The sequence below is a fragment of the Coregonus clupeaformis genome, chromosome 7, assembly GCF_020615455.1.
Source record: "Coregonus clupeaformis isolate EN_2021a chromosome 7, ASM2061545v1, whole genome shotgun sequence".
NCBI classification, from domain to species: domain Eukaryota; kingdom Metazoa; phylum Chordata; class Actinopteri; order Salmoniformes; family Salmonidae; genus Coregonus; species Coregonus clupeaformis.
Window position 1 is genome coordinate 16,790,098 of NC_059198.1, and position 288,358 is coordinate 17,078,455.

General features: G+C 43.1%; 6 protein-coding genes and 1 non-coding gene across 20 annotated transcripts; 3 read left to right on the forward strand and 4 right to left on the reverse strand.

The window, feature by feature from the left end:
• The first annotated feature begins 17,639 nt into the window (after positions 1-17,639).
• LOC121569897 (progressive ankylosis protein homolog B) lies at positions 17,640-44,373 on the forward strand. Its single transcript, XM_041881204.1, has 12 exons — positions 17,640-18,148; positions 25,805-26,021; positions 26,259-26,377; positions 26,811-26,894; positions 28,501-28,671; positions 28,960-29,094; positions 29,877-29,969; positions 30,104-30,196; positions 40,397-40,526; positions 40,952-41,075; positions 42,860-42,959; positions 43,423-44,373. Exons 1-12 carry the CDS (start codon positions 18,053-18,055, stop codon positions 43,555-43,557), a joined length of 1,497 nt encoding a protein of 498 aa, XP_041737138.1. The 5' UTR covers positions 17,640-18,052; the 3' UTR covers positions 43,558-44,373.
• Positions 44,374-44,386: 13 nt separating this feature from the next.
• Positions 44,387-53,817, reverse strand: LOC121569896. Of its 9 annotated transcripts, none has more exons than XM_041881197.1 (12): positions 53,800-53,817; positions 53,640-53,715; positions 51,949-52,372; positions 50,810-51,502; positions 50,487-50,681; positions 49,512-49,805; positions 49,291-49,376; positions 49,079-49,185; positions 48,719-48,862; positions 48,280-48,402; positions 47,311-47,580; positions 44,387-45,557 (listed from the first exon to the last, which is right to left on the reverse strand). In XM_041881197.1, the coding sequence occupies exons 3-12, from the start codon at positions 52,101-52,103 to the stop codon at positions 45,342-45,344; spliced, it is 2,283 nt and encodes a 760-aa protein (XP_041737131.1). In that variant the 5' UTR covers positions 52,104-52,372; positions 53,640-53,715; positions 53,800-53,817; the 3' UTR covers positions 44,387-45,341. The 9 variants fall into 9 exon arrangements, with proteins under 9 accessions (XP_041737131.1, XP_041737134.1, XP_041737132.1 ...); XM_041881200.1 differs by lacking the exon at positions 53,800-53,817 and having other exon boundaries at positions 51,949-52,201; positions 52,347-52,372; positions 53,640-53,793; XM_041881198.1 differs by lacking the exon at positions 53,800-53,817 and having other exon boundaries at positions 51,949-52,201; positions 52,286-52,372; positions 53,640-53,793.
• A 21,548-nt stretch (positions 53,818-75,365) lies between these two features.
• Positions 75,366-77,257, reverse strand: otulina (OTU deubiquitinase with linear linkage specificity a). The gene is made up of 3 exons (XM_041882093.1): positions 77,053-77,257; positions 76,478-76,599; positions 75,366-76,321 (listed from the first exon to the last, which is right to left on the reverse strand). Exons 1-3 carry the CDS (start codon positions 77,167-77,169, stop codon positions 75,886-75,888), a joined length of 675 nt encoding a protein of 224 aa, XP_041738027.1. The 5' UTR covers positions 77,170-77,257; the 3' UTR covers positions 75,366-75,885.
• A 6,689-nt stretch (positions 77,258-83,946) lies between these two features.
• On the reverse strand, positions 83,947-192,833 carry LOC121569895 (POU domain, class 6, transcription factor 2-like). Of its 4 annotated transcripts, none has more exons than XM_041881195.2 (10): positions 192,455-192,833; positions 191,459-191,646; positions 169,145-169,242; positions 163,102-163,309; positions 138,017-138,351; positions 108,915-109,055; positions 101,514-101,723; positions 98,216-98,369; positions 91,610-91,778; positions 83,947-87,283 (listed from the first exon to the last, which is right to left on the reverse strand). In XM_041881195.2, the coding sequence occupies exons 2-10, from the start codon at positions 191,628-191,630 to the stop codon at positions 86,869-86,871; spliced, it is 1,902 nt and encodes a 633-aa protein (XP_041737129.1). In that variant the 5' UTR covers positions 191,631-191,646; positions 192,455-192,833; the 3' UTR covers positions 83,947-86,868. The 4 variants fall into 4 exon arrangements, with proteins under 4 accessions (XP_041737129.1, XP_041737127.1, XP_041737126.1 ...); XM_041881193.2 differs by having other exon boundaries at positions 83,947-87,391; positions 192,455-192,831; XM_041881192.2 differs by having other exon boundaries at positions 83,947-87,391; positions 163,102-163,324; positions 192,455-192,831.
• trnas-uga lies at positions 95,103-95,179 on the reverse strand. The gene has a single exon. It is a non-coding gene; the product is annotated as a tRNA-Ser (tRNA).
• A 30,137-nt stretch (positions 192,834-222,970) lies between the features above and the next one.
• On the forward strand, positions 222,971-241,213 carry vps41 (VPS41 subunit of HOPS complex). Its single transcript, XM_041881191.2, has 28 exons — positions 222,971-223,167; positions 223,569-223,607; positions 225,258-225,365; positions 226,776-226,853; positions 226,949-227,023; positions 228,533-228,595; positions 228,760-228,825; positions 230,473-230,592; positions 230,804-231,017; positions 231,135-231,232; positions 231,379-231,508; positions 231,637-231,752; positions 231,970-232,026; positions 234,036-234,097; positions 234,209-234,290; positions 236,400-236,492; positions 236,631-236,758; positions 236,893-237,037; positions 237,344-237,385; positions 237,480-237,530; positions 237,640-237,777; positions 239,564-239,618; positions 239,809-239,949; positions 240,052-240,188; positions 240,297-240,396; positions 240,479-240,523; positions 240,760-240,839; positions 240,946-241,213. Exons 1-28 carry the CDS (start codon positions 223,147-223,149, stop codon positions 241,024-241,026), a joined length of 2,565 nt encoding a protein of 854 aa, XP_041737125.1. The 5' UTR covers positions 222,971-223,146; the 3' UTR covers positions 241,027-241,213.
• A 15,260-nt stretch (positions 241,214-256,473) lies between these two features.
• LOC121569893 (titin) lies at positions 256,474-269,294 on the forward strand. 3 transcript variants are annotated; one of them, XM_041881190.2, is made up of 11 exons: positions 256,474-256,552; positions 257,284-261,529; positions 262,578-262,691; positions 262,918-263,005; positions 263,293-263,383; positions 263,476-263,584; positions 263,884-264,015; positions 264,213-264,302; positions 264,624-264,767; positions 265,497-265,681; positions 267,572-269,294. In XM_041881190.2, the coding sequence occupies exons 2-11, from the start codon at positions 257,285-257,287 to the stop codon at positions 267,738-267,740; spliced, it is 5,367 nt and encodes a 1,788-aa protein (XP_041737124.2). In that variant the 5' UTR covers positions 256,474-256,552; position 257,284; the 3' UTR covers positions 267,741-269,294. The 3 variants fall into 3 exon arrangements, with proteins under 3 accessions (XP_041737124.2, XP_045077118.1, XP_045077119.1); XM_045221183.1 differs by having other exon boundaries at positions 263,305-263,383; XM_045221184.1 differs by having other exon boundaries at positions 263,326-263,383.
• Positions 269,295-288,358: the final 19,064 nt, after the last annotated feature.

Genomic DNA, 288,358 nt, shown 5'->3' on the forward strand with positions numbered 1-288,358 from the left:
TACACCTTAGCCATATACATTTAAACTACGTTTTTCACAATTCCTGACATTTAATCCTAGTAAATATTCCCTGTCTTAGGTCAGTTAGGATCACCACTTCATTTTAAGAATGTGAAATGTCAGAATAATAGTACATTTTACATTTACATTTTAGTCATTTAGCAGACGCTCTTATCCAGAGCGACTTACAGTTAGCACATACATTATTTTATCGAACCCACAACCCTGGCGTTGCAAACGCCATGCTCTACCAACTGAGCTACATCCCCTGTAGAGAGAATTATTTATTTAAGCTTTTATTTATTTCATCACATTCCAAGTGGGTCAGAAGTTTACATACACTCAATCATGGACTACAAAAAGAAAACCAGCCACGTTTCTCGCTTCCAGACAAACTAAACACCTTCGCCCGCTTTGAGGATAACACAGTGCCACTGACGAGGCCCATTACCAAGGACTGTGGCCTCTCCTTCTCCATGGCCGACGTGATTAAGACATTTAAGCATGTTAACCCCCGCAAGGCTGCCGGCCCAGACGGCATCTCTAGCCACATCCTCAGAGCATGCGCAGACCAGCTGGCTGGTGTGTTCATGGACATATTCAATATCTCAATTTCCCAGTCTGCTGTTCCCACATGCTTCAAGTGGGCCACCATTGTTCCTGTACCCAAGAAAGCAAAGGTAACTGAACTAAATGACTATCGCCCTGTAGCACTCACCTCTGTCATCATGAAGTGCTTTGAGAGACTTGTCAAGGATCCTATCACCTCTACCTTACCTGTCACCCTAGACTCACTTCAATTTGCTTGCCGCCCCAATAGATCCACAGACGATGCAATTGCCATCACACTGCACACTGCCCTATCCCATCTGGACAAGAGGAATACCTACAGTATGTAAGAATGCTGTTCATTGACTATAGCTCAGCGTTCAACACCATAGTACCCTCCAAGCTCATCATTAAGCTCGAGGCCCTGGGTCTGAACCCCGCCCTGTGCAACTGGGTCCTGGACTTCCTGACGGGCCGCCCCCAGGTGGTGAAGGTAGGAAACAACATCTCCACTTCGCTGATCCTCAACACTGGGGCCCCACAAGGGTGCGTGCTCAGCCCCCTCCTGTACTCCCTGTTCACCCATGACTGCATGGCCAAGCATGCCTCCAACTCAATCCTCAAGTTTGCAGACGACACAACAGTAGTAGGCTTGATTACCAACAATGACGAGACCGCCTACAGGGAGGAGGTGAGGGCTTTGGGAGTGTGGTGCCAGGAAAATAACCTCTCACTCAACATCAACAAAACAAAGGAGATGATCGTGGACTTCAGGAAACAGCAGAGGGTGCACCCCCCCTATCCACATCGACGGGACTGCAGTGGAGAAGGTGGGGAAAGCTTTAAGTTCCTTGGCGTACACATCACTGACAAACTGAAATGGTCCACCCACGCAGACAGCGTGGTGAAGAAGACACAACAGAGCCTCTTCAACCTCAAGAGGCTGAAGGAATTTGGCTTATCACCTAAAACCCTCACAAACTTTTTACAGATGCACAATTGAGAGCATCCTGTCGGGCTATATCACCGCCTGGTACGGCAACTGCACCGCCCACAACCGCGGGGCTCTCCAGAGGGTGGTGCGGTCTGCCGAACGCATTACCGGGGGCAAACTACCCACCCTCCAAGACACATACAGCACCCGATGTCACAGGAAGGCCAAAAAGATCATCAAGGACATCAACCACCCGAGCCACTGCCTGTTCACCCTTCTATCATCCAGAAGGTGAGGTCAGTACAGGTACATTAAACTGTGAGAGATGGAATCTAAAACAAAAATCCAGGAAATCACATTGTATGATTTTAAAGTAATTAATTTGCATTTTATTGCATGACATAAGTATTTAATACATCAGAAAAGCATAACTTAATATTTGGTACAGAAACCTTTGTTTGCAATTACAGAGATCATACGTTTCCTGTAGGTCTTGACCAGGTTTGCACACACTGCAGCAGGGATTTTGTCCCACTCCTCCATACAGACCTTCTCCAGATCCTTCAGGTTTCGGGGCTGTCGCTGGGCAATACGGACTTTCAGCTCCCTCCAAAGATTTTTTATTGGGTTCAGGTCTGGAGACTGGCTAGGCCACTCCAGGACCTTGAGATGCTTCTTACGGAGCCACTCCTCAGTTGCCCTGGCTGTGTGTTTCGGGACGTTGTCATGCTGGAAGACCCAGCCACGACCCATCTTCAATGCTCTTACTGAGGGAAGGAGGTTGTTGGCCAAGATCTCGCGATACATGGCCCCATCCATCCTCCCCTCAATATGGTGCAGTCGTCCTGTCCCCTTTGCAGAAAAGCATCCCCAAAGAATGATGTTTCCACCTCCATGCTTCACGGTTGGGATGGTGTTCTTGGGGTTGTACTCATCCTTCTTCTTCCTCCAAACACGGCGAGTGGAGTTTAGACCAAAAAGCTCTATTTTTGTCTCATCAGACCACATGATCTTCTCCCATTCCTCCTCTGGATCATCCAGATGGTCATTGGCAAACTTCAGACGGGCCTGGACATGCGCTGGCTTGAGCAGGGGGACCTTGCGTGTTCTGCAGGATTTTAATCCATGACGGCGTAGTGTGTTACTAATGGTTTTCTTTGAGACTGTGGTCCCAGCTCTCTTCAGGTCATTGACCAGGTCCTGCCGTGTAGTTCTGGGCTGATCCCTCACCTTCCTCATGATCATTGATGCCCCACGATGTGAGATCTTGCATGGAGCCCCAGACAGAGGGTGATTGACCGTCATCTTGAACTTCTTCCATTTTCTAATAATTGCGCCAACAGTTGTTGCCTTCTCACCAAGCTGCTTGCCTATTGTCCTGTAGCCCATCCCAGCCGTGTGCAGGTCTACAATTTTATCCCTGATGTCCTTACACAGCTCTCTGGTCTTGGCCATTGTGGAGAGGTTGGAGTCTGTTTGATTGAGTGTGTGGACAGGTGTCTTTTATACAGGTAATGAGTTCAAACAGGTGCAATTAATACAGGTAATGAGTGGAGAACAGGAGGGCTTCTTAAAGAAAAACTAACAGGTCTGTGAGAGCCGGAATTCTTACTGGTTGGTAGGTGATCAAATACTTATGTCATGCAATAAAATGCAAATGAATTACTTAAAAATCATACAATGTGATTTTCTGGATTTTTGTTTTAGATTCCGTCTCTCACAGTTGAAGTGTACCTATGATACAAATTACAGACCTCTACATGCTTTGTAAGTAGGCAAACCTGCAAAATCGGCAGTGTATCAAATACTTGTTCTCCCCACTGTATGTATATATTCTTAAATCCCATTCCTTACTTTTTTGTGTGTATTGGGTATATGTTGTGAAATTGTTAGATATTACTGCACTGTCGGAGCTAGAAGCACAAGCATTTCACTACACCCGCTATAACATCTGCTAAACACGTGTATGTGACAAATAAAGTTTTATTTGATTTGATATTTGGTAGCATTGCCTTTAAATTGTTTAACTTGGGTCAAACGTTTCAGGTAGCCTTCCACAAGCTTCCCACAATAAGTTGGGTGAATTTTGGCCCATTCCTCCTGACTGCTGGTGTAACTGAGTCAGGTTTGTAGGCCTCCTTGCTCGCACACACCTTTTCAGTTCTGCCCACACATTTTCTATAGGATTGAGGTCAGGGCTTTGTGATGGCCATTCCAATACCTTGATTTTGTTGGCCTTAAGCCATTTTGCCACAACTTTGGAAGTATGCTTGGGGGTCATTGTCCATTTGGAAGACCCATTTGCGACCAAGCTTTAACTTCCTGACTGATGTCTTGAGATGTTGCTTCATTATATCCACATAATTTTCCTTCCTCATGATGCCATCTATTTTGTGAAGTGCACCAGTCCCTCCTGCAGCAAAGCACCCCCACAGCATGATGCTGCCACACCCGTGCTTCACGGTTGGGATGGTGTTCTTCGGCTTGCAAGCATCCCCCTTTTTCCTCCAAACATAACGATGGTCATTATGGCCAAACAGTTCTATTTTTGTTTCATCAGACCAGAGGACATTTCTCCAAAAAGTACGATCTTTGTCCCCATGTGCAGTTGCAAACCGTAGTCTGTCTTTTTTATGGCGGTTTTGGAGCAATGGCTTCTTCCTTGCTGAGCGGCCTTTCAGGTTATGTCAATATAGGACTCATTTTACTGTGGATATAGATACTTTTGTAGCTGTTTCCTCCAGCATCTTCACAAGGTCCTTTGCTGTTGTTCTGTGATTGATTTGCATTTTTCGCACCAAAGTACGTTCATCTCTAGGAGACAGAACGTGTCTCCTTCCTGAGTGGTATGACGGCTGCGTGGTCCCATGGTGTTTATACTTGCGTACTATTGTTTGTACAGTTTGAAGGTAGGCCTTGAAATACATCCACAGGTACACCTCCAATTGACTCAAATTATGTCAATTAGCCTATCAGAAGCTTCTAAAGCCATTACATCATTTTCTGGAATTTTCCAAGCTGTTTAAAGGCACAGTCAACTTAGTGTATGTAAACTTCTGACCCACTGGAATTGTGATACAGTGAATTATAAGTGAAATATTCTGTCTGTAAACAATTGTTGGAAAAATTACTAGTGTTATGCACAAAGTAGATGTCCTAACCAACTTGCCAAAACTATAGTTTGTTAACAAGACATTTGTGGAGTGGTTGAAAAACGAGTTTTAATGACTCCAACCTAAGTGTATGTAAACTTCGACTTCAACTATATATGGCAATGGACTATTTGCATATAGGCCTACTGCAGCTCTGATTGTTTATGCCACACCGGTCTGTGTAAAGTTTGGGCTGAGTAGTATTTGTATTTATTATGGATCCAAATGGGGATTTGGTCCAGCAAAATTAAGGCAGTTATACAATTTAAAAGACATTACAATACATTCATAACAGATTTCACAACACATTAAGTGTGTGCCCTCAGGCCCCTACTCCACTACCATATATCTACAACACAAAATCCATGTGTACGTGTGTGTATAGTGCGTATGTTATCATGTGTGTGTATGCATGTGTCTGTGCCTATGTTTGTGTTGCTTCACAGTCCCCGCTGTTCCATAAGGTGTATTTGTTTCTGTTTTTTAAATCTGATTCTACTGCTTGCATCAGTTACCTGATGTGGAATAGAGTTCCATGTAGTCATGGCTCTATGTAGTACTATGAGCCTTCCATAGTCTGTTTTGGACGTGGGGACTGTGAAGTGACCTCTGGTGTGTCACAATCGTTGAACGGAGTAGACCAAGGCGCAGCGTGATGAACGAACATACTTTATTATCGATAGTGATAACAAGAACAAAACAACAAACGATACGTGCAGTCCTACGGTACAAACCAAAAGGAACAAGATCCCACAACTACTGTGGGTAAACTGGCTGCTTAAGTATGGCTCCCAATAAGAGACAACAAGCAACAGCTGATACTCGTTGCCTCTGATTGAGAACCACACTGGCCAACATAGAAAACACAACTCTAGAATACCGACATAGAACAAGAACACATAGAATCTACACACCCTGGCTCAACATATAGAGTCCCCAGAGCCAGGGTGTGACATGGTGGCATGTCTTGTGGGATATGCATGGGTGTCTGAGCTGTGTGCTAGTCGTTTAAACAGACAGCTCGGTGCTTTCAACATGTCAATACCTCTCACAAATACAAGTAGTGATGAAGTCAATCTCTCCTAAACTTTGAGCCAGGAGAGATTGACATGCATATTATTAATGTTGGCTCTCTGTGTACATCCAAGGGCCAGTCGTGCTGCCCTGTTCTGAGCCAATTGCAATTTTCCTAAGTCCCTCTTTGTGGCACCTGACCACACGACTGAACAGTAGTCCAGGTGCGATAAAACTAGAGCCTGTAGGGCCTGCCTTGTTGATAGTGCTGTTAAGAAGGTAGAGCAGCGCTTTATTATGGACAGACTTCTCCCCATCTTAGCTACTGTTGTATCGATATGTTTGGATCATGACAGTTTACAATTCAGGGTTACTCCAAGCAGTTTAGTCACCTCAACCTGCTCAATTTAGTTGAGGTTTAGGGTTTAGTTTTTGAAATATTTAGGACTAACTTATTCCTTGCCACCCATTCTGAAACTAACTGCAGCTCTTTGTTAAGTGTTGCAGTCATTTCTGTCGCTGTAGTAGCTGACGTGTATAGTGAGTATAGAGTAATCCGCATACATAGACATACTGTCTTTCCTCAAAGCCAGTGCCATGTCGTTAGTAAAGATTGAAAAAAGTAAGGGGCCTAGGCAGCTGCACTGGGGAATTCCTGATTCTACTTGGATTATGTTGGAGAGGCTTCCATTAAAGAACACCCTCTGTGTTCTGTTAGACAGGTAACTCTTTCTCCACAATATAGCAGGGGATGTAAAGCCATAACACATACGTTTTTCCAGCAGCAGACTATGATCGATAATGTCAAAAGCCGCACTGAAGTCTAACAAAACAGCCCCCACAGTTTTTTTTATCATCAATTTCTCTCAGCCAATCATCAGTCATTTGTGTAAGTCCTGTGCTTGTTGAATGTCCTTCCCTATAAGTGCGTGTCAATGCAATATAATCATTCGTTCTGCCTACAACAAACTTTCTTGCATAGTTCGTTTTGTTTCGGTATGTTGTATTGAAAGTGGCTAATATTACGTTGATTCGATCACAATTGCCACAGTAAAGGGACACGTTGATAGTGTTATTTTATGGCTTATAAAAGTGTTGAATACTAAGTGTTGACTGTGCTGAGTAAGAACAAACATGAACTCACTCATAAAAACAGCATCTCTTTGCTGTATTCATTGACAGCCTCTCTCTTGTCATGGTTTTAAACGTTTGAAATCTCACAGTATCAACTTTTATGTAGCTTTCCTTTATGCCTGCACGTCACTGCAGACAAGTCCATCTGAGCCATTCGATTGTCCAGCGTCACACCTGTAGTGCACTTGATTTGCTCTCTAGGCCCGCCGGGAAGGCAGAGTTGGTACCTTCAGACACATGAAATTGTTAAAAATGGCAACAGTTTGCCTACCCGGCACGCAGGGCAGCTGAATCGGGTGCACCTACCATCAACAGCCCGATACGAATACAAAAAAATAGGAACAGAAGGCTTTATCGCTGGGGTTTTTACAGAAATGTTTGGCGATCGATTAGGAATGCCTTGGTGATCGACCACTGCTCTAGAAAGTTGAGTAAAGTTCAATCTTGTGTTTCTCTCTCTGGGCTGATATTTCTGCACGGCAGTCCCGGGGAGCTGGGGCTATCGGGGCTCGCACGCGCAGTTTAGAAGGAACATTGCTTGTATGCACTGTACAGCCTTACCTATGGATCTTGGTGACACCGACAGATTATAATTCTGAAGAGTTTACACAAATATTAGTGTCGTAGCTCTTATTGCGGGACTTTAACTGTAGGAAATCACCTCACTATTCAGCCTATTGAGCATATTGAACATTCATATTGCAATGTACAGATCTTGGGTCCATGAAATGGGGTATCAGCCCATCATATAATATTTGTGTAAACTCTTCAGTTGTGTTCTGTGGGTGTCACTGGGTAGGCTGATACCCCAAGAAGACAGTGAATTAATCTGAGTGGCCTAGTTACAGTTTTGACTTAACTCGGCTTGAAAATGTCTGTCTAGCAATGATCAACAACCAACTTGACAGAGCTTGAAGAATTTAAAAAAGAATAATGTGCAAATATTGTACAACCAGTTGTGCAAAGCTCTTAGAGACTTACCCAGAAAGACTCACAGCTGTAATCGATGCCAAAGGTGATTCTAAAATGTATTGACTCAGGGGTATGAATACTTATGCAAATGAGATATTTCTGTATTTCATTTTCAATACATTTGCAAAAATTTCTCAAAACCTGTTCACTTTTCCATAATGGGGTATTGTGTGTAGATGGGTGAGATGAAAACAAATATTTAATCCATTTTGAATTCAGGCTGTAACACAGGGGTTCCCAAACATTTTTGGCCCAGGACTTCATTTTGATATCTGAAAATTCTAGACATAAACTATCTAGGTCAAGTAGGGGAGAGGCATTATGACGTGAGGTGTTGCTTTATCTGTTTTTTTGCAACCAGGTTTGCGGTTCATTTGAGCAATATGAGATGGAACGGAGTTCCATGCAATAATGGCTCTATATAATATTGTACGCTTTCTTGAATTTGTTCTGGATTTGGGGTCTGTGAAAAGACCCCTGGTGGCATGTCTGGTGGGGTAAGTGTGTGTGTAAGTTGACTATGCAAACAATTTGGGATTTTCAACACATTAATGTTTCTTATAAAAAGAAGAAGTGATGCAGTCAGTCTCTCCTCAACTCTTAGCCAAGAGAGACTGGCATGCATAGTAGGCCTCTGATTACAATGAAGAGCAAGACGTGCCGCTCTGTTCTGGGCCAGCTACAGCTTAACTAGGTCTTTCCTTGCAGCACTCGAACACACGACTGGACAATAATCAAGATATGCAGGACTTGCTTTTTGGAATGTGGTTTACAATCGAAGTTACCTGCTGCAGTATATCTTAAGAGTTCTGTGCTCAGCTCTTTTGCCGCCAGTTGCTCTCGGTGTATCATGCAATGCATCCATATGACAGAGGGAGACACATTCATAACTAGCATGCAGAGGCCTGCCCACCTTCCCGCCATAGATGGCACCCCATCTGTGCAAAAGCCCACCATTCGATTCCATGGAATCTGTTTTTCGTCAATAATGCCATGCAGCACACTGTGCCGTTTCATGCTCGGGAATCGTGAGACAGAACAATACGGTATGTCCTCGTGAATAGCACCCCCGACATTGTAGGCCTATAGCGAACAAAAGTCAATGCATGGGCATCTTGGCCCTCACAGCTAACGTCCATTTGGAGAGCATAAGCTGGGGAGTTTTTGAGTCATTCAGTCAGAGTTTCCTCATGATTGTTAGCAATAGCTTTAATTATTTGTTTAACAGTGTTATCAGAAAAAGGTATTGATGTGAGTTTCTGTGCCTCTTTCTCCCCACACATTGTTTTCACCATATCAATTGCGGCCAGTAATATCAAAGTCTCTGCAATAGTGTGTGGTTTCATAGTGTAGCGGGCCTAGCCATTCACGGTGGGAATGATTCAAGTGCAACGGTCAAGTGCGGCTTTTTCCCACGAGGGCGCTTTCTGGTTGAATAAAATAAATAAAAATATTCTCACCCATCTACACACAATACCCCATTATGGAAAAGTAAACATATTTTTAGAAATGTTTGCAAATGTATTGAAAATGAAATACAGAAATATCTCATTTGCATAAGTATTCATACCTCTGAATTAATACATTTTAGAATCACCTTTGTGCAAAGCTGTCATCAAGGCAAAGGGTGGCTACTTTGAAGAATCTCAAATATAACATATACTTAGATTTGTTTAACACTTTTTTGGTTACTAAATGATTCCATATGTGTTATGTCATAGTTTTAATGTCTTCACTATTATTCTACAATGTAGAAAATTGTCAAAATAAAGAAAAACCCTGGAATTAGTAGGTGTGTCCAAACTTTTGACTGGTACTGTACATGGTTCAATTTTTACATGTCTATTTTCTAAGGATAAAGATAAAAACATTAACAACTTCATAGTTAAGAACACTATCACAATATGGAAGAAAATTAAACGTATTCTACACTAACCAATATCACTCCCTAAAAACACAACCCTATTGAACAATCCTTGGATAGCTTTTCAGAATTCATCAATAAATTGGTCTACATGGAAAACTAAAGGCATAGCAGCTGTAAAAAACGCCGTCCTGCTGCCCTCCTCTCTACCTGAATTTCCCTCACAGTCCCTTCAGTTTCCCTTGAGTCCCGTTAGTTTGGCTGTTTAGCCTACCTTAGTTATCCCTCACCCATCATAGCCATACCATTCCCAACCAATCAGAGCTCTTGGAAAGGCCCATCTGGACACTTGCACCCACCCACTCAGGTCAGAGTGTTATCGTTGTCCGAAGAAAGAAGACGCACATTTCTGAAGACTATTTCTATTGTGGACAGTAACAAGAATACCTGAATGTGGTGTGTGCTTCGAAATGTAAGTTGCAGGGGGGTTTATTGGGTTTCTTTTTACATGTTGTTTAATAATGGGTCATTACCAAAAATTACTTAGTAACTTTAATACGTTTGCCGCCATATGTTCTATTGTACAGCTATTACTATTCTTTAATGTTGGAGATATTACTGCTTGGCATATTGTTTATAGTATGTAGCATTGTGCCCGTTGCCATAGGTGTCATTGTTTTATTATTATTATTATTATTATTTATTTTTTTAGTCATTTAGCAGACGCTCTTATCCAGAGCGACTTACAGGAGCAATTAGGGTTAAGTGCCTTGCTCAAGGGCACATCGACAGATTTTTCACCTAGTCAGCTCGGGGATTAGAACCAGCGACCTTTCGGTTACTGGCACAACGCTCTTAACCACTAAGCTACCTGCCGCCCTATTAGTAAACATAGTTTTCATATGAGCATGCCACTGTAGCGCTTTCCATAGCGGCCTTCATTAATGTGGTTGTTGCGTTGCCATGGGCGAGCTTCTAGAATCCTCCCAGACGGGTCTTGGAGCTCTCGCATGCGCAGAGTAATTTATGACCCTGTGGCACTGGGGCAGATCAGATAAGACTTCAGCAAGGTAGGCTCTCGCACCAGGCGGGAGAGAGAGGCTGCCATAAATCTTTATCTTGTCAGTCTCAGTAATTGGTTTGTCTCTCTCCGACAAGAGGTTCATCTTTAGGTTAATGTTTATGCTGCTAAGTTTATAGCCCTGTTTATAGCTGTGTTATAATAGTGTAATATTATGCTTATTCATTCATGTTTATATTGCATAATTATGACACTTTACTGATACTGTTATGTTGTGCATGTTTTTGCCTTAGAACCACAATTCATTCGGAGTAACTCAAGTACTATTCCACCAAGATTCACTCCCAGTCAATTCATGTTATATGACCTAAAGTGTGTGTGTGCTTAATGTGTGTTGGTGAAGAGGAATAGGAAATAAAAACTCTGAAAAGAGAAGCATCAGCATTGTTCTTACATAACATCCTGTGGAGGGTCAGAACCCAAATCACAGTCAGCATAATTGTACTAGCGGGTGAGGGCATTCACAGACGACATCTCAGACGGATCAGGGCATACCAGCCAACCGTTTTTATATGGTCCTTCGATATGCCGGATTTCTGACAAGCTACAGATAGGATGGCTTCATTAGCAGAAGATAATCCTTCTCCGCGCCCCATGAGGCAGAGGACTCTCCCTGCACACCTTGCAGATTACGACCTCACAGATCTGAGCCGCATGAGGCAGCGGTCACCACCACACACACAAAGCCGCCGCACTGAAGAGGAGCCGCGTTACGCTGCAGACAGTCAGGAGTGGCGGAGAGCTGAAGACCACGACCGATGGTTATCTCCAACCAGCCAGGAATAGTTCAGTTGCGCCGTCAGTACGAAGAGCTTCTTGCAGCTATGCAGGCGATGAGGCTGCAGACTGCAGAACAGCGTTGTGAGCTGGATTATCAGGGCCGTCAGAACGCTTATGATAAAGAGATCCTACGCTGGCAAGTAAGAGAGCTTCAGAAGGAATGTCAATGCCAAGAATGGCCACCTGCACCCTCAAAGCCATCTTCCCTACAACAAGCTCAAGAACGGTGCGGGGAGGAAGAGAACGAGGATGAGGATTGGGGGGAGAGGACTGGGCCAGCACCAGCCCCACACCCTGAGTCACAAGGCACTGCCGACCAAGGAGAGCATGGCCAGCCCAGCTTCAGCCTTACAGCGGCACCAAAAGAGCGGAGAAGCCAGGACGTTCCTTCACATCGCCTTCGTAAGCCTGCCTCCCAGCCACATACCACCACCCAGGAGGTTTCTAGAGAGCAAGTCCTACATCCAATAGGACAGCGATACTCTCATCCAATTAGGGAAGAATACCCCGTCTCCTGGTCGGAGCATTCCACTCCTACACCAATATGTCAGGTTCGCTGCTACAACCCGAGGCGACCCGCCTATTCCCTTGACCGGCGTTACTCCAGGGCCACCTATGCAGAGCATTTAACACCCCTGAGGGGGCGCCAGGAGGGCTCCTATGCCTCTAGGGAGTCCAGCAACTCCCCTGTCGAACGCCACTCTAGAGTCTCCCGATCAGAGGCCACGACAGAGCCACGATACCACCGGGACGGCTACTACCCGTCAAGACAGCCGAGCAAATCTCCAGGTCAATGTCATTTCAGGGAACCCCGGACAGAGCTATCGGTCCCCACACGAAAGCCCAGGGAGCGCTACTATCCCCAGAGGCGGCGCAGCTACTCTGCTGACAGGCGTCCCCCTAGACTCAGGTCTAGAGTCCACCATGTCCCCCAGGTCAGGAGCGGACCTACAGAGGGCCCACTCCAATGATCCCGGACTTCGTTCATCCGAACCCCAGAGAGTTCTCATGGCTGAAGATCGCCCTGGATAACATCCTCCCAGCAGATGCCACAGAGTGGTTTAAGTTCCAGATCCTCGGTGACCACCTTAATCTGGAAGAGGCCCTGCTCATCGCTGACTCTTACAGCAATGGAGAAGACGTAAGAGAGTCGATAGAGAAGTTCTTCTACGTGGATAATTGTTTGCAAAGCCTGACTGACAAGGAAGATGCCAAGGCCCTTGTGGACAAGCTTCGTAAGCTACTAGCTGAGGGAGGCTTCTACCTGCGACAGTGGGCAAACAACGTCATGTCGGTGATCAGCCATCTCCCTTCTGATGCCAGGTCGAGCAGTGCCGAACTCTGGATCACAAGAGCAAGCGGAAGATCAAGAATCGGCCCTCTGGCTATTCTGGCACTGTCAGTCCGACACCCTGTCGTACAAGTCTCGCCAGCTAGACTGTCCAACAGTTACCATGCGCACCATTTACAAGGTCCTGGCTAGCCAATATGACCCCCTGGGGTACATCACCCCCTATACCACCAGGGTCAAAATGCTGGTTCAGTGTCTATGGGACAAGAAGAGGGACTGGGACGAAACCCAGTTGCCTGAAAATCTACTCCTCTCCTGGAAAGAGTGGGAGAGAGAACTTCCAGATCTGCAATAGATAGCCCTGCCAAGGTGCTACACCAGCCCAGAGATGGACTCCCTGACTTCTGAGGGACAGCCACGTGTTCTGCGATGCCTCTGAGCGGGCTTACGGCTCTGTAGCCTATCTCAGAACTGAAAACCCCAGTGGCAACATCGAGATGGCCTTCCTCACAGCCAGGTTAAGAGTAGCCCCGACTAATTAACAGTCGATCCCTCATCTGGAATGGTATGCAGCACGGACTGGAGCGCAGCTAGCCAAGGTCCTGCAGACTGAGCTCACACTCCCTATCCCCCAAGTTATTCTGTGGATGGACTCCACAACGGTCCACACATGGCTCCAATCAGATTCCTGCCGATTCAAGATCTTTGTTGGCACCCGAGTTGCGGAGATACAGGATCTCACTGACCGAGAGGCATGGCGCTATGTGGACTCAGCAAACAATCCAGCGGATGACATCATGCGTGGGAAGACCCTAGCAGAACTGGGACCCAGAAGTCGCTGGAACCAGGGCCCATCATTCCTGCATGGAACCCCAGAATAGTGGCCGGAGAAGCCACTTCCTGCCCCTATGGAAGAGAATGAGTTGAGGAAGCCTACATTCTGCGGTCTTACTGCTCAAGCGCCAGACACTGTTCTCCCAGAAGTTAGCCAGTTCAAGACCTTCTGCGAACTTCTGGAGGCAACTGCCCACTTACTCAACCAGGTGTCGGGGTGCAGCCCTTCAGCCAGTGATTACAAGAAAGCAGAGCTATCCCTCCACCAAAGTTACCCACCTTACAGCAGACAAGCCTGTGCCCACCAGTAGCCGCCTAGTCACTCTCGCCCCGGAGCAGGATCACATTACTCAGCTGATTCGAGTGGGAGGTCGCCTTCATCGCAGCACAGTTCTGGATCAAAAGGCCATGCACCCCATCGTGCTCGACCCCCAACATCCAATCACTAAGCTGATCATCGGAGACTTCGATGAGAGACTGCTTCACCCAGGGCCCGAACGAGTGTTCGCTGAAGTCCGGCGGAAATATTGGATAATCCGTGGCAGAGAGGCTATCCGGCTTCACCAGCGCAAGTGTGCGGAATGTCGGAAGTGGCGTGCGACTCCGGAGATTCCCAAGACGGCTGACCTTCCCCTGGCTCCGCCTACACAGACCCGCCTTCTACTCCACTGGCATGGACTGTTTCGGCCCCTACATGTTCAAGATAGGCCGCTGCAATGAAAAAAGATGGGGCATCGTGTTCAAGTGTATGACCAACCGGGCAGTCTACCTTGACCTCCTCTCCAGTATTGACGCAGACTCCTTCATGATGGCGCTCAGACGCTTTATGGCCTGCCGAGGAAGGCCTTTCGAATTGCTGTCTGACCAAGGCACCAACTTCAAAGGAGGAGAATGGGAGCTGAAGGAAGCATTTTCGGCTCTCCAGCAAGACCTGCAAGCAAAGCTAGCCAGCCAGCAGATACAGTTTGCCTTCAATCCACCAAGCGCTCCCTACTTCGGTGGCTGTTGGGAGAGAGAGATCCGTTTCCTCAAGCAAGGCCTTCAAGGAACACTGGGAGCCCAATCTGTGAAAGAAGAGGTCCTGAGGACGGTCCTCATTGAGACAGAGGGGATCCTCAACTCCAAGCCCTTAGGCTACACCTCCTCGGACATTGCAGACCCGGACCCGGTAACCCCAAATGCTCTCCTGATGGGGAGGCCAGACGCCTCACTTCCTCAAGTTGTCTACCCTGCATCAGAGCTGCTCAGCCGACGCAGATGGAGACACAGCCAGCTGCTAGCAGATCAGTTTTGGAAGCACTTTATCAGCCACTACCTGCCTGGCCTACAGGTCCGTCAGAAGTGGCAAGCAGAGACACCAGACCTTCAAGTCGGCACTACAGTCATGATTGTCGACCCAAAGCTACCCAGAGCACTGTGGCCTGCAGGACAGGTCTCTCAGGTGATGCCTGGACCCGACCGCAGGATCAGGACTGCAGAGCTGCGTATAGGTGACAGAACCTACGTGCACCCAGTGGCTCGGATTATCCCACTCCCTGCCCTGACAGATTAGAACTAGCCTCTAGAGATTGTGGCCCAGTAAGGCCTGTGGCCTGCAAAGACTGTGCCCTTTAGGTTAGAGGCCTTTTAGTGGATGCTAATATTTCCATTAGAAATATTGTGGCGGCTGTAAAAAAGGCCGTCCTGCTCCCCTCCTCTCTACCTAAATTTCCCACAGTCCCTTCAGTTTCCCTTGAGTCCCGTTAGTTTGGCTGTTCAGCCTACCTTAGTTATCCCTCACCCATCATAGCCCTGTCATTCCCAACCAATCAGAGTGCTTGGAAAGGCGCATCTGGACACTGCATCCACCCTCTCAGGTTGTGTTATAGTTGTCCGAAGAAAGAAGACGCACATTTCTGAGGACCATTTTTATTGTGGACAGTAACAAGAATACCTGAATGTGGTGCGTGCATCGAAATGTAAGTTGCAGGGGGGTTTATTGGGTTTCTTTTTACATGTTGTTTAATAATGGGTAATTACTACAAATTCATATATTATTATTATTTAAAAATATATATATTTTACCCCCAATTTCGATCTTGTCTCATTGCTGCGACTCCGCAATGGGCTCGGGAGAGGTGAAGGTCGAGTCATGCGTCCTCCGAAACATGACCCGCCAAACCGCGCTTCTTAACATCCGCCTGCTTAACCCGGAAGCCAGCTGCACCAATGTGTCGGAGGAAACATCGTTCAACTGATGACCAAAGTCAGCCTGCAGGCCCGCCACAAGGAGTCGCTAGAGCGCGATGAGCCAAGTAAAACCCCCCCCAGCCAAACCCTCCCCTAACGACGCTGGGCCAATTGTACCTATGGGTTGTGACACAGCCTGGGATCGAACCTGGGTCTGTAGTGACGCCTCAAGCACTGCGATGCAGTGCCTTAGACCGCTGCGCCAGCTATTACTATTATTTAATGTTGGAGATGCCAATACTGCTTGGCATATTGTTTATAGTATGTAGCATTGTGCCGTTGCCATAGGTGTCATTGTTTTATTGGTAAACATAGTTTTCATATGAGTATGATACTGTAGCGCTTTCCATAGCGGCCTTCCTTAAAGTGGTTGTTGCTCTGCCATGGGCGAGCTTCTAGAATCCTCCCAGACGGGTCTTGGAGCTCTCGCATGCGCAGAGTAATTTATGACCCTGTGGCACTGGGGCAGATCAGATAAGACTTCAGCAAGGTAGGCTCTCGCACCAGGCGGGAGAGAGAGGCTGCCATAAATCTTTATCTTGTCAGTCTCAGTAATTGGTTTGTCTCTCTCTGACAAGAGGTTCATCTTTAGGTTAATGTTTATGCTGCTAAGTTTATAGCCATGTTTATAGCTGTGTTATAATAGTGTAATATTATGCTTATTCATTCATGTTTATATTGCATAATTATGACACTTTACTGATACTGTTATGTTGTGCATGTTTTTGCCTTAGAACCACAATTCATTCGGAGTAACTCAAGTACTATTCCACCAAGATTCACTCCCAGTCAATTCATGTTATATGACCTAAAGTGTGTGTGTGCTTAATGTGTGTTGGTGAAGAGGAAAAGGAAATAAAAACTCTGAAAAGAGAAGCATCAGCATTGTTCTTACAGAACATCCTGTGGAGGGTCAGAACCCAAATCACAGTCAGCATAATTATACTAGCGGGTGAGGGCATTCACAGCCGACCGCTCAGACGGGTGAGGGCATACCAGCCAACCGTTTTTATAGAAGCTGTAAATGACTTGGTAATAGGAAATACATTTATTCCATGACAGAATTAAAAAGCAATTTTGGACTGACCAATGTAGATATTTTCAAATACATGCAACTCAAAAGTTTAAAATCAATACATTTTTTGAGGGAACCCTATTTTAGTCAGAAAAGGATATTCATATGATAAATAAGATTTACAAAACCTTGCAGAGAGCCTTTCCAACTGACAATCTCTTAGGAAAAAATATAAACTACTGTAACCAAGACTTAAAAAGAACTGACATTGGCACAAGATAGAGGTCATGTTGGAACATAACTAACGAAATTACAGTTAACGAAAATGTACGTTTAATCCATTAAAAACTAATGTATAGAATTTATTACACAAGAGACAAAATTCACTAATTCATGTCTTAAGTGTAAAACTAACAATGACTCAATAATACAATCCTTCTGTTTCGTATTAAGATCTATGATGTTAATATTTGTGTAAACTTTTTAATCTGTGGGTGTCACTGAGCAGGCTGATACTCCATTTCATGGACCCAAGATCCATAGGTAAGGCTGCCCCCAATGCAATTCTAAAGTCTAACACATCCACAGTGCGATTTCAACAGATTTTTTTGTGTGTCAACTTAAGTCATTATTGTCTTTTGTTGCATTTATATAACAACATTCCAACATTGTTTAGAATTATCTAGTCCAAATGTGGCATGTTCCACTATTTTTATCCATTTGCGTCAGTTTTAATCGGGGACCTTTACTTTGAAGGCGAACGGTCGATTCCACTAGTGTTGCTCACGACACACACGTGGTTTGACGTCAGTCAAGGCGGGATGGTAGGCTGTCGAACGCTCAGAAAATTATACTACAAGAGCTGTCTCTCGAATTCCCGATTATTGTTATGATTCAAGTCGAGACCTTATCGCTGGATTTGCTGTCTAATTTTCATGCAGCTAGCTGTCATTTTCTCCTTCACCGATGTCGAGCAATGGAGAAGCGCCCATCTGCAATTGCTGATGACCTTCTCCTCTGCACACCGAAGCATATTTCTTGGAAACTGCGATGCGGGGAGCGTTCTGACTTGTAACGTATCGTCAATTGAATTGACATTTATTTCACGAGAAGTGAAGTGCCTACAATCTATTCTACCAAAAACATTTTTTAAATAGTCAAGACAGAGGCAGATGCCCCTCGTTCTGTCACCCCGGCTACACTATGGTGGAATTCCCATCTCTCATTCCTTATTGGCCTCTCATCCGCTTTCTGGTGCCTTTGGCTATTACCAATGTAGCCATCGACCTCGGCGAACAGGTAGGTTTGCGGCATCAAATTGAAATGATACAGCGTAATTTGCGTAGGATATGTGTCTGTAGCCAGCATTGGGGTTGAGGCAAGGGGATGAACGTCAAGCAGCTAACTAGCTATCTGGCACTGTCAAAACACTGTCGTGCTAACTAACGCTTGCTTGATTTGACTGCTATGTTGACTTGAGCTAAGCTTTCAACATGGTACAGAATGTTTTTATCTTTCCACCAGAGCACCACTAGTACTAGTAGTAGTGGCCCACAATTACAGAATTTGATCGTTCTTAAGCCTAGAGATTCCAAAACAGACGCGTGCATAGATGTATGTGTATACAAATGAGTGCGACTAGTTATTGTCATGTTAGTAAACAGTAAACCCATTATGCAGAGGGTGCTACAGACAAATTAGCTAGCTAGCAGCTGATGTAACCCATATTTAGACGATGGCTGCTCTTCTGTGTTTATACCAGTGGAGGCTCCTCGGAGGAAGGGGAGGACCATCTTCCTCAGTGAATTTCATAAAAATAAAAACCTTTTTAGATAAAACTATACTAAATATGTCACCAAATAATGCATTAAAACACACTGTTTTGCAATGAAGGTCTACAGTAGCCTCAGCAGCATTCTGTAGGGTAGCACCATTGTGTAGCCAAAGGACAGCTAGCTTCTGTCCTCTGGGTACATTGACTTCAATACAAAACCTTAGAGGCTCATGGTTCTCACCCCTTTCCATAGACTTACACAGTAATTATGACAACTTCCGTAGGATGTCCTCCAACCTATCAGAGCTCTTGCAGAATTAACTAACATGTTGTCCACCCAATCAAAGGATCAGAGAATGAATCTAGTACTGAAAGCATAAGCTACAGCTAGCTAGCACTGCAGTGCATAAAATGTGGTGAGTAGTTGACTCAGAGAGAGAAAGACAATAGTTGAACAGTTTTGAACAAATTAATTTATTCCAAAATTAAGGAGAAGAGCGAGAGAGAGAGTTAGCTATATTTTGTAGTATATATTTTTTCACTTTTACTTTCTTAGCTAGCGTCAAATGCAGCTAGCTAGTTTAGTCTACTCAAACAGAGAGGGATACTATGTCAGCTAGCTGGCTATGACTATCCAACACTGGAACTCTTCCAAGTCAAGGTAAGCTTTTGGTTTATTAATTTATTGCTGCTGGTGTATCTGCTAAACTGCTTGCTGCAGACTACACTGTACTGCATGATTGTAGTAGGTTTACTAGCATTGTAGTTCTAGTAGCTATGGTGATTGACTATGATGTGACAACGATGTAGGCTGTGTGTAGCAGTTAGCAGTCATGATATGAAGGTTTGGCTTGGAAAGGTTTTTTCGCCTGGTCACAGACAGCTGATGTGTTGTGCACTGAAGTCCACAAGCTAAGGGAAAAGGTGACAGGAGGAGAGCTCGTACATAGTTGCGAGAAGGAATTACAGTGTATATATATATATATATATATAAATAAATAAATAAATAAATAAATAAATAAAACAAGCTGTTTGTATGTGGCTGCTATGAAAGTGAACTGTGGTTGAGTGTGATCAGGGGTGTATTCATTCCGCCGATTCTGTTGAAAAACTTTTCTTAAAACGGAAACAAACGGAACGAAACGGGGATAAACATACCTGAATCTGTCCAATAGAAACTCGTTTGTAACTGTTGGACTAATGATTACACCCTAGATCAGCTAGATGCATGCAAGTGTGTTCAAGGTGGTATTGAATGTGTCACTGTCTGTCACCTTTGGTGTGTTCGTAAATTCAATCTGGACTGCCAGAGTGCGCTCATAGTGAGCTCTGGGCGTTCGTAATTTCATAGCGTTGTCAGATGGTCCGTTTCTAAATTCAGAGTGTGTCCCTTTCGGAGCATTCAGTAGGGTTGATCCGAGCGTTCTGACATCACAACGGCAGTCAAGCACCCAAGCTAACTGGCTAAAGTTGCCTAGCTACTTCCAGACACAAATGAGAGAACACCTCACTCTGACCATTTTACTCGCCCTAGCAGAGCTGGTTAGGCTGTTGTCATGTTATCTAGAGCATTAGTGACCGTAACTGTGTTGCTGGCAATAATTTAATTATGTTATTTTGTCAACATTTACTGACACTGGCCATATTCAACAGGTCTTGCGCGTTCATAAATTCATCAGTTATTTTGCTCTCTGGCACACAGACGAGTGCTCTGAAATCGGAGGAAGATAGCCAGAGTAAATTTACGAACGCACCTCTTGATTACTCACATTTTTCTCTCAAACTGTGCACCTACATTGTAAACTTTCTTTAATAGGCTAGGTTGTAGCAACCTCTTGATGGGTATAGGGAACATTCTAGTATCATGTAGTAGCCTAAACCTATCAATGTTACATTGAGCTGGGTGAATGAAATATGAATGACAGTCATCCAATATGCTGTAATAGAAATAAGGCCATGCTGATAAAAAACATCCTCCCTCATCTTAAATGTCACCGACCGCCACTGGTTTATAGGATGTAGGCTAGCCTTCAATGGTGGTTAGGAGGGATTGGGCTATATATGCATCAGTGATCTCTAGAGCAGTGAATGTAAACTAAAAGGCCTTGAATTGTAATAGGGATCTAGGGCAGTGATCAAAGCGAGGTCCACTAGCTATAACTGGGAAATAAGAGTAGATTTTGGTTTAATAAATGGTGTCACTGATTGTGGTCCTCTGTAGCTCAGCTGGTAGAGCACGGCGCTTGTAACGCCAAGGTAGTGGGTTCGATCCCCGGGACCACCCATACACAAAAATGTATGCACGCATGACTGTAAGTCGCTTTGGATAAAAGCGTCTGCTAAATGGCATATTATATTATATTATTATATTATATATTATTATATATTATTTATATTATATTTAATCATTAGTAGATGTACTGATACTTTGTGGCTTGTGAAAATGCCATAATGCATGCAGAACTAAAGCACAGTTCAGTGGAGATGTTATGAATGTCATTCCCCTGCCATAGCCCCATACCAGTGACCCACAGCTCCCATTCAGGCCCAGTCATATGACAGCTGACAGGCCTAGCATCCTAGCTGGTATTCTTGCCTTGTGGACAGTGGGAGTCCAAGCGGCACAGTGTGTCTCGGAAGAGGTTAGGATTATGCTTATGTAATGGCCACGTGAGAAGATATAAATAGCACCCGGCTCCCTTCTATGGAAAGAGGCAGCTGTGGATGCTCTCTGGAGGCAAAGCTAAATGGAAGTCTTATTTAGCTGAATGACTAGTTGTGGTTCAGGATCACGACAGGGTGTAACGGAGAACAGTGTTTTTGCATCCTGGCTGCCCTAGCCGATCATATTTCCAAACATCCATTATGTTAAAGGTCCAATGCAGTAGTTTTATCTCAATATCAAATCATTTCTGAGTAACAATTAAGTACTTTACTGTGATTGTTTTCAATTAAAATGTTCAACAACAAAAAAAACTTAGCAAAGAGCAATTTCTCAAGCAATAATTTTGCTAGGACTGTCTGGGAGTGGTCTGAGTAGGAAGGGGAAAACTGAAAATTAGCTGTTATTGACAGAGAAGTTTGGAACTCTCTTTCTTATTTTCCTATTAACTAATTTACCGCATGGTGATGTCACCATAGAAGGCCAAAACTCCATCTCACCAAAACACGATAAAAGTTCAGGCAGCCTTTTCAAACAGCTCTTAGACTAAAAGGGCATTATTATCATTTTCACAATTTCACAGTATTATTCCAACCTCCTATTGTGGAAATATTTATAAAACTCAGGAAAATCACATTTTGGACTGCACTGGGCCTTTAAGGGCAATTCCACGGCTGAGACTCAGATTTTTCACTTTGTGGACAAACAAAAACCATTGATTTCAAACTTTAACAAATCATACAACTCTATGCACAAGGACTACTTTGAACAATTTACACAGAACATTTCACAAAAACACATTTACTGGAAGAACTGTGCAGATGCAAAGTTTGATAACAGAATTACGGTAACATAATTACATCATGGGTCCCTGATCTGTACTACACAGAAATGCATAATTATGGATATGAAAGTCATTCTCTTCATGGAGATGTATCCTGTTTAGGTACACTAAGGTAGAAATATGCAATATCCTCCTTTGCATATATGAGTGTTATTCTACATACTGGCTATTATTCTAATGAGCTCCGACCGCAAACAAGACCAAATGTGGTTGGTCCAGACCAGACCAAATCTGAACCAATCAGAGACGTCTATGTTTCACAAGTGTGCCATATGATATTTTGGCCATATCGCCCAGCCCTAGCTTAGACCCTTTTTTACATAATCTAAGGAGTTTGTGTTATGCCCGCCATCGGCTGAGACACAGCATGCTCTTAAATATAGGGTGGGTGTCATGTTTTAGCTGATAAATGTACAAAAATGGGAATAACATTGACATGTCAACTTTCAAAATGGTACCACAAAGAGATCCACGCATCAGAGAATGTTGACTTGAATGGGAATATCAGTTGTTTTAAATTACTGTCAATCTTCCATAGGAAACCTATTGAAATCAGAAGAAATATACAGAACAGAACAGACATTCCCATTTAAGTTGACATTCGATGGTGGGTGGACCGGTGGCCATCTTTGTGGTAGTTATTGGAAGTTAACATTTCAATTTCAATGGTGTACAAGCTAAATTGCAGTGGTCTGAAGGGATAGGTCCATTCTATTTATATGATTGAAATTATACCCACCCTGTATTCAAGAGTATGCTGTGTCTCAACCGATGGCGGGCACAACACTTACACATCAGATGATGTAAATTAGGGAGTTTACGTGTTTTTAGATAATTGACGTTAAAGGTTAAAAATGACTATTTTTATTTCAAAAATGTTTACAAGAAATTATTAAATAGTTTGACAACCTTGTTTGTAAGCGTTTAAATTACAGTGGGGGAAAAAAAGTATTTAGTCAGCCACCAATTGTGCAAGTTCTCCCACTTAAAAAGATGAGGCCTGTAATTTTCATCATAGGTACACGTCAACTATGACAGACAAAATGAGAAAAAAAAATCCAGAATATCACATTGTAGGATTTTTTAATGAATTTATTTGCAAATTATGGTGGAAAATAAGTATTTGGTCACCTACAAACAAGCAAGATTTCTGGCTCTCACAGACCTGTAACTTCTTCTTTAAGAGGCTCCTCTGTCCTCCACTCGTTACCTGTATTAATGGCACCTGTTTGAACTTGTTATCAGTATAAAAGACACCTGTCCACAACCTCAAACAGTCACACTCCAAACTCCACTATGGCCAAGACCAAAGAGCTGTCAAAGGACACCAGAAACAAAATTGTAGACCTGCACCAGGCTGGGAAGACTGAATCTGCAATATGTAAGCAGCTTGGTTTGAAGAAATCAACTGTGGGAGCAATTATTAGGAAATGGAAGACATACAAGACCACTAATAATCTCCCTCGATCTGGGGCTCCACGCAAGATCTCACCCCGTGGGGTCAAAATGATCACAAGAACGGTGAGCAAAAATCCCAGAACCACACGGGGGGACCTAGTGAATGACCTGCAGGGAGCTGGGACCAAAGTAACAAAGCCTACCATCAGTAACACACTACGCCGCCAGGGACTCAAATCCTGCAGTGCCAGACGTGTCACCCTGCTTAAGCCAGTACATGTCCAGGCCCGTCTGAAGTTTGCTAGAGTGCATTTGGATGATCCAGAAGAGGATTGGGAGAATGTCATATGGTCAGATGAAACCAAAATAGAACTTTTTGGGAAAAACTCAACTCGTCGTGTTTGGAGGACAAAGAATGCTGAGTTGCATCCAAAGAACACCATACCTACTGTGAAGCATGGGGGTGGAAACATCATGCTTTGGGGCTGTTTTTCTGCAAAGGGACCCAGGACGACTGATCCGTGTAAAGGAAAGAATGAATGGGGCCATGTATCGTGAGATTTTGAGTGAAAACCTCCTTCCATCAGCAAGGGCATTGAAGATGAAATGTGGCCGGGTCTTTCAGCATGACAATGATCCAAAACACACTGCCCGGGCAACGAAGGAGTGGCTTCGTAAGAAGCATTTCAAGGTCCTGGAGTGGCCTAGCCAGTCTCCAGATCTCAACCCCATAGAACATCTTTGGAGGGAGTTGAAAGTCCGTGTTGCCCAGCGACAGCCCCAAAACATCACTGCTCTAGAGGAGATCTGCATGGAGGAATGGGCCAAAATACCAGCAACAGTGTGTGAAAACCTTGTGAAGACTTACAGAAAACATTTGACCTGTGTCATTTTCAACAAAGGGTATATAAAAAAGTATTGAGAAACTTTTGTTATTGACCAAATACTTATTTTCCACCATAATTTGCAAATAAATTCATTAAAAATCCTACAATGTGATTTTCTGGATTTTATTTTCTCAATTTGTCTGTCATAGTTGACGTGTACCTATGATGAAAATTACAGGCCTCTCTCATCTTTTTAAGTGGGAGAACTTGCACAATTGGTGGCTGACTAAATACTTTTTTCCCCCACTGTATGTCAAAATCAACCGTTCATCTTTTCCAGTGATTAAGACATGGATGTCTCATGGTATAGTGGGGTATGCAAAATGGGTGAACTTTGAGCACCCTGTCCAAAACGTCACTTTCTGACCACTTCTACCAGCAAGAAAAGTTTCGTTCAAATCAAAGGGGTGCAGTCAAAATAGTTATTGAAATCAAATGGAATAACACAAAACAGTTATGAGCTTAACATGACAGTAGTAGGTAACCCAACTGTGGTTTGTGACTACTATGATTTCCCATTATAGCCAATTCAGTTGCAGTAATTCCGTTAAAGATTTTTCAGTAATTCTGTTAACGATTTGTTAGTTAGCATTGGCTCGTGAAACTACCTCTAACTTTCTTCATACTGAGCACAGAGACATACAAATGGTATCCACAAGTTCATCTGACCCTGGGGAAGTAGATAAAGGGCCTAATTGCCAAAATCCTGAATTATCCCTTTAAAGATATGTCGGTTTTTGGTAACGGAATTACAAGGCACAAGGCAATGTTTCTTAAACTTACAGAAGGAAAATCCTTTCTCTAAAACTAAATAAGTATTGATATTAGTTGGCAGGGATCTTTACTTCAACATTGTGTTTTGATGTATTTCTAATACCTTCTGTTACATTGTTTTCTAAGACTGCTTTTCCATCAGTTTGACCAGAAATCAAAGCCATTACTTATGCCTAATTTTTAAGATGGGGAAATTACAAAAAAATTTATCTAAGCTTAGCTTTCATTTGACACCCAATTTGATTTGTTCCTATGAACTTCACGTTAGTGCTCATGCACCCTTTTTACATGGAAATGACCTTTAATGAAGTGTGTCACTGAATTGCTTACACCAGTCGTATGAGCTATCTTTTCACTGTATACAGTGTAAACCTGCCATTTGTTTACTAGTAAATCACATTACTAGCCTTGTCCCAGATTTCTTTATGCTATCATGTCAGCTAACATGTTTGGTATGACAATGAGTGATAAGGATTTGACATGATATCACAAACAGATTTGGGACCAGCCTAGCGCAGCACTAGTATGAATGATGATGGTATGATGATGAGCCTAGTGGGGCGAATAAGGTCTCACTCTTTCCAATCCATTCCCTTGCCCTTCTGGTCCTTGGCAGGCTCTTAACCGGGGTTTAGCAGGCTTTAAAGAGGATGCAGTTGAGATGCTAGCCAGCTACGGGCTGGCTTATTCGCTAATGAAGTTCTTCACTGGGCCCATGAGTGACTTCAAGAACGTGGGCCTGGTGTTTGTCAACAGCAAGAGGGACCGGGGAAAGGCTGTGCTGTGTATGGCGGTAGCAGGCACAATAGCATTCATCCTTCATGTTCTCATAGGTGAGGCTTTAACTGTGGTTTTGTCCCAAATGATGACATTTAATAGTAACTAACTACCCATATTTCTTATTAATTCCAAGTTATTATTTAAAATCCAATGATATGTGTCGGTTGTAAACTGCTTTTAGGTGAGCTTTAACTTTTAAATGTCTTATGTCATGTTAAACTTTTTAAATCGTTTTAGCTGTGTCATCTCCTCAGGTCTCATAGTATTGTGACTGTCTTCCCTGTCTCCAGCCCATACAGACTTAGGCTACTACATCATCAATAAGCTCCACCATGTGGACGACTCCGTGGGCAACAAGACCAGGAGGGCTTTCCTCTACCTGGCAGCTTTCCCTCTGCTGGATGCCATGGTGAGCGCTGAGTAGAGTATACGGCTTGATTCAAGGCTGCGTCCCAATTGGCACCCTATTCCCTATAGGGCTTTGGTCAAAAGTAGTGCACTATGTAGGGAATAGGGTGTCATTTGGGACGCAAACCAGCTCTTCCATGACCCAATGTATGGTCAGTCAGAGAGCCATAATCATGGCAGAGGGAAGCTTAAAAACACCTGACCTAGAAAAATGATTTGTAATCCTCTGCTCATCATGCTGGGTCTTAAAACGGACACGCCTGTCCCTGTATTTCAACGACTGCATATCTTCTCTTTGCCTGGTCGAAATCAGATTTCAATGTGGGCCTCTGGCTTGCTTTTTTAAACAAGCCAGACAAGAACAATGGGTACTTGGTGTGCTGAAATTCTTGGGTGGAGAAGCATCAATTGTCTCTTTGTTTATTGTTTTGTAGGCTTGGATCCATGCTGGAATCCTCCTTAAGCACAAATACAGTGTCATCGTAGGCTCTGCCTCCATCTCTGATGTCATCGCACAGGTACTCAGCAGATTGCTTCCTTGTTTTTCACTAATCTACAGTGAAGATTGGTCATTGTTGCAAAGACTAATTCAATTGACCTCAAAAGTGGACTTGGCAGTATACCCTGCTCTGATAGTTTGTGACAGTGATGTGGTTGTAAGGGAGTCTCTCTAAGTTTTAATGTCACGTGCAGAAGTACAGTGAAATGCCTTTCTTGCAAGCTCTAAACCCAACAATGCTGTAATCAATATCAATGTAGTACTAAAAATCACATAAGGTAGAATAAAAACACTTGAGAAATACAAATACAAAATAAGAAGAACATGAGAAGTAAGTAAACTATATACAGGGTCAGTTCCAGTACCATATTTACAATGTGCAGCGATACTGGAGTGATAGAAGTAGATATGTATAGGGGTAAGGTGACTAGGCATCAGGATATATGATAAACAGAGTAGCAGCAGCGTATATGATGACTGTATGTACACTACCGTTCAAAAGTTTGGGGTCACTTAGAAATGTCCTTGTTTTCGAAAGAAATGCACTTTTTTTGTCCATTAAAATAACATCAAATTGATCAGAAATACAGTGTAGACATTAAGGTTGTAAATTACTATTGTAGCTGGAAACGGCTGATTTTTTTATGGAATATCTACATAGGCGTACGGAGGCCCATTATCAGCAACCATCAGTCCTGTGTTCCAATGGCACGTTGTGTTTGCTAATCCAAGTTAATAATTTTAAAAGGCCAATTGATCATTAGAAAACCATTTTGCAATTATGTTAGCACAGCTGAAAACTGTTGTGCTGATTAAAGAAGCAATTAAACTGGCCTTCTTGAGACTAGTTGAGTATCTGGAGCATCAGCAATTGTGGGTTCGATTACAGGCTCAAAATGGCCAGAAACAAATAACTTTCTTCTGAAACTTGTCAGTCTATTCTTGTTCTGAGAAATTAAGGCTATTCCATGTGAGAAATTGCCAAGAAACTAAAGATCTTGTACAACGCTGTGTACTACTCCCTTCACAGAACAGCACAAACTGGCTCTAAACAGAATTGAAAGAGGAGTGGGAGACCCCGGTGCACAACTGAGCAAGAGGACAAAAACATTAGTGTCTAGTTTGAGAAACAGACGCCTCACAGGTCCTCAACTGGCAGCTTCATTAAATAGTACCTGCAAAACACCAGTCTCAACGTCAAAAGTAAAGAGGCGACTCCAGGATGCTGACCTAGGCAGAGTTGCAAAAAAAGCCATATCTCAGACTGGCCAACAGAACAGACACTGGACTTTTTCTTTGCAACTCTGCCTAGAAGGTCAGCATCCCGGAGTCGTATGTAGATATTCCATAAAAAATCTGCCATTTACAACATTAATAATGTCTACACTGTATTTCTGATCAATTTGATGTTATTTTAATGGACAAAAAAAGTGATTTTCTTTAGAAAACAAGGACATTTCTAAGTGACCCCAAACTTTTGAACGGTAGTGTGCGTGCGTGTGTGTAGAGTCAGTAACAAACGTGTGTGCATGTTATGTGTGTGAGCAAATGAAGTGAGTGTGTGTGTTGGGAGTTTCAGTGAGTGTGTTGAGTTCTGACTGTGGTCTCCCTCCTCTCCGTGGCAGATTGTGTTTGTGTCCATCCTGCTGCACAGTAACCTGCCGTGTGTGGAGCCCCTGCTCATCCCCATCCTCTCCCTGTATATGGGAGCCCTGGTGCGCTTCACCATCGTGGGCATAGGCTACTACTACAACATCCACGACAAGATCCCCGACTCCAGTGGACTTGACGTGGGGGTACGCCGCTTCCTTAGTCGCCCTACTGGGACCTTTTAAATGTAATAGATGGAGTTCATCATGTAGTGTATCTTTACTGGCGCATCAATTAATCTTGGTCTTCTAAAACTGTCTTTGTTGCAGTCTACCTGTGTGATAGTAGCTTATGTCCCAAAAGGAACCAGGACAATTAGGTCTAGTAATCAATACTACTGCCCTCACATGAGGACTTAGCGCTACAACTACAAAGCACCCAGATTGAACATACCCTTGTTTTCCCCTCTCATTGCTTTTAACTTCACTTTGCAGGGAGATGCCACCATCAGGAAGATGTTGAGTTTCTGGTGGCCTCTGGCCCTCATCCTGGCTACCCAGCGGATCAGCAGGCCCATCGTCAACCTCTTTGTGTCCCGGGACCTCAAGGGGAGCAGCGCAGCTACTGAGGTGAGTTTGTAGCCTACTCAGTCCACTCCCCAATAATACCCCATTTAGCTCAGTCCCACTCACTGTTATTCGGCAGCTGCCAAACGCAATGGCCTTTACCAGAAGTAGTCTAAATTCTAATCTAATGTTTTGTTGTCTGAAGAGAGAGGCTGCTGGCTCATGGGAGGAGGAATTTCTCATAAAATCCTCTGTGGGGGGACCTTTTGACTGCCAGTGTTCATTACCATGCTTGTACTGTAACAATAAAGTGACTTCATACAGCCGAACTCTTAGCATCAGTTCGGCCTGTAGTACAGGCTTTGCAGTTATCCACTTGCTAGGTTGATTCCCTTCATGATATCACAGCTGGCATTTGAACAATCTCTGGAGCGTTCGTGCATTGAGACCTAACCAGAGGCAAAACAATAAGCTGTTTACCAGAATGAACTGGAAATAATCAACAGCACAGTGGCTGCCAGTGGTGTTCGCGTGATTCAACCTGAAACTCAGAGGATGAGCTCACACTGACAGTGACTGAAAACATTCCTAAACGTCTCTACTGTGTCTGTGCAAAGACTGTCACTGCCTGTTTTTGTCGGTTACACACAATGCTGACAAGCCCAAGGCGCTTGTCCTGGTATAAACATGGGAAAATCCACATGCGATTACATATTCATAATTGTCTTTACTGACAGGTGTTGGCTAGTCAGTCATGTTTTAACATCTTGGCTACATTACTGTAAGCTGTCCAAAAAGGAAATTAAATGGCATGTGAATCCTAATGACTCTCTTTGCTTGGCCAGGCAGTGGCTGTGCTCACCGCCACCTACCCTGTGGGTCACATGCCCTATGGCTGGCTGACTGAACTGAGGGCCGTCTATCCCGCTTTTGACAAGGTAAACCAAGGCCAGTGTAAGAATAGCCTCTTGTTGCAGATTAAACATATTAAATATCTTCGGGTACTGAGTACAGGTGGCTTGTATTAATGCATTTTATTTCCCACTAATGATAATGTTCTCTTCTCCAACAGACCAATCCCAGCAATAAGCTCATATCCGGCACACCGGTCACAAAGACTCATATCAAAAAGTTTACAGCCTGTTGTTTGGTGCTATCGCTCACGGTAAGAAGGATGTATGGCTCTTTTTTTTATTCCAATACTGTATTTTGATAAGTCACAGAATCAAATACTATTGGGAAGTATACTAACTCTATAGAAAAAATGAGAATCCAGAGTGTAGAATTCAGACCCAAAATCCAGACGATCTTAGCTCTTGTGTTCTGTTTGTCAGTTATGGCACAAAGTGTGCCACAGATAGGGGAAAAACTGGTTGAGACTCATGCAAGCAGAGTATAACATCCTTTCAGTGTTCTGCATGGGCATGCTTGGCGTTTGTTCCTCTGTCAATGCTTCTTACATTATTATCTAGTCAGATGGGTATCCTACTTAATCATTTCCTCAACTATAGCCAACTTTTTTTTTTGTCCTTGCTGAAAACGAGAAAGTAAGGCAAAGATGACACCTGACAGATAAACACAGTGCCATAGATAAATATATATTTAGGCTCTGGATAAGCCCTGGAGCTTGAAGCGCTAAGCCACCAAACGAGCAGGTATAGAACCAGCAATGCAGAATAAGTGGTTTCAATACCTGTATGTTTGGACAGAATGTACAGTATTTCGACTAGCAGTGTTTTGTTTTTTTGGTTCTATATCTGACTTCAGATGTCAGGTTGCGGTGTGTGTCAGAGCGAGAGAGAGAGGCACACCAGGTTGGTGTGCTGTTGTTCCCCCTAACACTTCTTCTCCTGGTTAAAAGGGCATGATAAAATTGTGGCATTCCCATAAAAATATGTATTTCACATAACATATCAGTTTACATATGCATGTGTATTTCAGAGAAAAGTAATGAAAGCTGACTTCTATTTTTCATCCAGCTCTACATGTATTAATAATAGAACAGAGCACAACAAGAAGTTGTTATTGTAAATGCACTGTTGAGAAAGGTATAGTTCCGCCCTGTCATAAATCGTCAGTTTTTTCACGGTTTCGGTGTCAGGATGTGTTAAATGCAGGGTAGAAATGGGAACAGAAAAAACAAGACTGGTTTGATGGGGGAGAAAAAATGTGTCCCTGATGACTTGGATGTGAAAAACAGGAAGTTGGTGGAAAAGGTTAGGCCTTGGAGCCACGGAGAGGAGTGGCGGTGGCATGCCAACCAGATGTGGAATTTCAGTGTTATAAACAAGTGGGTGTGGGCTCAAGCCTGGCAACCAGGGTTCCATGGTTGCCATGGCACCGTAAGGCAGAGTAAACAGAGATCTCTGTAAATTGTGTACATACACTATATATACAAAAATATGTAGGACACCCCTTCAAATTAGTGGATTCGGCTATTTGAGCCACACCCGTTGCTGACAGGTGTATAAAATTGAGCACATCGCCATGCAATCTCCATAGACAAACATTGGCAGTAGAATGGCCTTACTGAAGAGCTCAGTGACTTTCAACGTGGCACCGTTATTAGATGCCACCTTACCTACAAGTCAGTTCGTCAAATTTCCGCCCTGCTAGAGCTGCCCCGGTCAACTGTAAGTGATGTTATTGTGAAGTGGAAACGTCTAGGAGCAAGAACTGCTCAGCGCGAAGTGGTAGGCCACACAAGCTCATAGAACGGGACCACCGAGTGCTGAAAATCTGCTGTCCTCGGTTGCAACACTTACTACCGAGTTCCAAACTGCCTCTGGAAGCAATGTCAGCGCAATAACTGTTCGTTGGGAGCTTCATGAAATGGGATTCCATGGTCGAGCAGCCGCACACAAGCCTAAGATCACCATGCGCAATGCCAAGCGTTGGCTGTAGTGGTGTAAAGCTCGCTGCAGTGCATGCCAGTGATGAATCACGTTTCACCATCTGGCAGTCCGACGGCCGAATCTGAGTTTGGCGGATGCCAGGAGAACGCTACCTGCCCGACTGCATTGTGCCAACTGTAAAGTTTTGTGGAGGAGGAATAATGGTTTGGGGCTGTTTTCCATGGTTCAGGCTCCTTAGTTCCAGTGAAGGGAAATCTTAACGCTACAGCATACAATGACAACAGTTTGTGACAACAGTTTGGGGAAGGCCCTTTCCTGTTTCAGCATGACAATGCCCCCGTGCACAAAGCGAGGTCCATACATAAATGTTTTGTCGAGATCGGTGTGGAAGAACTTGACTGGCCTGCACAGAGCCCTGACCTCAACCCCATTGAACACCTTTGGGATGAATTGGAACGCCGACTGCAAGCCAGGCCTAATCGCCCAACATCGGTGCCCGACCTCACTAATGGTCGTGGCTAAATGGAAGCAAGACCCTGCAGTAATGTTCCAACATCTAGTGGAAAGCCTTCCCAGAAGAGTGGATGCTGTTATAGCACCAAAGGGGGGACTGACTCCATATTAATGCCCATGATTTTGGAATGAGATGTTCGACGAGCAGGTGTCAACTTACTTTTGGTCATGTAGTGCATTTTAGATTTTTTATCAGCTTTTTTGTTTTTGATAAGTCATTGAGTTGTTGATTTTATATACAGTGAGGGAAAAAAGTATTTGATCCCCTGCTGATTTTGTACATTTGCCCACTGACAAAGAAATGATCAGTCTATACTTTTAATGGTAGGTTTATTTGAACAGTGAGAGACAGAATACCAACAAAAAAAAACTGAACAATGCATGTGAAAAATGTTATACATTTATTTGCATTTTAATGAGGGAAATAAGTATTTGACCCCCTCTCAATCAGAAATATTTCTGGCTCCCAGGTGTCTTTTATACGGGTAACGAGCTGAGATTAGGAGCACACTCTTAAAGGGAGTGCTCCTAATCTCAGCTTGTTACCTGTATAAAAGACCTGTCCACAGAAGCAATCAATCAATCAGATTCAAAACTCTCCACCATGGCCAAGACCAAAGAGCTCTCCAAGGATGTCAGGGACAAGCTTGTAGACCTACACAAGGCTGGAATGGGCTACAAGACCATCGCCAAGCAGCTTGGTGAGAAGTTGACAACAGTTGGTGTGATTATTCGCAAATGGAAAAAACACAAAAGTACTGTCAATCTCCCTCATCCTGGGGCTCCATGCAAGATCTCACCTCGTGGAGTTACAATGATCATGAGAACGGTGAGGAATCAGCCCAGAACTACACGGGAGGATCTTGTCAATGACCTCAAGGCAGCTGGGACCATAGTCACCAAGAAAACAATTGGTAACACACTACGCCGTGAAGGACTGAAATCCTGCAGCGCCCGCAAGGTCCCCCTGCTCAAGAAAGCACATATACAGGGCCGTCTGAAGTTTGCCAATGAACGTCTGAATGATTCATAGGAGAACTGGGTGAAAGTGTTGTGGTCAGATGAGACCAAAATTGAGCTCTTTGGCATCAACTCAACTCGCCGTGTTTGGAGGAGGAGGAATGCTGCCTATGACCCCAAGAACACCATCCCCACCGTCAAACATGGAGGTGGAAACATTATGCTTTGAGGGTGTTTTTCTGCTAAGGGGACAGGACAACTTCACCGCATCAAAGGGACGATGGACGGGGCCATGTACCGTCAAATCTTGGGTGAGAACCTCCTTCCCTCAGCCAGGGCATTGAAAATGGGTTGTGGATGGGTATTCCAGCATGACAATGATCCAAAACACACGGCCAAGGCAACAAAGGAGTGGCTCAAGAAGAAGCACATTAAGGTCCTGGAGTGGCCTAGCCAGTCTCCAGACCTTAATCCCATAGAAAATATGTGGAGGGAGCTGAAGGTTCGAGTTGCCAAACGTCAGCCTCGAAACCTTAATGACTTGGAGAAGATCTGCAAAGAGGAGTGGGACAAAATCCCTCCTGAGATGTGTGCAAACCTGGTGGCCAACTACAAGAAACGTCTGACCTCTGTGATTGTCACAAGGGTTTTGCCACCAAGTACTAAGTCATGTTTTGCAGAGGGGTCAAATACTTATTTCCCTCATTAAAATGCTAATCAATTTATAACATTTTTGACATGCTTTTTTCTGGATTTTTTTGTTGTTATTCTGTCTCTCACTGTTCAAATAAACCTACCATTAAAATTATAGACTGATCATTTCTTTGTCAGTGGGCAAATGTACAAAATCAGCAGGGGATCAAATACTTTTTTCCCTCACTGTATCTGGTAGTTTTTACCCAAAGAGTTGCAGGACTGATGGCAGGTTGACTTGTCTGGTGGTTAACGTTAATGTTTTGCATTTAAAAGACGCATTTCGGCACGGCTGCTTTTTAATCAATGAGACCTGACGGCATTATGAAAATGGCAGAGAGCCTGTACAGTCGTGGTCAAAAGTTTTGAGAATGACACAAATACTAATTTTCACAAAGTCTGCTGTCTCAGTTTTGATGATGGCAATTTGCATATACTCCAGAATGTCATGAAGTGATCAGATGAATTGCAATTAATTGCAAAGTTCCTCTTTGCCATGAAAATGAACTTAATCCCCCAAAAACATTTCTACTGTATTTCAGCCCTGTCACAAAAGGACCAGCTGCCATCATGTCAGTGATTCTCTCGTTAACACAGGTGAGAGTGTTGACGAGGACAAGGCTGGAGATCACTCTGTCATGCTGATTGAGTTAGAATAACAGACTGGAAGCTTTAAAAGGAGGGTGGTGCTTGACATCATTGTTCTTCCTCTGTTAACCATGGTTACCTGCAAGGAAACACGTGCCGTCATCATTGCTTTGCACAAAAAGGGCTTCACAGGCAAGGATATTGCTGCTAGTAAGATTGCACCTAAATCAACCATTTATCGGATCATCAAGAACTTCAAGGAAAGCGGTTCAATTGTTGTGAAGAAGGCGTCAGGGCGCCCAAGAAAGTCCAGCAAGCGCCAGGACCGTCTCCTAAAGTTGATTCAGCTGCGGGATCGGGGCACCACAAGTGCAGAGCTTGCTCAGAAATGGCAGCAGGTAGGTGTGAGTGCATCTGCACGCACAGTGAGGCGAAGACTTTTGGAGGATGGCCTGGTGTCAAGAAGGGCAGCAAAGAAGCCACTTCTCTCCAGGAAAAACATCAGGGATGGACTAATATTCTGCAAAAGGTACAGGGATTGGACTGCTGAGGACTGGGGTAAAGTCATTTTCTCTGATGAATCCCCTTTCCGATTGTTTGGGGCATCCGGAAAACACCTTGTCTGGAGAAGACAAGGTGAGCGCTACCATCAGTCCTGTGTCATGCCAACAGTAAAGCATCCTGAGACCATTCATGTGTGGGGTTGCTTCTCAGCCAAGAGAGTGGGCTCACTCACAATTTTGCCCAAGAACACAGCCACGAATAAAGAATGGTACTAACACATCCTCCGAGAGCAACTTCTCCCAACCATCCAAGAACAGTTTGGTGACAACCAATGCCTTTTCCAGCATGATGGAGCACCTTGCCATAAGGCAAAAGTGGTAACTAAGTGGCTCGGGGAACAAAACATTGAAATTTTGGGTCCATGGTCAGGAAACTCCCCAGTCCTTAATCCCATTGAGAACTTGTGGTCGATCCTCAAGAGGCGGGTGGACAAACAAAAACCCACAAATTCTGACAAACTCCAAGCATTGATTATGCAAGAATGGGCTGCCTTCAGTCAGGATGTGGCCCAGAAGTGAATTGACAGCATGCCAGGGCGGATTGCAGAGGTCTTGAAAAAGAAGGGTCAACACTGCAAATATTGACTCTTTGCATAAACTTACTGTAATTGTCAATAAAAGCCTTTGACACTTATGGAATGCTTGTAATTATACTTCAGTATACCATAGTAACATCTGACAAAAATATCTCATAACACTGAAGCAGCAAACTTTGTGAAGACCAATACTTGTGTCATTCTCAAAGCTTTTGACCACGACTGTAGTGAGGATGACTACTACTCTGGACTGATGTTTGTTGGGCTTTTTTGCCCTTTAGCAGCAGCAGAGGCATCACCCAAGTGGGTGCTACACGTTAGTTGTGGAGGAGTACGAAATCCATGCTACAGAGAGGCTGAGCTGTAGTGGTGGAGAGTCGACTTCAAAATAATTGATTCCTTGCCCATCGACTCCCGGTGTCAAGCTTCGATTCCGCTAAGAATCAACTCCTTGACTCCTAAGATTCAGTATTTTTGCAACAGAGGAGACTGAGTAAGCTAGTTGCCGTAGGCTACTTCCGAGAACAAACTTGCATCTTTCACAGCAAAGAAAGAGCGAGCTGGAGATGGGGGAGAGGCACATCCAGGCATAGGTAGGCAGGTCGGCCACCAGGCAGACCGTCAGAGCCATGCATCGGTAATCAAAAGCTATATCTCGCAATACGGTATCTCACAATTTATTGGCTTGCAATGTCTTGCAAGTTCACTAAAGTAAGGGCTATCAATTAGTAGGCTAAGCGATTTGAAGTATTCAACGCCTTTGTTATGGCAAGCCTAAATAAGTTCAGGAGTAGAAATTAGCTTAACAAGTCACATAATAAGTTGCATGGAATCACTCTGTGTGCAATAGTGTTTAACATTTATTTTTGAATGACTACCTCATTGCTGTACCCCAGACATACAATTATCTGTAAGGTCCCTCAGTCAAGCAGTGAATTTCAAACACTGATTCAACCACCAGGGAAGTTTCCAATGCCTCGCAATTTTTTTAAGCAGACATTGACTATCCCTTTGAGCATGGTGAAGTTATTAATTACACTTTGGATGGTGTATCAATACACCCAGTCACTACAAAGATACAGGTGTCCTTCCTAACTTTGTTGCTGGAGAGGAAGAAACCGCTCAGGGATTTCTCCATGAGACCAATGGTGACTTTAAAACAGTTACAGAGTTTAATGGCTGTGATGGGAGAAAACTGAGGATGGATCAACAACATTGTAGTTACTCCACAATACTAACCTAATTGACAGTGAAAAGAAGGAAGCCTGTACAGAATACAAATATTCCAAAACATGCATCCTGTTTGCAACAAGGGACAAGAACATTTGGCAAAGCAATTAACTTCTTGTCCTGAATACAAAGTGTTATGTTTGGGCCAATACAACACATTACTGAGTACCACTCTCCATATTTTCAAGCATAGTGGTGGCTGCATCATGTTATGAGTATGCTTGTAATCGTTAAGGACTGGGGAGTTCTTCAGGACAAAAAAGAAACGGAATGGAGCTAAGCACAGCCAAAATCCTAGAGGAAAACCTGGTTCAAGAGCTTTCCACCAAACACTGGGAGATGAATTCACCTTTCAGCAGGACAAGGACCTAAAACACATGGCCAAATATACACTGGAGTTGCTTACCAAGAAGACAGTGAATGTTCCTGAGTAGCCGAATTACAGTTTTGACTTAAATCTACTTCAAAATCTATGGCAAGACCTGCAAATAGTTGACAGAGCTTGAAGAATTTAGAAAATAATAATGTGCAAATGTTGCACAATCCAGGTGTGGAAAGCTCTTAGAGACATACCCATAAAATGAGTCTCCTGAGTGGCGCAGTGGTCTAAGGCACTGCATCGCAGTGCTAACTGTGCCACTAGAGATCCTGGTTCGAATCCAGGCTCTGTCGCAGCCGGCCGCGACCGGGAGACTCATGGGCGGCGCACAATTGGCCCAGCGTCGTCCAGGGTAGGGGAGGGAATGGCCGGCAGGGATGTAGCTCAGTTGATAGAGCATGGCGTTTGCAACGCCAGGGTTGTGGGTTTGATTCCCACGGGGGGCCAGTAAAAAAATAAATAAATTAATAAATGTATTCACTAACTGTAAGTCGCTCTGGATAAGAGCGTCTGCTAAATGACGTAAATGTAAATGTAATAAAGACTCACAGCTGTAATTGCTGTCAAAGGTGCTTCTACAAAGTATTGACTCAGGGGTGTGAATACTTATTTAAATGAGAATTCTCTATTTCATTTGAAATAAATTAGCAAAAATGTCTACTAACATTACACTTTGTCATTATGGGGTATTGTGTGTAGATGGGTGAGAATGATTATTTTTTAATAAATGTTGAATTCAGGCTGTAACACAATAAAATGTGGAATAAGTCAAGGGGTATGAATACTTTCTGAAGACACTATGTTGGTGTTTCCTTTATTTTGGTAGTTACCTGTATATAGCACACTGCACATTGGGCCAGATAGGCATGGCCTATGGGCTTGATGAGAACACAGGCTCAGCCCCTGACAGCCCACATGCCAAGACTTGCTCTGATTGCATCTGACTCTGTGGGAAAGAGAACAGTGCAGAGAGAAGACAGACGAGTGTACAAGAAACCACAAAAGGATCAGTTTCACTGCCAGTTTATACTGTAAACAGAGCAAATGGGTTTTAAGTGATTTTCTTTATAACAACAAATTGACTTTTAGATGGCTTTTCGAAATTTAGTCTGAGTGAGGAAGTCTGGTGAAAAACTGAGGAAAACCACTGATGAGTCATTGGTGACTCAGCATAACCTGTATTTGTGTATAGTATGACAGGTGACTAAACAGACATTCAGCAAAACATCTGAGAGTCATCGGCACGACTGCACTGCTACATTTTCTTTAACAATTCAAAGATTTCTAACCAGAGGAACACTTCATATACACTGAACCAAAATATAAAATCGCAACATGCAACAATTTCAAAGATTTAACTGAGTTATAGTTCTTATAAGGAAATCAATCAATTGAAATAAATTCATTAGGCCCTAATCTATAGGTTTCACATGACTAGGAATACAGATATGCATCTGTTGGTCACAGATACCATAAAAAAAAAGGTAGGGGCGTGGATCAGAAAACCAGTCAGTATCTGGTGTGACCACCATTTGCCTCATGCAGCCGACACATCTCCTTCACATACAGCCGATCAGGCTGTTTTATGGCCTGTGGAACCTTGTCCCAAGTTGCTAGATATTGGCGGGAACTGGAACACAATGTCGTACACGTCAATCCAGAGCATCCCAAACATGCTCAATGGGTGACATGTCTGGTAAGTATGCAGGCCATGGAAGAACTGGGACAATTTCAGCTTCCAGGAATTGTGTACAGATCCTTGTGACATGTAGCCATGCATTATCATGATGAAACATGAGGTGATGGCGGCGGATGAATGACACGACAATGGGCCTCAGGATCTCGTCACGGTATCTCTGTGCATTCAAATTGCCATCGATAAAATGCAATTGTGCTCATTGTCTGTTGCTTATGCCTGCCCATACCATAACCCCACCACCACCATGGGGCACTCTGTTCACAACGTTGACATCAGAAAAACCCTCACCCACATGACGCCATACACGCTGTCTGCCATCTGCCCGGTACAGTTGAGACCAGGATTAATCCGTGAAGAGCACACTTCTCCAGCGTGCCAGTGGCCATCAAAAGTGAGCATTTGCCGACTGAAGCCGGTTACGACGCCAAACTGCAGTCAGGTCAAGACCCTGGTGAGGACGACGAGCATGCAGATGAGCTTCCCTGAGACAGTTTGTGCAGAAATTCTTCGGTTGTGCAAACCCACAGCTTAATCTGGGTGGCTGGTCTCAGATGATCCTGCAGGTGAACAAGCCAGATGTTGAGGTCCTAGGCCGGCGTGGTTACGCGTGGTCTGCGGTTGTGAGGCCGGTTGGACGTACTGCCGAATTCTCTAAAATGACGTTGGAGGCGGTTTATGGTAGAGAAATTAACATTCAACTGGTGGACATTCCTGCAGTCAGCATGCCAATTGCACGCTCCCTCAAAACTTGAGACATCTGTGGCATTGTGTTGTGTGACAACTGCACATTTTAGAGTGGCATTTTATTGTCCCCAGCACAAGGTGCTCCTGTGTAATGATCAGGCTGTTTAATCAGCTTCTTGATATGCCACACCTGTCAGGTGGATGGATTATCTTGGCAAAGGAGAAATACTCACTAACACGGATGTAAACTAATTTGTGCACAACATTTTAGAGAAATACGCTTTTTATGCGTATGGTATATTTCTGGGATCTTTTATTTCAGCTCATGAAACAAAATGGGACTTGTTGCATTTTATATTTTTGTTCAGTGTAGTTTATAAGTTGTCTTTTACCTCCAGCGATTTTGATTTGCAATATTGTGTTATGTACGGTACTGTACATTGTTACCGCAATTAGAATTCATTATATTTGGGTTACACGCCTGGCTTGTGTTAACCTCAAAAGGGACCACGGTGAACCTAAAACCATTCGTCCTTAATGATCTAGTACATTCTAACGAGGCATGTTTTTGCCGAGGTTGCCGTAACACTAAACTCTGTGTTTGTTTTTGTTTGCCCGGCTATGTGTGGTGTATAACACCTCTGTGTGTGTTTTTGTGTGGCCAGCTCTGCTTTGTGGTGTTCTGGACCCCTCACATCTCTGAGAAGATTCTAGTGAATGTGATTGGGGTAGACCTTGCCTTCGCTGAGCTCTGTGTGGTTCCACTGAGGATTTTCTCCTTTTTCCCTCTGCCAGGTAAGAAGTGTACAAAGTGCATAATGGCTCAGTTGGTTGCAGCATGTTTGCAACACTAGAGTTGTGAGTTTGATTCCCCTATGGCCCACACATACTAGCTGTATATAATAGGAAGAGTCACAGGAAATGTCTGCTGGAAATGTCTGACCATTTAGGATTAGTCACCAAAATAAGCCTCCTAATATGTATTGTCCTGACCTGTTTCTCTCCTATCTGAGTACGAGGGTTTTCTGTGTGTGGGCATGGCCCAAATGGCACCCTTATTCCCTATATAGTGCACTACTTTGGACCAAAACCCTATTGACCCTGGTCAAAGCTAGTGCGCTATAAAGGGAATAGGGTGCCATTTGGGATGCAACCATGGTCTGCTGAGACAGCAGTCTGTGATGTGGTATTTCCACTGACTCTGTCCCCTATGTGTTTAGTGACAGTCCGGGCCCACCTGACTGGCTGGCTCATGACCCTGAAGAAGACCTTTGTGCTGGCCCCTAGCTCTGTGCTCCGCATCATCGTCCTCATCACCAGCCTGGTCGTGCTGCCTTATATGGGGTAGGTGGACACCTCACTGGACACAGACCAGTGTCTGTGTCCCAAATGGCACCCTATTCCATTTCTATTGCACTACTTTTGACTGGTGCACTGTAAAGGGAAAATAGTGCCATTTAGGACACATGGTCTGGGTCCTTTAGCTAACATGTATGAGTTCCTGATTCACCACTCTCATAATAATGTAAGCTATGATGTGGCATGAGATATTTGATATTGTAACGAGCCTGTATGGCCACCGAAACTCACACGTAGTCTTTTAACTAGCATAAACAGCCCATGACGATAATTTCCCATGAAATAACCAAGTTGTTGTTTATTTGGATGAACATAGTGCGCACCAACCTGACGCACACAAGCGCCTCTAGAACTGACAGACCCAGCATGCCCCAGCGTCATCACCTACAGCAACTAATTTGCATAACATTGTGTGATAGAAGCCGTTTCGTCTCTCAGCCTATCTCCAGGCCATCAGACTGTTAAACAGTCACCACTAGCCGGCCTCCACCCAGTACCCTGCCCCTTAGAGACTGCTGCCCTATATACATAGTCATTGAACACTGGTCACTTTAATAATGTTTACATACTTCTTAATTGTTATTTTTCTGGATTATGTGTGTACTGTTTATATTTTTATGTGTTTTACTGCACTGTTGGCGCTAGAAACACAAGCATTTTGCTTCACCTGCAATAACATCTGCAAATCTGTATAGCGACCAAGAAACTTTGATTTGATTCGACATATTACAATATGATGACTTATGTTCTGTTCTAGAACTGGATAGCTAAAGATGGTTTATTTCAATTCAGCAAACTTTGTTTATTGCTCAGTGTGACATTTTGATTGGATTCCAATCTGACGCGGAGTTGAGGAGCTGCTCTCTGTTTCATGATAAGCAAACATGAATAGAAATGTATTCAGATAAGAGTTTAAATCAGGAATATGTAAATGATCACCGTTCACCACATCACCTACCATCAAATGCAGACTGTGCAAATTCAGTGTGAGGGTATGAGTTGATGGGTTCTCTGCGGTTTTATATTTAGTCAATAGCCTCATTTAAATCTTTAGACCAGTTCTTTGTGCATGGTTTTAAATTAAACATAAAGTAGCATAATATATATATATATTAGTCTGAGTTAATAAAACATGCATCTATGTGCAAATGCTCAGATGTATGCTCAAAGCTAGTGTTTGCTTTTTGCTGCACCAGAATTCGACCCATCGACAACACTAGCTGCCCTTTTACCCTACCTTATCTGTAAATGCAAGTGAATATGTTACTGCCATTTCTCGCAAAGCCATTTCTGTCTGAACCGTATGCGACAAAGCGGTGTCACTTCAAGATGGTAGTTTCACTGTGGGCCAACGGTATCTGAGCATAAATCACTGTAAAGACTGACCATATAGAGAGGATATTTCTTCCATCGCTTAGCAACACCTCATCCGGACTGACAAGCCGAAGCCAGTATATCAGACCTGCTGCTATAGCAAAGACTCAGGAGTAGGAAATACTTTATTTTTACCACCCAAAAAACATCCGTCTTTGCTAGATGCCAGGCGATTTCACAACAAAACATCTAGGATGACTTGCGTTCTTCCAGAACTAATTCGTACATTTTTCACTCACCACACACTATAGTAGGCCTATTTTAGTCTATAATGACCCCCTAAATGTATTCCAATAGGGTAAGCCTGTACCACATAGGCCTACGGTATATCCTGTATTCTGAGCTCTACTGGTCAGTTGTTCCTGTATTAATGAAAACTGGGGTTTGTGTTTCAGTGTCCACGGGGCCACTCTGGGGGTTGGGTCCCTGTTGGCTGGTTTCATAGGGGAGTCTACCATGGTGGCCATTGCTGCCTGCTATGTCTATCGAAAACAGGTGAGAAAACCCATATATAAAGGGAGAGTAAATCTGTATAGCATGGTTCCCCAACTGGCGGCCCAGGGGTGATTTTATTTGGCCCCCTAAGTTGAGCAATTTTTTATTGTTGGACATGAGACTAAAAACACCAGCAAGTAAGCTCCAAGTTATTTTAATTTAGGAAATCTGTTCCAAAGTATTCCCACACGACATATGTGACCGTATACAAATGCAAGCAAGGTTTGAAATGATTGTTTTAGTCAAATATTATATCCATTTGGGCTTCTTGTGGTCAATTTGTAGTTATGTTTCGGCCCACTGACCATCCACTGAAGAAAATAAATTGTCCCGTGCCTGAATCTAGTTGATGATCCCTGCTGTATGTAGTCATACAGTGAAGTACTAAATAACTCTAAATTGCTCTTCATTCCTTTCATCTCTTTCTTACCTTCCTTTTCTTTCGTGCTCTCCTTTTCAACAGAAAAACAATGAGATGGGCAGCGAGCTGGTGGAGGGAGAGGACTCTGCTCCTATGAGCGAGGTATGTTCCAGAACTCAGATGGATGCCATTGAAGAGCTCCAGGAGGAAGAGGAGGAGGAGGAGGAACAGGAGTAGAGGCACTTGGAGGGAGAGAGGCCAGAGAAATTGGAGCTGAGCTCCATAGAAAAAGGGAATTCCAGTGGAAGAGGACCATGGGTAGGCCCTAATACCGGACCTGAGAGAACAACTGAGGAATTGCACAGAGCGCTTAATAGGCTCCTTGAGTGGACTATCAGCTAATAATTAGAGTGGAGATCTGCCATGATGAGGAACACGCACTGTACAGACAAGCCATGCACTGAAATCCATGTAAATACCTTCCAATCCTCTGGACAATTAATGTATTCATGAACTGCAGAAATAGGATATGTATTAATCACTTTCATCATCGTGTTATTGCTAATTGAGCATGGGAAATAACTGACGCAGGAAAACCTGTCCTCCTCAGCAAAGGGAAATGTGTTGTGGAGAAATTGAAACATTATTTTACTTGGATAGTCAAGTATAAGAAGCACAGCTTTATTTTATTTTAATGCTGGAACATTTTAAAGGACCTGTGGAGTTGGGCAAGTGTATTTTACATTGAATAGTGTTCAAAGACTTTAGTTCTGTTTTTATATAGGCGACGGGAATTTGAAAAGTGTGTATATTAACTAGCAGAAAGGGGTCGGGAATCCCTCAGTATATTATTGTGTGTGACTGTGTTTACGTCATTATGCTTGTCCACTTAATGCAGTCTGGGAATCTGTACTTTCATTTTATTTTGACAAGTATAGCTATTTTCTTAATAGCACATTCTGACTGTTCGATGTACATATTGTAAAGGCATTATCTTATTTGGCAAATAAATTGTTATTTAAAGAGCCCATCATCTGACTATTGAAACATTGACACGTAGTGAGAATTTATTTTGAAAATATTGATTTTATTTCATTTAAACTCTGCAATCATACTGCACAAATTGAACACTGTAGAAAAGTGTTTACCCAAGTGGTATAATCAGTGTTAGCTTTGAACCTTTTCTTCCAAAATGGTCTCCAGGCAGTAATCACCAATTTTCACCCATATTGTGCATAAGTGACTTAAGGCAACATGGAGGACCAAGCCAGGCTTCATATGTAGAACCCAACTCAGAGGCTGGTGGTTTGACAATGAACCAGGAAACTGTTGCCAGTATCTGGATTTTGCAACAACATTGGCACAATGCATTTTCTCCAAGAGCACCTTGGTTAAAGGCAACATGTTACATATCGAAATAAGACCACACCTTCACTCGAGCGTATGGCAGCAAGCAGACACCAAGCATGCCACTGACGCACAGAAAAATGATCAAACAAACTCCTCCCTACTGTACTCTAGTTTAAGCCCATCTCCAAATAAGTCACTGCTAACCTTACAAATGCCTCAAAATGCAATAATTGTGTATTTCATTGAGTTGTTCTTCTAAATTTGAGTACCATTACCTAACTGGTAGCTAAAATTGATTCAGGGTCATGGTTTCAGTGTCAAACAATGCCAAAATATGCTGCGAGGAATCGACCTCTGCGTACTGTAGCCTACTCTGCTCTCACCCTTTATGGATGTTTTAGTAACCATTTCTACCCATTAGTACCCATTTACACCTGCTATAAAAAAAAAAATGCATCCTGTGATGGTGATACAGAACCTGTGAACTGATATCTATTCAATCATCAGTTCTAGTCAGATTCCAAAAGCTATTTTTCACCAGGTGTAAATGGGGCCATAATGCCAATAGGCAGGAATATGTTCAGTGTTCACCCAGTCAACATGAGGAGTGCTCTCTGTTCTGCCTGCCATGAGCTTCTTCTTCAGTGGCAAATCAGGGACTTCAAGTCCAATCAGCTTGCAGTGAGGTCTTCTGGGACCTGGAGTCCATTGGGTTGGCCCACTGGGACGTTGTAGTGGCGGTCATCCTCTGTGACCAGACATACACAGGGCCAGTCTTCCTTATGGTCGTCGGGAAAATAGGTGACAAACTCCTCTGTGTGTGCCATGTACAGTCTGTAGACCTGGATGGTGCACTGCAAGGCATACCCCAGCAGAAACATCTCCACCTACACTCAGGAACCAATGAGATAGGGAGTTGATGCTTTATATTTATAAAATCATTATTACATATGTTTTTGAAAATTGGGTATTGAGAGTTAGTGGGAGTATTGGCATGGATCAGTATTGGATCCATTGTTTGAGGACTTTGAAAATGAACTTATCAGTAGAAGCCTCTTAAAAGTACTAGGGCTCGAATATTGGTTTATTCTGATTAGTTGAGCGCTATAGCGCAAATTAAATTATGGTAATTTCCGATTGAGCCAACATATTGCAGCATTTACGTGAATGCAGTCTCCACGAACGCGGGTACATTGCCTTTAAACTTCTATTGCGCTATAGCTCTGAATTGAATCGAGCCCATACTGTGTTATACATTCTTCCCTGATACACCGCTCTGTCATTGATGCTAAGCTTAAAATACAAACTCAAATGAATGTTCATCTCTGGCCTGCTCTGACCTTCCCAAGAGTCACTGAGCAAACCAGAAAAGCCCTGAGGCTTAGGCTGAACTGCTGTTGAGGACATAAGAACAGATGGTACAGAGCAAGTGTGTGCATGTTAGACTTCAAGGTTTGGTTTGTGGGAAAGCTAAAACACACCCATCCTACTGTATCCTCTTGTTTTTGCTCAGCATTGAGTATGACTACCGGCTAAATGGTACCACTTCACTGATGGTTTGGATGGGAAAAGTACAGCTAAAATACCAACTTAAAAAGCCAAATGATCCTGGTTTATCACCAATTTAATTTAACTACCAGGAAAGACTGCAGTGTTGGGGAAAATATAGTTTACCAAGCTACCAATTACTTCACACTGGAAGAAGTTAAGCTACACTAAAGCTACCCTTAAAGGAAAATTCCACCCAAAAACGTTCATTAGGCCATTGTTGATATAGTCCCAAAATGTTTTGCTTGTCAGCAATCAAGTTTTCAAGATATGCAACTTTCAAAATAAAGAAATCTGATCCGTATGATGCAAAACACAGCATCATATGGGCCAGATTTCTTGAAACCTTGACTACTGACAAGCAAAACATTTTGGGACTATATCAACAATGGACTACTGAAACATACCATTTATATGTGAATTTGGTCAGTTCGCCCAAAAAGGTACATATTGCAGCTTTAAGAAAAATATAGTTTACTTAACTAAAGTTACTTTGAAAAAGTAGTTCACTACATCCAAAATACTTTGTGAAAAAGTATAATATGTAAATCTGAAATGTCATAGAGTACAAATTGCAAGAACAGATAATTCTCAGATCAGTCTATTAAAAAAAAAATATGTTTCAAGTTAGAATTAGGCAGGTCTGATGTTGAAAACGAAAGGACATGTCAACTTCACCCATAGTTTATTTTCATTTTGCAAAAAAAGTAGTGTAGTTCCAGTAGTTAGCTACCCCTCTACATGGCAATAACGTCATTAACTACTGAAAACACTATCAAGATTTTAATTTACTTCAACTACCACCAAGCTCCTGCAAAATGTAGTTAAATTACCAGTTGAAGTACATGTAGTTCACTACTCCCCAACACTGAAAGTGTGCTACTTATAACATTGAGAGACATTTAATTGATGCCTATGAAAACCCCATTAGAGAGAGTGCTTGGGCTTATGTATATACAGTGTTTACAGAAGTATGAATACATGTTCATTTGAACAGGGGAGGGGACCATTTTAGTGTGTTCTATTGGCATAAAGTATGTACAGGGGACCATGTTTGTGTGTTCTATGTCATCACAGCAACCGGGTGCTCACCTGCTCCAGCCCCCCGCTGAATCCCACTTGGCTCAGGTGGTTGGAGAGGAAGGTGCGTGGGCAGTCGGAGGAGTCGCGTGCGTAGAGCAGCCAGCAGAAGACAGGCACGTCCCCTCCCTCTTGCATGGTGGTGTGGAGCTCCACAGCCCGGCCCAGCATGAGGAGCTTCAGAGCCTCCAGCAGGCCCAGCTCCTCCTCCCCTCCCTGGAACACACGCTCACACAGACGCAGTCTCTCCTCCGCGCTGGAGCAGCCCACCGCCGCCTGCCACTGGGCACAACAACACACACGCCACATACTGTCAACATCACCATGGCTGGAAATCATATACTGCATGTATATTGAATTATTGCTATTTTCTCGACTGCAATTCACACACACACACACTGTCAACATTAGTATGGCTGGATATCATACTGCTCTTATCTCGCAATTCATGACTTCAGTGTCAGTCAGTTGTCACCATAATATAAAGGTGACAGTATGCACCATTTTCCCATTAGTTGGTGATGCTAGGGTACAGCTACCAACCATCTAACGACAGAGGGAGAAGTCTTTGAAGTGTAGAGTGTAATCAAGAACAGAATTCCTCCAGAGGTGGAATAGGCTGTTAGATGCCAGCCAGCTAGATGCCAGCCAGAGGTCTCATGTTGCGATACAGTCTACTCCCCACAGATGTATTAAACTGTTTCCTGAAGACTGAGGATCAATCTATCCTCTCTCCTTCTGTTTAATATTAGGCTGCTTCAATAAAACACAGCAATCCGCAAGGGAGGGTACAGTCAGTGCAGTATACCACAAACTGCTCTAAAACTGCCATTAAAACCCTCTTCCATGTGTTCATAATTACAACCATAAGGTTTGGGAATCACTTACATCTGCATTGAAAATCTGAGAAAAGACATTGGTGTTTGAGTCTTTACAAAGCGTACAGTGCATAGGACTGGGTAAGGAAGGCATGGGCGGTACCCTGTTCTGGAGGAGTTTCATGTAGCGTTTGAGCTGTTGGACGGCGTCTTCTCTTCCCTCCCTCTGTCTGCACTCTGAGGGGAACATCCACTGGCCTATCAGGTCCTCCAGCTCCTCCAGCCACTGTGGAGAAGAAACAGGGTTGTATGCATTATGCACCAAACAGAAGAAAACTGATTAAAACAGGGAGGGACATCCTTGAACTTATCTAATAAGAAATGCACATGTTTGTTTTTCATTGCAAAATGTTTTGCTACGGTGTGCACTAATGAATGCGACCAAAATACAACAGACTATAATGGCAAGCCACACTGACCATCAGGCAGCTAATGTCCACTTAGCTTTATACTGGGGTCGTAGGTATAGCCAGTATGAGGCATTATGACTTATATAAAAGTGTCAGAGTGTACACAGCGTTAGTTATGCAAGCATTGTGTACCATGGAGATGTGTTCGTCCTGCAGCCAGACAGGCAGCTGGGTGCTGGTGGAGAGCACCTGGAACAGAGTGGCTCGGAGGGCACAGTAGTTATCTCCTCTCACCCGTCTCAGGCTCCCAAACCTCTGAGACAACTCTGTGTAACCCTGGGACCAGACAGGAAGAGCAAACTAGCATGAATCGTCATCTTGTAAGAATGTCCTAAATATTCACCTTGGCAACAAAAACAGGGGTGGTGGGGCGGTCAGTGGCGCCCTTTCCCCCTACTGCGGATTCCATCTTTAAAGGTCAAAAAATGAAATAACCAATCCCAGATTTCCTTTTTAAAATATAAGATCATAGTAACTGGCTAATCAACTGACCTTTCTAATAAGGGTACTTTTGGCAGTGTTTCCCTTCCACTCTCTCTCACTGTAGGACATAATATCCAACGTCGGCTCCAGACTGCATCTGTCCTCAACCTTTGGAACTGAGATAGGGAGAGAATAGTGAGAAAGAGAATATTAATATTAAATCAAAATATTTGTGGGTATACCATTAAAGGAGACACAAAGGAAATCTGAAAGTGACTGACGTGTGATTTCAAACAGTGGCTCCGGTCCTGCATGTTTGACTGGCCCCTGGGGGAGCTCTTCAGCTCCTCGATACAGGTCTTCCTCGCTAAGAAGCGGAAGATAGTTAATGATAATGTTATTATTAACATGTCAAATAATATACAATAATTTTGCTTCAATTATGTGACATTGACACTGATCTGCAGTCAGTTCTGCGGTACAAAGAGAGACTTTGACAAACCTAACTCCCAGATCCTCCCCAGCAGGACCATCTCCCTCCCTCACTGGTAACACCTCCAAATCAGCTGAGGTGCTGGGCCCCCGAAGGGCCTCTCCTTTTTGGACCTCCTCCCCTCCAGTCTCATCCCCTGTCATGGCTCCTGCAGCAGCACTCTCCTTCATCTCCTCCTTTTCCTTCTGTTCCTTTGTTTCTGGCACTTCTTCCTCCTCTCCTTCATCTAAGAGGTCTTCCAAAGATGGGACTTCAGTCAATCCACACTGGATACCTTCCTTCTCTTCTTCACAGGAGTTTTGACTGGAGAGAAGTCAATAAAGCCATTCTATGAATTGCATGCGTTTACACTTTACGTTATACAGGCAGGCATCGCACCCTAAATTTCATGAGAAGAACATCTCTACTGTCATGGTCTTATGTTCTTAAACCACATTCCTCTTGTACAGTCTGGCCTCAGGCAAGGCACAATGTTAGTACCGTTCTAATGTTCAACTGTAGAAGATGATACTTTAATCTACCTTTTGAGGAATAATGTATGTATGTTCACAGCAGGAAACATAGATCAAATCACACTCAAAATAACAGTGGAAAGCCAAAGGTGTAGAGATTTGAAAGGCCTTTCCAGGAGAAAAGTAATGTGGACCACTCAAAGTAATTAATTCCTATCACTCAAACTCAGTTCACTATTAATCATGGTCGTATAGGAAACCTCAGCTGGAGGGTTGAATTTTTTTTTTTGCTTCACTCTTAGGATATGAAGGACTGCATTCCTTTCGATATTACATCACAGAGATGGTTGAAAGTATTAATTTTTTTCAGCACCTGCTCAAATCCCATTGCGTGATATTACTTTTATGGTCTTTGGATGCCCCCTAATGGTTGCAAAGGAAATTACAACATTTTTATACCGTTTATTTAATTCCGTTTATTTCAATGAGTTGTGATAACGAACATTTCCATTGTAAATCTGAGTCTACTCACCTGTTGCTGGTCTTAGAGGGACACATTTTCACTGGTTCCTTCACTAGGCCAGTGAAGTTTAGAGGAACCAGACCATTCTGGGTGGGCTCTGTAGCTTCTGTTAAAGCAGGAGAGGCCTCTGGATCCTGTGGACTATCATCTAGGTGCGCTACAGAGCTCCTATTCTCTTTATCATCAACCCCCTTTATCACAGTACTATACATGAGAAAACAGGGAGGAAAGATGTATGAAATACACACTGTAAATACACAAAGAGTCACCCATAAAGTCCCAATGGTTTGAACTGAAGCTATAGCCGTTTTAGCCATAGACGTGTGACTTACCTAGTGGGAGATGGAGATGAGGGCAAGTGAGGGACACTGTCAGTAGATGCTGCCTCCTCAGAGGCCTCTGGTGGGGTGAGCTGGGTGTCTGGGAGAGATGTGACCTCCACAGTGCCAAGACAACACTTCTCTGGCTCTGACAGTACATCCACCGCATTGTGGAGGGGTATTGTTGAAACCTCATCCACAGTTTCAGAGGTAATGGATTCTACTGGTATCTCAGCTTTGAGGGAGAAGGCTTCAGGGCATTTGTCCTTAGCATCGGGTGTAATTGTTATATTATCCGAGTGTTCATTCTGGACCACAGGGGAGGTCTGCTCAGCAACAGCTTCTATCTCAGCCGGGACCTTCTCTGCATCTCCTCCTCCTCGGGCATCTTCCTTATGGGGACCCTGGGGAGGATCTGAAGTGCAAATCTGAGCTTCTACATTTGTGCTCTCTGTGGCTATATCCTCAGTGCTTTTGTCCAGTGCTGTAAGGATGGAGTTTGCTATGAGTCCAGTGTCTGTGATGGGAGAGGGTTCTTCATCCTCTCTGTCTTCTGTCTGGAGGAGTCCATTCTTCTCTATAGTCTGGGGCTGGGCAGTGTCTTCCTTTCTATTGGTTTTGGGAGAGACACTGCGCCACACCTGCACAGTCACAACAGCCACCTCTTTCTCTTTATTTTCCTCTGCATCGTCTCCTCCCGCTTTCCTACGACAAACCATCCATGGAAACAAAACTAACATGTTTCAAAATACATGTACTACCAGGCAAAAGTATGGGAGACTACAAGTGCTTCATGTGTTTGCCAATGGTTTGACTTGTTGATTCAAGTGGTGTGTTCCCACTGGGCACAGACGTCAGTTCAACGTCCAGTTTTGATTTACATTTGGTTGAGTTGTCAACTAACTATTTAGGTTAGAAGTTGGGTGAAAAAAAATACGAAATGCCCTTATGTTGATGGTTTTTGCAAATCCAATCAGTTTCCACATTGATTCAATGCCATCACATTGTTTTTTGGGGTTGAAATTACCTGGAAACAATGTTGATTCAACCAGTTTTTGCCCAGTGGGTTTTGATTGCAGTCCAATCAAGATAATAAAAAACATGACTGATTTAATTAGGTAACCAATAGCAGTGTTGAGTCATAATCTTACCTCACTTCAGAATCTGCTTTGGAACCATTGTGGAATCCAGCGACCTCTCCACATTCTGAGGAGGATGCTGGATCCTTGACACCCCCATGAAGTAACCCACTTCTTTCCTCCACATTGTCACAGGGACTAGCAGCAGGACAACACCAGTTCCCCATTCCCACTTAGACAATGCACGCCCTCTGCCTCTCGAAAGTAGGTCTTGGGTAAAATGGTGTAACGTTACTCTGAAATCCACAGGGTCTTGGTTCCTACCCTGGTAAATTAGAGGAGCTTATTCTGAGATATCCTGAGATTGTAGGTCCATTAGAAACTGTTCAAAGCATCTGTAAAACCTGACCTGATACACTATAGGACAGAGAGAGGATACCACATCCATGCTGTGAGAGCCAAAGCCATACCGTAACTTCAGGATTTATTGTTGGTCCTGTGAGCAAAAGAGAACATGCAGCAGAGGAGGCTGGAGGAGGGACTATAGGAGGACGGGCTCATTGTAATGGCTGGAATGGAATATATGGAACGGTTTTGAACACATCAAACATATGGAAACCACGTTTGACTCCGCTCCATTTACTTTTTTCCAGACATTACAATGAGCACGTCTTCCTACAGCTCCTCCCACCAGCCTCCACTGACATGCAGTGAAATAGAACATTAGATGTGCTATTTATTTCACCCTTGTATGCAGTAGCCTATATCTTTATACTGGCTGGAATATATGTATACTGACTAAAATTACATGAGGAGCAATGGCATTCAAATGACTTTTTACAAGGGTCCCATGTAGCTCAGTTGGTTTCCCACGTGGGGCCAGGCCAGTATGATTTTTTTTTTTTATGTATGCACTGGATAAGAGCGTGTGCTAAATGACTAAAATGTAAATGTAAAAAAATATATGCGCATGCGCTATTTGGACCGTCTCCGCAGGCGGCTGTGTGAGAGAAGAGAAATGGTCGCAATCTGGGATCCTTGTGAGGTCCCTACCTAACGGTTTTAAACTTCCACTTCAATTGAGTAGGACCGTCCCAAGGAACCCGTATAGCAGAGACCGAAGAGAAATCGCGGCACCTCACCTTGATGTTGCTTGTTTACCACAATCCGGTGCTTCGATAGCCCTTCGGTTTCGATACATTTTCCGAAAAGACATAACATACTGTATCATTCACGGCTGGGCTGTCATAGACGCTCCTCGAATCGTGAGAATGTTGTTTAGCTAATTCTACTGACTGGCGTGATCAACGCTTGTGCCACCCCGTCCGATGCACGGAAGTGTGATAAATAAATGTGGAGGGTGTGTCTTCCAACAGCAAGAAATTTGTAGTGTAGCGAACCATTACAGTTCATGACAAATATTGTGACGTAGATTCTTGGAAAACGTTCCATATCATTTGTTGTGACATTCCTGAGAACGTTAGGATAAGGGTTATCTGTTGTGTTAGTCCTTCCAACATTGTAGCACAGCTAAGCTAGCAAGCTAATAATAACAACAGTTTGCTACAATGTTACAAGCAGCATGAGCTCGAGACAAAATAGCTGCATACGCAGGAAGTTTAGCGCACGACAGTTTCATAATTTGGTCTGAATCTCTGACAGCTCAGGTTTGAAAAATGTGATTATTGGCAAACATACACACAGCATAATGCTATGGATATATCCATGATCTACATACATTCCAGACTCCTATGTCTACTTACTTTCAATGCTGACGGCTGCTGTACACGGTTCCAAAATATAGTTTTACAGGTGTCCCACTTGTTGATAAACCTCGTTCTGCGCGAATGGGAGAGTATTTGACAGTGAAACATATACAACAAAGATGTTGGATAAATGAAGATGTCATACTCAGCCTTTTACCATTGCGGGGTCACTGTTCCGGTCTGCTTAAGGTGCAATATGCAGAAATCGCTCCGCCATTTCCTGGTTGCTAAAATTCTAATAGTTCGCCTAATTTCATGTGACAAAACAAGCAGTCATTGTGTAGATAATCATTGTACCATCTAAACCGCTGTGAAATATATTATCCATAAACCAAAATATTGTATTTTCAGCGCTTTGAAGCTGGTGTACAAAACCGAAAGTAAAAGCAAAAACTAAACTTCAGAAGGGGAAGCATAGAAATAGCACACATAGAACATATGTCGCTTCTTAGACTTGCTTTCAATGAGAATGACTTCTTCTTCTGTGGGTTTAATGGCGGACTACATCAAAAAGTTATATTGCCGCCACCAACTGGACGATTTGAAACCAAAAATAAAAATAAAATAAATCCATACTTAATAGTGATTCTAACAATCCACCCTAATAAAAATAGTACATTGCCAAAACAAACAAAACTCCCACTTCTTCCTTTTAGTTCTCCATATCTCCCTTCCCAGGCTCTAGGTCCTGAGAAGGTGGTACGGCTTTTGCTAATATTCCATGTAACTCCTTTGCTGTGAAATCTTTCAACCCCAGGAACCGCTCTGCCGCAGTCACAATCTTCCTAGATCTTTTCTCCACCTTAGCAGTGCCATTTATCACTATTGCGATAAAGGCCACAAAGTCCACCTTTTTAACCATTAAAATGTCAGGATCATCTTGGTGAAAGGCAACCCCTGCAGCTTGCATTGAAGGCCTATCCACCACCATGGACTCTTCAGGAGCACCATTCAAACCCTCAACCCTTTTAACCGCTGCTGCATAGGAAATGCTCTATACAACCCTAACTTTGGCCACCTCATTTTCTTTCACCCTTGTCGGGCATTCAAAAGACGTGAGTTCCTGTTTCCCACCACAATTGCAACATTTCACATTTTCATCACATTTATAACACATTAAATTATATTTTCCACAACTTGGACATCTCGGTTTCTCCCTTCTGCAAACCCTTGACACAGGACCAAAAGCTTTACAGTGATCACACTGCATTGGTCTTGGGATAAATGCTCTGACTTTGTAGTTTATATACCCCAACTGCATTTGAGTAGGGAGAGACTCCATATCAAAAAACAAAAGAACAGATAAACTCTTCACTTTTTCATCATTCACCACTCGATTCATCTGACGTGCATCAATCACTCCAGGAATATTTTTTATCTCTTTAACACCCCTTGAGGGGTGCCCTGTTACGAAGAGACACGTCAAACTTTTCAAATCGGGAGAGCCGCAACACACGTTCCTTCTGATCCGCAGAAGTACAAAAAATGAAAACCAACCTGCCCCTCGTGATCCTCACATCCTTCACTTTACCCATCACTCTCTCCACCAGTTTGGATAGCTCAAATGGATTCTTCAAGATTGGTATTTCGATAAGCTACTCCTCATTAACAAACCTTACTCCTACAATATATAAATGGACGTTCTCCATGCTGTACCCTACTTTGCTCCTTTTTCCATTCTTTTGAACAATACTCCAATCCTCCTTGATTCTACCGCCATTAGATTCACAGTCCACTTCATCGTCCGCCTCCGCCATCTTTTCGAATCTGTCGTAGCCTCAACTGTCCTTCCCGCGTTGTCTATGCCACGCCTCCTACCTGGCTCCAATGAGAATGACAGATCTACAACTCAAATTTCTTTGTGAATTTGGTTGGGTCTGACATTAATTTGACAAAGCTGGATCCCTTCTAGCCATGACCCTTGTTAATCAATGACTGTATGAGTGGCGGCTGGTGGGAGGAGCTATAGGAGGATGGGCTCATTGTAATTGCTGGAATGGAATTAATAGAACGTTCTCAAACATATGGAAACCACATGTTAGACTCCATTCCAACAATTCCATTCCAATGAGCCCGTCCTACTATAGCTCTTCCCACCAGCCTCCTCTGGTATATATGACTTGTTAATGTCCAATAGTGGAAGTCCAGTCACCATTCTCTCTCTTTCCATTTCCCCTGAAAACCAGAACATCAGGTCGTTGGGGACTCGCAAAGATTATGAATATACTGACAAGATACATGTCTCTCCGCCCTAACAATGGGAGTCGTTGTCAGCGGGCTGTCTAGCTCCCGACTACTCTTTCTTTGGATTGGTGGATACATCTCATTATTGTTATCCTTTTTTGAATATTCGATAAGGGTTGTTGACGTCAACCGCCGGTGTTCAATGGAGAGAGATGTTATTCTACTAGCCTAATTTCATGAATATGCATAGCCATCTCGAGACAATTCCGATATAAAGTGTTTTTTCTCAAAGTTGCCGGGATGTCACGTGTCCTACTTAGGTCAGTACACTCTTAACAACTTAAGTATTACGAAACTTCTATTTGATCAAATAAACCTCACGTAGCAAATAAGCCATAAATGTTTTTGTTGACCAATTTCGACACTCTCTCATTGACCTCCATACAAAAACTCCTTGCATGGTGGGCAAAACAACGAAAAATTGCCACCTGCTGGAGGGAGACAGATTTTATGCCGAGTTGGGCCTTTCTCTTCCTCTTTCCCTCTAGGACTCCACAGAGACTACCAGAGATATTATAAAAGGAAAAGATAAGAATCCAAGCGGGAAATGAATGGAGAAACGTATACCGCTCCGTCCAGCAAACTCTAGACCAATTGCGTTCACGTTGTCATGCTGCGTCACGCGGTTGCTAAATTAATCTTCACGCAAGCCATTCTAATTAAAGTCAGGGTATGAGTCGAGATACCGGCCTATTTTCTCGAAAGTAGCTAATGTCACGATTTCAAAGCTATACGATATTACAGAGGACGAGTTAATTATCTTAAATCCTGGAAAATATTTTTAATGTTGAGCTTCTTGTTCAATGTAATTCGTGCTCATGTTGGGTTTTTGTGCTCTTGCCAAATTGACTCCCATTTACAGAAGTCCAGAGAGGACATATGAATAAAAAAATAATTCCGTCATTATGTTGAGATCACAACTTATTTATCTCATGATCACAACAAAACAAAAGTTGTTTTGTCGAGATCACGAGATAATCAAAAGTATCACGCATCATCCATTCATTTGTTCAGATGCAAGATAACCACCTCTTCAAGGAGCCCTGTGATCTCGTAAGGCATTTAAGCACTGAAAGATGCCTGACAGGCAGCTCTGTCTCCCAGGCTGCGTGCCCTTCCAAGACTTCAGCCAATTGCGTGCAAGGAACAACGCAGCTAACTTGGCTAGTCTTGTGAGCTAGCTAGCTAGTTATCTATGCTGATAGTTAGCTTGCATGTGCCCTTGAGCAAGGCACTTAACCCTAATCCCTGCCTTATCTTAGCTCATTGGTCACCATAGCAGCACCCACCCGTAGTCTGCGCTCCAGCAGGTATATCTCACTGGTCATTCCCAAAGCCAACACCTCCGCCATTCCTTCCAATTCTCTGCTGCCAATGACTGGAACGAATTGCAAAAATCTCTGAAGCTGGAGACTCTTATCTCCCTCACTAACTTTAAGCATCAGTTGTCAGAGCACCTTACCGATGTCAAAGTCGCGTCAATTCAAATCTGGTATTAGGAACAAAAGAGGTCAACACGACTTCTAAGATATACTAGTTATTTTAATTAATGCAAAAACCTTCAATGGTAAATATGATGTTTCGTATATACAGGCTCTCTGAGATACCTCGCAGGGCACCCCAGAGAACTAACACATTGTTTCAGATCCAATACTCAAATACTCTGACAGAGGGAATTTCCCACTTCTCTGCTGACCAATTAGAGTAGAGACTTGAGAGTGGTTTAAACTTTACTCAGCCAATCCGTTGATGCACCCCTGTTGCCAGCCTCTTCTGTTACCAGGCATACGTTCATCATAACAACCTATCATAGTGAGAAGAGCCAGCTCCCTTAGACATCATTCCTACATCCAAGGAAGGTTCACAGATCACAAAGAACCAGTATATTCCAGCATCTGGAGACACAATCCTTATCTCATTTTACCCCCTAAAACAGCTCTTCACATCAATCACAGCTTGCCAGGTGTCACAGCTGTCAAGAGTTGCTGTAGGTAGGTGTGGTGTGGAATCAGGCGCAGGACGCAGAAGTAAAGTCCAACAAAATACTTTAGTAGATCACACAAAATAATCCAACAAACCAGCCCGGAGGCGAGAAAAGCGCGCACAGGCGTACACAAACGGGCGCACTAAACAAGTGCGTAATCTTCTCCTAAAAACAAACAAGGAGGTAAGCTACAAAATAGCGCACCAAAATACAGGTAGCGCAGCAACACGACAAGGAACAATTACACACAACACCTAACTAACAACAAGGAACTAAATAGGGTGCTTAATGAGACATAACACAAAACAGGTGTGACAAACAGACAAAACCAATCAAACAAGAAACATAGAATGGTGGCAGCTAGTACTCCGGAGACGACGACCGCCGAAACCTGCCCGAACAAGGAGGAGGGGCCGCCTCGGCCGAAACCGTGACAACAGCCTACATTAGCCCAGTCAAGAATGCATTCTTTCTAAGTTAGTCAACCCATCAATTTAGGAGAATAATAAATCCCCAATAATCCCCCTTTTCACACCTAATAAGGTGTGATTCAAAAAATAAGAAAACACAGATTGTCATTCATTATAATACAATACAAACAAAAAATCACACTTTTATTTATAGGCCATACTGATACTAAAAAATTAAAACCCTCAGTCCATCTACACCCCACTTGCAAATTGTTACCAGTCATCAAATAACTTCAAATCATCACATAAGGAAAGACAAACATTCACATGGTTAACTTGATTAATAAAGCATAAAACACAGGATTAATAGAACACAAAACATAAGACTATTAAAACATAAAACACAAACAGAGAAGTATATTTTGGCCCCCTTTAGACACCCTCTAGTGTCACTCCACCAAGCCTGGTAGGTCATATCCTTAATTCCTTAGGTCGGAGTCCAGGATTGGGCCGTATCTCACCATCTGTTGGGAAATCACCTTCTCCATCTCCTTTCTCACCAAACCTCAGACACAGGAAATAAGACAACATCCACAAAGAACAAGTATACCCATAGAAGCTATAACTTCACCCAGAATAGTTACAACAATAGTTTTCCATTTACCAAATATGTTATCAAACCAACCGTTTATGGAGCTATCAATACCAGATCTCTCAGCCAGTTCGTTCATCAGTGCAGTTACTCCCCTGAAGCTCTTTTGTCACTGACCCGTCCGGTGCTATATTGTTTGAGGATGAAAATACAGCACATAGATCCAAACAGAACACAAACTCCGCCCCTCTCAGCCAAAAGCATATCTAAAGCTATTCTATTCTGCCATGTCATTAAGATAGTTGCCGCTGTCTGCTCAGCTAATCCCTTTATTGCATCACGAGTGTGGTTTATAAATCTTTGCTGGTTATAGTAAATATAATTCATCCAATCTACGTTTTTATTAATTGTTGACCACCAGAAAATACTTGATTCAAACCCAGCTGCGATCTGATTCCTAACTTTGAATTTTTCTGGAACCCCTCGAGGTACTCCTATCCCATCAAAGGATCCTTTCATCAAAGGATCCCGGGAGGAGGTCCTACTTTCTATTTGACAACTCACCAGTCTCTGACATGTTTGATTGTTTACATATGTAGTTGAGTTCACAATCAGTAATCACCACACATCCATCAGATGTCAGCACGGGCCTGATTTTGGTTCCTAAAATCCTCTGGCTGCAACAAAGAGGAGAGATTAGTCATGTTCTCTTTCAGTTGTGATATTCTCTGTGTAGGAGCAGAGCTAATATGCCCTACTCTGTATCCTATCTTACTAGTCCTAGAAAAACAATTAGAATCCCCTGAGACTTCAAACGTAGGCAACCTAGGTCGGAATGACTTTGTTATCGGGGGATACAGATAGTTCAAGTTACTACAAGACTCTTTCACCACATTCCCAGGTGGCTTGCATGGAGGATAAACCTGTTTTTGCGTACTTCAGACTTTCAGACAGTACCTACCCTTCTATGGGTCGCACTGCCATTTCTGGTAATTCCCTACTTTCACAATACTACACCTGTCCCTAAACTGTGTATGGAGATTTACATATCCCCCACGCTCTCGATATGAGCAACTACATAGTCCCAGGATGTACAAGGTGACATACATATAGTGATGTCCTCCCCTAAAGTCCCTAATCTTCCCCTTTCCCTACATCTAGCTGTCTCCTATGCCTTCATAGACTGTGCTCAGGTATTATTTTATCAACTTGTTTTAGGTTAACTACTACTTTTGGCTGATCAGAAGGGTTTGAGTGTGTTAGGAATATGGCCCCCACAATCAGACAGCTACCTACCGTCAGAAGACCTGTGAATCCCCACCCTCGCCCTGAGAACATGTCAGATGCCAACCCATTGCTTCACCTTCTACCAAACTCACACAGGGATGATCAGACAGGGTAAGGGAATCTTCGTTAAGGAGCCAACCCCCGAGCCCTATTGGTAATCGGTTCTTTCTCCTAACTCTGTGTTTGTTCATCAGGTGTAACTGGGTTTACCTTTTTGCAGTGTGTGACATGCACCCAGATGGATCTAATAGGACTTGATAGGGCCCTTCCCGACAGCCTGCTTCCAGTTTTTCTTCTTTTAGGGACTGGATCCACACCCAGTCTCCTGGTGAGATAGAGTGGGTCACCTTCTCCTTTAGTTCACCTGTGGGGCACAAAACCTCTGACATACAGGTGTGGTTAATAAACTATCTTCACACATACATGTTGAGCTCTCAATTTCTATTGTTGTGTTTTTTATTTTTAAGTATTTTTTATTTACTCCTATCAATATTATTTAATCCTATCACTCCCCCTTTTTGACACATGATTTGCCCATGTGTCAATATTACCACCTTTCTAAACCATCCCTTAGGTAATTTATCATCCAATTGCCATGCCTTTCATTTTTGAGATTGTCTTTTGCTTCTTTATTGCTCCTCCCACTTCCTTTGTCTTTTATGGCAGCTAAATTCAACTTTCATCCAGTTCAGAATCAATTAGTAATCCAATCTTCAATCTCTTATCTTGTAAAAACACTCATGTTTAGTTCAAACTCTGTTCTACCCAGGCTCTCCCGGGCTTGACCTGAAGACTAATTGTTGGACATGACAAGTCTATTCTTAGGTCACCTAAGTCTTCTGTCTAGCAACAAAGAATAAAAATCTCTATGTTCATGATTAACCCAGTTATATCTAATAGCCCACCAAAAAACCTCATCATCTGTAAATCACTACCAATGTCATATCCCTCAGATTCTCTCTACCATTTGGATAACATCCCTGATGTATGTATGCCTCCTTAGAGTTCCAAATTACTTTACCATGGGCTACCATTGCCTTCCCATAGATAAGATCACTTAATTTACCCGTATGCAGTACATAATGGAGTACCCAAGCGTTACAGCAGTTTATCATTACCAAAAAGCTCATCATTTGTTTTTTGTTTTAACGGTTCTGGCGCTTCAAGTATAGCAGTTTTCCTGGATGAGTTTAACATTCGCCCCTCCTGAGTTATAGTGTGTCCTAGGTATATGACCTCGCTCTGCCAAAGTTGAAGTTTCTTTTTTGCCCACTTTGTGTCCCTGTTCTGCCAGGAAGGTTAACAATTGGATTGTATCCCTCTTACATCCCTCCTGAGTGGGATTAGCCAATAGAATAACATCTACATAAACTAACATTTGGCTTCCTTCCCTAGGTTCAAACTTTCCCAAATTCCTAGTTATAGCCTGGGCTAAGATTGTAGGACTTTCTGAGTAGCCTTGAGGCCTCCTAGCGTAAGTCCATTTCCTTCCCTGAAAAGTAAAGCCAAACCACCCCTGACTATCCGGATGAACTGGGATACTAAAGAAAGCATTAGCTAAATCTATCACTGTAAAATAGGAGTTCTCTGGTTGCAATTGGTTCAGCAATGTATGTGGATCTGGTACACATGGAACTCTGGGAATTATATTTCTATTAACCTAACTGTAAGTCCATGACCATCCTCCAGTCGGCGCTAGGTGCCTCCTTTCTAACAGGAAATACTGGAGAGTTGCATTGTACCTCATCTCCAGGAATTATCACCCCTCCCTTAAGTAAATGCTCAAATGTAGGTGTTATCCCTTTTATTGCTTCTGGTTTCATAGTATATTGCTTTTGGTATGGTCTATTATCGGATCGAGGAATCACTTGTATTGGAGCTACCCCCTTAATTAGTCCTACATCTATTGTCCTTGTGACCATAATTTGAACGGAATTGCTGCCAACTCAGCCTCCTGTTCCTGAGTTAAGAAAATCTCTTCCTGTCATCCGTTAAAATTTATCTCCAGGTGGACTCTGGGCTGGGTTTTTGCTCTCCAATTCAACTTTATTCTATATCTCCCAGTGGAGTGGCCATACTGATCCCCATTTGGTGTATTCTGCCAGTCAGTAATGTTTTTCCCCTGTTTTATCCATTTACCTAGTGATAACCATTCCTTTGATTACTGCAGCTAATTCCATTAATTTATGTTCAAATATCCCCCAACAAACCGTTCCATCCTATAGCATAGTAAACACCACCCATGATCTGTTGAAAATCCCCCTAAATTCAACATAACAACCCTTTATAAACATCATGCTGGGTGTGTTTTTTTATTTTTTTTATTTGAAAAACCCAATTGAAAAATAACAATCAGATATAGTTAGGCTCAACTTAATTTGGTAGCTCCCTCTTTTGACCTAAATACTGCCTAACTGAGATGAACTAATCTCTTTCTCCTGGTTATAATCTAGAGATGGTGATACACACAAAACATGATATCCCCAGTCTTAACCCATCAATAATTGTTTGTATCAATCTAATTCCTCCTAACTAATCCATTAAACCACTCAAAATTCCTCGAGTATACAATGATTATTTAATTGATTACCCTAACTCTGCTACATGTGATCTCATCTCAAATGATCCATTATCAATTATTTGTTCAATCCCCTAGGAAAATCTGTCTCCCCTTCTATTGTTCCTGTCCCCCCTATAAATGTCATATTTGAGTTTTTAGCCAATACAATCACGGTTACATCAAATGTTCCCTCATTTAATGGTATTTTCTTCCTAATATAACTTCCCTAAATGAGATTAAATCCCCTGCCTTCCTCTACTATCCTTATATCATTACTGGATCAATGATAATAACTGTAATAACTATCAATAATAATTGTAATAACTATTTCACATTAAATTGTGTATTTTTTCTGATAATGTTATAATTGTAGCCTATTCCATCACTTTAGTTTAAAATATAAGTTTATGTAACAAATCCATAACCCACCACAGGCTGGCGCTATTCCCCAGCACAACAGCCAATGCATACTTTCATCCTAACCAAAATAAATTATCGTTCTAAAATCGTCCAATTATTTTGTATTTTCCCGCTAACCCATTTCAGTTCGCTATTCAATTTATTTAACTGTTCTCTCTGATTATGCCCTAATTAATAAAACAAATACTTGCTATCGTTGATTAGCATACATTTAATGATGTTCCTACCATCTGAACTGTACTGTCTCTCACCCTCCCCTTGCTCCTTCGGGGAGAGCGCATGGTAACCTTATAACATGTTTTCATAGACTTTTCTAGAATACTTCTATTTAAGCTATCTAATTCAACCTTTCACATTTCTCAATCCACATAGTAATCTAGGTATATAGCCCCACTGCGAAAGCTTTGTCTACTGTCCCTACCTGTGTTCGAACCAGGGACATCGCCAGTCACTCCACACCATCTGCGATGCTCTCAAAGTAACTACTCCCAGTTCATAGAGCAAGTGACGTCACCAAATGAAAATCGCAGTAGCTTTCACCTCAGCAAAAAACTCTCTCTCCCTTTGATTCCCTATTGAATAAGTTAGTTTTTCTATTTAACCCCAAAACACGCTACAAATAGTCCATTCAACATTACCAAACTAAATACTCCATCGTACTCATTCAATCAACACATCAGCAGTGGAATTTACACTCATAAATGCAGATTGTTACTCCATGCCTTGAAATGATAAATAGATTACCACCAATAGTACCATTAATGATCTCATCTTACCCTCTGACACAAAATGAAGTTCCCTCACTGTACTACGTTAGCGCTACCATGATAATTAGTTCAATTTAACCATCTATTTGCTTTGTACTATATTATACATTATGTCTAAAACAACATTTACTTAGTTTATTCCACCATCACATGATCCAACAACGCCACAATCTTAAACTCATATGGGGCGGCAGGCAGTTTAGTGACCAATATCGGCGCGCCAACAACCGAGAGGTCGCCGGTTCCAATCCCCGAGCCGACCAGGCGAAAAATCTGCCGATGTGCCCTCGAGCAAGGCACTCAACCCCAATTGCTCCCATAAATCGCTCTGGACAAGAACGTCTGCCAAATTACCAAAAACGCAAATGTAAATATTCTCTACTTTCTCACCCATGACGCACGTCTGCGTTCGGTGAGCAAGTTTAGAACATTCTCTCGTCAGATACCCACATGCGTTCCCAGCCAACTGCCAGTCTTTTCTGGCTCCAAAAGCCACACTTTCGCTCTCTCCAGCCCCTCCCCTCGCAACTCTACTTCTTTCTTGTCCAGGGGGAACAGGCTTTTTGAGGAGCTGTGAGGAGCTGTTTTCTCGTTTTAGCGCGTTTTCCAATATTCTGCCGTTATTCAAAGTACTTCAGTCTATTTATTTAAATCAAATAATTCCCACCTAATTAGTTAAAGTTGGTGCACGTTTATAAACCGAATTATTTCGGTCTAATTGTTTAACCAGTATTTTGCAGGGTCAAACGTCAAACATTAAATCAAATAATAAACCAAATAGCCCAAACCAAGCACCTAAAACCAGTATTATGCTATGTCAAACATCAAACATCAAATCAAATACTAAACCGAATTGCTTCGACACAACTATTCAAAAGCAGTATTATGCTATGTCAAACACCAAATGTTATATTTCAAATATATCAACTCAAACGTTTTAGTTCAGTCACACTCATTCATCACTTTTCATTTCATGTTTTCGATTGTCACTGACGGGTTATATGGTTTGAGTAACCACAAATCCAACATTTATTCCCAAATGATACAGTTTGGACAGCCACAGACGTCTTTTGATTCCCAATTTGTTTTCTATCAAGGTACACAGGTTTATCATTCACACTTTCATGCATACGACAACACTCGCACTGTCTAACTTTTTATAGTACCTCCTATGGGTGTCTTTTGTTAACGTTTGCACAATTTAAACCTTATTTCCTAATTGTAATTCTCATTATTTACTGTTTTAAAATATTATTTGTATTCACAGCCAAAAATGGTACACAGTTAAACGTAGTATACAGTTATCACACAGCAAAAATAGTACACAGTTATCATACTCACTCACAATACACAGTCATAATCCTATCACACAGTCAAATATGTCACACAGTCATAAATGACACCCATGTCACACAGTCATAAATGACACTTATATTCCACACACAATCTATTTGGGCACACAGCCTCTTCTACTATCTTTAAAAAATACTCAGCTGAACCTAGCCATATCCTCGAAATTATGGACCTTGCCAGTTGCTAGTATTTATCTAAAATTTCCCGAACCTAGCCGTATCTCAGTTACGGACCTTGCCGGTGTAATTCTTTGAACCTTAGTCGTACTGTCGTAGTTACGAACCTTGCCGATAGCAATTACTTAAACCAATTATTCCCTATATCTTCCGAACCTTAGCCGTATTGTCGCAATTACGGACCTTGCCGGTAGATGTCAGTATTGTCTCCTGAACCTAGCCGTATCCATGGTTACGGACCTTGCCGGTAGATCAATACTCTCTGGTACCATGGTTTAAACATCACATTTATCAAAGGTTTACATGTCACAATATTGTGCTTATCTACTCATAATAGTTTCATAATTTAGTTCACTTACATCAGACAGTTGTTTCACAAAATTAATTTGGATAAAGCCAATGTGCAGATCTTTAGTTATTTAACAATAGGTATCTGCTTACCTTTTTAGAAGCCCGGGCAGTTTGTGAAACACACGGTTCGATGAAAGAGGTGACCAAATGGGCCGGACATTTACCCAGCGAAGTCCCTTCTACCAGACCGCGTCGGGGTCACCAATTGTCAAAGTCGCGTCAATTCAAATCTGGTATTAGGAACAAAAGAGGTCAACACGACTTCTAAGATATACTAGTTATTTTAATTAATGCAAAAACCTTCAATGGTAAATATGATGTTTCGTATATACGGGCTCTCTGAGATACCTCGCAGGGCACCCCAGAGAACTAACACATTGTTTCAGATCCAATACTCAAATACTCTGACAGAGGGGATTTCCCACTTCTCTGCTGACCAATTAGAGTAGAGACTTGAGCGTGGTTTAAACTTTACTCAGCCAATCCGTTGATGCACCCCTGTTGCCAGCCTCTTCTGTTACCAGGCATACGTTCATCATAACAACCTATCATAGTGAGAAGAGCCAGCTCCCTTAGACATCATTCCTACATCCAAGGAAGGTTCACAGATCACAAAGAACCAGTATATTCCAGCATCTGGAGACACAATCCTTATCTCATTTTACCCCCTAAAACAGCTCTTCACATCAATCACAGCTTGCCAGGTGTCACAGCCTACATTAGCCCAGTCAAGAATGCATTCTTTCTAAGTTAGTCATCCCATCAATTTAGGAGAATAATAAATCCCCAATACCGATCACAGCCCATCTGAAATTAGCCCACCCAACTACCTCATCCCTATATTGTTATTTATTTTGCTCTTTTGCACCCCAGTATCTCTATTTGCACATAATCTCTTGCACATCTAGCATTCCAGTGTTAATACTAATTGTAATTATTTTGCACTATAGCCTATTTATTGCCTTACCTCCATAACTTGCTGCATTTGCACACACTGTATATATATTTTCTGTTGTATTTTATGACCTTATGTTTTTTTTACCCCATATGTAACTCTGTGTTGTTGTTTTTATCGCACTGCTTTGCTTTATCTTGGCCAGGTCGCAGTTATAAATGAGAACTTGTTCTCAACTGGCTTACCTGGTTAAATAAAGGTGAAATAAAAAAATAAATAAAAAAATAATAATTGCTCATGTAAGTCGCTCTGGATAAGAGCGTCTGCTAAATGACTAAGAAAAAAATAAAAAATATAACTGATATGCGTATAATTATAAGGGACACTTAATGTTTTGTGGATAATATTTAAATTTACAGTGGGTGAGCTCCACTCCTGACAGGCAGATCAGATTAAATGTCAGCCTCAGAGCTTAATCAGATTCGCTAGCAGCCTCGGAGACTGATAAATCAGGATTCTGCCTTATAGGCTGTTTCATAGGTAAAGCTCCTTGAAGGTTGACAAAGCAGTCAGTGCTTTAAAGGCTGATGCATATGATCCAGAGCGGGTGAGCTCTATTCCTGGCAGGCTGATCAGATTCACTAACAGCCTCAGAGGCTGATAAATCAGGATGCTGCCTTGTAGGCTGTTTCATATGTAAGGCTCCTTGCAGACAGCCTTCAAGGCAGAATCCTGATATATCAGCCTCTGAGACTGCTATTGAATCTGATCAAGCTCTGAGTCTGAAATTGAATCTGATTAGCCTGTCAGGAATGGAGCTCACCCACTCTGTACATTTTAATATTATCCATAAAACATGATGTGTCCCTTACAATTATACACATATCAGTTATGCAAGCTAACAAGATAGATAAACTAGCTAGCTAGCTAGCTAGCTAACAAGACTACCTAGCTAACTAGCTAGCTAGCTCACAAAACTAGCCAAGTTGCCTATGTTTTCTTGCATGTGATTAGCTGTGGTTTTGGGGGCACACACTTTGTGTTATGTCGTGATAATGAGATAAATTGTGATCTCGACATAATGAGGGAATAATTGTTTTATTCATATGTCCTCTCTGGACTTCCATACCCATTGATTCCTTGAAGGAGAGATCACTTTGTCAGAGTTTACCCAGAATGCCCCGCTGACAATGTACAGGCAATGTACACAGTCGGCGTTAATACGATTCCAATGGAGTTTCACATTTCCTCAAAAGTACAGTATCTATGAGGTTACTCTCCCATAAGTCCCGTGTAGCTCAGTTGGTAGACCATGGCGTTTGCAACACCAGGGTTGTGGGTTCGTTTCCCACGGGGGACCAGTATGAAAAAAAATGTATGCACTCACTAACTGTAAGTCGCTCAGGATAAGAGCGTCTGCTAAATGACAAAAAAACAAAACATTGGCTGACAACTTAATGAAAATGATGTATGCGCATGGATGAGGCAGAAGGCTGGTCAGATAGCTAGCAGCAATGACAAGAAGCTGCCATGTGGGGAATCGTAGGTGGCTCGTTTCAGCTCAGTGTATCTTTTTATTGATACCATGTCTTGTTTTGACTTATGTCATGTCTATGCTAATATGGATAAAATTCGCTAGCTAACTAACCAACGGCTGTAATGACTAACAATGTACTAACAAGTGTTCATTGTGCAAATGTGTTAATGTTTTTAATAAACATTTTGAAAATAAATAGTTTAGATGTTGTCCACAATCTAAGCCAACCCTGTCTGTTTTGCCCCATACTTACGCACACGTTGGTTTTGTTGATATTGACAAAATGGGATAGCAGCTGGGCCTGGTCTGCTTAGTTATAAAGAGTAATAGTAATGGTGTTTTTTTGTAGGCACTAACTCTGCCATGGCTCGTTGGCCAAGGCCTATATGGGGAAATGAATGGAGTTTTTGTATGGTTTTGAGATAAACGCAGAAAATAAGGTCTGTGGAAAACACAGGCTTAGGAGATCTTATATGTTTTGTTCTATGAGGTCACTTTTTGTGATATTTTAAGCATTTCTGTACTAAAAAAAAAGATCTTAAAGGCTTCATAATTCATGAAGATCATGTTAACTGACTGATATTATCTCATAGAACAAAACGTAGGCTTATTTTCTGCGGTTATACCCAAACCCTATTCTTTCCCCATTCATTTTCCCCATAGGAATGGCTGAACTAACTAATTTCCGGTTTTTAGTACTATAAACTGGCGAACTCTATTTGACTGTATATGAACCAGAAAAAAATGATGGAGTGGGATGTCTTGCTTCCTCTTGCGTCTCTGTTATAAATCGGTTTTCACTAGTGGTATACAGCTACGACCGGAAGTGACTTTTTCGTGGCAGGTTAGGAGAACTTACGCAGCAGGTTAGGATAATTAACGTTTCAGGTTAGGATAATTAGATTAAAGTTAGGAAAAGGTTAAGGTTTAGTTAAAATGTTCTCCTAACCTGCTACGAAAAGTCACATACGGTCGTAGCTGTACTCCATCTAGTCACAACCAAAGATTAGCTATTATATTGACAAGATATTTGAGTGACCGCTCTAACAATGGAAATGTCCTCAACGAGGGAAGGCAGATGAGATCAGGTGGGACCATTTTAGCCAATGAGAGGGCAGATACGCATGCGAACAACAGGCACGACTAAGTCGTTTTTCTCAAAGTTGCCAGTGTGGTGATACTGATGGTTTGTTGACAACTGTAGGATTTTAGCTAAACCTAACCCAGCTATGGACATAAGTGACTTTATGTAGCAGGTTAGAACTAACACCGCAGGTTTGGATAATGAACAAAGCAGGTTAGGAGAATGAGGTTAAGATAAGGAAAAGACGCAACAACTAGATGAAGCTGTACTGGTAGCCACAACCGTACAAACCATCAATCTCGACAAACCATCAGTGTCAGCTAAATGGCATATTATTATTATTATTATTATTATTATTATTATTATTATTATTATTATTATTACCATCACACCGGAATGCCACATGCATCCACTTATATCAGTACATTTGTAACAGCCTAAACATTACTTAACTTCGACCTCTGTCACAACCAATTATTTATATATACACAGGGGGCACTGTTTTGAAGCCACCGTGCCTCCATATTGGCATTACCCCACCGTTGTGGGGTAGTGAATATTTTAGAAGCTATAGAAATCCATTTATTAATGTACACATTTTTTGCCACGTTTATTCTATTACAGACACCTTAGATCATACTTTTCAATTATATTATGTGAGCTAAACAAATTTAAAATATATAAAAACATTTTCCTTGAAGTCAATTTTTTTGAAAGTTCTAATATTACTGTCCCCCAAAAATACATGTAATTTTGTCCTTGAAAACTTAAATTAATACTGTAGAATTCCATTCATTCCTATGGAGGACTGCTTTTTCAGGCGAGTGCTAATACAGGGTTCGTACAGGACCATTTTCAGGACCATCAATTTGTAATAGTTCATATTATGCAATTGTTTCTAGTCGCCACCTGATGGCAGTATATCGCCACAACCTCGTGGAAAAAATAACTTTGTATTCATCACTACCTTACAAGTTCTACTCTACGCTGTTTCACTACTTATTTACTACATATATGAGTGGTAAGTCAGTACTGATGATTTTGTAATTTGAGTAGTGATGAGCAGAGTTTTGGGACATGCCTACTGGTAAATATACATTTCCTATTCGCATTACTACACAATTCCAGCTTAATGACTGTGTTTTTATTGGGCGCCAGCGCAGGATGCAGCGTTGTGTCTTTCCCCCTTCATGTGGCTCTTCAGGGCTGGTTCACCCATGCTCGCAATGTCAAAGTCTGACGCATTTTTTGCACATTACATAGTGTGTGTTGGTTGCATTGGTCCAGTGATGTCGTGGTAAGAAAAAAGTGGGTACTATACTGAACAAAAATATAAAAACGCAACATGTAAAGGGTTGCTCCCACGTTTCATGAGCTGAAATAAAAGATCCCAGAAGGCCGGATTGAATCAATATTTGCCCGGTATTTTAGCTATCGATGTGACGTTTGACAGGGCCTAATCAGTCAGTTCTGTACCTGCCTGGCTGAGTGGCAGTGTGGGTGGAATGAGCGAGCACGCCTGGCACCCATAGCACGAAACACATGAGGAAATAAAACTCGGTAATCTGCCTGGAAATTAACTTGCAAGACAATACATTTATTTTATTTTATAAACATATTTGATCATTATCTGTTCTCCTCTCATGTTACTTCAAGTAGGCTACTTTTCAATTACCAACTTGAGAAAATGTCAGATTTTCAAGGTATTCCAGTAGCTTACTCAGTGGCGACCCGTCATTCAGGGCGACCTGCCACCCGTTTAGCAAATAAAATAGAAATAAAACATTTGTTGCCTGTTTTGCATGTTATTTTGGCATTAATACGTGTCATATATCAGTTTGCAAACAATGTAAAAAAAAATACATAATAATAATTGAGTTAATAAAGCCGCATACAAACATGGTCTCTTTTTTGCTTTCTTGAGTAAGGCAGCTCCAAAATGCAGGTGTTTCAGCCTAGTTCAGTGCTTTCTGTGGTGGTGGGGCAGCCAGCGGAAAATACAGAGTGTAGGGGTTGGTAATGTTCTCTAGTTGCGCCATGATTGGCTCAGTGTTCTGTCACTCATGGGGACACTACGTCACCGCAAAATCTACGGGGAAAGCACGAAAATTCAGGCCCCTTGGGTGCTGCCATAGAGTTACATTAGAAGTGCCCATCCAAGAAGGCTCAAGTTAATTGGCTACAGATAAAATGACAGCAAATCACGTTATATCTAACGTAGCTTTGATTGGACTGATCATGTCAACATCATACTTTCAGAATCTTAGCTAGCAAGCTAGACAAGCAGTCATCATCATGAATCAAGTCGACCATCTACTGGCAAATTCTTTTCAATCCTTGTCATATGAAGATAAATTATAGATAAAAATGTATCGGTGCTCATCAGCCATTGGACATAAACATTACACAACAAGTTGGAAATCGCAAATGTAACAATGAGTGATTTGGAAGGAATCAGTGGCTAACTGCAAGCGTTGCAAAGCAATCTCTAGCCTGCTATTCAGTGGAGTGGGTGTGTGGTCCAAGTCTGGGTTTAAGGGTCTCTTTTCCAAGCTTAAAATGATAAAAATGCACATGCAACACCATGGGCCAGAAAACATTGAATACAGCACGAGTGAATGAGTTGTTTACATCTTTGTTAATTTACCGTAAAACCATTTTTATTCAGTGTGGACGTGCTTCCTGTTTGAAAGGGGAAACTCTTTTGACGCACCGCCGGTGAGCGCCACAGTTATTACGTCAGCTCGAGGACAGGGAATAAGACAGCTGGCCGTTTCAACACTGTGCAAAACGCAGGACAGAGGCGGTCAGCACTGCGACGGGGTTGATCAAATTAGTTTAGTCAAAGAGGTGAGTTTGGGTTTTTCATTGCAGTGAGTTTTCTATAGTGTCAAATGCTCAACAATATAGGCTAAGATAATGTTGGCACAAGCATGTAAAGACAATAACGGAGCTATAATGGTTTGTTTAGGCTATTATTTGCCTGAAAGGTTGAATACATTGGCCATGCTGTCAATCCAGCATGACTTCTGCCGCGTTCAAAACAACTGGAAACTCGGAACAGGGAAATATCAGACTTCAGTGAGTTCAAAACAACTGGGAACTCAGAAAAAAACGAGCTCCGACTGGGAAAATACGTTTTGAATGGTCATCCAACTCGGAATACCAAGTCAGGAACTCAGGCCTCTTTCTAGAGCTCCGACCTGAAGATCACTGACGTCATGATTTTTCTCTGAGTTCCCAGTTGTCGTGAAAGCACCATAAATCCAGAGAATGCCAGATTTTGATGACAATATTTGCCCACAAGAAGGACTGCCGCGCCACCTTCCTGTTCTTATGAGCAGAGCACAACAAGGTGAGTCCAACAATGTCTTGTATGCTGCTGCATAAATGATGTAATATGCCAGGGAGATGTGTATACTGTAGCTAAGAAAGTAATACTAAGTGTATGTTGTGTAGTAAGCTGTTAGTAGCCCATGTGCCTCACCCTAATAATTTGGTCCCTTTCCCCCTCATAATTTAGCCTACTGTTCTGACTTGGTGTACAGGGAGAATACTGTAAGAACAGCCCATGTTCTGAATTCTGTTGCTGTACATTTAAAAAGTGCTGAACCATTAGTTTTAAAGACTACGTCTGTCCACGCTCGCTCATTAATGTCTTAATAAAAATTATGGATTGCCTCTTATCTGCTCTTCATCCCCTTATGCCATAGTTTGTCCATCACAATTGTCAGTAGAAACCACATTTGTTTAAGCAAGTCAGCCATATCAGCTATGTTTTTTAAAAAAGGCAGTAAATGAGGCTGAATGAACTGTTTCCCTTCCAGACAAGGCTCCGCTGATAGCCAGTTGTAGCAGTGGTAAAGAAAGCTCTGCTGTTGGGACAGCTTTATGTAGGCCCTAACAGTTATAGTGCAATTCATCTATTGTTTAGTGTTGTGGCTTTGCTGGCATGCATCTAAAACAAATGTGGGGAGTTTGGCCACCAAGATTTACATGCTAAAACGGCCACTGAGCCTACTTTAATTTCAGAGTGCTTAAGCGCCTCAATATGGCCGACCGGTGGTTCAAAGCCTCTGACTAGCCAATACATTGCATCAGCAATCCAGGGTTTATATACAGTGGGGAAAAAAAGTATTTAGTCAGCCACCAATTGTGCAAGTTCTCCCACTTAAAAAGATGAGAGAGGCCTGTAATTTTCATCATAGGTACATGTCAACTATGACAGACAAATTGAGGAAAAAAAATCCAGAAAATCACATTGTAGGATTTTTTATGAATTTATTTGCAAATGATGGTGGAAAATAAGTATTTGGTCACCTACAAACAAGCAAGATTTCTGGCTCTCACAGACCTGTAACTTCTTCTTTAAGAGGCTCCTCTGTCCTCCACTCGTTACCTGTATTAATGGCACCTGTTTGAACTTGTTATCAGTATAAAAGACACCTGTCCACAACCTCAAACAGTCACACTCCAAACTCCACTATGGCCAAGACGAAAGAGCTGTCAAAGGACACCAGAAACTAAATTGTAGACCTGCACCAGGCTGGGAAGACTGCATCTGCAATAGGTAAGCAGCTTGGTTTGAAGAAATCAACTGTGGGAGCAATTATTAGGAAATGGAAGAGATACAAGACCACTGATAATCTCCCTTGATCTGGGGCTCCACGCAAGATCTCACCCCGTGGGGTCAAAATGATCACAAGAACGGTGAGCAAAAATCCCAGAACCACACGGGGGGACCTAGTGAATGACCTGCAGAGAGCTGGGACCAAAGTAACTAAGCCTACCATCAGTTACACACTACGCCGCCAGGGACTCAAATCATGCAGTGCCAGACGTGTCCCCCTGCTTAAGCCAGTACATGTCCGGGCCTGTCTGAAGTTTGCTAGAGTGCATTTGGATGATCCAAAAGAGGATTGGGAGAATGTCATATGGTCAGATGAAACCAAAATATAACTTTTTGGTAAAAACTCAACTCGTCGTGTTTGGAGGACAAAGAATGCTGAGTTGCATCCAAAGAACACCATACCTACTGTGAAGCATGGGGGTGGAAACATCATGCTTTGGGACTGTTTTTCTGCAAAGGGACCAGGACGACTGATCCGTGTAAAGGAAATAATGAATGGGGCCATGTATCGTGAGATTTTGAGTGAAAACCTCCTTCCATCAGCAAGGGCATTGAAGATGAAACGTGGCTGGGTCTTTCAGCATGACAATGATCCCAAACACACCGCCCGGGCAACGAAGGAGTGGCTTCGTAAGAAGCATTTCAAGGTCCTGGAGTGGCCTAGCTAGTCTCCAGATCTCAACCCCATAGAAAATCTTTGGAGGGAGTTGAAAGTCCGTGTTGCCCAGCGACAGCCCCAAAACATCACTGCTCTAGAGGAGATCTGCATGGAGGAATGGGCCAAAATACCAGCAACAGTGTGTGAAAACCTTGTGAAGACTTACAGAAAACGTTTGACCTGTGTCATTGCCAACAAAGGGTATATAACAAAGTATTGAGAAACTTTCGTTATTGACCAAATACTTATTTTCCACCATAATTTGCAAATAAATTCATAAAAAATCCTACAATGTGATTTTCTGGATTTTTTTCCCTCATTTTGTCTGTCATAGTTGACGTGTACCTATGATGAAAATTACAGGCCTCTCTCATCTTTTTAAGTGGGAGAACTTGCAGAATTGGTGGCTGACTAAATACTTTTTTTCCCCACTGTATACATCATTGGTCACAATCCCAAACATCTTTTGGTGTTATGATTACTTCTGGGAGCTTTTGAGTCGTTCATAACTTTAATCGAATATGAAATTAGACAGCGCTGAATGATTGAACAACGTCAGGTGCACTAGAGACACGATCGATTTTCCATTACCCTGCATGGTCCTGATCCTGGTCCACCGCGAATCTGCTGCGTGAAAAGGTTTTAGGGATGTGAAGGAAACCATAGAGTTCCTATTCAATTACATATTAAGTATTCTAATTCCTAATTCTATGAAGGAAATCACTCACAACAAATGTTGTACAATCCCAGCCTAGATAACCCAACCCAGGAGCAGTACCAGTAGTAGACTATTTATTCATCAAGTGGGGAACAACAGACAGCTGATTATTAGATTTTTAGATATTTAGCAGACGCTCTTATCCAGAGCGACTTACAGTTAGTGAGTGCATACATTTTTCATACTGCCCCCCCCCGTGGGAAGGTATCAGAAAGGTATTGCCTAGATTTCATTACATCTGTACAGGAATGCATTGGAAATTCATTTTCTATCTAGCTCATTGTTTGCATAGTAAGAGGCCAAAATCGTAAAAAAAAGTATAATATGAAGACAACATATCATCACGTGCAGACTACAAGTCAATCTTTTTAATATTTAGCATAAAGGCACTATAGTATAAGGATCCAACTTACCCTATAGTTTAATTTTCAAACGTTTAATGCATATATGCAATTGGAATATAAGAAAATAATGTATAATAAATAATGTATTACATACAGTATCATGTTACAAATTCAATGAAAAATTCACACCAGTTCAGTCTTCCGTGGCATTATCCTAGCAACTGAGCTAACATTCACTCTGTTGCACTCTTCAGCTTCTGTAGATGCCAAATCAGTTCCTGGGGCAGACCCAGTTCAGACACTATGTCCATGCAACACTGTAGAAGCTGCTCAAGACTTTCCCCTGTAATGGTAAAGGGGTCTGTGGGCAGTGTGAAGCTCAAACTGGGCTTTTGTGGCAAGATGGGACCAAGGTCCATATCACTGTCTTTCCTGCAGCAGTCTGAGCCCTTGCTGCATCCCCCGCCTCCACAGCAGCCCGACTCAACCTCTCCAACCCCCAGATCCTCCATGTTCTCTGAGACGTCACTGACGCTGGGTATGGGGTTCTCCAAAGCCGTCCTCATTGCCTCCATGAGAGAGTCCTCATGCTTTACAACCTGTTGTAGGAGGTCAGTCACTGAGGTGGGGGTGTCTGGTCTCTGGAGCTGGCACCAGCACTGTATAGCACTGTGTAGAGAGATACAAAGGGCCAACAGAATCAGAGACAATGGGAGAGAGAACAGAATGAGACAGGCATGGGTCATGCACAACAGAGAGGACAGCAATAATGTAGCCAGTACAAAGACACCGAGTCATATGGTAACATCATGGAAAGAAAGCTACCTTATTATTCCTTTTAGCCTCCCAATGGCGATGGTGCTTGCAGCTCCTTCTCTGTATCCCATGTTGAAACCAAGCTGGAGTGATGCTTCTTTTCCATGGTCGATGCCATCAACATAGCCGTCCTGACAGAACACCACATTACAGCATAGTTACATTGTTTCTAGAGAGGGTGCTGTGGGTTACAATGTAGCCAGTTGTATTTACATTAACTGCCTACAATGCCCACATTGTGTGCTGGGTGATGCTAGAAGCAGGGCTGTTCAATTCCGGTCCTGGAGGAACGAAACACTTACGGGTTTTTGTTTCTACCTGGTAGTTAATTGCAAGGAGAGGATCATGAAAACGAGAAGTGATTCGGCCCTCCAGGACCGACATTGAACAGCCCTGTGCTAGAGAGAAGTGACAATTCTAGCTATTACTGGCTGATTAGGCAAATAATAATGGTGAACAAGTTCAACAAACCAACGCAATATGTAAAATACGAAGAGCAAAAAAGACGAAAAATGAACATGTAGTTAGCTATCACAGCTAGCTAGGAGGAAACATGATTGATAAACATTTCTCCATGCATTTACCCTCACACGTTTCTTCATATTGTACTTCCATTCTTTGTCCTGTAAATTAATATCATCCGCATCCTCGTCAAATACATCCTCTCCACTGTACTGTACAGACTTAACCCAAGACATCATGGACTTTAAAAATGAATTTTTGCTTCTTCAAGCTTGAACGTTTAGCACCATAGTTTGACTGCAATTCACGTGGGCCAGAAAAGTTAATGACGTGATCACAATGCGCAGTGAGGTTTTTTCTTATTTGTGTGGCAATGTATACCCAAAGAGACTAGTGCTACATTCTGCCATCTACTGCGGTGGAGTAAAATTAAACACTCGTCTTCAGATGGAGTTTTATTTAGGCTGTAGATGGCGCTAAACCCATACAGGTCTACAGAGCTGCTAAAAAATATGAAGACCAACTGGACCACTGTTTGACATTTTACATTTGGTTACTCTATCTACCCCTACATTTTTAACAAGTAAAACGAATTATATGAAAACATTAATGAGGGTGTAGTTCATAAACATCCAAGGAGTAGGTATATTTGAAAGTCAAGATAGCCTACACAGAAATGCAAACAGGCCTGTACTGTAGCTTACATCAAAATGAATTGCATCATTGATAGCACTTTATGCATTTTAATGCTTGATATTATCAATAACCTTTCCATCTACTACCAATCGCAAATACAATGTACACTATTCATATCTGGAAAATAAATATCTGATAACCTTCTAGTCACTAGTGAAAATGGAAAGACAGAGTATTATCTTTAAAGCCTCTGTGGACACTGACAGGTTCTTATTCTTGCCTCTAGCACTTGGGCCCATCTCTTTGGGATCTTTGCCTGACTCTGGACAGTCCTAATTCATTAAAGCCCCTTGAAACTGAGAGAGGGATGTTAATATTTAATCATGAAATTACTGGAACAATGGAAGAACAAAAATAATGGCAATACCTTCCACCTTCTGACTACTTTGTGTGCAAGAAATGTTTCTGTCTATTTACAGAGTTTTGGTGCCCAGATATTTATCCATTAAGAGAATTGCAAAATGTCCTCTGGGAGCTGGTCTGCACACAGAGTAAACATTTTCTGAAAATAGGCAACTTTCTTCCATAGCTTTTCATTCATGATGCCGGAAATGTTAATACTTTTACTTTGGCATAAGCTACAGTACCTACCTCACCTCCTTGATCATTCTATTAAAATTTGTTTTAGGAATTATGATTGATTGCTTTGTGTAATTGAGTAGTGGCCAAATTAATGTTTATTTTCAAGAAGTCTTCACATTTTGGTCAAGTAAATGTCACAGGGCTGATATTCAATATAAAATGTAGACCATCTTGTTGTGGCAATAGAGGCTTTGTACCTTATGATCTATTTACACAATACATCCGCAAACATCTTTTGTCCAGCTTGACTACATCTGTTGTTAATGTCAATGCTCAGACGCTCTTTGCTATCTCCTGTTGAAGTTTCAAAGAGGAAAATACGTTATTTGTGATGACAAACACATTACTTGCTCATCAATATTGCATTTCCCCCCTTCTTGCTGTTGAGAGAACAAAACCTCCCTGCTTTATTTTAAGATTCCCATTCTTCATGCCATGCTTTATGGAAAACACAGGAGAGATAGAATGTGGTGGACAAATGCATTTCACCTAGGTAAGAATGCATTTGCAGGAGCTGGACAACAATGGCCTTGAGAATACTCAGAGGCCACGGTGGAGTTGTCTTTGCTCTGGAAATGGAGTCAGTCCGTGGGCCTCATTCACAGCAGCAGCCACACCTTCAGTCCCTCTGCACAGAAGCAGAACAACCAGCCAGAACAATCACCTGACACATTTCCATCCAATTTCCACTGCAGAATGTGTTCATTTTTGGCCTAATGGCATGTCATTTTGCTGGAGCTTTTGGTCAAGAATTAATCCTGGAATCAAAACAGATTTTCCGCAGAGCAATCTTCCATCAAGTATTGATTTTTTTACACTCACAGAGCCTGTACTCCCTAATTTAACCTGACAGCCGGCAGCACAATGGACTGGGAGCACCTTGGCATCTCAGAGGGAACTCTCCACCTCCTTCTCTCTCTCGTTCTCTCTCTCTTTCTCTCTCCCTCCCTCTATTTTTCTCTCCGTCTCCCTCTTTCAAAAAGTGAAAGAAAGATGGGGAAAAAAAGAAACAGGGGATGTAAAGCTTCCTTCTCTCTGTTTTTACCTCTAATTATGTTTTCAAGTATAGTGCAACTCTGGAAGGTATAAGGCTGAGAGAGAAAAGGGGAAAGAGTCTTCTGGGGCCATCAGGTATCATTATGGGCCTGTTGACATCTCTCTGTTTTTGAGTGATTCTCATCTGTGATTTCTCCCAGCCATTTTCCTGAGATGTGCGTGGAGGGTCTCATCATGGCCCCATAAAGAAGGCCAAAGTGTCCTCACTGGGCCCCCACTAACAAGACAGCAAAGATGCGGCCAACCATACCACTCACTCCTCTATCCATATCTCCTCTCTCACTCACTGCCTTTTGCTGTGTGCTCTCTGTTTCTCTGTCTCAAAGTATAGTATAGGTGGTTCGGGGAGAGCGTGAGAGGCGGATGAAGAGATGTTGTCCATACAAACATCTCATCAGAGGAACAGTTATCTTCCAGACTACCAAACATCCGAAGAAGGGATCTCTGACCCTTCAAGACTCCTGTGATCCATGTACAAAAATATATAGCACTCTCTCAAATGGTACCACTCCACTTAGAATAAAACTCACTCGTCTTGTTTTTACCCTTTTTTTAATGATTTGAATCTGAAAGAAATGGACAGCACAACAATTTTCCACAATGATCAGGATAACTATGCTGGTGTGTATAATGAAATATAGCAGTGTCTATGGATAGAGATCCGGTTTGGGTCCATTCATTTCAACTCATTAATTGAAAGTCAATCCATGGGCAATCCTCCTATTTATAAATCCAATTCCTAATTGAGTTAACTTGCGGTGGAATTGACCCTGGAAGAGTTAATCAGATCTATAGATTTTCACTATGACAACAATAATTAGGTAAAGCATTTTTTTTTTTTACATATTGTTCTGAACATTACAGTAAGGTAAATATCAATGTTGATTTCATTCTAAATGATTGAATCTATAATTTCGACAAAACCAAGAATGGTAGAGAAAGAAACTAAAGTCATATGAACTCCCTGGGAGAAGTGGTGGGACACATGGAGCATTGGGCGTAGTCCTGAGTCCTGATGGAAAACTGAAGGCATCACAAAGTGAGAAGATGCATTCACACAGTCAGTGTAGACAAGGAACGTTTTTAATGGGCTGTGGGCAATGCAATCTGCTGCTCCAGTCAGGGTGCCAGCCATCTCCATAAAAACCTGGGCTATTAACTCCTCAACCTTCAAATGCCTCAAATTGTGTCATGGCTAATAATGGTGGAAAAACCCCAGAACAACACCAAAAGCAACAAGGGATCATATGCATGGACAACCTGGATTGCATGAGGATTGGTAATTGTACCCACAGAGGCATCCTGGTGTGCAGAGCAGCAGAGTGGGAGACGCCTCAGCGGCTTGGGGCTGAGCAGTGAGAGGAGCAACATCTCAACCTTGAGGTGGAAGTGAAAACAAGGAAGCAGAGGGCTGGTAGTGAGGGATACACCGACAGTTCGTTTACTGAGAACATCAGCCCAGTGCACATTGTCGGATAGATAAGGAAAGTGAATGCCTCATGCCTGATGGAAAACAAAGGGGGCAATTTAAAACCATCTGCATCCAACACATGCACCCTCCTCCTCCACCTTTATCTTTCTGTGTCCTGACTGATATTGAAACATAATCCATTTGGACCGCCGACATGTCATAATATTTTCTTCTCACCCTCTTTCTCTTCCAGGACAATTTCAGTTGGTGTCTAGTTGAACAGGAATGTGCTATAAGTCTGTCGGTTGACTTTTGCAGAGAGCTGTTCAAGTCAGGAGAGATAATTTTTTTCTATTTAGACCGTCATAGATCAACTCAGAGAGACTTATTTCTCTCTTATTTGAAATACTTTATATACATTCTGTAGACAAAATCCTAATTGAATTTTCTAATTTTCCAACAACACATAAAAAAAAAAAAAGTTATATGGCAATACTAGTGATAAATGTCCCCCTCTGATTTAATTGAGATAGGGCACTTGTTCTTGTCTATAACTGTTCCGTACTGTCATGTATTTGTACGTTTTATGTGGACCCCAGGAAGAGTAGCTACTGCATCTGCAGTAGCTAATGGTGATCCTAATAAACTAAATAAACTGCAAAGAACACTGACGTGTTTCCGATCATTATTAGGGGTCATGGATATTGTTTAAAATCCAGGGTCAAACAGCTTCAGTATTGACAGTATTGATTGATGATAATTTAGTAGCAACCTTATCCCACCCATAGAAATACAATTAATAGAACAGAATATTCTATACTGAACAAAAATATAAATGCAACATTTAAAGTGTTGGTCCCATGTTTCATGATCTGAAATAAAAGATCCCAGAAATGTTCCATACGCACAATAAGCTTATTTCTCTCAAATTGTGCGCACAAATTTGTTTACATACCTGTAAGTTAGTTTTTCTCCTTTGCCAAGATAATCCATTGACCTGACAGGTGTGGCATATCAAGAAGCTGATTAAACAGCATGATCTTTACACAGGTGCACCTTGTGCTGGGGACAATAAAAGGCCACTCTAAAATGTGCAGTTTTGTCACACAACACAATGCCACAGATCTGTAATCTGTAATAAATTATATTATAAATTTTGTGGGGAAAAACTCATTGGCTGGGCCTGGCTCCCCATGCCCTCCCAGGCACACCCATGGCTGCCTAATTTATTTATTTCAATTGACTGATTTCCTTCTATGAACTGTAACTTAGTAACATCTTTGAAATTGTTGCATGTTATGTCTAAATTTATGTTGATTATAATTCAAAGCAATATTCCATGATATGTGGACCAAAATATCAGCATATCGACTGTACCATTTTGAATGTTTGAGTGTGAATCTGTATCAGTATGGCAATGTCCAGAGGCAAATGGGTGAACTGAAAAAATGTGGATTTTAAGAATGTTTGTCTATTCTATTCTCTTTCTAAGGTTCCTCATCACATATTGGGTTACACCTCTCCTTACAAGAGTAGTGTGTTGTTGATACTGTATGTTGAGAGTGAGATATGTTGTTTTGTGCACTGGTCATTCACTTATTGACACTAACTTTTACAGTTGAAGTTTACTTTTCCATCAACAAACTATAAACATTTTAAGATATTGAAAAAAGATGAGTCGGAATAGCTGTCTCTGCACAATTATATTGTACATAGAAAAATAAAGAAACTGGAACAAATACAAAACAAAAGAATATCAAATAGCCCAAGCTATACCTCACCCATCACCACTTAAAAATACATCTAGTATTTTCGAAACGAAGAGGGGAAAAAGCTGAAAAGAAGACAAAAAACATCTTCAACATCAGTTTTCAGCCTAATGTTAATAATTTATGTTGTCTGTGTTTTTTTATTATTATCATTTATTTACTACTTTCTATTCACCAGCCAGTCAGTTTTCAAAGGCTTCATGGACAGGAACGCTATTTCAAACTTTGGAGTTTAGTTTCAAAAGGCTTTCACCCAAGAATGTTTTTCCCCCTCATACACTTGTCTCGTTATTGTTATCTGCTAAGGCAAAAAAATCAAACATTGATGTGAAATACCCTTGACATGTATTCCTTTCTATTGACCCTATGGAAATCTAAATGAATTGCTACTGACCCCAGAGGTTTGCAGCCTGTCTGTTTGCTTTTAGGTGCGAACTCTGTATTGAAAGGTGGAAAAGCCTTTGTGGACACATCTTTCTCAATCATGGCACTGTGCAAGTAAAATAAAAAACTAAGCTGATATCTAATATTGGAAGAAAATAAGGAGAAAAACACAGTTTGTTAACTTTATGCTCCAACTATACATGTACATGTTTACTGTGTCTGTGTTTTAATGGAATTGAGATGCACTTGCAATGACAGCAAAGTATGCATTAGTAAAATAGGATAGAAAAATATGTACAGATCTTGTGAGACTGGAAAACAGTGAGTTCAAAAAGCTAATTTTCTGCAATCCATCCTTTATTACTCCAACTGCTGTGTTTACAGTGTCTGTTGGTACACTGTTATAACCCCAATTAACCCTTTTTTTCTAAGAGTCTATATTGTTAGTATGTGGTGCATTATTGCTTTCTTCATCATTACCATACTGTACAAGAAATATGCAGTCCTTACCAGAGAATTTCTCTGAAATGTCCTTTTGTGCTTATAAGTCCTTAAACATATATTTTAGATTCTGATTATTTATTCTACATTTCATAATAAACAAGACAGTCCATTCATGTCAAACAATTGTTTATTATTAATTATGGTACAAATAAATGTGACAGACTTGAAGAATTTTAGAAATACACAAAGTGCCGCTTAACTGACCAAACAGATATTGCTCTATAGATTAAGTTCAGTCTATAAAATTTAAAGCAACCTTTGTAGGTTCATCAGCTTTGGTTTCTAGGTCGTTCTTGAGTTCTAACAATATTTCAAACCAGTTGGTGTGTGAGTCTGTGTGGATATAATTTGAAAACATTTATTTAAATTATGATTATCTTTATTTTTTTTATATAATTGGGTACGATCATAAAGCCTTCTTTGCCCCTTATGAAATAGGGCACATCTTGGAGACTGAAACTGAGCAGTGCATGTAACATAGCCACAAAGAGAAAAAAAAACAAAAAAAACAAGTACCAACAAAGTCTAGAAAGTCCTGTACATGTGACCCTGGAAACCACTTGACAAAAGTAAAACATGTCATACAGAATCTCAGTTCAGACACAACACCCCCCCCATGAGAAGTGAACACTACTTACAAACATTTACAGGAGCCATTTTTCAATATTTTCTTCTATTATGGCCCTTGCATGGCATTGCTCAGTGTACGAGGACAGTGCTGAGGTAAAATGTCAATGAACTACAACTTATCTACTCATCGACTCTCTTCGTATTTCAAGATTGTCAGTGACATGAACCCATTTCTCTGTACAATGTGCATATAACTATAGAGCTTTGGTCCAGCATTGAAAGGTTGAGCGAAGGTATAACTCCGTTCTTTCTCTATGTTTTTGGTTACAGCTTCATTGTTAAGCCTCAGTACTACATGCCCATACTATACATCAGCCGCAGCATCATCACTTCTCTTACATGTTGGGATGAGGTGGGGTGAGACAGGGAGGGAACACACAAAAGTATTTGTATTGATTCAAATCACATATGACTTAAAGTATATTATGATTGACCACCATTTAGTAATACTGACTTTAAATATCTAAAAAAGTATAGTATGACACTGTTTAACACTACTTCCTGTAAAGGTAAATAATAAATGTAATGAACGCATCAGGGAGCTTCTATGTATAGTGCCTCTTAAACCTCAGCCTACTGGAACATACAGTTCAGACTACTATATCAATGAAGATCTATTTCCTTATGCGTTTGTAAGTGTTACCAAGTGCACTTTATGCTGCTAGGCAACAACCGTGCACAGGGGGACTAACAGACATTGAACAAAACACACAAATGCGAAAACATAGCAGAAAATCTAAGTTTACTCAGCCTGTCATGTAACACTCACCATTCTCCCTTCACCATATTTAAGTGTTTTATATGAATCAAATAAGAACATTTCACATCAATGTGAAATCATAAAGAGTTCTGAGAAGTGATTTTACACATATGTACTAGTTTGCAATATTCTGTGGAGAAGTTCAACACATTAGCAGTATAGGTTATTGACACATTAACGGTGTAACAATATAGATTACTTGAATCCTCCATGTGGGTCCTGGTAATATTGAAGTACAGCTATGGGGTGTGAGCTCGACGTTATGATGACACCCTGTTTAGATCTGTATATTAACAGCTACACAGCAACAACACCGTATGATTTGTTAGTTGAAATTAATATGGATTATGTCTTGTGGACGGGCTATTGGGTTGTCTTGCATCTCACACAACTTTTTCCAATACACTTTTTTAATTAGGCTATACTTTCTGTCAAGGCTTCACTATAGAATCACTCAAAGCAAATGACAATGAAAACGAACACAAAACAACAGCATGACATTTTACAAACATTATTTGACCCCTGAAGACAATGATTCAGAGATGAGAAAACCTTCCGATTGATTAGATTAGAAGGAGTTGCTGAATGCTAAAAGAAAGTAATCCATATTTTGCTCTAAGGGTAGAAACATTTGAGATAATTGCTAAATCCTTTACACGTGTAATTTGTTCTCGGTGACACTGTACTCTGAAGAATGTACTTAATGATTTGAAGCTTGGGCTGCCTTTTGTGTTTTGTTGTCTTGTTTTCAGATTTCTATAACCCCAACCTTGTTATCGGAAACATGCAGGAGCAATTCTGTTATGTTATGTTACAGCAAATAGAACAAACTAGATACACACTTCAGAAAGTGACGGGCAGAAAAGTCTTCACAGTCCAACACATTTTCTATATTACAATATAAGAGGGTTGTCAACTAACAAAGAGTTCTCTTTCGAAAGTAAAAATGTTATTTGGCATTCTGTTGGCCTTTGTGTAAAGTAGTTGAACTCAGTGTAAAAGAACAAAAGGGAACTTATAAGCACATCAAAATAACTAAAACACGTAATCGGCCAAGGTAAAATATCCCCAAGTCCTTGAGCTGAAGTAATGTGTTCTTTGGCTATCAGGCTTTGGCAACATAATTACTTACAGTAGCACTTGACACAGTATAACATTCAGGGAAGTTCTCCCTGACACAACACTAGGCCTGAAATAACAGAATTGACGGCATGTTTCTGTATGTATAAAAAAAAGTCACAGTTGTCAGAATTGTGGAATGGAAAAGGAAAATAAGTTTGAAAAGACGTCGTCTTCCGTTGTGGTTAACGTATATATTTTGGTGGACAGAGACAGAACCTCTATGGTTAGGTACTGAGTATGTCTGGACAGCCTTTAGTTTATTGTCCTTCATCAACAAAACATAGACAATCTCATAAAATCATTGACAAATACCTGTAAAAGTTGTTACCTGTAAAAACACTGTGACTTAAAATAGCTGCAGATGAGAAAGAATCTGAGACAAACAACATAATCTCATTGTTTCACAGCAAAAAAGCATTTACACAACAAAACTTTCAAAGAGAACTTTGACATTGTGATTTCAATCCGAAGACGGTATTTAGTAGATATTTACATATAAGCCCAGGAGATAAAATTAAGTGAAACAAAGAAAATGTACACCCAACCTCACACATATATCGTAGATTTTTTGCCAGTACAAATGTAAAAATGTAGAACACATTTACACTTAAAAAATTATTCTTAGTATTCTGATTCAACAGACTTTGGTAAGTAGTTAGTGTTTTTGTCTTTGATTTTGGTATGATCTCTTTACTAAAATCTCCCTAATGGGAACCCAAATTTGGACAATATTCTGATCAATGAGGCCAGAATTCGATTGCTTTGAAACAGCACACTGTAGGTTTGTAATTTTTTCTCTCAAATATGAACACATTTTTTCTTATATTTGGTTTTTGCCAAAGTATTTAAATAAATAACTGTGGTAATCACACTGACAACACATATTTTTGTTTGCAAACTTTCATAACTGTCCTTTCAGTTGCCTTTATAAAGGGAGAGGAATGTTCTTTCAGTCTTCATTCCACTTTAGGTCATGATCCACCATGTTGTTAGGACTTTCCTCTTTACCTCTAGTTTTGGTTGTTCATTTTGGGAGCTCTTCCAGAGAATCAGACAGAGGGTCCATGGGCGCGATCGGGCCAAGGTCCAGGTCCAGGTCACCGGGCTGTTTCAACCGCTTTATTGTGTTTTTCAACGCTTGCCTCTTGTTGCAGAACCAGACGCGGACTACCTCACGGTCATAGTTCAGTTTCTCGGCTATCTCGGTCATTTCCTGTCCAGAGGGGTGCGTGTTCTTCTCAAAATGGCTGTTGAGGATCTCCAGAGCTTGTGGGGTGAAAGAGGTCCTCCGCTTGCGTTTTTTGGAGGGCTCGCTGCCGATAAACTCGGTCAGGTTCTGCATGCCGGACCGGTGGCGGGCCTCGGCCTCGGCCATCCAGCGTTCCAGAACCGGCTTAATCTTCTGGGCGCTTTTTGGGGTGATGTCCAACTTCTCAAACCTGGCAGGATATAAAAGGCCAGGGTTCAGTTTGCCTGTCAGACTGCTACCTATAGGGTTCTCTTGGGCTTCCTGTGGTAGGAAAAAGTGGCTTCTCAGGATGGTGTGTCTGGGGAGAATTGAGAGAGAAGAATCTTACTTAGGTGCCCTGCTGGGCCAAGGGATAACCTGCCTGCCTCAGTGAACTGGAAGGGCCTCCTATCCCAAGCAGCTGCCACTGGGACAGAGACACCCACCAGCCTTGGTTACATCCATGACAGTTTGTAGCCAAAGTTAAAGCAGTTGGAAGTGAACGTTACATGTGGTGCCATTTTGTTTCCGCTTTGTTTACTTGTCTTGTGTTTGGTTGGCTGTGGCTGTAATTCTCTGTCCCAGATAAGCAGCGTTGGGGTGAAGAGACCCTTCCAATGGCTAAAAAAATACTTCAGATGGACCAAAAAAAACGTCCCGAGCACCTGACTATCTTTATCAAACACTGAGCTTTAGCTATGGAGACTACACTAGTATGCATGGATATACAATACCATCGACCTATCATATCATCAATCAACAAAAGGTAAGAAGGGGTTAACCAAACAATGCACTGAACATTTTTCCCATACCTTCCCTTCAAGTGATAAAAATCAAGGTTTTTAATTCATATGGTCAAACAGGCAGCAGTGCATGCACTTAAATACAGAATTGTCATTTATTTACAAAAGCAGTTTGAATTATTTATCAAAATACAAATTAAATACATTTTTCTCCCTCCTCAAGCACTCATTTTATATTTAATAAGAATACATTTCCACCCTTCAGTTTTGAATATACTTGCACGTTTATGAATGCATGAAGCATAAGTAAATATTCTAATTTAGTGTATTGTGTACTTTAGCTCAAAACTATAGTTCCAATTTTTTGAAAGAGTTCCTGAGTCATGAACAGTAGCTAAATTATGGCTTGTTGAATCAGTATGATCTCAACAAATAGTGGGTATATACTACTGTACTATTAGAACACTTTAAGGGGTATCTGTACTGTAGCTCAGTGTATTTTGACCCTGTCAGCTGCAGTGTTCTGTGAGACAAGCACAGAGATGGCGTTTGGCTTGGACGTGCTGAAGGATGATGGACCTGGGCTAAAGTCGCTGTGTTTCTCACATGCTGTATAGTAATGGAATCAGTGTCAGAGTGTGGTTTAAGCTGCCTGCCCTCTAATGAGAGTCCAGACATCTGTCTAGGTGTTCGGGGGCGAGCGGCAGAGAGAAAAAGTGATACCCCTTTAAAACAACAGCGGAACATGTCTAGGCCTCTTCTATGACCTTGACCTATTATGGATGCCTTTAATAGAATCTTCCTGGAAGGCAGGTGAGGAGATGGCTCAGAGCTGGGAGAAAGGACCCCTCTCACAGGACCAAAATGAAAGACAGTTCTTAGTGGAGAGTCGGCTTGTTATACAGAACGGCAGGGAATAATACCCTGTGTGTTTTTCCGCTTTTCCCATCTCTGTTTTTACGATTGTTGGTGCATTTCTGCTTGTCGACGGGCAGTATTATTTATAAGCCCCTCTTAAACAGTGGAAAAGGACGGTTCCATCCTGCAAGGAATACATTAGCCAGTAAATATAAGGAGTGGGTAGAAACAGGACATTTCATGGATCAACAGGGACCAAATGCACTCAAATGAGTCGAGAGCTGCTCGGCTGGCTCCTCAGCGAGGAGGCACTTCTACTAGTTCAGAACCACCAGTGGGAAATGAATACATATATCTACCTCTTTTACCCCCCTTCCTCTCTCTCTCTCTCTCTCTCTCTCGCTCTCTCTCTCTCTCTTGCTCTCTCTCTCTCTCTCTCTCTCCCTCTCTCTCTCTCTCTCTCTCTCTCTCTCTCTCTCTCTCTCTCTCAACAGTCTGAAGTACCTTTTTCAGGACATGCATAAACATCTGCTAAGTGCCTATGCTTACAGTGCTGTTTGTGTTTAACCCTTTAACAATATCGTGAGGCCATGTGTAAGAATGGGTATTTGACTAAGTGGAAGGTCCATTACTTACAGAATACAGGGGACAGAGGGGACAGATATGATGTATTCAATCAGTATCCCACCTTTCAGTAATGAATTCAACATGCCAGGTACAGGTGGAGAAAGAAGCGGATGTGATTAAATATAAATATGGAGGATGTGAAGGCACGTTTCTGCTTAATTTGATGTGTAAATTCTAGTGTGAATTAATGTTGTAAATGCATGCAGCTTAAACATGGCAACATAATTCCCCTTCAGGAATTACACCAGCAATGAGTAGTTAAGACAACATTGTGCACTGATGCATTCTGAGCAGTATTCACATTAACAGCACTGTGAATCTTTGGACATGTAGTTGCATTGATGTGGAGGTGGATTTAAACTTCATGCATATTTTTCTGCAATGAAATGTGTCATCCATTTGTGAAAGCATGCCATCAATCATAATTTGCAACGTTGTCTAAAAAGCATTTATGGAATATAATTATTTTAGTTTAACACTACATGACAGATTGTATTTGCTGCTTGTACAAAGCACTCTATGATAAGACAATATTCAAACCCATTGGTCTGATGATGTCCTTATGAGATGTTTGTGCCCCTGTGATAAGCTAATAAAGCTTTTTAACAAAGTGAGCAATGGAATCCGACAAGATGGAACCCTCTGTCACTGTCTGTTCCAGTGATATAGGACAACAACATGCCCCTGAGCTAGCATGCAGTCCCCTCGTCTCCTCCAACTTCCATGTCTCTGTTGATGTTAACTAAACTAAAGCATGTGAAGACTATCTACTTAAAACATCAGAAGATGCCTGTCATGTCCAATGTCATACCAACAAAATACGATGGTCTTACCGACATAGATAAACCCACATGGACACATTACCTGTTTATTTTTTTTGAAGCTAATGGCTTTTAATGTACGTTCTAAATGTCTGAATTATGCATGCTTGTAAATATTTCATGTGTGATTTTTAAGACTTTAAACATTACTTTGAAAGGGCTGTTGCTCATAACAACCCTGCTCTCCCAGTTTCAGATTATATCGGCCGTTTGATGTTGATGTGATGAAAATTTTAAAAGCGCATGGTAGCAGTGTGCCACATAAGCAGGACAAGTCATCAGCAGAGCACATGCATTTCAGAAGATCAGTACAAATTAATACAGGAATAAGAAGGGGCACATTGATGATAACTGCTGACAGTGAAGCATGCTACTACAGTAAAGCACAATACTATGGGTGGGTAGAGTACAATGAAAAGGTAACATGACATTAGCCATAGTAAGGTCACTGCCAAATGTCGGAACTTAATTAGATGTGATTATGATATTAAAACTATTGATTTCACAAATTTGGTGAGAAAAATCAAATACAAATAAAACAGAAATAATTGTACTTTTAGATCATGTGAAACTTAAGAATGAAGGAGTTTGAATGCTGTGATGTAATATAACCTGCCCTATGTCACTTTGCCTGATTAGAGATAAGTGTACTTCTAAGGGGTCTAGTTCATTGGTGCTGAAGTTAAGGAAGGAAAGGCATAAAAAGGATGAGACATTACCTGGTAACACTAAATGTCTGATTATCTAATGAATAGATAATGCAGCGTTTAAACGCATGTCCTTACGGGACTGTAGAACACGACAATCTTATTAACAGACCAGTTCTTGTCAGGTTCTCTTAAGCCCAATGTAGAGTGAACAGCAATAGGCCTTAGTAATTATTAAATGCATTAAGTGCTTCGTGTAATACTCTAGGTAATGTATTTTGCATAAGTAACAGAGCACTGTCGTGTAAGAGAAGAGAAAAAACAGAGGAGGATGAAGAATTGACATGAGACCTTGATTTGACTGGATGGTCTTCAATTATGTATTCATTTTAATATCTTAATGATGTCTGCTTAAATATGAGATGAAATATGGATGTGAGTCGTCATGGACACCAAAAGATTATGTGCAGTCTCAAAGACAGCACTCCTGAGCACCTTCGTCTCCTGTAGCGACTACTAAACTGACAGGAGAGTGCAGCAAGAGGATCAGTTGATCTACAGAGAAATGACTGTATATCATTCAGATATAAAATGGTTTCAGATGTTCTACATGATGTTCTGCATATTTATTTTAATAAAACTGGTAAGATATTGTATACTTTTGCCCTTTTAATACCACAATGAGTAAGTCTACTTAACTTCTGCACAGCAGTCAAGAAAAACCCTTTTATCACTTGATGGGAAGGATAGGAATATTCCAGAAGACACCATAATTCACAGATCTATGCTCAGAAATACCATGCTTTGATGTGAATCATTTGGCACCCCAAGTCTTCCTTACCTGCAGATGGCAGACTGACTATAGGCTGGGCCCTCGGCCGCGCTGAGCGCCTGACCCACCTGAGTCTGGGTCAGGCCCAGGGACAAGCGGCGGATTTTGAACGCTTTGGCGAACTCCCGAATCTCCTCCAGATTGACCCCATCCACCTCACTGGCAGCCGTCTGGGGGTCTACAATACAACATAAATAGAAAGGGTCAAAAAACAAGAAGGACCAAGGCACTCTTCATATGGTTAAAATGCCTTTATTGTGATGGCATGTTCAATAGAACAAAATCTCAGAAACTCTTAGTCGGGGAGTACAGATGGAGGGGGGAGGGGGGGATAGCTCACTAACCTGAATAGCACCGTTAAACTCTTAAGGATCTGACCTTTTATTTCAATTTTTGCCTAAAATGACATACCCAAATCTAACTGCCTGTAGCTCAGGACCTGAAGCAAGGATATATTATTGATACCATTTGAAAGGAAACACTTTGAAGTTTGTGAAAATGTGAAATTAATGTAGGAGAATATAACACATTAGATCTGGTAAAAGATAATACAAACAAAAAAACATGCGTTTTCTATTTTTTGTTTTGTTCCATCATCTTTGAAATGCAAGAGAAAGGCCACAATGCAATATTGCAGTTTAGGCGCAATTTTGATTTTGGTCACTAGATGACAGCAGTGTGTGTGCAAAGTTTCAGATTGATCCAGTGGAGCATTGCAATACTGGACTATTTTGTATCAAGTCTGCCCAAATGTGCCGAATTGGTCAATTGATACATTTTCAAGTACATAACTATAGAGAACAAAAATGATATGGTATCACAAAATGTAATTTTACACACTCCCAAGAATATCATACAAGATGGATCATTAGCTTATACACTAACTTTCACACATCTAGAAGGCCGGGCGGGGTGGGTATGGAGCCAGAGACAGCAGGGGTTCAAACTGTAGAACCCAATTCCTACATTTGAATATAAAAATGGATTTTATCAAACAAAACTATGCTACATTTTATCTTTGGGACCCTTAGGATGACAAATCAGAGCAAGATTACTGAATGTAAGTACATTATTTACCTTCAGAGGTGAATGTATCAAACCAGTTGCCGTGATACTTTTTTGTTGTTGTTGTGCACTCTCCTCAAACAATAGCATGGTATTTTGTCACTGTAATAGCTACTGTAAATTGGACAGTGCAGTTCGATTAACAAGAATGTAAGTTTTCTGCCCATATAAGACATGTCTATGTCCTGGAAAGTTTGCTGTTACTCACAACAGTCATGCTAATCACATTAGCGCACGTTAGCTCAACCGTCCCGTATACGGGACACCGATCCTGTAGAGGTTAAACACCCTGAATACAAGGAATATAGCTAATACAGTGCCTTGCAAAAGTATTCATCCCCTTGGCGTTTTTCCTATTTTGTTGCAATACAACCTGTAATTTAAATTTATTTTTATTTGGATTTCATGTAATGGACATACACAAAATAGTCCAAATTGTTGAAGTGAAATAAAAACAGTAACTTGTTAAAAAAAAAAAAAAAAAAAATTAAAAGTGGTGTGTGCATATGTATTCACCCCCTTTGCTATGAAGCTCTTAAATAAGATCTGGTGCAACCAATTACCTTCAGAAGTCACATAATTAGTTAAATATAGTCCACCTGTGTGCAATCTAAGTGTCACATGATCTGTCACATGATCTCAGTATATATACACCTGTTCTGAAAGGCCCCAGAGTCTGCAACACCACTAAGCAAGGGGCACCACCAAGCAAACGGCACCATGAAGACCAAGGAGCACTCCAAACAGGTCAGGGACAAAGTTGTGGAGAAGTACAGATCAGGGTTGGGTTATAAAAAAATATCAGAAACTTTGAACATCCCACGGAGCACCATTAAATCCATTATAAAAAAATGGAAAGAATATGGCACCACAACAAACCTGCCAAGAGAGGGCCGCCCACCAAAACTCACAGACCAGGCAAGGAGGGCATTAATCAGAGAGGCAACAAAGAGACCAAAGATAACTCTGAAGGAGCTGCAAAGCTCCACAGCGGAGATTGGAGTATCTGTCCATAGGACCACTTTAAGCCGTACACTACACAGAGCTGGGCTTTATGGAAGAGTGGCCAGAAAAAAGCCATTGCTTAAAGAAAAAAATAAGCAAACACGTTTGGTGTTCGCCAAAAGGCATGTGGGAGACTCCCCAATCATATGGAAGAAGGTACTCTGGTCAGATGAGACTAAAATTGAGCTTTTTGGCCATCAAGGAAAATGCTATGTCTGGCGCAAACCCAACACCTCTCTTCACCCCGAGAACACCATCCCCACAGTGAAGCATGGTGGTGGCAGCATCATGCTGTGGGGATGTTTTTCATCGGCAGGGACTGGGAAACTGGTCAGAATTGAAGGTAATGATGGATGGCTCTAAATATAAGGAAATTCTTGAGGGAAACCAGTTTCAGTCTTCCAGAGATCTGAGACTGGGACGGAGGTTCACCTTCCAGCAGGACAATGACCCTAAGCATACTGCTAAAGCAACACTCGAATGGTTTAAGGGGAAACATTTAAATGCCTTGGAATGGCCTAGTCAAAGCCCAGACCTCAATCCAATTGAGAATATGTGGCTAGATGTGCCAAGTTTATAGAGACATACCTACACAGGTCCCCTGTAGCTCAGTTGGTAGAGCATGGCGCTTGCAATGCCAGGGTTGTGGGTTCGTTTCCCACGGGGGGCCAGTATGAAAAATGTATGCACTCACTAAACTGTAAATCGCTCTGGATTAGAGCATCTGCTAAATGACTAAAATGTAAATACCCCAAGAGACTTGCAGCTGTAATTGCTGCAAAAGGTGTCTCTCCAATGTTTTGACTTTTGGGGGGAGTGAATAGTTATGCACGCGCAAGCTTTCTGTTTTTTTACATCTTATTTCTTGTTTGTTTCACAAGAAAAAATATTTTGCATCTTCAAAGTGGTAGGCATGTTGTGTAAATCAAATGATACAAAATCCATTTTAATTCCAGGTTGTAAGGCAACAAAATATGAAAAATGCCAAGAGGGGTGAATGCTTTTGCAAGCCACTGTACACATACATTCCAGTATAATGTGACAGTGCTGGTCTCTGTTGATAAACAACAGGAGTAGCTTTAGAAATATATTATGAATTGTACCCTCAGTTAGCAGTGATTCTAATTCTGGTGCTTCTATGCCCTCTAGTTGATAATAGCAGTCTCTGTACAATATGTACTGTAATGGTATCGAGAGTGAAAGGCTGGCTTTGCGTTTAACACTAAATTGAAAACGTTTCTCATTTAATCTTCAATGAAAAAAACTAATGGACACAACAGCATAGAGACATGTCCATTCAATAGGTTAATCCAATGTGGGGCCATTGCCATTCGTCCTGTTTCATTATTTTTTAAATTTTAGTCATTTAGCAGACGCTCTTATCCAGAGCGACTTACAGTTAGTGAGTGCATACATTATTTATTTTTCATACTGGCACCCCGTGGGAATCGAACCCACAACCCTGGCGTTTCAAACGCCATGCTCTACCAACTGAGCTACATCCCTGCCGGCCATTCCCTCCCCTACCCTGGACGAATTGTGCGCCGCCCCATGGATCTCCCGGTCGCGGCCGGCTACGACAGAGCCTGGATTCGAACCAGGATCTCTAGTGGCACAGCTAGCACTGCGATGCAGTGCCTTAGACCACTGCGCCACTCGGGAGGTTATGAACAATAAGCAGTCTGAAAGCCAACTGTTTTATAGCCCAATCTCCCTGCTTTTATAATGAAAGAGAAGACTGTGGAATGTTTATTAGAGGATCATTCCCATTCATGTGTCCCTCCTTTGGGGAAGTCAGTTGACACCTCCACAGAAAGACTGTGCTGCTGTATGTGCAGCACTACTCAATTGTTCAAAGATGACATCCAACTCTTCTCTAAAGAATCAATTTTATTGTATAAATGTTGTTTGTAAATTGCTGCTTTTCAGACCCGCATTTAAGTGACCTTGGGGACCTTTTTCCCCCCTTAGCATTTTGAAGAATTTCATAGCTAATAAAAAGTGATTTCACATTGTACATCAATGTCAGGTGCCCTGGCATCCTGCTTACTAAAGCAAAGTTTGTGCCGGTGAATTATTCATCTTGGTCATTATCAATGAATTATTAAAGGAATCCTCCAAGCGTATTTAAGGAGAAATCTATCAGGCTGCCATCTTGCCGTGAGGCCTCATAAGAGACACAGAGATTCTGAGCTTCTACAGCGGCAGAGCTCTAGACGTGTGAACATTTGGAGACATAGGACCAGGCAGTCACAAATGGCACCCTATTCCCAATGTAGTGCACTACTTTGACCAGGACCTGTAGTTATTTTTTTGACTGAATGGAGGGTTCATCTGGTCTAATGTAGGGCACTATATAAGGAATAAGCTGCCATTTGGGATGCAGACCCTGTATATCTTAACAGGATGGGAGGATGGGCACTAGCTGCATCATCAGTCCTCATCAGTTCCACCTTGATGAGCATCTGATTATCCCCAATGGAGAGTCAATGAAGTGTGTTTCTATAGGAAATGATTAGTCTTTTCTGCAAGTGGTGCCCACACTGTCTGTCCACTGTGCTCCATCACTGGTCTCCTTCCTATATGACTGTCTTCAAGGCTTTACAAATAATACATATTCCATATAATACGTTGGATTTAATTTACATTGGGTTTGAAATCCCTATGTACCCTGTGTAGGTATTTGTGATCTAAAAAGACATTGACTGTTTGAAAAATCCCATCCACTCATTTAAATTAAAAAATGTCAGTCACACTTTATTTGGATAGTCCGGATTTTTCATCTGTAGATGCTCTATAGATGGTCATACTATCAACAAACTATCTGTTGATAAGCAACTGCTTGCTAAGGTTACGGTTAGGGTTAGGTTTAGAATAAGGGTAAGGGTTAAGGTTAGGGCAACGGTTAAGTTTAGGGTTAGGATAAGGGTTAAGGTTAGGGTTAGAGCTAGGGTTAGTAGATAGTTAGGTTAAATGTTACTGATATTCTGTAGATAGTCTGTAGAGCAGGGTTAGTAGATAGTTAGGTTAAATGTTACTGATAGTCTGTAGATAGTCTGTAGAGCATCTACAGATGGACTATCCAAATAAAGTGTTACCCTAGGACCTTGCAAATACAATGAGCTGGACCACAGCAGTATATTGGCGAGAGGAATGTAGAATGCAAACTGTATTATGTATGATTTGACACAGAAATAATGCTCCATTGCTCATGTCCACGGAAGGAATATTCAACGACGGGCTATGCGTTCTTGAACGACGTGGAAGGTGTGTTCCACGACGCGCTAGTGGAGAACCCCGAGTTGATTATCCCTTTTATACCATGGCTATAATTTAACACATCTGCCACTAGAAATATGTTCATTTGACAGTAGAAATGTGTTCAACATCCACTGAAGTAGCTAGCAAGTTTACTAGATAGCTACAGTAGTTGCCTTGGTAACCAAACAAACTGACTTGCTAGTTTAGTTAACCAAACCATGTCCTAGCTTGCTATTATGAAAATTGAATTTAACAATGACAATTATGTTTTCAATTCGACTGTTACTTTCAAAAGCAGCTGAAACATAGAACATGTAAAAATTAACTATAGCCATCGAATTTTACTGTGCTGATATACCATGCGTTATAGGGAAATAATTCACGCTCTAGAATGCCCTACAAGCCAATCAGAAACAAATGTTATCAACAATGCCATTGTATAATTAAGCAATAAGGCCAAAGGAGGTGTGGTATATGGCCAATATACCACGGCTAGGGGCTGTTCTTAGGCATGACGCAACACTGTGGTATATTAGCCGTGGTATATTGGCCATATATAACAAACCCCAGAGGAGCCTTATTGCTATTATAAACTGGTTACCAACGTATTTAGAGCAGTAAAACTAAATGTTTTGTCAAACCCGTGGTATACGGTCTGATATCAGAATTCAGGGCTCAAACCACCCAGTTTATAAAACAAGTTGATCAATGGCAACTTCTTTATATTGAATGAAGAACTCAGGCGCAGATGCCTTCAAAATGAGGGAGTTTAGGTGAATAGCCTGTGACAAATGAAATATATGTATATTTATCTGATTAAAACAGAGTTTTTAAGGCAACGGTTGCATGCTGACAGCCTTAGGCTCTATGATTTATTAAGGGTCCACCAGAGGGCTAAGTATGTGGAAACTGAGGCTGGTGTTCATTACACACAGTGTTTTTGATAGTCTAATAAACAAGATATTTGACAAAGAGGGGATTAAATAAATCCTTTATGAAGACGAAGGAGAAAAATCTAAAGTTTCTGGACAAACAGAAAGCCAATGCTCTTGAAATAGAAGGTTCACCATACCAAAGACTGTGGTCAATTACAAAATGTAATTCTCTGACAATGTAGGTTTATCTGTAGGCTTGTATGTTCCCTTAATATGTGTGTGTGTGTGTGTGTGTGTGTGTGTGTGTGTGTGTGTGTGTGTGTGTGTGTGTGTGTGTGTGTGTGTGTGTGTGTGTGTGTGTGTGTGTGTGTGTGCGTGTGTGTGTGCGAGTGTGTCGCCGGGTACTCACTGCTGACCAGCTGACCCACGCTGAGGGTGGAGGAGGAAGAGGAGGAGGAGGAGGAGGAAGAGGCCTGGCGGAGAGGACTCTGGCTGTGGGGCATGTGGAGCAGGTTGGGCTGAGACGACACTGGGCCTGTCTGAACATGCTGAGCCTGAGGCAGCTGAGGACACACACACAGAAATAATATTGACTTAAAACAACAATACAACCCCTATAACGTTACACCAATAGCACTACAAGTGATCTTCATAATCACACACAGTAATTATGGTGACTCTCAAACACTTGTACATTGCTGTGACATTGCTGTGACAATTATATTATATATTATATTAACAACGGAACATAATATGATTAGGTTTGTGTAAAGAGGTTATATGATCATTACTGTGTATGCTAACAAATATTCAGAATGATAACACACAATGCAGTATCAATAGTAGGGTCAATAGAGTAGACTATTCAGAGCTAGATTTTTATTGAAACAGTATAAGATTTGTATAGAGACAGACAGTGGGGTTTGATAGGAGATGACTGGTGGCTCTGCTGTTTTAATTTCTCTCTCTCTCTCTCTCTCTCTCTCTCTCTCTCTCTCTCTCTCTCTCTCTCTCTCTCTCTCTCTCTCTCTCTCTCTCTCTCTCTCTCTCTCTCTCTCTCTCTCTCTCTCTCTCTCTCTCTCTCTCTCTCTCTCTCTCTCTCTCTCCCTCTCCCTCTCTTCCCATCTCTCTCTCTTTCTCTCTTTCTTCACATCTCTCTCTCTTCCACTCTCTCTCTCCTCCCCCCTCTCTCTATCTCGCTTCCCATCTCTCTGCCTTCCACTCTCTCTCTCTCTCCTCCCTCCTCTCCTCCTCTTCTCTCTCTCTCTCTCTCTCTCTCTCTCTCTCTCTCTCTCTCTCTCTCTCTCTCTCTCTCTCTCTCTCTCTCTCTCTCTCTCTCTCTGCCATACAGGAGTGTACAGAACACTATGACAATTATAGGGTGTTTTCTCCAGTCATCAGACATGAGGGAATTGCTAATAAAGGCAGGTCTGTGCAGGAAAAGACACCTGGACACCGTCGCTCCCATATCAAACATAATTTATGATTTACAGGCAATGTGCTTCGACTCTATGAAAACAATGTATTTTCATGTTAGTGCGCAAATGAATTGCGCTTACAAGATCAAGCTGATATGTCTTCACTCTAAAGTGAAGGCTGTCTCCTCCGTAAACTAGGTTGGCTTTCACACTCCTCTCTCTTGCTATTAATTATTTTCCCCTCGGCATGTGTTTGTTTGGAATGGTGGTGGATGTCAACAGCGATGCACATACTGTCAAGACAGTTGACAGGCAGAGAGAATTATCTAGCTTCACTGGAAATATTCCGCACTGCCGGCGCTGACAACCGTAAATTACAATTGTGGAACTGTCGGTGTCTTTGAAGTGAGGACAAAAACCATAAACATTACTACAAATGCATTCATTAGATCACGAGTGTGATCTGGTGTTCTATGAAGTCACATTTAAGGCCATCTTCTAAGTTAATCCATCCTATCAGATTTAACTATTGTCCTTGCCATTTACATATCATGTTTCACTTTTGTAACCTTCTTTTTTATGGCTGAAAGCCTGGTCCATATTAGGTAGACTTAAAGCTGTGACATTTATTTATTTTCTTTAGTAAGTGTGCATCTGACACCTACCATGTATGTACAAGTCCAAAAGAAGGAAGCTATTTACTTTGTACATAAAACTTTAGCACTAGGTGGGGTTTAAACTCACTCTCATACAAATAGCACTAAAGAACTCATGTTCTTTTTAGAGGTTCAGTCTGGTTTTGCATTGTTTTGCTAGCTAGAGACACATGATTATCCCTTTAAATGTGTGATTATTAAGGAGAATTACAACATGCTCAGGTCACAGAGGACAAATGGGGGGGGGTTTGAGTTTTAAGTGAGATGATGAAAAGCGTTGTTTTTTGTCTGGCTCTGCAGGAGCTCTGCAGACTTCCTGAGAGGGAGTCTAAGAGGATGCCTGACAGGTGCTTTACACACACACACACAAACACACACACGCACACAAACACACACACACACACACAAACACACACACGCACACACCCTACTGCTTATTAACTCCTAAGAAAGGAGTTTCTTATCAAAGGCTTGACAGATTTTGGCATGTGCACTATGACTTTTTCTTTCTGCAGTATTTCAATAATTTTTACTGCCCTAGTCAAAAGAGTCAATTTGAATGGTTTTATCGAAAGCAACTTCTTCCAAACACTGGGAGCAATGAAATGTTACAGTTGGGAGTTGTGTTTTTGTGAAGGAAAACCTATTCAAGTTGTGTTAAAATAGAAGATGAGAAGATGTGATAGCTGAAAAAACATCAGACTTGACTAGTTTTGTAGGGGTTACTTTTCTACACAGATCAAGACCCATTTTTATAGTGTGTATCTATGTGTATCTATAACCAGGTTTCCATCCAACCTTTTTATGCCTAAAAAATGTCACAACAGGCCTGATGGAAAGAGCAGATTTGACAGTAAACTTTCTAAATGTCGACAAAAGACATACGCTAGACAAGGTGGGATCTTTTTGTGATGGTAAAGTTAATTATGCGAGAAATGGCGGTGGAAAAGCTTTAATGCGCAAATATTGATATAATAACCATCATATTGAAGTAAACTTGGAGTCACGTGATGACATGTTGTGTGGTCCTCCCACTACGACTCGGGAAAGCATGCAGTTTATTAGGCTACAGATTAAATAAACTATGGTGAACTTCACAGGGTGGTGAAATTGCACAGTGATGAGCTTGATACTCCTTTCCTATAAATATCAAGGGTCTTATTCTGGTGACATGATGTTCAATGCTTGTTTGACGTTTGACAAATGAAAATAATTTTTGTCCATAATAATCTCATAATGTAGGCTATACCCACACTGTATCTGCAAGATGTTGGCTAGAGCGCACGTGCCAATACCAGAGTGGGCACATTCGCTATATAACATTTTTCGTGACAAAACCATCAGTAGAGTTGAACATGCGATGGAAACCCATTTAACTTTAATTTTTATTCGTACATGGGAATTTAACCACAAAAGTAATTTTTCTATGCACTACATGTCAATTTGATGGAAACATCTCTGGTGGGAAAATGCGCATCATTTGTTTATGTGGAATTTAGAATATTCACATGAAATTGCCAATTGGATGGAAATAGTTTTGGGTCTTTCTGTGAATAGGAACATATCTTCATGTGCCTGCATTGTGTCTTGTGTGTGTGCGCGCATGTTTGTGTCTGTGCATGTTTGTGGTTACCTGCTGTCCAGGCTTGATTGGTGACAGTGTGATTCCCTGGGTGTTGATGACAGGCAGGATCTGATTGCCGATCACCGTGGCGATGATCTGGCCCTGGGCGTTGGTCAGAAGCTGGGGTGTAATTGGCTGGACCTGCAGAGCGGGGTTTACGCCCCCTGATTGGCTCGAGGGCCCCCCAGAGTTGGGCATCAGTGGGATCGTTCCAATTATCTACGAAGGAGGGGTGAGAGGGGAGGAGAAGAGAAGAAATCAGATGAGTCGTTCCAGTGATCTACAGTACATGGATAACTGTAGGAGGGTGAACATCATTAGAACATATTGTTCATATGATCTACTGTACAGAAGTATGGAGCGATTTTCATGTTCTATATGAAATCCCACAGCAAGTAAAACATAAAGTATTGTGTATGTCAATACATGTATATCAGTGCACAAACCATTAGAATGACAGTATCAAGCCCAAGCACAGAGCACTTGATGGTTGAGTAAGTGTGTGTGAGGGAACGCACAGACAGATTCTCTGATCATCTGTCGCAGAGGAGCTTTTATAGGCCAAAGCAAGCGAAGGCAGAGCACACAGCTGGGAGCACACTGCAAAGGTCAGCTCTGAGTACCTGTGTGTGCTGGTGCAGACCACTGACTGTGTTATCCATCACCAGGCCAGGAGAGGGGAGTGTGTGTGCGTTCATGTGTGATTCATGTGTGTATATGCGTCTTTGTCTGTTTCTGTTAAGGGGGGTTGGTAATGTGGCTGTGCTGAGAGATCCCCCTCCCCTCCTTCCCCTCAACACACACACACACACACACACACACACACACACACACACACACACACACACACACACACACACACATGACCAAACAGCTCACAGGGTCCCTGGGGTACTTCATCCTCTCCTCCACTCTTCCACTCCTCTCCTCCTCTCATCCCCCCTCCCCAGCTCTCCTCTGCTCTCCTCCATGGCTGTAATCAGGAAGTGCAGATCAAAGGGGGCGGCAGAGTGTCACCGCAGCGTTTTAGCTCTCAGTAGCCAAGAGTAGCGCTTTAGGGGGGGACTTAGTGCCTCTTCACAATGATGAAGGTTAATGTCATCTGGGGACTGGTCCTGGACAGACAGCTTCAGTCTCTCTGCCTGCTCTCTCCACTGACAGGACAACAGCATCCAGCCTCATTATGCCAGAGAGTGAACATGGTTGGGCTTGCCATTATTTTACAAAGCTTGTCATTTTGACCAGGCTGGCACGTTTGTATTTTTTTATATACATGTAAACAATCACAAGCAAAATTCGATCCAAAATAAATGGACACAAGCACAATGAATGTTTTGGTAGCTCATGCTGCACAGGGTTTCGGCCTACTTCAAGCATCGTGTATGAATAAAACACCAACATAATTTAATCTAGCCAGAGATTTAATTATTACACATGCACCTGTCACTTCATATGATGTCACAGCGAGATGCAAACAGGTCCCTTCATACTGTAGTCCAGCATCTCACCACTGCTCCCATTGCTAATCTAATTCTTCCTGCCATGCCTCTCTCTGCCTGGTCCCCCTCCCCTCTCTCTCCATTCTCTGTTTGATATAATGTGGAGGGATCAGTGGTAGAATTGTAGGCCGGCAATCTGTAATTCATCCCCTCTACGGCTCATTTGCTTACGTTGCTTCGCATTAAGCGACAGATAATTTATCTCTCTCTCCGCGCTCCGTGTCGCCTGATCTGATTCCCCCTGTAATGCTCTCCTCTCCTGCCACTTAGCATATTTTATTGCGCCGCCTGACGCTCATGTCTCCCGACGCCTGGCTTCGTGTGCCTCTGTGGCGGAGGACATGTTCCGCTCAATTATTAATCCTCATTGGACTAAGTGGTTGTTCTATAAGCATAATAACAGAGGCAGGGAACTGACAGCTTAGCTCTCGTCCCCGGATGCACCGCTACCGCCACATCTCCATCTCTCCCTCAGACCTTCTGGGTGTGACATGGCAGTGCTCAGATGGCGTTTCTCAAGGCAGTCGATTTTGACACTATTTATATAAAACATAATACATTCGGAGGGAAAACATGGTGGGCGGCAGGTAGCCTCAAGATTAGAGCGTTGGGCCACTAACCGAAAAGGTTGTTTGAATACTGGAGCCGACAAGGTGAAAAATCTGCCGCTGTGCCCTTGAGCAAGGCACTAAACCCTAATTGCTCCAATGGCGACCCTGACTGTGACCCCACTCCCTGTGGGTGTCTCAGGGGGAGTTGGGATATGCAAGAAACACATTTCCATTACACATTTGTGTATAACAGAACAAATATTAGCACCCCCAAATTATTATTATTTTACCTGTAGATTCACAGAGAGATCCATGGAGAAGACATGCTTTGGTGTCAGACTACAGTCAGTTATGGCATTTTTTAACCACATACACTGTGTCACTTTCTCACAAACAATAGTATTGTCAGCTTTGTCCAACCAGCATTCTTTATGTTTCTCTTTCCTCTTTGTCTTTTTCCTCCTCCTGTATTTGTTTTCCAATCGTGAAGTGTGTCAGGAATGCTCAGGACCTGGGTCCTCCTCTCTCTCTCTCTCCCTTCTCTCAGCAGAACTCATTAAGATTATGCTGCTCTTCTCTTGTTTCCACAGAAATGTCATGTCATCTCCTCAGCCAGGCTAATCTGTAGTGTTAGTCATGGTGGCCAGACAATATCTTTGGCCATTTTCCCTCCTTTTCTCTCTGTGAAGGGAATAGAGGCCCATGTTGGGAAACGTTTGGAAATCCTGACTTTTTTCATTAGAGCTCCAAGACACCAAGCACATCAATTTGATAAGGGACATGGTATGTAAATTGTGTTATACGTCTCCCGAATCCTCTTGATTGTGTGGCTCTAAAACGGAATACTGGTGTAGGTTATGTTGGGTACAGTACAATCTTCCACAAACATGCAAATCTGCACAGGTGGCTTAATTTGCCCTGCTGTTATGGTTGAAACAGGTGCTCAGAAGTTAAAATGGTAATGCCAGAATGTTTCCTCTACCTCTGAGGACTTCCACAAGCAGGAATGAATTTGTATTCCAATGGAGTCCCTCCATGGTTGTGCGCATGCAGGTTAACAGAGCATGTGTGTGTTCCTACCTGGTGTAGTGTGCATAGGTAACAGCAGTGTCTGCCCTGTGGGCTGTAGCCTTTATCAAAGCCCAATGAAGGAGATGGATGGCTCATGGGGGTTTCACCAGGAAACACAAAGACCAGCCACCAGGGTTAACAGGGCTGGGAGTTCCCCCATCACAGACCGTTTGAGGGCTAGCCACTTTTCAGGTCATATACCTTACCATTGCTCTCTTTGTCAAATATGATAGGTTTCTCAATGGAGCCATGGCAGGTATGGCACAGAATGTGTGGTAAAATTGTGTATAGTACAAGGGAATACGTAGTCATATGACAGAAACATTTGTGAGGAAATGTTTCCTGTAGTATGGCCTCAATCTTACATTTAAGTCATTTAGCAGACGCTCTTACCCAGAGCGACTTACAGTTAGCGCATACATTATTTTATCGAACCCACAACCCTGGCGTTGCAAACACCATGCTCTATCAACTGAGCTACATCCCCTGCCGGCCATTCCCTCCCCTACCCTGGACGACGCTGGGCCAATTGTGCGCCGCCCCATGGGTCTCCCTGTCGCGGCCGGCTACGACAGAGCCTGGATTCGAAACAGGATCTCTAGTGGCACAGCTAGCACTGTGATGCAGTGCCTTAGACCACTGCGCCACTTGGGAGTATATCTTCTCATTCACATTTCAATACTGAGGAACTAAGGTAAAATGGTGCAGTGCTTTCCTTAGGTAGACTGTGTACTGATATGAAATTCATTATTGAATGAACTCTTTATTACAGTACAGCCTTAATCACAAAGATGGGACTGAAGAGTGGCTTCGTCGATTAGTCTTGGAAAGTGAAAAGGTTGGACACATATACTCCATAATCAGGTTGACACATGTTGAAGCCACATTATCAAATCCAATGCTTTTCAAGGCCCCTGTCTGGAAGCTACTCTAACAAGAACTTTCACTGGGGGGGGGACGGGGGGGACATGTCCCCCCCACATTCTGAAATTGCATTTTTGTCCCCCCCAGTTTGATCATTGGAAAGTGATACAAGCGAGGCAAAGGTGTGCTTTAGGACCATGCGGACGCCTCTGAGCGGTCGGATAGGCTGTTTGGAGTGTTTATCCCCCCCACTTCTAAAACTAAAGTTGCACCCCTGAAGAAATCCAATGAGCATTAGTGATAGGGTGAATGACTGTAACCCCTACTGAACTGTGTTCTGCTCTCTTCAAAAGACCAAAGTACTTAATTTAGATTAAAAGACCTCTCTTAGGAGAAGAAAGGACTCAAAATCAATGCAGTACAGGGATTTTCACACAGATACCTTTTATCAAATCCCTTGTGCTTTAGTACAGTTACAATGCTGTTACAATGTCGTCTTACCTAGCTAGAGAATTCATATTCAAGAAGTGTACACGTATTCGAGCTATTCTAAACTCATCAAAAAAAGAAACGTCCCTTTTTCAGGACCATGTCTTTCAAAGATAATTAGTAAAAATACAACTTCACAGATCTTCATTGTAAAGGGTTTAAACACTGTTTCCCATGCTTGTTCAATGAACCATAAACAATTAATGAACATGCACCTGTGGAACGGTCGTTAAGACACTAACAGCTTACAGACGGTAGGCAATTAAGGTCACAGTTATGAAAACTTAGGACACTAAAGAGGCCTTTCTACTGACTCTGAAAAACATCAAAAGAAAGATGCCCAGGGTCCCTACTCATCTGCGTGAATGTGCCTTAGGCATGCTGCAAGGAGGCATGAGGACTGCAGATGTGGCCAGGGCAATAAATTGCAATGTCCGTGAGATGCCTAAGACAGCGCTACAGGGAGACAGGATGGACAGCTGATTGTCCTCGCAGTGGCAGACCACGTGTAACAACACCTGCACAGGATCGGTACATTGGAACATCACACCTGTGGGACAGGTACAAGATGGCAACAACTGCCCGAGTTACACCAGGAACGCACAATCCCTCCATCAGTGCTCAGACTGTCCGCAAAAGGCTGAGAGAGGCTGGACTGAGGGCTTGTAGGCCTGTTGTAAGGCAGGTCCTCATCAGACATCACCGGCAACAACGTCGCCTATGGGCACAAACCCACCGTCGCTGGACCAGACAGGACTGGCAAAAAGTGCTCTTCACTGACGAGTCGCAGTTTTGTCTCACCAGGGGTGATGGTCGGATTCGCGTTTATCGCCGAAGGAATGAGCGTTACACTGAGGCCTGTACTCTGGAGCAGGATCAATTTGGAGGTGGAGGGTCCGTCATGGTCTGGGGCGGTGAGCTTGTTGTCATTGCTGGCAATCTCAACGCTATGCGTTACAGGGAAGACATCCTCCTCCTTCATGTGGTACCCTTCCTGCAGGCTCATCCTGACATGACCCTCCAGCATGACAATGACACCAGCCATACTGCTCGTTCTGTGCGTGATTTCCTGCAAGACAGGAATGTCAGTGTTCTGCCATGGCCAGCGAAGAGCCCAGATCTCAATCCCATTGAGCACGTCTGGGACCTGTTGGATCGGAGGGTGAGGGCTAGGGCCATTCCCCCCCAGAAATGTCCGGGAACTTGCAGGTGCCTTGGTGGAAGAGTGGGGTAACATCTCACAGCAAGAACTGGCAAATCTGGTGCAGTCCATGAGGAGGAGATGCACTGCAGTACTTAATGCAGCTGGTGGCCACACCAGATACTGACTGTTACTTTTGATTTTGACCCCCCCTTTGTTCAGGGACACATTATTCCATTTCTGTTAGTCACATGTCTGTGGAACTTGTTCAGTTTATGTCTCAGTTGTTGAATCTTGTTATGTTCATACAAATATTTACACATGTTAAGTTTGCTGAAAATAAACGCAGTTGACAGTGAGAGGACGTTTATTTTTTTGTTGAGTTTAGTTCCTCTATCATTCTTCCAGCAAAATAAACACCAAAGTCTGATCAAAGATATTATTTTGTTTCCTGTTTGGGAATCTACATAGTGACACAAGTTCTGCTTTTATGGTGGGCAGCTTCTGAGGCAGTGTTTGTCGGTCTTCCAGTCAAGTTCCAGGCATGCATTAGCCTCTTTAATGTTCCCTTCCCAGTATTAGAGGGGTGGTGGTGTGTGTGTGTGTGCGTGCGCGCGTTTGTGGTGGGGAGACCCTGGCTACGTTGGTAGTGTGGTGCATGTTTCAGAGCGCTCAGGCTGAATAATGCTCTGAAATAATGAGGTGGGGAGCAAAGGACTGTAGCCCAGGGCTTTGACCGTCTCAGTGACCTGATTATGTCAGCCAATGTCAGCCGCCGATACACTACAAAAGCACAGAGCATCCCATCAAATCCATCTCCATGTCGATCTGTCCCCGGAGCTCCGGGCACCTCCAGACCAGGGAAACCCATACTGTCTCATTAGCCGCATTTAGCATCAAGGGCTAACACAGACTCACACATGCTGTTTACAGTATATGTGGACAAACATAGAAGAACATATACAGTCATACACAATTATAAGTAGCCTACAATATGTACATTGCTCTGTCATGAGCATGTAGACAAAAACTTGTACAGCAATTCTTACTCCTTACAGACTTACACAAACAAACATGGAATTAGGTCTGTCTTATCATAAAACCACAAAAGGTATTCGTCAGGTCGTGGTTTTAATTTAGTGATGAACAGGATAGCGGGAGTAGGGCGGACAGCTAGGTATGAAATAGGAGTTAAGGTAAATAACTGGCTGGTGTGAAAGTGCACATTGTCCATACAATCTTCCTTTAATATGTGCTGTGTGCATCTGCGATAAGATGATTCATTAGATAGGGCCCCACTCTGACAAGCGTCATCGTTCAAGCCTCTGGCTACTGATGGAACAATTCTGCAGCCACCCTGTAAATATGACAAGGTCAGCGTTTTACTGCGACGGGTGCATGCGGATAAGAGGAGGAAGGGCTTTGTTTATTCCCAAAAAGCTTAACATATGGTAGGACGGCTGCCACGGAGCAGCGCCACATAACAAACAGCTGAAAAATAAAGAAATAAACCCCCAAACAAGATTACTACATAAGAAAATGAAATATTGAGACCATCCAGGCTTTGGAATTGTATTTGTGTGTATTTAGTTAGCGGAAAGTGGTTTATAAGACCGGTATAGTGTAGCATTGACTGAAGAACATGGAAAATATACTTCAACCATCATTATGTGATGTGATCTTCCTCCACTATAACTTTAGCATTTTATAGTGAGTTGTTCTAGTCAGGTCTAATGAACACTGTGAAACCTATAGGATACCTCTTTTGATATTATGGCTGGTAAAGATCACTAACCTGTCCTTGTGCATTAGTGACCAGTTGACCCGTGACTCCAGCTTGCAGGTTGGAGAGGGTGTTGCCAAAGACCTGGGATCCGGCCATGGAGCCCATAGCTGCTGCTGCTGCCACCGCAGCCTGGCTGGCCAGAGGGTTCAACTGCAGGGACAGAATCATACAGGTAATGACTGTTATTGTTTGGTTATAAATTGGAACGTTGATCAGTGTTCTCCAAATGTTACTGTAAGTAAACAAACATGGGCGACAGTGTAGGATGAAGAAAGTGAAGTACTGTGACGTATATGACCAGTAGTCCATTATCCAGCCCCTAGAGGTGTGTGCCCAGAAGAGAGCCTGGGGTGGGGGCCGGGAGGGCAGATAGAGGGGGGTGGGGTCCGGGAGGGCAGAGAGAGGGGGTGGGCCGGTGAATAAGTGCCCATTTTACCAGTCTAAGTGCTTCCTGTGGCCCCCGGGGCTCCCCTAGGGCCCGGCAGCATCTCTGCAGGGGCCGGACAGCCACAGACCATCTAGGTTTAACAATAGAAGGCGCCATGGTGTCATTGTATCCTCAACCAAATCGACACGCTCCCACTCTGAATCAACCCGCCACCATACCGCGCCACCACACTGCTCCTTTCCAGGGTTAAAAAAATGGCTGTGTTTACCCTGGCTGTAATGGACTCATCTGGAACTGGTGGACAGGCCAAGTGCTTCAGCCTCGTAGGAGCATGAAATCACCCAGATAAATCAAGCTAACGACTTATTAGAGGGTGAAAATGCACTGCTGATTTGGTTGCAGTGCAGCAGAGCAGAGCCTTATTAGGTCGAGTAAGTAGAAAAAAAATAGCCGGAAGAGGAGACCGTCCAATTACTCAACAGAATGGAGGAAAAATAGAAACACTACTTAGGCTCTAACTAGCTATTCCTGGTTGGCAATAATGTTATGGAGGGCTAATACATATTCAAAGATGACTGGAGAAACTATTGAAAATCCTAATAGCACCTTAAAGGGGCAATCTGGGATTCAAACAAAAACAAAGCCTGCACCCCACCACTTTTTAGTAAACAGCTGAGGGATGGGGCGGGAGAAATGTAATCACTGAAATTCATATATACAGTGGGAAAAAAAGTATTTAGTCAGCCACCAATTGTGCAAGTTCTCCCACTTAAAAAGATGAGAGAGGCCTGTAATTTTCATCATAGGTACACGTCAACTATGACAGACAAATTGAGATTTTTTTTCCCAGAAAATCACATTGTAGGATTTTTTATGAATTTATTTGCAAATTATGGTGGAAAATAAGTATTTGGTCAATAACAAAAGTTTCTCAATACTTTGTTATATACCCTTTGTTGGCAATGACACAGGTCAAACGTTTTCTGTAAGTCTTCACAAGGTTTTCACACACTGTTGCTGGTATTTTGGCCCATTCCTCCATGCAGATCTCCTCTAGAGCAGTGATGTTTTGGGGCTGTCGCTGGGCAACACGGACTTTCAACTCCCCTCCAAAGATTTTCTATGGGGTTGAGATCTGGAGACTGGCTAGGCCACTCCAGGACCTTGAAATGATTCTTACGAAGCCACTCCTTCGTTGCCCGGGCGGTGTGTTTGGGATCATTGTCATGCTGAAAGACCCAGCCACGTTTCATCTTCAATGCCCTTGCTGATGGAAGGAGGTTTTCACTCAAAATCTCACGATACATGGCCCCATTCATTCTTTCCTTTACACGGATCAGTCGTCCTGGTCCCTTTGCAGAAAAACAGCCCCAAAGCATGATGTTTCCACCCCCATGCTTCACAGTAGGTATGGTGTTCTTTGGATGCAACTCAGCATTCTTTGTCCTCCAAACACGACGAGTTGAGTTTTTACCAAAAAGTAATATTTTGGTTTCATCTGACCATATGACATTCTCCCAATCCTCTTCTGGATCATCCAAATGCACTCTAGCAAACTTCAGACGGGCCTGGACATGTACTGGCTTAAGCAGGGGGACATGTCTGGCACTGCAGGATTTGAGTCCCTGGCGGCATAGTGTGTTACTGATGGTAGGCTTTGTTACTTTGGTCCCAGCTCTCTGCAGGTCATTCACTAGGTCCCCCCGTGTGGTTTTTGCTCACCGTTCTTGTGATCATTTTGACCCCACGGGGTGAGATCTTGCGTGGAGCCCCAGATCGAGGGAGATTATCAGTGGTCTTGTATGTCTTCCATTTCCTAATAATTGCTCCCACAGTTGATTTCTTCAAACCAAGCTGCTTACCTATTGCAGATTCAGTCTTCCCAGCCTGGTGCAGGTCTACAATTTTGTTTCTGGTGTCTTTTGACAGCTCTTTGGTCTTGGCCATAGTGGAGTTTGGAGTGTGACTGTTTGAGGTTGTGGACAGGTGTCTTTTATACTGATAACAAGTTCAAACAGGTGCCATTAATACAGGTAACGAGTGGAGGACAGAGGAGCCTCTTAAAGAAGAAGTTACAGGTCTGTGAGAGCCAGAAATCTTGCTTGTTTGTAGGCGACCAAATACTTATTTTCCACCATAATTTGCAAATAAATTCATAAAAAATCCTACAATGTGATTTTCTGGATTTTTTTCTTCTCAATTTGTCTGTCATAGTTGACGTGTACCTATGATGAAAATTACAGGCCTCTCTCATCTTTTTAAGTGGGAGAACTTGCACAATTGGTGGCTGACTAAATACTTTTTTTCCCCACTGTAGTCTTTATATATCACACTGAATAGACAGTATGACAGTCATGTAAAAACAATATTGATACGTAGATAGATAACTTAGAGAGTAATGGAAATGTATTATCATTCAGATAGTTCTGGACAATATCAAAAACTACTCCAGCAAAGGCATAAATTCCATTCATTTTTCTCTCCACACAATCGCTCTGTGGGGATTTGAGCTTTGTTAAACTGAGACCATTCAGTTGCCATTCATCTTTTATTGTACCATATGTTATTACGCGTTCTGAAATCAAATGATGAAAAAATGCCACGGAATGATCAATACTTTTTCATTGACAGTAAAGGTTAAGCATATTAAGAATGACACTGCATTTGTCTTATGAAATCATATTTCATGTTGGTGGCCTCAAATTGGCCATGATTGATATTGCGTCCCCTAGTCTGAAAGTCATCCAGTTTTTTTCTCTCCAGATAATCGCAGGATTTTCTTTCTTATGTGCCATGCCACGTTCGTCCTTCTGAACAACTTCAGTAGCAAACGTTAAGAAGACATTTATTTTCACTTTAGTTATTTAGCCTATCTTTTAAAGAGGTGAAGTGCATTTGAGAGTTCATTAAATAATAATAATATGCCATTTAGCAGACACTTTTATCCAAAGCAACTTACAGTCATGTGCGCATACATTTTTACGTATGGGTGGTCCCGGGGATCGAATCCACTACCCTGGCGTTACAAGCGCCATGCTCTACCAATTGAGCTACAGAGGACCACAAGCTTCTACTCGTCATTGGCTACTTGACATATATTTTACATTTACATTTTAGTCATTTAGCAGACACTCTTTATCCAGAGCGACTTACAGTTAGTGAGTGCATACATTAAAAAAATAAAATAATTCATACTGGCCCCCCGTGGGAATCAAACCCACAACCCTGGCGTTGCAAGCGCCATGCTCTACCAACTGAGCTACACGGGGCTCTATCATCTAAACATTTGCACATAATTTCCATATATCTTAGGAGGGTTATAATCTTTGACAATTTGATTTGTTCTTCCATCCTTGTTCCATGAGAGGCTAATAATTTACAATGAATTTCCTCTACTGAGGGTAGTAAAGGCAAGAGGAACAAAACAGAGGAGGAAGCATGTATTTCATTACTTGGCATTCAGTAATCGTTTTGAAAACATGTCACTCTACTGTGAAATGGATGCCCTGAGGTACTCGTGTCATTTTGGATATCAATTTTTGCGATGATATCTACTGACTTCTAACCTTCTAAACTTATCTTATTCATTTTTTATCATTTTGAAGTTGATGTCAATAGAGATAGCAATAGTTTGTTTATTTTTACATCTCATGGAATCAGCGGGAGTTCAAGAAAAACAAGATAAAAATAACCTGGCTACCCCATGGAGTGGCAAGTTGCCTTCGTGCCAAAAAGTATTTGGAGTGGGATTAGTATCTAGACAGACTGATAGTGTGTCTAGACTCCTTTTTTGATGATAAAGTATGCAGGGTCACTTAGCCTATCTTTTCAGCATGACATCGTAATAGTGAGAGTGAGATATACAGTAGATATAAGGGTTGTCTTCCTTGCAATTCACATGCAAGTTCACACAATGATCCGTATTTTTTGCATATTTTCATAATATCAGAAAAACAAAGGCTGAGTTCCAGGAAAGTGTGACCAGACCCCCAGTCTGTGTCCCAAATGGCACCTTATTCCCTAGTCCAATACTTTTGACCAGGGCCCATAGGGAATCCCATGGCTGAAATCCAGGTCTGTAGTGGGGGAATTGAGAGAGTCAGTCAGAACCCCACATCCTGCTTCATCACTATCCTGCTGGAGGAACAGAGCTGGATTGGAGGGGGGCTTATCTGGACCAAATCTTCAAATAACTACATGTATCGGTGAGAAAGTGGTGGGAAAGGGTCACCTGGGGATATCAGTCAGTCAGTTAGGGATTGCATTAAGAGATAATCCTCCTTCCATTTCTGAGTGGAGATGCTCTCTCTCCTCTCTGCTGAGGGGGAGTGAGAGGTGATACAATGGCAAAGCCCAGGTGAGGCAGAGAGGATTTGGTTATGTGATCGTTGTGATCGTTTAACCATCATGCCCGTATGTGTTTCGGTTATGCTGGTCTGATAAAGAGGATTTCCTTATGTAACTGGGTTGATGATTTAGGTAATTCCATGGGGTGATGTGCTAGCCTGATAGAGGCACAGTGGAGAGGAGGAGGATGTAGAGAGGGGTGTCTACACTACAGCTAGCAGAGCAGAGCCAGGCCTCATGTGGAGTTGGAGAGATCTAGATCAGTAAACAGATAATGGTATCAGCTCTGACAGAGTCACTTGACTTCCTGATGTTGTTGGCGTCAAATCAAAATCAAATCAAATCTAAATGTATTGGTCCCATAAACATATTTTGCAGATGTTATCGCGGCTGCAGTGAAATGCTTATGCTTCTAGCTCCAACATTGCAGTAATACTTAACAATACAAAACAATACACGCAAATATACAAATATTAGAACCAGCAATGTCAGAGTCCGGAATATAAATATAATTTAAATGTATATGATGGTGTGTGTAGACATTATGGACAGTACATGAATAGGAAGGACGGTACAGCAGTAGTTATATAGGATGAGCCTTGACTAGAATACAGTATATACATATAAAGTGTGTAAAACAGTATGTAAACATTATTAAAGTGACCAGTGTTCAATGACTATGTGTATAGGGCAGCAGTCTCTAAGGTGCAGGGTAGAGTACTGGGTGGTAGCCGGCTAGAACAGTGACTAAGGTTCAGGGCAGGGTACTAGGCGTAGGTGATAGAAGCTGTTTTTCAGTCTCTTGTTGTCAGTGTGTTGTGTGTGTATAAGTACATTTCCCACCCTGTGTGTGTGTGTGTAAATTTTCCACCCTGTGTGTGTTTGTGTGTGTGGTGCTATGTCCTTGTGTAGCTACAGTGTATAAGTGGCAACTGAGCAACTGTTTGTGGTAGTATCACTGTGTTTGATATCCCTCTGCTATTCAGAGGCTGTTATTCTAGTAAATCCAGGTAAAAAGAGAGCGCCGACTGGGCTGTAGCCTAGGATCTTGTATTGGGTAATATGGATAGCAGTGTGAGGGAGAGCCAGGCATACGGAGGGGGGATAGCGGTGTTTGACATCTAAACAGGTGATTTTCCGCCACAGTGCTTCCTCTCAACAGCACAACGGGAGGCAGAAAATGACAGACCTGGCCCAGCATTTGTGTTGATTACGTGTGTTGCAGGAGATAAATAGTGATCTTCCTGTTTGCAGGGCCGCCATGTAAACCATTGTGTTCCAGACTTTTCATTCCCCCGTCAATAGGGTGGTGAATCGCGTGGTTATGGAGTCTTAGTGTTATGGATCTCACTAGTCGCTCGCTGTGGCTGAATCGGGCCAATAACACACAAACAGGAGCCCCAGGAGTCTGATAATGACATGAAATAATTGCATAAAAACATATTCTGGAGTCACCAGGGAGTATTGCATCTTCTGATGCTGTGTGATGTAAATTTCACTGTAGGACAAACACCAGTCTGAAACATACAGCAGGTTATCATCACTGGACCACCAGCCACAGATGTTTCTAGTCACTACTACTTGCCACCACTCTCTATAAGCCTTATTCATCACCCTAATGCAGGACTGCCCAATCCTGTTCCTGGAGAGCTACCGTCCTGTAGATTTTTGCTCCAACCCTAATCTAGCACACCTGATTCTAATAATTAGCAGGTTGATAAGATGAATCAGGTTAGTAACACCTGGGGTTGGACCGAAAACCTACAGGAGGGTAGCTCTCCAGGAACAGGTTTGGGCAACCCTGCCCTAATGGTATACATACTGTACAGTACATGGAGTATGGGTCAGTAGATAGAAAAGAAGGTCCTTGATTCAAGGTAGGTCATCCTTTGATAAAACAGACACGTTGTTAAAATTAGATATTTCTCACCATGGGCAAAAGTTGAGGAGTATTACTATTATGCTCTATTATGCTCACTGTTGCCTGTGCTGTTGCCATTTGACCATGAGGGTCACCCGGGGCAGTAACCCGTGTAATCTCTGGAATAGGAGAGAAAATAGGCTCTCTGTGAGCGTGGAGAAACCCCTGGAAACTAAAATGTCTGACACAAACTAACTGGAGTTTATTCTGGGCTGGCCCTTCTTATGTGCCTGTTTTTAAGTTAATAACTTTTCCAGAGAACACATCGGGACAGAACACAGCAGAGTTAATGGGTATCAACTGGGGCCAGACAACAAAAAGGAAGCATCTCATGGGACTTTAGTTTTGATAGGCTTGATGCATGCGTCGCTCAAACTGTTTGACGTTTAGCTCCCCCAAAAGTCACAATTATTTAGTAAAACATAATTATCTGTTTGTTTTGCAGCGATATGTATTGTAAAAGAAAAACCGAGTGTTCTAGCATTACCAATGAGCTTGGAACAACATCCATTATAGTTGCCCTCAGTTCTCTCAGCTCCTTATAAGGTAATTATCAGAGAGCATTTAGCTAACAACTGGACCAAACCAAAGAGTGGAGATTACGGTAGAATGAAAATACACAACATGTGTAATGGATAAACAAACCTGTACATGAGAGCACAGTATATCTGACCAGTATTGAATAGAAGGTACTTCAGCTTCTGAGAGGGTCCTCACGTAGGAATGGGGATGATAGCACTAGAAGGAAGCCTGGCAAAGTAATGCTATTGAATGCAGCCAGATACACGAAGCCCATCTGTCAAAGTAGCACATCCATCTTAAGTCCTTCTGTCATGCTCGTCATCACTCAGCCAAAAGCATGGCAAAATGAACCAAACAGGCAAAATGAAGAATCAATAGCGTTATCGCTTCTGGATGAGAGGAACGGAGCTATCTCAGGAGGTAAAACACAGAAGTTTCCCATCCCTCGCTCCATTTTTCCCAGCCCCACCTCTCACATCCCTCCACCCCTCTCTTCTTTTCCCACTCCTGAGTGAATGTAATCAGCTGTGACATGAGAAAACACGCTCTCTGTCTGCCAGTCCTCTGCTGGGCCTATCTTCCCCAAACAGCTCCCCTCATTGCCCCAACCTCCTTCCCCTCGCATCCGCCACTAGGCTCATGTACATCGAAATGCCATTAGGCCCTCCCAAACACCTCTAGTCCCTGGGTTGGCTGGGGTGACTGAGGCTCACACACTGCTCCTCCACTCTAGGTCCTCAGAGCTCCGTCTGGGCCACCGATGGGCCTCTGTTACCACTCAACTTATGGGCCATTGTCACAAATCGAAAGGACATTGAACATTGACGATGAGGGAAGAGAAAGCCAGAAAGGCATAAAGAACATCAGGGACAGAAAATGCCACGACAATACAACACCACTACATCAGTAACCATACGGACCATTCTACTGGCAGTGGACCAGAGACGGATGGGAGTGGTGAGTGGTGCGTGCTAATGGAGTGATGTCATCATAGCCCAGCAGTCTGACAGCTAGTTAACAGAGGGTGGTTGGACTGATCAAATAAAATGTATTAACTCCAGGAAATAGACATCCTTAGTGGTGTGGAGAATGGCCATATTTAATTAATTTAATGAGGCAAAATGCAAATGAAGGAAGAGCGGAGTGGTGAAAACGTTGGGGCTAACTATAAAGGGATGATTGAGTACAGGATAGTAGCCATCTATCTCCTCTCTCATTAGCTTCATGTGAAATTAACAGCGGCTTGAATCATTACAGAAAATCTGTTCTCGCCCATGTGTTGATAATTGTGGGGCTTAGGAGTTCACAAGGGGGACTATAATGTTCAATTAGCAGAACACTACATTTCCTCTGGTCAGAGGGGCCACAGACTGTGTGGCTACAAAATGTACCGTATAACATCCCTTTCATTCTAATTTCCCCCTACCGCTTGAGGAATAGTCCATAATATTAGTATTTTTTCAGATGTGTTACATTTACGGCTACTGGCTATGTGATGAAGCACCATTCGTGGAGTAGTGCTGACCATTCGAGTTTTATGAAGTGACATATTTGGTGCAGTTATTTCCGTATGGTTGTAAAGTTGAGGTTTTTTAAGCAACCTATCCTCTCCTGCTGCAGATGTAAAATAGCAGAGAGAGTATTACTCTGGCTGAGAGTGTGAAGTGGATGCATAGCATTCCTGGTCTGTGGTACTTCTCAGTTTACTACAGTAGTAAGTGAAAAATGAAACATCAGGTCAAAAAGCACTGAATAACAAAACCAGATAATCACATGGTAAATAACTAGGGGCTGGTTTCTCGGACACAGATTAAGCAGTCCTAGACTTAAAAACATTCTCATTGGAGATTCTTCATATTAGGAAGTGCTTTTTAGTCTATGACCAGGCTTAATCTGTGTCCGGGAAACAACCCCTAGAGATTGATGAAATTATGTTGGTTGTGCATTAAACAATTTCTGTAAAAAAAGTTAAGGAACAGCAATCACCTAACAAGATTAAACAAAATATATTGTTTAACTTTGCCCATTTATTATGACATGATCACGGTAACCTCCATTATTTATCATTTGGCGTAGAAATGCCATCTCTTTTCACGTTGCTGTTGTTTGACATATAAATATAGCATTTGAATGACTTTAATATCCTCCTAATCAATGACCGGTGATCTTTTCATGTCCTCAATTCAATATAGAAAGGGTCATCCATGATCCGGCTTTATAAACGCAATAAAGGTAAATGATTACTCTCCGCTGGTGTCCAACAATACGGCCTTTAATGAAGAGAAATGGGGGAGGTTGAGGAGGCCTGTCACGTGTCATTGGTCGACTCTGAGTCCAGAGATTAATCACAAGAGAGGGGCTTCGTGGCCGAGACGTGGTCACCCCTGATCGATAAACCCCACCGCTTACACACACATGGAGACACACACACAGACACGCACACATACACATTTCAGTTTTTCTCAAAGGCGTACAAGCATTTTTTGGAACAATGTTGTTGATTTTCAAAACAGAGTTTACAAGACACAGAACTCTGTGGCCTTTTGCAAAACAGTAAATGCGTTTTCAAAGTATTTATGTTTGGAGAAGTTGCCTACACAAAACATTAATACATTATATTCATCAAAAGAACACGACTGCCTGCAAAAAGACTGACACAACTAAACCTACTGTATCTTTTGAGTCCAAGCAGACAAAACAGAAAGTAGTCTTTTAAAAATCCCAGTAGATCAATACATTTTCTTTGCTGTTACTAAAGTACAACTGTCCAAAGGTGCAGAATTATGGGCAATGACTCTCCTTTTATGAATATTTCACCAAACAATTCCATACACATCAAATCAAATATTATCCCTGATATTTTTTTAAATAAAACATAAGCACATTGTGTGCAGGATTCATTAATCAGTATCATCACAATCCAATTCCATGTATTCAGTCACACAATAGAAATAAGGAAAGGTGAATACAATGGAGGGACACAACTGATATGAATGTATAGGCCTCAAACCACACCAAAGCAAAGCTATAAAATGGAAGGTCATAATGTCGAAGAAAAACTAACCCACCCAACTTCATTCTCTGCATGTCTGCAATATTGTAAAAAACATAACAATTAGACGGTCCCCATTGCCTAGATCCTTCCATATATTGTACATGGTATGACACTGATGGGGTGATTTAGAATTGTGTGCAGTAGTATTTACTGATTGCCGGAAACACAATTGCACACATTTCTCTTCTGATGAAAACAATATGTTATATTCTGTGAACAGAACCCTTAACAGTGAATTTTGAATTCACTGATGACATTTGGATTGGAAGTTTTTCAAAAGGTGGTCTAAGATATGCAAGTCAGGTACTAAGGCAAGAAAACGATCAGACGTTCTGTAAACATATTTGAGCATTTGATCATTGCTGTTCTGCTATAGATCGTTTCAACACAGATCCAAAAATTGCTTGAGGAAAAACTGCAAGTAAAACTATTGGCTTTGAATTCTGGTCCATTAACAGAAGCTTCCATATCAGTTTCACTCTGCTAATCAAATGGGGCAGAAGATCACCCACCTGGATGAATACATGATGGAGCTTTCCTTTATTCCAATGGTGTATCAGCAGTTTAGAGTACAGCTATTGTGTGCCCCCATTAAGACTGCATTAGATCATCTATGCCCAACAGAACATGAAAATAATATTATTTCTGGTCATATTTAGCTCTGACAAGAAATGGGGACTTTTGACTTGGTCTATGCATGATGCCATAATGTAATAACATTCCATTAAAAGAGGAGGCTCTTTGCAGTGCTGCTGCGCGGAGTGACTGTTTTCCTTGTGTGAGCCCGATGCTCTGTTTGCGTTCGCTAATGGGCATCAGAAATTACAGGCGGCAGAATCGCGCCCTGCGGGAGGATTGGCCTCCTCAGCGGAGCGGAGCACTTAGACTGCAGCCTGTGTCTGGGAGCCCACTGGTGGAGGAGGGGGGACTCAATGTCACGGCCTAGCCTCATAATTAAAGAAAGCCTATTCTGTATCCACTGTTAAGTGAGCCTTGGCTCAGCTCCCCATCTCCAACGCTCCCCTGTGGGCATCTAATGTGTGTTGCCCCCAGTGTGAGTGTGGGCTGATCTGGGCACCAAGCCTGTCTACTGGCCGTCTGCTCTGGGCTGGTAGCCTCCTCTCTTCAGCCTCCTCTGTTTAGCCTCCTCTCCTCTGCCCAGTGGGAGAGGAAGGCTGGCTGGGGAAGAGGAACAAGCACCAAAACACAGATGAGAAGCAGCAAATAGGTGAGCATGCCGCTGTGTAAAGCTACATAGTAATAGGTGAGCATGCCGCTGTAAAGCTACATAGTAATAGGTGAGCATGCCGCTGTAAAGTTACATAGTAATAGGTGAGCCTGCCGCTGTAAAGCTACAGTACATAGTAATAGGTGAGCATGCCGCTGTGTAAAGCTACATAGTAATAGGTGAGCCTGCCGCTGTAAAGCTACATAGTAATAGGTGAGCATGCTGCTGTAACGTTACATAGTAATAGGTGAGCCTGCCGCTGTAAAGCTACATAGTAATAGGTGAGCCTGCCGCTGTAAAGCTACATAGTAATAGGTGAGCCTGCCGCTGTAAAGCTACATAGTAATAGGTGAGCATGCTGCTGTAACGTTACATAGTAATAGGTGAGCCTGCCGCTGTAAAGCTACATAGTAATAGGTGAGCATGCTGCTGTAAAGCTACATAGTAATAGGTGAGCCTGCCGCTGTAAAGCTACATAGTAATAGGTGAGCATGCTGCTGTAAAGCTACATAGTAATAGGTGAGCCTGCCGCTGTAAAGCTACATAGTAATAGGTGAGCATGCTGCTGTAACGTTACATAGTAATAGAGTGCTGTGTAAAGACAACCTGCTTGCAGTGGTGGAAAAAGTACCCAATTGTCATTAAGATACCTTAATAGAAAATGGCTCAAGTAAAAGTGAAAGTCACCCAGTAAAATACTACTTCAGTAAAAGTCTAAAAGTATTTGGTTTTAAATATACTTAAGTATCAAAAGTAAATATAATTGCTAAAATATACTTAAGTATCAAAAGTTAAAGTATAAATCATTTCAAATTCCTTATATTAAGCAAACCAGATAGCAACATTTTCTTATTTTTTAAATTTACGGATAGCCAGGGGCACACTCCAACACTCAGACAAAATTTACAAACAAACCATGTACACTACATTACCAAAAGTATGTGTACACCTGGAGCTGGTCCCCCCTTTGCTGCTATAACAGCCTCCACTCTTCTGGGAAGGCTTTCCACTAGATGTTGGAACATTGCTGCAGAACTTGCTTCCATTCAGCCACAAGAGCATTAGTGAGGTCGGGCCCTGATGTTTGGCGATTAGGCCTGGCTCGCAATCGACGTTCCAATTCATCCCAAAGGTGTTCAATGGGGTTGAGGTCAGGGCTCTGTGCAGGCCAGTCAAGTTCTTCCACACTGATCTCGACAAACCATTTCTGTACGGACCTCGCTTTGTGCATGGGGCATTGTCATGCTGAAACAGGAAAGGGCCTTCCCCAAACTGTTGCTACAAAGTTGGAAGCACAGAATCGTCTAGAATGTCATTGTATGCTGTAGCGTTGAGATTTCCCTTCAACGGAACTAAGAGGCCTAGCCCGAACCATGAAAAACAGACCCAAACCATTATTCCACCTCCACCAAACTTTACAGTTGGCACTATGCATTCGGGCAGGTAGTGTTCTCCTGGCATCTGCCAAACCCAGATTTGTCAGTCGGACTGCCAGATTGTGAAGCGTGACTCATCACTCCAGAGAACACATTTCCACTGGTCCGGAGTCCAATGGCGGTGAGCTTTACACCACTCTAGCTGATGCTTGGCATTGCGCATGGTGATCTTAGGCTTGTGTGCGGCTGCTCGGCCATGGAAATCCATTTCATGAAGCTCCCGACGAACAGTTATTGTGCTGACGTTGCTTCCAGAGGCAGTTTGGAACTCGGTAGTGAGTGTTGCAACCGAGGATAGATGATTTTTACGCGTTACGTGCTTCAGCACGCAGCGGTCCCGTTCTGTGAGCTTGTGTGGCCTACCACTTCGCAGCTGAGCTGTTGTTGCTCCTAGATGTTTCCACTTCACAATAACAGCACTTACAGTTGACCGGGGCAGCTCTAGCAGGGCAGAAATGTGATGAATTGACTTGTTGGGAAGGTGGCATCCTACGACGGGGCCACATTGAAAGTCAATGAGCTCTTCAGTACAGGCCATTCTACTGCCAATGTTTGTCTATGGAGATTGCATAACTGTATGCTCGAATTCACTAATTTGAAGGGGTTTCCACATACTTTTGTATATATAGTGTATGTTTAGTGAGTCAGACAGATCAGAAGCAGTAGGGATGACCATAGATGTTCTCTTAATGTGTGTGAATTGGACCATTGTTCTGTTCTGCTAAGCATTCAAAATGTAACGAGTACTTTTGGGTGTCAGGGAAAATATATGGAGTAAAAAGTACATTATTTTCTTCAGGAATGTAGTGAAGTAAAAGTAAAAGTTGTCAAAAATATAAATAGTAAAGTAAAGTACACATACCCAAAATAACTACAGTACTTAAGTAGTACTTTAAAGTAGTTTTACTTAAGTATTTTACACCACTGCCTGCTTGTTACATCCCTAATTCAAAAATGGCAGTAAATATCCATAGTCTTGATAGTGAAAACTAGGGTTGCAAAATTATGGGAACTTTCAATAAATTCCCTGGTTTTCCAGAAATCCTGGTTGGAGGATTCTGGATTTCCTGCTTGTTCCCTCCTGATCCAAGAATAATAGTTTTTTTAGAAAATATAGTAAACATGAATATGCTTATTTTTGGGACTTATTCCACATTTCTTTTTACCCGAGTCTGAATATTTCCTTGGCCCTAATCCCTCTCATTTGAAGTAAATAAAAGTAGCAGTGCTGTCATGGCCAGGCTGTTTCCCTCATCTGGCTCCCCTTATGCTGTATAATTATTCATATGGAAAATGTGGCGCTGTCTGTTGATGGGCAACAGTCTTATTTTCTGCTTCAGTCAACAGTGCACATTTGTATTTCTAAATTGTGGTTGTGGTGCGGAGGTCGTTACGTAAGGCAATTTTCTGCCTTCTTAAGAGCCGGATCACCTGTGCATTAATGAGACTACCTCCCTTTCCCCCCTCCCCAACCTGAGCAGCTGAGGATCCCGACTACCCACAAGGCCCTGCTTCTAGCACTAGAAGGCAGTGACGGCACTTCACATGAGCCTTCTTACTTCGACAGACCCCAGCAGCACAATTACACATAAAAAATAATAATATTTGTTAACAACAAATTAATTTGATGTGGGGCTTTATGAAAGTTGATAACAATTCTGCAGTATTTAATTCAATAGTAGTTAATTGCGATATGACCATATGACAGTGGTGTGTGTATTAAGCCCATGACTTATTTCTAGTTACTTCAAACACTGTATTTTTGTTCACTAAAGAATGTTCGATTTTCTCATGAGATTTCTGGGAGGTAATGGACAATTTCATAGACTTAAGTGAGTCCTGAAAATGGAAATCATGGGTACATTTAGCATGCTAGGGGCATGTCATTTTAATTTAGATTTAATACACTGTGGAATTATCAGGGGCTGCAGGCGCGTACCTGATCTGGAAAATCAATGAATCGACGTGCAAGAGCCCTTTAATACACATGTTAATATAATGGGAACAACACCCCCCCCCTTCAGAAAGAGAGGAAAAGGGAAAATTGGAGGATTCTGATTCTAACAGCGGTTGACAAAGGAAAAAGTGTGCTGCAGTGGAAGACAGTGACACGGGTGTTTGAAGGAGCCTCAGCTGGAGACAAAAGCAGTTGAGATGGGCTCGAGACCGACCGAGGGGAAGGAGGGAGGGATGGAGGGAGTGAGAGAGCTGAAGAGAGTGCAGACAGACAGGCCCCTGAAAGCCTGTTGTGGTTGGCAGGCGCTGACCTTGGTGACGATGGGTTTTCACGAGAGGGCTCTAATGAAGCCTGATTGCCAGGGACTGCTGAGGGGGAGTCAGGAGAGGAGGGGAGAGAAGAGAGGAGAAGGAAGAAGGCGTGAGAAAAGGAAAGGGAGAGAGAGAGAGGGCTCAGGTAATTGCAGCACTTGTGGGTCTGAGGCCCCGCGGCCCTGTGATGTCGGGGTGCACTGAGGAAGGGAGAGAGAGAGATTTTGATGGTAAATTGTGGAGCGCTGGGACAAGAGGGAGGCAGGGAGAGAGCAGGGCTCTGGGGTGTAATTACACCAGTGAGTTTGTGGGATGGTGGGAAAGAGGAGAGTGGACAAGCCCAGTGTGGAGCTCTGACAGGGACGAAGGAGAGGAAAGCAGAGGACTGAAGGGGGGAGGCCAGACACACGGCAGGAAGCTGACGGAGGGATAGAGGATGGAGGATGGAGTCAGGACATACTGTAAGCTCTGAAACCACAGAGATAGACACCGCTAGACACTGTGCCAAGGTCAAGGGCTATTAGTGAACACACAACACATAGTGTGTGACAGGACAGCCCAGACCAAGACCAAAGATAGTGTAGGGCTGGAAAATACAAGATACTTTACATGAGCCTCCTGAAGATGTTGCTCAAACAAGAAACATGTTCAGGCAGACTGAGTATTATACCTAACCAACCAGACAGTTTGTGTAAAGAGACATTCTTGTTTCTATTGAAAAGCAGGAAAGGGAGGAAGGACAAATGAGAACTCAGAAAAAGAGTGGAAGAGAATGATAACATATGGAAGAATGTATGTATGTACCTCGTACCCTGCACATCCACTCGATACTGGTACCCCTTGTACAGTTGAAGTCGGAAGTTTACATACACTTAGGTTGAAGTTATTAAAACTAGTTTTTCAACCACTCCACAAATTTCTTGTAAACAAACTATAGTTTTGGCAAGTCGGTTAGGATTGTGCCTTGTAACAGCGCCGGAGAAGATGGCTGCCGTTTTACAGCCCTCTAACCAATTGTACTATTATGTGTGTTTTTCCGCGTTATTTGTAATTTATTTTGTACATAATGTTTCTGCCATCGTCTCTTATAACCAAAAAGAGCTTCTGGATATCAGGACAGCGATTACTCACCTCGTATTGGACGAAGATTTTTTCTTCAACGAGGCGGCCGCGAAGGATATCATACAGACACCCGACAAGGCCCAAATCCCCGTCATTCGCGTGAGGAAGAGACGGAGATATCGTGGACGTAGATCGGGGTGCCTTGTAAGGATCCGACGGCGAGCGAGTAAACTGCCTCTTCCATCAATCCTATTAGCCAACGTTCAATCATTGGAGAACAAATTGGACGACTTAAGATTACGGTTATCCTACCAACGGGACATTAAAAACTGTAATATCTTATGTTTCACCGAGTCGTGGCTGAACGACGACATGGATTTCATACAGCTAGCGGGCTATACACTACATCGGCAGGATAGAACGGCTGACTCCGGTAAGACAAGGGGTGGCGGTCTGTGTATATTTGTAAACAACAGCTGGTGCACAAAATCAAATACTAAGGAAGTCTCGAGGTTTTGCTCGCCTGAGGTAGAGTATCTTATGATAAGCTGTAGACCACACTATTTACCAAGAGAGTTTTCATTTATATTTTTCATAGCTGTCTATTTACCACCACAAACCAATGCTGGCATTAAGATTGCACTGAATGAGTTGTACAAGGCCATAAATCAACAGGAAAACGCTCATCCAGATGCAGCGCTCCTAGTGGCCGGGGACTTTAATGCAGGGAAACTTAAATTCGTTCTACCTAATTTCTACCAGCATGTTAAATGTGCAACCAGAGGAAAAAAAACTCTAGACCACCTTTACTCCACACACAGAGACGCATACAAAGCTCTCCCTCGCCCTCCATTTGGCAAATCTGACCATAACTCTATCCTCCTGATTCCTGCTTATAAGCAAAAACTAAAGCAGGAAGCACCAGTGACTCGGTTAATAAAAAAGTGGTCAGATGACGCAGATGCTAAGCTACAGGAATGTTTTGCTAGCACAGACTGGAACATGTTCCGGGATTCTTCAGACAGCATTGAGGAGTACACCACATCAGTCACTGGCTTCATCAATAAGTGCATCGATGATGTCGTCCCCACAGTGACCGTACGTACATACCCCAACCAGAAGCCATGGATTACAGGAAACATCCGCACTGAGCTAAAGGGTAGAGCTGCCACTTTCAAGGAACGGGACTCTAACCCGGACGCTTATAAGAAATCCCACTATGCCCTCTGACGAACCATCAAACAGGCAAAGAGTCAATACAGGACTAAGATTGAATCGTACTACACTGGCTCTGATGCTCGTCGGATGTGGCAGGGCTTGAAAACTATCACAGACTACAAAGGGAAGCACAGCCGCGAGCTGCCCAGTGACACAAGCCTACCAGACGAGCTAAACCACTTCTATGCTCGCTTCGAGGCAAGCAACACTGAAGCATGCATGAGAGCACCAGCTGTTCCGGATGACTATGTGATCACGCTCTCCGTAGCCGATGTGAGTAAGACTTTTAAGCAGGTCAACATTCACAAGGCCGCAGGGCCAGACGGATTACCAGGACGTGTACTCCGAGCATGTGCTGACCAACTGGCAAGTGTCTTCACTGACATTTTCAACATGTCCCTGACTGAGTCTGTAATACCAACATGTTTCAAGCGGACTACCATAGTCCCCGTGCCCAAGGACTCTAAGATAACCTGCCTAAATGACTACCGACCCGTAGCACTGACGTCTGTAGCCATGAAGTGCTTTGAAAGGCTGGTCATGGCTCACATCAACAGCATTATCCCAGAAACCCTGGACCCACTCCAATTTGCATACCGCCCCAACAGATCCACAGATGATGCAATCTCTATTGCACTCCACACTGCCCTTTCCCACCTGGACAAGAGGAACACCTACGTGAGAATGCTATTCATTGACTACAGCTCAGCATTCAACACCATAGTGCCCTCTAAGCTCATCACTAAGCTAAGGATCCTGGGACTAAACACCTCCCTCTGCAACTGGATAACAGTTAACAACACATCTGCCACACTGATCCTCAACACGGGGGCCCCTCAGGGGTGCGTGCTCAGTCCCCTCCTGTACTCTCTGTTCACCCATGACTGCATGGCCAGGCACGACTCCAACACCATCATTAAGTTTGCCGACGACACAACAGTGGTAGGCCTGATCACCGACAATGATGAGACAGCCTATAGGGAGGAGGTCAGAGACCTGGCCGTGTGGTGCCAGGACAACAACCTCTCCCTCAACGTGACCAAGACAAAGGAGATGATTGTGGACTACAGGAAAAAAAAGAGGACTGAGCACGCCCCCATTCTCATCGACGGGGCTGTAGTGGAACAGGTTGAGAGCTTCAAGTTCCTTGGTGTCCACATCACCAACAAACTATCATGGTCCAAACACACCAAGACAGTCGTGAAGAGGGCACGACAAAGCCTATTCCCCCTCAGGAGACTGAAAAGATTTGGCATGGGTCCTCAGATCCTCAAAAAATTCTACAGCTGCACCATCGAGAGCATCCTGACTGGTTGCATCACCGCCTGGTATGGCAACTGCTTGGCCTCCGACCGCAAGGCACTACAGAGGGTAGTGCGTACGGCCCAGTACATCACTGGGGCCAAGCTTCCTGCCATCCAGGACCTCTATACTCAGGCGGTGTCAGAGGAAGTCCCTCAAAATTGTCAAAGACTCCAGCCACCCTAGTCATAGACTGTTCTCTCTGCTACCGCACGGCAAGCGGTACCGGAGTGCCAAGTCTAGGTCCAAAAGACTTCTCAACAGCTTCTACCCCCAAGCCATAAGACTCCTGAACAGCTAATCATGGCTACCCGGACTATTTGCACTGCCCCCCACCCCATCCTTTTACGCTGCTGCTACTCTGTTAATTATTTATGCATAGTCACTTTAACTCTACCCACATGTACATATTACCTCAACTACCTCAACTAGCCGGTGCCCCCGCACATTGACTCTGCAACGGTACCCCCCTGTATATATAGCCTCCCTACTGTCACTTTATTTTACTTCTGCTCTTTTTTCTCTCAACACTTTTTTTGTTGTTGTTTTATTTTAACTTTTTTTGTAAAAAATAAATGCACTGTTGGTTAAGGGCTGTAAGTAAGCATTTCACTGTGATGTCTGCACCTGTTGTATTCGGCGCATGTGACCAATAAAATTTGATTCGATTTGATTTGATTTGATCTTCTTCGTGCATGACACAAGTAATTTTTCCAACAATTGTTTACAGACAGATTATTTCACTTATAATTCACTGTATCACAATTCCAGTGGGTCAGAAGTTTACATACACTAAGTTGACTGTGCATTTAAACAGCTTGGAAAATTCCAGAAAATGATGTCATGGCTTTAGAAGCTTCTGATAGGCTAATTGACATCATTTGAGTCAATTGGAGGTGTAACTGTGGATGTATTTCAAGGCCTACCTTCCAACTCAGTGCCTCTTTGCTTGACATAATGGGAAAATCAAAAGAAATCAGCCAAGACCTCAGAAAAAAAATTGTAGACCTCCACAAGTCTGGTTCATCCTTGGGAGCAATTTCCAAATGCCTGAAGGTACCACGTTCATCTGTACAAACAATAGTACGCAAGTATAAACACCATGGGACCACGCAGCAGTCATACCGGTCAGGAAGGAGACGCGTTCTGTCTCCTAGAGATGAACGTACTGTCACGCCCTGGCTCTGGGACTCTGTTATGTTGAGCCAGGGTGTGTTGTTTCTATGTGTTTTGTGTTCTAGGTTGATTATCTAGCTCATGTGTTTCTGTGTTGGCCGGGGTGGTTCTCAATCAGAGGCAACGAGTATCAGCTGTTGCTTGTTGTCTCTGATTGGGAACCATACTTAGGCAGCCTGTTTTCCACAGTGTTTTGTGGGATCTTGTTCCGTGTATGGTTTGTGTCTGTTACCTAGGACTTCACGTATCGTTTTGTTGTTTTGTTTCATGTGGTGAATCAAATTAAAAGTATGTTCACTCATCACGCTGCGCATTGGTCCACTTCCTCCAACGATCGTGACAGAAGATCCCACCATATCTGGACCAAGCAGCGTGTCCAGGAGCCAAGGCCAGAGGTGAATCTAATGGATATCCACCTCGACTGGGTCAAGCAGCGTGTCCAGGAGCCATCGCCAGAGAGGACTCTAATGGATGTCAACCTCGACTGGGTCAAGCCGCGTGAGGAGGAGAGAGGTTGGACTTGGGAGCAGAGGCTGGAGAGTCTGGCGAGAGCCATGGAGGCCATAGCCACGGGGGAGAGACGAACCCAATAAATGTTTAGGGGGGGGGGCTCACACCGTGGACGACGGGACTGCTGGAGGCAGATAAGGGGCGAGTTAGTGGACGAGGAGAGAAGGCCACCGGGTTACGGGAGCCATTGGCGAGTAGAGGGAAGGAAAATGTAGAGGCACGGCGAGAGGTACTGAGGTGTGTTGCCAGTCCGGTCCGGCCCGTTCCTGATCCCCGGGTAAGGCCAGTGGTGTGTGTTCCCAGTGCGGTCCGGCCTGTTCCTGTCCCTCGCACCAAGCCTGTGATGCGCGTCGCCAGCCCGGTCCGGCCTGTTCCTGCCTCTCGCACCAAGCCTACGGTGCGCGTCGCCAGCCCGGCCCGGCCTGTTCCTGCTCCCCGCACCAAGCCAATGGTGCGCGTCGCCAGCCCGGCCCGGCCTGTTCCTGCTCCCCGCACCAAGCCAATGGTGCGCGTCGCCAGCCCGGCCTGGCCTGTTCCTGCTCCCCGCACCAAGCCAGGGGTGCGCTTCGTCAGCCTGGTCCGGCCCGTTCCTGCTCCCCGCACCAAGCCTGTGGTGCGCATCGTCAGCCCGGTTCGGCCCGTCCCTGCTCCCCGCACCAAGCCTGTGGTGCGCGTCGTCAGCCCGGTCCGGCCCGTTCCTGCTCCCCACACCAAGCCTGTGGTGCGCGTCGTCAGTCCGGCACAGCTCGTGCCTGGGTCACCGGTGCCTGGTCAGGTACCGGTCAGCTGCTCCACATCGGAGCCTAAGCAATCAGCTCCACCGATGTCCAGTCCAGCTCCAGCCAGCGGGGCCAGACCGGACCAGGGGCGCTACGGGGGAATTGTTGGAGGGTGGTGGTCAAGCCCGGAGCCGGAACCGCCTTCGAGGAGGAATGCCCACCCGGCCCTCCCCTGTTCGGTTTATGTTTGGCGCGGTCGCAGTCCGCGCCTTTGGGGGGGTACTGTCACGCCCTGGCTCTGGGACTCTGTTATGTTGAGCCAGGGTGTGTTGTTTCTATGTGTTTTGTGTTCTAGGTTGATTATCAAGCTCATGTGTTTCTGTGTTGGCCGGGGTGGTTCTCAGTCAGAGGCAACGAGTATCAGCTGTTGCTTGTTGTCTCTGATTGGGAACCATACTTAGGCAGCCTGTTTTCCACAGTGTTTTGTGGGACTTGTTCCGTGTATGGTTTGTGTCTGTTACCTAGGACTTCACGTATCGTTTTGTTGTTTTGTTTCGTGTGGTGAATCAAATTAAAAGTATGTTCACGCATCACGCTGCGCATTGGTCCACTTCCTCCAACGATCGTGACACGTACTTTGGTGCGAAAAGTGCAAATCAATCCCAGAACAACAGCAAAGGACCTTGTGAAGATGCTGGAGGAAACAGGTACAAAGTATCTATATCCACAGTAAAACAAGTCCTATATTGACATAACCTGAAAGGCCGCTCAGCAAGGAAGAAGCCTCCGCTCCAAAAGCCAGACTACGGTTTGCAACTGCACATGGGGACAAAGATCATACTTTTTGGAGAAATGTCCTCTGGTCTGATGAAACAAAAATAGAACAGTTTGGCCATAATGACCATCGTTATGTTTGGAGGAAAAAGGGAGTGATTGCAAGCCGAAGAACACCATCCCAACCGTGAAGCACGGGGTGGCAGCATCATGCTGTGGGGGTGCATTGCTGCAGGAGGGACTGGTGCATCAGATGGCATCATGAGGAAGGAAAATTATTTGGATATATTGAAGCAACATCTCAAGACATCAGTCAGAAAGTTAAAGCTTGTTCGCAAATGGGTCTTCCAAATGGGCAATGACCCCAAGCATACCTCCAAAGTTGGGCCAAAATTGCTTAAGGACAACAAAGTAAAGGTATTGGAGTGGCCATCACAAAGCCCTGACCTCAATCCTATAGAACATTTGTGGGCAGAACTGAAAAAGTGTGTGCGAGCAAGGAGGCCTACAAACCTGACTTAGTTACACCAGCTCTGTCAGGAGGAATGGGCCAAAATTCACCCAACTTATTGTGGGAAGCTTGTGGAAGGCTACCCGAAACGTTTGACCCAAGTTAAACAATTTAAAGGCAATGCTACCAAATACTAATTGAGTGTATGTAAACTTCTGACCCACTGGGAACGTGATGAAAGAAACAAAAGCTGAAATAAATCATTCTCTCCACTATTATTCTGATATTTCACATTCTTAAAATAAAGTGGTGATCCTAACTGACCTAAGACAGGGAATTTTTACTAGGATAAAATGTCAGGAATTGTGAAAAACTGATATTAAATGTATTTTGCTAAAGTGTATGTAAACTTCTGACTTCAACTGTATATAGCCAAGTTATCGTTACTATTACGTGTTTTGCTTTTCTATTATTTCTCTATTTTCTTTCTCTCTGTATTGTTGGGAAGGGCCCGTAAGTAAGCATTTCACTGTGAGTCCACACCTGTTTACGAAGCATGTGACGAATAAAATTTGATTTCATGTGCGTATTTGTGTGCGTTCATAACTGTGTGAGTCTGTGTGCAAACCTGTGTATGTCTGTGTGTGTGTGTGCTTGCAAACAACATGTGTGTATACATGTGTGTGCGCATGCGTGAGTGTTAGCTCCAGTGGATGTCACACAGGGGTCACAAGGGCCCGGGCTCAGCGAATTGAATAAGAGAGAGTTGATGGGCTGGCCTAGGCCCCCTGCTGCCGCGGATCAGTATGTAGCAGCCTTTCTCTCCCTCCTCTGCCTCTCCCTGCCGGGGCCGATGTAACTCAGTGGAGTGGCAAATTACACCAGACCTACAGCTGTAGCCCGACATTATGATTAATTTGATCAGTAATTTCTCCTGTTTTTCATTTTAATCGCTGTGACTATTCTGCTGTGGCAGGTCTTTCAGATCTAATTAAGATCAATTCCGGTGTAACAGACTTGGCGAGCGCCGTGCACCCCGTCAAATCCCTGAGCTCTGCTGGGCGTGGAGAAAACCTGCGCCTCTAATCAATCAACTTCCAGCAAATTCAGCCCGGCTGCAGCAATCAGCCTATTAACACACTTAAGCAAATTTCATAATCTCCCTCCCTGTCTATTTGTCATCATTGTGGAGGGAGGCTGAGGCTATTGCCTGTGACTGCCTGGAACTCAGCATGCTGGAGAGGGATGGGAGAGATAGCGGTGTAGTAGAGGCTGCTGTGGTGGAGACACACTGAGAAGTGGGAGAGTGAACCTCTCGTTAAATTGTGGAGAGTCCACCAATAACCTTAGGGCTGCTAGGCTTTTCTACTGAAACAAGAAGAAGGGAGCATTGTCTCAAAGCAACAGTTTTGTTTTTCTTCATCCACCGTAATGTTGTAATTTGTAAGCCAGTGGATGTTTGTGCTGCCCTCTCCATACAAAGGCCATTTTCACATTGGCGATAGCAAAGGGTTGTTTTCGAGAGGTATTGATTCTCGAGAGAGTAAACTTGCGAAATTATCACGTCTAGAGCGGTACCTCCGGAGATCGCGCACGACACTCGCGGTTGACCCTCGAGCATGGCAGTGTGAACACAATGTGTCGTTGAGCTCAACACTCCTACAGTAGGATATAAATGGTAATAGCAGAGCAATGTTTTTGAAACAGCTGAAATGTATAGACATTTTCCTAAGATTTGAGACTTGTTTTATTTAGTTTTTACCTGAAACAGCAGTAACAACTTGTTACATTCTGAAATTGTCGCAGTAAATGCTGCCTGCCGGCTGCACGGAGCCAATGAAAACTATGGAAGCCCATTCCCGCCACCATGTCGATACTATCTCAACATTTTCAGATACTGAAGTCAAACTACACTATATAAGAAATGTTTTTGAGATCATACAAATATAATATGTTTTTTCATGTGTTACATTGTGTGGGAAATTGCTTTCCTGGGGCCCAGAGTTTGTCCTGATCTGGTAGGCTAACCTAACTAGGTAAAAGTCTGGGTATAACATAGTAATAAATCAGCTGTAAAAAAACGGTTTTATATGGGCTGTGATGGGACCTGATTTTTTCTAATCAGGTCATATGGTTTTTAAAAAGTCCAGGAAAAACTTCTGGCAAACAAATCATGAGGCGAATCAGTCTTAACAACAGTACTTTGTCCATCTTTTCAACACTTTTGTATCAATATTTTTTATTAAACCAAATCAAAAATGCTGGGGCAAATGCCATTTCGCCACACGTTTGCCGGCGGCACTGGTGTGCTGATCTATGCAACAGATGGAAATCGCCACACAATGCAATGATGAATGTTGATGTTGTTAGCGTTAGCTAGCAGTAACTCTGTGCTTTTGTCTTGAAGCTAAAATAATGAGTGTACAGACCTTTCATTGTCTGCACATGCTTGTGAATTTTTGCATTATTCAAGAATGTAATATGTTGCAATAATTACAGCCAGGTCACCCGTGATCAAGTCAGTATTCGACATCCATCCATGTCTGAGAACGTTGTGAGATGAGCCACTAGGGGCAACAGTGAGCGCTATTAACTTCAAGTAGGTTTCAGTTTTGCTGGGGTGTTCTGGACAAGGATGGCAGATGGGTGTAAGCATCTGCCTTTGGTGCCAAAGGTTGCATGTTTGAATCCAGTAATATAAAGTTATTTTTGTTTTAACCCTTACCTTAACCATTCGAAGTTAATGCCTAACCTTAAGATTTCTGAGTTAATGGCTAAACTTAACCCTAATCTTTAAAATTCAGAGTTATTGCCTAAACTTGATGTTTGAGAAACATGAATGAACGTCTAATTCTGACATGAGACTATGAGAGCTTGTTGATAATTAAGTGTAATATGGTATATGCATGAAGAGTTCATCCATGCTAGCTAGTAGAATAGTTTGCAATGGTTAGCCTCCTGGCTAGTGGCTACTGTGACATTTATGGTACTTTTGAGCTGCGATGCAAGAACGCCAACCGAACCCTTTCCCGGCTTGTGACATTCCCGTCGCTAATTTGAATTGAAAAGTGTATGTACATACACTATATATAAAAAAGTATGTGAACACCCCTTCAGATTAGTGTATTCGGCTATTTCAGCCAAACCCGTTGCTGACAGGTGTATAAAATCAAGCACACCGCCATGCAATCTCCATATCAAACATTGGCACTAGAATGGCCTTACTGAAGAGCTCAGTGACTTTCAACATGGCACCGTCATAGGATGCGATCTTTCCAGCAAGTCAGTTCGTCAGATTTCTGCCCTGTTAGAGCTGCCCCGGTCAACTGTAAGTGCTGTTATTGTGAAATGGAAACGTCTAGGAGCAACAACGGCTCAGCCGTGAAGTGGTAGGCCACACAAGCTCACAGAACGGGATCGTCGAGTGCTGAAGCGCGTAGCGTGTAAAAATCATCTGTTCTCGGTTGCAACACTCACTACCGAGTTCCAAACTGCCTCTGGAAGCAACGTCAGCACAAGAATAACATATTGTTATTTATTTTGCTCTTTTGCACCCCAGTATCTCTATTTGCACATAATCTCTTGCACATCTAGCATTCCAGTGTTAATACTATTGTAATTATTTTGCACTATAGCCTATTTATTGCCTTACCTCCATAACTTGCTACATTTGCACACACTGTATATATATTTTCTGTTGTATTTTTGACTATGTTTTTTACCCCATATGTAACTCTGTGTTGTTTTTATCGCACTGCTTTGCTTTATCTTGGCCAGGTCGCAGTTGTAAATGAGAACTTGTTCTCAACTGGCTTACCTGGTTAAATAAAGGTTAAATAAAAAAAACAAAAAATAACTGTTCGTCGGGAGCTTAATGAAATAGGTTTCCATGGCCGAGCAGCCACACACAAGCCTAAGATCACCATGCACAATGCCAAGCGTCGGCTGGAGTGGTGTAAAGCTCGCCGCCATTGGACTCTGGAGCAGTGGAAATGCGTTCTCTGAAGTGATGAATCACGCTTCACAATCTGGCAGTCCGACGGACGAATCAGGGTTTGGTGGATACCAGGAGAACGCTACCTTACCGAATGCATAGTGCCAACTATAAAGTTTGGTGGAGGAGGAATAATGGTCTGGGGCTGTTTTTCATGGTTCGGGCTAGGCCCCTTCGTTCCAGTGAAACGGAAACGCCCAACATCAGTGCACGACCTAATCGCCCAACATCAGTGCCCGACCTCACTAATGCTTTGAGGCTGAATAGAAGCAAGTTCCTGCAGCAATGTTCCAACATCTAGTGGAAAGCCATCCCAGTAGAGTGGAGGCTGTTATATCAGAAAAGGGGTACCAACTCCATATTAATGCCCATGATTTTGGAATGAGATGTTCGACGAGCAGGTGTACACATACTTTTGGTCATTTATTGTATTATGTAAATTAGGATTTTGTGCTGATAACTCTATTCAGTGAGAATAAGCTCAAAGACGGCTAGAGCTGTTTATTCTATTCACCTCCCAGTGGGGGACAATTTGGACAGACAATAGTATCCTAATGAATGTTTGTCTATCTGACACTCCCTCTGGTTATTAAAACAAATGGTTGAATGGCTGAGTGGTCATGTGTGTGTGAATAATAGGAGATGAAATGAAGGATGTTATCTGTGCTAGAGTACATCCCAAATGACACCCTATTCCCTATATAGAGCACTACCTTTGGGCCCTGGTCAAAAGTAGTGCAGTAAATAGGGAATAGGGCGCCATTTGGGACGCAACCCTAGCACACACACACAAACACACACACACACACACAAACACACACACACACACACACAAACACAAACACACACACACACACACACACACACACACTCACACTCACACTCACACTCACACTCACACTCACACTCACACTCTCACACACAGGCTGGAGGGTGCAGATGGATGAGGGGCTAAAATCCAGATTTGGGAATGTGCAGAGGACTGGGCAGGAGAACTCTCAGCAGACAGGGCCTGTGTCCCAAATCACACCCTATTCCCTACATAGTACACCATATGGGCCCTAGTCCAAAGTAGTGCACTACATAGGAAATAGGGTGCCATTTGGGACGCAGGCAAGAACTGTCCTTGGAGGGATTCTCACCAGGTGACATGGGAACACCCTCAGTGACAACCCCAGCACTGACTGTCTGTCTGCCTGCCTGCCTGCCTGCCTGCCTGCCTGCCTGCCTGCCTGCCTATTTTTCTATACATCTATCCCTGGATAAGAGCGTCTGCTAAATTACTAAAATGTAAATGGATCCCCAGTCATCATAATCAGGATCTCATTTTCTTTATCAAATTCAAGCTATAGTAAGGACAGGGTCCGGTGGTGAAACTGGTGAAAGATGTCATTATAGTACTAATAGATTATGATTTCTCATTAATTGCGCTAGTAAACAGAGGAGCATTATCATTAATTGTGAGTACGTCAGGCACTGCGGTATGTCAGGCAGGGATTGCTCTCTGTAGCTCTGCTTTCTAGACCTGCTTTCTAAGAAATTCTTAAAACAGACTAAAATACTCAAAGAAGACAAAGGGGGGCTTTGCTTGACTGTAATGCACATCAGAACACTTACGTACTCCAGAAAATAAGGTTATTACTGTGAGGTTTTGGCCCTTATGCTGGCTGTGTCTAAGTGGACCAGCACTGTGAGTTCGTCCCAAATAGCACCCTATTGCCTATATAGTGCACTACTTTTGACCAGAGCCCTATGGGGGGAATAGATGGAATAGGATGCCATTTAGGATGCACAGCCTTTGACTAGCCCAATTTACCCTCAGCGCTCGGGGCTAGAATGTGGCTATAGTATATGGTTGGTGTCTAGGTCTGGGTGGCAGGCAGCAGCTAGCCAGCTTTTTAAATGCTGGTGTCTGTTTTTCCTGCTGAGTCTCACTAGGCTGTGACAGGGCCGTAGAGGGGTGCAAGGGGGAAACAAATGGCCGTACTCATCCTGGCCATAAAGAAGGGTGCAGTGCCACAACCCAATAAAGGACTGACGCTGATGAATGTGGCCAGGGAGAGGGAGGCGACCCTGGCCGAGCTCCACCAGAAATGAAACCACAGGGATATAAAATAGGTTATTATCGTCACACACTGACAGCCAGACGGACAGAAGGGGGCTGAGATGGATGGACAGACAAACTGACTAAAAAGGAGGTTGGATAAAGGAAGGGCAGCTAAGATCAAAATGACTGATAAATGTTGATGAGAACCTGATGTATCCAAGAGGAGTTCAAAAACGATGCATGATGGCTTGAAACTCAGTTTAGTGTGCTTTGAATAACCCTCTCACTGAATGATGACCTTGTCAATGAGATGCACATTTTAATGTCCCCACACTGACCTCAGAGATGCCTGACAGGCATAAACCACTAGCTCTTGATACATATCAAGTATATAAAACAGTACCTAGACAAACAGGGTCTAATGAGTAGTCATCAGCATAGTGTTATGTCAAGATTGGCCTTCTTCTGTCCACAACACATCCCACAACACCATATCATCACAATACCACCACTAGTAAGACTATTTGAACACACATCCACTGGCTGAAGTTTTTGTATGAGGGCGTCAAAGATGCAGTAGCAATAGGAAGTAGGCCTATGTAAACTACTATTCTTACAACTTGGATAACACAAGTTAAATATACATTTGGGACTAACACATTGGCATACAGTAACGGGGTAGAGTGAGCTCACCTGCAGTGGCATGGGCGGTGTGACGGGCGAGGGCAGGCTGCGGGCCGGCGATTGGTTTTGCCTGAACGGCGGAGACTGCGGCGGTTGGCCAGAGCCGGTCATGGAGGTGGTGGAGGAGGCGGAGCCAGGGGAGGGGACCGAGACGGATGACTGCTGTAGGCTGGGCGGGGTCATGTGACCCCGTGATGACAACTGGTTGTGGATGTGGCTGTGGGAGTGTTGATGCTGCTGATGGTGTTGTTGTTGGTGATGGTGCTGTTGTTGTTGCTGGTGGTGCTGTTGTATCTGTTGAAGCTGCTGCAGGTGCTGAAGCTGGGAGTTCAGGGATGAGGTAGCTGGTGAAGGAAGAGGAACAGAACATCAAACTGATATCATTACTACTGTATCTTAAACTATTCAGAGACATTCAAAAATGTTTGTAACACATTCATGTGTAATTTGAAAACCAGCCGTTGGGGTAACATACTGAAAAAGAATGGTCACACCTAACAATAGATAGACAATAGGTTGAGGTGTGGGGATATCAATGTAAATTGACCAGTCCCACAACAAGGTCCAGTAACATTGTAACCTCTACCATGGAGTTCCAGAAGAACCTGACTTCAGTAGTTAGAGGACAAAGCTATCCACATTGACTGACATAATTGGTCTCTCTAGAGAGAAGCTCTTCATTTTCACTCAGAGAATGTCACAATCTTAGGTTTAATTATGGAAAATCTCCTAGGAAGAGTCATTCATCTTGACAGGAAGTCTTAAGAAATCATACCGTTATCCTCATCTCTAGATTTAAATGTGAATTCATTTTATGCACTTTTCTCACCGTTTCAGTGACACACACAGACAGAGATGGACAGACAGACAGACACATTCATGTGTATGTCCACATGGACGCATCCACAAGGTACTGCAATCCACAAGAATATGCAATACGTACAGTGGGGAAAAAAAGTATTTAGTCAGCCACCAATTGTGCAAGTTCTCCCACTTAAAAAGATGAGAGAGGCCTGTAATTTTCATCATAGGTACACGTCAACTATGACAGACAAATTGAGAAAAAAAAATCCAGAAAATCACATTGTAGGATTTTTTATGAATTTATTTGCAAATTATGGTGGAAAATAAGTATTTGGTCACCTACAAACAAGCAAGATTTCTGGCTCTCACAGACCTGTAACTTCTTCTTTAAGAGGCTCCTCTGTCCTCCACTCGTAGACCTGCACCAGGCTGGGAAGACTGAATCTGCAATAGGTAAGCAGCTTGGTTTGAAGAAATCAACTGTGGGAGCAATTATTAGGAAATGGAAGAGATACAAGACCACTGATAATCTCCCTCGATCTGGGGCTCCACGCAAGATCTCACCCCGTGGGGTTAAAATGATCACAAGAACGGTGAGCAAAAATCCCAGAACCACACGGGGGGACCTAGTGAATGACCTGCAGAGAACTGGGACCAAAGTAACAAAGCCTACCATCAGTAACACACTACACCGCCAGGGACTCAAATCCTGCAGTGCCAGATGTGTCCCCCTGCTTAAGCCAGTACATGTCCAGGCCCGTCTGAAGTTTGCTAGAGTGCATTTGGATGATCCAGAAGAGGATTGGGAGAATGTCATATGGTCAGATGAAACCAAAATATTACTTTTTGGTAAAAACTCAACTCGTCGTGTTTGGAGGACAAAGAATGCTGAGTTGCATCCAAAGAACACCATACCTACTGTGAAGCATGGTGGTGGAAACATCATGCTTTGGGGCTGTTTTTCTGCAAAGGGACCAGGACGACTGATCCGTGTAAAGGAAAGAATGAATGGGGCCATGTATCGTGAGATTTTGAGTGAAAACCTCCTTCCATCAGCAAGGGCATTGAAGATGAAACGTGGCTGGGTCTTTCAGCATGACAATGATCCCAAACACACCGCCCGGGCAACGAAGGAGTGGCTTCGTAAGAAGCATTTCAAGGTCCTGGAGTGGCCTAGCCAGTCTCCAGATCTCAACCCCATAGAAAATCTTTGGAAGGAGTTGAAAGTCCGTGTTGCCCAGCGACAGCCCCAAAACATCACTGCTCTAGAGGAGATCTGCATGGAGGAATGGGCAAAAATACCAGCAACTGTGTGTGAAAACCTTGTGAAGACTTACAGAAAACGTTTGACCTGTGTCATTGCCAACAAAGGGTATATAACAAAGTATTGAGAAACTTTTGTTATTGACCAAATACTTATTTTCCACCATAATTTGCAAATAAATTCATTAAAAATCCTACAATGTGATTTTCTGGATTTTTTTTCCTCATTTTGTCTGTCATAGTTGACGTGTACCTATGATGAAAATTACAGGCCTCTCTCATCTTTTTAAGTGGGAGAACTTGCACAATTGGTGGCTGACTAAATACTTTTTTCCCCCACTGTATATGTATTCAGTTCTTCATATAAAGTGCAGTGCGTGGTGGTGAATTTCACAAATTCTCAACCATTGACTGAAAATTCATTGGTTCTTATTTTTTTACAAAGCCTTAAGTGACTGTATGAGTGACTGTTTTCACCTAAGGCATACAGCATTTTACCCTTATAATCACTCAGCGGGTAGCATAACGAGAGTGACACAAAACCACATCATTTCTAATGGCAAAACCGAATATTTGACCAAGACATCAAATTTCTCACTGACCTTTACTGGTTCCCCAGTAAAAAGACTGTAGGCTCTGAGACCATTACTTGACTGTGAATCTACTTGACTTTTTCCTTGAGAAGAGGTACTGGCGGTGAATGACAGGCACCATACAAAGACCTGATTCAGAGGGCTCTTGTTACTGTTGGTCTACCCCCAGCCTAATAGTTTGTGGTGTTTTTGCCAGTTCTGGGACTGCATGTGAGGGTACTACAGTATCTTGCCAAAGTACTATTATCTACTTTTGATATGTTAAGAATGCTATTTTAAGCTGTATAACATCAATATAACCTACAGTGACAAGGCTACCGCAATGGAGTTCTCTTTCAGCCTTAAAAACAATGAGAGGTCTCGAGAAACGGAGAGAATAACAATAGATCAATGGCACAAAAGAGAGTGTTGGCTGGCGTTTGATAATGCAACAGAGCATTTGTGAATAGAGGGGTAGACAAGCTTGTATACATACTGAATCAATGTGCTTCAATAATTAAACCAATGGCTGTTTCATAGCGAGATGAATTAATAAAACATGAGGGCAGACATTTCTTTGATTAGTCCGGTCGCTCTGGGTTCTGGAGAGGCGCATGCGAACATTTGATCAAGACCTCCCCCTTTTCCTCGGCTCTAAGTAGCAGAAGAAGAATCCCAGTGAAGAAAGCAAGTGTGTGTGTCCCAAATGGCACCCTATTCCCTATATAGTGCTCTAGTTTTGACCAGAGCCCTATCAGACCCTGCTCAAAAGTAGTGCACTATAAAGGGAATAGTGTGCCATTTGGGATGTGACCAGTGTCTCTGGGCCAGTAAATAGCAGCAACACTTTCACATTTCTTCTACCTCCTGACACATTGACACCTCTCCCACACCCCACCATGAATTATATATCATCTTGAGAGAGAGGCGCCCAGTCCAATTCTCATTTGAAATGTTAGGGCAAGTTGTCTAGCAAGCTATGACAAGACTGGGCGCCTCTCTCTCTCTTCCTGCTTGCAAGTGTACCACAAGAAAATGTGGAGCGCGCCAGTTAAAAAGATGGAAAATGGGAGGAATGAAAGACAGAAAGAACGAAAAGGAGAGCGAGAGAGATAAAAAGAGATTTCTGTCCAAAAATTATCTAAACCAGGGGAAGATCAAAGAGGATTCAGAGAATCTCCTCCAGCGTCGACCGTGAGGCCGAGGAGGAAAGAGAGGCACAACAAAATAATATGAAAAAGGAAAACAAATACTGAGGGAATATGGAAGAAGCCCCATGTGGCCTTATTATAAGGGCTACACCGCAGGTAACTATATTCTTTAACAGCGATGCTTTATAAATTCTGTCATCTTGTTAAGACTGTCAGGCCCACTGACCCTTCTTCTCCCTGTCACTGGGAACCCGGCTTTAGAAAGAGCATTCTTCTAACCGCGGCTGTCTGATTGCTTTGGCTGACCTCATAATCCAGCAGCCCTGTCTCCACTAATTGTTTGTGCTACCTCCTCAAGCAGACAGTGAATGGAGTAGGAGGAGAAAGGGGCTTGGAGAAGACGGAGACAAGGGCAAAAGGCTGCTGGGATCCTATGGAGCTCATTATATGTTCTTCATTTCCCTGGCTGCATGTTCACCAATCCTGGTACTATGTTCAAGTGGCCCTCTTACTTACAGGCCCCATGCTTAGGGGTACAGGATAAAGGATCCCAATCTGACTGTTGAACAAGCAAGCCTCTGATAATCACGATATTAAGGAATAAGCCACGACACAGAAAAAGTACTGAAAAGACATGCCAGCTGAAGAAATGAAGTCAAATGTTCATTAGATGTGTATTATTGTAAATTGTAATCTACTGTATACTGTAGCACTTTTGGACCATAAGAGATCCCAGTAGGTGGAAGATGAAATACCTCAAACAGGATACAGTGATTCTCTCTCTACACAGAGGAGTGGGAGCCATATGACCTGGGTGGGTTTGAGGACCCAGGATACTGTAGGCCAGGGGTGTCAAACTCCTTTTGCACCGGGGGCCACATTTGGCCTTCAACAAGGTCCGGAGGGCCGCACTGAAAATTGGTTATATTTCCTCGCCGTCAAAATTTGCTAAACCATTGTTTTGGGAATTTTCAATACTCCATGTCTAGCTTTCATTTCGGTGATTGTTAGCGAGCTGTACACAGTCAAGAAACTATATGAATGTAGGTCCATTATCATTTCTATGCAGTTTCAATTTGGTTTCAGTCAATATGAAGTATATTGAGTTCGTTTTTAAGTTTTTTTTTACTCAAACCACCCGTGAGCCGGATCCCATTTGTTTGACACCCCAACTGTAGGTTCTTGTCTACTTTGTTTCAGTGTGGACGGTGCCACTGTAGAAATCAACTGTTGTCTTTGACTGCTGCAGCCCTGACTCTGTGAAGTACAAAGCGAGACTGATTGTCAAAGGTCGCAAGGCTAGGTCAAAATCGGCTCGTACGTCAGACAAAATGCTATTTTTGTTTCCTGTGTCGCTCAGGAGAGGATGAGAGCGAGAAGCAGCCACCTCTCTCATTACAACAGGCCCCTCTCTGGTCCCTGCCAACCCCCCATTACTGCAGTTCTCTCTCTGGGCTGGATTTGGCCTCTGTCCTTTTCTCCTCGGTGTTAACAACAGCTCACCCTTGTGTTTGTGTGTGTGTGAGTGTGTGAGCGTGTAATGTGCACTTGTCCATATCTGTCTATAGGGTGCATATGTGTAGTAACTATTTTGAAAGTTAGGATACTAAATCATTCCATACGTATGAGGAACAATAGAGACAAAAAATATAGACTTTTAAGGAGAAGCAAGTTAACTTATTTTTATAGCACTGCACACTATACGTGTGTGTGTGTGTGTGTGTGTGTGTTTGTGTGTGGGTGTGTGTGTGTGTGTGTGTGTGTGTGTGTGTGACTGGTTAGGACACATGCATAGGAGGTACAATAAAAAAGACTGTATAGAAATAAAGAAAGGCGCCAATGGCAAAAGGTGATGTTATAATTGAAAGGAGAAGCATTCAACGTGTCTACATCCATGCTCATCACACTCAGCTCCCAGCAAAGGCCAGGTAAAAGCCCACATGAAAGAGACAGTTAAGAAATAAACAGATAAAAGGACATTGATTGGTTTCAACCCATAAAGTTTACTCCATTGGCTAACTCTTTAGTAACTCTCTTTCTTACATTGTATTGTGTGTATCGCACAAACAACAACATAAAGATGAGGAGTCAATTTAATATAGTGTAAAGAGTTAGTTCTTCAAGTATGAAAATAATAATATTGTAGGCTACAACATTCAATGCAAAATGGTACAATATGTGTTCAAATGTTCGGAAGCATAAAAACATCAAAAGGTCAAAAACTCATATAAAGCGACCACGGTCTATCTTCACCTCTCTCCTCCCAGCATCATTAGCAGAGTGCAGTAAATTAGGAGCCAGGCAGAGGTCTGAAGAGGTGCCTCCATGAAGTAAATGAAAGTATCTGTTCTGACTCACCCAGTATTTTAGGGGGTCATCTAAACTGTGCTGTGGTTCTTGAACAAGTGAAGGGAGAGGAGAGAAGGAGAGGAAACAACAGCCGTGTTATGTCTCTGCCTCACGTCCCACTGTGGGAGAACATAAAGCACTGTCTCAATTGGTTGCCACACGGATAATTACTCCACTGGAGAGAGATGGACTAGTCGGTGAGGCGCTTGGCAATTATGAACATGGACGGAGGAAGGTCATTTTTACCCTGAGGATTAAGAGTAAGCGCACTCAGACTAATAAACTGGATGAAAACATGTTATTTCTTACAGAAACTTATTTCGCACATGCAGCTGTTTTCATGCAACTTTTAAGGTGGTAAATTAGGAGGATCACTGACTCCAGAGAAATAGTTAATGTTATTGGTATTTGCAATATGGCGGCTCAATTTAGCATCCAGCATTAGATTTCAATGACATGTTTCCCTTCACCTTTTTTCAATAGATATTTAACTAAAACTGAAAATATTTTATTTTGTGTAGTGGAGGGTTTAAAATTTCAGCATCAGACATTGGTGTTACATCCAATAAACACTGAAACAACAGATAACGCTCACACATTGAACTAAAGATCACACAACACATTTCAATGTCAGAGGTTTCCCTAGACATCTGAGAACACAAATGTGTTTCTCAGTTTTTCATTCGGGAGTTGTGGTATACGAATCACGTTGAGAGTATGAAAAATGGATTCCTGCTCCTTGGCCATGGTTAGAATAAACACAGGGCAAATAAAACCGGAGAAAAAATCCAACTGTGTAAAGATATTACCTGCAGTCACTGTAGACCATATCAATGTTTCAGTGCCGCTTTGGAGGGGTTTAGACACAACAAAAATGGAAGCAGTAGAGACTTGAGTCGAATGAGCCATGGGGTTTTACAGAGTAAAACGCACCGCTTGTAGGGATCCACAGATAATGCTTTCACTTTGTGATGCAAGGCAATATGAAGCTGTGTTGTGGAATTCTCACCCCAGGGTAAGGATTTGAAAGTATTGAGTATTGAGTCCTCTCCATGGAGATTGTCACGAACAGAAGAGGACCCAAGAGCGCAAGTTCAAATTCAGAGTTCTTTATTCAAGGTTACAGGCGGGAAGAGGAGTCCCAGGGGTGTCAGGGGTCTTTCAGGGTCCTCCTGTGGGTACCTGTGCTCCGGGGGTCACCAAATGTCCGGGGGTGTCCAGTCCAAGTGCTTAGTGTGTGTGTTCCCCAGTGATGGAGCGGCGTATCGGGCTGAGGGTGGTGAAACGTCTGGGCACGCTCATCTGGTGGTCGGAGACCTGGGGGACACACACACACAACAGCAATATGAATGGCAGGCAGAAGTACAGATCAGGGCTGGGCAAATATCGTGGTGAGAGACAGAAGGCAGAAACGAGTTACCGGAGGGGCTGAAGATCGGAGAGTAGTCGAGGTCCAGAAGGCAGGTTGGGATAGACGGGGCAGTAGAACAAGGAGGCAGTCAAGAAAGGATCGGTATCACAAACAGGAGTCAGAGCGCAGACAGGCAGGTTACTGGTCCGGGTTTGAAGACGATCTGACAGGGCTTGGCTGAAAACCAGGGCTTGATATACTGGGAGAGGTAGTGGGGAAATGCAGTTCAGCTGGCAGAGTAATTAGAACAGAGTGAGGCAAGGTGAGGATGGTGAGTGGGAAATGCAGTGCAGCTGGCCAGGTAACAAGAGCAGAGCAGGGCAGGTGGAGCTAGTTAGGCTGAGTAGAGAGAGGGAGGTGAGCAGAGTGGAAGATAATTGAATGCAATTAATGTTGCTACCAGGGAGAGAGAGTGCTCATGACAGGACCCCCTCCAAGGGACGGCCCCAGAAGTCCCAAGAACAACATCATGCCGGGAGGGTGGAGGGGAGCAGGCGGCGGGTCAGAACTCCTCCGAGCGGTCCGAGTGAATCTCCTCATCCTCAGAAGGAGCTGGAGGGTCACGGTCGGGGAGACAGGACAGGCACTGAGACAGGAGCAGGGGCGGGCCGGACGGCTAGGAACCCCTCTTGGGACGGCCCCCCTACGGATTGCAGGCTGATCAGGATGTAGTCGGTGGAAGTCAGTGATAAGGGTCCGGTCCACTATCCTCCTGGCCGGGATCCAGGTCCTCTCCTCTGGACCATATCCCTCCCAATCAACGAGGTACTGGAGACCCCTACCCCTTCGCCTAGAGCGGAGCAGCCGCCGACGGTGAAGACAGGACCGCCATCTACGAGGCGCGGAGGAGGTGGCGCCGGAGCTGCAGGGACCAGGGACTTTCATGGACCGGCTTGACCTTGGAGACGTGGAAGGTGGGGTGGACCCGCATGGAAGCGGGCAACTGAAGTCGGACCGCCGTTGGACTGATGACTTTCTGCACAGGAAAAGGACCAATGAAGCGAGGGGCCAGCTTTCGTGATACAACCCGCAGCGGCAGATCCCGGGCAGACAGCCAGACCTTCTGACCAACCCGGTAAGTAGGTGCTGGGGTCCTCCGTCGGTTGGCACCGACGGCGTAGCTGGTTCCAGACTTCAGGAGCACAGTGCGAGCCTGGGCCCAAGTGCGGCGGCAGCGGCGGGCATACGCAAGAGCAGACGGACAGGTGGCATCCGCCTCCTGGCTGGCAAACAGTGGAGGTTGATACCCGTAGACACACTGAAAGGGGGAGAGCCCGGTGGAGGAACTGGTGAGTGAATTATGGGCATATTCCACCCAGAGCAGGTGTTGAGCCCAGGCCCGGGGATTTTGGGAAGCCACACACCTCAGTGCCTTCTCCAGCTCCTGGTTCATGCGTTCAGTCTGGCCGTTTGACTGCGGGTGGAATCCAGACGATAGGCTGGCGGTGGCCCCAAGGAGATGACAGAACTCCTTCCAAAAGGTTGCTGAGAATTGCGGGCCCCGGTCTGACACTATATCCTGGGGTAGGCCATGGATACGAAACACATGTTCCAGGACCACCTGGGAGGTCTCTTTAGCAGAGGGTAGTTTGGGAAGGGGGCACGAAGTGGGTCATCTTACTAAAGCGGTCAACAATGGTAAGGATGACTGTGTGTCCGTCAGAGGGCGGAAGGCCCGTAACAAAGTCCAGTGAAACGTGGGACCAGGGCCTCTTGGGTATGAGTAGGGGTTGCAGCAACCCAGCAGGAGGCTGGTTGGGAGTCTTGTTTCGGTTACAAGTGGGACAAGCTCGGATGAATTCTCGGACATCCCGTCTCATCCCCCCGCCACCAGAACCGCTGGCGGACCAGATGAAGGGTGCGAGTGATGCCGGGATGACAGGCCAGACGGGATTCGTGCCCCCCACTGAATCACAGGTGACCTGAGATTTGCTGGAACAAACAGACGGTTGGGGGGCGCTGGTGCTTGGACCTGGCTGGTCCCGAAGAGCCTCCATGACCTGCTTCTCGATCTCCCAGGTGAGGGCCGCTACGACCAAGTGGCTGGGAAGAATGGGAGCTGTCATGGCGGTGGTCTCGTCCTTCTGAAACATCCGGGAAAGAGCATCAGGTTTGATGTTGCGAGATCCCGGGCGGTAGGAGAGCGTGAAATTGAAGCGCGTAAAGAACAGAGACCACCGCTGTTGACGGGAGTTCAGCCTCCTGGCTGTTTGGATATACTCCAGGTTCTTGTGGTCTGTCCACACTACGAATGGTTCCTTTGACCCCTCTAACCAGTGCCGCCATTCTTCAAGGGCGAGCTTGACAGCCAACAGCTCGCGGTTCCCAATGTCGTAGTTGCATTCGGCAGGGGGTTAGCCGACGGGAGTAGAAGGCACAGGGGTGCATCTTGCCATCCTCAGCTGCTCTTTGAGAAAGCACTGCACCCACTCCCACGTCCGAAGCATCTACCTCCACCACAAACTGCCTTGCTGCATCTGGCATCTGGAGGATGGGGAGCAGAAGTGAAACATGTCTTGAGGATATTGAAGGCCTTATCAGCAGCTGATGTCCATTGGTACGGTTGTTTAGTGCTGGTTAGCGCCGTGAGGGGTGCAGCCACTGTGCTATAGTTTCTGATGAATCTCCTATAAAAGTTGGCAAAGCCCAGGAACTGTTGCAACTTCTTCCGAGACTCAGGAACTGGCCAGGAAGTGACAGCCGACACCTTCGTGAGATCCATCTGAATGCTGCCCTCGGTCACCACATACCCCAGGAATGAAACGGTCTTGGCATGGAACTCGCACTTCTCTGCCTTCACGAAAAGAGAGTTCTCCAGCAGGCGGCGCAGGACCAACCGGACGTGGTGCGTGTGTTCTGACAGAGTCTTTGAGAATATTAAAATATCGTCAAGGTACACAAATACGAACGTATTTAGCATGTCCCTGAGGATATCATTCACTAGGGCTTGAAAAACTGCTGGGGCATTGGTGAGGCCGAAGGGCATGACGAGATATTCATAGTGGCCGGTTGGTGTGTTGAACGCTGTCTTCCATTCGTCTCCCTCCCTCATCCGCACCAGATGGTAGGCATTGCGAAGGTCCAGCTTAGTGAATACAGTGGCTCCCTGCAGCAGTTCGAAGGCAGACGAAAGTAAGGGCAGTGGGTAGCGATTCTTAACCGTGATGTCGTTCAGACCCCGGTAATCTATGCATGGACGAAGAGAACCGTCCTTCTTGCCGACAAAGAAGAATCCCGCTCCTGCGAAGGGAAGACGACGGTCTAATTATCCCGGAGGCAAGAGAGTCATTAATGTAGTCCTCCATGGCCTTTCTTTCCGGGGCTGACAGTGAATACAGACGACCCTTGGGAGGTGCTGTGCCAGGCAGGAGATCAATCGCGCAGTCATAGGGTCTGTGTGGGGGGTAGAGATGTCGCCTTGGATTTGTTGAACACCTCTTTCAGGCTGTGGTAACAGGCCGGAACATTGGATATGTCGGAGGTAGCGCTAGATCCTTCCCGGTGAACGGGCAGGGTGGCCCCCCTTAAACAGGTCTGGTGACAACTCCTTCCCCACTCACGGACTGTTCCTGTCTCCCAGTCGATGTGGGGGGTTGTGCTGACGGAGCCACGGGTATCCAAGAATGAGTGGTTGGCCAGGTGAGTGTAGGAGGTGAAACTGGATGGACTCCTGGTGGTTTCCTGACAGCAGGATTGTCACAGGGGCGGAGATATGAGTGACAGTGCCAAGATGATGCCCATCCAGGGCTCGTGCAGGAATGGGTTGTGTCAGTTGATGATGGTTCACGCCCAGTTGCTGTGCAAGCTCAGGGTCCATGATGTTTGCTTCGGCTCCGGAATCCACAAGGGCGGCCAATGTATGAGTCTTGTCAGAAAGCTGAAGGCGGAGATGAAGCAGGGTCTTTCGGATGGAGGGAGACTGAAGGCTTGTTGAGCTCACCCGGATCTCCCCTACACCTGGTGAGCTGCGGCTTTTGCCGGACAAGTAGCGACACGGTGATTCTCGCCACCACAGTAGAGGCAAAGGTTGGAGCTTAGACGGCGCCGACGCTCCTCGGGAGTCAGAGAGGCACGGCCAATCTCCATGGGCTCAGGCTGATTGAGTTGGCTATGGGACTTGACAGGCAGGGGCTGGACAGAAGCGGTATCGACCCGAGTACGGATGGCAGGTTGACTGAGACGGCCCTTCTCCCTCCTCCGGGTCTGTATACGGCGGTCAATGCGAACGGCAAGGTCAATGGCGGCATCAAGCGTTGAGGGCGGGTCATGGGAAACAAGCTCGTCCTTGATATAGTCCGCCAGGCTATGGAGGAAGGCTTGCACCAGTGCCTCTGGGTTAAACGAGCTTTGACTGGCCAGGGTACGAAAGTCAATGGAGAAGTCTGCCACTGTCCGATTGCCCTGACGGATGGTGAGCAGAGCTTGTGACGCTTCGGCTGTTGGCGAGCCTAGGTCAAAGACCTTTAACATCTCCTCCTCAAAGGCACTGAAGGAGGCACAGGCTGGGGTTTGCCGGTCGAATTCCGCCGTTCCCCACAACCGAGCTCGACCGGTGAGATGTGTGATGACATACCCCACCTTGGCTCCCTCTGTTGAGAAAGTCCTGGGCTGTAGTGCAAACTGGATTCGGCAGCTGCTCAAGAATGGTCTTACTTGCTTCTGGTTGCCATCAAAAGCGTTCCGGGTTCCCAATCCTTGGTTCAGGAGCGTGGGGATCTGGTGGCAGCACTGCCGGGCCTGCAGCATTGGGACCTCCAGCGGAGGGATGAAGGAGTATCGGTGGTACAGGAACAAAAGGACCAGGGGGGGGTGCAGGTGGAGTAGCCGGGCTTGAGAGTAGTTGCAGGGCTTGGGCTAGCTGTTGTTGCTGCAGTTGGAACTGTTGTTGCTGCTGGTTGAATAGCTGGAGAAGGGAAGCGATGTCGCCAGCCATCCGATTTATGTCTCCCTCAGAGCGTTCCAGTCGCTGTAGGGCAGTCCTCTCTGGCTCTTCCTCCATCGTGGTCAGGGAGTGCGCTGGGTCCATCGTGGTCAGATCGTTCTGTCACGAACAGAAGAGGACCCAAGAGCGCAAGTTCAAATTCAGAGTTCTTTATTCAAGGTTACAGGCGGGAAGAGGAGTCCCAGGGGTGTCAGGGGTCTTTCAGGGTCCTCCTGTGGGTACCTGTGCTCCGGGGGTCACCAAATGTCCGGGGGTGTCCAGTCCAAGTGCTTAGTGTGTGTGTTCCCCAGTGATGGAGCGGCGTATCGGGCTGAGGGTGGTGAAACGTCTGGGCACGCTCATCTGGTGGTCGGAGACCTGGGGAACACACACACACAACAGCAATATGAATGGCAGGCAGAAGTACAGATCAGGGCTGGGCAAATATCGTGGTGAGAGACAGAAGGCAGAAACGAGTTACCGGAGGGGCTGAAGATCGGAGAGTAGTCGAGGTCCAGAAGGCAGGTTGGGATAGACGGGGCAGTAGAACAAGGAGGCAGTCAAGAAAGGATCGGTATCACAAACAGGAGTCAGAGCGCAGACAGGCAGGTTACTGGTCCGGGTTTGAAGACGATCTGACAGGGCTTGGCTGAAAACCAGGGCTTGATATACTGGGAGAGGTAGTGGGGAAATGCAGTTCAGCTGGCAGAGTAATTAGAACAGAGTGAGGCAAGGTGAGGATGGTGAGTGGGAAATGCAGTGCAGCTGGCCAGGTAACAAGAGCAGAGCAGGGCAGGTGGAGCTAGTTAGGCTGAGTAGAGAGAGGGAGGTGAGCAGAGTGGAAGATAATTGAATGCAATTAATGTTGCTACCAGGGAGAGAGAGTGCTCATGACAGGAGATATTAGAATACAAATAAGTAAAAAGACACAGTATAATAGCGTTAGTAGCCTTTTGGTGTCAGTTACAAGGACCTACTTTATCTGTGATTCACGGTAGATATTGAATTGCTATAATTTATTTGAATAAAAACATGATTCTAGCCTGTATCTGTCCACGTGAAATGTCAATATCTTACATCAATACAGTACTATAGTCAATCAAGATGACCGAACACTCCAACTGGCCCTTTAACTACAGCTCGAGGAGTGACACAGCTGAGTTGACTGCTGAGGTGTTCTCTGTAACATCTAATCTGACATAATACTAGGCATGGCTGCTTAACCCACTCATTCCCTACAGTAGGAAACTCCCTTTGAACATAGCAGGCTTCTCTCGCTCTTCAAAGTCCGTCCAGAAGGGAGGCTCAGACAGAGGTGGTGGTGATACAGAACGTGCCACTGAACACGTAAATCAGCCATCTACAGTATCTCTGCCTTTTTGTCTTTCAGTGGTAGATACCAGAGTAGAGTCTGGAGCCCCTGTGAAGCCTGTCAGCCCTGGCAGGCTGGGTTATTACAGCCCGTTCTCGGTCCCATCATGTGTCGTCAGACCGAGGCGGAGGACGTGAGTAAAAGCCTCATGCAAAATGTATGTTCATGCGGCTGTTTCAGTTGGTGGAAAAATCAATATTGCGGGCCTGATGCACGGAGATGACTGAGTGCTCTCTGACTGACAGTAAAAGCTGGGAGAGATTGAGGGGCTACATTTACTGCTATCGAAATGGAGTGTATTCGAGCTCTTCTAATAGTCTACTCAATTTAAATTAGAATTTCATTGGGGATTATTTTGATAACAGTTGTGATTGTGGGAGGTTGAAAAAAATTATGCTGTTAGAAAAAAAAAAGAAAGGAGGGAGGGAGGGAGGGAGGGAGGGAGGGAGGGAGAAATAAGAGCACACGGCTTGTTTTCAAGTCCTTTAAAAAGCATCTTTCATTCTCAGCTTCCAGGCAGCTACATTATGGGGTTATTAAGCATTGCTTCGTTCGCCTGCTCACTCACCCACTCCCCCAGATATGAAATGATTCTAAAATAATGAAAAGACAATGCGGGGATGAGTAGGACATCATAGGCCCTTTGTTGTACGCTGCCTCGCTTACATAAGCTTTTGAAAGTGTGCCATATTACCCACAGTGCATTTGGAAAGAGGAACGTGAGAATAGAAGGAGAGAGAGAGGAGCGAAAGAATTCAGTGGGATGAAATAACCCCAACCAATGGGATTTGTTCTCCATTCTTCTGCCTCCATATTCTGTCTTTAATTATTCCCTTTGGTTGTCTGTGGGAGTGTGTAAGCACTTTCACACAGCACAACATGCCCACCAGCACAACATTGTCAGCCCCAGTGATGTGGAGACTTCTGAGTGACACAGAGCCTCTTGTGATTAGTAATGCTCTTTAATACAACACAGCAGCGATATGATTTGAGGGGGGGGGGAGATTTCAAAATGCAAAGGCAAAGATGGTGTCAGAAATATATGAGAGCTGTATAATGTAAATCACAAGAACCACTACTTGTGATACATTTCATACCACATAAACCGAAATAAAGGCAAATACGCTGCAAAATGCAAGCATCAGAAATGTATATTTCATTACACATGCAAACAATCCAATATATTTCTTACACAGCGTTTAATATAACCTCAGCTGTTTCCTAGAGGGATTATTTGTGCCGGTTTAGTAGTTTCCTCCTGAATCGCATATGAGATATTTGAGGGCCCAGAACGATGTATGATGAATGAAGTAGTGCGCTACTTATACCCTTATCATGCTCACTGACTAGCAACAGGTTTAGCAAAGGGCAGCAGCAGTAAATGAAATTCACCACCGGGACAATATATCATCAGAAGAAAAAATGCATGCACCCGAAACTTACAAGCCTTTGCCAGGTGCTTGATGGGGGAAGAGGAAGGGGTAGTGGAGAAGGCAAGATGGGGTTGGGGTGAGGAGCAGGCAGAGGGGACAGCAGTAGGTTTGTTGAATCAGTTCTATTTTCTTATGGGCTGATCTGTGTCTTGTAACCATTTCACTGCAGCCGGAAAAAGAGAGTACAAGGGCTAATTTCACAGTGAGAGCTCACTGAACAAAACCTCCATTGTCGGTGGGAAAAGGTGCTAAATCTACTTTGTCACTCTGAATTACAGCCACATAATTCAGGAACCGGAGAGGAAGGGGGAGGAGAGGAGGAGAATACAGGAGGGGTGGGCGATGTGTTTGAACAGAGACAGAAATCGTTGCTTTTCTCTCTACCCTGAGATGTACTAAGTAATGCTCTCTTATGATCAGAGAGTAATGGATCTCTCCGGTCTAAACATGCCATCCTGCTCACACACTATATAATCCGTCTGTGATGTATCTGTGGTTAATCCAGAGATGGGCCCCCAGGGACTCCACCACCCCCCAGGAGGTCTGGGGGGGGGGGGCTTTTGAGCTCCTCTGACACTGATACAAGCTCCCCTGTCTCAGCCCTGAGACACCAAGCCTATTAATTAAGGCAGTTAGGCCCCGGCCAGCAATTAGTAACCACAGATAGCTTTTAGCAGCCTAGCGGACCAGCCTTCTCCCAATGGCCATGGGGTTTGTTTCAACACTATCTGCTATCACCACAGGCTCTCTGGTTTCACAGACATGGAACTGGCGAGCCATGGTTAATAATGACCTTAGAGTGATCTGTGCTGGACTGGCTCCTTGTGACCCCCTGAGCCTTATGCGCTTTATGGAATAGCACTTTGTTCTGCTAAGTTGTTTCTATTACTTTTCAAACACGCTGGACTATTCCCTTTTGAAATCCATGTGTTATTCCTGTCCGGCCTTTGTAGGGAATGGAAAGGTTGAGTGCACAGGGTATTGATTAAAATGAGTAAATGTGGGGTGAGTGTAAGCAGTATTCATTAGTAGATAAGTCTTTATTGATTTCCTGTTATTATTAAGTTGATGGTAGATTTGTATTGAAAAAGTGTCGGGTTGTATTGATAATCTGATATTTTTGTATTGACAAAATTATGTATTCCAATAACGCTTTAGCTGCTTGTCCATTATGAAATAAATATCTATTACTTTTTAAAGTATTCAGTGCTCTAAGGAAGCAAAACGATGTATTTCTGAATATGTGTCAAGATTTCTGACAATAACATACTTCAACTGAATGTTACCAATTTCAGTAACAATTTTTTGTAAGTATCCCTAGAGGAAAATGAAGTTTTAATAGCTTCTTCTAAATCCTCACTTTGTAGAAGTAAAAGGGACGGAAGCCTTTCTGTACTTTTCCCTCCACATTTCTAAAACCTCAAACCCATGAAGATGAATGTTCAAACAACCCAGTGGTAAAATACACTACAGTCTCGCTGTAAAGCCTTTGCTTCAGTAAAGGTGTGTGTTTGTAATGGTGTTCGGCGTTGAACTGCCTGATAAAAAATGGGCTGAATGCATACATTGAACAACAGAGGACAGATCATTAAATAAGTCACCTTACTGAAACATTTAAAATAAAGGACACAGCTGTGCTACTTTACACAATTCTACATTGGAGGCAATCTGTGGTAACACCATGTTCATTCCAGTTCAGTCCCATAAAATGACCATTAACATTACAAGTCATGCGGAACACAGATAAATGTAAAATGTCACCCAATTCTGCCAGGCGGGAATTTCAGTTCCACAAGATTACCATCTCTGTCTGCTCCCTACCACAGCACCTTGTCTAATATTTCATTTACAATATTTCATAAGGTAATTTTCCTCTCAGTGACCATGTAAATCACAAATCAATTTTCATTTAAAATGCTTGACTACAGATTGTTCCTGAAAGCTTAGGAATCGTGCCTTGTCAATCTCTGGCAGACCTTAAATGTGTGAGGGGTGCTAATCCTCTGTTAACCTTCTGGAGGGAAAATAAGAAGTGAGAGGTAATTCTGTTATTGCTAACAACCGTCTGTCCGACTGTCTAGGCGCTGAGGTGATTTGCTCGAAATATTGGAAATATGGAAATGTCCAAATGTTTCAGAAACATTTTTTTTAAATTATAACAATAATAATTGTATTACCTAAAATACTAATTCAGTATCGAACAAGTAATTTTTTTTTGAAAACATAAAAAACTTTAACACCATCCCATTTTTCATTTTCACTGAGCATGGGATGACAGAGGGAGTCAGGCTGGTAATGTAATGTATTGTTATAGTCCAGTTGATCGAATCAGAGCTGGCTGGGGTAAAGGGAATGTGTTCCAACTTCGTAATTTAATTTAATGCCAGTTGGAAAAGTGCAAGTCATTTCAGGCCTCCCTGCACCACCTCTCTGTCAGAATGGAGCATTGTACTTTACCACACAGACCTCTATTGTCAGGCCAAATAACTAGGCGACAAACACTGTTACTATCGTGCAAAGCATGTGCAGAAATACACATCACACCCTATACAGTACAGGTACCTCATGTGTAGTTCTTGGGTCTATGTTTATGACATGATGTTAGCAGAACGTCTCCCTCAGTGCTCACTCTGCCGCAGAAAGGGCACATGTCAGGGCTTGCTGTAGTGAAGCAGCCACAGCCATGTCTGATTAGCATTGTTATTGTCTTTTACTACACTGACATCAAGAGTTCTCTCTCTCTCTCTCTCTCTCTCTCCCTCTCTCTCTCTCTCTCTCTCTCTCTCTCTCTCTCTCTCTCTCTCTCTCTCTCTCTCTCCCTCTCCCTCTCCCCCTCTCTCCCCCCCTCTCTCTCTCCCTCGCTCCCCCCCTCTCTCTCTCACCCTCTCCCTTTTTCTCTCTCCCTCTCTCTTAGGCTCCACCAGTAACTTGCTGTCCTGCAGCACAGCTGAGGCTACAACAGTGACAAGGCCACCATCTCCAAAACAAAAAAAAACATGTGGAGGAGCTGGGATTTAGCAGGTCAATGTTGTGACCAGCAAAGCTGGGACAGTATGCCAGACAATGGCAATTTTATAAGACATAAGCCGTAAATAAATTGTATACAATGAGAAAGGATAAATAGTATTCCTCATATTATTTGATCCTATGCATGATGTTACAATTCACCCGCAAATTGAGAACAAACGTTTTGAAATAATGTAACATTCGGAGGTGAAATTGAATTACACCTCTGCTTCAAAAACTAACATGTAGGTTTAAATAGTAAGTCTCAAGGGATAGGTGTATGCGTGTGTGTACGAGTGTGTGCCTGCTTGAGTGAATACAAGGGTGTTTGATTCTAACCTTTTGAACGCTGCTCTGGCTCATGCTGATTGGTGAGTTATTTTCTTTCCTTGAACTGTCATACAGGCAGTCGCCCCCCACGTTTCCCAAACAATAAACCAGTGGCAGCTGATATCAATGACAGAGATGAGAACCCAGGCGCCATATCTGCTGGGATTGCCTGGGCGAACCTGCCTCAGCCTACTCTTCATCTTCAACGGCACCTCTCACTCTCAATTATTTGGCTGCTGTCACAACAAATCAATCAAATTATCGCTCCAGGACAGTGTGTGCAGCTGCTCCTATGGTATCGCTAGTTGCATTAGCTTTGAAATGTATGAGGTCTACATTTTATCACCGTTATTTATTTAAATGCCACTCTCTCCCCTGCGAGTCATCTTACAACCACAGCAAAGTTGAGTCATTAAAGGAATGACGTGGAATAAATACTAGTGGAGAACGCGTCCAATTAAACAGGAGAGGGGAGAGGGGATGGGATAGGTTATATTGTGATGAGATGGGATTAGGGTGTTGATCTGGGGGATTTATGAGAGGACTTGGAAGTGATAAAGTTTCACAAGTCTGTCTGAAATTATAATAATCCATCCTGATGTACTCATCACTAGGAATTTTACAAACACTTACAAAGCTGCAATATGTAACTTTTTGGGCGACCTGACCAAATTCACATAGAAATGTGAGTTATAGATCTGTCATTCTCATTGAAAGCAAGTCTAAGAAGCCGTGGATCTGTTCTATGTGCACTATTTCTATGTTCTTAAGTTTACTTTTACTCAGCTTGTACACCAGCTTCAAACAGCTGAAAATACTATATTTTTGGTTATTGAAAATATATTTCACAGCAGTTTAGATGGTACAATGATTCTCTACATTGCTTGTTTTGTCACAAACTGAAATTAGGTGAACTATTAGAATTTTAGCAACCAGGATTTCTGCATAGTGCTTCTTTACCACCATGACAATCCGCTGTAATGTTAGTTATTCTTAGTATTCTCAATATTAACATTTTTATGTGACAGAGCTTTTTATTTGCTGCCAAGTAACCCAAACCAAATGGGATGGCGTAAAAATAAAGAAAAACCCTTGAATGAGTAGGTGTGTCCAAACTTTTGACTGGTACTGTATACTGCCATACAGTGTGTGTGTGTGTGTGTGTGTGTGTGGGGGGGGTGCGTATACAGTACCAGTCAAAAGTTTTGACACACCTACTCATTCAAGGGTTTTTCTTTATTTTTACTATTTTCTACATTGAAGAATAATAGTGAAGACATCAAAACTATGAAATAACACATATGGAATCATGTAGTAACCAAAAAAGTGTTAAACAAATCAAAATATATATTATATTTGAGATTCTTCAAATAGCCACCCTTTGCCTTGATGACAACTTTGCACACTCTTGGCATTCTCTCAACCAGCTTCACCTGGAATGCTTTTCCAACAGTCTTGAAGGAGTTCCTACATATGCTGAGCACTTGTTGGCTGCTTTTCCTTCACTCTGACTCATCCCAAACCATCTCAATTGGGTTGAGGTCGGGGGATTGTGGAGGCCAGGTCATCTGATGCAGCACTCCATCACTCTCCTTTTTGGTAAAATAGCCCTTACACAGCCTGGAGGTGTGTTGGGTCATTGTCCTGTTGAAAAACAAATTATAGTCCCACTAAGCCCAAACCAAATGGGATGGCGTATCGCTGCAGAATGCTATGGTAGCCATGCTGGTTAAGTGTGCCTTGAATTCTAAATAAATTACTGACAGTGTCACCAGCAAAGCACCCCCACACCATAACACCTCCTCCTCCATGCTTTACAGTGAGAAATACACATGCGGAGATCATCCGTTCAACCACATCTCAAATTTGGACTCCAGACCAAAGGACCATTTTCCACCGGTCTAATGTCCATTGCTCATATTTCTTGGCACAAGCAAGTCTCTTCTTATTATTGGTGTCCTTTAGTAGTGGTTTCTTTGCAGCAATTCGACCATGAAGGCCTGATTCACACAGTCTCCTCCGAACAGTTGATGTTGAGATGTGTCTGTTACTTTTACCATTTATTTGGCCTGCAATTTCTGAGGCTGGTAACTCTAATGAACTTATCCTCTGCAGCAGAGGTAACTCTGGGTCTTCCATTCCTGTGGCGGTCCTCATGAGAGCCAGTTTCATCATAGCGCTTGATGGTTTTTGCGACTGCACTTGAAGAAGTTCTTGAAATGTTCCGTATTGACTGACCTTCATGTCTTAAAGTAATGATGGACTGTTGTTTCTCTTTGCTTATTTGAGCTGTTCTTGCCATAATATGGACTTGGTCTTTTACCAATTAGGGCTATCTTCTGTATACACCCCCTACCCTGTCACAACACAACTGATTGGCTCAAACGCATTAAGAAGGAAAGAAATTCCACAAATGAACTTTTAACAAGGCACACCTGTTAATTGAAATGCATTCCAGGTGACTACCTCATGAAGCTAGTTGAGAGAATGCCAAGAGTGTGCAAAGCTGTCATCAAGGCAAAGGGTGGCTATTTGAAGAATCTCAAATATAAAATATATTTTGATTTGTTTAACACTTTTTTGGTTACTACATGATTCCATATGTGTTATTTCAACGTTTTGATGTCTTCACTATTATTCTACAATGTAAAAAATAGTAAAAATAAAGAAAAACCCTTGAATGAGTAGGTGTGTCCAAACTTTTGACTGGTAGTGTAGTTCAAACAAATTGGGATGTTTGAAATGCACCAATGGTGGAATGGGGTAAGGAAAAGGGTATAGACAGGCATTCCCTTCAAATCCCATGGTTCCTGGGAGCTGTGGTGCTTTGATGAGCTAACCTCTTTAAGGAGCGGTGGCGTACCCCCACCAGCATTCAGTTCAGCTGAATAGATGGAGTCTGACATGGACTAACTAGTGTGGAAACATTTGGCTCTGCCCCCCTTTGGTGCTTTAATGAGCAGAGTGATTTCTATAATTTGTGTCATGTTAACACCCACTCACAACATGAGAACAGTACCGATAGCGTTTGAGCCTTTTCATCAAACCAGGGAGGAGACATGTCTTCTCATTAGGCTGTACCGCTATGTGAGTGGGATGCACAGCATTTATCTACCTGGATCCCGGAGTGCCGTTTCGAGTGAGGGGAACAATACTCTCACCTCACCATTGGAACTGTGGTCTCTGATGTCATGTTCACGGTGCCTGGAGCCTAGGCTGATAGCAAATAACGACGGGATACGCTTATTAATAAGAAAGGGGTTTGTTTGGTTGAATTGAGTCTTGAATTAGTGTCGAGTGAGTCATAGAGAAAAGAAGCAGGCGAATGATGTTTCATTTATTTCCCTCCATTGAGCATTACAATTCTGCTTCTTTGATACTTTACAACTTACAATACAAGGAATGCAATCTTGCATGGCCAATTACTGTAGGCCGTATGTGCAATAAAGCTGTATTGAAAATCAAATTAAAATGTTATCACACTCTTAGAAAAAAAGGGTTCCGAAAGGGTTCTTCAGCTGTCCCCATAGGATAACCTTTTCTGGTTCCAGGTAGAACCCTTTTTAGTTTCAGGTAGAAGTTAAACCCTTTTGGGTTCCATGTAGAACCCTCTTTGGAAAGGGTTATACGTGGAACCAAAAAGGGTTCTACCTAGAACCAAAAGGGTTTTACCTGGAACCAAAACTAGTTCTTCAAAGGGGTTCTCCTATGGGGACAGCCAAATAATCCTTTTAGGTTCTAGATAGCACCTTTTTTTGAGTGCAGGGTATTTATGTGAGTAATCTATATTTCCAAGAATGCTATATCTAGTTAGCTACTTTTTGTGCAAGTGTGTTTCGTTTCATTCACATATCTAATTATACAATATACAACAGTAATGTAGTAATGTAGTGATAATTATGTCAAATTCTGTTAATGAGACAGTTAACAAATATGCATCATCACATAATTGGACAAACAGCATAACCCTAACCTAGTTTGCAGCTACAATAGTGTAAACTCTGTTACACAAGATAACTTTCTCCCTTGTTTAGTTTCAATGGGAATTTTTTTGTACAGAATGTTTCTTGGCATAAATCATTCTGACAAATAACAAGTTACACTGGGTGCTGCTGTGTTTACCGTGTCCACGACAAGATGCTGCTGCAGCTCCATTTTATTTAAGCAGCAGCTCCAACTTTACTGCACAACCTTATTACAATGACGGTTATTCATCACTCTGTCTCACTCTCACAACTCTCCAGCCTGCACACTCCTATCTCTCCCTCCCTCCCTCTCTTCCGCTCTCTCTCGCTCTCTCTCGCTCTCTCTCGCTCTCTCTCGCTCTCTCTCTCTATTCATTTTAAAGAAGGATCTTAGACGAGGGAAAATGCCAGGGGTGTTTAACGAGAGATAAGTGATCAAAGATGCTTAGCGGGAATTGCTTGGCTCTCACATTTCCCTGCTTATCTCATTTGTTAGAATGTTTAGCACCTTGCAAAAAAAGCTGATGGGGTGAACAATATGGATTAAACAGCCAGTGAGTGCTGACAGAAAAGGCATACTTTTTAGCATCACATTTGGGCTTCTGTTAAAGCCTATAAAAAAGACTCCAAAAGTGGAATCCATCCTGGCTATAGTAGCTACTAAACTGTGCTATGTACTGTGAAGAATCCCCCCCCCCCCCCAAAGTCAAACAGCCATATTTGCTGATCATTAGCCGGGTCATTAGATTTAAATAGAGTCAGAGATCATCCTGCAGTCTCATTACTGTAGGCTAACAGTTGTCTGTGTCTGGTCTGATGCTAATTAACCACTGTAGCAGTGTGTCACGGTGCGGTGCAGCAGGGCTGTAAAACACACTTGCTCCCGAGGTCGTGAAATGAGCTGGCTGCTGGCTCTGGGCTCTGCAGGCGACAGTAGGGAGTAGGTACACTGACAACAGTAAACGTGTGATTAATCAGGGCTGAGGGGGACTGGGGTGAGTAGGGGGGGTGAGAGGGCAAAGGGGCGAGGGCAGGGGCATGGGGGCTGGCTGGGGCTGCCTGACAGAGATGCTGTGCCAGCAGGCCTCATATTCAGCAGGGCCCTGATGAGCTCCGACAGGGGAGAGTGGAGGGCCGCCGCGTGGCCAGAGGGCCCTGGACACAGTCAAGACATTTAGCTTCAATCCTGACTCGTGTCACTTTCTCTCCACAGAGGTCCCATCAATGCGTCCCTCTCAGATAGGATGGGAGGAGGAGGTGTGAACAGCCAGTCTGCCAATGCGTCTGTACGCTTGAAAAGAAACTGCAGAGGAGGCATTTATTTCTTTAACTTTGTACCCAACGAATGGCAAGGGATTGAGGACCGAACCATCTGTTATAAAAAGATGATTGAGAGGTGTTGGTTATGTTCCTTCAACATTATGACAATGTGTTTGTCAGTAGGTTATCACAGCCTTTGGCTTGTCCCACATACAATATGAGAAGTTGTTGAAGTGTGAGACAGACAGACAGACAGACAGACAGACAGACAGACAGACAGACAGACAGACAGACAGACATACAGACAGACAGACAGACAGACAGACCGGCCGGCCGGTCCCATTATCCTCCATTGCTCCAGGATACATTGAGGGGCATCAGTGGCTAGATAGATGTGAGGTTTATTAAAAGCTCACCCCATAGCGATGATGCATGTTGTTATTTATGCATGTTTGTGTCCATTAGGGCTTCTACCTTCCTTCACATTTCCTCACTCAATCCATCCATTTCCTCACATGAAGAGAAGGTGGGGGCTCCTCTCTATGCACTTTGTGCTGCCCTGGCATTATTGTAATCTCCGCCCAAAACACACTGCTTTACATGCAGCCTGGCATCTTTTTACATTAGTGACTTCAGACCCCTCTCATCCAACATTCATGACTGAAGGTTTCCCCAGCCATCCCTCAATCTAATGGTATAAAAGAGACAATGTTTTAAACATTAAAATGAAAACCATTTACAACTATGATCAAAAGAGAACACTTGGGCATTAAAGTTTAAAAAGCGAGGATAAGTACAGCCATGTGGACGGACGGATGAGGTGGAAAGAGAGAAAAGAAAGTACAGTGCACTCTTATGCAGCGAAAACAGGCACAAAGTGCTTTTGCACCGCGCTGCAAAACGCTGACCTGTAATTAATATGGCTCTTTCTCCAGGAAAGTTGATGTTTTTGGAACATAAACCCCCAAAGTCCTTTTTATCCCCTCTGGGTTTTTAGATTGACATTTTTTATAGGTGAATCGTAACACATAACCTGTGTAGCATAAACTGTACATACTGGTACACACAGTATATAAAATAATAATAATAAATGGCAAACTATATGAGGACTAAATACTTTTGGTGAATGTTATAACATAAGATTACTGCTGTTATTACGTCAAATGCATGCATCAATATGCATTAATGTCAAAATGACTGTAAATTGAGACTCCCACCCTGTCCTCTATAGTTTATCTGGTGGAGCGGCCCTCTTACCTTGCAGGTTCTGTAGGGGAAGGGTCATGATGCCCTGTGCGGCTGCTGCAGCCATCAGGCCCTGGATGTTGGCCGTGGGTAGCGAGAGCACCAGCCCCTGCTGGCCTCCCAGGTGGCTGCCTGTATTGAAGGGGATGAGGATGGGCTGGTTCAGGCCTGGCGACCCCCCGGCCAGCTGCTGGGCTAGCTGCTGAGCCACCAGCAGAGACTGAATAGAAAGACACTGGGTTACAAAAATTGACATTAGTAAAACGCATAGTAAAGGTGATGAATGTATTAGTATGCTTAGTAGCGAGAGGTCACATTCACATTCCATTTCATCCATAGGTTTTTGAGTGTCTTGTGTCAGGATATGGAATGAACCATTCATAAAGATACATTATGATATTCACATCAAATTAATCTGGGAGGAATCAATGGTTAAACAAGGTAACCACACATGTAACGCACATTTCACTCAAGTGACTGAAGTGCTTTAATCAATGTGCTGTTCTGATGAAGGCTGTTGTTTTTGCTGATGACATCTGTGCTTTGAAACATGCCACAGCCAGAGTGACAGTCAGAACGCAGTGCTGCTTGCTGGAGTGTGGAAAAAAGAATCCAACTCCAAACTTTGAACGAGAGCAGTACATTTTCCTCTGCAGAGTGGTTTACATTTCATTACAATGAACACACCTAGAATCAGTCATTTCACAAATATCAGCACTTTCCTCCTTTGCTAGAAGATACAGTACATCACTGACTTCATGTCAGCATTCACTAATATTAGTCAGAGTAGAATCTGTGCAGTCATAGACACAGACGCTAAGATATGTTATCTGGAGTATCGCTAGGAGATATTTGGCAGAGTAGAGGAGCAGTTCAAATGTAGTTTCACAGGGAGTGGGTTTGCAAATATACAGCCAACATTTGAATTGCCACAGTCCTTTGACCCCAAGTTTAATTCATGTTCTTTACACCTGATGTGGAAAGGGTTGTAGCACCATCAGAATACAGAGCTATGACATCCAGATATTCATTCATTTTGATAACATCTAGATTTTCTTCAGTTTGCCAGACACAGACTTGATTCTCATAAAGTCATCAGAGAAAACAAGTGTTTTACATGACGTAAAACGACATTCCTAAAATAGCTGCTGTGAGTGCCTCTAGACAGAAAGCATTGACATGGAAGACTGCATGGCTTCTTTGTGTCCAAGCCCAGCCAATAACACATCCCTTAAACGTCTCAGCTCCTGTATGCCTGTAGTATACCTGGCTACCCTGCGGCCCCGGTGCTGCTCCTGCTCTGCTTGACTCCTCCACACTGACCTTAGCCCACAAACCTCTAACAGCACTAGTCAGCTATCTGCTTCTATTTTGCATGGGGCGTCTGTGGCGAGGGAGCGGAGGATGGAGCGGAGGGGCCGACTGGTGCCAACATGCCACCATACTCCCAGGCTTGGTGCTGCTGGATGACAGCGGTGTCACTAAGATAACCCGGCGCAGTGCGGAGAGCAAGCCCTAGTTCCGACATAATCACAGTTTAAGGAATGTGATGTTACATGGGTTTAAAGCCAAGAGGCTGAGAGAGATTGGAAGGTGAAACACTAACATTTTAAAGAGAAAACAGGGCAAGAGAAATACCTACATTTGTATCTAATTTCCTCATGTACAGTTGAAGTCGGACGTTTACATACACTTAGGTTGGAGTCATTAAAACTCGTTTTTCAACCACTCAACCATTTCTTGTTAACAAACTATAGTTTTGGCAAGTCGGTTAGGACATCTACTTTGTGCATGACACAAGTTATTTTTCCAACAATTGTTTACAGACAGATAATTTCACTTATAATTCACTGTATCACAATTCCAGTGGGTTGACTGTGCCTTTAAACAGCTTGGAAAATTCAAAACAATTATGTCATGACTTTAGAAGCTTCTGATAGGCTAATTGACATAATTTGAGTCAATTGGAGGTGTACCTGTGGATGTATTTCAAGGCCTACCTTCAAACTCAGTGCCTCTTTGCTTGACATCATGGGAAAATCAAGTCTGGTTCATCCTTGTGAGCAATTTCCAAACGCCTGAAAGTACCACATTCATCTGTACAAACAATAGTACACAAGTATAAACACCATGGGACCACGCAGCCGTCATACCGCTCAGGAAGGAGACGCGTTCTGTCTCCTAGAGATGAACGTACTTTGGTGCGAAAAGTGCAAATCAATCCCAGAACAACAGCAAAGGACCTTGTGAAGATGCTGGAGGAAACAGGTACACAAGTATCTAAATCCACAGTAAAACGAGTCCTAAACGAGTCCTATACCAACTGAGCTACATCCTAGGGATGTAGCTCAGTTGGTAGAGCATGGCGTTTGCAACGCCAGGGTTGTGGGTTCGATTCCCACGGGGGGCCAGTATGAAAAAAAAAAATATAATAATGTATGCACTCACTAACTGTAAGTCGCTCTGGATAAGAGCGTCTGCTAAATGACTAAAATGTAAATGTAAAATGTATAACCTGAAAGGCCGCTCAGCAAGGAAGAAGCCACTGCTCCAAAACCACCATAAAAAAGCCAGACTACGGTTTGCAACTGCACATGGGGACAAAGATCGTACTTTTTGGAGAAATGTCCTCTGGTCTGATGAAACAAAATTAGGACTGTTTGGCCATAATGACCATCGTTATGTTTGGAGGAAAAAGGGGAAGGCTTGCAAGCCGAAGAACACCATCCCAACCGTGAAGCACGGGGGTGGCAGCATCATGCTGTGGGGGTGCTTTGCTGCAGGAGGGACTGGTACACTTCACAAAATAGATGGCATCATGAGGAAGGAAAATTATGTGGATATATTGAAGCAACATCTCAAGACATCAGTCAGGAAGTTAAAGCTTGGTCGCAAATGGGTCTTCTAAATGGACAATGACCCCAAGCATTCTTCCAAAGTTGTGGCAAAATGGCTTAAGGACAACAAAGTCAAGGTATTGGATTGGCCATCACAAAGCCCTGACCTCAATCCTATAGGAAATGTGTGGGCAGAACTGAAAAAGCGTGTGCGAGCAAGGAGGCCTACAAACCTGACTTAGTTACACCAGCTCTGTCAGGAGGAATGGGCCAAAATTCACCCAACGTATTGTGGGAAGCTTGTGGAAGGCTACCCGAAAGGTTTGACCCAAGTTAAACAATTTAAAGGCAATGCTACCAAATACTAATTGAGTGTATGTAAACTGCTGACCCACTGGGAATGTGATGAAATAAATAAAAGCTGAAATAAATCATTCTCTCTACTATTATTTTGACATTTCACATTCTTAAAATAAAGTGGTGATCCTAACTGACCTAAGACAGGGGATTTTGACTAGGATTAAATGTCAGGAATTGTGAAAAACTGAGTTTAAATGTATTTGGCTAAGGTGTATGTAAACTTCTGACTTCAACTGTATTTGTTTCACCTACACCTTTGATCAAAAGGTGACCAGGGACGAAGCTTTAATAGTCAATGACATGGGGAGAGGTTTAGTGCTAGCAACTGTATCCTGTAAACAAAACGGATTAAATAACAATGATACTTGTTTTTTATTACAAACCGGGTGGTCGAGCCCTGAATGCTGATGGGCTGACAGCAGTGGTATATCAGACTGTATACCGTGGGTTGACAAAACATGTATTTTTACTGCTCTAATTACATTGGTAACCAGTTTATAATAGCAATAAGGCTCCTCTGGGGTTTGTGGTATATGGCAAATATATCACGGCTAAGGGCTGTATCCAGCCACTTTGCGTTGTGTCATGCCTAAGAACAGCCCTTAGCTGTGGTATATTGGCCATATACCACACCCCCTCATGCCTTATTGCTTAAATAGTCAATACTCATTAGGTTTGAAAAACATTCTGAACCATTTTTGTTTGCTTTGAAGTACTATAGTAAACCATAACGCAAAGGAGTGCCACTGGTTGACTTTGAACACATTCCAAATTACGTTTGTCATTAGCTTTAAATAAGGAATTAGTCATTTGAGTGAGCAAAGACGAACCATCAAAGGACAATAACAAAGGGGGGAATTTTGTCAGCGCAAGTGACATATGTTTAATCTTGTTTTTTAAAGTAAATTTCATGTTGAATTGTAGCGGCATATAATCAAAGACATCTTTGAACATTTCAACTTCAAATTAAATGAGATCCTTTCGCCTGTCACTGAAGACAGCGCTCCATGGAAGGGAATGATATTAAAAAGCAATTCTACATACATCAAATGTACTGCTGATTTATTATTACAAGCACGTGTCTGCCAGCTTCAAGTAAATAAGACCCCTTGCTATTTGTCTTTAGGCTGTGTTTGTTGCTGGGCGGCTCATGGCTTTCATGAAGAGAAGAGGGGGGCAGTTTAGAAATTGATTCCATGTCTACCTAACTTGCTTCGGTAAAACATGCAAAGTGTGAGTACTAATTTAACTGAAGATTACATCTGAAAAACTAGTCTCTGGCCGCCACCACATTCCAGAGCATAAAAACTATATTGTCTTTTAATTACAGTAAACAACCCATTCTGCTTCCTTTGGGTGTCTGTGTGAATAGTTCGGCATTCTTTTCCATTCTTTGTTTGTCTTGCCTGTCTTTCCAACACAGGTCTAGTGGGGATGGTATGGTACTGGCTTTGGCATGGCTGACAGCTGAGTGTTGAGGAGTGGGGCTCCAAGGGAGCAGGCAAGTGTTCTGGGATGGAGTTTGGCTCTGGATGGAGGCTGGATGGGAATCCAGACGTGGATAAGGTACCCTGCCTCTCTGCATGTGTTCGAGGTCGAGTTGGGCTCTGGATGGGGTCTGGGTGGGGCTGGATGGGGCTTTAGACCTAGATGAGGTACCCTGCCTCTCTGCCCATTAGGGGCCGGCAGGCCCTTCCATCTGCCTGGCAGCCCAGGCAGACTCTGAGAAATTGCCCGTAATCACAGAGATAGCCGACTTTTGTCGGGGGAGGAAGGCGCATTCATGTTGGGTAAACTACCCTTGGATAATGGCTGTTCGCACAATATCCGGCTCTGGAGAGAGAATCTATCAAAACATATTGATCCCGAAACAGGAGAATTGGTTATGGCACGCGCAGCGCCTTTGTTTCTGAAAAGTGTTAGCTTCACTGAGACTGTACTGACAGCATTAATATATTAGACTGAGACTGTTGGGGGAACAATCTTTTGTAGCTCATACAGTAGGATCTGGCACAACCAGCTGCACTAAAGCGTTTCTATTTGGTCTGATACCCTTGTTTAGCATCCGTGCATTAAACAGCTATCATGTCTCTGATCATCAGAGTGGTTTTAATCAGTCTGGTTCTCGGCTGCTCATTCTGCTGAGCTGAGTGAGATAATTCAGCAGGGAACTCAGTGAGTTAGTCTCTCTTCCCATCACATTTCCTCTTTTGTTTACCCTGATGAGGACTGATTCAGTAGCGGATCCCTTAATTGAGTAACACTGAGTACCGTGTCCCAAATGACACCCTATTCCATTTATAGAGCACTACTTTGACCAGGGCCCATAGAGCTCAGGTCAAAAGTAGTGCACTATACAGGGAATAGGGTGTATTTTGGGATGCAAACCACTGAGTGCTGGGAGAGTGGCCTCATTAGGGGAAGGGAGGGAGGGCTCTGTGCCTGCTTGGCTGCCTGTCTGGCTGTTTACACTACTGTGTTCCGGGAGGTGACAGTGAGACAGCACTAATGAGATAAATGTTCATTAAACAGGGCAGAGCCACCAGGCCAGTAAAACCAATCACATACGCTGGCTGTCTTATTGAGCTGTTTAGTAGGGCTGCATGGGGTTGGAGTGTGTTTTGTTGGCCTTGATGGGGAGGGGGCAGAGGAAATGTAAACAACTCTCTATATATTCTAAATTGATGACAAAGTGATCACAGAAAAACTGCTATATATTACATGCTCATAAAGACATCTCAACTGATTATCTTTGGGGAGGATTTGATATAATTTGCAGATAATTTTAATGTTCGGATGTATCTGGTGGGATTATGTGTTTAGGTACATGTCAATGGGAGACATGGGGAGACACCCACCTGTGGTCCCACCGGGTAGGCTGGGTGAGACTGCCCCAGCTGACTCTGTTCTGACGGGCTGCTGCTGGTATCAGACTGGACAGAGCCATCACGGGCTCCTGAGGGAGAGAAAGCGAGAGGGGGAGAGAGGGGGGAGGGGGGAAGGGGGAGAGAGAGATGTTAATCCACTATAACATTGAAACAATCATGCACCAAATAACATCCACACTCAGACATGGCCAGCTGTGATCACACAGCCCCGAGTACGGAGGGGAGGGGATTTTGTGTTAAAGTGTTTTATCAATAACTGCTGCGGCACCGTTCACAATCAGTGCTGAATAAATGACCCGCCAGTTGAGAGTCTCATTGACGTGAGGATGATGCATACCAGGCAGCCGCTCCCCGACGGCCCCGATTACAGCTGAGGGATGAGAGATGGATGGCTGCGGCGCTGCATAAACTGTGGGGCCTGGCTCCGCATTATTCACCCATTTACATTGCTGAGTATCATCACCCATCTAACCCCCCTGTACAAGAAGACAGCCTGTGGCTATGAGACAGAATTAGACCTGTTTGCTGTGAGGCCATGGCGGAGCAAGGAGGAGCACATCCGACAGGGACATGATAATAAGCCTGGCCTGCTGTGTGATGTGACGGCAGGAGAGAAAACAAAACCACTCAGGGTTGGTGGGTGGTGAGACACTGGTTGTGTCCCAAATGGCACCCTATTCCCTATGCAATACACTACTTTTGACCAGGGCCCATAGTGCGCCATTTGGGACACAGACACTGTTAAAACATTGACTCTCTCTCTCAGCATCTCTCAACAGCTCATGCGCATCTCAGACCTCAGTCATCATGTGTGATAACGTGTTTTGATAGAAAAGTGCCTTGCCACTATAGTACAATTTTTATAGGTCCCTTCTGCCTAGCTGTTGTAACTTTTATACTGTAGATAAACCATGAAACTATTCATTAAAAGTATATTCCTTCAGATAGTTCAATGATAAACTATTTGCTTTTATACCATATGGGCTAACTTGTATAAAGTCCATCTTTGACAAAAGTCAAGAACATTGATTACAAGTCAAAATAAGTCATCAATAAAGAGGTCTCAGCATATTGATATTTTCTCTAAATGCAGCCATACATCAATGGTAGGCTACTATACAACTCAATGTATTGTACAACAGATTCAAACTCACTTTCCACAAAAACTTGAATTCAAGTTTGTAAAAGAAGTAAACAAAGTGAGTGGGAGAGTTCCAGAGAAAGCGAAAGAACGTGAATACACTTGTGTATCCCTTTTCAATTTGGGCAAGTTACAAGAGGCCTATTGAAGAAGAATAGATTAAAAAAAAATCACTGCATCAAAGTTTGACCTTTGTATTACTGAAGGCTTTGCTATCAAGATCTGGTTGCTGGTTGGTTGTGTGGGACTGGGACGGTACAAATGTGCGCATTACGTCCGAAACTCCACTCTGCCATCCAACATCATCTCATCTTTACATAAAATCCAAATAATTGGTGAATGGCATGACCCATCAAATGAACCTTAAGCATTTGATGCTTGATTTAATTGCCTTGGGGGACAAGCCCGCATTTCGAGCTGGTTTCTACCTCTGGCTCACTGGGCCTGCGTCTTGATATTGGTCCACATAAACCCAAGCTTGTCAACCCTGCAGTCACCTAACATTAGACAGTGCAGTTTCTTACCAATTTCACCCATTATGGGTCAAACATAGCCCAACCCAATGCCTTTAATTGTTGCAGAGAAGAAAAACCATTTTGAAGACAATGGCTTTGGATTTGGACAGCGGAATCTAACACCAAACATTCAAAATAGGTTATTATAAGTGCATGATGATGAGCTTAGTTTAGGGTTTCTCTATTTCTCAAGGGTTTCTCACTGATATGACATCAATTCACCCATTTCTTCTGACTTGATCTAATGTCTTTGAAGACAAGTTTCTTCATAGAATGAAAACCGGAATTCACAAGTCAATTGAGGATTTCATTCATATTTGTGAACATATTAGGCATTACTCAATAACCTAACTAGTTTCCAATCAACAACTACAAGCATGCATATCATCAGATGTCATATCAATGAACGACAAACATGACAGTGGAATTGAACATTGAACACTGGCAGCAGTTCATCTAATTAGCATATATCCATTCCATCTCAATATCAGAGAAGAAGAAAACAATGGCTTGACTATGGCATCCACCCCTAATCAGAGGAATCACTCTGCGCTATTATTGATGAGCGAATCAAAGTTTACAGCATGGCAATACCATCAATAAGTAATGAATGTATGAATCCAGTTGGTGTAGTGAATAATATATTCCATTTGATAGACAGCGCAGAGGGCTATGGCTTATTAAAGAACTGCTGTATGCCTTTCATTGCATCATCTCACAATAACTTCGCGGGATGTTAAGAGAAAGCTTGATCGGCCTGCAAATATCTGTGACGTTAACACGTTTAGCTCTGGGAAAGGAATCGATAATAAATAAATGCACATGCACATCTTTTCCCTAAGGTGTTGGGCATGATTTCTTTAACAAAATTAAAACGCTGACAGGAGAAATATCCAGGGAGTCCATCTTCAATTCCCTTTTATTACTAGGTCTCCTATTTATTTTAACCAGTTTATATAATGTGAAGGTTTCTTGAGTGGATTCCCTTTTGGACAGTAACACTGGACTGACAACAGCAATAATGGCACTTGGAATTATAAAATGTTTGCTGAAATAATGTTTTATACATATTTTCTACTTACATGTTCATACAATTTTATACTTAGACTAAAGTAATTCCTTCACTATTTTGTGCACAAAAATCCAGAAAGGATCAATATGTTTACATGTTATTTTGAATGGCTAAACTCTCTTTGGTACAGTACCTACTCCTTCAAGGGTTTGTCTTTATTTTTAATATTTTCCGAAATAACACATATGGAATCATGTAGTAACCAAAAAAGTGTTAAACAAATCAAAATATATTTTATATTTGAGATTCTTCAAAGTAGCCACCCTTTGCCTTGATGACAGCTTTGCACACTCTTGGCATTCTCTCAACCAGCTTCATGAGGTAGTCACCTGGAATGCATTTCAATTAACAGGTGTGCCTTGTTAAAAGTTCATTTGTGGAATTTCTTTCCTTCTTAATGCGTTTGAGCCAATCAGTTGTGTTGTGACAAGGTAGGGGTGGTATACAGAAGATAGCCCTATTTGGTAAAAGACCAACTCCATATTATGGCAAGAACAGCTCAAATAAGCAAAGAGAAACAACAGTCCATCATTACTTTAAGACATGATGGTCAGTCAATCTGGAAAATTTCAAGAACTGTGAAAGTTTCTTCAAGTGCAGTCGCAAAAACCATAAAGTGCTATGATGAAACTGGCTCTCATGAGGACCGCCACAGGAATGGAAGACCCAGAGTTACCTCTGCTGCAGAGGATAAGTTCATTAGATTTAACTGCACCTCATTTTTCAGCCCAAATAAATGCTTCACAGAGTTCAAGTAACAGACACATCTCAACATCAACTGTTCAGAGGAGACTGCATGAATCAGGCCTTCATGGTTGAATTGCTGCAAAGAAACCACTACTAAAGGACACCAATAAGAAGAAGAGACTTGCTTGGGCCAATAAACATGAGCAATGGACATTAGACCGGTGGAAATCTGTCCTATGGTCTGATGAGTCCAAATTGGAGATTTTTGGTTCCAACCGCTGTGTCTTTATGAGATGCAGAGTAGGTGAACGGATTATCTCTGCATGTATGGTTCCCACCATGAAGCATGGTGGAGGAGGTGTGATGGTGTGGGGGTGCTTTGCTGGTGACACTGTCAGTGATTTATTTAGAATTCAAGGCACACTAAACCAGAATTCTGCAGCGATACGCCATCCCATCTGGTTTGCGCTTAGTGGGACTATCATTTGTTTTTCAACAGGACAATGACCCAAAACACACCTCCAGGCTGTGTAAGGGCTATTTGACCAAGAAGGAGAGTGATGGAGTGCTGCATCAGATGACCTGGCCCCCACAATCACCCGATCTCAACCCAATTGGGATGGTTTGGGATGAGTTGGACGGCAGAGTGAAGGAAAAGCAGCCAACAAGTGCTCAGCATATGTGGGAACTCCTTCAAGACTGTTGGAAAAGCATTCCTCATGAAGCTGGTTGAGAGAATGCCAAGAGTGTGCAAAGTTGTCATCAAGGCAAAGGGTGGCTACTTTGAAGAATCTCAAATACAAAATATACACTGCTCAAAAAATAAAGGGAACACTTAAACAACACATCCTAGATCTGAATGAATGAAATAATCTTATTAAATACTTTTTTCTTTACATAGTTGAATGTGCTGACAAAAAAATCACACAAAAATTATCAATGGAAATCAAATTTATCAACCCATGGAGGTCTGGATTTGGAGTTACCCTCAAAATTTAAGTGGAAAACCACACTACAGGCTGATCCAACTTTGATGTAATGTCCTTAAAACAAGTCAAAATGAGGCTCAGTAGTGTGTGTGGCCTCCACGTGCCTGTATGACCTCCCTACAATGCCTGGGCATGCTCCTGATGAGGTGGCGGATGGTCTCCTGAGGGATCTCCTCCCAGACCTGGAATAAAGCATCCGCCAACTCCTGGACAGTCTGTGGTGCAACGTGGCGTTGGTGGATGGAGCGAGACATGATGTCCCAGATGTGCTCAATTGGATTCAGGTCTGGGGAACGGGCGAGCCAGTCCATAGCATCAATGCCTTCCTCTTGCAGGATCTGCTGACACACTCCAGCCACATGAGGTCTAGCATTGTCTTGCATTAGGAGGAACCCAGGGCCAACCGCACCAGCATATGGTCTCACAAGGGGTCAGAGGATCTCATCTCGGTACCTAATGGCAGTCAGGCTACCTCTGGCGAGCACATGGAGGGCTGTGCGGCCCCCCAAAGAAATGCCACCACACACCATGACTGACCCACCGCCAAACCGATCATGCTGGAGGATGTTGCAGGCAGCAGAACGTTCTCCACGGCGTCTCCAGACTCTGTCACGTCTGTCACATGTGCTCAGTGTGAACCTGCTTTCATCTGTGAAGAGCACAGGGCGGCCAGTGGCGAATTTGCCAATCTTGGTGTTCTCTGGCAAATGCCAAACGTCCTGCACGGTGTTGGGCTGTAAGCACAACCCCCACCTGTGGACGTCGGGCCCTCATACCACCCTCATGGAGTCTGTTTCTGACCGTTTGAGCAGACACATGCACATTTGTGGCCTGCTGGAGGTCATTTTGCAGGGCTCTGGCAGTGCTCCTCCTGCTCCTCCTTGCACAAAGGCGGAGGTAGCGGTCCTGCTGCTGGGTTGTTGCCCTCCTACGGCCTCCTCCACGTCTCCTGATGTACTGGCCTGTCTCCTGGTAGCGCCTCCATGCTCTGGACACTACGCTGACAGACACAGCAAACCTTCTTGCCACAGCTCGCATTGATGTGCCATCCTGGATGAGCTGCACTACCTGAGCCACTTGTGTGGGTTGTAGACTCCGTCTCATGCTACCACTAGAGTGAAAGCACCGCCAGCATTCAAAAGTGACCAAAACATCAGCCAGGAAGCATAGGAACTGAGAAGTGGTCTGTGGTCACCACCTGCAGAACCACTTCTTTATTGGGGGTGTCTTGCTAATTGCCTATAATTTCCACCTGTTGTCTATTCCATTTGCACAACAGCATGTGACATTTATTGTCAACCAGTGTTGCTTCCTAAGTGGACAGTTTGATTTCACAGAAGTGTGATTGACTTGGAGTTACATTGTGTTGTTTAAGTGTTCCCTTTATTTTTTTGAGCAGTGTATTTTGATTTCACATGTGTTATTTCATAGTTTTGATGTCTTCACTATTATTCTACAATGTAGAAAATAGTAAAAATAAAGAAAAACCCTTCAATGAGTAGGTGTGTCCTGACTTTTGACTGGTACTGTAAACCTTGCAATGAATTTAAGAGCTTAATGCTTGTTATTATAAAATACAATTTCTCAACTCTGTTATTTGTGCTGATTTAACACAACTGAATAACCCAAAACTATCTCCCAGATATTCTAACCACTGTCATCTCTTCTACACTACAACAATAATGATTCCTATATCAGTGATCGGTGGCTTATGGTGTGGAAATACCCCAATATCTGACAATAAATAAATAATATTTCATTGATCACCTAAGTGGGGACTGGAGAGCCACACAGGGCAGAGGGTTTTGTATATGGGGTGCAAAGAGCTGCATTTAATTGACATAATCCGCCGCTCGTCTCAATACAGAGTGCTGCCCCAAGCACAACACCACACAAAACAATTAGTCTGCATTTCATAGAGTAATCAGTATGCCGTCTACTCTAATGCAACAACTGCTTTATCCACTGACCATGTGAATGAAATGGGTGTTATTGAAGGCTTTGTGTCCGAGTTAGCTTTCAGCCCACTGCATTTATGAATCCATTTTTGTCCATAAAAGAAGCGTTAACACTTAAGGTATTTTAGTGGTGATGCATTATAAGCTGTCAAATGTGGGAGAGAAAGCCGCGGTAATGATTCAGGCTTTTCAAAATCAACCAGCCCATAAACTCCACAACCCCCCTTTTTAGTAATGGCTCTTTTCAAAAAGCTGGGCTGAGGGCATGTTGTTTCGTTATGTAGCTGGTCTCATTGAGATGTAATATGCAGGTTGACATTTATTGGGATGAATATTGTCCTGGAGGCAGAGCTGAGCGATTTCTAGATGGGCCAGCGGCAAAGTCAAAATTGGCTATACAAACTGTGCTATTTGGTCTTCATTTCAGGTTAGCAGTTTGGATAAGGTTAGGGTTAAGGTTAGGGTTAGGTTTAAAATCAGATTTTATGACTTTGTGGCCGTGCCAGCTAGTGACTACCCTGCAGATTTGCCTCCAGTACATGAGTCATCCCAATAAATACCAACATGCATTTAATATATTAACAACAACAATGACTAAACTTCTCTCAAAACAGTTTTTTCCCCCTCCATATTTATTATTCATACTTTTTTTCTACTATTAAATATCAACACAATATCGACCTTCAAAAGAAAATACATTTGTGCATTCTTATCATACAGTTTCTATTTGCTATGGAAATATGTGTTTTTGTTCCTTATTGTTGAGTACCAAACAAATGAGAGTGAAAGCCCAGGCTACAGGAATCAATAGAGATTCACTGATGATGTGGGTCAGGGCATCATACTGGGCCAAAGAAATGACAAGTCACATCATACACAAGGTTTAATTCTGTCAATACCAGACCAATTGTGCTGGATTGTTTGGCCATTGATTTCACTAATGCTTCTGAAATGCCTGACACGGCATAGCTTTTATGGTATTGGCACACGCACAAGTTTACTACACACACGGGCGAAAGAGGGAGAGGAGGAGAAAGAGAGAGAGAGAGTTTCCTATTCCCCAGTAAGTCATACTGTATCACATCTGAAAATACTGTGCATAAGAGAAGGGACAGAGAATATACAGTACTGTATGGTGCACTGGATTTACAGTGGTTTAAATGGACACATAAAATTTGATTTTGATTTGTCAGTAACTCAGCCATCTTTTGACCAATCCCTTAGCTGTTCTCAAACTAGGTTACCACATGTCCCAGTGGCCTACGTTCCAAACTTCCGAAGCCTTTTTAAACCTCAAATACACTATAAGTTTGACATCTCCAGAGGATAATGGTCTGCCAATAACCCTGGGTCCTCTTTGTTAGATGGCTCCCTGAGGATGAGCAGGAAAGTAATACTCTGTTTAGAGACCCTGAGAGGAGGCTGGCTGGTTACACGTCAATAGCGTTTTTGGAGTCGGAAGATACCAGACATTGACTGTTGAGTGGCTGCCTGTAATACCATTAGCTGCATTATCACACACTAGAGCCTGGAGAGCTGTCATTTCCTTAATTAAGGGCCCAGCGCAGGGGCTTGGTGGTCAGGGGCCGAGCCAGTCTCTCTGGGCCCCTTATATTAACGGTTGATTTCTGCTGGAGCAGCAAGGAGCTCCAGACTGTACACGCCAAAATATCAAATTCATTAATTATTCCACCTATAAGTGGAATTATGGAGTCAAGGTATTACACGGGAGGCAAAGCAAAGTACTGGGCAGTGTGGATTGGATTTTTCACCTCAGCAGTTCTTCAGCCACTTCTGGAGTTAGTAATTACAGGACCACCAGAGAACATGGGATAGAGAGGGAGGTATAGAGTATTTTCATGAAGAAATTATTACAGGGTAAAAACAATGTTTTTGAAGTGTAGACCCCCCTGTTGCTGCTCAATGGTAGTTATTGGTAATCGTCAGTATGTAATTGTAACTGATAACAGGGAAGTAGCATCCTCCCATAGTTATCCTCTCTTACATGGCCATGGGTCTCCCTCCAACAGGCTCTCTGAGACCGGGAAGTGCTCTTGGCCTGCTCATACCTGCCTCTCCTTCTGCATTGAAGGGGACCAGGAGCCGAGCAGACTGGAGAGCACAAGTGGGAAAGGATGAGGTCAATTGGAGAGAAGGGGTAATGCTCATCTCAAAGGTCAAGAAGGAAAGGGTGTGATGAAGAGTGAGAGAGACAGAGGGGGGGTGTGGAGAGGAGGAAGAGGGGGAGAGTTGGAGAGAAAGAGAGAGAGAGAGAGAGAGCATTTGTGCAGGCAGGTCTCAGGGGAGCGGAACACTTTGCACATGAGTACATCTGTTGCGGTCCATTCTCCTCATTCCCCAAGCAATGTCAACCTGATTACCTCAGGGTTGAAAGTGACCAATAACAATCCTAAATTATTCCTCATCCTTTTATGGTCATCAGTGCAGTGTGGAAGGTGAAATCAGGGCCTGCCTGAGAGGGCTGTAAGCCTGTTACTTAAATGATACTTGTGGTAAATAGGATTCAGCCTGATCTGGTGCCCCCTTCATCATCCTGTAAGAGGGTTTCTCTTTAACCATGGCTCTCTGTCTGGATCTCTATCCAACGTGTTTTCCTGTCACAAACAAAGTAATTTGTGGAATAATATGGCTTCATGTTCAAATGAGCAAATAAGTGATTCATCATTATATGCAATTCATTTCAAAAGTACACTACATGACCAAAAGTATGTGGACACTAGGGCTGTTGCGGTGACTGTATTACCGCCACACTGGCGGTCACGAGTCATGAAGGCAGTCAAATTCCACGTGACCATTTAGTCACGGTAATTAGGCTTCTCCAAGCTCTGATGCTGCTGCTGGTCATTAGTAGCCTACCAAACTTGCTAACCGCCTGGTACTCAGCACTCTATTGTCCCTCTAATCTCACTGACATCAATGCAAATGTAATCGAAAATCTAATCAAACCCTTCATGAGAGCCCATGAGCTCATGTTGCCCAACATTTCTATAGGCTATGTAATTGCGTGAGAAAACAGAGTGATGGCCTCTATTAAAATGAGGAGGATCCCATCAGCTTTCTATAGGCATCAGCTTTCTATAGGCATTTGCGGTCACTTTTGATAATGGTGTTTTCCACTAATGGAACATTCATGCTTATAGCTTATTGCCATGTGCGCATTGCTGCGCTTATAATGTGAAGAAATAGCCTAATAGTTTATCAACATTTTAAGCTAAACGTTCTGATCTGTTGCGTCAGCCACATCGCTTAAAACAGTTTTTTTGATGCTAGTGGTTATATTAATTTGGGATCTATCGCATCCCACAACTGTCCCAGACTATGTTTGGTATATTTATTTCTCGCACAGAATAGAATAGGTCAACTTTTGTACTATGGGGGAGAGTAGATTGACATAGGCTAGTGCTTTTGCTGTTCATTAGGCCTACAGCTCTTCCAATATCTTCAATATGCACCTCGGAATTGGATAAGGACTCTTGCAGTTGTGTCCCCGATGTGTCTGTCTTCACTTGTAGTCTGTGAGAAAGACCCGATCACGTGATGGAGAGCCATGTGAGTGAGAGGTGCTTCGGAGCGCACCGCACTCAGGGAGAAGGGCACAACTGCCACTGGCCGCAAAATACATTAATTTCTTTAGGGTGCATTACGGCCACACAAAGGGAATTCGAGGCATTATCAAGTGCTTGTCAAATTGTGAATGAGTGACTGATGAAGTGTGTACAGCCTGCACAAAAAAAACAAAGCAGAGCTCATGCCTTTCAAGCGACTTCATGCAGCCTTACAATTTATAAAAAATCTAAACATATAGCCCAGCGTTTGTAGAACTAAAATTACATCAATAACTCTAAATTAAGCATATAGGAATACCTATTTCTTTGTTCGCTCAACATAGAATAGCCACATGTGCACACTCCCTCAAATAGTTCGGAGAAAATATCCTTTCTATTTTATTCAGCTTTGTTCAATTGTATTCTTCATACTTTAAAATAATGCCACGGAATTCTAAGCAAATCTTGTCTGCTAAATGAACTAATAATAATATAATATGCCATTTAGCAGACGCTTTTATCCAAAGCGACTTACAGTCATGTGCGCATACATTTTTACGTATGGGTGGTCCCAGGGATCGAACCCACTACCCTGGCATTACAAGCGCCATGCTCTACCAATTGAGCTACAGAGGACCACAACTAACTAGTGTAGCTCACAGCCATTAGGCATAGCCAGATCAGGACCTAACATAAGGACAACTCAGAGTATGCTATTCTGTTCTTCTGAAATAGACTACATTTTCTTCATATCATGCTTCTTTACACCTGTCTAAAATAAATAATGGATTTATTGTGAAGCTGTAGGCTGTATTACATGGATTTATTAGACTTTTTTAAATGTAGATGTTCCAAAGGTCTGCATCAGTGGCTTGTAGACTATGTGTGGAAGCCAGGAGATGCTAAATGTGTTTATGTTAATTAACGGTCAATTACCGTGAAACCGACAGTTATTTGCTTGACAATCACCGACTGAAGAAATACCACAGCCCTAGTGGACACCACCTGCTCGTCGAACATCTCATTCCAAAATCATGGGCATTAATATGGAGTTGGTCCCCCCTTTGCTGCTATAACAGCCTCCACTCTTCTGGGAAGGCTTTCCACTAGATGTTGGAACATTGCTGCAGGGACTTGCTTCCATTCAGCCACAAGAGCATTAGGGAGGTTGGGCACTGATGTTGGGCGATTAGGCCTGGCTCGCAGTCGGCGTTCCAATTCATCCCAAAGGTGTTCGATGGGGTGGAGGTCAGGGCTCTGTGCAAGCCAGTCAAGTTCTTCCACACCGATCTCGACAAACCACTTCTGCATGAACCTCGCTTTGTGCAAGGGGGCATTGTCATGCTGAAACAGGAAAGGGCCTTCCCCAAACTGTTGCCACAAAGTTGAAAGTTGGAAGCACAGAATCGTCTAGAATGTAATTGTATGCTGTAGCGTTAAGATTTATCTTCACTGGAACTAAGGGGCCTAGCCCAAACCATGAAAAACAGCCCCAGACAATTATTCCTCCTTCACCAAACTTTACAGTTGGCACTATGCATCGGGGCAGGTAGGGTTCTCCTGGCATCCGCCAAAACCAGATTTGTCCGTCAGACTGCCAGATGGTGAAACGTGATTCATCACTCCAGAGAACGTGTTTCCACTGCTCCAGAGTCCAATGGCGGCGAGTTTTACACCACTCCAGCCGACGCTTGGCATTGCGCATGGTGATCTTAGGCTTGTGTGTGGCTGCTCGGCCATGGAAACCCATTTCATGCAGCTCCCGACAAACAGTTCTTATGCTGACGTTGCTTCCAGAGGCAGTTTGGAACTCGGTAGTGAGAGTTACAACCAGAGGACAGACAATGTTTTACGCGCTACACGCTTCAGCACTCGGCGGTCCCGTTCTGTGAGCTTGTGTGGCCTACCACTTCGCGGCTGAGCCGTTGTTGCTCCTAGACGTTTCCACTTCACAATAACAGCACTTACAATTGACCAGGGCAGCTCTAGCAGGGCAGACATGTGACGAACTGACTTGTTGGAAATGTGGCATCCTATGACGGTGCCACGTTGAAAATCACTGAGCTCTTCAGTAAGGCCATTCTACTGCCAATGTTTGTCTATGGAGATTGCATGGCTGTGTGCTCGATTTTATACCCCTGTCAGCAACGGTGTGGCTGAAATAGCTGAATCCACTAATTTGAAGGGGTGTCAGCATACTTTTGTGTATATAGTGTATCAAAGAAAGAAACAGTGATATCTACGTGAACTGTTCACAACCCTTACATTATTGTAGGCAGAAAATAGGCAGAACTTAGTATGTACGGTGAACGCACCGCGTCTAAAGAGCGGCCGCCTGTCAACCTGCGTTGCATCTGGCCAAACGAGAGCAGCAGCAGGACAATTAAGAGGGTGGAGACTGGGCCGGGGATGGGGACAGGGGCTGGTGCGGGGGGCGACTAGACACCCACATATCACGCTTGACACATCAGCCCTGGGCCCTCAGGCTATCCAACACTAATGCTGTCCCACTTTCTGCCCCCCTGTCCCACAGAGCTTCTGTTCCCCCCAATACTCTGCCTCCACGTCGCCCACTCTGATATTGGTATCATAATAATGGATTACACTGCTGCTGTGCAGCATCTATCATCCCAGAATCACAGAAAGTGCTCTAGTCTGTACAGGAGTCTATCTCACCTCAATCACCAGCAATGTGAAGCAGGGTGCTAACCTCCAAATAAGGATTTATACAACTCACTATTAGTCAGGGGGTGAAATGGTGAAAATGCAAAGTTCTGCAATGTTTTAAATATATATATTCCATGGGCATAATAACATAGAAGTGCACTCGAACAGAATTTCCCCAGTACACAACATTCTCATAGTGCCGTCACGCTGTGGAGGAAGGGGAACGTATAGGATCGACTATTGCTTTGAAGCCCGTAACTCCATTCCCCAAGAAAAGAAGCATCACAATGTTATTCCACATCCTCAGATATGAAGGGGGAAAAAACCATAATAACTTTTCGATAGCCTGGATCTCGACTGCCCTACACCCCCCACACCTCCTCCCCTGCACCCCTTCCCTTGCAACCCCTTATCTCTTCCTTCAATCTTTGGTTTCAAAGGAAACGAATCAGCCAGAAGGACAGAAGGTTATGCATTAGTACTGGTCATTGCTCAAAGAACGAGCGTTATAAATAATAAAGGGTTGTGAAGGACACACGGGCTCGGATGGATACATCTCTGGTTTATGCCACACAAGTCAAAGACAACATTGTAATTTCCATTCCCTGCTTCAATTATATCCCAACATCAACGACCGTGTCAGCGCCAAGGAGTTGTGACGTTTCTTTGTTAGTTCAACATGAAGAGCTTTTTGATATTGTTTATGGAAACCAGACTATGCAAAACATATTTCTTTGAAAATTATTATTTTCCCCTCAAAAAGTCAGAGTGTATTGAGAACAGAATAAAGTGTATTATAGTATTCATTACATTTCCTTTACCACTGGCAAAGTGCCCTCAATGTCATTTGCTTTACAATATTTCCTTGTAAAGCAAGGTAAAGGTTAACAATTCATTTCTACTGTACATGCACAATATATTCAATGGATTACAATGTCAGTCACTTTGAAGTGCTCAGTGCCACCATGAGTGTAATCTACATGACTGGGGTTTTTATGTGTAAAATGGATGACCTTCTCTGCATGTCCATCTCAGAAACAACAGCCTGTCTTCTTTATTTTCTCCTTGTTCCTCAATGCTATCTGAGCTGTGATGGTAAAGACAGTGAAGATAGCACACGGGTGCTCCGGGCGCATTAGAGAATGTATTACACCCGCTTTACAGGCATACAGCTGAAATCCTCATAATGAGTTCCACCTCCAGGAGAGAGAGAGAGATAGAGTTAGAGAGAGAGAGAGAGAGAGAGAGAGAGAGAGAGAGAGAGAGAGAGAGAGAGAGAGAGAGAGAGAGAGAGAGAGAGAGAGAGAGAGAGAGAGAGAGAGAGAGAGAGAGAGAGACCTATTCCCCTTCTTCCTTTCCTTTATCCTAGTCTCATTGACTTTACTGAGCTGGTTCCATTCACACACTGTGTCTCTACCACTTCCTTACTTAACCTCAGCACAGCAGAACATTACAGGCCTCTTTGCATTAGCAAGCCGCAAAACAGCCCCGTCCCCCCTCAGTCACTCGCCCTGCTCACTAAGCTGATTACACAAAGATAATAGGTATGGGGGGCTGCCTACAGCAGTGTGTGTCTGTGTGGATATGCAGAAGAGTGAAAGGCAGTGGGCAGTGGGAGATAAGTGATGAATGGTTTGAAATGCAATACATGCCGATCCTAATAAAACAAAAAAGTTTATTCCTGGTGATAACCATATTTTTATACTGGTGTATCAACTACCACTTCGGTAATGCAATTAATTTAAATTATTTCAGTGAGGTACTGTACAGTAGCTACCAGAGTTTAAAAAAAGCCTGCATGTAGTCATAAATATCTTATCTTATTAAGATGAATGAGTAACTGATCTTACGAAATACAACAAATAAAGAGATGTAGGGTATTTTACAGTAATCTGTCTAGACCTTTTCTTTGGAATGACCTCCAATCGCATAAATCAATAGAAGATTTATTTTTCTCTCCTCTTTTTAGTCTGTAGGTGACCTTTCTGAAAATGTTCCTCCATTTTGGCAGAATCGGTATAAGTGCAGGCCATTTCATGTAAACAGTAAGTGTATGAAATGAGTGGCCCTGTCGTTCCAGCCAGGCTCTATTTGACAGCATGATGATAGAAGCGTCACATCCTTGGGACAGTAAATGCAAACTGACAAGAGATGAGCCTTAGGTTGCGGAATATAATACCGAATTGTGCTCCGAGTGCCTTATTATCTTGTCTGTTGATGTTTGAAAGGCGGAGATTTGCTTGAGAGGGGAAGACAGAAACTGTTACAGCCACGCCATCTCGCCCCCACGGGGGGGAAAATAGCGTGGCTTCCTAACCACAGCTTTCGCACCTAATGTCAATTTTTCCTGGGCAATAAATATATGTCATCAGGATGTTGTGGTGCCTCATGGCTTCTGATAGCTGGAGTGGAAGACTATTTGCACAAACCGTGAGAAATGAGCTTTTAAAAAACGTATGAAACCATTTCACAAATGAAAGGAGCCTGGCTGGGTGTGCGGTAGACAAACATTACTCCCAATGACATTGTCTATCAGTGCTTCCTGAGCACTCAACCAAACCCGAGAACACCAAGAACGTACACACCTTCACTTCAATCAACACTTTTTTTGCAGCAATCAAACATTTGTACTTATCCACTTAACTGTCAAAAATTCTATTCAAGCCAAAAGCAGCACTCTACTCTATACAAAACAGTTCATCCCAAATCACCTGGCTGAACCTGAACTCGCTCACTGTGTTGACGCCATCAGAAAGAGTCACTGAATGTCATTCTCATACTCTTTATGCTATTTTCCTCTGCTGCATCTCAACCCACTATAGCTCATCGCCTCCTTGCAGAATACAGGCGCTTTCAGCCATACAGTCTACAAGGACATGCTTTTGTTGACCGCTGCATGGATATTTTCACGAGCATGGTGTGAAACTGTATTGTGTAGGTTTTGACAAATGCCTCCATCATGTGTACATTGTGCACAATGAGGTTGACCCAGCGGTGGGATTTTAACAATGAGGATGCAACAATGCAGAACAGATTTTTCTTGCCCAAAAGGACGCTTTTTATTTCCAAGTGGAGATAAAGAGCTGGCGAACTGTACAATATATAAAAAATCTAATAAACAGGATGATGAACCAAAGGGTCAAACTAAACTTAATTAAATAGAGCTCTTAAAAAAAAAATCTGGCTTCAAATACACTTGTTAACCCGGCAGCATGACGACCTTTAACCTGTTCCTGTCTCTGTCAGGCAAACAAAGAAATGACAGGAGTTTAAAAAGGGGAAAGGGGATACCTAGTCAGTTGCGCAACTGAATGCATTCAACTGAAATGTGCCTTCCGCATTTAACCCAGCACGTCTGAATCAGAGAGGTGTGGGGGGCTGCTTTAATAGACGCCCACGCCATCGGCACCCGGGGAGCAGTTGTTGTTGGGGGTTAACTGCCTTGCTCAAGGGCAGAACGGCAGATGTGTCCACTTTGCCGGCTCGGGGATTTGAACCAGCGACCTTTCGGTTACTGGCCCAATGGTCTTAACCACTACCCATCATGCATCTGACCAATGGGAACATTACATTTCACATCATTCTCAATTAACAATTCAAAAGCATGAATTTCAATCTATCTTCAGATTATACAAATACTTGAATTGATACCAGAACACATCTCAATAAAGGTGCAAACCATGCTTTAAGCAAATATAGATAATGGGATATAAACATACACGTCCCCACAGGAAAATGCTACTTCCGCATTCCCCGTAACTCTCAACACTCAATGCCCTCTTCAACTGCCCGATTTGACCGTCGCAACTACAACCAGGAAATTGACCTCTTCAATAAACAAGGATAAACAAGGTAATTGTTAAAACATTATTTTAGCTTAACCTTAACGTTTTAATAGTTAAACATGATCACATTTTAGTTGTACCACCTGATCGCTACATGCCTGCATAGAGAGCAACATTTTGGGCAACGCACCACAAAAGGTTTTGCACGCTGAAACCAATTGCCATAACCCTCTTTACAGGTGATCAACAATCAAAAGGACATCGCTATCAACACATTATTACAATTAATACATGTGCTTTTCTCAATAAATGGTTGACTTGTCTGGTTATTCATAAGGCCTGTCTTTAGCTTAGGTGACGGAGGGCATAGGACAATCGTCACATTGACACCACCCACTAAAAGTATTGTAAAAATGTCACACAAAAATAAGAAACTTTCCTTTGCTGTTCTGGGTTAAATCATCAACGAACATTGTGAAGAGTTGCGTCACAAAAAGGTGGGAAGTCCATCAACAGCAAACAATATTGTGGATTTTGTCTAATATGTTAGGTTGGTGGCCATGGACTTTTTAACCAAATCAAATCTAGAGTATCTGAAATGGCTCAAATTAGTAGCTTAATTAATAACCATTATCCAGAAGGGGTTTGTTCAAGGAGCTGAACTTATTATGATACAGTACATACTCAATCCATAGTATAGTGTTGAGATACATGGACAATCATAGCTTGAAATAATAACTATAATTTTCTTAGGTAATGAACTGGGGTCAAAATGTTACAGAATCTTAAGAGTCAGGATTTCTCTCAACATCACACAAAAACTACACAACAATACATTGGAGAGGGAAACGCTGGATCATTGGAGATCCACATACATTATCAATCACTTTAAACAACAGAGTAACTTCATTATATTTTTTCTGATGAAGAAATTCGAGGTATAATCAATCTCCTTAATAAAATCTGCACATTAATAAAAGTTACTTTGGCCATAGTAAAGAGATATGTATCCATCCTTAACCTAGAGTACATGCCTCTGTAGTCTACGGCAAAGGGGACTAAAGGAGGCTGATAAGAAAGTATGGAGTCTTCGTACTTCACACTCTCATATCTGCAGCAAGGTAGCACTCTACACCCTCTAAAACTGAGCATAATACTGTAACAACTAAACATGCATAAACAAACATGTGTGCACATCTATACAGTACAACCTTGACTTAACATTACACTTTTTATTTTTCCTGTTTGTGAGCAGCAACCATCCTCCTGTCATCCACTATGCCCTGTGGCCTGCAGGTAGGGGAGATGTGCTGCTTCGTGAGAGGAGTTGAGGTACCTCTCTCTCTCTCGCTCTTGCTCTCTCTCCCCCTCTCTTTCTCTCTCTCTCTCTCTCGCTCTTGCTCTCTCTCCCCCTCTCTTTCTCTCTCTCTCTCTTTTTCTCTCTCGTTCATTTCCTGACTGTAGAGTTTGGCTGTAGCAAGGAGTCTGGGTAGCCTGGCAACCACATGTCCTGACTGCCTCTATACTGTGCCAAGTCTCCGGGGAGGAGCAGTGGTTCCCAGGGCACCCCCCGGGCACAGCCTACGGGCAGAGTCATGCCTTCCTCCTTCAGCCCTACAAGAGACATATCAAGACATCCAATACCAAAACACACCACTGTATTTATAACAGGTGACAACAGGTGAATTTACATGAATTACAAAATGATAACAGGACTGTGTTAAATACAGTATTATAAGAATAACAACTGCCGTTTGAGAAAAGTGTATTGCAATATGAAGGATGTAATGTTCTCATTTATAAAATATTTTCTATCATTGTAGTCTGTTCAACATAAATTGTCTATCAATTCATGTGTGAGAGAGAGATACATAAATAAAGGGAGGGAGATGGAGAAAGAACAGACAAACATGGACTAATGGTCTTCAGCTGTAATCATGAGTCTGAAGGTGAAGTGAAAGAAGGCTTGATGTTTATTACAGAGAATTGTAACAGTGTTGAGATGAATGAGTTACCTGTTACCCTAGTCTCTGTGTAGGAGAGCCCTGGGATATCCTAAAAAATTAATTTGAATGACAGCTGGAGCCGTACATGAGGTTGTTTGGAGAACCCTCCCCCAAAATATTTCTCAGAAGTTCAGCCAAGTGGTGCTTTGCGGCAACAACAGAACACAACACTGCCCGGCTACACACTATCGTCCCCTTACACCACTCGCTTGTCTAGTCCCAAAACACGCAACCTGTACAGACACACAAACACAGACAAACACACACACACACCCTACAGTACCTGGTTACTGTATGCTTTATCATAACGGGATAGCTGTTGTCTGATGTATTATTCATTCAGCAATAACCAATGCTTCTCTCTCATCTTTTTATGTCTAATATAACACTGCCTTGTTTATGATTCGTGTTACAGGTAAACTGTCAGAGCATTGCTCCTCTTGGGCACCAATGATATTGGAGGACATCACCAGCAATGGGTCATGCCAGATGTTATTTGTACTAATGAGTGTAAGTGGTTTAATTGTAAGTGGTTTACTTGATCATTAGAATTAATCCAAAATGAGATTAGCCCTGATTATACAGTGATTTATAGAAACTCAACTTGTTTTAACGTGATATATTTGTGTTTTTGGCAGCAGGTAGCACACATAAATTAGTAATAAGTAGCTTAGAAAAGATAGCATCTCTTTTTGCATTATCATATCGCTTCCATCTTATCATATCCTGCTGTGATAGCAAAGTCTTAGCACTGAGTGCAGTACATCTCTATAGGGGGGTTGTAACACACCTGCTCAATGTTTTCTGTCAGCAAACACAACCCCTTCCCTTAACTAACACGTCTGGGGGAGAAAGTCACAATATTGCCAAATAAAAAACATCATGGCATAAATGCTGACAGTGTTTCAATAGAAAAGGAGTTATGGTATTCTAGCTAAGTGTAGGCCAAATACAGATTCCAAATGGTATTTTATTATATTTTCTGTGTATGTATGGTGAGTATAATACTATTTGTAATACATAGATATTTTTCAGTTTGTCTGGTATAATCTGAGCTCGTGGTAGCCTACGCTCTGTTGCCACCTATAAACCCACATCAAACCTTACACATATATATTAGTGTAAGGCCAAATAGAATAATCTACAACTATGCCATATTGTGACTGCACTTCTCATCAGAGTCAGTTTGTACATTTTTGGTTTTTCTTCTTTTGGTACTGCTTTTTCACAGGATGTTTATGTTACAGAACAATATGTTTTTTATTATTATTATAATACTATCATTAATATGTTTATAACGTAGTACGTTAATATGAGTATGTATTTCCCTACCAATATAATCAAGTAGAAGTAGTACTGTAGTAGTTTGAATCAATATTATCTGTAAGACACAATTCCATTTGTTTTCTTTCATGAAAACATATCAAATCCATTATCTTGTAATTCCACAAGTTCGCCATCTCTTCAGCACTAAAAGCCATCTCTGCACAAGCATACTTTTACTGTAATTTGAAGGGGGTTTATGGAATTTTAGTATATACTCTTTTACACTGATGTCCATGGGCATTTTCAGAAAAAATTGACATATTACATTCTCAGTGGCTGAGTACTGACTCATAACCTTAAAAACATGTTTAGATGTGTACTAAGTCTAAAAGTACTGTACCATGAAATAGCCTTTGATGAAAGCACTGTGTAAAATGGTGTCTTAAATAGACCACATCATAGCCCATCCCATTATCCACACCTGCAGTACAGTGTGTGCCAGGATAACAAATAAGTCAACTTTAGCCTATCCAAGACATACAATAATTGTTCTATTAGCTCATTTAATTAAAACATTCAAATCGCAATGCCTGAGAGAATTGTTAGAAGAAAAAAAGTATACCCATATGGCGCCTTTTGAAAAGCATAAATGTATATCTTAGATCCATATTACCATATTAATGTTGCAATCGCTACATGTTTTTTTAATTAACCATAATATGATGGTGCAAAACATTTATTGAGTGATCATTTGGTGTAAGTAAGGATTAGTGAGTGACTGAATTTATTCCGATTATTTTTGCGACAGCATTGACTAAAAACTGAATGCCAATACTTCCATCAAAAAGGATCTGACCAAAATCCAAACAAACAAGTTGAAATAATTGAGGTAGTGTATAACCTTTACTTTGAGACTGAATCTACATGTCACAGCAGTCAATATTAGACGGGTCGGCAGGTAGCTTAGTGGGTAAGAGCGTTGTGCCAGTAACCGAAAGGTCGCTGGTTCTAATCCCCGAGCCGACTAGGTGAAAAATCTGTCAATGTGCCCTTAAGCAAGGCACTTAACCCTAATTGCTCCTGTAAGTCGCTCTGGATAAGAGCGTCTGCTAAATGACTAAAATGTAGACATAGTGTAATGACCTTCATAGTTTCATTATAAAAAACAATTGTTTTAATCTCATTAGACATATTGATTCATTGTTAAGACCTGGGATTAAATTAGACTGCCTGGATAAGTAAATTGGTTTAATTAAAAGCTTATTAAAAATAAATAAATATTAATTAACTTGGTCACAACTGTAATTGAACCTGAACATTAAATTAATAAGAGGGATGGATATTTTTTTATCTATTAAAAATGACATCCATTTCTTACTAATTAGTATCTCTTAATATTCTAATTGTGGGATTTTAATGTAATTCCCTATCAGAGCAATAGGCAATTTTTTAACAATTATTAATCGGACCATAATTTAAATGTCTCAATTGCTAATGTTATATTAATTGATTTAAATGTGTTTAGTGTATGTACTTTTAATAAATATCAATTCATCTTCATACCGTTATTTGACATTGGACTACAAAAAACATTTTTAGTTGCTTTGTGATGATCCACCATTGCAGAGATAATCAAGTACAAGGACATTTCACAAACCAAAAACAAAGCCAGAGATCCTCACCACTTGCTCAATTCATAGGCATTTTTTTTTCTGATACAATAGTCTAACATTCTCTCTAATTTGGCATATTTTGTCACAATGTTCACACTATTCACCTTCACACAAGCAACAAAATGTAAAATGCCACGTTCCAAGACATAGGCTGCGTTTATACAGGCAGCCCAATTCTGAATTTTTTTTCTCACTAATTGATATTTTGACCAATCAGATCAGCTCTGAGAAAGATCTGATGTAGAAAGATCTGATATGATTGGTCAAAAGACCAATTAGTGGAAAAATGATCAGAATTGGGCTGCCTGTGTAAATGCAGCCACAGATGCTTATTTTCAAGGAAGAGTCACTTTACACAAATATTTGCGTCTGTCCTAGCAATCTAATCAATGTAAACTATACAAACACTAATTCCAAAATGTGTATGCCTATGCCTAAAGGCACATTGCAACTCCAAGTGTGATATTTGAACAACTCCAGGTGTGATATTTGAATAATCACCTGATGGGGACTGTCACAACATTCTATTTGAAAATGTTACCACACCTAAACTTCTCAAGATAAACTTCTAAAGATAAATCAATTAATCAATTAACACAAGACTCATAACAAAATACCAAACCGTTTATAGGATATGACTTCACTTATATAAGTCATGAAGACATAATGAACATGTAAAACACCATATCACCTGAAAACTCACCTAAAGAACTTGTCTTCTACATCTGAAAACTACAAGTCAGGCAACCAACCCTGTTGCATCCACCTCTTCACTGAATCCCTGCATCTCAACTTAGTTAGGTCTATCACACTCTTCTAGCACCTGCTCCAGCAGCACCTGGTCTCAGACACCCCTATCCAACACACACAGAATCAGAGAATTTTCCCTGGCCTCTCGTGCCATGACCAGTCCCAGAAGGGAGAGGAGAGACTGAGAGCTGTCCTGTCCATGGACTCACCATAGAGCTTGTTGGGAATGTCCTCTCTGTCCCTGGCCTCGGAGGACAGGAGCAGGGGCTCGTCGTTGAGATCGCTATCTGGGGTGGCCACTTTGTCATCGGCCCGGAGTTCCGCCACGCTCATCTCGCTGCGCAGGGAGAACAGCGGCTTGCTCAGCTGCCCTGTAATCATCAGATCGTGGAGGGAGCTGGGGAGCCCAGGTGGGGAATTCAACAGAACAACGTGGTTAGATTTTCCTCGCAGCACACTACTCTACACCGGCTTGTTCTCTCTGTCTACATCCCTTTACTCTCCCCTTCTCTCTATCCCTGTGTCTCTCCTCTATCGCTCACTCATCACTCTCTCCCTCCTTTCCCCTCCCTCTCTCTCTAGCGCTCTCTTTTATCTGAGACTGGTGCTGCTCCAGCTGATATTGCTGGCTGCAGCCTGCCTAGTGAAGAGCGGTTACGGATCGTATGGCTTTGCCATTATACCCTGCAGCCTTAAAGGTTCTCCACACCTCTCAAGGCTCAATAATACCCACAGAACACATGTGTCACAATTTCAGCATTACCCTCATCCTGTACACGCATACTGTACCTATAAATTAAAATGGTAAAGATATATCTGCTATTACAAAAAATCTATGTAGACAGTTAATTCATTTCACAAAGGTAAAGCCTGCATGATACTTTCAGTAAGAGCAAGAAGTCAAAGATGTCATCATTCATATGCATTAGTCAGAGGCAACCAGTAAACGATTAAGGCCTCTTCCAATCAAGAGCAGGAATAGATCATGGCATATCATAGGTCCTCCCAAAATTATGTTTTGAAATTCCAATGTCTCACATTTTGCAAAACAAAAACCACCATAAGCTGGAGGGAATTAGAATCACTCAATGAATTACTAACAAAGTAATGTATAATGTAATGAAATGAAGTAATCTGGCTAATTACTGATATGCAACTATGTAAAAAGTGCACCAAATGAATAAACCAACAAAAAGCATACATACCTAAATGAAGCTCCACTAAATGACAATAAAAACGTAAAAGATGATCTTCTGAATGTCCAAAAAATCAGACAGAAACCAATTAAAACATGCTCGCCACCACAGAGCAGAGACCAGCTAGTGCATGATGTTTGCTACAAAACCAGAAACAGTCTCCTCGACCTTGTTGCATCTGAATAGCCAATGTTCAAGCCTGAGGTTGCTTCCTAGACAAGCACTGGAGATGTCAACTCCACTTTCTCTCCTCCCTCTCTCTCTCTGCCTCTCCTGTGTCTCCTCTCCCTTGTGTCACCTCAGACTGTTCCCCCTCCCTCCTGCTCTGAGACACACAAAGAACCGCAGCAACACAGAGGGGTAAAACTCTGTCCCTCTCACGCTGCCTTATTTATGGACAAGAACATTCAGTCTAAATGGGTTGGAAATGGGGACAGGTGACCAGCATGTATGGCGAGAGGGAAAGGGGGGTCAACCTTGGCCCTGCGCCAGTCCACCACCACCCCCACTCCTGCCAGGGTGGTCGATGTGTTCCTGCCCAGAGGGGCTCTTTTAATGCGCTCAACAGGGGAATCAGGGGGGTATGACATGATAATCTATGAAAATGTTCATCAATAGAAATAGTAGCTGTCATCGAAAGGCGAGCCGGCTGGTCAATACTCATATCCCTGGTAACAATGTCGCTTGTCATCAGGGCTTCATTGGTGGAGCACTTAAATATGGAACTCTGTGCATAAATGCACCTCTCTGCCTGGCGAGGTAAACACATTTTCCCCTCTGTCTGAGGCTGGTCTTACTCTCTCTCTGCATCCATTTGGGCCCACCCCCACTTCCCATCTCCTATCCTTTGAGTCGCTTGATAGGTCCACTGGAGGGATAAATGAATACCTAATTGAATCTTGCAGTCATCAAAATAATCAATAGTTTTTTTATTATTTATCCTTCACAGTCTGTTGCTGTTTGAAAGCTCAGAGGGACAGCAGCAGGGAGCACGGGCGGTGCTGAAATTTCTCTCGTCATTTCACAATGTAATTTTCACTGGGGCATGAGACTTTGCAAGACAAATAATAAAATAGAAAAAAATCAAGGCAGTGCCTTTTGTTTGGAATGTGGGAAACGATGAAGGGAAAGGGGTTATGATGAGAAATAGAATATGAAGCTACTGACACTTAGACCAAGGCAGGGTCTAGATCTCTCCATCATTCCATTTCTTTATTTTTTCCTCTTTTCATCATATAAGGAGTGTGGGTAATGCTGGCATTTCTCTTCCTGACAGACTCTAAACAAGTGGTGGGAATGAGATCACAGCTCTTCAGTTCCACTGGCCTCAAAGGCTGCTGGAGGATAGTTGCAGCATCTGTCTCTTCTTCCTACATCCAGGGCTGTTAATTACATTATTAAAAAGGGGCTCTGGGTGCAGCTCTTTAGCTGAAGTGGGAATGTTTATTTCAGCAGAGTGGGTGTGTTTGGTGTGGGGGCTCAGGGGCTCAGGGGCGGAGTGGGGTTGCCTTACTCCCCATGGCCTCAATGCAGGAACAGGGAAAAGCACTTGGCTTTCACCCCTCGGTCCCTCCCACTCCTCCCTCCCTACCCTCAGTGTCCATGGAAGAGGTGGTCAGCACAGAGCCCTCAGTGCTCATCAGATATCCATGCTAATAGCTAATGGCCTTAACACCGTTGTCACATTAGCCCCCTTGGGCAAGGGACTTCTGCCTTGGTCGACCAAGCTCAGCTCAACCGACATTCAAGGCTCTGGACACTGAAAGAGAATGATAATGAAGTAATGTTAATAATAACAATAATAAATGGTAATTACAAGGATAAAAACAGTGGTAATAATAATAATAATAATAATAATAATAATAATAATAATAATAACAATAATTGCACCCTGTTCTGTGTCAAACATATAGCATGTTCTTCAGAATTGAATAAGTTTAATAATCATAATTTATAACACATTACACAATTGAAATAAATAATCTATAACGGTCTAAATGTAAAAGGAAGTGGCTATTTGTTTTCTGCCAATTTCCTCATTCTACTATATTTCAACATTATCATTTTGAGGGATTTGACAGTAAATCTATAAACTGATTCAGTATGACAACTACTGTCTTATTTAATTATGGCATCATTGACATACCCACAGTCACTTGTCATAAATTAAGAATAGATCATTCTTTGTGGCAGAATGTGTCTTGCTTAAATTTAGATCACAATTGATGTCCCTGAGGAAATAGCAGAGTTTGATGGTGTGTACTGTGTTTCAGTGCAAGATGCAGGGTAAATAAGCGCTTCTTTTCACCTAAAGAAGGTTAGCCTCAAAATAATAAAAAAAAGCACACAGAGAAGTTATCTGACTTTCAGAAAAACAAATGTCTATAAAAGGTTAAGTAGGAGCAGTAAAGAGAATATACTTCACAAAAAATGAGTGATGTCATTGTCACCAATGCTGGTGGGTGGAATGATAATGATGGTGGGTGGAAGGAGAATGCCCCTACACCCCAGAGATATTGTATAATGTTCCAGCACCTCTATGGCATGCAGCATGTGCTATGAGCGATGATGATTTGTCTCCCCCTTAGGGTAAGGAAACAAACTGTTTATTCACCCATTCCACCAGTATGGCACGTCAATTGTGCACTGGGAGGCTTTTACAGTAGTGTCCAGCTATTCTCATGTTAAGACAAAACTATGTAAATAAATACATGAATGCAAAAAGGTCAAGTGAAATCTAAAATGTACAGTATTTTCAATAAATATGTTCTGATATATTTTTTAGGGGGTAGATCAGCTTTAATATTGCAGATAGATTGTAACTTCCATCAATGTAATTGTCTGCATCACTTCCAATCTCTCTCTATATATATATATACAGTGGGGGAAAAAAGTATTTAGTCAGCCACCAATTGTGCAAGTTCTCCCACTTAAAAAGATGAGAGAGGCCTGTAATTTTCATCATAGGTACACGTCAACTATGACAGACAAAATGAGAATATTTTTTCCAGAAAATCACATTGTAGGATTTTTAAGTAATTAATTTGCATTTTATTGCATGACATAAGTATTTGATCACCTACCAACCAGTAAGAATTCCGGCTCTCACAGAACTGTTAGTTTGTCTTTAAGAAGCCCTCCTGTTCTCCACTCATTACCTGTATTAACTGCACCTGTTTGAACTCGTTACCTGTATAAAAGACACCTGTCCACACACTCAATCAAACAGACTCCATCCTCTCCACAATGGCCAAGACCAGAGAGCTGTGTAAGGACATCAGGGATAAAATTGTAGACCTGCACAAGGCTGGGATGGGCTACAGGACAATAGGCAAGCAGCTTGGTGAGACGTCAACAACTGTTCAAGATGACGGTCAATCACCCTCGGTCTGGGGCTCCATTCAAGATCTCACCTCGTGGGGCATCAATGATCATGAGGAAGGTGAGGGATCAGCCCAGAACTACACGGCAGGACCTGGTCAATGACCTGAAGAGAGCTGGGACTACAGTCTCAAAGAAAACCATTAGTAACACACTACGTGGTCATGGATTAAAATCCTGCAGCGCACGCAAGGTCCCCCTGCTCAAGCCAGCGCATGTCCAGGCCCGTCTGAAGTTTGCCAATGACCGTCTGGATGATCCAGAGGAGGAATGGGAGAAGGTCATGTGGTCTGATGAGACAAAAATAGAGCTTTTTGGTCTAAACTCCACTCGCCGTGTTTGGAGGAAGAAGAAGGATGAGTACAACCCCAAGAACACCATCCCAACGTGAAGCATGAGGTGGAAACATCATTCTTTGGGGATGCTTTTCTGCAAAGGGGACAGGATGCCTGCACCGTATTGAGGGGAGGATGGATGGGGCCATGTATCGCGAGATCTTGGCCAACAACCTCCTTCCCTCAGTAAGAGCATTGAAGATGGGTCGTGGCTGGATCTTCCAGCATGACAACGACCGAAACACACAGCCAGGGCAACTAAGGAGTGGCTCCGTAGAAGCATCTCAAGGTCCTGGAGTGGCCTAGCCAGTCTCCAGACCTGAACACAATAGAACATCTTTGGAGGGAGCTGAAAGTCCGTATTGCCCAGCGACAGCCCCGAAACATGAAGGATCTGGAGAAGGTCTGTATGGAGGAGTGGGCCAAAATCCCTGCTGCAGTGTGTGCAAACCTGGTCAAGACCTACAGGAAACGTATGATCTCTGTAATTGCAAACAAAGATTTCTGTACCAAATATTAAGTTCTGCTTTTCTGATGTATCAAATACTTATGTCATGCAATAAAATGCAACTTAATTACTTAAAAATCATACAATGTGATTTTCTGGATTTTTGTTTTAGATTCCGTCTCTCACAGTTGAAGTGTACCTATGATAAAAATTACATATCTCTACATGCTTTGTAAGTAGGAAAACCTGCAAAATCGGCAGTGTATCAAATACTTGTTCTCCCCACTGTATATATATATACATACATACATACATACATACATACATACATACATACACATAAATACAGATACAAACATACAGTGGGGGAAAAAAGTATTTAGTCAGCCACCAATTGTGCATGTTCTCCCACTTAAAAAGATGAGAGAGGCCTGTAATTTTCATCATAGGTACACGTCAACTATGACAGACAAAATGAGAAAAAAAAATCCAGAAAATCACATTGTAGGATTTTTAATGAATTTATTTGCAAATTATGGTGGAAAATAAGTATTTGGTCAATAACAAAAGTTTCTCAATACTTTGTTATATACCCTTTGTTGGCAATGACACAGGTAAATCGTTTTCTGTAAGTCTTCACAAGGTTTTCACACACTGTTGCTGGGATTTTGGCCCATTCCTCCATGCAGATCTCCTCTAGAGCAGTGATATTTGGGGGCTGTCGCTGGGCAACACGGACTTTCAACTCCCTCCATAGATTTTCTATGGGGTTGAGATCTGGAGACTGGCTAGGCCACTCCAGGACCTTGAAATGCTTCTTACGAAGCCACTCCTTCGTTGCCCGGGCGGTCTTTCAGCATTGTCATGCTGAAAGACCCAGCCACGTTTCATCTTCAATGCCCTTGCTGATGGAAGGAGGTTTTCACTCAAAATCTCACGATACATGGCCCCATTCATTCTTTCCTTTACACGGATCAGTCGTCCTGGTCCCTTTGCAGAAAAACAGCCCCAAAGCATGATGTTTCCACCCACATGCTTCACAGTAGGTATGGTGTTCTTTGGATGCAACTCAGCATTCTTTGTCCTCCAAACACGACGAGTTGAGTTTTTACCAAAAAGTTCTATTTTGGTTTCATCTGACCATATGACATTCTCCCAATCCTCTTCTGGATCATCCAAATGCACTCTAGCAAACTTCAGACGGGCCTGGACATGTACTGGCTTAAGCAGGGGGACATGTCTGGCACTGCAGGATTTGAGTCCCTGGCGGCGTAGTGTGTTACTGATGGTAGGCTTTGTTACTTTGGTCCCAGCTCTCTGCAGGTCATTCACTAGGTCCCCCCATGTGGTTCTGGTATTTTTGCTCACCGTTCTTGTGATCATTTTGACCCCACGGGGTGAGATCTTGCGTGGAGCCCTAGATCGAGGGAGATTATCAGTGGCCTTATATGTCTTCCATTTCCTAATAATTGCTCCCACAGTTGATTTCTTCAAACCAAGCTGCTTACCTATTGCAGATTCAGTCTTCCCAGCCTGGTGCAGGTCTACAATTTTGTTTCTGGTGTCCTTTGACAGCTCTTTGGTCTTGGCCATAGTGGAGTTTGGAGTGTGACTGTTTGAGGTTGTGGACAGGTGTCTTTTATACTAATAACAAGTTCAAACAGGTGCCATTAATACAGGTAACGAGTGGAGGACAGAGGAGCCTCTTAAAGAAGAAGTTACAGGTCTGTGAGAGCCAGAAATCTTGCTTGTTTGTAGGTGACCAAATACTTATTTTCCACCATAATTTGCAAATAAATTCATTAAAAATCCTACAATGTGATTATCTGGAGAAAAAAAATCTCAATTTGTCTGTCATAGTTGACGTGTACCAATGATGAAAATTACAGGCCTCTCTCATCTTTTTAAGTGGGAGAACTTGCACAATTGGTGGCTGACTAAATACTTTTTTTCCCCACTGTATATATACACACATCCTTTAAAAAAACATATTTCCCTTTTTACTTTCCAACCCCACCACCCCTTCCCTAATTGGAGTAAACTAGTGAACAACAATGCTTAGGCCTCTACTTCCAGCTTATACATACTATATACATTTTATGGACACAGTCAATTTTACAATAATTCTATTTTGTTTGTTTTTACTCATGAACTTCCTCTACCCTCAACCTCTCCGATCATTTTCATGATGTCCATCCGGTTTGCTTCCATATGCCATATCTTTCTAACTCTGCTCTTTCACAAAAGCTCTCAACCTATAACCTATATACTTATTATGGACACAGTATGCTTTACATTAGTTATCTTGTTGTTATTAGTTGTTGTTAGTTGTTATTAGTCCCATCCTTCAACACCATTCAACACCACCCATCTATCTCTTAACACCATCCATATTGGATTTCTATTTGCCATATATTTTTCAACTGTACTGTGATGTTTTACAAAAGTTCTGAACCCTTCTATTCTCATTGTTTCTACAGATTGTAAATTGAAAATAAACATTTTTGCTAAAAGTATTATTATATTATTGATCGATTGACCATGATTTTTAAGATCACCCAGTAGTGCTATCTGCAGGGTTAGCTCCAGGTAAATATTGCAATCCTTCAGCCATTCCTGGACCTGTGTCGAAAAACAAGCTACAAATGGAGAGTACCAAAACAAATGATCTAATGATTCTGTCTCTTCTCAGCAAAATCTGCTGAGCTGGGAAGATTTAACCCATCAAATAAATAACATTCTATTGGTAGCAAGAATTTTGTATAATAATTTAAATAGAACAATTCTAAGTTTTGAATCCGGCATCGTTTTGCGTATTAGTTCATGAACACTATCCCATGGAATCGGTACGTCAAAAATCTCTTCCCAACTATTTTGCAATCTATATGGGATGGCTGTCAATCCTTTGGTCCGTAAATGAAACTGGTATACTTTTTTATTTATCACAATTGTCTTTAACCAATTATGTTCTTTAATGCAGGGCCGACAGAGAAGTTCCTTACTTTTTCCTCCTTCCACTTTCCTCTTCCATTTTTGCAGTAATGCTGCAATTATTTGGTTGTACTTTTTGGGTAGAGCAGACATTTCCATATGTTTTTGTTAGCTGCATGCATAACTCCACCAGTCCTACCTATGATATAATTTACGAAGATTATACCTTTTAAAAACATTTTTTTTTTTAAATCATGTTTTCTTATCAATTAGTATATTTGAGCTTAACCACAATATTTGTTGCATTATTTGTTCTGTCGTTTCTGGAGGATTAAATTGAAATTGCAACCAACTTTCTATGGCTTGTTTTAGAAATAGTGATATTTGGGAGATTATTTCCTTTTCAAATAACTGAAAGTGAGAGGTTGTAATCTGAATAAAGGGAAAAAGGCCATTCTTGAACATTGGGTGAGACAATCTTACTAATTTGCTAGAGAACCATTTCAGATTTAAGTATAACTTTTGTATGACTGAAGCTTTTAGTGAATGGTCTAATGCTTTAATATTTAATCATTTCTGTCCTCCGAATTCATATTCATTATATAAATGGGCCCGTTTAATTTTGCCTGGCTTGCCGTTCCAAATAAAATAGAATATTTTTTTCTCATATAATTTAAAAAACTGTTTGCTAGGCGTAGGCAAGACCATAAGCAAATAGGTCAACTGGGATAATACTAAAGAGTTAATCAGGGTGATTTTTCCACAAATTAACAGGTATTTACCTTTCCATGATAGCAAGATCTTATCTATTTTTGCTAACTTTCTATTAAAATGTATTGGAGTGAGATCATTTATTTCACTTGGGATATGTATTCCGAGTATATCCACATCACCATCAGATCATTTTATTGGTAAACTACATGGTAATGTAACATTTTTATTTTTTAGTGATCCAATACGTAATATAGTACATTTATCATAATTTGGTTGTAATCCAGAGAGGTTAGAAAATGTATCTAGATCCTCTATGAGGCTGTGGAGGGATTCAAGTTGTAGATTTAAAAGAAAACATGAATCATCAGCGTGCAATGACACCTTTGTTTTTAAGCCATGGATTTCTAATCCCTTTATATTATTGTTGGATCTGATTTTAATAGCTAACATTTTAATGGCCATAGTAAATAGATATGCCGATATCGGACAACCTTGTTTCACTCTTCTTGAAAGTTTAAAACTTTCGGAGAAATAGCCATTATTTACTATTTTACACCTAGGGTTACTATACATGATTTTAACCCATTTTATAAGAGATTCTCCAAAATTGAAATGCTCCAGTTATTTATATAAAAACCCCAGTCGTACTTTATCAAATGCCTTTTCAAAGTCTGCTATGAATAACAGGCCTGGTTTCCCCGATTTTTCATAGTATTCTATTGTTTCCAGTACTTGCCTTATCTTATCTCCAATGTATCGTCCATGTAAAAAACCTGTCTGATTAGAATGAATAATGTCCGACAATACCTTTTTAATTTTATGCGCTATACATTTTGCTAGAATTTTTGCATCACAACACTGAAGTGTAAGGGGCCTCCAATTTTTTAAATGGACTGGATCTTTATATTCTCCACTTGTATCCTGTTTCAGTAATAATGAAATCAGACCTTCTTCTTGAGTTTCTGATAATCCACCATTTACATAGGAGTGGTTAAAACATGCTAATAACGGTATATTCAAAAAAGGTTTGGTATACCTCGACTGGTATGCCATCCAACCCTGGAGTTTTCCCAGACTTAAAGTCTTTAATTGCATTCAGAAGTTCCTCCTCTGTAATTTCACCTTCATATGAGTCTTTCTGTATGGCTGTTAATTTTACATTATCAATAGAAAAAAATCTCTACAATTAGCTTCAGTTAGAGGAGATGGAGGCGACTGAAATGAAAACATATGCTTAAAGTACTTTGCTTCCTCCTTCAAAATATAATTTGGTGAATCATGGGTGACTCCGTCATTTGTAACGAGTTTCAGTAAATTCTTTTTGGTAGCATTTTTATGTTGAAGATTAAAAAATAATTTGGTGCATTTTTCCCCATATTCCATCCAGTTTGCTTTATTTTTATAATATATTTCAATTGATCTTTCTTGAATAAGTTTCTCAATTTATTTTAGTTTTTCCTCAAATTTATTCTGAGCCTCTATGTTACAGTTTTTATTGCTATCTATCTGTTCTGTTAGACCTTCTATTTCCTTTATTAGTATGGACTCGTTTGACCTAAATTGCTTTTGTTTTCGAGATGAGTACTGAATTGCACGGCCTCTAAAGGCACATTTAAAAGTGTCCCATACAATAAGGGGATTTGCTGTACCTATGTTATGTCGGGAAAAAAATCTGTTAGAAATTCCTCTGTCCTAGTTAAAACAATTTATCATCCAATAGGCTTTGATTAAATCTCCAATATCCTCACCCACATGGAAATTCAGTAAGAGTAATGTATATGCCAATTATATGGTCCAACCGCATTCTGTACCCTATCAACACTTTTTAAACTTTTGGTGCCAACGAGAATGACATAAGAAAGAAGTCAAGATGACTAGCTTGATTGAGTCTCCGCCATGTATATCTCACTAGATCAGGTTATTTAAGCCTCCATATATCTACTAGTTCTAATGTATCCATGACATTCATGATTTCCTTAAGAGCATGAGGGTGATACTTTGTAGTGTGATTTCCTTTACGGTCCATTGAGCTATTTAAAACGGTATTATAATCTCCCACCATAATAATAGAGTCTTGTATTGCTTGCAGGGTTGATAATTTATTATACTGTATATATTGTCAAAGAAGTGTCATGTAAATATTGTTCTTCTTTTGTTATTATCTGCTAAGCCATTGCAATTATAACTGGCTATACTTATTTCACCACATACCATAATGAGATACAAGTTTCAAATCTATTTATCATTATATATGTTTGTAAATTTACCAATAAAAAATACCATAGTGATTGAGTGTCCATATAGCTGTACCATGATATTTGCATTGCTACTAAGTAACCCTCCAATTGTTCTCCACTATTCCCCCCGCTAAACCCCCTCTATACTTTCTTATCCTTTGTAGACACGTGACCCCAGTGCGATTCATTCACATTTTTCTCCAAGTGATACCGGTATCATACAGTAAACTGTTGGCTAACTTGCAATTTAATGTAAGGCATCTCTCCCGTAAACACATTATTCTCTGAATGGAATAGGACAACTTTTCCCAGAATTACAGTTTAAACCATCCAACAGGAAAACATACATTTCTCTTTCATATTTCTCATTAATAATCAATGGTTAAGTCTCCCTACCTCCACTAAAATAAAAAATGCTCCAAAATAGCCTGCCATAAGGGGTCAGAGCAGGACGAAGGCTATCAAAGACTGTGAATTAAAAAGAGCTCTTTGAAGCCTGTAAAACAGGACACACAGCAGATCCACAACAAATAAAATAACCTGATTGGTCAGGAGTGTGTTTTTTGTACATCAATCCACGGTGCTGACATTCTGGAGCATCAAAGCGTTTGCTGTGTTCATCTGACTCCTCCTACAAGGGCAGGGGAAGCTTTCCCTGTGGAAAATGCAACAAGCTTTTGGTCGTGTTCTTCTTCTCTGATGTTGCTGACCAGAACTTACAATACTTGGATAGGTATTTTACGCATTAGCTGACCAGATCGTATGTTATAGCAGTCTGGTGCCCGACGGGACAGTCGATGATGTGCCACGCAATCATCAGTTGATGCATGCAACATCTAAGAAGGGGAACGCGACCTTTACCTTAGGGAGAGAGTGCGACATACTGTATGACTGGTCATTTCGGAACGCATCTCCCACAGCATTCTACTGAACAACTGTAGGTCTAGCCTACACTACAGTGCATTCAGAAATTATTTAGACCCTATGACTTTTACCCTATTTTGTTACTTTACAGCCCCCCATCAATCAACACACAATACCCCATAATGACAAAGCAAAAACAGGTTTATAGAAATTTTTCAAATGTATTAAAAATAAAAAACTGAAATATCACAATGACATAAGTATTCAGACCCTTTACTCAGTACTTTGTTGAAGCACCTTTGGCAGCGATTACAGCCTCAAGTCTTCTTAAGTATGACGCTACAAGCTTAGCACACCTGTATTTGGGGAGTTTCTCCCATTTTTCTCTGCAGATTCTCTCAAGCTCTGTCAGGTTGGATGGGGAGCATCGCTGCACAGCTATTTACAGGTCTCTCCAGAGATGTTAGATTGGGTTCAAGTCCGGGCTCTGGCTGGGCCACTCACGGACATTCAGAGACTTCCCGAATCCTGAATTGTTTTGGCTGTGTACTTAGGGTTGTTGTCCTGTTGGAAGGTGAACCTTCACTCCAGTCTGAGGTCCTGAGTGCTCTGGAGCAGGTTTTCTTCAAGGATCTCTCTGTACTTTGCTCCATTCATCTTTCCCTCGATCCTGACTAGTCTCCCAGTCCCTGCCGCTGAAAAACTTCCCCACAGCATGATGCTGCTACCACCATGCTTCACCGTAGGGATGGTGCCAGGTTTTCTCCAGACGTGACGCTTGGCATTCAGGCTAAAGAGTTCAATCTTGGTTTCATCAGACCAGAGAATCTTGTTTCTCATGGTCTGAGAGTCTTTAGGTGCCTTTTGGCAAACTCCAAGCGGGCTGTCATTTGCCTTTTACTGAGGAGTGGCTTCCGTCTGGCCACTCTAACATAAAGGCCTGATTGGTGGAGTGCTGCAGAGATGGTTGTCCTTCTGGAAGGTTATCCCATCTCCACAGAGGAACTCTGGAGCTCTTTCAGAGTGACCATCGGGTTCTTGGTCACCTCCCCGACCAAGGCCCTTCTCCCCCGATTGCTCAGTTTGGCCGGGCTGCCAGCTTTAGGAAGAGTCTTGGTGGTTCTAAACGTATTCCATTTAAGAATTATTGAGGCTATTATGTTCTTGGGGATTTTCAATGCTGCAGAAATGTTTTGGTACCCTTCCCCAAATCTGTGCCTCGAAACAATCCTGTTTCGGAGCTCTACGGACAATTCCTTCGACCTCATGGCTTGGTTTTTGCTCTGACATGCATTGTCAACTGTGGGACCTTATATAGACAGGTGTGTGCCTTTCCAAATCATGTCCAATCTATTGAATTTACCACAGGTGGACGCAAATCAAGTTGTAGAAACATCTCAAGGATGATCAATGGAAACAGGATGCACCTGAGCTCAATTTCGAGTCTAATAACACATTTTCTGAATACTTATGTAAATAAGGTATTTCTGCTTATTTATTTTTTTACATTTGCAAACATTTCTAACAACCTATTTTCACTTTGTTATTATGGGGTATTGTGTGTAGACTGATGAGAGAACATTTTTATTTAATCAATTTTAGAATAAGGCTGTAACGTACCAAAATGTGGAAAAAGTCAAGGGGTCTGAATACTTTCCCAATGCTGTAGATCTGCTGAAAACCAGCTTAGTGAAACAGCAATGTATCAACTTTAAGAACGTCCCTTCATCTTCATGTTAATTCCAATACCTCCTGTAGTCAGCATTTACCAAAATCAATTCTGCAATTAGATTTCATTAAAAAAACTAAACATTACAAACTCCGAAAGCTGTGCAGAGAGGGGGAAAAAGAGAGGTAAACAAGAGAGTGATATCACTGGGCCAACGTTACTTTCGCCACTATCACGACTGACAGTCCCAGAGAGCCACACAGCACCATGGGACTTCCCCTCAAAGTCAACTTCCCCCAGCTTCCTCCAACCACCCCTGGGACCTGCACCATATCCACATTCTCATGAAAGGTATGAAAATCTGATTTCCCAAAAAGGATTGGTAATTCTCTATGAGGGAAGAGGCAGCGATCGATAAATCATTGCTAAATAGATTGTAAATAAAAAAAATATTCCCCACTGGTGTCAGTGCATTAGGATTCTCCTGAGGATGGATAAGAGGTGGGGGTGGAACTCAATCTCAATAAAGCAGAGACAAATCATGCCTTTAGCACCCATCTCGATACAAGCCACACCACTACCACAGCAGAGTAAAGCCTTATAAATATCATGGTAGTTTGAGGGGCAGGACAATGAGCACAAATGTTTTTATTCCACAGGTTCCCACGCGTTTGTTTTGTCTGATGCAACATGATTACCTTTTAGCCAAAGGCAACTAGAAAGAGACTGTGGTCTCCAGTGACCTATTTGTAAAAGTACCCCCCACACACACACACACACACAAATACAAATACAATATGAGCGTATCATAGACTGTAATGTTCTCTCAGGCACAACGGCAGCCTCAGATGCCAGCAGTGACTTCAACCAGTGAACGTCTTTGAATGTATCACTTCATTGAGTTTTCATGTCACCAGGGAGTGTTAGTCATTAACTGTCTCATACAAACTAATTGCAGAAGGGGGCAGTGGGTCGGATCTACTGTTGGTTGATCATAATTAGGGTAGAAGCAATACTCTGAATGTCATCTAGATGAAGACATTGTTTTCCTGCTTAGATAGAAATTAATAGCTGATCCCAGCCCACATGTATCACAATTACATGGAAATTATTTCTGTTGAAACACATCCCATTTCTCTTGATACCTTGTCTGACATTAATGACAAGTTGGAGAATAACACATTGCATTCCATTAATGATTAGTTGAACAATAACACATTACATTCCTCTTGATACCTTGACAATAACTATTCTTTCACTGGCTGTGGTGTCAACGCTTCGAGGCAAGCAACACTGAACCATGCGTGAGAGCACCAGCTGTTCACGCTCTCCCTAGCCGATGTGAGTAAGACCTTTAAACAGGTTAACATTCACAAGGCCACAGGGCAAGACGGATTATCAAGACGCTTACTCAGAGCATGCGCTGACCAGCTGGCAAGTGTCTTCACTGACATTTTCAACCTCTCCCTGACCCAGTCTGTAATACGTACATGTTTCAAGCAAACTACCATAGTCCCTGTGTTCAAGAACGCCAAGGTAACCTGTCTCAATGACTACCGCCATGTAGCACTCCCATCTGTAGGCATGAAACACCATCATCTCAGAAACCCTGGACCCACTTCAATTCGGATACTGCTCCAACAAATCCACAGATGACGCAATCTCTATTGCACTCCACACTTCCTATTCCCACCTGGACAAAAGGAACACCTACGTGAGAATGCTGTTAATTGACTACAGCTCAGCATTCAACACCATAGTGCCATCACCAAGCTAAGGACCCTAGGACTGAACACCTCCCTCTGCATCTGTATCCTGGACTTCCTGACGGGCTTCCCCCAGGTGTTGAGGGTAGGGTAGGCAACAACACATCTGCCAATCTGACCCTCAACACGGGGGCCCCTCAGGGGTGCGTGCTTAGTCCTCTCCTGTACTCCCTGTTCACCCACGACTGCGTGGCCGCGCACGACTCCAACACCATCATTAAGTTTGCCGATGACACGACGGTGGTAGGCCTGATCTCCGATGACGATGAGACAGCCTATAGTGAGCAGGTCAGACACCTGGCAGTGTGGTGCCAGAACAACAACCTCTCCCTCAACATGGGCAAGACAAAGGAAATGATCGTGGACTACAGGAAACGGAATGCCGAACAAGCCCCCATTCACATCGACGGGGCTGTAGTGGAGCGGGTCGAGAGCTTCAAGTTCCTCAGTGTCCACATCCCTAAGGACCTATCATGGTCCAAACCATCGGCAGTCGGTGGGTTTAAGATGAGGGAGGACGATTTATTTTTGAGGTGACAGACAGTGACACATGGACAGACAGTGACATATTAAATTCTGCCTTGCACACTCTTTCATGCATCTAGCTGATCTAGGGTGTAATCATTAGTCCAACAGTTGCAAACAAGAGTTTCTATTGGACAAATTCAGGTATGTTTATCCCCGTTTCGTTCCATTTGCTTCCGTTTAAGAAAAGTTTTTCAACAGAATCTGCGGAATGAATATACCCCTGTACATCACTGGGGCTGAACTCCCTGCCATCCAGGACCTCTATACCAGGTGGTGTCAGAGGAAGGACCTAAAAATTGTCAGACTCCTGTCACCCAAGTCATAAACTGTTCTCTCTGCTACCGCATGGCAAGCCGTACCGGAGCGCCAAGTCTGGGACCAAAAGGCTACTGAACGGCTTCTACCCCCATTAGACTGCTGAACAGTTAATCAAATGACTACCCGGACTATTTACACTGACCCCCTTTATTATATGTATTTTTTGCACTGATTCTCTTGCACCGGCTCTATGCACACTCCCTAGACTTCACCCACTCACTCATTCACACATACTACACTGACACTCCAACACACACACACAACATACGCTCACACACACAAAACACACACATGCATATTGACGCCACACACACACGCAAACAGTCACACACTCTTTACAAATGCTGCTGCCACTCTGTTTATTCTCTATCCTGATTCCCTAGTCACTTTTACCCCTACCTACATGTCCCTACAACTACCTCGTACCACTGCACATTGACTTGGTACAGGTACTCCTTGTACAGTGGCTTGCGAAAGTATTCACCCCCCTTGCCATTTTTCCTATTTTGTTGGCCTACAACCTGGAATTAAAATGGATTTTTTGGGGGTTTGTACCATTTGATTTACACAACATGCCTACAGCTTTGAAGATGCAAAATATTTTTTATTGTGAAACAAACAAGAAATAAGACAAAAAAATGTCAATACTTTGTAGAGCCACCTTTTGCAGCAATTACAGATGCAAGTCTCTTGGGGTATGTCTCTATAAGCTTGACACATCTAGCCACTGGGATTTTTGCCCATTCTTCAAAGCAAAACTGCTCCAGCTCCTTCAAGTTGGATGGGTTCTGCTGGTGTACAGCAATCTTTAAGTCGTACCACAGATTCTCAATTGGATTGAGGTCTGGGCTTTGACTAGGCCATTCCAAGACATTTAAATGTTTCCCCTTAAACCACTCAAGTGTTGCTTTAGCAGTATGCTTAGGGTCATTGTCCTGCTGGAAGGTGAACCTCCGTCCCAGTCTCAAATCTCTGGAAGACTGAAACAGTTTTCCCTCAAGAATTTCCCTGTATTTAGCTCCATCCATTATTCCTTCAATTCTGACCAGTTTCCCAGTCCCTACCGATGAAAAACATCCCCACAGCATGATGCTGCCACCACCATGCCTCATTGTGGGGATGGTGTTATCGGAGTGATGAGAGGTGTTGGGTTTGCGCCAGACATAGCATTTTCCTTGATGGCCAAATAGCTCAATTTTAGTCTCATCTGACCAGAGTACCTTCTTCCATATGTTTGGGGAGTCTCCCACATGCCTTTTGGCGAACACCAAACGTGTTCGCTTATTTTCTTCTTTAAGCAATGGCTTTTTTCTGGCCACTCTTCCGTAAAGCCCAGCTCTGTGGAGTGTCCGGCTTAAAGTGGTCCTATGGACAGATACTCCAATATCCGCTGTGGAGCTTTGCAGCTCCTTCAGGGTTATCTTTGGTCTCTTTGTTTCCTCTCTGATTAATGCCCTCCTTGCCTGGTCCGTGAGTTTTGGTAGGCGGCCCTCTCGGCAGGTTTGTTGTGGTGCCATTGTCACACCCTGGCTCTGGGGACTCTTAAATGTTGAGCCAGGGTGTGTAGTTTCTATGTCATATTTTCTATGTTGTGTTTTCTAGACCGTGTAGATCTATGTTGGCCAGGGTGGTTCCCAATCAGAGGCAGCTGTAGCTCGTTGTCTCTGATTGGGGACCATACTTAGGCAGCCGTTTGGCACCAGTCTGGGTGGGATCTTGTTCCATTAAGGTTTGTTTTGTGTAACCTAGGACTTCACGTTCCGTTTGTTTGTTGTTTTGTGTCGTGTTAAGTACATAATAAAATGTACGCTTATCACGCTGCGCCTTGGTCCGTATCTTCCGTTTACGGTCGTGACTGAAGATCCCACCAAAAGAGGACCAAGCAGCGTGTCCAGGAACAGACAGCCTGGACCTGGGAGGAGATCCTGGACGGGAAGGGATCATGGACTTGGGAGGAGATTCAGGCCGGAATGGATCGCCGTCCTTGGGAGGAGACTGTGGAGGCGCGCTATAGAGAGGAGCAGCGGCAACGCAGAGGGTACCGGCCGAGGAGGAAGCCCGAGAGACAGCCCCAAGAAAATGTTGGGGGGCTAAAAGGGTGGTTGGCGGAGCCTAGGGTTAGAGCAGAGCCAACTCCCCGTACTCAGGCTAGGAAGCGTGTGACTGGGCAGGCTCCGTGTTATGCGGAGCAACGTACTGTGCCGCGAGTTTTCCGGCACAGTCCTGTACGTCCTGTGCTAGCACCACGCACGTGTCGTGCAAAGATGGGCATTCAGCCAGGACGGGGTGTGCCGGCTCAACGCTCGTGGTCTCCAGTACGCCTCCTCGGTCCCGTATATCCTGCACCAGTGCCACGTGCTGTAGCGCCAGTACGAGTGCACAGCCCTGTACGTCCTGTGCTGATGCCTCACACGTATTGTGTGGAAGTAGGCATTCAGCCAGGACGGGTTGTGTCAGCTCTTCACTCCAGACCTCCAGTCCGCCTCCACAGTCCGGCCCGGCCCGTTCCGGCTCCCCGCACCAAGCCAGTGGTGCGTGTTCCCAGTCCAGCCCGGCCTGTTCCTGCTCCCCGCACCAAGCCAGTGGTGCGTGTTCCCAGTCCAGCCCGGCCTGTTCCTGTCCCTCGCACCAAGCCAGTGGTGCGCGTTGCCAGCCCGGTCCGGCCTGTTCCTGTCCCTCGCGCCAAGCCAGTGGTGCGCGTCGCCAGCCCGGTCCGGCCCGTTCCTGCTCCCCGCACCAAGCCAGTGGTGCGTGTCGCCAGCCCGGTCCAGCCCGTTCCTGCTCCCCGCACCAAGCCAGTGGTGCGCGTCGTCAGCCCGGTCCGGCCCGTTCCTGCTCCCCGCACCAAGCCAGTGGTGCGCGTCGTCAGCCCGGTCCGGCCCGCTCCTGCTCCCCGCACCAAGCCAGTGGTGCGTGTGTCCAGTCCGGCACGGCCCGTGCCTGTTCCACCGGTGCCTGGTTCGGCACCAGTCAGCTGCTCCACTCCGGAGCCAGAGCAATCCGCTCCACCGGGGTCCGGTCCAACTACTGTCAGCGGATCCACTCCAGAGCCAGAGCAATCCGCTCCACCGGTGCCCAGTCCAGCTCCGGCCAGCGGCTCCAGTCCGGAGCCTGTACAGATCGATCCACCGTCGTCGGGTCCAGCTCCAGTCAGCGGTGCCAGACCAGACCAGGGGCGCAACGGGGAGGTGGAGAGAAAGTGGTGGTCACGCCCGGAGCCGGATCCACCTACGAGGCGGAATGCCCACCCGGCCCCTACCCTGTTGTGTTTGTGTGGCGCGGTCGCAGTCCGCGCCTTTGGGGGGGGGGGTACTGTCACGCCCTGGCTCTGGGGACTCTTAAATGTTGAGCCAGGGTGTGTAGTTTCTATGTCATATTTTCTATGTTGTGTTTTCTAGATCGTGTAGATCTATGTTGGCCAGGGTGGTTCCCAATCAGAGGCAGCTGTAGCTCGTTGTCTCTGATTGGGGCCCATACTTAGGCAGCCGTTTGGCACCAGTCTGGGTGGGATCTTGTTCCGTTAAGGTTTGTTTTGTGTAACCTAGGACTTCACGTTTCGTTTGTTTGTTGTTTTGTGTCGTGTTAAGTACGTAATAAAATGTACGCTTATCACGCTGCGCCTTGGTCCGTATCTTCCATAAACGATCGTGATAGCCATATTCTTTCAATTTTTTAATAATGGATTTAATGGTGGTCCGTGGGATGTTCAAAGTTTCTGATATTTTTTTATAACCCAACTCTGATCTGTACTTCTCCACAACTTTGTCGCTGACCTGTTTGGAGAGCTCCTTGGTCTTCATGGTGCCGTTTGCTTGGTGGTGCCCCTTGCTTAGTGGTGTTGCAGACTCTGGGGCCTTTCAGAACAGGTGTATATATACTGAGATCATGTGACAGATCATGTGACACTTAGATTGCACACAGGTGGACTTTATTTAACTAATTATGTGACTTCTGAAGGTAATTGGTTGCACCAGATCTTATTTGGGGACGTCATAGCAAAAGGGGTCAATACATATGCACGCACCACTTTTCCATTATTTATTTTTTTGAATTTTCTGAAACAAGTTATTTTTTTCATTTCACTTCACACAATTTGGACTATTTTGTGTATGTCCATTACATGAAATAAAAATAAAAATCCATTTAAATTACAGGTTGTAATGCAACAGAATAGGAAAAACGCCAAGGGGGATGAATACTTTTGCAAGGTACTCTTTATTGTTATTTTATTGTGTTACTATTTCCTTTATTAATTTTTTTTGCAAATATTTGTCTTACTTTTTAACTCTGCAATGTTGGGAATGGGCTCGTAAGTAAGCATATCATGGTAAAGTCTCCACCTGTTGTATTCGGCTCATGTGACCAGTACAATTTGATTTGATTTTGGCTAATTTTGTTAACTTAACTGTGTGTGTTGGCTACCTTCTTTAATATATTATACTAGATGCACAATGCTCTCAAGGCTCTATTTGGCAGGGAATGGCTATAACAGGTGTTTCTAAAGGCAATATGTTATTATAATACCCTCCTCAGTTGCAGTTGAAGTCGGAAGTTTACATACACCATAGCCAAATACATTTAAACTCAGTTTTTCACAATTCCTGATATTTAATCCTAGTAAAAATTCCCTGTCTTAGGTCAGTTAGGAGAAATGGAGACCACTTTATTTTATGAATGTGAAATATCAGAATAATAGTAGAGAGAATGATTTATTTCCGCTTTTATTTATTTAATCACATTCCTAGTGGGTCAGAAGTTTACATACACTCAATTAGTATTTGGTAGCATTGCCGTTAAATTGTTTAACTTGGGTCAAACGTTTCGGGTAGCCTTCCACAAGCTTCCCACAATAAGTTGGGTGAATTTTGGCCCATTCCTCCTGACAGAGCTGGTGTAACTGAGTCAGGTTTGTAGGCCTACTTGCTCGCACACGCTTTTTCAGTTCTGCCCACACATTTCCTATAGGATTGAGGTCAGGGCTTTGTGATGGCCACTCCAATACCTTGACTTTGTTGTCCTTAAGCCATTTTGCCACAACTTTGGAAGTATGCTTGGGGTCATTGTCCATTTAGAAGACCCATTTGCGACCAAGCTTTAACTTCCTGACTGATGTCTTGAGATGTTGCTTCAATATATCCACATAATTTTCCTTCCTCATGATGCCATCTATTTTGTGAAGTGCACCAGTCCCTCCTGCAGCAAAGCACCCCCACAGCATGATGCTGCCACCCCCGTTCTTCACGGTTGGGATGGTGTTCTTCGGCTTGCAAGCCGCACCTTTTTCCTCCAAACATAACAATGGTCATTATGGCTAAACAGATCTATTTTTGTTTCATCAGACCAGAGGACATTTCTCCAAAAAGTAAGATCTTTGTCCCCATGTGCAGTTGCAAACCGTAGTCTGGCTTTTTTATGGCGGTTTTGGAGCAGTGGCTTCTTCCTTGCTGAGCGGCCTTTCAGGTTATGTCGATATAGGACTAGTTTTACTGTGGATATAGATACTTTTGTACCTGTTTCCTCCAGCATCTTTACAAGGTCCTTTGCTGTTGTTCTGGGATTGATTCGCACTTTTCGCACCAAAGTACGTTCATCTCTAGGAGACAGAATGCGTCTCCTTCCTAAGCGGTATGACGGCTGCGTGGTCCCATGGTGTTTATACTTGCGTACTATTGTTTGTACAGATGAACGTGGTACCTTCAGGCGTTTAGAAATTGCTCCCAAGGAGCATTTTTGTTTATTTTCCCATGATGTCAAGCAAAGAGGCACTGAGTTTGAAGGTAGGCCTTGAAATACATCAACAGGTACACCTCCAATTGACTCAAATTATGTCAATTAGCCTATCAGAAGCTTCTAAAGCCATGACATCATTTTCTGGAATTTTCCAAGCTGTTTAAAGGCACCGTCAACTTAGTGTATGTAAACTTCTGACCCACTGGAATTGTGATACAGTGAATTATAAGTGAAATAATCTGTCTGTAAACAATTGTTGGAAAAATTACTTGTGTCATGCACAAAGTAGATGTCCTAACCGACTTGCCAAAACTATAGTTTGTTAACAAGTAATTTGTGGAGTGGTTGAAAAACAAGTTTAAAAGACTCCAACCTAAATGTATGTAAACTTCCGACTTCAACCGTATTTATTATCGAAACAGTTGGGTATCTATACTGAACAAAGATATAAACGCAACATGTAAAGTGTTGGTCTCATGTTTCATGAGCTGAAATAAAAGATCCCAGAAATGTTCCATACGCACAAGAAACTTGTTTCTCTCATATTTTGTGCACAAATTTGTTTACATCCCTGTTAGGGAGCATTTCTCCCTTGCCAAGATAATCCATCCACCTGACAGGTGTGGCATATCAAGAAGCTGACTAAACAGCATGATCATTACACAGGTGCACCTTGTGCCAGGGACAATAAAAGGCCACTTAAAATAATCTAGCAGTTTTGTCACACAACATAATGCCACAGATGTCTCAAGTTTTGAGGGAGCATGCAATTGGCATGCTGACTGCAGGAATGCCCACCAGAGCTGTTGCCGGAGAATGTTATGTTCATTTCTCTACCATAAGCCGCCTCCAACGCCGTTTTAGAGAATTTGGCAGTACGTCCAAACAGCCTCACAACCACAGACCACGTGTAACCATGCCAGCCCAGGACCTCCACATTCAGCCTTTTCACCTGCGGGATCGTCTGAGACCAGCCACCCGGACAGCTGATGAAACTGAGGAGTATTTATGTCTGTAATAAAGCCCTTTTGTGGGGAAAAACTCATTCTCATTGGCTGGGCCTGGCTCCCCAGTGGGTGGGCCTGGCTCCCAAGTGGGTAATCCATAGATTAGGGCCTAATGAATTTATTTAAATTGACTGATTTCCTTATATGAACTGTAACTCAGCAAAATTGTTGAAATTGTTGCATATTGCGTTTATATTTTTGATCAGTATATTATGTCACAGGGCCTACCGAGTGGTGCAGCTGTCTAAGGCACTGCATCGCAGTGCCTGACGCGTCACTACAGACCCGGGTTTGATCCCAGTCTGTGTATTTCTGAAAAATACATACACTCAACACACAGACACTGATAGGCCTTGGAGAACCCAGATTTGGTAGCCTACAAATGTCCATAACTGTATAGAAATAAAAAATAGAAGGGAAATGTGTGCTTATGATGTGCTTTTAAGACAAGGTGACAACAAATGTTCCTTCTCTGATACCTGCAGGGCCAAAGCCTCTCATGTGTTCACAGTAGACCAGCATGGAGTATTGATTTGTCCAGAATCACTCAGATCTGAGAGAAATGTGTTGATTGTTTCCCAGCAGTTCCCTCTTCTAGTGATGCGGTGGGATAGAAGAGGTAAGAGGTAAAGCCATCTCTAGCCAAGATGCAGCTCTCTGTTTGCGTCAATTTGGGGAGTTAAGGCCCTACTATAGTAAATTAGAGAATAAAAATGCATACAGTGCCTCCGGAAGGTATTCAGACCCCTTGCCTTTTCCACATTTTGTTATGTTACAGCCTTAATCTAAAATTGATTAAATGTTGTTGTTATTTTGCAATCTACACACAATACCCCATAATGACAAAGCGAAAACAGGTTTTTAGAAATATTTGCAACAGAATAACTATTATTAAATATTAAATTACAAATTAATATTCATATTAAAAACAGAAATACCTTTACATAAGTATTCAGAGCCTTTGCTATGAGACTCGAAATTGAGCACAGGTGCATCCTGTTTCCATTAATCATCCATGAGATGTTTCTACACCTTGATTGGTGTCCACCTGTGGTAAAGTCAATTGATTGGATATTATTTGGAAAGGCACACACCTGTCTATATATGGTCCCACAGTTGACGGTGCATGTCAGAGCAAAAACTAAGCCATGACGTCAAATGAATTGTCCGTAGTGCTCCGAGACAGGATTGTGTCGAGGCACAGATCTAGGTAAGGGTACCTAAAAAATTCTGCAGCATTGAAGATCCCCAAGAACACAGTGGCCTCCATCATTCTTAAATGGAAGAAGTTTGGAACCATGAAGACTCTTCCTAGAGCTGGCCGCCTGGCCAAACTGAGCAATCGCGGGAGAAGGGCCTTGGTCAGGGAGGTGACCAAGAACCCAATGTTCACTCTGACAGAGCTCTAGAGTTCCTCTGTGGAGATTGGAGAACCTTCCAGAAGGATAACCATCTCTGCAGCACTCCACCAATCAGGCCTTTATTGTAGTGGCCAGACGAAGCCACTCCTCAGTGAAAGGCACATGACAGCCCGCTTGGAGTTTGCCTAAAGGCACCTAAAGACTCTCAGACCATGAGAAACAAGATTCTCTGGTCTGATGAAACCAAGATTTGGTGTGAATGCCAAGCGTCACGTCTGGAGGAAGCCTGGCTTCATCCCTACGGTGAAGCATAGTGGTGGCATTGTCATGCTGTGGGGATGTTTTTCAGCGGCAGGGACTGGGAGACTAAGGTTCACCTTACAACAGGACAACGACCCTAAGCACACAGCCAAGACAACGCAGGAGTTGTTTCAGGACAAGTCTCTGAATGTCCTTGAGTGGCTCAGCCAGAGCTTGAACCCGATCGAACATCTCTGGATACACCTGAAAATAGCTGTGCAGCAACACTCCCCATCCAACCTGACAGAGCTTGAGAGGATCTGCAGAGCGGAATGAGAGAAACTCCCCATTTACAGGTGTGCCAAGCGTCACACCCAAGAAGACTTGAGGCTTTAATCGCTGCCATAGGTGCTTCAACAAAGTACTGAGTAAAGGTTCTGAATACTTATGTAAATGTGATATTTCTAAAAACCTGTTTTTGCTTGTCATTTAATCAATTTTAGAATAAGGTTGTAACGTAACAAAATGTGGAAAAAGTCAAGGGTTCTGAATACTTTTCGAATGCACTGTATACCCACTAGCCACAGTACGTTTTTCACTCCCAGTCTCTCACCTTGAACAAGAGCTATCTCGGGGGCCATGGGTGCGTGCTACCGCCCCAGGGCCCATGCACAAATATTTACGTTCAATGAACCAGAGATTTTAGAGATTACAATGTATTGTTATTTTACACAATAGGCAAGTGTTTCATAATATTTGAACAATATGTTTTCATTTGAGTAGTTGAAAGTGGCAATGTTGGCCAGGGCCGTCTCCTGGCATAAGCGGTCACTTAGGGCCCCTGGCCACTAGGGGGCCCCCAACCCCTAAAAAAACGTTAGAAAAATTATGGAACTCAGTCGGGTTTTCAACTTACTGTTGAGAGTTAGAATAGAATGCACAAGGTGCAAGTTGGAAATTTGGTTTTGCATCATCAGTTTTTGTCTCGTTTTGTAAGTCAGTAAATACTGTGCATTTGGAAAGTATTCAGATCCCTTGACTTTTTCCTCATTTTGTTACATACAGCCTTATTCTAAAATGGATTAAATGGGTTTTTCCCCCTCATCAAACTACACACAATACCCCATAATAACAAAGCAAAAACTGTTTTTTCAAGTTGTTTGCTTATTTATAAAAAATAAAAACTGAAATATCACATTTACACAAGTATTCAGACCCTTTCCTCAGTACTTTGTTGAAGCACCTTTGGCAGTGATTATAGCCTAGTCATCTTGGGTATGACGCTACAAGCTTGGCACACCTGTATTTGGGGAGTTTCTCCCATTCTTCTCTGCAGATCCTCTCAAGCTCTGTCAGTTGGATGGGGAGCGTCACTGCACAGCTATTTTCAGTTCTCTCCAGAGATGTTCGATCGGGTTCGAGTCCAGGTTCTGTCGCAGCCGGCCGCGACCGGGAGACCCATGGGCGGCTCACAATTGGTCCAGCGTCGTCCATGGTAGGGGAGGGTTTGGCCGGCAGGGATGTGGGTTCGTTTCCCACAGTATGAAGAAGAAAAAAAAAGAAAAAAAGAAAAAAAACATGTTTGCATTCACTAACTGTAAGTCGCTCTGGATAAGAGCGTCTGCTAAATGACTAAAATGTAAAAAAAATTCAAGTCCGGGCTCTGGCTGGGCCACTCGAGGACATTCAGAGACTTGTCCCGAAGCTACTCCTGCGTTGTCTTGGCTGTGTGCTTAGGGTCGTTGTCCTGTTGTAAGGTGAACCTTCGCCCCAGTCTGAGGTCCTAAGCGCTCTGGAGCAGCTTTTCATTCAAGGATCTCTCTGTACTTTGCTTCGTTAATCTTTCCCTCGATCCTGACTAGTCTCCCAGTCCCTGCCGCTGAAAAACATCCCCACAGCACAATGCTGCCACCACCATGCTTCACCATAGGGATGGGGACAGGTTTCCTCCAGATGTGACTCTTGGGATTCAGGCCAAAGAGTACAATCTTGGTTTCATCAGACCAGAGAATCTTGTTTCTCATGGTCTCAGAATCGTTTAGGTGCCTTTTGGCAAACTCCAAGCGGGCTGTCATGTGCCTTTTACTGAGGAGTGGCTTCTGTCTGGCCACTCTACCACAAAGGCCTGATTGGTGGAGTGCTGCAGAGATGGTTGTCCTTCTGGAAGTTTCTCCCATCTCCACAGAGGAACTGGAGCTCTGTCAGAGTGACCATCGGGTTTTTGGTCACCTCCCCGACTAAGGCCCTTCTCCCCCGATTGCTCAGTTTGGCCGGGCGGCCAGCTCTAGGAAGAGTCTTGGTGGTTCCAAACTTCTTCCATTTAAGAATGATGGAGGCCACTGTTTTCTTGGGGACCTTCAATGCTGCAGACATTTTTTGGTACCCTTCCCCAGATCTGTGCCTAAACTCAATCCTGTTTCGGAGCTCTACGGACAGTTCCTTCGACCTCATGGCTTGGTTTTTGCTCTGACATGCACTGTCATGCACAGGTGTGTGCCTTTCCAAATCATGTCCAAACAATTGAATTTACCACAGGTGGACTCCAATCAAGTTGTAGAAACATCTCAAGGATTATCAATGGAAACAGGATGCACATGTGCTCAATTTCGAATCTCGTAGCAAAGGGTCTGAATACTTATGTAAATAAGGTATTTATTTTATTATTATTTTGTTTTGCAAAAAAATTCTTAAAACCTGTTTTCCCTTTGTCATTATGGGGTATTGTGTGTAGATTGATGAGGTTGTTTTTTTATTTAATCGATTTTTAGAAGAAGGCTGTAACGTAAGGGGGTCTGAATACTTTCCGAATGCACTGCTATGTTTCCATTAACTTGTCCAGTGATTTTTTTGGATCGACATTAAGAAAGTTTTCATAGAAAATAGATTTGACAATTCCCTGCAAGGGTGCGTTTCCATTTAACTATCTTGTGTCGATAAAAACAGCTGGACGTAATGACGTCACATTCAAAAACCTACAATGTCAATAAAAATGTAGTGGTTGAAGTGTTTCCATTACCCATTTAGACAAATTGCACATTAATAAATTGGCGACAGCCTTTATGCCCTTCCACCAATCTGTTTCATGTGTCAGGTAGCCTGTGAAAGCAAGCATGGTTAGAATGCAATAATTTTCTAATATTTGACATATTCTAATAATTCCCATGTGCCAACATATTGCCACGGTCCGTGCCATGGTGAAACCTGCACTCCTGTAGATCAGAAATAATTTGATGTTAAAACCAGAAAAGCAAGGCGAAGCAATTCAGGCATTCTTGAAAGTCAGGACAATCCTTGTTCTGCAAAGAAACATTATTTTTATAGTAAAAAAAAAGATTTTGCTAGCAGTAGGCATTTAGAATTAAATGTGGAGTGGAGCTTTATAGTTACGCGGTGACATCACATGCCATGCGTATTTTCAAAGTGATTCTGCAAACATTATTTATTTGAAAAACAATTTCTATCCAATTAAATCAAATCAAATTGTATTTGTCACATGCGACGAATACAACCGGTGGAGACCTTACAGTTAAATGCTTAATTACAAGCCCTTAACCAACAATACAGTTTTACGAAAAATAAGTGTTAAGGTAAAAATAGATAAGGAAAAAAAAGAAAAGAAAATAAATAACGAATTATTAAAGAGCAGCAGTAAAATAACTGTAACGAGGCTATATACAGGTACATCGTCAATGTGTGGGGCACAGGTTATCATTTGTTGGTCATCATTTGTTGCAATAAAGAAAGCTTGACTAAAGAAAAATTCACCCCTGTCGAACGTATAACATTTTTGTCGATCTTTAGAACATTTTTCCTATATCTGCCGTTGCTATTACACATGTCGCAAATATTTTTTTGCGACATTGCTTTTGTCTAATAAAAATGGGTCAATGGAAACATGGCAGCAAAACAAGTTTTGATTTTTAAGTTACCTAAACTTGTAGTAATCATGGCCAAATAATACTGACCGGGCACGCAGGGCGTGTGCCCAGGGTCCCTGACCTCCAGGGGCCCCCCATTGATTTTGTTAGTCACTCTCAATCATATATCATTAACATGACATACACTACCAGTCAAAAGTTTGGATACACCTACTCATTCAAGGGTTTTTCTTAATTTTTTACTAATTTTACATTGTAGAATAATAGTGAAAACTATGAAATAACACATATGGAATCACGTAGTAACCAAAAAAGTGTTAAACAAATCAAAAGATATTTTATATTTGAGATTCTTCAAATAGCCACCCTTTGCCTTGATGACAGCTTTGCACACTCTTGGCATTCTATCAACCAGCTTCATGAGGTAGTCACCTGGAATGCATTTCAATTAACAGGTGTGCCTTCTTAAAAGTTAATTTGTGGAATTTCTTTCCTTCTTAATGTGTTTGAGCCAATCAGTTGTGTTGTGACAAGGTAGGGGGGGTATACAGAAGATAGCCCTATTTGGTAAAAGACCAAGTCCATATTATGCCAAGAACAGCTCAAATAAGCAAAGAGAAATGACAGTCCATCATTACTTTAAGACATAAAGTTCAGTCAATACGGAAAATGTCAAGAACCATGAAAGTTTCTTCAAGCTCAGTCACAAAAACCATCAAGCGCAATGATGAAACTGGCTCTCATGAGGACCGCCACAGGAATGGAAGACCCAGAGTTATCTCTGCAGCAGAGGATAAGTTCATTAGAATTACCAGCCTCAGAAATTGCAGGCCAAATAAATGCTTCACACAGTTCAAATAACAGACACATCTCAACATTAACTGTTCAGAGGGGACTGTGTGAATCAGGCCTTCATGGTCGAATTGCTGCAAAGAAACCACTACTAAAGGACACCAATAAGAAGAAGAGACCTGCTTGGGCCAAGAAAAACGAGCAATGGATATTAGACCGGTGGAAATTTGTCCTTTGGTCTGGAGTCAAAATGTGAGATTTTTGGTCTTTGTGAGACGCGGTGTGGGTGAACGGATGATCTCCGAATGTGTAGTTCCCCACTGTAAAGCATGGAGGAGGAGGTGTTATGGTGTGGGGATGCTTTGCTGGTGACGCTGTCTGTGATTTATTTAGAATTCAAGGCACACTTAACCAGCATGGCTACCACAGCATTCTGCAGCGACACGGGTGGGACTATCATTTGTTTTTCAACAGGACAGTGACCCAACACACCTCCATGCTGTGTAAGGGCTATTTTACCAAGAAGGAGAGTGATGGAGTGCTGCATCAGATGACCTGGCCTCCACAATTCCCCGACCTCAAACCAGTTGAGATGTTTTGGGATGAGTCGGACGGCAGAGTGAAGGAAAAGCAGCCAATATGTGCCCAGCATATGTGGGAACTCCATCAAGACAGTTGGAAAAGCATTCCAGGTGAAGCTGGTTGGAAAAGCATTCCAGGTGAAGCCCTTGTCAAAATTATTAGAATTGCATGACATTTTTATGATATGGCAACAACAACAAAAAATGTAAAACATAAATTTTTCTCTCTGCCATCAAGAGGGGGGACACAAAAATGTGCCCGCTTGGTGGGGGGGCACCCCAACCAAATCTTGCTTAGATGTCCCAAAATGCTAGAGCCGTCCCTGATGTTGACCACCAAAACATTTCACAAAAGGATGTCCCACATGGTAAACATTTTATGGTAAACACCTGTGTCATGATCATGCTGTTTAATCAGCTTCTTGATATGCCACACCTGTCAGGTGGATAGATTATCTTGGCGAAGGAGAAATATTCACTAAGAGTGATGTAAACACATTTCTTACAAGAATTTGAGAGAAATAAGCTTTTTGTGCGTATGGAAAAGTTCTGGGATCTTTTATTTCAGCTCATGAATCATGGGACCAACACTTTTGCATTTATATTTTTGTTCAGTATACATAGACTCAACACACAGACACTGATAGGCCTACCCTTGTAGAACCCAGATTTGGTAGCCTACAAATGTCCATAACTGGATAGAAATATAAAAGGGAAATGTGTGCTTATGATGTGCTTTTAAGACAAGGTGACAACAAATGTTCCTTCTCTGATACCTGCAGGATTAAAGTCTCTCATATGTTCACAGTAGACCAGCATGGAGTATTGATTTGTCCAAAATCACTCAGATCTGAGAGAAATGTGTTGATTGTTTCCCAGCAGGTCCCTCTTCTAGTGATACGGTGGGATAGAAGAGGTAAGAGGTAAAGCCATCTCTAGCCAAGATGCAGCTCGATTTGAGGAGTTGGGCCCTAGTGATATAGAGGGTAAAATAGGCATACCACAGCCAAAGCATACACAGGTAAGGTTTTCACTTCCTCGCCTTGAAAGATGGAAGACCAATGATAGCCTGTCTTGATATCACACCTATAACTGTACCTGACATTAACATTACATTTTAGTCATTTAGCAGACGCTCTTATCCAGAGCGACTTACAGTTAGTGAGTGCATACATTATTTTTCTTTTTCATACCGGCCCCCCGTGGGAATCGAACCCACAACCCTGGCGTTGCAAACGCCATGCTCTACCAACTGAGCTACATCCCTGCACAAGTGTTTTAGTTTAGTACATTGGGGGAATTAAGCCCTATATATGACTATTTCTATTAGACTATTTTCAGTATTATAGAATTAGAATAGTGTATTATTATTATTATTATTATTATTATTATTATTATTATTACTGCAGCAGCCACAGAGTAGTTGTAATAATAGAAGAAGCAAAGATGTGGTTGCAGTAGGCTAGGCAGTGGTTCTCAAACCTCTCCTCGGGGCCCTCCAGACATTCCAGTTTTGTTGTAGCCATGAGCTAGCTCACCTGATTCAAGTAGTCAAGGGCTTGATAATTAGTTGACAAGTTGAATCAGATGTGCTAGCTCTGGAATGGTTAAATACATGGAATGGCTGGGGGTCCCTGAGCCGAGGTTTGAGAACCACTGGGCTAGTGGAGATTGGAGGAGGTGCAGTCCATTTGACAAGAAAACTCTGAGACCCATAATGCCACACGTTTCTGGTTTATGTCATGTGATTTTACTTATGACTCGCGCAGTCAACAAGGGGCTGCTTTGTGAATATATTGGCATTTGGTGAATTCGTTTAGTTTTCTTTTGAGCAACATTAGCTAGTTAGCTCTATCTAAATTGACTAATGGATAGTTGCAAATAGAACGCTGTTTTGCTTTCTCTTCCAATCGCAATCATCATGGCAGAAGTAGAGGAGAAGGTAAACCTCATCGTATCTGTCATTACAGCAATGTTTTGCAGTCAAATCGACAATCGACTTTATCTTCATGCATTGGTTTTCTAGGAAATAATTCAAAAATGTAAATGGTTTAATTGCATTTGCGACCTAGTATGCAACATTTGCGACCTAGTATGCAACGTGAACCATGCATTGTAATGGTGAATGCAATTTATACAAAGACAATTTATACAAAGACAACATAACGCTTTTTATACAAAGACAACATAACGCAATTTATACAAAGACAACATAACGCTTAACAGTATTTTCCAAGCTAGCTACTCTTGTACTATTGCTGTATTATGCATGTAATGTAATGAGTTTGCAGATTGTAAAGTCTTGCCCCTATCCATTAATAAACACGTATCACTATAATTTAGGGCAGGAAACCAAGTGAAGAATCCACAGATGACTCTGAGGTAAGTGTTGTGTGCAAACAATATGGCCCTCCAATAAGAAAAATACATTTTATTAATTTAGGCTGAAGTAACTGTAGCAAACGTCTGTGCTGTCTGCATTGATGCTATCCCCACCTGTAAACATAATGTTTTCATGTTGTGAAAAAGTCTGGATCAACAGCAGGAGTTACAATGTCTGACCATGTCAGATGCATGCGGTTGTGAAGTACACTGTTGCAACTCACATTTTGATTCTGGATATATCCAGCTCCTTTAATTGTGTGTCTGGGAAGCACTAAATAAAATATAGCAAGTCAGACTGCTAGGATGAGGAGCAGCCTGTCTTTAAATGATACAGAGAATGACATGTCAGGAATAGCCAGTACATTGAACAATTCCACCCCTACTCCCCAAAGAAAAACAATTCGGAATGGGGAGAAAAAAAATCTCAACCAGTAAATGAAAAGTCTGCCTGCCCCCATCACCAGTCCACAAACAGAATCCGCTCTACTTTAGCACACAAACACTGACAGGCAAACAAGCACCTGGGACTGCATGATTGTATGTCCCCTCTGAATTGCTACAAGGCCCTGTTTATTTAGTTATTGTGTTGTAGCTTGCCCATTTGCTATTTGCCTGTCTCCGTGGCTGGGTTGTCAGCAGACAAACTTGATGAAGGCAGTGAGAGTGTAGCCTATGTGTTGAAGGCTTTGCCAGAGATTACTAGATAGGAACCAAGTAACATGCTCCCACCCAGTCTCTTGGCCCATGCTCTGTAGACAGATTCACGTTCACTAGATTTTTTCCCCCTGGGTTGTTGTAATATACATTTTCTATCAGACCCTTAATTTAGCATGCCCTACTGAATATTTATTAATTGAAAAATAAATGTGATGACGTGGTAGAGCCTCATCAGCCTAAAACAACCAAAGGAAACTTACCACACTAAGAAAAGTCTGCAAAACAGTGCCTATAGTCTCTATGGGGCAAGAGTTTGTTGTTGTTCTGTGTTATGGCTCTGTAAACCGTGATAAATGCCCATGCATTAGACATTTCACAATGGGAATATACAGGAAATACACATAGCTGTGTGGAGTGGGAAAAGATGGTTCTTGGAAATGACATTCTCTTCACACACTGCCACCCACACCTCACCTTCTCCCATAGTGCTCATAATAGCGGTCTTTGTTTTGTGTTGATGCACCATATTGGCGACCATAGTCTATGCAGAATTGGTTATAAACTGGGTTATGGGGAAATTCAGGCTGTGACCGCAAATGTACACAGGAGAATATGGCAGCAGCACATATTCTCTGGATTCCAGGGAGGGCTGTAATCAATTTTGGTTCCTGGGATGGTGTGTGGAGCAGCCAGTAGAGAGGTTGGATGATCTGGTTACAGGTGGAGAGTTGACTGGCCTTGGGCATTTGTGTGACTGTGTGTATCTAGAAACATTTACCTTGCTGATAGGGAATGGGAATTTTGTATGAGATTTTGTATTGAATTCCATATCTTGCTGATAGGGAGTGGAAATGGGAATTCCAAAAATTCCATACCAAATTCCCATTCCCTGTCAGCAAGGTAAATGCATGAATCTGTGCCAGTGTAATAGTCTGTATATTACAGATTAATTATGCTGGATTGTTTCAACTGAATCCCTCTTTAAACTAGGAGGAGGACAGTGAGGAGGAGCCTAAGCTGAAGTATGAACGACTGGCCAATGGGGTGACTGAGATTCTCCAAAAGGATGCTGCCAGCTGTATGACTGTCCATGATAAGGTACAGGTCCTAACCTACCAGGGCTTTTCAGGCTAAACTACACTAGATTTCAAATGTAATTGTTTATGCACTTTTGATATATATTCAACGTTGGTTAGCATTCTCTCTGTACAGTATGGAGAGGCAGGCCATTCCTTTCTCACCCTCCACATCAGCAGCCACCAGCCATTGTCTTTTTTCCTTTCTTCTTCCCTTTCTTCCATCTTTTCCCTCCCCTCTTCTCTTTTTGAATGTTGATATTTTTTCAGTGGGCCACTCTGAGCTGGATGGCTAATTGTCATGGCACCGAGTGCACTCATGCACGCCTGAACAGAGGACGAGTCATACCTGGTTATGTCTGCTCACCTGATGTTTTATTAACCACTATTGATTTTCATTTATTTATTTTCTTCCCTTTTTTCTCTCCTCTCTTTCATCCTATGAAAAAAACAAGCGTGTCAGAGTGAGAGATGAGACATTGCTGTGCTGAAATTCCAGATTTGATCTGACTCTCTTTCTTACCAGTGTTTTTGTGCTTGTGTACCTCCTGCCAGCTACAGTACCTGCACTGTCACACAAACCCCCGACCCAGCCAACCCCCAGCACCTTTAAAACCACCAACACCCGCATTGCCTGATGTTGCCTCATATTTTAAGTGCCTGAATCGGGATTTCATTTGAACAATTCCATTCTGATAAATCCTTTTAAAAGTCACTCCGCCTCGCAGGGTTGACCCCTTTATTTATTTATTTTTGGTTATTTTATTTGGGGAGATTGCAGGGGCTCTGTCTGACACGCTCAGCTGTGCCTGTAAATATAAGCATTTCATTATAGACTGCACTGAAGCATGGTGGGCTCACCGTACACGCAGGCCTGGGGATGGAGGGAGGGATTAGGGGGAGGGTCTGAAGCTGGGCCTGGGTGGAAAAACGCACACTTAATCTAATGCCAAAAACTCCCCCAGTTTTTATAATTTCTTGTCCCAGCGGACATACACACACTCTCTTACACACATACTCAAACACACTCTCATACGTGGCAGAAGCAGGAAACATGCAGAACCAGTTTCTGCTCTGTAGAAAATAATAGCTTTATGGTGGGCAGGAGAGGCGGTGGTTGGGTTGCTGGCGACGTGAGGAGAAGCCAGATGTACAGTGCATTTATTATGTTTAACCCTTTTAATTTGAGAGAAAAAATACCATTTCACACTGTCTGCTTTAATAAATAGGGTTTTCCCTCCCTCTGTAATTTCACAGTTTTTGCCCCAGAGCAAACTGATTACACCCCATTCTACCCACCTCCCCCAGCTATGCTAGACAGAGTGCATTTTTAATCCTCTTGCCACAGCTTTCGTCAGTATAAAATTTGTGGAAAAATCTTGGATTATTCCCAGGTGTCTTAAAGATTAATCTCAGGTTCATTCCATTTCAGTTCCTTGCACTGGGAACTCACTTTGGGAAAGTTTTCCTTCTGGACATCCAAGGCAATGTGACTCAGAAGTTTGAAATTGTAAGTACTCCACTCAATCCCAAAAGAATCACTTGCTCTCTGCCTCAGAACTGTACCAGTCATTTAGTGTCAATGTTGTTGTGTTCTCTCCTCAGAGTCCAGTGAGGATCAACCAGATCAGCCTGGATGAGAGCGGAGAGCATGTGGGGATCTGCTCCGAGGACGGCAAGGTGAGATCTCTGCTCAGAACTGGTGGCCATACAGGAGGGCTGCGTCCTAAATGGCGGCCTATTCCTACATAGTCCGCAGGGCTCTGGTCAAAAGTAGAGCACTATGTAATGCAGGGGTAGGTAACCCTGATCCAGGAGTGCCGCAAGCACTTCATGTTTGTGATTTTACCGACCTGGAAGACCAGTTGTGTTGAATTTAGGCAATCACTAAACTGATCAATTAGGTCAGGTGTGGTGTCTAGTTGGAACAAGATCCTGCAGTACCTGCAGCACTCCAGGAACAGGGTTGCCTACCGCTGATGTAGAGAATAGGATGCCATTTGGGATGTATCCTAGATTTCTGCACCACCATTAGGTGGTATGCATGACACATTCTGACATTCAACACTTTCCACTTACCCCATGCAATTATACAATTTAATGAACTCATATCAATTCCAAAAGCAAAGGATATTCCTGTTCATATTTAGGATTTAATAGAACTTGTTACCTGGAGAAAGGGAGTTTAGAAATCTGTGACCCCGTTGTCATAGACGATTTACAAACCAGAAGCTATATCAAATCAAATCTTATTTGTCAGATGCGCCAAATACAACAGGTGTAGACCTTACTGTGAAATGCTTACTTACAAGTATCTTCCTCATACCTGTTTACTTTCATAAATCTACACATTTCTAGGGATTTTGAACGAGCACATGTTCATGCCCATGTTGTGAGGGGGAAGACTCTCCCATCCATCCGCCTGCCTATCAGTCATCAGATTTCTATGGATACCCTCTCAGTGTTTTCTGCTTTGTTGTTATCTTTCCTATCCTGATCATTATTACCATCCTTCATGGATGCTGCAGTCCAGATATGCTCTTTGATATCGCCCCCTCGCACGCACTCCAGCGGCAAAACAAGATCTTGTCGCACAGAAAGTGGCGGCAACAATTAAAATTGTCGCCACCGCAGTTGTTCATCCTCGACCAATTCAGTTTGCCGTTAATCCATGTCGATCCCTTCAGATAAACCAGAATAATCTATGCGATTCAAGATGGAGAGTGCAAAGGGCGTGATGATGTTTCTTTTTGTGAAACTTTTTTTTGACACGGATAGTCAAGCTGTGGGACAGTATCATTGTTGCATTAGATATCGCTGTAGCTACACTAACTGCAGCTGTGGTAAAACCCTGGTATCAAAGCACTGGAGGGTTCAGAGAATCAACCTGTCCACTAATTGGTGACCTGGCAGATGGCTAGCAGTGATCCAATCAAAGTCTTACTGTCCAGAACTCCCCCTGCATACACAACAGTGACTCCGTAACACTCAGACTGCGCCCAGACAGCTAGACAGACATTAATTAGGGACAGAGATGTGTTTTGCTGAAGGCTCTGGTCTATTCAATGAAACCCTGTAACTAGGTTGGAAAAACATTATATATATTTACTTTTTTATCGTTTCATTATTTTTCATGTCATACTTTACTGACTGATCCTTTCTTGTCATTCTATCATGTCTTTATTGTAGGTTCAAGTGTTTGGACTCTACACAAGGGAAGGCTTCCATGAGAACTTTGACTGTCCTGTCAAAGTAAGCAGATTTCATATACTTATTTTAACTTCATTCTTTTATGACAAGTTGAGAGTATATGTACCGGGTGGTATAAATATTGTCAGTGCATCTCCAGATAGCCCACACCATTGCTTGTAAACTCTTGGTCCGTTCTAAATTGATCAAATTGCCGTGTTCTCCAGGTGGTGGCGCTACACCCTCGGTTCAGCAGTTCAAACTACAAACAATTTGTCACTGGTGGCAACAAGGTGAGATTTAAAGGTATTTTTCAATGTGGGTACAGTATACAGCCCATCTCAAGTGTTAGCAGGAGTGTAGTTGAAAACTGTTGCAGATTAGCTCATGTGGACAGATCTCTATATTCATGTTTTAGTTAACAAATATTTAGCATAAATGAGCCTTTGTTTTATAAAATAATTCATTTAGATTTTGTTCTGGTGAAACAGAATCACTTGAGCCTCCCCCCTTGTGCTTGGTTGATGGCTGTGCACACATAGGCCTTTGTTCGCTGGTGTGAAAGCCTCCTACTTTCCCCTGTCTCTCTTCTAGAGTGCACTCCGGGGCGAGCGGCCCATTTTCACAAAGTGCTGCTCGCTCAACAGTGTTTGCAAGGCAATGCTTCACAAGCACACCAAATAGATTATCATTATCAGGAGGACCCATAGTCTTAGGGTCCCGGGCAGGCTGACACACAGCAGTCTCTTCTCTAACATACCCCAAATTTGTCTCAGACTCCGAAAACACTTTATATGTTAGGTACTAATGTTCCCTTTTCATTGCCAAAGACTGCAGTCTGCCGCAACACCACCAAATGATACAATAGACAAGAAATCTGTACTGTACAATCCCCCCAACATCATTGGGGAAAAAAGTTGTATACATATCTACAACACTTGCGAAGGTGAAAGTGTTTAAGCTGCTCGACTCCTCCAATCCACCTTTCTTTTCTTATGAAATGCACATTGTTAGTGTTATTTTGCCATTTTCTCACAATTGGTACTGATTTATTTCCTCTACGTGTGCTCAAGACCCTCCATAAAGCACCCTGTGATGAAAATCAATAAGCCTCAAATGGAGCCACATCCTGTCAAAGGCAATTCAATTCTGTCTCCACAGTTCTTCCAGTGTCATATCCTCTCTTTGTGGAGAGAACTGTTAACATTTCCAGACTTGAATTAAAGGCCGGGGCTGTCTCCCTCTCGCCGCACTTCCCCGCTCCTAATAACTAAAGGCTATTGTACACCCGTCTGTATGACTGTGACACTGAGAGATGCTTTTAAAGGGCCTGAAATGCTTTTTATGTATATGGCCTTCTCTGAGGTGAAGCCACAGCCGAATGAAAAGAGTGACTACAGCCATCATTATGTCTCAAAGCCATTGACGAGAATCAGTGATTTAGAGAAATACGATGTAGGCCGTCAAACCTACTGAAATAATTAAGTTCTCAAGAATTGATTTTGTCAGTCTTGTATTATGAAGGAGATCTGTGTTTGAAGATCAAATAATATTTTATGCCATCTTTAGTTTTCCCTTCCAGTTCTTTACTCACATCATGTCATACATCACATTGATCGGTTAGGTGAATCATATAAAGACAAGATCATGTGTGCTCACTGAGTTGAGATAGATGGTGTTGAAAGACAGTGTCTGTTTACTTAATGTTTATGATAAAGCTCAAGTTGAAACAATCCTCCCACTCTTGGAGACCCACTGACACAACAGACTGTCCTCCTGTCCCTGTGCTCTACTGTCCTCTGGTGGTGGAAATACAAGAACCACAAACCACCGCTCTAAGGACACGATTGCTTGTGCCTGTCTTGAAACAATGGTGGTAAGTTGGATATTAATGGCACACATGGTTCTGATTTGAAATGTTTTCATGTTGCTCGCCCAAGCTTCTTCTGTACGAGAGGAACTGGCTGAACCGTTGGAAGACGTCCACTCTGCACGAAGGGGAGGGCACCATCACTAACGTCCAGTGGAGGGCCAATCTCATCGCCTGGGCCAACAATGTGGTATGGACAACAGTCAATGCTTCAGATACATTGGCTATACAAGAAACATGGTGGACTTTTATTGTATCTGTTTGGAATTATAATTTTTTGCATCATACAGCATGTCATCTTAAATAGACACGTTGACATGTCTGTCACAAACATGCCATACAGTGCATTAGACATGCAAGGACATATTATAGTGAATATACTCTGTCTTGGTCTCTTTCAGGGGGTGAAAATCTATGACATCAGCACCAAACAACGAATCACCAACGTCTTACGGGATAACGTTAGCCTGCGGCCTGATATGTACCCATGCAGTCTGTGCTGGAAAGACAACTCCACCCTCATCATCGGCTGGGGCTCCACCGTTAAGATCTGTGCCGTGAAGGAGAGGGACCACACAGAGATGAGAGACCTTCCTAGCCGTTATGTGGAAATTGGTGAGGGCAGGGAATGCATGTGCTAGTCACAGTATTAATGTACCAACACGTTTTGTAGAGCTTTACTGTAACAGAATGTGGAGGTGATGTGGAGTAATTTGGGCTTCTCTCTTGCAGTGTCTGCATTTGAAACCGAGTTCTTCATCAGTGGCCTGGCGCCTCTAGCAGACCAGCTGGTCAACCTGTACTTTGTGAAGGAAAACTCTGACCACATGGTACTGTTTGGTTAGATACTGTATGATGGAATGGCTTAAGTGGTCAGACATGGTACTTAAATGTTGATTTGGTCAACATGTTTACATGTGTTTATTACATAACTGTGTGTATGTGTTTACATAAGTGTGTGTGTGTATTTGATCAGGAGGAGGAGTTCAGAGCGCGGCCTCGTCTGGACATCATTCAGCCTCTCCCAGAGGGCTTTGAGGAAATCTCATCAGATGCCCTGACCGTCCGCAACTTCCAGGAGAATGAGTGTCGAGACTACCAGCTGGGTGAGTCAGTCAGAAACCTCTCCCCGGCAAACACTACTCCGAGAGACTCTGTATTTCCATATTCTAGCTACTTTAACCTACTATGCAGGATATATCACATGCTCTGTCCTGTACCCTCATGTCAACAGAACATTCTGAGGGAGAATCCCTTTTCTACATCATCAGCCCTAAAGACATCGTGGTGGCCAAAGAGAGAGACCAGGATGACCACATTGACTGGCTGCTGGACAAGAAGAAGTATGAGGTCAGTGTTTTAAGGATCCAATCAAGCAGACTTGATTTCAGTATTTTGCTGCGTTGTACAGTATCTTCTCAGTGATCAGTTGAGAGCAGATTTTCAGGAAATGTGTTGCATTGAGATACATATTATAAACCTTATAAGACATAAGATATGCATGCTTATAACAAGTAATAATGCATTATACCTGTCGGCTGTTGCCACAACTTTTTTTCTCTTACAGGAAGCTCTGATGGCTGCTGAGATCAGCTTCAAGAACATTAAACGCCATGAAATCCAGGTACTGCATTGGTCATGTTCTATTCCTACCTTGAATATTGCTATTCCTTGCTATTCACTCTCTATTGCTACTCCTATTTTACCTACACGTGTATTTTAACGGATCCCACCATAAGTCAACCCACTTTAGCAAATTAACTACGCAAGGTTAGTAAAGTAACCTTTCTTCTCAGTTCAAAATCTCAAAATCACATGATGCACACCAAATGAAACTACAGAAGATACAACACTTGATGAAATTACAGAAGACACAGTCCACATACTTGTAAGTAAGCATTTCACAGTAAGGTCTACACCTGTTGTATTTGGCGTTAAATCCCGCTATGCCCTCCGACGAACCATCACAGGCAAAGCATCAATACAGGACTAAGATTTAATCGTACTACACTGGCTCTGATGCTCGTCGGATGCGGCAGGGCTCGTAAACTATTACAGACTACAAAGGGAAGCACAGCCGCGAGCTGCCCAGTGACACGAGCCGCCCAGTGACACGAGCCTACCAGACGAGCTAAATCACTTCTATGCTCGCTTCGAGGCAAGCAACACTGAAGCATGCATGAGAGCATCAGCTGTTCCGGATGACTATGTGATCACGCTCTCCGTAGCCGATGTAAGTAAGACTTTTAAGCAGGTCAACATTCACAAGGCCGCAGGGCCAGACGGATTACCAGGATGTGTACTCCGAGCATGCGCTGACCAACTGGCAAGTGTCTTCACTGACATTTTCAACCTGTCCCTGACTGAGTCTGTAATATCAACATGTTTCAAGCAGACCACCATAGTCCCTGTGCCCAAGAACACTAAGGTAACCTGCCTAAATGACTACAGACCCGTAGCACTCACATCTGTAGCCATGAAGTGCTTTGAAAGGCTGGTCATGGTTCACATCAACACCATTATCCCAGAAACCCTATACCCACTCCAATTTGCATACCACCCCAACAGATCCACAGATGATGCAATCTCTATTGCACTCCACACTGCCCTTTCCCACCTGGACAAAAGGAACACCTACGTGATAATGCTATTCATTGACTAAAGCTCAGCGTTCAACACCATAGTGCCCTCAAAGCTCATCACTAAGCTAAGGACCCTGGGACTAAACACCTCCCTCTGCAACTGGATCCTGGACTTCCTGACGGGCCGCCCCCAGGTGGTAAGGGTAGGTAACAACACATCTGCCACGCTGATCCTCAACACAGGGGACCCTCAGGGGTGTGTGCTCAGTCCTCTCTTGTACTCCCTGTTCACCCATGACTGCATGGCCAGGCATGACTCCAACACCATCATTAAGTTTGCCAACGACACAACAGGCCTGATCACCGAAAACGATGAGACAGCCTATAGGGAGGAGGTCAAAGACCTGGCCGTGTGGTGCCAGGATAACAACCTTTCCCTCAACGTGATCAAGACAAAGGAGATGATTGTGTAGTACAGGAAAAGAAGGACCAAGCACGCCCCCATTCTCATCGATGGGGCTGTAGTGGAGCAGGTTGGAGCTTCAAGTTCCTTGGTGTCCACATCACTAACAAACTATCATTGTCCAAACACACCAAGGCAGTCGTGAAGAGGGCACGACAAAGCATATTCTCCCTCAGGAGACTGAAAAGATTTGGCATGGGTCCTCAGATCCTCAAAACGTTCTACAGCTGCACCATGGAGAGCATCCTGACTGGTTGCATCACTGCCTGGTATGGCAACTGCTCGGCCTCCGACCGCAAGGCACTACAGAGGGTAGTAATATACGGCCCAGTGTACATCACAGGGGCCAAGCTTCCTGCCATCTAACAATTGTCAAAGACTCCAGCCACCCTAGTCATAGACTGTTCTCTCTGCTACCGCACGGCAAGCGGTACCGGAGCGCCAAGTCTAGGTCCAAAAGGCTTCTTAACAGCTTCTACCCCCAAGCTATAAGACTCCTGAACAGCTAATGAAATGGTTACCCTGACTATTTGCATTGTCCACCCCCCCCTACCCCCCCTAATGGAGTTTCTCTTCTGTTCTAATCAGAAAATTGGGATGGCTTACATAAATCACCTGGTGGAGAAGGGTGACTACGACACTGCTGCCAGGTACTACAGCCTTTTTAGTTATTTCTGTTAAGTGTTTCTTCTGCAAAATACCAGTACAAGGAGTAGATGAAGTGATTGTTCCCTCTCTCTCTCTCGTTCTCTTCAATCCAGGAAGTGTCAGAAGGTGCTGGGGAAAAACATGGAACTCTGGGAAAATGAGGTGTACAGGTTTAAAACCATTGGGCAGTTGAAGGTGAGTCAGGCCACCTTGTGACCATTTAAAGTGATAGGGCCGGGACGATACCAGTATCACGATACTCCTTAGTATCGTGGCAAGGAAACCAAACACAAAGCAGATTTAACTTCTTTAGGAGAACAGCCCTAATGTTGGAAACAAACATCATTATGTTGTCATCCAGTCACATGTATTTATTTTCCAAGCTATAGGACACAATATTTTACATACAGCAGGTTTTTAAAGGACCAAAGAGTTTGGTCTGCTTCACGTTTTCATTTTTGCCATGGAAAAAATATTGCTATACAGGTGTCTTCCCGGCCCTAAGAAGTGATGAATTATGGCATTAAAGACTTTAAGTACAGTGAGGGGAAAAAAGTATTTGATCCCCTGCTGATTTTGTACGTTTGCCCACTGACAAAGACATGATCAGTCTATAATTTTAATGGTAGGTTTATTTGAACAGTGAGGGACAGAATAACAACAAAAAAATCCAGAAAAACGCATGTCAACAATGTTATAAATTGATTTGCATTTTAATGAGGGAAATAAGTATTTGACCCCTCTGCAAAACATGACTTAGTACTTGGTGGCAAAACCCTTGTTGGCAATCACAGAGGTCAGACGTTTCTTGTAGGCCACCAGGTTTGCACACATCTCAGGAGGGATTTTGTCCCACTCCTCTTTGCAGATCTTCTCCAAGTCATTAAGGTTTCGAGGCTGACGTTTGGCAACTCGAACCTTCAGCTCCCTCCACAGATTTTCTATGGGATAAAGGTCTGGAGACTGGCTAGGCCACTCCAGGACCTTAATGTGCTTCTTCTTGAGCCACTCCTTTGTTGCCTTGGCCGTGTGTTTTGGGTCATTGTCATGCTGGAATACCCATCCACGACCCATTTTCAATGCACTGGCTGAGGGAAGGAGGTTCTCACCCAAGATTTGACGGTACATGGCCCCGTCCATCGTCCCTTTGATGCGGTGAAGTTGTCCTGTCCCCTTAGCAGAAAAACACCCCCAAAGCATAATGTTTCCACCTCCATGTTTGACGGTGGGGATGGTGTTCTTGGGGTCATAGGCAGCATTCCTCCTCCTCCAAACACGGCGAGTTGAGTTGATGCCAAAGAGCTCCATTTTGGTCTCATCTGACCACAACACTTTCACCCAGTTCTCCTCTGAATCATTCAGATGTTCATTGGCAAACTTCAGACGGGCCTGTATATGTGATTTCTTGAGCAGGGGGACCTTGCGGGCACTGCAGGATTTCAGTCCTTCACGGCGTAGTGTGTTGCCAATTGTTTTCTTGGTGACTATGGTTCCAGCTGCCTTGAGATCATTGACAAGATCCTCCCGTGTAGTTCTGGGCTGATTCCTCACCGTTCTCATGATCATTGCAACTCCACGAGGTGAGATCTTGCATGGAGCCCCAGGCCAAGGGAGATTGACAGTTCTTTTGTGTTTCTTCCATTTGCGAATAATCGCACCAACTGTTGTCACCTTCTCACCAAGCTGCTTGGCGATGGTCTTGTAGCCCATTCCAGCCTTGTGTAGGTCTACAATCTTGTCCCTGACATCCTTGGAGAGCTCTTTGGTCTTGGCCATGGTGGAGAGTTTGGAATCTGATTGATTGATTGCTTCTGTGGACAGGTGTCTTTTATACAGGTAACGAGCTGACATTAGGAGCACTCCCTTTAAGAGTATGCTCCTAATCTCAGCTCGTTACCTGTATAAAAGACAACTGGGAGCCAGAAATCTTTCTGATTGAGAGGGGGTCAAATACTTATTTCCCTCATTAAAATGCAAATCAATTTATAACATTTTTGACATGCGTTTTTCTGGATTTTGTTGTTGTTATTCTATCTCTCACTGTTCAAATAAACCTACCATTAAAATTATAGACTGATCATTTCTTTGTCAGTGGGCAAACGTACAAAATCAGCAGGGGATCAAATACTTTTTTCCCTCACTGTAAGTTTTAGAAGGAACAATACTCTCAGTGTTGCCCTCAGTATTAACTGTTGTTGTAATTGTCTCTTTATCATTTTCTCCTCCCCATATATCCTCATATAACTCTCTCTCATCTCTCTCCTTTGGTCCCTCCCACCTCTCCTTTGGTCTCTGCCTCTCCAGGCCATCAGTCAATACTTGCCCAGAGGGGACATGCGTCTCAGACCTGCCATCTATGAGATGATCTTAAATGAGTTTCTAAAGACTGACTATGAGGTATGTCCGTCTGTTCCTGGTGGTCTTCTTACATTTTTTGATTCTAGTATTATAACAAGTACTCAAGAAGAACCAAATATAGTAGATGCAAATATGAACTCATTTACCCAGCCTCTCTCTGCAACCTCTCTCTCCAAGGGCTTTGCCACGTTGATCCGTGAGTGGCCAGGAGAGCTCTACAATAACATGACCATTGTTCAGGCAGTCGCCGACCACCTCAAGAAGGACCCCACGAACAGCACCCTGCTCACCACACTGGCTGAACTGTGAGTGACTCTCCACTGGTTTCACCATTTTCATTGACTTCATAACCTTTCAATTGTTGCAATATCCATTTCCCTCTGATAGATTGAGAGAGTTTGAAGTGCCACTAAGCTACGTCTTTGTAATGTCCATGCAGGTATACATATGACCAACGGTATGACCGAGCCCTGGAGATCTACCTGAGACTGAGGCATAAAGATGTTTACCAGCTGATCCACAAACACAACCTCTTCTCCTCCATAGAAGACAAGATTGTGCTCCTCATGGACTTTGATAAAGAGGTGGGTAGCCAGAACATAATGCATCATCCTTTGATAAAGTAGACTCCTTGCTGTATCATAGGACCTTGCACCTGTATAGCTGTGTTGTGTATAATTGTCCTTACTTGAATAGTAATATCATCTTGCCTTTTTTAAAGTTGGTCTTTGAGTGCTTTAAGCTGTGAGAAAGTCATGGAAAACCTTTGCCAAGAGTCATCGTGCCTCACACAGCTCTTAATGCATTTTGATTGTAAAACCACAAAGGTCATAAGTCACTTTGTGTGTATCCCTGTCTGAAGAATGGGCTCTCTTTATTTGTGCTGTCAGAAAGCTGTCGACATGCTCCTGGATAATGAAGACAAAATATCGGTATGTGTACCTTGCTACCCTTGATCTTTCATATAGTTTCAAATAAAAATACATGCTGTTCGCTAACCATGTTTCTGTCTTCGATGTTCTACAGATTGACAGAGTGGTGGAGGAACTCAGGGACAGACCTGAGCTGCTACACATTGTGAGTCACACTTTACAAGGTCTTTAGTGATTTAAAGTTTCTAATTTCCTATGATTATCTTGATTGAAAATTGTCTGAGTTTAACAATGCATTTCCCCCCTTCCTTCAGTACTTACACAAACTGTTCAAGAGGGACCACCACAAGGGTCAGAGGTACCATGAGAGACAAATTGGCCTGTATGCTGAGTACGATCGGCCCAACCTACTGCCATTCCTGAGGGACAGCATCCACTGCCCACTAGAAAAGGTACTTAGAGTCACTTTCACACTGTGTGCTCAAATACAAATGCCCATGAAGTACATTTCTTCTAATTTAGATTTATATTATCTTATCAAGTATGTCAGATACAGTATCTCACAAGTGAGTACACCCCTCACATTTTTGTAAATATTTGAGTATATCTTTTCATGTGACAACACTGAAGAAATGACACTTTGCTACAATGTAAAGTAGTGAGTGTACAGCTTGTATAACAGTGTAAATTTGCTGTCCCCTCAAAATAACACAACACACAGCCATTAATGTCTAAACCGCTGGCAACAAAAGTGAGTACACCCCTAAGTGAAAATGTCCAAATTGGGCCCAAAGTGTCAATATTTTGTGTGGCCACCATCATTTTCCAGCACTGCCTTAACCCTCTTGGGCATGGAGTTCACCAGAGCTTCACAGGTTGCCGCTGGAGTCCTCTTCCACTCCTCCATGACGACATCACGGAGCTGGTGGATGTTAGAGACCTTGCACTCCTCCACCTTCCATTTGAGGATGCCCCACAGATGCTCAATAGGGTTTAGGTCTGGAGACATGCTTGGCCAGTCCATCACCTTTACCCTCAGCTTCTTTAGCAAGGCAGTGGTCGTCTTGGAGGTGTGTTTGGGGTCGTTATAATGTTGGAATACTGCCCTGCGGCCCAGTCTCCGAAGGGAGGGGATCATGCTCTGCTTCAGTATGTCACAGTACATGTTGGCATTCATGGTTCCCTCAATGAACTGTAGCTCCCCAGTGCCGGCAGCACTCATGCAGCCCCAGACCATGACACTCCCACCACCATGCTTGACTGTAGGCAAGACACACTTGTCTTTGTACTCCTCACCTGGTTGCCGCTACACACGCTTGACACCATCTGAACCAAATAAGTTTATCTTGGTCTCATCAGACCACAGGACATGGTTCCAGTAATCCATGTCCTTAGTCTGCTTGTCTTCAGCAAACTGTTTGCAGGCTTTCTTGTGCATCATCTTTAGAAGAGGCTTCCTTCTGGGACGACAGCCATGCAGACCAATTTGATGCAGTGTGCGGCGTATGGTCTGAGCACTGACAGGCTGACCCCCCACCCCTTCAACCTCTGCAGCAATGCTGGCAGCACTCATACGTCTATTTCCCAAAGACAACCTCTGGATATGACGTTGAGCACGTGCACTCAACTTCTTTGGTCGACCATGGCGAGGCCTGTTCTGAGTGGAACCTGTCCTGTTAAACCACTGTATGGTCTTGGCCACCATGCTGCAGCTCAGTTTCAGGGTCTTGGCAATCTTCTTATAGCCCAGGCCATCTTTATGTAGAGCAACAATTCTTTTTTTCAGATCCTCAGAGAGTTCTTTGCCATGAGGTGCCATGTTGAACTTCCAGTGACCAGTATGAGGGAGTGTGAGAGCGATGACACCAAATTTAACACACCTACTCCCCATTCACACCTGAGACCTTGTAACACTAATGAGTCACATGACACCGGGGAGGGAAAATGGCTAACTGGGCCCAATTTGGACATTTTCACTTAGGGGTGTACTCACTTTTGTTGCCAGCGATTTAGACATTAATGGCTGTGTGTTGAGTTATTTTGAGGGGACAGCAAATTTACACTGTTATACAAGCTGTACACTCACTACTTTATATTGTAGCAAAGTGTCATTTCTTCAGTGTTGTCACATGAAAATATATACTCAAATATTTACAAAAATGTGAGGTGTGTACTCACTTTTGTGAGATACTGTACATTAGAACCATAATGAATCATCTTACTTGTACAATTCTTCAGGCTCTGGAGATTTGTCAGGAGAGAAACTTTGTGGAGGAGACTGTCTTCCTGCTCAGTAAGTGACCCCTTACAGTTTCTGTTCGTAACTCTCATGAATAAGCCATTATAAATGCTCATTAGTGCTTTATAAATTGTTACAAAGGCTTCTAGATATGAGGGGCAAGCTGAACTAAACCTCCAGCCAGTCAGGTAATTAACTGCATTTGGTCTGAGGAAACTGACCCACTGTAACTTGCCCCTCATAGGCAGGATGGGGAACTGTAGACGGGCCCTTCAGATGATCATGGAGGAACTGGAGGATGTGGACAAGGCCATAGAGTTTGCTAAGGAGCAGGATGACGCTGAGCTGTGGGAGGATCTCATCTCCTATTCCATTGATAAGCCACGTAAGTCACATGAATACAGAAGCACTTTCAAATAAGCAGGTCTACAACATAGTGTTTCCATGACTGTCATTTTAAGTTTCAATTTTTTTCCTCTTTCTCAAGCCTTCATTACTGGTCTCCTTAATAACATTGGGACACATGTGGATCCCATCTTGCTCATCCACCGCATAAAGGAGGGAATGGAGATTCCTAACCTCCGAGATTCTCTGGTCAAAATCCTACAGGACTACAACCTGCAGGTCAGAATATCAGCCATCACATAGTGTACCTAGAATATCACCGTAACAACAGATGAACAGTCCAGCCTTGCCTCTTCTCTTAAAGGTTATTGTTTCTCTGTATCTCAGATCTTGCTGCGGGAGGGCTGTAAGAAGATCTTAGTGGCTGACTCGCTCTCCCTGCTCCAAAAGATGCATAGGACTCAGATGAGAGGAGTCCGAGTGGATGGTGGGTAGATGGTCAGTTTGAATATGTGTTAATGTTTACTGCTTAAGATTGACTTAAACCTTGTTATCGTTGTATTTTTCAGAAGAGAACATCTGTGAATCCTGTCACGCTTCAATATTACCATCAGGTGGGCTTACCTTCTTTAACATTATACAATATTATATTTTATATTCTTATACAGTGTCTACACTACAGTATTATAAATGGGATGCTTCTTACCATCATTATATTTAAAGTTATTCAACACACCTCTATTCAGTTATGGCTCTAGCTAATAAACTCATCTGATGAGGTGGAGCTAGATGCTGTTATGCTGAATTAGATTCTCAGACATTTATTAATGTATTTGCTCCTTTGTTGTAGATATGGCCCAGAACTTCAGTGTGGTGGTCTTCCACTGCAGACACATGTTCCACAAGGAGTGTTTACCTTCTCCCGGAACAGTAAGTATCTGCTCCATTATCTCCCCTTCTCTTTCTCACTGCATATGGACTTTCAGATGAGAGCAGCAGACTAGGGACTAATATGGCTTTTGCTTTTCACTTTCAGATTCCTGGAGTCCAGTTTTGCAACATCTGCAGTGCAAAGCGGAGAGGACCAGGAAGTAGGATACTGGAGATGAAAAAGTGACAGGAAATGCTCACCTTATCATGCCATCGCTTATTCTTTCCCCAGTTGGGATGAATGGCAGTCTCTGGGTTGATAGATTTTAGCTTTTTCCTTTGCTACAGTGTGTTCTGTTGTATCAATGCATATTATGTCATTATATTAACTGTTACCAAAACAAAATAATAAATGTTGCACTATGACCTCTTAATACACTTCTTGCAATTTGCTTTGGAATCCTAAATTCATTGAATTTAGGATTCCAAATAAAATATTTTTGAAATCTTAATGTGTGCTAAAAGTGATCTATGATTTTCACTGTAGCTCATTGAAGAATATATTTGGTAATGGTCCTACAAGAAAAACATTACTTTTGGTCTTCAGTGACAACATCACATTTATGTTGCTCAGTCGATAGAGCATGGCGCTTGCAACACCACAGGTTGTGGGTTCGATTCCCATTGGGGCCACATATACGTTAAAATATATGCATGCATGACTGTAAGTCGCTTTGGATAAAAGCGTCTACTAATTCAGAAGAGGGCATGCTGCACCATCATAGGAGGATATTCCAGTTATACAGATGCACTGCAGGCTCTGTCCCTACCCTGCCTTCAGGAATGAAGGACACCGCTCTGCACTGACTTTGCTGTCACCATCTTCAACCCTCCATTCAGAGACTGGCTACCCTTGACCGAATCAGTGACTGGTAGGAATACCCGCAGCCTAAACCACCTGACCGTTCGTGAACTGAACGGTACAAGAGGTCACCCATCCCATATTTCTGCAAATTAATTAGTCACTTTAAGACTGCAGGACATTTTTGATTTATTAGGGGTTCACAGTGAAGCCAACTGTGGTTTGCGACTACTATGACTTCCCATGTTAGCCAATTCAACAGCATAATTATTTAAAGAATTGGTTAAATAACTCACGCATAGATTGGTAACATGGGAAACTAGAGGCCATGAGTAACTTGGTCAGAAATAATGGCACCAATTTGCCTATAGGTGGCGCTGTTATAAGCAATCTCACTTAAACCTGCATATCTGTCGCCACCTAGACAATTGAAACTTTGTATGTACAGTGGGGAGAACAAGTATTTGATACACTGCCGATTTTGCAGGTTTCCTACTTACAAAGCATGTAGAGGTCTGTAATTTTTATCATAGGTACACTTCAACTGTGAGAGACGGAATCTAAAACAAAAATCCAGAAAATGATTTTTAAGTAATTAATTTGCATTTTATTGCATGACATAAGTATTTGATACATCAGAAAAGCAGAATTTAATATTTGGTACAGAAACCTTTGTTTGCAATTACAGAGATCATACATTTCCTGTAGGTCTTGACCAGGTTTGCACACACTGCAGCAGGGATTTTGGCCCACTCCTCCATACAGACCTTCTCCAGATCCTTCAGGTTTCGGGGCTGTCGCTGGGCAATAGAGACTTTCAGCTCCCTCCAAAGATTTTCTATTGGGTTCAGGTCTGGAGACTGGCTAGGCCACTCCAGGACCTTGAGATGCTTCTTATGGAGCCACTCCTTAGTTGCCCTGGCTGTGTGTTTCGGGTCATTGTCATGCTGGAAGACCCAGCCACGACCCATCTTCAATGCTCTTACTGAGGGAAGGAGGTTGTTGGCCAAGATCTCGCGATACATGGCCCCATCCATCCTCCCCTCAATACGGTGCAGTCGTCCTGTCCCCTTTGCAGAAAAGCATCCCCAAAGAATGATGTTTCCACCTCATGCTTCACGGTTGGGATGGTGTTCTTGGGGTTGTACTCATCCTTCTTCTTCCTCCAAACACGGCGAGTGGAGTTTAGACCAAAAAGCTCTATTTTTGTCTCATCAGACCACATGACCTTCTCCCATTCCTCCTCTGGATCATCCAGATGGTCATTGGCAAACTTCAGACGGGCCTGGACATGCGCTGGCTTGAGCAGGGGGACCTTGCGTGCGCTGCAGGATTTTAATCCATGACGGCGTAGTGTTTTACTAATGGTTTTCTTTGAGACTGTAGTCCCAGCTCTCTTCAGGTCATTGACCAGGTCCTGCCATGTAGTTCTGGGCTGATCCCTCACCTTCCTCATGATCATTGATGCCCCACGAGGTGAGATCTTGCATGGAGCCCCAGACCGAGGGTGATTGACCGTCATCTTGAACAGTTGTTGCCGTCTCACCAAGCTGCTTGCCTATTGTCCTGTAGCCCATCCCAGCCTTGTGCAGTTAATACAGGTAATGAGTGGAGAACAGGAGGACTTCTTTAAAAAAAACTAACAGGTCTGTGAGAGCCGGAATTCTTAATGGTTAGTAGGTGATCAAATACTTATGTCATGCAATAAAATGCAAATTCATTACTTAAAAATCATACAATGTGATTTTCTGGATTTTTGTTTTAGATTCCATCTCTCACAGTTGAAGTGTACCTATGATAAAAATTACAGACCTCTACATGCTTTGTAAGTAGGAAAACCTGCAAAATCGGCAGTGTATCAAATACTTGTTCTCCCCACTGTAGGTGTCTTTCCTCATGCTCAACAAATTTGCCTAAAGGACACATAAGGTCCTCAGGATCATAGAGAATGATAGAGGCCTCTAATGGCCAAAAGGCAGTATTAGCATGGGCAGCACCATTGAGGGCTTCCACCATTTCGATGTAGTCAACTGGGTGGGACTTCCAATATCATTGGTTGATCCCTCCTGGTGACCCTGTTGGAGTCATGTCCAACCGGGTCATCAGGAGGGATCAGCCAATCATGAAGAAGAAAATTGACTACTTCAAAATGGAGATGGGCATGCGGTCATCGATGCTATAATGGCACAGATACAAAGATGAGTCCTCTATCTCTATGGTCAGGATAGCTTTTCCTCCATCCTGGAAACGTCTTCTCATGGACTTCTCATGAACCATAAGTCCAAATAACACAAAATGATGTATGTAGGCCCATAGTACATCTCTTAACTTAGTTTAAGAAAAGATCAGGGATTGGTTAAAGACATGGTCCGGTACTTTGGGGATTAAGAGCATTTTGGTTTTTTTACGTCCTGTTTTGGGCTGGATATGTCAATGTGTAGTTCATACTTGCATAATCTATGAGCAGAATTACTGTCTTGCCTCAATTAGCCATGAAAGCCCTAGTTTGAAAGCAACTGTTTTCTTGAAGCTGTGCCGTGCCACTTTCCCTACATTTCCCGCCACTTGGGCCAGCCCCCTAGCAATTTGAATTCTAGCCAATGAGCTTCAGCCCCTCGTATTTGAGTGACAGCTAGCAGGAGACCTGCCCAGCGTTATCCAATGAGGATGCATGGCAGGCCCAATGGCTCAGTGGACACAGCAGAGAGAGCAATGACATGGGTCACATACAGTGGGAGAAAAAAAGTATTTAGTCAGCCACCAATTGTGCAAGTTCTCCCACTTAAAAAGATGAGAGAGGCCTGTAATTTTCATCATAGGTACACGTCAACTATGACAGACAAAATGAGGAAAAAAAATCCAGAAAATCACATTGTAGGATTTTTAATGAATTTATTTGCAAATTATGGTGGAAAATAAGTATTTGGTCAATAACAAAAGTTTCTCAATACTTTGTTATATACCCTTTGTTGGCAATGACACAGGTCAAAGGTTTTCTGTAAGTCTTCACAAGGTTTTCACACACTGTTGCTGGTATTTTGGCCCATTCCTCCATGCAGATCTCCTCTAGAGCAGTGATGTTTTGGGGCTGTCGCTGGGCAACACAGACTTTCAACTCCCTCCAAATATTTTCTATGGGGTTGAGATCTGGAGACTGGCTAGGCCACTCCAGGACCTTGAAATGCTTCTTACGAAGCCACTCCTTCGTTGCCCGGGCGGTGTGTTTGGGATCATTGTCATGCTGAAAGACCCAGCCACGTTTCATCTTCAATGCCCTTGCTGATGGAAGGAGGTTTTCACTCAAAATCTCACGATACATGGCCCCATTCATTCTTTCCTTTACACGGATCAGTCGTCCTGGTCCCTTTGCAGAAAAACAGCCCCAAAGCATGATGTTTCCACCCCCATGCTTCACAGTAGGTATGGTGTTCTTTGGATGCAACTCAGCATTCTTTGTCCTCCAAACACGACGAGTTGAGTTTTTACCAAAAAAGTTCTATTTTGGTTTCATCTGACCATATGACATTCTCCCAATCCTCTTCTGGATCATCCAAATGCACTCTAGCAAACTTCAGACGGGCCTGGACATGTACTGGCTTAAGCAGGGGGACACGTCTCGCACTGCAGGATTTGAGTCCCTGGCGGCGTAGTGTGTTACTGATGGTAGGCTTTGTTACTTTGGTCCCAGCTCTCTGCAGGTCATTCACTAGGTCCCCCGTGTGGTTCTGGGATTTTTGCTCACCGTTCTTGTGATCATTTTGACCACACGGGGTGAGATCTTGCGTGGAGCCCCAGATCGAGGGAGATTATCAGTGGTCTTGTATGTCTTCCATTTCCTAATAATTGCTCCCACAGTTGATTTCTTCAAACCAAGCTGCTTACCTATTGCAGATTCAGTCTTCCCAGCCTGGTGCAGGTCTACAATTTTGTTTCTGGTGTCTTTTGACAGCTCTTTTTTTTTTTTTTTTTTTTTTTTTTTTAGGGGGGATGGATCAGCTTAATATTGCAGATAGATTGTATCTTCTATCAATGTAATTGTCTGCATCACTTCCAATCCCCCCATGTTTTTTTTTTTTTATATATATATATTCCCCTTTATTACTTTTCAACCCCACCATCCTTTCCCTACTTGGAGTAAATTAGTGAACAACAACGCCCAGGCCTCTACTTCCGGTCTATACTTACTATCTACACCTTATGGACAGAGTTAATTTTACAATAATTCTATATCTATATATATATATATATTTATTTTTTTGCTCCTGAACTTCTTCTACTCTCAACCTCTCCGATCATTTTCATGATGTCCATCCGGTTTGCTTCTAAATGCCATATCTTTCTAACTGTGCTCTTTCCCAAAAGCTCCCAACATACAACCTATATACTTATTATGGACACAGTATGCTTACATTATTAGCTATCTTTGTTATTATTTGTTGTTATTTGTTATTAGTCCCATCCTTCAACTCTATTCAATACCTCCCATCTATCTCTTAACACCATCCATATAGGATTTCTATTTGCCATATATATTTCAACCGTACTGTGATGTTTTACAAAAGTTCTGAACCTTTCTATTCTCATTGCTTCTACAGATTGTGAATTAAAAATAAACATTTTTGCTAAAAGTATTATTATATTATTGATTGATTGACTATGACTTTTCAGATCACCCAGTAATGCTATCTGCAAGGTTAGTTCCAGGTAAATAGTTCCAGGTCTTTTGACAGCTCTTTGGTCTTGGCCATAGTGGAGTTTGGAGTGTGACTGTTTGAGGTTGTGGACAGGTGTATTTTATACTGATAACAAGTTCAAACAGGTGCCATTAATACAGGTAACGAGTGGAGGACAGAGGAGCCTCTTAAAGAAGAAGTTACAGGTCTGTGAGAGCAAAAATCTTGCTTGTTTGTAGGTGACCAAATACTTATTTTCCACCATAATTTGCAAATAAATTCATTAAAAATCCTACAATGTGATTTTCTGGAGAAAAAAATTCTCAATTTGTCTGTCATAGTTGACATGTACCTATGATGAAAATTACAGGCCTCTCTCATCTTTTTAAGTGGGAGAACTTGCACAATTGGTGGCTGACTAAATACTTTTTTCCCCCACTGTATACAGTTGAAGTCGGAAGTTTATATACACCTTAGCCAAATACATTTATACTCAGTTTTTCACAATTCTTGACATTTAATCCTAGTAAAAATTCCCTGTCTAAGGTCAGTTAGGATCACCACTTTATTTAAGAATGTAAAATGTCAGAATAATAGTAGAGAGAATGATTTATTTCAGCTTTTATTTCTTTCATCACATTCTCAGTGGGTCAGAAGTTTACATACACACAAATAGTATTTGGTAGCATTGCCTTTAAATTGTTTAACTTGGGTCATACTTTTCGGGTAGCCTTCCACAAGATACCCACAATAAGTTGGGTGAATTTTGGCCCATTCCTTCTGACAGAGCTGGTGTAACTTAGTCAGGTTTGTAGGCCTCCTTGCTCGCACACGCTTTTTCAGTTCTGCCCACAAATGTTCTATAGGATTGAGGTCAGGGCTTTGTGATGGCCACTCCAATACCTTGACTTTGTTGTCCTTAAGCCATTTTGCCACAACTTTGGAAGTATGCTTGGGGTCATTGTCCATTTGGAAGACCCATTTGCGACCAAGCTTTAACTTCCTGACTGATGTCTTGAGATGTTGCTTCAATATATCCACATAATTTTCCTTCCTCATGATGCCATCTATTTTGTGAAGTGCACCAGTCCCCCCTGCAGCAAAGCACCACCACAGCATGATGCTGCCACCCCCGTGCTTCACGGTTGGGATGGTGTTCTTCGGCTTGCAAGTACCCCCTTTTTCCTCCAAACATAACGATGGTCATTATGGCCAAACATTTCTATTTTTGTTTCATCAGACCAGAGGACAATTTGATTTGCTTTTCGCACCAAAGTACGTTCATCTCTAGGAGACAGAACGCGTCTCCTTCCTGAGCGTTATGACGGCTGCGTGGTCCCATGGTGTTTATACTTGCATACTATTGTTTGTACAGATGAACATGGTACCTTCAGGCTTTTGGAAATTGCTCCCAAGGATGAACCAGACTTGTGGAGGTCTACAATTGTTTTTCTGAGGTCTTGGTTGATGTATTTTGATTTTCCCATGATGTCAAGCAAAGAGGCACTGAGTTTGAAGGTAGGCCTTGAAATACATCCACAGGTACACCTCCAATTGACTCAAATGATGTCAATTAGCCTATCAGAAGCTTCTAAAGGAATGACATCATTTTTTGGAATTTTCCAAGTTGTTTAAAGGCACAGTCAACTTAGTGTACCTCTGACCCACTGGAATTGTGATACAGTGAATTATAAGTGAAATAATCTGTCTGTAAACAATAGTTGGAAAAATTACTTGTGTCATGCACAAAGTAGATGTCCTAACCGACTTGCCAAAACTATAGTTTGTTAACAAGAAATTTGTGGAGTGGTTGAAAAACAAGTTTTAATGACTCCAACCTAAGTGTATGTAAACTTCCGACTTCAACTGTATGCACATACGTGATGTAGTATGCAATTTTTTGGGACCACTTTTGTCTCGTGAGTGCTGGTTAAAAAGTATACAAAAGTACCAGAAAAATCTCTTTAAGGGATGGCTGAGTTATTGATAAATCAGGAAATCAGATTTTACGTGTCCATTTAAATCCTTTGTAAATCCACTCCACAATGGCCTATCAACTTTTAACTTTTTGGTCATCAAAGACATTACCATGATGAACCATGTTAATTTTGCTGTTGCTTTGATCGTTTGGATGCCTTCTCCGGTGAGATTGATGAGTCTTGCTGTCGGTGCGAGTCTTGGTAAAAATTATCAATATATTCAGAGACGACCTATCAAATGTTATCAATATATTCAGAGACGACCTATCCACCCTCTGGAACACGCCACTGTCAGTGGCTAAAATATGCAAAATTAACTTCAAAATTCTTATTCTCATGAACCATACAACCAAATTACACCAAATGTGGAATGTAAGCCCATGGAACATGTCTTAAATTAGTTTGGCTGAGTTATTGACAAATTAAGAATCAGATTTTATGTGTCCATTTACACCACTGTAAATCCACTCCACAGTGGCCTATCAACTTCAAATGTGTCATTGCTATCATGGACATCCCTAAAATGAACCACACTGAATTTGCTATTGATATCTCAAAAAACAAGGAAACTATTAACAACTAATTCTTTGCATATGTAAGTAAGGCTAATGCTCAAAACCATCTGTAATCATCTTCTCCCCATGAACCATATGTCAGATTCACTCCAGATTTTGTATTTAGACTCATTACATTAGTCTTTAATGGTTTGGATATATAATTGTTGCTGCATTCAAATATGGCCACACTGTACCTATAGTTGCACGTTAGCATATATGCTAATGCTGAAAATACTTTTAAAATCTTCTTCTCATGAACCATAAATCAGATTAACTACAGATTTGGAATATAGACTCAATGAATTATCCTCTAATGAATTTGAGAATGATTAGTTGCTGCATTCAAAGTTGGCAACACTACAACAGTAGATGGCACCATATCACACCAGGGCTATAAGAACTGAACCGATGGACATGGGGCCATGAAATTTGGTATGTGAACCTTATGTATATGTCCTTTGAAGCTGTGTGAATTTAAAGTTACTGCAACCTTAGATGGCTGCACCAGACCAGTTGATGGCACTATAGATGTCATTGGCACATAGGATACTAGAGCAATATCTATTGATCAAGTGGACTTTGTCTCATGCAAATTAATGTTAGATTTAAATTATGCAGACAAACAATGTGAAATATCATGATTAGTATATCTGTATAATCACATATTGTTGCCCTATTATGTGGTCTGAACGTCGTGAAAAGTGGATATTTTATCAAGGAAAATGTGAAACCGGAAGTCCTTCCGCTTGCGCAGTCATCATATTACAGCTGTGTATTGAAGTATTTTGGAACGCTAATGTGGAGTGTACCAACTGAGATTAAAATAATTTACACAAACAGATTTCAACAAAATGAAGTACCATAATTAAAAGATGACCGCAATCTACCAATACATTAACGCTGAAAATATTTCACAAATCTTAACATAAACCATTAGTCAAATTGACCCCAGAATTAGTATATAAACTCAACACATTAAGTATTGACTTTAAGAATGATTACCTGCTGCATTCAAAGATAACCAACCGACAGCACTAGACTAAACTTCACTTCCTTGTGGTTTTGAGAGATAAACATGGTCATGCTTTCACTGAGTGCACATCCATTGCTGCTCGTAGCTACAGTGAGGGAAAAAATAATTTGATCCCCTGCTGATTTTGTACGTATGCCCACTGACGAAGACATGATCAGTCTATAATTTTAATGGTAGGTTTATTTGAACAGTGAGAGACAGAATAACAACAAAAAGATCCAGAAAAACGCATGTCAAAAATGTTATAAATTGATTTGCATTTTAATGAGGGAAATAAGTATTTGACCCCTCTGCAAAACATTACTTAGTACTTGGTGGCAAAACCCTTGTTGGCTGGCAACCACAGAGGTCAGACGTTTCTTGTAGTTGGCCACCAGGTTTGCGCACATCTCAGGAGGGATTTTGTCCCACTCCTCTTTGCTGATCTTCTCCAAGTCATTAAGGTTTCGAGCCTGACGTTTGGCAACTCGAACCTTGAGCTCCCTCTACAGATTTTCTATGGGATTAAGGTCTAGAGACTGGCTAGGCCACTCCAGGACCTTAATGTGCTTCTTCTTGAGCCACTCCTTTGTTTCCTTGGCCGTGTGTTTTGGGTCATTGTCATGCTGGAATAGCCATCCACTACCCATTTTCAATGCCCTGGCTGAGGGAAGGAGGTTCTCACCCAAGATTTGACGGTACATGGCGCCGTCCATCGTCCCTTTGATGCGGTGAAGTTGTCCTGTCCCCTTAGCAGAAAAACACCCCCAAAGCATAATGTTTCCACCTCCATGTTTGACGGTGGGGATGGTGTTCTTGGGGTCATAGGCAGCATTCCTCCTCCTCCAAAGACAGCGAGTTGAGTTGATGCCAAAGAGCTCGATTTTGGTCTCATCTGACCACAACACTTTCCCCCAGTACTCCTCTGAATCATTCAGATGTTCATTGGCAAACTTCAGACGGGCCTGCATATGTGCTTTCTTGAGCAGGGGGACCTTGCGGGCGCTGCAGGATTTCAGTCCTTCACGGCGTAGTGTGTTACCAATTGTTTTCTTGATGACTATGGTACCTGCTGCCTTGAGATCATTGACAAGATCCTCCTGTGTAGTTCTGGGCTGATTCCTCACCGTTCTCATGATCATTGCAACTCCACGAGGTGAGATCTTGCATGGAGCCCAGGCCGAGGGAGATTGACAGTTCTTTTGTGTATCTTCCATTTGCAAATAATCGCACCAACTGTTGTCATCTTCTCACCAAGCTGCTTGGCGATGGTCTTGTAGCCCATTCCAGCCTTGTGTAGGTCTACAATCTTGTCCCTGACATCCTTGGAGAGCTCTTTGGTCTTGGCCATGGTGGAGAGTTTGGAATCTGATTGATTGATTGCTTCTGTGGACAGGTGTCTTTTATACAGGTAACAAGCTGATATTAGGAGCATTCCCTTTAAGATTGTGCTTCTAATCTCAGCTCGTTACCTGTATAAAAGACACCTGGGAGCCAGAAATCTTTCTGATTGAGAGGGGTTCAAATACTTATTTCCCTCATTAAAATGCAAATCAATGTATAACATTTTTTACATCCGTTTTTCTGGATTTTTTTGTTGTTATTCTGTCTCTCACTGTTCAAATAAACCTACCATTAAAATTATAGACTGATCATTTCTTTGTCAGTGGGCAAACGTACAAAATCAGCAGGGGATCAAATACTTTTTTCCCTCACTGTATATGTTTATTTTGTTGCTCTTATCCATTAATATTTAGGATTACAGTTTGTATTGACTGCTATATGAGTGTAATAAAACTTGTAGATTTGTCAAATTACTTTGTCAAATGAGTTGCCCTTATAGCACTTTCCAAGGGCATCTTGAGAGTATTCTCACATCAGTAGGTGTACATTTACATTTACATTTACGTCATTTAGCAGACGCTCTTATCCAGAGCGACTTACAAATTGGTGCATTCACCTTATAGCCAGTGGGATAACCACTTTACAATTATTATTATTTATTTTTTTGGTGGGGTAAGGGGGGGGTTAGAAGGATTACTTTATCCTATCCCAGGTGTTCCTCAAAGAGGTGGGGTTTCAAATGTCTCCGGGAAGGTGGTGAGTGACTCCGCTGTCCTGGTGTCGTGAGGGAGCTTGTTCCACCATTGGGGTGCCAGAGCAGCGAACAGTTTTGACTGGGCTGAGCAGGAACTGTGCTTCAGCAGAGGTAGGGGAGCCAACAGGCCAGAGGTGGATGAACGCAATGCCCTCGTTTGGGTGTAGGGACTGATCAGAGCCTGAAGGTACGGAGGTGCCGTTCCCCTCACAGCTCCGTAGGCAAGCACCATGGTCTTGTGTAGTGTGCGGAGGAGCGGGGTGACGTGAGAGAACTTGGGAAGGTTGAACACCAGACGGGCTGCGGCATTCTGGATGAGTTGTAGGGGTTTAATGGCACAGGCAGGGAGCCCAGCCAACAGCGAGTTGCAGTAATCCAGACGGGAGATGACAAGTGCCTGGATTAGGACCTGTGCCGCTTCCTGTGTAAGGCAGGGTCGTACTCTCCGAATGTTGTAGAGCATGAACCTACAGGATCGGGTCACCGCCTTGATGTTAGCGGAGAACGACAGGGTGTTGTCCAGGGTCACGCCAAGGCTCTTCGTACTCTGGGAGGAGGACACAACGGAGTTGTCAACCGTGATGGCGAGATCATGGAACGGGCAGTCCTTCCCCGGGAGGAAGAGAAGCTCCGTCTTGCCAAGGTTCAGCTTGAGGTGGTGATCCGTCATCCATACTGATATGTCTGCCAGACATGCAGAGATGCGATTCGCCACCTGGTTATCAGAAGGGGGAAAGGAGAAGATTAGTTGTGTGTCGTCTGCGTAGCAATGATATGATAGAGCCAAGTGACTTGGTGTATAGCGAGAATAGGAGAGGGCCTAGAACTGAGCCCTGGGGAACACCAGTGGTGAGAGCACGTGGTGCGGAGACAGCTTCTCGCCACGCCACTTGGTAGGAGCGACCGGTCAGGTAGGACGCAATCCAAGAGTGAGCCGCGCCGGAGATGCCCAGCTCGGAGAGGGTGGAGAGGAGGATCTGATGGTTCACAGTATCAAAGGCAGCAGACAGGTCTAGAAGGACAAGAGCAGAGGAGAGAGAGTTAGCTTTAGCAGTGCGGAGAGCCTCCGTGACACAGAGAAGAGCAGTCTCAGTTGAATGACCAGTCTTGAAACCTGACTGGTTTGGATCAAGAAGGTCATTCTGAGAGAGATAGCAAGAGAGTTGGCTAAAGACGGCACGCTCAATAGTTTTAGAGAGAAAAGAAAGAAGGGATACTGGTCTGTAGTTGTTAACATCAGAGGGATCGAGTGTTGGTTTTTTGAGAAGGGGTGCAACTCTCGCTCTCTTGAAGACGGAAGGGACATAGCCAGCGGTCAAGGATGAGTTGATCAGCGAGGTGAGGTAAGGGAGAAGGTCACCGGAGATGGTCTGGAGAAGAGAGGAGGGGATAGGGTCAAGCGGGCAGGTTGTTGGGCGGCCGGCCGTCACAAGTCGCAAGATTTTATCTGGAGAGAGAGGAGAAAGAAGTCAAAGCATAGGGTAGGGCAGTGTGAGCAGGACCAGCAGTGTCATTTGACTTAACAAACGAGGATCGGATGTCGTCAACCTTCTTCAAAATGGTTGACGTGGTCATCCACAGAGAGGGAGGAGGGGGGAGGGGGAGGAGGATTCAGCAGGGAGGAGAAGGTGGCAAAGAGCTTCCTAGGGTTAGAGGCAGATGCTTGGAATTTAGAGTGGTAGAAAGTGGCCTTAGCAGCAGAAACAGATGAAGAAAATGTAGAGAGGAGGGAGTTAAAAGATGCCAGGTCCGCAGGGAGTCTAGTTTTCCTCCATTTCCGCTCGGCTGCCCGGAGCCCTGTTATGTGAGCTCGCAATGAGTCATCAAGCCACGGAACTGGAGGGGAGGACCGAGCCGGCCGGGAAGATAGGGGACATAGAGAGTCAAAGGATGCAGAAAGGGAAGAGAGGAGGGTTGAGGAGGCAGAATCAGGAGATTGGAGGGAGAAGGATTGAGCAGAGGGAAGAGATGATAGGATGGAAGAGGAGAGAGTAGCGGGAGAGAGAGAGAGCGAAGGTTGCGACGGCGCATTACCATCTGAGTAGGGGCAGAGTGAGTAGTGTTGGAGGAGAGCGAGAGAGAAAAGGATACAAAGTAGTGGTCGGAGACATGGAGGGGAGTTGCAGTGAGATTAGTAGAAGAACAGCATCTAGTAAAGATGAGGTCAAGCGTATTGCCTGCCTTGTGAGTAGGGGGGGATGGTGAGAGGGTGAGGTCAAAAGAGGAGAGGAGTGGAAAGAAGGACGCAGATAGAAATGAGTCAAAGGTAGACGTAGGGAGGTTGAAGTCCCACAGAACTGTGAGGGGTGAGCCATCCTCAGGAAAGGAATTTATCAAGGCGTCAAGCTCATTGATGAACTCTCCAAGGGAACCTGGAGGGCGATAGATGACAAGGATATTAAGCTTAAATGGGCTAGTGACTGTGACAGCATGGAATTCAAATGAGGAGATAGACAGATGGGTCAGGGGAAAAATAGAGAATGTCCATTTGGGAGAGATGAGGATTCCTGTGCCACCACCCCGCTGACCAGATGCTCTCGGGGTATGCGAGAACAAATGGTCAGACGAGGAGAGAGGAGTAGGAGTAGCAGTGTTTTCAGTGGTAATCCATGTTTCCGTCAGCGCCAAGAAGTCGAGGGACTGGAGGGCAGCATAGGCTGAGATGAACTCTGCCTTGTTGGCAGCAGAACGGCAGTTCCAGAGGCTGCCGGAGACCTGGAACTCCACGTGGGTGGTGCGTGCAGGGACCACCAGGTTAGAGAGGCAGCAGCCATGCGGTGTGAGGCGTTTGTATAGCCTGTGCGGAGAGGAGAGAACAGGGATAGACAGAGGCATAGTTGACAGGCTGCAGAAAATGGCTACAATAATGCAAAGGAGATCGGAATGAAATGAACTAAACATCTGGGAAAGGAGAGAGCGGGGCCTCCCTCACCACAACACCCAAATATAACTTCCACCTCAGAAACTATAATTGTTGTAAACTACAGCGGTTCAATGTTTCCTAGGAATAGACTAACTTAGTTTATTCAGCTAGCTAACTAGGTACAGTATTCTTCCGTGAAAATCGTCCAGGGCACCTAGTCATAAGACGCCACAGCCAGCTAGCATGCCGGACTCCAACAACACGGTTTAGCACCAATACTCGGCCACAACAAACCACCAGTGTGTCAACACGCCAAGCAGATCGTTCGTGTCCGTGTCTAACGTTGTGGGTTAGTCCCGACAGCTTGAGCGAGTCCGTCGTCAACTTATTCAGCCAGTTAGTTAGCTAGAATAGTTAGCATACTAGCTAGCCATTGCTTTCAGACAAAGAAGAAACCCCTCCTTTCACGGCACGAACACACAGAGAGAGCCAAACTAACATTCACTAGTCACCCATGTCCCGAATTCCTTGAACGACTCTAGCTACCAATATGTAAAAATAAAACACAAATGTAGGTTATGACTTACCCCTAGCAGCTACTGTTAGCTAGCCAAGTGCAAAGCTAGCCACTGAATTGACTCAGCCAGTTCGCGTCTGTTCGCTAGGTCGTTCCAGCTATTGTTTACTAGTTGCTATCCAGGTAGCAACAAGCTAGCTAAATTTCAAGCACAGTAGCCACTTACTACCTAACGTTAACGGTTCAGACAATGAGGTTAGAAAACTGCTGAATGGTAGGCAATTATTGTATGTAATTATTGTAGGACGCCAGCTGGCGTAATTATAAGCACTCTCAGGCGTGAAACAACTATACCGTTGCTAATAGTTGCCAGTAGCTACCCGCTAGGTAGTGGGTTAGCCAGCTAGCTTCGTGCTTCACCGGGCTCAGTCGAATACAATACTAACCTACAATAATTACATACAACAACCCACGATAACTACCTACAATACCTAACTACAATACCTAACTACAATCTAAATACATAGTTTAAGCCTTACTCGACAAAGCCCAAACTATGTATAAAGCCAAGCATACCCGACGACCTCACCCGACAACCTCCTCCTGCATACACACACACACACACACAAAACAAACTTTTGCAAGAGTGTATGCATTACGTGTAGGGTGGTAATTACGAAAGTTACCGGAATCTTGTATAATTTCGGTAATTATCAGGTAATCTACTGTAATTTTGCTAATTTAGACCTGGATAACTTTTTAGAAATGTATTCATATATATAGTATTTTTTTAAATATATATATCTGTGTCCAAATTGTTTTCTAGTGGATAGACCTTATGTTTCAAGAGAAAATAGCCTAATTAAAGAAAAAAGCATCTAATCAACAATGGCATTATTTACAATTAACTCTGCAGCTCTTCCATCTATTGACTTCTTTCACAACTGCGACCAAACGTACCCAAAAAGGCCACAAGATGTCATTTTATAATATTCCCCGCAAAACCTTTAAAAGTTACCAAAACTCTGGTAGTTTACTGGTAACCCTGTCACCAATTTTGGCACTCTCAACCACTGAGGTAAAATAATTATTCCCGCAACACGCCATAGCCCCGCCTCCTCAGTTCCGGCATTTTTGCTCCGGAAGTACAGCAAATCTTTGGTTCACAGGAAAAGGAAAAAGACAGCTGTTGTTTGGAAACAAAACAGTAAAGTGAGTTTTAGTGACGAATGTATTTATTTTATAGTTTTATTATATGAATACGTATCATAACAAATGACGAAACGTGATTTCGTTGAGCATTTTTGTTTCTTGCAAATTTGTAGCTAGCTAACATTATTAGCTAGCTAACTCGGTACGACGCTAGGCTGTAGCCAATTCTCAATTGTCAACGTTATCGTCTGAAAAGCAGTGGTTTGCTTGCAATCGATTCATTAACAACTAGCTGGCGTGCTAATATTAACCTACATAGTGAATGGACGTGAGTTTGATAATTGGAGTAACTAGATAGGTGGCTAGATAGATAGGTAGATAGCTTTCTAACAACATTAGCTCGCTTGCTAGCTGTCTAGCCATCCAGTTAGCTGTTGCGCTCATTACAGCAGGCTACATTAGCTAGCTAGTTAGTTTTCGTGCTGTACTTAGCTAGGTTACACATTCCAATTACTAGTTTATAGGCTACAGTTCAAGATTTGAGCAATAACCACATATCCCACGCTTCGAGTTAGTGTTTAATTTGTTAAATAGTTCTGTCATTGGCTGCTTACTCTGATAGTTATGATTTGACACTGACACAGAAGCACATACATCTTACTAATACTCCATGTAGCGTGGTTATTATAGTCTCAATGGTATTGACTGTGTTATACATTATCAATAATAACGATGACAACAAACAGATGTACCTATTGCCATTCATATGTTGCATCACTTTTTCTTCATAGAATGCCTGCCCCTAAAAGACAACAGGCTACTCAGAATCCTCAAACTAAGAGAAGAAAGGTGGATCAGAATGAAGTGGCCATGCCATCTAACAAAATGACACCAGCCTCTGTAACGTCAAGCAAGCCCCATAGAGAAGGACCTTCGCAGAGAAGGAATAAGAAAAAGCCCCCAGCACAACGAAAAGACAGAAATAAACCATCAAAGTCCGGCTGTCATTCCTCCAAGACAAGATCATCCCAAAAGGCCACCACAAGGACCAAGTCCAATCCACTTGTCAAGAATGCCAAGCTGCTGAAAGCCACAAGTGCCTCATCAAAGAATCCCAACTCCAAAGGAACCCTAAAAAGACCAGCTAAGATCTCCAAAACAGCTTCCACAGAGTCAGACGAGGAGCTTATCAGAACTCGCAAACCCCATTGCATCAGAAAATACTCTAATGGGGATAGAGGTAAGCGTAAAGGGTCACACTCTAACCCGAATGAAGCAGCCTTGCCCTCAGACCCTGTGCAGATGGATCACAATTATGGTATACCCCCTGCATCTCGTGGTAGTCATTCTGAATGTGAGGAAAATACAATTAAGGGAGTCACAGAGTCCACCAGAAGCCCAGAGAGCCAGAGAGATGGAAAGATGGAAACTCAAGAATCTTCAGTGAAGGCTTCAGGTCCCGTACGTGGACAACCTGAGCAGGTGAACCAGAGCAGTGAGACACAGGAGATGCAGGGAGATTCTGTGACTACTCCTACAGATGAAGTTAATGAGAGTGTAGAGACCAAGCCTGACACACAAATAATGTCTCCTCCCGCTATAGTAGCATCCTCTGAGAAAGCTTCAGACCCCATCCCTGAGCACTTGAACCAGAGCAGTGAGAGACAGGAGATGCAGGGAGATTCTGTGACTACTCCTACAGATGAAGTTAATGAGAGTGTAGAGACCAAGCCTGACACACAAATAATGTCTCCTTTAGCTATAGTAGCATCCTCTGAGAAAGCTTCAGACCCCATCCCTGAGCACTTGAACCAGAGCAGTGAGATGCAGGGAGATTCTGTGACTACTCCTACAGATGAGAGTGTAGAGACCAAGGCTGACACACAAATAATGTCTCCTCCCGCTATAGTAGCATCCTCTGAGAAAGCTTCAGACCCCATCCCTGGGCAGCTGAACCAGAGCAGTGAGACACAGGAGATGCAGGGTGATTCTGTGACTACTCATACAGATGAAGTTAATGAGAGTGTAGAGACCAAGCCTGACACACAAATAATGTCTCCTCCCGCTATAGTAGCATCCTCTGAGAAAGCTTCAGACCCCATCCCTGGGCAGCTCAACCAGAGCAGTGAGACACAGGAGATGCAGGGTGATTCTGTGACTACTCCTACAGATGAAGTTAATGAGAGTGTAGAGACCAAGCCTGACACACAAATAATGTCTCCTCCCGCTATAGTAGCATCCTCTGAGAAAGCTTCAGACCCCATCCCTGGGCAGCTCAACCAGAGCAGTGAGACACAGGAGATGCAGGGTGATTCTGTGACTACTCCTACAGATGAAGTTAATGAGAGTGTAGAGACCAAGCCTGACACACAAATAATGTCACCTCCAGCTATAGTAGCATCCTCTGAGACAGCTTCAGAACCCATCACTGAGCAGGTGAGCCAGAGCAGTGACACACAGGGTATTCAGGAAGGTTCTGTGACCACCCCTACAGTTCAAGTTAATGAGAGTGTAGAGAGCAAGCTTGAAGCATATATCAAGTCTGGAGACCCTGTACCTGAACAGAGCACTGAGATGCAGGAAAATGATATGACCACCCCTACAGGTCTAGTTAATGAATGTCTAGAGACTAAGGTCGATGCGAAAATATTTTCTCCTCCAGCTAAAGGCCTAGTAGCATATAGCAGCAGTAGTGAATCTGAAAGTGAAAGTGAGGAAAATGAAAGGAAGGCAGTCGCAGAGTCAAGAGATGTGACGATGGAAACTCGTGTATCTTCAGAGGTTTCAGACCCTGTAAATGAACAGGTGAAGCAGAGCAGTAAGAGACAGCAGATACAGGACGATTCCATGACCACCCCTACATATGAAGTTAGTGAAGGTCCCATGACCACCCCCAGTGAGAGTGTAGACACCAAGCTTGATACAAATATAAAGTCTCCTCCATCTATTGAAGCATTTTCAGAGGACGCTTCAGACCCTGTCCCTGAACAGGTTAATCAGATATGCATCGAAATAGAGGAGGTGCAGGAAAATTCCATGACCACCCCTCCAGATGAAGTAATTGAACGTTTAGATACCAAGCTTGATGCAAAAATAGATATCCCTCCACTTCTAGAAGCATCCTCTGAGGAGACCCATACAGTTGAAGTCAGTGAGAGTGCAGGAACCACGTTTGACGCAAAAATAAAATGTTCACATCCTGCAACTGTACATGTGATGCACAGCACCGAGATGCAGGAAGATTCTGCGCCCACCCCTGCAGATCAAGTTAGTGAGAGTTTAGACACCAAGCTTGATATCGAACTAAAATCTCTTCCACCTGTAGAAGTAGCCTCAGAAGAGACTTCAGACAGTGTCTCGGAACAGGTGACGCAGAGCACTGAGACACAGGAGCTCCAGGAAGATACCATGACCACCCCTACAGATGAATTTAGGGAAAGTTTAGAGACAAAGTCGGGTGCTAAAATAAAGTCTCCACCCCTAGAAGCACTTTTCAGTGCTCTAAAGAAGTCCAGTCTTTGCAAACACCCCCTGTCTCATACAATGCGCTCAAATGTCAAAGAGTTTCTGGAAGTAGAGGATTCTTTAGAAATCATGAAAAAAGACTGTGACTTTGGTGTGACAGAGAGTATTGAGTGTACCTTAGACCTGGAGACCCCGATTATTGTTGAGGATATGGAGATTGGCCACTGTATTGTGGAGGTTGTGGGAGAGAATGGGGAAGATGTGGATATGGATAGTGATCTGGAAATCATAGACAACTCTGAGGTGCCAGAGAAGACAGTCCAGCTAACCAAAGGGTCTGAAGAAGAGTGTCGTCAGGATAAAAGTGAAGCTGGTACTGAAAATAAAGGCACAAGTTCCTCTAACCAAGACAGCACAAATAGTGACAACCAGGAAGCTGCTAAAAAGACACCGGGTAGCCCGGAAAAACCCAAGAAACAGCAGATGAACCCTCAGGCCCGGACTAAAGCCAGACTAGCAGCGCTAGCTGAGCAAAAGGCGGCTGCCTCCAAAAAAGCGAGCAGGCAGCTTAACCTCCTGGCCCTATGTGAGGAAATAGCGGACGATATCGCCACTGACACCATGCTAATAAAGACGAAGGAGGAGGAGGAGGAAAAGGTTGTAACAGTTGAGGCTGAACCCATTAAGGAGCCAGAATGCCCACCGCCTTTCACACAGGCTGAGACGGTCTCTATCCCTCCAACTCCTGCCGGGCCCGAGGAGCCCTCTACCCCAGTTGTACCCACTGCTGCAGAGCCTGCTCCAGCCAAGCCCCCAGCTCCAGAGCCACCACAGAGGCGCTTCTTCATCAGCCAAGTGACGGTGCCCCTCAAAATCCACGAGAAGAAGAAACTTACCAGGTTCCAGAGGCTGCGGCAGGTGGAGCTGCAGCGGGAGAAGAATATGTCCTGGACCATGGTAAAGAAGCTGAAGTCGGATCAGGCCAATCATAAGATGTTTCCAGAGACTGAGGCCAAACCTGCCCCCCCATTACTGTCCACTCCAGCAGCAGCACCCCTCCCAGTGACCACAACACCCCCACCCCCCTCAGCCAGTCCAGCAGCACCCACAGTAGCTGCACCCTCTCCTGCCCCAGCCCCAACCAACCCAGCTGTAAGCCTAAAGCTTGAGCCCCCCAAAGTTGAGCCCCCCAAAGTTGAGCCCTCCAAAGTTGAGCCCCCCAAAGTGACCCCAAGTAAGGGACCCACCCTTAGAAAGAGGACGCTTCCAGCAGTACCCCCGCCGATGCCCAACGGGCTGAAAGCTCAGAAGGCCAAGCCTGTGGCAGAGTATAAGCCTTACAAAGCCAGGCCCAAGTACTCTTTTGATGACTTTGAACTGGATGACGAGCCGAAACCCTCACTGCAGAAGGCAGAACTACCCATCGTGCAGAGGGCAGCAGTGAGCCCAACATCTACCACCATTCAGAGGGCAGCAGTGAGACCTACACCTACCACCATTCAGAGGGCAGCAGTGACACCTACATCTACCACCATTCAGAGGGCAGCAGTGGCCAAAAATGGCAAACATGAGGTAACTTTCTTGAACGATGATCTAAAATGATAAAAGGCATTTTTTGTGTGGCAAAAACTGTATTGAAATTCATTCTAGAAAATGTATTCTAAACCTGTTCTCCTCCTTCCACAGGACTCAAAACCTACCGGTCAGAAAACAGCGGTGCCTACCATGCAGAAGCCAGGAGTACCTACCGGCCAGAAGACGGCAGTACCTACCATGCAGACGCCAGGAGTACCTACCGGCCAGACTACCGGCCAGAAGCCGGCAGTACCTACCGGCCAGAAGCCGGCAGTACCTACCGGCCAGAAGCCGGCAGTACCTACCGGCCAGAAGCCGGCAGTACCTACCGGCCAGAAGACGGCAGTACCTACCGGCCAGAAGACGGCAGTACCTACCGGCCAGAAGACGGCAGTACCTACCGGCCAGAAGACGGCAGTACCTACCATGCAGAAGACGGCAGTACCTACCATGCAGAAGACGGCAGTACCTACCATGCAGAAGACGGCAGTACCTACCGGCCAGAAGCCGGCAGTACCTACCGGCCAGAAGCCGGCAGTACCTACCGGCCAGAAGACGGCAGTACCTACCGGCCAGAAGACGGCAGTACCTACCGGCCAGAAGCCGGCAGTACCTACCGTGCAGAAGCCAAGAGTACCTACCGTGCAGAAAACGGTTGTACCTACCACTCAGAAGACCATACCAACTGTGCAGAAGGCAGTTGTGACAAAACCTACAGTGCAGAATGCAGTAGAGACACCGACCCCTATGCCCAAAAATGGCAAACATGAGGTAACTTTCTTGGTTTTTATTCTACTTGAAGTGCTATCAGAAATGTTTGTTCAAAGCGACTTATAGTACAATGAGTGCATACATTTTTTTTTATATCCCTGTGGGATTTGAACCCACGACCTGCTAGAGCTTGGCACTAGGAATGCTCTTACCCACATCCTTATAATTGATCTAAAAAATGGTATTGTGTGTGGTACAAGACACACATTTATTTGATCAATTATAACTGTCTTCATCTCCCCTCCTCCCACATGACTCCAAACTCACTGTGCAGAAGGCAGAAGTGCTTAAACCCACTGTACAGAAGGCAGCAGTGGTACCTACACTTACCCCTCAAACTGAGCAGAAAGCAGAAGCATCACCTACACCCAAAACTGGCAAAGATGAGGTAACATCATCGGACCTATTCTTTCTTTATTAGTAAGAATGGTATTTTTCTTTATCGATTATATTGAAATCCATTCAATAACTCTACAGGAGCCGGTTTCCCAAACTTAGCCCAGGGCACTTCAGTGACACATTAGAAGCAGCGTGGATTATCATAGAGCTGTTTTCATGCCTAACATAATTTTGGTGATGCAATTTATCCCTCTTAACCTCTTCTCTTTCTACAGGATTCCATAGCACCAGTGTCTTCCCCCCCGTTTGAAGAGGCCCCAAGAGATTCTGTTGACAAGGATCAGTGTGAAGAAAAGCCTACTGGTAATCTCATGTCTGATAACATCCAACCAAATCACATTTTGAATGGTGTTATAACTAGTGTGCTTTATCAATTTACCTGATTTTGCTAACCGTTACTTTGGACAAAATCAAGACGTAAATATTCTGGTAATGCTTTTTGTATAAAAAATCTGAAATTACAGCTCAATTTGAGCAAATTCTGAATTTGCAATTAATCACAGCAAATCCTGCAATTAACTCTGTTACGTTTTTTAAATAGTTTAACAGCCCTAGTTGTAACATATCGTCATATCCTCAAAGTGTAACAGGCTTTCTTACAGAATCTGTCTCTTTCATCTCAGTTACTGAGATTAAACCAGCATCCCCAGAGGTCAAGACAACAACAGAATCCTCTGACTCGTAAGAATTTACACTCAAATTGCAATTAATCTTTTCCACACAAAAACAATTTTCCAGAGTTAATTCGAACAATTTCTGTGTTTCCTTGGTAGTGTGGTCGTGCAATCAGCAGATAATAGCAGTCCCCTCTCTGACGCATGTCTGCAGAAAGAGATAAAAAAACTAAAGGAGGCCGACAAAGAGGAAAATCAAACCATCATTGTGAGTGTTTTGGTCCTTTGCCGAATACTGCCCACTGTATTACTGTACTTTGAATAGTTCTCTTTTGTAAAAGATGGGTGTTGTCCAAAGACTGTATGTTCCTACCATGGTCCCAGATCTGTTTGTGCTCTTGCCAACTCACTCGCTGTTGTTGCCAAGCATTTGGCGTGACAATGATTGACGAGTTGACATGATAGCACAAACAGACTGGCACTCAGGCTAGTAAGTTCCTGTAATCATGTAGAATATTGGTACCGTATGTATGTCAGAACTGATCCAGTCTGTGTGTCGTCTCCTAGGATGCAGGGCAGAAGCACTTTGGAGCAGTGACCTGCAGTGTGTGTGGGATGCTGTATTCCGCTGCCAACCCAGAGGATGAGTCCCAGCACCTGCACTTCCACAACCAGTTCATCAGTGCTGTCAGATATGTGGTGAGAAGGAGCGGTCTCCCACAGCAGAAGTAGTCAAAAGTAGTGCACTACTGTGTACAGGGAATAGGGAGCCGTTTGGGACGCAGGCCATGTGTGCCAACTCCACCTAACACGTCACCTCTGACTCAAACAACATCTCTCACACACATCATGCATCTCTCAACCTATAAACCACTGATTTATCATGTCGTCCACAGGGGTGGAAGAAGGAGAGGATTCTGGGAGAGTACCCCGATGGCAAGATCATCCTTGTCCTTCCAGATGACCCCAAATATGCACTGAAGAAGGTATGTGTGCTTCAGGCTCCAACTTTACACACAAAAACTTTTACTGTAATACGATCAAAATATAAGAGCATTATAGATCTTAAATATCTTTTGAAGCTCCTGATATACATCACTACATATCACAAGAGTTTGTTTGGCCTGTAGTCCAGGGTTATATTCACTAGGCATCAAACGTAAGAAAACTTACCGTAACGTTGAGGGATAAAAAAAACTCTGGTTTTCATAGCAAAACGTTTTCTGTTGCAAAACATTTTGATACTGTGTGCACTAATGAATACAACCCTGCAAAGAAGTCTCACAGTCTGTTGGTTGTGTTGTCAGGTTGAGGAGATCAGAGAGATGGTGGACAATGACCTGGGCTTCCAGCAGGTGGAGACCAAGTGTCCCTCCCAGACCAAAACCTTCCTGTTCATCTCCAATGACAAGAAGGTGGCTGGGTGCCTAATTGCTGAGCACATTCAGGAGGTGAGCGATACGTCTGTGTGAGTTGGGGCTGTACTACTTCTCCCCTAGTACTTGTTGAGTGTTGTAGTATTCTCTATAGAGCTCAGTGGGAGCGTTTCCCAAGCAGTCTCAATTATAGGGATATCACAGTAGACTGTCTGCTCAGTCTGAGTCAGTATAACACTAGTAATTAGTCAGTCCTATAAATAGGACTGCAGGCAGTTTGTTCCCAATTTATTTCACCGCAGGTTCATGTCATTATAAAAGCCTTATTGTTTCCCATGGAGCCCATGTAAGTGATCACGTAGTACTGGATGCAGTATCCGTCACCTAGCTTGTATTGCAATAACAAAGCCAGGAGTATGTCATTGGCTAATTACTGTAGAAGCTGTTTTGTTGTCTGATTGTAAAATTCTGGTACCGTGGCCATTGTGAGAGCAGGCTAAATGAATAATAGTCAAACGAGTGAATGAGTGGGTGTGTGGAGTGATTTACCGCACAGAGTAGTGTGCTTATCTCTCCCTCTGCCCCATGGTGGAAACTGGGATGTCACCAGGCAGATTAAAAACTTGGCACAGCTGATACAGAGTGCTGAAAATGGAAGGGGTGTGGGACCTCTGAGTGTGTGTGTTTCTGTCCGCGAATGTGTGTTTTGGGATGATCTGCCGATACGGGAAGTGTGTGTTTGAAATGCGAGGTGGACATTTTATCGTAATTATGTATTCGCTCTTGTTGCGTGTGTGTGTGCAGGGCTACAGGGTGATCGAGGAGGCGGTGCCCGAGGGCTCGGAGGGAGAGAAGGTGATGTTTGAGCGTCAGAGAGCCTGGTGCTGTTCCACCACCCCAGAGCCAGCCCTCTGTGGCATCAGCCGTATCTGGGTCTTCAGCATGTTGAGACGGAGGGGCATCGCCTCGCGCATGATCGAGTGTCTCAGGTCAGTCTTACTTGGGCGTGAATTGTAGCTGCAACACTTTTCTTTTGTGTGTGTGTGTGTGTAAAAATCTACAGAATTTCATTGTGTAGTGCAGAGCCTGTGGTTTAGGGCTAATGCTCCCTCCTTCAGTCACCTATATAAACTGCTCCCCACCGGAGACGGTTCAATCCCTGCGTCCACCTTTCCTGCTGTACTCCCACTTGCCTGTCTCCACCTCTGTTTCGGACTGTCAAAATACACTGCTCAAAAAAATAAAGGGAACACTAAAATAACACATCCTAGATCTGAATGAATGAAATAATCTTATTAAATACTTTATTCTTTACATAGTTGAATATGCTGACAACAAAATCACACAAAAATTATCAATGGAAATCAAATTTATCAACCCATGGAGGTCTGGATTTGGAGTCACCCTCAAAATTAAAGTGGAAAACAATCACACTACAGGCTGATCCAACTTTGATGTAATGTCCTTAAAACAAGTCAAAATGAGGCTCAGTAGTGTGTGTGGCCTCCACGTGCCTGTATGACCTCCCTACAACGCCTGGGCATGCTCCTGATGAGGTGGCGGATGGTCTCCTGAGGGATCTCCTCCCTGGACTAAAGCATCCGCCAACTCCTGGACAGTCTGTGGTGCAATGTGGCGTTGGTGGATGGAGCGAGACATGATGTCCCAGATGTGCTCAATTGGATTCAGGTCTGGGGAACGGGCGGGCCAGTCCATAGCATCAATGCCTTCCTCTTGCAGGAACTGCTGACACACTCCAGCCACATGAGGTCTAGCATTGTCTTGCATTAGGAGGAACCCAGGGCCAACCGCACCAGCATATGGTCTCACAAGGGGTCTGAGGATCTCATCTCGGTACCCAATGGCAGTCAGGCTACCTCTGGCGAGCACATGGAGGGCTGTGCGGCCCCCCAAAGAAATGCCACCCCACACCATGACTGACCCACGCCAAACCGGTCATGCTGGAGGATGTTGCAGGCAGCAGAACGTTCTCCACGGCGTCTCCAGACTCTGTCACGTCTGTCACGTGCTCAGTGTGAACCTGCTTTCATCTGTGAAGAGCACAGGGCGCCAGTGGCGAATTTGCCAATCTTGGTGTTCTCTGGCAAATGCCAAAGCGTTCTGCACGGTGTTGGGCTGTAAGCACAACCCCACCTGTGGACGTCGGGCCCTCATACCACCCTCATGGAGTCTGTTTCTGACCGTTTGAGCAGACACATGCACATTTGTGGCCTGCTGGAGGTCATTTTGCAGGGCTCTGGCAGTGCTCCTCCTGCTCCTCCTTGCACAAAGGCGGAGGTAGCAGTCCTGCTGCTGGGTTGTTGCCCTCCTACGGCCTCCTCCACGTCTCCTGATGTACTGGCCTGTCTCCCTGGTAGCGCCTCCATGCTCTGGACACTACGCTGACAGGCACAGCAAACCTTCTTGCCACAGCTCGCATTGATGTGCCATCCTGGATGAGCTGCACTACCTGAGCCACTTGTGTGGGTTGTAGACTCCATCTCATGCTACCACTAGAGTGAAAGCACCGCCAGCATTCAAAAGTGACCAAAACATCAGCCAGGAAGCATAGGAACTGAGAAGTGGTCCGTGGTCACCACCTGCAAAACCAGTCCTTTATTGGGGGTGTCTTGCTAATTGCCTATAATTTCCACCAGTTGTCTATTCCATTTGCACAACAGCATGTGCAATTTATTGTCAATCAGTGTTGCTTCCTAAGTGGACAGTTTGATTTCACAGAAGTGTGATTGACTTGGAGTTACATTGTGTTGTTTAAGTGTTCCTTTATTTTTTTGAGCAGTGTAATTGTCAAAAGTGTACACATAAAATGTAAAATATATATTTAAATCTGTAGTTTCTTCTCGTATTGCCCTCCTCAGGAACAACTTCATTTACGGCTCCTACCTGAGCAAGGAGGAGATTGCCTTCTCCGACCCCACGCCCGACGGGAAGCTCTTCGCTACACACTACTGCGGCACCTCGCAGTTCCTGGTTTATAACTTTGTCAGTGGAACTCGTTCAGATCAACCAAGTCGGAGTGTGGTGTAAGCAATCGCATCAAGGTGGATTTTTGCTGAGGCCCAGTGAGACTTGCCCTCACCAACTAACCAACCAATCTCTGGATCTTGTCGTGGGGACAGCCTGTCACAAGCACATTGTGGTTCTTTTAGACTGAAGGGTTAGACTCAGGCTGACTCTTCTGAGGGGACATCTAGGTTTTTAATCTCAGGTTGAAAACAACGTGTTGTTTGAAAAATATTAAAATTCTCCCTTTAATCCATGCATAGTATTTTGAGACAAAGAATATTTTTCTTTATGTTTTTTAAAATAAGAAACCAGCGTTTTATTGGAAGTATTAAAGAGTTTACATGCATGAAACTTGACAGCAATAGAATACAGAGTATTTCTTAATTCATAATTTTGAATTATGAACCCCCATTTCAAACATAAAAAAAAAATTGGAGAGATACACTACATTTTACTCAAATGGTTCTAAAACAATGCTGTGGTCCTGTTCTAATAATGCATTTAATTAATTTTAGCCTCTTAAAACAGGTTAAAAGTTGCTGTATTAAGATGAAGAGTTATTCCTCTTGTGTACACAAGGGAATGTTCTTACACACATCCATGTTCATCATCTCTTGACATTTCATGCAGTGATATTATGACTCCATTATGTGATGGAGTACATTACTATAAGAGGTCACTGTCACACAATTTCTCATGTGTTTGTTTGATTCTGGTGAGTTTTTACTCACTATTTTCTTCACATGAAATTGTAATTCTCAGTCTTGCTGCCATGTGTCCTAATCATGTCCATTATTAAAAGGGAGAGTCCTTTTTTGGATCGTTATCCCTAGGCGGTAGCATGGACGGACTAGCAGGCAGGGAAACGGAGGTAATAACGTTGGTTGGATTTCTAGATGGGACATTTTGCTGTAGTGCTCCCATTCAAAGCTCTTTACCCAAGTTGCCTCAGAAATATATCTAACTATAGAGAAGTTAAATTTGAGCCATGATATAAGTGAATTGGCAAGGCAGTGAGCATTTGCTTGTTTCTTCCGCTGTGTATGTTTGTGCCTACAGTGAATCATGAACCTGACTGATGGACTGACTTGTGATACTGTAGACTTCCTCAAAAGTTCTCGTTTAAACTGCCCTCAACAGCATTTTTTTCCTTGAATTCAAATGTTTGATGCTTTATGATTTCTTCTATCGCTAGAAAGTTTTATCAATGAGGTCATGCATTGTCCTAAATGCGAATAATAACTAAGAGTTCAAAGTAAATCATGTGATATGAATAATATCAACAATGCCATTGAAAGGGGTTTAAAAGCTTCGGGTTATTTGGTTTTTGAGGGAGTTGAAAACATCCATGTCAAGGATTATTATCACAGCAAACCAAGGGACTGTTGCTCAGCCATCAGAAAGGGTTGTGATTCATACATTTTCTTGTATCCATGGGATTTATTCATTCATCACATTGCCCTCCATGTTAAAACATTTTCTTTTAGAAATATTGTGTCGTGTAAGAAAACTACATGGATTTATACAGAGCTGTCATGTAAATAGTTATTTAAAAATAAACATTTTGAAAAACTATCCTGCTATGGGTAAATTGATTTAAGTTGAGATGTCTCACAGTTTAGTGAGCATGAATGTTGAGCATGAATGTAGCAATCATAATGTTATAGCTAACGTTGACAAGGAAAGCTTCATGGTTACATATCACTCTACTCTATACCACCTTGGAGTAGGTTGGGTGATGAAGGCTTGTTCTACCACCTAGTGGACAAAGGACATGACAACATATTTTCTCTGTTCTGGGTTACCAGTGGTGGCCACTACAGACAAAGCCCAATGTTACCATGAAGTTTGATGAGATTTTTATCTTATCAGTCATGGTGGCTCTGTTTGATAGACAGGTTGCTATCTCTCTTGCTGTTGAATGTTCTAATTAGAGCCACAGTCATTACCCCAACAGCATGAGTGGGTGGGTGTTGTATTACTTTCAGTCCCATGTGTTAGAATAGTCAGTTACACATTTCCTTATGAGTTTCATATCAGCACTCTGAGACTGGCTGACACTAGAAGAGGAAATAATTGATGCTACGACACCAGTCATAACTCAATGGACCCGACCCGGCAACCATTGCGACTAAAAGGGATTTGGGGATTTTAATCTGGCCACCATGTTCTCATTCTGTGTCTTTGTAGATGGATCGACGTAAACGCTCTCCTGTTAGTGCATTCCACAGCTCTCCTGTCACAACACCAGGCCTGCTCGAAGGTTACTTCAGAGAAAAATAAATAACCTTAGAACAACATGGACACTTCCTCAGACGGAGGGCGTGAGAAAACACTGAGCTACGTTGATCCTCAGAGCTGCTCTGATACTGATCAGGAAAAACTGTGGAAATGACTTAACATTTATAACTAAAACATAACAGGCCAGCAGAAAGATCAAAACCAGGAGGTTAATCTCCATTACAGTGTAATAAATGACTACTTCCAAATGCTATATAGAGGAAATATAGTTAATATAATTATTTCCACAAATGCAGGTTCTGCTGATTAGCCACTAAACGTGACCACACACATAATCAGTATATTCACCCAAAATGTGCATCTACAGCAGATGAGCCCTTTACAGGTTAACTTAGTACACTCGTCAACCGGTGGCTACATTAAACAAAGAGAATAGACAAACAGGGTGGACAAAAACATGTATAGATTTTGTTTTGTTTTATTGACAAATTACAAAAATTCTGTAAAGAAACACTCAATAGAACAATAAATCACAGCTGCCAGAAATGTACATGTATGATACAAGTAGTGTAATAAAAGTTGATTTGTTATTGCAAGTTATGCTTATGGCTATTGTTTGTAAATGCTAATCTAGAGATGTATGCTTTCTGAATTCACTCTATACTTTATGAATTCACTCTCATGTAATGATGCAAGAGAAATGCATTTGCACAAATAAATTAACTGTACAGCTAATACACTATACAATATTAAGTACCAGGGGGTTACTTACAGACAATACATTTCTAGATCTTGTGATCAAGCACTGTTTTGACCACACTGCACAGGCATGACCATGAATCTTGTAGAGGGGTCGTTCCACCAATTAGGTGCCTTTTGAGTAGCGTAACTTGTTGAAACAGAACAAACATTTTATTTCACCTAATTTAAACATTCTGTCATAAAGAGCTTAATAAACTTAATTTAATAAAAAATATGTTTTCCCATCTCAAAATGTTAAAACCCTGTTACAAATGACCATAACAGGGTTGACGGCTTCATCTTAAATCATCCATAAATCCCCTTGTGACAGGGGGAGGCAATTGAATGCAGGCTTCACAAATAAATTGGAATTGTTAAAACATTTATAGCCTGTCTATCTGTGGGTAACAGCGTTGTTGTGTTATGACCTGCTCAGTTTTCCACCACAAAACACCAGAAAATTGACCAAAAAAGGAATTGTTTCACCATACAGTGAGGGAAAAAAGGATTTGATCCCCTGCTGATTTTGTATGTTTGCCCACTGACAAAGAAATTATAATAATAAATAATATATAATATGCCATTTAGCAGACGCTTTTATCCAAAGCGACTTACAGTCATGCGTGCATACATTTTAGTGTATGGGTGGTCCCGGGGATCGAACCCACTACCTTGGCGTTACAAGCGCCGTGCTCTACCAGCTGAGCTACAGAGGACCACAAGACCTCCATTATCAGTCTATAATTTTAATGGTAGGTTTATTTGAACAGTGAGAGACACAATAACAACAAAAAAATTCCAGAAAAACGCATGTCAAAAATGTTATAAGTTGATTTGCATTTTAATGAGGGAAATAAGTATTTGACCCCTCTGCAAAACATGACTTAGTACTTGGTGGCAAAACCCTTGTTGGCAATCACAGAGGTCAGACGTTTCTTGTAGTTGGCCACCAGGTTTGCGCACATCTCAGGAGGGATTTTGTCCCACTCCTCTTTGCAGATCTTCTCCAAGTCCTTAAGGTTTCGAGGCTGACGTTTGGCATCTCGAACCTTCAGCTCCCTCCACAGATTTTCTATGGGATTAAGGTCTGGAGACTGGCTAGGCAACTCCAGGACCTTAATGTGCTTCTTCTTGAGCCACTCCTTTGTTGCCTTGGCCGTGTGTTTTGGGTCATTGTCATGCTGGAATACCCATCCACAACCCATTTTCAATGCCCTGGCTGAGGAAAGGAGGTTCTCACCCAAGATTTGATGGTACATGGCCCCGTCCATCGTCCCTTTGGTGCAGTGAAGTTGTCCTGTCCCCTTAGCAGAAAAACACCTCCCAAAGCATAATGTTTCCACCTCCATGTTTGACAGTGGGGATGGTGTTCTTGGGGTCATAGGCAGCATTCCTCCTCCTCCAAACACGGCGAGTTGAGTTGATGCCAAAGAGCTCCATTTTGGTCTCATCTGACCACAACACTTTCACCCAGTTCTCCTATGAATCATTCAGATGTTCATTGGCAAACTTCAGACGGGCATGTATATGTGCTTTCTTGAGCAGGGGGACCTTGTGGGCGCTGCAGGATTTCAGTCGTTCATGGCGTAGTGTGTTACCAATTGTTTTCTTAGTGACTATGGTCCCAGCTGCCTTGAGATCATTGACAAGATCCTCCCGTGTAGTTCTGGGCTGATTCCTCACCGTTCTCATGATCATTGTAACTCCACGAGGTGAGATCTTGCATGGAGCCCCAGGCCGCGGGAGATTGACAGTTCTTTTGTGTTTCTTCATTTGCGAATAATCGCACCAACTGTTGTCACCTTCTCACCAAGCTGCTTGGCGATGGTCTTGTAGCCCATTCCAGCCTTGTTTAGGTCTACAATCTTGTCCCTGACATCCTTGGAGAGCTCTTTGGTCTTGGCCATGTTGGAGAGTTTGGAATCTGATTGATTGATTGCTTCTGTGAACAGGTGTCTTTTATACAGGTAACAAGCTGAGATTAGGAGCACTCCCTTTAAGAGTATGCTCCTAATCTCAGTTTGTTACCTGTATAAAAGACACCTGGGAGCCAGAAATCTTTCTGATTGAGAGGGGGTCAAATACTTATTTCCCTCATTAAAATGCAAATCAATTTATAACATTTTTGACATGCGTTTTTCTGGGTTTTGTTGTTGTTATTCTGTCTCTCACTGTTCAAATAAACATACCATTAAAATTATAGACTGATCATTTCTTTGTCAGTGGGCAAACGTACAAAATCAGCAGGGGATCAAATACTTTTTTCCCTCACTGTATTAAAACGAGAGTTGAGTTCACGTAATAGGACTCACCTTTTTTTTCTTAAAATGAATCACTAATCACATGAAATAAATAACAATATTCAGAAATGACTCATTTCTATGTCAAAGCAACAAAATAACTAGGGCTTTACAATGATGGTGAAAACTTGGATACATTTTGGGGTTAAGTGGGTTAAAATCTTCCTAGAAGTCACAGAGAATGCATAGAGCAACATGTCAAAATGCTGAATTTTGGTCACTTTAGCAAGTCTTTATTTATATAAAAAATCTGATTTATTGAATTTTCCATGTGGTCTATATTAAAGGGAACTTGATTTAATATAGCAGGCTTTTACATTCAATATTTGTGCACAGTTTCTACTTAAAATATCAATGGGGCGCGCAAAAGGCGCTTATTTTGTGGAACGACCCAGAGGCATGTTAGGTTCTGAGTGAAGGGGATTGCCATTGCGTGACATCTGAGTGAAGGGGATTGCCATTGAGGGACATCTGAGTGAAGGGGATTGCCATTGAGGGACATCTGAGTGAAGGGGATTGCCATTGAGGGACATCTGAGTGAAGGGGATTGCCATTGAGGGACATCTGAGTGAAGGGGATTGCCATTGAGGGACATCTGAGTGAAGGGGATTGCCATTGAGGGACATCTGAGTGAAGGGGATTGCCATTGAGGGACATCTGTGAGGACCTGATCTGTTTAAAGCGTTTTAAACAAGATTACAGTAATGTACAGGATGCTCATTCTTAGGACAGCCCACCTACCTAGTGCTAATGGAGAGTGGGAAATACAGAGTACACAGAAAATACACAGTCAAGGTGTTATTGTAAAAATATGTACAGATGCTATATTTACAGAATATATTAAAAGGTATTAAAAGTTGAACATGGCATAACAGATTGTTGAGTAAAATGTTTGTTTGAAAAATTTACAATTCACATGATATAAAAAAAACAAGTGAAATAAGTTTCCCCCATTAGTGTTGTCTATTCCACCAAAGTTATTGTAAAATTTATAATTTCTTAACAATCCATTACAATGTGTTATGATATCATGCTGTATAAGCCATAGTATTGGCAACATTAATGTTCAGGCACAAAGTATTCATTATTAACTTTATCCCACAGGACACACTGAGTCTTATCCATCTTAAAGAAATATACGACATCTCCTTGTACCTTGCATGCCCTCATTAATAAGCTGGCTTTAGCAGAGAGCCCATATCTAATTGTGTCACAGTTACAGGATGGGGCAGTGCTGGCCACAGGAGAAGTAGAGCATCTCTAGTGCATCTGGCTCCTGAGGAATCTTCTTGACATCTGTCTGTCCTTTGCCAGGCTGACCTTTGCCAGGCTGGACCACCACAACCTTTCCACGTCCCAGGCCTTCTATCACAGGGTGTACTTTATTATCTGGCATCTTGAAGTCAATAGGGGCAAAAGCTGGCAGTGTTCCATTCTTCTCAGCCAACAACTTGGGTTCCTCTGCCTTGTCTTTACTGTCCTTTGAGATGTCACCAATGGCACTGCCCTTGCTGACAGGGCTTAGGTCATCCTGGTACGGGTCTGAGTCACAGCCATGAGGCAGGTTGAAATAGGTGCACTTTGCCACCAAAGGCTTCACAGTCTTCACCATGTCCTCCCAATCGGTGTGACCGAAAAGGGAGTAAGGAACATATTTTGTATCTTTGCACTCATCTTCAATTGATGCAGATGTGTTCTTGTTTATATTAATAGGCTCTGAGACAGACTTTCTGATCACGCTCTCTCTGAGGAGCCACCTGTTTTCGTCTATCAGGACACAGTCTCCAGGCCCGACCTGTGCATTGAAGGCGACACACCGCGTTGGCTCACTGTATGTGTCAAAAGAGCTTGTGGCAGTGAAGTATGATAAGTCAGACATGACTTTGGTCTGTGCATTATGGAATGGAGAAAGGCTGATCTTACCAGGGAATTCTCTGGACTTTGGTCTTGGGACAGATAAAGGCTGACTTTCACTGGCAAGGACTTTTTCATTTGTATCTTTCTTCCCATAAAGCCTTTCAATAGTTCTCCTGACAAAGCCTTTCGTGATGGATTTCTTCACGGAATCATCCTCAACACTGGACATCTCAGTTGACATCAGTGATCGATGACCACCGTCAGAAGTCTCTGGTCTGTTGTCAGACAGATCTGAGCTGTTTGGGCTGGGTAGTCTTGTTTGTCCATACTGACTGTCCACAACGCTTTTTGCCATAAACATTTCCTTTATTGTCTTGACCCTATTTCCCTCAGGCTCTCTAGTTATACAGCCATCATAGCTAAATGCTAGCGAGGAGGATCGTGGAGCTGGGGGGGACATGACTACAGTTTCTGACGTATTTATAGGCCACGTTGTCCTTTTACAAGTGTGCACAGGAGCTTTGTCTTGCTCTTTGACATCCTTAACAACATAATTGGTTGTTTTCATCTCAGATGCTTCCTCCATGAACTTGTCAAGCTCAGCTTGTTCATTAGATAGATGGGATACGTTTGTTAAATCATCACCATCTGAGACAGCGGGAACCTTTATGTGGCCAAACGGTTTGATGCCAGTTGTCTCTATAGTAATGATTTTCCTTTGCTCTACATCAGCAATCTTCATATCCAGTAGTTTTACTCGCTCTGCTACAGATGGTAATGGTTCCTCAAAACGGTTGGTTGTTTTTGCTTCAGTCGTTTCGTAATTCGTATCCTCCTCAAACGGCTGTTCCTGATACTCTGCGTAGCTCTCATCCTCTACGCCAACATGTTCTGCCTCAGAGCTAGACAGCTTCTCTTCATAGCGTACTTGCTTCTCTGTGCTACGCTGATTATCCTCAACGTTGACTTCTTCTGCAGTATCAGACTGTTGTTCAAAGCTAACATGCTGCTCACTATCCTTTCCACTATCCTTATCCATCCTGTCAACACTAGAATGCTGTTTGACCAAGCTAGGCTGCATTTCTATGACAGTAGACACTATTTCTTTTTGAGTAGTCTGCTTCATCCATAAGTGAGTCTGCTCATCCTTCACGTTAATGTGTGCATTTGCATTGGGAAGGTCATGTGCGTGGCTTTCCTCTTCCTCCTCTAAGCTAGCCTGGTCGTCTTCAGGGATAAACTCTCTTTCCTCTCTACTGACCTGCATCTCTATACATTTAACCCCTTTCTCTTCATGACTTGGTTGGTTCTCAATGTGACATTCAAGATCTTCCTCTAAGCTAGCCTGCTCTTCTTCAAGACGAGACATGCTTTCCTCACTGCTAACCTTTACATCCGTACATTTAACCTCAGGCTCTTCATGGTTTGGTTGGTTCGCAACATGACATTCCAGCTCTTCATCTGAGCTAGCCTGGTCTTCTTTAGGGGTGGACTTTCCATTCTCACTGCTATCCTGCAGGTCCAAGCATTTGACCTCTGGGTCCTCATGGTTTTGGCTTATGTGACACTCACGTTCTTCCTCTGAGCTAGCCTGCTCCTCAGGGGTGGACTCTCTTTCCTCACGGCTAACCTGCAGCCCAAAATAGCTTGGCTGATCCTCTATGTAACATTGTTGCTCTTCCTTCAACCATTCCTCCTCCATACATTTATTTTCTGACTCCACATGGCTAATTTGGTCCTCAACATGACATTTCTGTTCTTCCTCTGAGCTAGCCTGGTCTTTTTCTACGCTTTCCTTACAGCTGACCTGCAGCTCCATAAATGTAACCTCCTGCCCCACATGACTTGGTGGGTTCTCAATGTAGTATTCGTGCCCTTCTTCCAAGCTTTTCTCCTCCTTACTGCTAACTTTCAACTCAACACATTTAACCTCTGGCTCCTCATGGTGGTTTGAGCTACCCTGGGCTTGTTCAGCGGTGGACTCTCCTTCCTCATTGCTAACCTGCAGCTCCATACATTTGATCTCCTGCTCCACATGTGGGTTCTCAATGTAGTATTCCAGATCTTCCTCCAAGCTTTCCTCCTCCTTACTGCTAACCTTCAACTCAGCACATTTAACCTCTGGCTCCTCATGGTCGTTTGGTTGGTTCTCAAATTGACCTTCGTGTTTTTCCTCTGAGCTAGCCTGGTGATGTTCAGCAGTGGACTTTCCTTCCTCATTACTAAGCTGGAGCTCCATCATTTTGATATCTTGCTCCACATGTGGGTTCTCAATGTAGTATTCCTGCTCTTTCTTCAAGCTTTCTTCCTCCTCCACATAGCTTGATTGTATGTCCCCATCCTTCTCTTTAGCTTCCACAGGACAGGCTGGCTTGTCCAAATAGCCATCATGCAATGCTAAACTGTAAGCTTGCTCTATCTCTGAGGATGTCTGTTCTTCATCATGGTCAACCTGTTTGTGTGCACATTTAGCCTCCTCTTCTTCCCAGTTGTCCTGCTCAAGTTCAGAACCTTCCTTATTCGCTGCCTGTCTGTTTCTGTGGCAAATATAATCCTCTTTAAAGCTTTGTTCTTCTGAGGAGAAGTACTGCTCTTGCCTACTGCTTGGGTTCTCTGGGATTGGTGACATTGTATTTTCAGCCACCTCTTTGGGATGGTGAATATTAGTAAATCTTTTAATGATGGATTTAACATCAACATTAGCTTCATTATTAAGCACATTATCATTGGCAGCCTCTTCCTTGGGGACTGCAGTAGAATTGGCATTTACCCCTCCCTCTGGGGATGACTCCACTTTTTCATTAGCTTTTTTAGACATTTCTATTTCATCCCCCTCCATACTTATGCTCACCCCTGTCGGAAGGGCTGTCAATGCTTCCTTGAGCTTTTCAGGCACATCAAGCTCATTTATTAGCTCATCGATATCCAATGCCTTTTCTTCAATGTTGTAGTCCTCTGGGTGTGTCTCAAACAAGAGATCATGCTCTGAACTGTTCAGTGCTGAGCTGCAACTTCTGACTTTGTCATTGAGTTCCTGGAAGCCCTTCCAACTTTGCAGTAGTTGTGCTGAAGTTGACTTTTGCAAATCTGACAGGCTAGCTTTCAACTCCTCTGCATCCTCTATGTTGGCAATTTCTCTCAGAGACTCCATCATTTTCAAAGCCTCAGCACAGCTTACACTGTTTGCATTCAATTCAGGTATGTTCCAGTTAGCGAAGCTTTCCTTTAAGGTAATAACAGCTAAGAAAGCCAGGAGAGCTTTGGAGGATGACCCAAATGTAGAGGCCACATGGGAGGAGAAATCAGGTAAGCTGTTTGACTTTTCAAGACAAGATGGATGATTGTTGTGTGTGATTTGTCTAATTGACCGAATTGAGAAACAGAGCTTCTCTAGCACAGGTTTCATGTCTGGTTGGGGAGGCAGTTTTTCTGTGTATGATGGTATCTGTGTTTTTGTTAGAGGCTCCTCTGCTGTTACTTTTGTACTGGCTCCCTGATCTGAATTGCTCAGCTTATCATCACCATTTGTCTCTTCATGATTCACTAAAGTGGGACTGGGAGTTATTGGTGTCTTCTTCATAGAGGAATTGAGGTGTACTGGCTTTGACTTTGGTGAAAATGGCGTTTGGCTGCTTTTTCTTGGTAAAGGTGTCCTTTTCAAGGTGGGACTTACTGGTGATGGTTCGCTTTCCAGAGAGTGATTTCTAGATACTGGCTTTTTTTTTGCCTTGAGTCTCATAGGTGGTGACACTATTTCCAAAGACTGAGAATACGGTGACAGTCTATTTTTCAATATGCGATTACTAGGTACTGGTATCTTTTCTGAAGAGAGATTACTTCTCGTCATAAGAGTGGGTAATTTTGTTATTTCAGGTGAAACATTGTTGTGCAATTGTGTTTTCAAAGAGATATGTCTTGGTAGTTGTGTCTTTCCTTGTTGAGGACTGCTAGATAATTTGATATTTTCTGAAGTGGAGTCACTGGGTAATGAAGACTTATTTGGTAGTGATGTCTCTTCCAATGAGTGACCGTTATGTAGTTGTGTTTTTTCTACTGTGATTTGAACAGGATTTGATAACTGGGCCTTCTCCAAAGTAGGATTACTGGATAATGAAGACTTCCCCACTGACGCTCTTCTAAGTGATAGTTGCTTTTCTAGGGAGAGATTACTGATCAATCGTGTCTTCTTCATTGGGAGTTTAGGTGATGATGTTTCTTTCAGAGTGGAGTGGTTGAACAATGTTGTTTTTTCCAATACATGGCCAGTGGGTGATAGAGCCTCCCCTGATGAGGGGCAGATTGATAAGGCTCTTTCATCTGATGTGATACTAGTAGGTGATGCCGAGATGAAACATGAGGGACAACTAGCTGATGAAGGCTCATTTAAGACATTGTTGGATATTAAGGTTTTAGCAGGCTGTGATGTCTTGTCAGATGAGAGACCATTGGAGATTGGTGCCTTATCCACCAACACTTTTTCCACAGTAGGATCACTGGATATTGAAGACTTCTCAGCTGAGGCTTTCCTGAATGATAGTTGCTTTTCCAGGGAGAGATTACTGCGCAATCGTGTCTTTTTTGTTGAGAGTTTAGGTGATGGTGGTTCTTTCAGAGTGGAGTGGTTGAACAATGTTGTCTTTTCAAATACTTGGCCAGTAGGTGACGTAGCCTTGTCTGATGAAGGACTGCTTGATAAGGGTTGTTCTTCATCAACTAAACTACTAGGTGATGAACACATTAAATATGAGCGACTGCTAGCTACTGAAGACACATCTAAGACTTTGTTGGATAATGGTGTCTTCTCCGTAGGTGTTTTAGCAGGCAGTGGTGTCTTCTCATGCGAGAGACTGTTTGAGACTGTGGTCTTCTCTATTGAGGAGCTATTTGGTACTGATTTATTTTCCAATGACAGACCATTTGTGATTGGTGACTTCTCTACTGAGATCTTCATGGGCATTGATGTTTGTTCCAATGAAGGACTGTCAGAGGATGATGGCTTTTCTACTGAGATTATTGCAGGAGGAAAGACAGAGAAACTGTTGGAGAGAGGTGGATTTTCAACTGAGGGATTAGTGTGCAACCTTTCCTGTATAGTATCAATGTGTAATGGAGTCTTTTGCAATGATGGGTCAGAAGGACATGTTAATGTTGTGTTTTCCAAAGTCAGGTTTGTCTGTGTTGCTATATTTTCAAATGTTCTATTTGGAAATGCTGTTGTTACCAAAGATGGACTACTTGGCATTTGTGTTTTTTCCTTAAAAAAACAAGACTCATCTTCTTCAATATCCATTTCACAATTGATTTCTGACACATCTGGAACAATGTCCTCCTCAGTTTCTACCTGAGACATTGTTGGTGTCTCCACATTTTGAGTTTCCTCCACTGGGTCTGGGTACACAGTTGGGAGGGCTTTCTCTAACCAGTTCTCAACATATTCATTGATATTAGAAGAGGAGGAAAGGAGTGCAGGCAGTGACATATCATGACTCTCTTTCTCAATCCTTCTCTCCTCGTGCATGGACCTCAGCATTTTCAGTGTTCCCTTCACATGGTCCTCCGTAGGAAATGAAACATGCAATAATTTATTATTTACTGAAACTGAAGTCTCGTTTCTATTTTCACTAACATTTAGTTCTTTCACTGACGATGCCTTTGGGTTTTCAATATTTAATTTGATTTCCTTTCCTTTTAGTTTATTTTTGATTAGACTTCTGGCAGGTTTTGGTCCATATATTTTCCTTATGGATGCATTGCTGCTAAACCTCCCAGTTTTCAGTCTTTTATTGTTTTCAGGAGCATTTGCATTACTCTCTTTACATCTTTTGTCTGGTGTTGTGCTCTTACGAACCTGGTTCTTTCTCACTTTGGGCTTTGACAACATTTTCTTGACTTTCTTTCCACCTTTAGTGGTGGAATTTTCTTTGCTTGCTTCAGAGACCCACTCTGGGGTCTCATTGTCTTTGGTGGGCTTGAAGAGAGGGGTTTTATGGACATTTAGTACCCTGTTTTTTAGGAGAGATCCTCCAGCCTTAAATGTGGATATGGTGAAGTCAGATGACAGAGACTGGTCAGCCCTCCGCACGCTGATTGACTCTGAGGCTGTAGAGGATCTTTCCAGCTCCATCTCTAAGTCCTTCCTGGAGGAGAAGCGGGCTGCTTCCGAGGTGGCTGGTCTCCCATACATCAGCCCATACATGGACACACCCTGGACACTGTGCTGGCTGTTAGCAAGGAAATTGTCCTGACAGGTCTGCTGCTCGTATATGTGCATTACACTTTCTCTGACTTCCTCCCCCCCATTTTGGATCTGTAAGATCTCAGCCACCCCTGATTTAAAAGTGGATTGAGTCTTATTGTAATTGTTGATATCCATAGAGCCAACTCTCCTTGGTTTAGGGACTGGCCTGCTGCTGCATTGTCTGACCATGCAGTACTCCTCTTTTACCTCTCTATTCTTAGTTGTCTCTCTGTAGGAATATGATCCAACCATGTTCTCCTGAATATCATCTCCTGATGTTGTGTTTATGTTTTCCACTGAGGCCTGCTTCTGTCTGGATCTCCTGGGACATGGGGTAGGAGCCCTCCTGAGAGAGGCCACACCAACATGTATTTTAGCATTATCCTCATCATCTCCTTCCACACTGGTAAGTCCACTGGCCTCTGGAGACATATCATCCTCATCATCATGATCATCCTTTTTAGCATTGTACCCATTGATGGTGCCCATGGCATTGGGTTGTGCTGGTGGTAGGACGTTGGACTCAGGAGAACTGATTTCCAGCTCAGACTCAGCCACACTGAGCTGGTTGGCCACACTGGACCTGGTCAGGGTGGTGGTCCAGTGGATGGTCTCCTCCTCCTTGATGGTCAGTCGTACCTTCATCTCCACCGTCATGCTGCCATCCTGGTTCACCCGAAAGGACTTCTCAATGTCATCATCACCGGGCATACAGTTGTCTGCCCCTTCATTCCCATCTCCATGGTAGGTGTCGGCGTCCGTTTCGGCCACTGACTCCAGAAAATGGCCAGCCTCCAGCTCCACAGATCCTGTATTGTTACTGGGGAGGTCACACTGACTTCCTGCAATGGAGTGGTGTATCTGATTTACAAAGTATCTCTCTGACGATGAGGAGAAAAGCCGTGATTTGCTGCTGGATACAGACTTATTTTTCCCTTTGGAGAGGATCAAAGGAGAGAGTGTGAAGAATGATGGATGGAATGTTTTTGGAGGCAAGGATGTTTCAGCAGGTCAGCAAATCCCAGAAGCAAGAAGAAAAAGAGAACAAAAACATTAGTTAGGAAAACCAGATCCACTGTCCACACAGTTCATACTGCATAATGACTGGCCGCATATGAAGAGAGTAGGTCTATGTAGGTCATCCATGGTATTATGGATGATACTAACATCTCAGCACTTTCCTACTGCTTATCCCGTACAGGTACGTAGACAGGGAGGGGATAGATTACTGCTAGACAGACAGTAGCACTGTAGATGTGACATACATTCATGTCTAACAATACATTTTCAATATTCTCAAAGTAATGCGAAACATGGCAGTTAAAAGGGATATGCTGTCCAAACTATATTTAAAACATCAAGCCAAAAACATTCTACAAAAACATACAAAATGTTGAGTGAACATAGCTAATTAGACTTACAGGGTGCTGGTTGCTTTAGTCTTTTAGATGCCATTCGTCTGGCAGGCAGCCATGTTGGAGCAGAAGATTTCTGTGACTTGTAGTTTCCAGACTTAAAGGCCTCCCGACCGGCAGCTACTACAATCCCAGAGCATAGAATCAGAGCAGGGAGCCCATCCACCTGCAGACAGACAAATTTAATATTTTTATTTGTAATCTGATAATAGTGGAATTAGATTTTGATGTGAAAAACGGCATCTATTAATTATTAAAATAGCTCACTTTTAAAATCATGACTTAAGGCTAACACTGTATTTATCCTAAATATTTGTACCAAATATGTACCTAAATCATGTATGTACCTAAATCATGTACAATTTGCAAAATATAGAAGTAAAAGAGTTTATATGATAAATTGAATTGATAAAATGAATTGAATTGATAAATTGATAATTCAATAAATATTGGACACCAAGGCTAAATCAATCTCATGACACATCAGCAAAAGGTGAACTTCCTGAGGTCCCTACTCCCTAGAAACAGTATCCCAGAATGCCTTCTCAGTTAATAGGCTATATGAATTAAGGAGCTTAGGACTTTCTCTTTTTCTGACTGTTATTTATGGAGCCTGTTCTGAGTCCAACTATTATGTGTCAGTCAAGCAACATGCTGCCAATAAGTTGAGGCTGGGTCACCTCCAGTCATGAGGTGAGGGCATCACAGGATAATACCAATGTTGTGTGAGGTAAGAGTTGAGTGCCTGAACCTCTAAAGGGGAGGCACACGTGTTTGGTTACAGTATCAGCTGTGGTGTCCTGCTCTAAATGGAGCTTGAGATGGAACATATGAAAGAAGTGGTACTAAACAATAACAAGCAAATCTGAATTATTATTATTATCATTAACTGTAGTGTGTCCATAGGCATGGGGAGAGCACTTACCCTTCTTCCATCTGGTGTGTGTAGTTTGACCACAGGAAAGTGCATCAACTCGGACACGTAATCCAGCAGCGCCTCAAAGGTGGGAGTGGTCCTCTTCTGTAGCATTATATTGTGTTTGACACTTGGGTCCCCATTCCGGAACACCATTAGCCTCTTAGGTGTGCGCACAATCACAGGGATATTTTTGTGCATGGGCCTGCCAGGGTTCTGTTTGGCCAGCTGCAAGGCCCGACGCCGGGCGCTCATGGGCCTGGCATGGTACCACGGTGGCAGCTTCTTACTGGCTGCTGCCATGTTGATGGGTTTGACCTTCCGCTGGTCTGAGCAGATGTAGGCCTTCCCATCCTCCAGTTCATCTAGTGTGTGCACCGCATGGACCCCCCGCGGGGTGGTGATGTTCCTCACTCCGAACGGCAGCGGGACCTTCTTGGAGAGGCTGTCCAGAAGGGCATCGAAGGTCTTAAAGGTGCGGTTGTTGATGACCATGCGCAGGCCACTGAACTGAGGGTCACCGCTCTTGTAGAAGCAGATGTGCTTGGAGGCGATGGGGTCTGTGATATAGGGGTGACGTGACGTGGTCACTGTGTGCCCACTCCCTGAGGACTGGTCCTGGGGGGGCCTTCTTGGCCCCACTTCACTCATTTTGTCTGGTTAATAGGCTGTGGAGAGAAAGAGGAGATTAATTATATTTAGTTATTTAATTAGAAGAAATCATGATAAACAGTAGGTAGATTATTATGGGATTGGATGCCTGTTGCAGTATATCAGATGAACTTTCAAGGATTCAAATCAATTATGTACACAAAGTAGTATATTATTTTCTCTTTAGAATAGTTTTGGATTAGCAGGTCGACGCCCATTAAGGTGTCAAAATATAATGAGGAGTTGTGTAAACAAACACATTGGGTAAATATTGCTAGCCAGGTTTGATTGTATCTGACCCTTGTTGACTTCATTCATTATGGCTGCAGAATCACATGTCACTAATTAGTAGGGCAGGCTATTATCTATAGTATATCATTCTGACAAATTAAGGCAATTGTGATAGTTTACAGTATGTGCTGTTTAAACAATTCAGCAAAATTATCAGAAACATAACATTCTTCTTAATAACTCTTAAATGTAACTAAATGTAATCGAAAATGTAATATACGTACAGTAATCCCCAAAAGTCATTATTTATTATGAGAGGGCCATAAACAACAACTAGTAATGCTGCATACTCCAAGAAAAGTTCAAATCTCACCTTTCTGGTAAAAATAATTATAAATTGCTGAGGTTTAGTCACTTTTGAGGACACAAGCTGAAGTACAAATATGATAAATATATGCAAATATTACATATTTTATATGATGTATTTCCTATTCAACAAAACTGGCTTGGAATGAAATATTTTTTCTAAATATAGTATAATACATTTATAAAACGACTAACTATAAGATTTCACCTTCCTTATAACTGTAAAATACATATTTGTAGAGAAAATGTGCATATTTTCTGAAGGTCTCTTGATCAAAACGTCTGCCCCCATCACTGTGAACGACTCACATGGCTCTAGCTTCCTGAACTCCTTAGTAACTCGCCTTTGATCTCATATTAATATTGTCTGTCTATGACAAACAGAAAGTGTTTTCTGTTTAAAATCTATGAATTATTTACTGGCTATAAATCGATCTCTGAATGTGTTACAGCAACGAAACCACTCTCTCCTGCTGCGTTATGATGTAAGGATTCCAGGCATATGTGTTGTTAGTGGTTGTGACGTAGGGTTCAGCCAGGAGTGGATGAACAGTCAGAAGAGAGAATGAAATGGTAGGAGGGACATCCCAGCTTCAAGTGGTGTCAGATTTCAAATCCTGCTTCACACAGGCAGAAGATACATACTCCTGTGTCCATCAGAATCAGGGCTACCGCTCAATGCAAGACATTTCAATCTATGGTGTCCACATATCGATTAATAAGCAAAAATGTCGGTCGGAACCAGTACCAGAACCACACAGGTCCCCAAAACAGGGGACTTTACATCTAAGATGTTTTAAAGTGCTGTGAAAACATTATCAAAATGAGTAATAAATTATACAGGTGTGGGGAAATGCAACAATTGTCTTTCCTTACGTTGGATTGATGTCGGGGGATTGTGGAGGCCAGGTCATCCGATGCGGCACTCCATCACTCTCCTTCTTGGTCAAATAGCCCTTACACAGCCTGGAGGTGTGTCGGGTCATTGTCCTGTTGAAAAACAAATGATTGTCCCACTAAGCCCAAACCAGATGGGATGGCGTATCGCTGCAGAATGCTGTGGTAGCCATGCTGGTTAAGTGTGCCTTGAATTCTAAATAAATCACAGACAGTGTCACCAGCAAAGCACCCCCACACCATCACACCTCCTCCTCCATGCTTCACGGTGGGAAATACACATGCGGAGATCCGTTCACCTACACTGCGTCTCACAAAGATACAGCGGTTGGAACCAAAAATCTCAAATTTGGACTCCAGACCAAAGGACAGATTTCCACCGGTCTAATGTCCATTGCTTGTGTTTCTTGGCCCAAGCAAGTCTCTTCTTCTTATTGGTGTCCTTTAGTAGTGGTTTCTTTGCAGCAATTCGACCATGAAGGCCTGATTCATGCAGTCTCCTCTGAGCAGTTGATGTTGAGATGTGTCTGTTACTAGAACTCTGTGAATCACTTATTTGGGCTGCAATTTCTAAGGCTGGTAACGGTAATGGCCAAACAGACCCCCCAGAGTGGGTCTCTGGTCAGTATATAGGATCTTTACCAAAGGAGTAGTGAACACATGATGATTATGATTACAGACTTATCACAAGAGACAGGTCCTATTAGCAATGCTCATTATGCATGAAGGACATCAACAAAATCACATTTTCCTCATTAGGCCTAATTGTTTATTGGTCCAATTAAAAAGGTAGCAGATTGAGTGACGTCTTGAGGGCATATGTTGTTTACTTCAAGGGACATGGTGCCATCAGGCTTAACAGACTACTGAGAAGTGGGAACCTTGCATGCCTGACATTTTCAATTACTTAATTACCCATGTATAGGCTATTGCTGAGTACAACAAACTACAACAATAAATGAAACAACATCGTAATTCATTATAAACCATTCTTAGCTATTTCAGGCTATTGGGTAATATTAAAGTAGTTGAAAATAGTTTAGTCTCTTTGATCTAGTTTCTGATTAGGAATTTGTACAAGTAACATTTGTGCCCATAGTGTAACTATTTATCACATACAGTGAGGGCTGATTTTGTACGCTTGCCCACTGACAAAGAAATGATCAGTCTATAATTTTAATGGTAGGTTTATTTGAACAGTGAGAGACACAATAACAACAAAAAAATGTTATAAATTAATTTGCATTTTAATGAGGGAAATAAGTATTTGACCCCTCTGCAAAACATGACTTAGTACTTGGTGGCAAAACCCTTGTTGGCAATCACAGAGGTCAGACGTTTCTTGTAGTTGGCCACCAGGTTTGCACACATCTCAGGAGGGATTTTGTCCCACTCCTCTTTGCAAATCTTCTCCAAGTCATTAAGGTTTCGAGGCTGACGTTTGGCAACTCGAACCTTCAGCTCCCTCCACAGATTTTCTATGGGATTAAGGTCTGGAGACTGGCTAGGACACTCCAGGACCTTAATGTGCTTCTTCTTGAGCCACTCCTTTGTTGCCTTGGCCGTGTGTTTTGGGTCATTGTCATGCTGGAATACCCATCCACGACCCATTTTCAATGCCCTGGCTGAGGGAAGGAGGTTCTCACCCAAGATTTGACGGTACATGGCCCTGTCCATCGTCCCTTTGATGCGGTGAAGTTGTCCTGTCCCCTTAGCAGAAAAACACCCCCAAAGCATAATATTTCCACCTCCATGTTTGACGGTGGGGATGGTGTTCTTGGGGTCATAGGCAGCATTCCTCCTCCTCCAAACACGACGAGTTGAGTTGATGCCAAAGAGCTCCATTTTGGTTTCATCTGACCACAACACTTTCACCCAGTTCTCCTCTGAATCATTCAGATGTTCATTGGCAAACTTCAGACGGGCATGTATATGTGCTTTCTTGAGCAGGGGGACCTTGGAGGCGCTGCAGGATTTCAGTCGTTCACGGAGTAGTGTGTTACCAATTGTTTTCTTGGTGACTATGGTCCCAGCTGCCTTGAGATCATTGACAAGATCCTCCCGTGTAGTTCTGGGCTGATTCCTCACCATTCTCATGATCATTGCAACTCCACGAGGTGAGATCTTGCATGGAGCCCCAGGCCGAGGGAGATTGACAGTTCTTTTGTGTATCTTCCATTTGCAAATAATCGCACCAACTGTTGTCATCTTCTCACCAAGCTGCTTGGCGATGGTCTTGTAGCCCATTCCAGCCTTGTTTAGGTCTACAATCTTGTCCCTGACATCCTTGGAGAGCTCTTTGGTCTTGGCCATGGTGGAGAGTTTGGAATCTGATTGATTGATTGCTTCTGTGGACAGGTGTCTTTTATACAGGTAACAAACTGAGATTAGGAGTACTCCCTTTAAGAGTATGCTCCTAATCTCAGCTCGTTACCTGTATAAAAGACACCTGGGAGCCAGAAATCTTTCTGATTGAGAGGGGGTCAAATACTTATTTCCCTCATTAAAATGCAAATCAATTTATAACATTTTTGATAAAAATTATAGACTGATCATTTCTTTGTCAGTGGGCAAACGTACAAAATCAGCAGGGGATCAAATACTTTTTTCCCTCACTGTAGGCCCTTTCATTTCCATCACAAATTTTTTTTGTAAAGTAACATTAACTTCACTGTTATATGGTAAAAATATATACCGTTATCTATATTTTACCTACAAGGTTATCTATGTGTTACCTACAAAGTAGCTAGGCTAAACGTAGATGAACCTGAACAGAGGTATGTGCG

Coding starts and splice junctions, on each gene's coding strand:
- LOC121569897 (XM_041881204.1), top strand. CDS start 18,053: ATGGTGGAATTCCCATCTCTCATTCCTTATTGGCCTCTCATCCGCTTT. Junction 26,022..26,258: donor CATCCTTCATGTTCTCATAG/GTGAGGCTTTAA, acceptor CCCTGTCTCCAG/CCCATACAGACTTAGGCTAC. Junction 30,197..40,396: donor GTTTGGTGCTATCGCTCACG/GTAAGAAGGATG, acceptor TTGTGTGGCCAG/CTCTGCTTTGTGGTGTTCTG.
- LOC121569896 (XM_041881197.1), bottom strand. CDS start 52,103: ATGGGGAACTGGTGTTGTCCTGCTGCTAGTCCCTGTGACAATGTGGAG. Junction 49,377..49,511: donor GGGGAGGATCTGGGAGTTAG/GTTTGTCAAAGT, acceptor TCCGCTTCTTAG/CGAGGAAGACCTGTATCGAG. Junction 47,581..48,279: donor TGAAACTCCTCCAGAACAGG/GTACCGCCCATG, acceptor TGTTGTGCCCAG/TGGCAGGCGGCGGTGGGCTG.
- otulina (XM_041882093.1), bottom strand. CDS start 77,169: ATGATGTCTTGGGTTAAGTCTGTACAGTACAGTGGAGAGGATGTATTT. Junction 76,600..77,052: donor ATATGAAGAAACGTGTGAGG/GTAAATGCATGG, acceptor GTGTTCTGTCAG/GACGGCTATGTTGATGGCAT. Junction 76,322..76,477: donor AGGCTAAAAGGAATAATAAG/GTAGCTTTCTTT, acceptor CTCTCTACACAG/TGCTATACAGTGCTGGTGCC.
- LOC121569895 (XM_041881192.2), bottom strand. CDS start 191,630: ATGATTACAGGGCAGCTGAGCAAGCCGCTGTTCTCCCTGCGCAGCGAG. Junction 101,724..108,914: donor TCACTAATGCACAAGGACAG/GTTAGTGATCTT, acceptor CCTCCTTCGTAG/ATAATTGGAACGATCCCACT. Junction 91,779..98,215: donor CGTGGGTCAGCTGGTCAGCA/GTGAGTACCCGG, acceptor GTTGTATTGTAG/ACCCCCAGACGGCTGCCAGT.
- vps41 (XM_041881191.2), top strand. CDS start 223,147: ATGGCAGAAGTAGAGGAGAAG. Junction 234,098..234,208: donor GACTACGACACTGCTGCCAG/GTACTACAGCCT, acceptor TCTTCAATCCAG/GAAGTGTCAGAAGGTGCTGG. Junction 237,386..237,479: donor ATAATGAAGACAAAATATCG/GTATGTGTACCT, acceptor GATGTTCTACAG/ATTGACAGAGTGGTGGAGGA.
- LOC121569893 (XM_041881190.2), top strand. CDS start 257,285: ATGCCTGCCCCTAAAAGACAACAGGCTACTCAGAATCCTCAAACTAAG. Junction 262,692..262,917: donor CCAAAACTGGCAAAGATGAG/GTAACATCATCG, acceptor CTCTTTCTACAG/GATTCCATAGCACCAGTGTC. Junction 263,384..263,475: donor ACAACAGAATCCTCTGACTC/GTAAGAATTTAC, acceptor TTTCCTTGGTAG/TGTGGTCGTGCAATCAGCAG.